This window comes from Mytilus trossulus, chromosome 6, assembly GCF_036588685.1.
Source record: "Mytilus trossulus isolate FHL-02 chromosome 6, PNRI_Mtr1.1.1.hap1, whole genome shotgun sequence".
In the NCBI taxonomy this organism is placed as follows: Eukaryota; Metazoa; Mollusca; class Bivalvia; order Mytilida; family Mytilidae; genus Mytilus; species Mytilus trossulus.
Window position 1 is genome coordinate 53,211,860 of NC_086378.1, and position 221,098 is coordinate 53,432,957.

Genomic DNA, 221,098 nt, shown 5'->3' on the forward strand with positions numbered 1-221,098 from the left:
AAAAATCATATCTGATATTTTACCTCAATCATAAAAACCTCCCATCATTACAAAACTGAACAAAGAAATAACACGACGGATGCCGTCTACGGTGCAGAAAATGCGTACGCTTCCGGAGCACCTGATTTCACTCCCGGTTTTTACTGTTGTTTCTTATTTATTTTTTGTAACTGTTGATGTAAATGTCTTTTGGTTTCATGAGTCTTTCTTTACTCATGGTTTTGATTGTTATTGTCTCACGCATATCATACATAAACAGTAAACATCAAATTTATATGTTAAAAATTATTTTATATACAATATTTATTTTTCTTATTTAGACACTAAATATTATAGCCAATAATTTTGAGATGATAATGCATTGACTTACATTGAAACCGTTGAACAGCAACAGCAATATGAAGTAGCAATAATCGATATAATGATTTCGACAAAGGAAATTATTATACCTTACATATATTTTAAACAATTTACTGGGTGAAACGTTGTCACGTGACATGGAATAATTCAGTTGTGTTTCATTCAATTTCAAGGAAGGACGAATAACCCTAAAAAATTCTACTTCCGCAGAATAACCTTTTTAGATTATTGATATGGACTTGAGTTACCTCCCATGAAAATGACGTCACAGACGTTAATACACAAAATATCACCGTTCATGTTACACTGGAAGCCCATCGAGACGAGGAAATAAGGCATTGGACTTAAATAGAGCTGCGAGTGCCTCCAGTCGATGATATCTCTTATTAAAGGTCCTTTTCAGGGCCATCAATATTTTACAAAAAGATTCTACTTTTGTTGTAAATTCGAAAAATACGAACGCATATGTATTTTCAAACGTCAGTCTGTGGGTTATGTCTGTTTGTTAATTAAATATATACTAGTAAGTGTACGAAATGCCCTTCGACGACTGTTAGTTTGGTATAATTAAATAAATGATTCCCTTAGAATCGATGAATATTCAACCGTTAAAAGTTAAGGTTGCGCCCTCAATAAAATAACCTTCTCGTGTTGACAATTTTTAATATTCACCTTTTCAACGGGCCATAATTGTATAATATCGCTATGAGGTAAGACTTCTCAAAAACAACATTAGTAGTCAAACCAATAAAAATAAACATAATCTTTTAATAGTAAGTGAAAGAATGTACAAAAACATACTTGTTAAATTTTACCACTCCAGTAACTTACACAATGTAGTAATTCGGACATGATATAAAAATAACCGTATTTGTTTGCATGAAAAATTTACAATTGACATAAAACAAAGAAAACGATTTAAATTAATGAATGCATCTCACAAATTAAAACTTCTAATTCATTATTCTATAGTCTTCCTTCATTTCTATTGGAGTTGTATTACCGACCAGATATGCACCGTTTTTTAGTTTTCGATTTTTGAAAGGTGTTGCCCAATGCTTCACTGACGAAAACATTAGAAGCAGTCAAACGCATCTTTTAGCGTAAACAGTAAATCATTGGAAGTTATAACATTATATCCAAACTGAAATTACAGTTCATATTACAAGTTTGATATCAAAAGATACTGGATGGATGATGTATAACCATATTAGCAACCAAATGTTTTATAAATTTACATGGTTAACATCTTCGAAACCCAAATTAGTTCGGAACACCTTTTTGGTGTGTATGTGCTTGTCCCAAGTCGGGAACTTGTTATTTCTTTGGTGGTCGTTTGTTTATCTGTTACATACTTGTTTTTTGTTCATTTTTTGTTGTTGTTTGTGCATATATTAAATCATTAGTTTTCTCCTTTGAATTATTCTACATTTGGGATATCGGGACCTAAATAGTTAACTATGCGGTTCTGGCTATATAGATATAAGAAGATGTGGTGTGAGTGCCAATGAGACAACTCTCCATCCAAATAACAATTTAAAAAGTAAACCATTATAGGTTAAAGTACGGTCTTCAACACGGAGCCTTGACTCACAACGAACAACAAGCTATAAAGGGCCCCAACATTACTAGTGTAAAACCATTCAAACGGGAAAACCAACGGTCTAATCTATATAAAACAGAGAGCAGAATAAAAAAGGAAAAAACCAGTTTTCCTCTTTTTTCACTCTAATTTCTGACAAGTGCAATTAGAGGCCAAAATAAGACCAGAACGTAATAAATTTATTCTATAACCCATGTATTTGAGAAAAAATCATGAAAAACAAAGACAATTCTGTTTTATAAGTATTTATTTGATACATTTCAAGATAAATTTATACTGAATTCTACACTTTATAGTCCATTTTCATTCAACTCTCCGTAAATGATGCAACTTAGAATAAATTTATTCTAAATGCATGGTGCTTTCTGTATATAATCATTTTTAAAATGAATTTATTATAAAGAGCCTTGATATCTATTATCAGTTCGAGAAAATCATAGAATAAATTTATTCTACATTTAATGTCATTTATGATTATAACAATATTTAAAATAAATTTATTTTGAAAGTCCAGTAATCTGTATGGTGAGGCTGTGATACAGAATAAATTTATTTCACATTTAATGTCGTTTATGATTATAATAATATATAGAATAAATTGATTTTGAAAGTTAAGTAATCTGTATGGTGAGGTTGAGACACAGAATAAATTTATTCTATGTTCAATGTGATTTTTGTCTTGTATAATAATATATGAAATAAATTAATTCTGAAAGTACAGTTATCATATTAAGGAGGCGACACAGAATAAATTTATTCTACATTCAATGTGGATTAAAAGTATTATGATATGTAAAATAAATTTATTTTGATAGTACAGTAATTATGTTAAGGTTGAGACACAGAATAAATTTATTCTGGTTATAAAAATATATAAAATTTGTTTAGGAAAAAATACACTGATCTGTATGATTACATTAGGATACATAGAATAATTTTATTTTAAACCAGCAGTGTTTTTGATAATGTTTGATATGTTCACATAATAAATTTACCTTGACAATACATTTAGGTCATACAAAATGTGTTCCTGTATAATTTTCCATCTTTCATGTCTATTTAATGACATATAAAGACAACAGTAGTATACCGCTGTTCAAAATTCATAAATCCATGAACAAAAAACAAAATCGGGGCAACAAACTAAAACCGAGGGAAACGCATTAAATATAAGAGGAGAACAACGACACAACACCGAAACGCAACAGCACACAGAAACGGACCAAGCAACAGACAAAACACCACGAGAATAACAAATATAACATCAAAACCAAATATATGAATTTGGGATAGACATGTACCGTGCCACGTCTTATCTCAAAAATAAGAGAAAACACAAACAACTAAACGTTAAAATGCAAAACACACACAGAAACGAACAATATAATAACAATGGCCATCTTCCTGACTTGGTACAGGACACTTTTAAAGGGGAATAAAAGTGGTGGGTTGAACCTGGTTTTATGGCATGCCAAACCTCGCACTTTAATGGCACAGTTAAAAATAACATTCATAAAAATGTATTTTACTTGAAGTTGCCATCTGACTGCTTTTAAACCCAACTTAAGACAATACTTATATAAATTGAAAATAAATCTGTTTTTTTAAACATGTCTCTCTCTGTAGATGTACGTGCTATGAATTGTTCTTTTTCTTGCTTCTGGATAGGCCTGATCTGAAAGAAGGAACGACAAATTCAAAACAATTTCAAATATTTTTTGTTATCATATCAAAATTTATTATATTTGATGAAGAGACTGTCTGTCTTTCTTTTAATTATGATGTCTATTTTGTTTATATTCACTCTCTTAATTGTCATTAATAACAGTCTTGCTCCGTGTTGAAGTCCGTACTTTGACCTCTGATGATTTACTTTTATAAATTGTGACTAGGATGGAGAGTTGTCTCATTGGCACCCACACCACATCTTCTTATATATATGTTCCGGACCATATGAGTATTTGGACCATACGCGTATGGTCATGACCATATGCGTATACTCATATGGTCCGACCATACGCGTATGGTCCGACCGTACGCGTATGGTCGGACCATATGAGTATAATACTCGTTTGGTTATTAACGGGCCGGAGCATATGAGTATTTGGACCATATAGGTATATATATGTTTTTCAAATTACATTATAAACGTTTCAATAATACAAAAACTTAATCTAAAAAAACAGTGATGGTTTAAAACATGACAATTTTTGTAATTTTATAATAAAAAAAAATACGTAAAATTTAATATTGATGCCATAGTTAGTTTTCATCGCTAGTTACATTCCTGCATTTAGGTTTGTATGACATTCACTTCCACACGGTATCATAGCTTTTTTGCATTTGCAAGAAATTTGTGTACGATCTTTTTCATTTACACATTTTGTTTGCGAGTGAAAAACAAGCCTTTTTTGAAGCTGCGTTCAGTGATACCGAGGTCTTTGGCAATTCTGATGTCTACGGTGTTTTTAAGAAGCTCTGTATCTCAAATATCGTAAAATGACTGCAATACACCATCTTCACACCACAACTTAAATAAATTAATAGTATGCTACTTTCCAGTGACTTCTTATGTAACAGTTCATTAAGAAATTTTTGGAATTTAATTTTTAAGTCGACATATTGCCATTACTCGTAATAACAAATCGGTAATGACCATCGGTATAAAATGTGTTTACTTTAAATTTGACAATTAAGTAAAATTAAGTAACTATGTGAAACTTTTTATTATTATTTAGCTTTATCTTTTTATTATAATATAATGATAAAATTACCTTTATGATAGCGTATTTTGAATGAACGGTCATACCATATGAAGAGTTTAGAAGTATGAAAAGTAAACTGTAACAGAGTGTTTATTACCCCGACCATACGCGTATGGTCCGACCATACGCGTATGGTCGGACCATATGAGTATATACCCATATGGTCATGACCATACGCGTATGGTCCAAATACTCATATAGTCCGGAACATATATATTGCCTCTGGATACAGCAAGATAAAGATGGCTATGATATGCACTTGAACTTACCCGAATAATTCAGTCGTTATATTTCGCTGATCTACGAAGGCTACATTAATCTCGTGTGGGAGAAAATCGGACACAGAAAGGGCTTGAATTATTCGAGATACACTTGAACAGCAACTGTTGAATTTTTATACACTAAAGGGATTAACGTACAGTAACTCATTAAACTTTTACACTTTAAAAGTCAACACTCTATCAAATTAAAAACTCATTATTACATACCTAATCTCCATCTTCAGAAACACTGTTTTAGTCAGGACTGAATAACAATCTAATCTTTTTTGCTGGTGTTTCATAACATTTTTCTCACTCTACAAGCAATATTTGAATTTTAAATGCAGGAACACTTACTCTGTTATTGTTTTTCTTCAGGCATATTTCTTTATTTTTTATCAGGATTGGCATGAATCGTTCCCAACTTCGTGAATATGCATGTAATACTTGCCATTGGACATTCAGCCAGTCATGATCAATCAATCAATCAATCAATCAATCATAGAGTCTTAAAACAGATGAATTGTTCATGCCTAGGAGACAGCGAACTGAAGACACAAATTACAATTAAAAACAGGTTTCAGTAAGTTTTACTTTTACCTACCCCATTCAACATACCAGAAAATAAGTAAGACATGTTTCAAAAAGAACAGCAGCTTCCTCAGGCAAAAGTATGAGTAATGTACCCAACACATTCCCCCCTTCAACAAAATATCCATTTTCCTCTCAAAATGTTAAAGATGCGCCTTCGACACTCTGATACAAAAATATATTGAAATTTAGGTACATGTACTTTTGTCAACACTTTACACATTTTATTACCAAAATATGAGTGCAAATGTCTCGCCTTTTTCTTACTTATCATTCAAATCATGTTGAAAGTCTTTAGTATGGAGGTTTTACTACAAAAATCACGTATACTTAACATTAGCAATATTATGCACAACTACAATGTATGATTCTTGCTATGTATACTATTAAACGAGAAGACCTCATTTTGTGTGTCGCTTCTCTTCCTTCCACCGCGATAAATTATTCATCGTGCCTCGACCAAAAACCTTAACCCGCAGCGGGACAGACGGAAGGACGAACAAACGAACGCACAGATTCGCAGACTAGAAAACACAATGCCAAAAGATGGGGCATAAAATTTATTGTTGATATTGAAAGTAGTGAGTTGGCAAAAAAGAAAGTAGGGTAGGTATAAGAGGGAATCAGGACTTTTTCGGAACCTCGGGATTTGGGGATTGACCCTTGCGGGATCCGGGAATATATTTTTCGATTTCGGGATATGAATTTCTTTAAATTCTGCATCTCGGGATTTCATGTTTTAAGACCGGGATTTCGGGATCAGGACCCCCCCCCCCCCCCCCCCACCACCACCACCCCTCAAATGAGCATTAGTCGGTCAGTCATATATACAAGATTCATATCCTACCATTTGCATGTTAATAATGCCCTCAAAAGAAAAAGCACTGATGGATTGTCCTAGAAGAATATTTTATTAGACTAATATGGTCTATATATAAGCAGTTACATTTATTTCATGTTTGGAGCGGTGCAAATTTTACAAAAAGATGCATTGTAGCAAAGGAGAAGAATAAATGTGGTCTGAGACCAGAGACACAAAAAAAATTGTATTGACAGAAAGGAAACAAATATCAGACTTTGAAAAAAGAGAGAGGGCTTTTGATACCTTTTATGAAATTCTCAATACATAATATCTTTTTAATACAAAAAATAATCCCAGTTCACAAGCTGTATATGACCGCGATTTTGTGGGTGTGCTCTGGTGTTGCTAATAGTACCTGAGAATCAGATCTTAATACAACATCTGTCATCAAACAATTAGGTTAAGGTCATGTTAACCCCGACAGATAGACATGACACCACAGTTGTCATGGTTGTTCCATACACTACATATTATTGACCTATTGCTTACAATGCCCGAAAAATTGACCCAACCACACAACTAAAAATTGTCCAATGAACCATAAAAATGATGTCGAAGTCAATTGAGACCTGTCAGACGGACATTTCCAGCTGACAATGATTCCATACATGATACAAAATATATAGTGACCCTACTGCTTAAGGCATCTGAGAAATAGACCAAACCACAACACCATACTTCGGCCAATGAACTATGAAATTGAGGCCAAGGTCAGACGGAACCTATCGGGTGGATATGTACAGCTTACAATCATTTCAATAATCAATACAGCAAATATAGATGACGGACTATTTATAGTATCTAGATACAGTCTTGCTTAAGTTACTTTATCTTTGATAAATGATCCATGGAATAAGGTCGAGGTCAGGTTAACCCTACATGTACCTAGCTGACGCACATGTAAATGCTGCTAGGAACCCATATACCAAACATAGTTATCATATTACTCATAATAAGTGAGTTTTTTATTTAACAAAACAAAATGTATCAAGCAGTTACTGAACCATGAAAATGAGGTTGCAGGGACAATGATATATGACAGACGGAAATTTCGTAACATATCGTATGAAACATTTACACGGGTGTCATTCGGTTTATCGAGAGAAATGATCGTGAAAAAATATCTAACGGCGGTCAGGTATTGAGAGACGATCGTGAAAGTTCTGGTAACGGATCGTGAAAGACATTTAATCGAGAAGATATATGAAAGGTCACTAAATATTCTAACTTAATTAATTACACAGACACATTTACGACAAAATAAAACTGTCTGTCAAAATGGTTCAACATTATGATCAGTATGTCAGAATATCCAGTTTCAAAAGTACATAGTTATTACAAAACGACAAAAGGCAGATTGCCTCTCGACATTTCAATGACATAAACAATGTAAACAAACACGATTTTTTCACAAATTCGACTAGATAAACTATGTTTATTAGAATAAGGGTATTGAATTTGAATTTATTTAACGGTTCTCATAGTTATTTTGTTTAAATATAATCTAAAACTTTGTAAACAAAGAACTATCTACATAAAATTGATTTTTTGGATCGTGAAAGATCACGTACCGCATTTTTGAAGATCGTGAAAAGGATCGTGAAAGATCTGATGCTACGTAGATGTTCAAATTATTCTTCCATTATATGATAATTGATATTTGTCATTGCTATTGAGAAAGGCTAGATAGGTCAACATCCTCAATAGGTTTAAGCCAAACAAGCAAAATGTTGAAGAGCATGGAGGGATGATCCAAAATTCCTGTATATACCTGTATGCTATAGCGCCAAGGTGTTTCGTGTATGGTGTACATGTCTGTCTGCATGTTTCTTATACGACCATGATGACGTCAATTGTGTTTGATTTATTAAATGATAGTAAGCTGTTTTTCTCTGGCTATCGGTTAGGGATCAGATACTTTTGACCATATGTTCCGAATTAATTGGCCAAGCATAACTTTTACATTTTTCAGTTTCTAAGGCACTGTAAGGGTCGGAACACATTTATTTGGTGTACGGAATATTTGTAGAGATCTGTATGGCATGGTTCATCTGACCTTGACCTTTTTTATGAAACATTGACAATATGAAGCGCATTTGACAGTTCTAGTAAAACCCTTGATATTATAGACGTTCAACAAATATACTATCATAAGTAAAGCAAACAAGACATTACAGCATTTGCGCTTTGGTATTTTATAGTATGAACTATATAGTTAAAATCAATCCTTATAAGCGTTGTTAATAAAGAACTTAAAATGTTCTGTTGCATAAAATGTTGGTTATCGTTCAATCCAAAATTACACATGAAATGTGCTGTTTTTGCTATGCTTTTTTGTTTGATGGATAACATTTTGGTTTAAACGTTGCCTATCCATATTATTGGCCAACAAGTGTCGGTCTGCCTGAAGTGCACTAGGCCGATTCACAGAGCTGAATCTTTTAGACACGTAATTAGTTGGGGTTTTTTTAAACTTTCAAGGTGAAGTGTTGAATAGAAAAAAAGATAATAGCTTTAATGTTCATCCTTATCAAAATAGTTACAGGCTTCAATCATTTGCAGATTTATCAAATGGTAAAAGAAATACTGATTACAAGTATTAAGTCTGGTCACGCATTTTCTTTCACGATCGAAATAATACGTTGCCTGATCTTTCACGATCAAGTTTGATGGAAAATCAACAAATTCAAGGTTTTCATAAACAAATTAACGCTTTTAATGGAAGAACATACTTTAATTTTACTGTACTATCAGATACACCAAAGATTAAATTTCAAATACATCATAATATTTCTAAAATATGACCATTATAGGTACAAAAAGCATGTTATTTGTAATTAATTTCATAGACACGCATTGCGCCTTTTGTGTTTTTTCAAAAAGTAATTCATATTTTCTTTATCTTCCTTCACAGTTATGTTGAGGAAGTTAAATCATTTTGACAGACATATTTTTTTGCTCGGATTTGTTCCGCGTTTTGAAAATTAAGCGATTTTTTCAAATATTCTGTACTAGAATGTACATTAAATGTCTTTCACGATCCGTTTCTAGAACTTTCACGATCGTCTCTCAATACTTGACCGCCGTTAGATATTCTTTCACGATCATTTCTCTCGATAAACCGAATGACACCCGTGATTTAGATTGTCTAACCTATGAAATATAATGCTTCAAACAAAGAGTGTACACCATCGTCGCCGGTGCCGCTGGATTGCAATACCTACTATGTCTCGCATGCAGGCGTCGGAGAAAGAAAAAAAAAACATCACTGCACAACAGACATCAACGTTTCATATAAACCTCTGAAGAAAGAGATACCTTTCTGAGAAAATTTTTTTTTTCCAAATAGGACCCATTAATTTGTATTCATGCTTGACTATATTTCTTCCAGAGTTTAATCGTTAGTACACATTATATATATCATGTGTATGCTACACTTTTACCATTATATAATATTTATGAAAAATTCACTGTTGTCTAAGTGTGTACATGGTGTACATTTCCCTCGAGATACAATGTATATTATTTACCATTTAAAATTCCTTGCAGTCTGAATTAATACATTTTTTTTTAAATTATTCGAAAATGCCTGCCCATAACAAGTATAATTTTAATGACCATTCAGGCATTCATTTGAGAAGAATGATTCGACTGAGGTGTGTCTTTTCAAAGAGGTTCTTTTAGTTCGAAAAGGACATCGGTGGTCTACTAAAATAGTGCATAGTTAAGAAAATTTGTAAACAGAAAGCATGATAGGCTTATAATATCTATGTTAATATTTATAAAGACATAAAATAGATACTTACAGACTTTTGTTGTCTATCCTGATATGTTCCTGGTGCCGTTTCAATCACGACAAATACAATGCACATATGGATATCGAATCTTCGCTCCTAATCTTTGAATATCTATCCTCCATGTACTAACTCGAAAAATTCAGCGCCCCTATCCACTACTTTTCTCGATGAAATGGTCAATGGAGTGATCGAAGTGATCGAAAAATAAGCCCTGCGGCAAACATTTGCCGCAGGTTTGCAGCAAACATTGCCGCAAGCTTGCAGCAAACGTTTGCTGTAAACTTGCCGCAACCATTTTACCATGCAAATGAAGTTTGCGACAAGCTTGCGGCAAACACAATTATGCAAATTAGATTTGCCGCAAGCTTGCGGCAAATTTTTGTGGCAAACTTGCGGCAAACTTGCAGGAACTACACATAAACCAATGTCATGTGTGTAGACACATTCAATTTATTCTCTTTCAAATTACACAGTAACATTTTAAAAAAGTCAATTCCTGTCTTTATACACACATCCTTTGAAAGAATTCTTGCAAACTCATGAGATGTGAGGAAATACATACATGCATTTGAGTTTTGAAAAAGGGACAGGAGTCATTCTCAAATGACATAATATACCTGTATTTAAAAAAACTGAAAAAGGTAAAATCTCAAGATGTATTGAGTATAAAGCTAGGTATAATTGCATTACAGAATTTAACTTAATAATCTTAATAAACATGATCATGATGGTGCAGTACACCAGTAACAAATTCAAACATATAATAGCTTAACGTAAGTTTTTCAATCACACATACATGTATATATAGTTGCTTACTTAATTATGTATGATGATAATATTAATTATTTGATCAAAACATGCAGTTCCATGAATCATTTGTACTTACAGTTACATACTGATTATCCCATATTATTGAACCAAAATGCCTTCTTGATCTCTTATATGTGAAATGCATTTCCAAACATAACCAACATGACCTAGTCACAATTTCAAATTGTTAGCATCCAGGAAGTGCCAACTAGGCATGCCCAGTCAATATTGTGTAATTCCTGCAATGTTCTGGCAAACATATAGAATGGTCAAAGTTTTCTGCAAACTTGCGGCAAACATATTGAATGGTCAAAGTTTTCTGCAATCTTGCGGCAAACATTCTTTCTTATTTTAAACTTTCTGGCAATCTTATGGCAAACATTGATGTTTCTGCAAACTTGCCGCAAGCTTGCAGCAATGTTTGCCGGAAGTTTGCAGCTAGCGGCAAACATCTGCAAACAATTTTTTCTGTGTTCCTGCAAACTTTTTGTTTGCCGCAAGCTTGCAGCAAGTCTGCTGCAAGTTTGCGGCAAACAATTCAGTTTCATAAGGGAATATAACGACTGGATTATTCGGGTTATCCATGTACTGACAAATATATTAAGATACACGCGGTGGATATATTATGTAATTTCCGTCGATTGTTTGTCATTATCTATCGTGCGAAATTTTACATTCGAATGTTTATAATTTATTAGGGTTTATATGATCACGATGGCCACAGTATGTGGTCATTAAAATATGATATGGGTAATTAGCATATGATAACAAATCTTGTTCGAAGAAACTTTAGAATCGTAAGATTTTATATTACAATTCTCTTTTTTGTTTAGTTAGGTTAAAATATCTCATAATAACCTCCTTGTTAAAATTAAAAATCATTTACGTTATTGAAAAAAAATCGAAGTTCGGAATTTACCAATATTTTTTTTTGTAAAGGAACATTTTTTCCATAGAAAAACAAAAGAATATTGGGTATCAATCCGTGACAGAAAATAAATATAACCACATTACAAAAAACACATTAAAAAATTAAGCAAAGGAACAGCGCTGTAATTGCTGTAAGTCACATTAAACCTTCAACGTGGAACGAAAAGTATCTCACAACACTGCAAGTGTAAGACGACCACTAGCAACAGCCAGAGCGAAATAGCTTGCCAAAAGAATTGAATAGACTTCGTAAGATGTTACACCAACCATTTTGGGCGCGTTCAAGAAGGAAAGAAGTACGTATTTAAAAAATTTAGTAGTTCTTACGTATTTAAATCAAACTATATTATATGCAGAATAATGTTTGGTAAGTTATATAGATACATGTATCAAATGAAAGGGTAAGGACTGCTGAACCTTGCAGAACACACACATTTGACAGATGAATACAAATGAAACAAATAGTTATGAATTAGTTCTATAAAATTGAGGGCGCACATTGCATGTTTACTCATATATAAAGTACCTTGTTTGGTGTATCCAAAGTTATGGTACAACTAGTACAGTCTGATGTGTAAATAATGGTATACTTATCCCCCCCCCCCCCCCCCCATATATATATTTGCATGCTGTTTTTTTGTGTTGACGTCCGGAATACTACACTGTTGACTTAGCTTCTTGTTCCAGCTTTCCATAAAAACAATGTTTTTTTTTCCATGATATTACATGTAACATTGCTCTTATCAAACAAATAATGAAGGTTAAGAAAACATTCGTTTATAAGTAATGAAAGCATTTGAATACTGGTACGATTGAAGTTAGAATAATGCGTCTTGGCACGTCTTAAGCTTCTTACAAAGTTATTTGTATCTGCTGAAAAATGCGTCAAAACATCTGACTCAGTTTGTCTAGTACAAAACGTGTTAATAACATAAAGCATGTTGTCATTCTGGGTGTATGTAGGTAATAGTTACCACTGGACATCAGACATCGTTTTTATCGTCATCCTCATCATTCTTTATATAAATAATGACGCGAATATCTTATGATAAAAAGGGACACAAAAAAGTGTTTGAAACTTTGCTCCATCATGGATATCAATCTAAATAAATATAATTCTCTAATTTCGTTATCCTCTTATAAAATGTAAGCACTATCATGTTTCTGGAATGATTTATCCGGGTTATTGTTTCACATGTAAATGATAAAATAATAAATGGCGAATTAACTAAACAAATATATAAACTATGAAAATACAAAAGCACTTACTTCAAAGTTGCTTGAGAGCTTTTAACACTAGACAAAGTCAATGAAGACATTCCATTACGAACCTATATCTACTGTATTTATTGTTATTTTGTTCAAGTCCTGAATATGCACATAATTTTAGCCACCACATCAAAAGGAGGAAAGACAAGTTAAACATAGACGGGATAGTTTTCCAGTTTCGTTTATGAAACATTCATCACAGTTCAAGAAATTGGAGGTTAGTTTTGTTCAGTTAACTAGAGGTGGGGTGAGGGGTGGGTCAAGGATACTGGGGTCCCCTCATGGATACCCGACATATATGCTCAATGCATTCTAGACGTTTAATAAGTCTCTGCTTATGTCCCTTTTCAAATCCTCGATCGATCCGCGTCTGCGAATCAATTTGCACATTTTTTTACGATAGCACTGCATAAGAATAATATCGATCAGTCCATAATAAGCAAGTACAATTATGGAACTCCAAAACTGATTATGATAACGATAATCATATCATTAAAGAAAGAGTTGTATCATGAAGTAAAGCTTAATGCTATTATTAAATTTGACTTTACTACTCTGACAATTTGTTATATCACAAAGATAAATTTATATACTACAAGTGTGGACACAGATCAGTGTGGATAGTATGTTTGGGTTTTTGACAGTGTTTTGTATGACAAAAGAAGGTCTTTGTTATCTCCATTGGTTTCTATATTATTAACTATGTTGCATAATATGACAACTAACCTGAGCATTAGCAGAGTTGTTTATTTTATATTTAGTTTTTTTTTTATTTTCAAGACGGGCATAAAAGAGCTCGAAACACTAATTGCATCAGTTACCAAATGATTATGTCAGATAGAGTATGTTATACATTCTTGATTTTGGATACATTTTGGAGGTAGTAGAAGAGGAACACATAACGAGTTAATTTTTCATGATGTGATTTTTTTTTTATATTGGAGATGGCATCTGAAATCATGCGAACTTAGGTTTGAACGTAAGATTATTAGATAAATATTATTTATTATCTTAAGTTTAATTATTATGATATTAATAATGTTTCTAATTGGTAATCTCATTATTATTTCCTACTGGTGAAAGTTGAAGTAATCTTTAAACATTTAAAAAAATAAAAAGTTAACTTTCTTTACGCTTAGTCTTAGAACAGCTGTTAGGACACACTAGCTATGAAATTGTTGCATAGAAAGATGGAAAATGTACCTATTATTTAAGCAAAAAGTGAAAGATACCCAGGGGCGGGACCAGTCATTTTTAAAAGAGGGTTCTAAACATTTGTTCCAATTTAAAACCAATGATCGTAAAAAAAGGGTGTTCAAAGCACAGAACCCTAACTGGATCCGCCACTGAATCCAAAGGATATTTATACTCATAAGTCTATGAAAAAATAACACACCATTAGTCCAGTCAAACTAAGATTTAACCTCAAACTAATTGCAACAGAAAATGTTTTAGTTCTAAACTATAGTATTATGCTCTTTATATACACAGAAAAAAGTCCCATAAAATTTAACTTGAGGAAAACTCAAAATCAGCATTTTAAATTTCCTATGGAAATTAACATTGGGAGGGGAGATAACTCTTGCAAAAATAAGTCTTTTTGGGTCAGTTTTTGGTTGTTTTTCTTGAAATTTATGTATAATATGATACTTTGATGGGATTATAGGTTTGTATTTGACTAAATTGTATAATCTTCTGCTCATGAAATGTACAAAACCGAAGTGTTATGGGTAGTTTTATATTTTGGGGGCATTTTTCATCAAAGAAATTGCAAATTTGAAGTTTTGTAACCATTTTGAAAAAATAATGTGAAAATTTTGTATTGTGTATATCTGTATATCATAATTTTTCTTGATCTCTTATATGTGAAATGCATTTCCAAACATAACCAACATGACCTAGTCACAATTTCAAATTGTTAGCATCCAGGAAGTGCCAACTAGGCATGCCCAGTCAATATTGTGTAATTCCTGCAATGTTCTGGCAAACATATAGAATGGTCAAAGTTTTCTGCAAACTTGCGGCAAACATATTGAATGGTCAAAGTTTTCTGCAATCTTGCGGCAAACATTCTTTCTTATTTTAAACTTTCTGGCAATCTTATGGCAAACATTGATGTTTCTGCAAACTTGCCGCAAGCTTGCAGCAATGTTTGCCGGAAGTTTGCAGCTAGCGGCAAACATCTGCAAACAATTTTTTCTGTGTTCCTGCAAACTTTTTGTTTGCCGCAAGCTTGCAGCAAGTCTGCTGCAAGTTTGCGGCAAACAATTCAGTTTCATAAGGGAATATAACGACTGGATTATTCGGGTTATCCATGTACTGACAAATATATTAAGATACACGCGGTGGATATATTATGTAATTTCCGTCGATTGTTTGTCATTATCTATCGTGCGAAATTTTACATTCGAATGTTTATAATTTATTAGGGTTTATATGATCACGATGGCCACAGTATGTGGTCATTAAAATATGATATGGGTAATTAGCATATGATAACAAATCTTGTTCGAAGAAACTTTAGAATCGTAAGATTTTATATTACAATTCTCTTTTTTGTTTAGTTAGGTTAAAATATCTCATAATAACCTCCTTGTTAAAATTAAAAATCATTTACGTTATTGAAAAAAAATCGAAGTTCGGAATTTACCAATATTTTTTTTTGTAAAGGAACATTTTTTCCATAGAAAAACAAAAGAATATTGGGTATCAATCCGTGACAGAAAATAAATATAACCACATTACAAAAAACACATTAAAAAATTAAGCAAAGGAACAGCGCTGTAATTGCTGTAAGTCACATTAAACCTTCAACGTGGAACGAAAAGTATCTCACAACACTGCAAGTGTAAGACGACCACTAGCAACAGCCAGAGCGAAATAGCTTGCCAAAAGAATTGAATAGACTTCGTAAGATGTTACACCAACCATTTTGGGCGCGTTCAAGAAGGAAAGAAGTACGTATTTAAAAAATTTAGTAGTTCTTACGTATTTAAATCAAACTATATTATATGCAGAATAATGTTTGGTAAGTTATATAGATACATGTATCAAATGAAAGGGTAAGGACTGCTGAACCTTGCAGAACACACACATTTGACAGATGAATACAAATGAAACAAATAGTTATGAATTAGTTCTATAAAATTGAGGGCGCACATTGCATGTTTACTCATATATAAAGTACCTTGTTTGGTGTATCCAAAGTTATGGTACAACTAGTACAGTCTGATGTGTAAATAATGGTATACTTATCCCCCCCCCCCCCCCCCCCCATATATATATATTTGCATGCTGTTTTTTTGTGTTGACGTCCGGAATACTACACTGTTGACTTAGCTTCTTGTTCCAGCTTTCCATAAAAACAATGTTTTTTTTTCCATGATATTACATGTAACATTGCTCTTATCAAACAAATAATGAAGGTTAAGAAAACATTCGTTTATAAGTAATGAAAGCATTTGAATACTGGTACGATTGAAGTTAGAATAATGCGTCTTGGCACGTCTTAAGCTTCTTACAAAGTTATTTGTATCTGCTGAAAAATGCGTCAAAACATCTGACTCAGTTTGTCTAGTACAAAACGTGTTAATAACATAAAGCATGTTGTCATTCTGGGTGTATGTAGGTAATAGTTACCACTGGACATCAGACATCGTTTTTATCGTCATCCTCATCATTCTTTATATAAATAATGACGCGAATATCTTATGATAAAAAGGGACACAAAAAAGTGTTTGAAACTTTGCTCCATCATGGATATCAATCTAAATAAATATAATTCTCTAATTTCGTTATCCTCTTATAAAATGTAAGCACTATCATGTTTCTGGAATGATTTATCCGGGTTATTGTTTCACATGTAAATGATAAAATAATAAATGGCGAATTAACTAAACAAATATATAAACTATGAAAATACAAAAGCACTTACTTCAAAGTTGCTTGAGAGCTTTTAACACTAGACAAAGTCAATGAAGACATTCCATTACGAACCTATATCTACTGTATTTATTGTTATTTTGTTCAAGTCCTGAATATGCACATAATTTTAGCCACCACATGTTCAGCAAACTTAAAAATCGTATTTTTTTTATCTGAAAACTGTCAGAGGTTGAAACTTGCACATTTATTTCTTATCTAAGATCGGTATTTAATTACTTAGATTAATTTGCTTTGGCCTAGCGTGTTAAGTATTTGTAGATTTATTGTTATCGTGAACTTTAGCAGACTGTCTGATTGACCGTTAACTTTAATATATGATGCAGCTGCATGTGTTTGAACTGTAATCATTTCTAATTACAGCCGTACAATTCATGTTCCTGTTTGTTTATATTCTGTTCCAATACTTCCGATACTATTCTTTCTATTTTTTGTTCATTATTCTCTATTCTGTAAACCCCCATCCACAGCCTCAGATATAGACGAAGTGTCATATATGTGGCCTGGGCTAGTAATGTCAGCAGTGTGATCTGCACATATCTCATTTTGTAGAAAAAGATGAACGGGTGGCGTTATACATTGTTTTGATGTAAGATATGATACATCTTTTCTATAAAATCGATTGATTGACAGATTGGTTGTTGCAGAACGTGCAGTGTCAAATAGTTCATGCATGCATGCACGGAACGAAAAGCTATTTTAAAACAATACATACCATGGGGAATACCTGTAATAAAGGGTAGACCAGGATGAAGTTCGGTAAACTTTTTATACGGGTTTTATATTTTTTCTATTCCCAAGTCACCCTTAAGTGTCCATAAAATCAGCAGCATCCATACATATATATATACCTACTTTCCAATCTTTTAAAACAAATGAAAGGATAAGACAAAATGATACACATTCTCAAACGCCTATTTTATCGGTATTAATACTTGAGGGTCTTGTTGGAGTTGACAGAATATCAAATCACGCGACTGGAAAACGCAGAATAAAGGACAAAACATATAGCATATACAAAAAAAATATAAAGAATAGAAAATAAAAGGATGATCAAATAGAGAATACTGAGCAAAATTATAAAGAATAGAAAAAATGTTTGAAAAAATTAAAAGAATACAAAATCGATGGACTATCAATCGAGACCATTATAATTTTGTAGTTGTCCATTTTTGTTTAACATGATATACTATGACCATACATTAATAACCTCTATGAAATGACCCAGATTCAAATAATTTACAACCTTCGATTTGTTTAATTTATGTTAGCAAACAAGTGCCGCATATCTATCAGAAGTTGTAAAATAATTATTACTAATTACAACAAACGCGGCTTAAAAGCCTTATCAATTTTATGTAATGCACGCGTACGTTGATTGTAGGCCCCCTAGTGTTACCACATACCGAGAAGTCTTCAAATGGAAACACAAGATAATTAATGACAAGACGTAAGACACTTAAACTGGACCCCTGTTGTGTTCACTTATCGCTACACTGACGGTGCGAAGCTATAGATGGAACGGCGGACCAGTTTATACGACACTGATCTGTAATTTTGTATAATATGATCACTTGGTATTTCTCTCTATGTACGTGCAACGAAGATGACAGACAGTGGACATCAAAAGGAGGAAAGACAAGTTAAACATAGACGGGATAGTTTTCCAGTTTCGTTTATGAAACATTCATCACAGTTCAAGAAATTGGAGGTTAGTTTTGTTCAGTTAACTAGAGGTGGGGTGAGGGGTGGGTCAAGGATACTGGGGTCCCCTCATGGATACCCGACATATATGCTCAATGCATTCTAGACGTTTAATAAGTCTCTGCTTATGTCCCTTTTCAAATCCTCGATCGATCCGCGTCTGCGAATCAATTTGCACATTTTTTTACGATAGCACTGCATAAGAATAATATCGATCAGTCCATAATAAGCAAGTACAATTATGGAACTCCAAAACTGATTATGATAACGATAATCATATCATTAAAGAAAGAGTTGTATCATGAAGTAAAGCTTAATGCTATTATTAAATTTGACTTTACTACTCTGACAATTTGTTATATCACAAAGATAAATTTATATACTACAAGTGTGGACACAGATCAGTGTGGATAGTATGTTTGGGTTTTTGACAGTGTTTTGTATGACAAAAGAAGGTCTTTGTTATCTCCATTGGTTTCTATATTATTAACTATGTTGCATAATATGACAACTAACCTGAGCATTAGCAGAGTTGTTTATTTTATATTTAGTTTTTTTTTTATTTTCAAGACGGGCATAAAAGAGCTCGAAACACTAATTGCATCAGTTACCAAATGATTATGTCAGATAGAGTATGTTATACATTCTTGATTTTGGATACATTTTGGAGGTAGTAGAAGAGGAACACATAACGAGTTAATTTTTCATGATGTGATTTTTTTTTTATATTGGAGATGGCATCTGAAATCATGCGAACTTAGGTTTGAACGTAAGATTATTAGATAAATATTATTTATTATCTTAAGTTTAATTATTATGATATTAATAATGTTTCTAATTGGTAATCTCATTATTATTTCCTACTGGTGAAAGTTGAAGTAATCTTTAAACATTTAAAAAAATAAAAAGTTAACTTTCTTTACGCTTAGTCTTAGAACAGCTGTTAGGACACACTAGCTATGAAATTGTTGCATAGAAAGATGGAAAATGTACCTATTATTTAAGCAAAAAGTGAAAGATACCCAGGGGCGGGACCAGTCATTTTTAAAAGAGGGTTCTAAACATTTGTTCCAATTTAAAACCAATGATCGTAAAAAAAGGGTGTTCAAAGCACAGAACCCTAACTGGATCCGCCACTGAATCCAAAGGATATTTATACTCATAAGTCTATGAAAAAATAACACACCATTAGTCCAGTCAAACTAAGATTTAACCTCAAACTAATTGCAACAGAAAATGTTTTAGTTCTAAACTATAGTATTATGCTCTTTATATACACAGAAAAAAGTCCCATAAAATTTAACTTGAGGAAAACTCAAAATCAGCATTTTAAATTTCCTATGGAAATTAACATTGGGAGGGGAGATAACTCTTGCAAAAATAAGTCTTTTTGGGTCAGTTTTTGGTTGTTTTTCTTGAAATTTATGTATAATATGATACTTTGATGGGATTATAGGTTTGTATTTGACTAAATTGTATAATCTTCTGCTCATGAAATGTACAAAACCGAAGTGTTATGGGTAGTTTTATATTTTGGGGGCATTTTTCATCAAAGAAATTGCAAATTTGAAGTTTTGTAACCATTTTGAAAAAATAATGTGAAAATTTTGTATTGTGTATATCTGTATATCATAATTTTTCAGCAACTTACTTATATAAAGCAACTTTAAAACACAAAAAGAAGAATACATGCTTAATTATTATTATTAAATTTGAGATTCTTCACCTTGACATGTTGAAAATTTCAATAAATGGTCAACTAATGAATTACGAAATCTAGATTATAGCTGGATAAAATATATGAAAACACCTTTAGAGATGTTTGTAATCCTCTAAAGACTGCTAAAACATCAAGAATCAATACATGCTGATGAATAGAAGCGGTCAAGTTATAATTTTGTTTCAATTTTTATTGATATTTCTGCCTTTTTTGCAAGAGTTATTACCCTTTCAATACAAATCTCCATAGAAATTTTAAAAGGTGATTTTTTTAGTTTTCCTCAAGTTAGATTTTATGGGACTTTTTTCTGTGTATATTTGGGGTATAATGCTAAAGATTAAAACTTAAAAATCTTCTGTTGCAATTATTTTTATGTTAGGGTCAAATTTATGCTAGATTGACTGGACTACATTGCGAAAAACGAATAAACGAGCAAGAGATTATTTTATGTAAATAACTAGTTTTGAACATTTTCATAAGTACCTAAAGAACTGTACTCACACTCTTATGCAATCTGTTTGGCACACAGAATAATTGACAAAAAGTCTGCATCTTCATGGATAACATGACCATTTCAGTCAAAATATAATACGCTGTTCTTTATAGGTCACCAGACACTTCTATCAAAAGGAATTTGTTTAAAGAAACACAAAAGTTTAGAAGGCAGACAAAATGGCAGAAGTTACTACAACCACAGAGAACATTAGTGAAGGATACATTTTGAGGAAAATCTTTAGAGGTAAAAAAAAAAAAAAAGAAGTATCTTAGAATGCTGAAATTAAGATTCATAATTGTTGTTTTATAAAAAGTGTTCTTTCTTATCTCATTGCTAAAGGTTTTGAAAGTGCTAATTTAAATATAATTCATACATGTATTTTGACAATTGTAGTTCGGTCGGAATTGTTATAAGTGAATCAAAATTCATAATCTTAAGAATGCGTGCAATGTATCGGTTACTCTATGAAAAGGAAAATATTATGAATTATATAGCGAGGGCCTGATATGTGATGTTCAGTTGTACAATTATTTGCACATCTTATTTCTACGGCGATCAGATCCGGCTGCTCCTTTAGCCCTTGTACATCTCTCTGAAACATTTCCTTACTTTACAAGTTACAGTTCGTTTTTGATAAGGTTAATGTAAGATGTTGCAAGACTTTTACCATCTTGAGTTATGCTCATTTATAACCATAAAAAATGCTGGATGTTTCTGTTCTCTAACTTAAGTTTGCCTCAACCGAATGTTAAAATCACAAAACTGTCTTAACTACTTGAATCCTGTGCATGTATCTGAATGTTGAAGTTGACACGTGCACATTAACGAGCAGGATCATTTGTAGCCCATAGACACATTTTTCTTTTTTTTTTGTATGAACTGCATTTTTTTATTTGATCTTTCAGATAGCTTTGGTTGAACGGAATAATGGAAACATGTATTTGGGAGCATTGCATTTACAAAGATGATTGTTCGAAAAGTTAAGAAGAGTTTGAAGATGAATAATTCCAACTACAGATCTGCATGTCACTAAAAGTTCAGATTACTAAACGATTAGTACCAGATGCATTATAACGAAGCTTCAAGTTGTCTTTCAGTTTGTCTGTAATAAATAAGACCGTTGGAATTTTCTTTTAAATTCTTTTAATTTTGTATCATGTAATACTTTTAAGATTATTTTTATATAGAACAAAAATCATATTGAATGTAGAATAGATTTATTCTGTGTCTCAGCCTCACCATACAGATAACTTTACTTAAAATAAATTTATTTTATATTTTATTATAATCCGAAATCGCATTGAAACTAGAATTAATTTATTCTGTGTCACAGCCTCACCATACAGATTACTTTACTTTAAAATAAATTTATTTTATATTTTATTATAATCCGAAATCGCATTCAAATAGAATAAATTTATTCTGTGTCACAGCCTCACCATACAGACCATACAGATAACTTTACGTCAAAATAAATTTATTCTATATTTTATTATAATCCGAAATCGCATTTAAATAGAATAAATTTATTCTGTGTCACAGCCTCACCATACAGATAACTTTACTTTAAAATAAATTTATTCTATATTTTATTATAACCCGAAATCGCATTGAATAATCACCATACAGATTATTGGACTTTCAAAATAGATTTATTTTAAATATTGTTATAATCATAAATGACTTTGAATGTAGAATAAATTTATTCTATGATTTTCTCGTACTAATAATACATAGTATGGCTCTATATAATAAATTTATTTTATAAATGGTCATACACAGAAAGCACCATGCATTTAGAATAAATTTATTCTAAGTTGAATCCTTTACAGAGAGTTGACTAGAAATGGACAGCTAAGTGTAGATTTCAGTATAAATCTATTTTGAAATGTAACAAATAAATACTAATATAACATAATTGTCTTTGTTTTTCCTGATTTTTTCTCTAATACATGGGTTATAGAATAAATTTATTACGTTCTGGTCCGAATTTGGCCTCTAATTGCACTTGTCAGAATTAAGAGTGAAAAAAGAGGAAAATTGGTTTTTTCCTTTTTTATTCTGCTCTCAACATATGTTCATTTTCGAAAGCCGTACGGTGACTTTTAGTCTGTGTCATTTGATATCTTCTTTTTTTATATTTGAATAAGAGCTTCATACTATTAAATGCAATGAACATCTGGCATAACTACTCTTTTACAAATCTCAATACTGTTATTGCCGACGAATGCCAAAAGTGACACCTCAACTGTCCATAACTGAGAAACATAACATTCGTGGCAAACGAGACATAGCATATATATAAATATTGTAAAACAATATATGAAACTTACCAGATTTATTCAGGTGACACAGCAATTATACACAAAATACAGTTATACTATAAACAATCAATGCAATCAATAATGTCAGTATATCAATTCCTGTGGTAATAGGTGAAGAGTCAGAATGTTGCATTATGCGTATTACATCAAGTATTTATGATAAGGTACATTTAAAACATGTAGTGGTTATGTTCCAGACCATATGAGTATTTGGACCGTACACGTACGGTCCGGACCGTATACGTATACTCGTACGGTCCAACCATACGCGTACGGTCGGACCGTATGAGTATACGCGTATGGTCCAGTATGAGTTGACCATACATGTTATTAGATCATATGGGTTAAATCTAAACAAATTAATATTAATCACAATCTTTATTTTTAGTTTTACTTATTAATATCATTTCAATTACACGGATAAAATAAACAAATGAACAATATAAATTAAATATTTGTTTAATTGTATATCTTAATCCTAATTTTGGTACTCTCAACCAGTGTTACACTTGCTACCACGAGTAACGTACTAATATTTTTTACATTTACATTTTTGGAGTTCGTGTTTGTTCCTTAGCATTTGCATATTTTTGTAAAGTTGTTAAATATTCTAAAACAATTGTTCTCCCACATTAAATTTACTTCCGATATTTTCAGTTTTAGCGATCATAATTCAATTATTTTACTGAGTGATCGACATGCATGATGCTAAATACATGAGATTAACAGATTCAATAAGCGTGAACTTTTAAATCATTTACATATAAAGGTTTTTTTCAATTACAATTAAACTTTTTTTTTATCAATTTTAGAGTTTAGTAAAATTGATCTGTAATGTGCATCTAATTAATTTTGCCAACTTCTTAATATTAGTCAGACCGTACGCGTACGGTCCGACCGTATGAGTATTTTGAAAAAGTACGTATACGGTCCAGACCGTACGCGTACGATCCAAATACTCATACGACCTGGAACATATATATGTATGTAACTTATTTTTTGCAGCAACAAGTTGTTTTAATATTGAACACTGCACAATATGTGTGTGTTTCATTGTCGTTTTTTTGTTGTTGCACTTTAATGTTACATTTTTTCGTTCTTTACCGCTTACAGTTGATGTGTTTCCCTCGGTTTTAGTTTCAGTTATAGATATTAGTGTTCAGCACCATAATCGCCTCATCTCAGAAGAACCAGACCAGGGGTAAATAAAACGACTAGAAATAATGCACTGTTTGAGAACAGTAATCCATATAGTAATTTCGGAATAAACGTGGTATTATTTTACACATACAGGTGCACAAAAGTTTATTCATAAATCCGCATCATAAAAGTTCTATTCCATTTAATACAAGAAAGGATTCAGAGTTCATCAAATACACAAAACTAGAACACACCCGCGAAATCGCGGGCATATACAGCTTTTGAACTGTTGTAGGATGATTTTTTGTAAAAGATATTATGTACGGAGAATTACATAAAGGTATCTGCCTTTTTCCAAAGTCCGATATGTTTCCTTTCTGTTAAATTCAATTATATTCGTGTTTCTTGCCTACGACCACAATGCTTCTCCTTTGCAAAAATGCTTCTTTTGGTAAAAGTCAAATCAAATTAAAAATTTACACCGTTTCAAACATGAATTAAATGTAACTTTTTATATATATATATACACTTATTAGTCTAAAAAATGCTTCTATGACAATCCATCAGTACTTTTTTTTAGAGCCTTATTAACATGCCAATGGCAGGATTTGAATCATGTATAAATGACTAATAGCGACTAAGGCTAATTTGAGGGGTTGTCGATCGGAGGGGTCCTGATCCCGAAATCCCGGGCTTAAAACCACGAAATACCGAGATTCAGAATTAACAGAAATTAATATCCCGAAATCAAAAAATATATTCCCGGATCTTGTAAGGATCAATCCCCAAATCCCGAGCTTAAAAACACCCGATCCCGACGCCTGCCACCCTCTAATCTCTACCTTACTTTCATTTTTGCCAAATCACTATTTTCCCTTTTAACAATAAATTTTTATGCCCCAATTATAGGCATTATGTATTCTAGTCTGTGCACCCGTGCGTTCGTTTTTGTTTGTTCGGTCGTCCGTCCGTCCGTCTCTCCCACTTCAGGTAAAAGTCTTTGGTCGAGGTAGTTTTAGATGAAGTTGAGCATGTTTTATTTATTTTAATATATATATGCAAGTGGTATGACCCCTTAAATAGTAAACATTTCAAAGAAAACAGTAAACAGAATCAGGGACTCTCTATACTAACATAGAAATTCCCTGACAGAATACAGAGTCCCTATATATTAAAGTAGTATAATCGTAGTTTACATGTAGATAAACGCGAACAATATTTGTCCACTCTAAGGAAGTATAAGAGTTGTGATTATTTAAATTCCATGACAGAATACAGAGAGTCTCATACCTGCCAACTTTTCAAAATGCCCATGGGGGTTTTGCTTGCAAGATGGCTGCCATAGTCCTAAAAAACCTTCAAGGGGGGCTTCAAATACATTTAAATTTAGTTCTTTTGGCTTCTTCATACTTTTATAAGCCTGTAGTCATTGTAAAATTAATTGTTTTGTTTAAAATTGTGGACAAAATTGCTCTTTCAAAATTTCAAATTGGGAGACTCCATGGGGGAAATCCCCCGCAAATAGTGACAGTTGGCAGGTATGGAGTCTCTATATATTAAAGTAGTATAATCGTAGTTTACATGTAGGTAAACGCGAAAAATAATTGTCCTCTCTAAGGAGGTATAATAGTTGTGGTTCTATATTCCCAGATCTCGTAAGGATCAATCCCCAAATCCCGAGCTTAAAAACACCCGATCCCGACGCCCCGAAAAAGGTCCTGCCACCCTCTAATCTCTACCTTACTTTAATTGTTGCCAAATAAAAATATTTGTCCTCTCTAAGGAAGTATAAGAGTTGTGATTTTTGAAATTCCATGACAGAATACAGAGAGTCTCTATATATTAAGTAGTTTAATCGTAGTTTACATGTAGGTAAACGCGAAAAATAATTGTCCTCTCTAATGAGGTATAATAGTTGTGGTTCTATATTCCCGGATCTCGTAAGGATCAATCCCCAAATCCCGAGCCTAAAAATACCCGATCCCGACGCCTCGAAAAAGGTCCTGCCACCCTCTAATGGGGGTCTCATATGGGGGTTCCAATCCCGGATCCCGCTTACTGTTTTGTCAGGTTCCCTTATCCCGCTTACACTATGTACGTAAGCAATTCTCAATTTTTTTGTCATTTCCCGGGTCCCGCAAGACCTCATTTCCCGTTTTCACGACACTATAATTTGACTTTCACGTTTCTCGCTACCGAAAAATCGGCAATCCCGCGTCACGCTTAGACCCCAATGAGACCCACTCTAATCTCTACCTTACTTTCATTTTTGCCAAATCACTATTTTCCCTTTTAACAATAAATGTGTATGCCCCAATTATGGGCAATCTGAATAATCATAAGAATAGATGACAAAAGTGACTATGCATGTAACCTATAGGACACAGCGGCATGATGATTGATTTATTGTGGAAGGAAGAGAAGCGACACACAAAATGAGGTCTTCTCGATAGTATAGATACTTCTGGAAATATAAACGGAAGAGGAAGTTGTCAATGAATAAAAGCCGGGGGGATGACGGACACATATCCGGACACGGATCTTGTAAGGATCAATCCCCAAATCCCGAGCTTAAAAACACCCGATCCCGACGCCTGCCACCCTCTAATCTCTACCTTACTTTCATTTTTGCCAAATCACTATTTTCCCTTTTAACAATAAATTTTTATGCCCCAATTATAGGCATTATGTATTCTAGTCTGTGCACCCGTGCGTTCGTTTTTGTTTGTTCGGTCGTCCGTCCGTCCGTCTCTCCCACTTCAGGTAAAAGTTTTTGGTCGAGGTAGTTTTAGATGAAGTTGAGCATGTTTTATTTATTTTAATATATATATGCAAGTGGTATGACCCCTTAAATAGTAAACATTTCAAAGAAAACAGTAAACAGAATCAGGGACTCTCTATACTAACATAGAAATTCCCTGACAGAATACAGAGTCCCTATATATTAAAGTAGTATAATCGTAGTTTACATGTAGATAAACGCGAACAATATTTGTCCACTCTAAGGAAGTATAAGAGTTGTGATTATTTAAATTCCATGACAGAATACAGAGAGTCTCATACCTGCCAACTTTTCAAAATGCCCATGGGGGTTTTGCTTGCAAGATGGCTGCCATAGTCCTAAAAAACCTTCAAGGGGGGCTTCAAATACATTTAAATTTAGTTCTTTTGGCTTCTTCATACTTTTATAAGCCTGTAGTCATTGTAAAATTAATTGTTTTGTTTAAAATTGTGGACAAAATTGCTCTTTCAAAATTTCAAATTGGGAGACTCCATGGGGGAAATCCCCCGCAAATAGTGACAGTTGGCAGGTATGGAGTCTCTATATATTAAAGTAGTATAATCGTAGTTTACATGTAGGTAAACGCGAAAAATAATTGTCCTCTCTAAGGAGGTATAATAGTTGTGGTTCTATATTCCCAGATCTCGTAAGGATCAATCCCCAAATCCCGAGCTTAAAAACACCCGATCCCGACGCCCCGAAAAAGGTCCTGCCACCCTCTAATCTCTACCTTACTTTAATTGTTGCCAAATAAAAATATTTGTCCTCTCTAAGGAAGTATAAGAGTTGTGATTTTTGAAATTCCATGACAGAATACAGAGAGTCTCTATATATTAAGTAGTTTAATCGTAGTTTACATGTAGGTAAACGCGAAAAATAATTGTCCCCTCTAATGAGGTATAATAGTTGTGGTTCTATATTCCCGGATCTCGTAAGGATCAATCCCCAAATCCCGAGCCTAAAAATACCCGATCCCGACGCCTCGAAAAAGGTCCTGCCACCCTCTAATGGGGGTCTCATATGGGGGTTCCAATCCCGGATCCCGCTTACTGTTTTGTCAGGTTCCCTTATCCCGCTTACACTATGTACGTAAGCAATTCTCAATTTTTTTGTCATTTCCCGGGTCCCGCAAGACCTCATTTCCCGTTTTCACGACACTATAATTTGACTTTCACGTTTCTCGCTACCGAAAAATCGGCAATCCCGCGTCACGCTTAGACCCCAATGAGACCCACTCTAATCTCTACCTTACTTTCATTTTTGCCAAATCACTATTTTCCCTTTTAACAATAAATGTGTATGCCCCAATTATGGGCAATCTGAATAATCATAAGAATAGATGACAAAAGTGACTATGCATGTAACCTATAGGACACAGCGGCATGATGATTGATTTATTGTGGAAGGAAGAGAAGCGACACACAAAATGAGGTCTTCTCGATAGTATAGATACTTCTGGAAATATAAACGGAAGAGGAAGTTGTCAATGAATAAAAGCCGGGGGGATGACGGACACATATCCGGACTTCTTTTTTTCCTTTTTTCTCCCAAAATAACGAAAATTGAATAATCATAAGAATGGATGACAAATGCGACTATGCATGGTACCTATAGGACATACAGTCACAATGATCAATTTATGGTGGAAGGAGGAGAAGCGACACCAAAAATGAGGTCTTCTCGTTTAATAGTATAGATAAACGGACTTAGGTGGCCCGGGTGTCTTCCTCCATCTTAGATTGTGGAGAAGCAGATAACCCTAGTTTAGATTTTTGATGAAATGTGCAAATTTTGAGAGTTGTTTGTAATTGATGTAAAAGATAGGTGATATAAATATAGAAAATTGTATGTTTTATCATAATTACGGCTGTAATTTCTAAAAGAAGACACCTTGTTTGTGTTTAATTTGATTTTTTTCATCTTTGCAAAAAAAGGAGAGATAATTCAGATATTATTTTTTTTATAATAGAAAGTGTTTTGAATTAACCTATTGTCATATGTATAAAAAAAAAGTTCGGTGACCCCCCCCCCCTTTTTTTTTTTATCTGAAAGCATATAATAAGAGCAATCTTCTCACATCTAGAAGTTGTGATAGAACGTTTTCTATTTATCACAGAAAATAGATTTTCCATGCATAATCTATTAAAAATCTTACAATTTTGCACAACCTGTAGCTTAAAAATAAGTCCGATGACCCATAATTTTTAATATGTTTTTGAAAAAAACATGATAATAACTTCCTTTTGACTAATTATCAAACAAATCTATTAATTTTAGATAAGACTCTCTAGCAACCTGAAGAATAAGATATGTCTTTTTCCCTCTGGAAACGTTATCTAATACGATAGGATATATAGTTGAAATACGCAAAGATAAACGGTCCTACAGATCTTTGATTATGAACATACTGTTGGTAGATTCCTTCGTCATGCACTTCACGGTTAATAGATGTTTCTTCTGTTGTGTCTTTATACCCAACTTTATCAATGACCATCATATCAGAAAGCTTCGTACTATAGAAGAACTGTCAACTGCAAGAGAAAAAAGATAACGTAAGTATATACAATCCACAATCCAAATATTATAAACAATATGTACGCTACGTAGCTAGGTTTTACAAAAATACTGGAAATCTGTGTATCGAGCCGGAGTCTTTTACTGTTCGCCCCCTCCTGGTACATGGATAGTCATGACTGGTGATCGGGGACCTGTCCCCTGAACCTCTAGACTATGACCGACAATTTCTGAAATGAAAATATCATCATACCTGTGAAGTAAATATTTATTTTTAATCTGACAACTTACGAAAGATTTGTTATTAATCGATTCATTACACCAAATATATGACTCTATGACTATTCAAACGACAGCGGTAGCGACGCACCAGTGTAAAAATGATAAAACAACGCTTTATTAATTCCGTGTGTCCAACCTTGAGATTTGAAATTGCTGTCAAACTCACTTAAATTATTGCGTTTTCTGCCGGATTTACTGTTTATCAGTAAAACCAATTAAAACGCATCAAAGATAAAAGCCTTTATGCCCGTGTCACACTGTCCCGATTTTTATATACGATGGACACCCGAATGCAAAAATTGTAAGTTCGTACGAAATTGGTCCCGATCTCGTTAAAATACCAAAAAGTGACCGAAGTCTATACGATGGAGCAGAAATTATATACGATAGTAAAAGATGGACATACGAAGGTTAACCGAAGACCGGTATTTAAGCTTCATATCTCAGCCGAAGTCTACACGATGGATTACGATGATGGCTCGATGGCCATACGATGTATAAAAGACGTCGTGTACAGCTTACGATGCATTTGAATTATATGCCGAAGTTTTAAATTGTTTGATCAATATTGAATATAATATTATATTGTACATTTCATTTCTGATTTAATAATAAGACGGAAGACCGTCTTCTCTGGAAAATAAACAAGAAAAATAAAGGTAAAATACATGTATGTACACAATACAAGTATACAAACGATCTAAAAATGCGTTCTACCTGTTTTGAACTTTGTTTACGAACAGAATTTCGACAACATATCGTTTCAGTACAAGTCTGCCATGCATGGCAGGAAATCGATCTTTTTATCTAATTCTTATAAAACTTAGTTTATTATACCCTCGCTTACTGCATGTAAGTTACGTGTAGATTAAATTGTATAGACACTCTAGAACCAAAATGCTCAAAACTTGGTATGGTGTCACTCGTTAAGAATATCTTAAGCGCTATTGACTGTAAAGTTCAAAGGTCAAGGTCACAGTGGCAGTACTTGTTATACAAGGCAATATCACCCTTGTGGACACTCTAAAACCAATATGCGCCAAATGATTTTAACCACATTTTGTATATTGTTCCTCCTTGTAATGATATGACATTATTTACTTTCAAGGCCAAAGGGCAAGGTCATGCTGATGGACTTGTTTTTTTCCCTTGAAATAGCATAATACACAGGAAATTGGTTGCTCATTTTTTTACCTGCTGGTTCTAAAGACAATGTTAAAGGTATTTCCAGTTACTGAATGTTTTGGTTGATTTAAAAAAAAATAGTTTATGTATCAAATATGCATATTCAATTTACAATTTTCTGCATGTGTCATACACAAATATAGTGTCCATATTTGTCCCCAATATGTTACATACGCATGCGCGTAGCTACGTTTACGTCAAAACGCCCGGGCGTACACTTGAATTTCGAAAATAAAACAAATAATCGACATAGAATAAGAAAAACTGGTCATTAGCATTAGCCTTGTGCTTCTTTTATCAATGGATTGTAATATTGAATAAAAAGGGACTAAATTTACTCAAATAGATCATTTAATATATTTGTTCAAATCTTTTGTAAAAGTCTGAATCTACTATGAATTCAACGTACTTTTCTTATATTTAAAGCAATTCACTCTCTGCTCAGATTCGATATGCTGTTTGTATTTTTGTCGAGTCTGTGACTTATGTCCCAAAAGCGAGACAAAGCGGCGTCAATATTTAGGTTCCAAATGTGGATAAAGTCTTTTGAATGACTCTCCGTGAAATTTTACGAAAGTTGGACAGAAACTGTTTATGATCAAAAGAGTATTCAGAGCAATATAATAATGCAATTATATCTTTAATTTTCCCGTATTTTAAGGACGAAATGTATTTCTTGCTGCAATTAATAAGTGGTCGCAGTTTGGGCTTACATTTTGTTATTTCTTAATTACATTAACTACTTGTCGAACCTTCATCGAATTTTATAAAAATGCCGAAGAAGCTTTTTCTATGACTAATGTCTAAAGCTAAAAATTTGAAAGCATTTTGTTTTCGTTCATTTTTCTGTTCTTTTCTGATAGACAGATATCCGGACTCTTCTTAACGCAATTAATTGTTTTACATGCTAAATTTATAAAACCTTCATAGATAGTCGTGAAATATTCCAGATCAAGAAAAAAATATCAAAAGAAAATTTTAGATTTTATTTTTAAATCCCTTTAGGGGCCAGCTGAAGGACGCCTCCGGTTGCGGGAATTTCTCGCTACATTGAAGACCGCTTGGTTACCTTCTGCTTTTGTTTTTTTCTATGGTCGGGTTGTTGTCTCTTTGACACATTCCCCATTTCCATTCTCAATTTTATTTAAAGGAATGATAAATTGATTCACTTTTTGTGGGAAGAAATCCTAGGTGTTCCAGAATTTTTTTTTATTGCTTTTTTTTTTCGTGTTCATTAAAAGGTGCTTTTGTCGATTGTATGCTCACTCACGGCACCCTTTAAACTTATTTAAAAGTAATATTGGTTTAGACGTTTTCTCTAAAACCAATGACCATAAGGCTAGCGTCCAGTTTAACACGATGAATAAGTTAACATATTACAAAATTTAACCAAAACAAATAAACCATTTAGATTCAAAAGTATGTTGCTATCAATGATTTTTTACTGACAGGAATCATTATGGTACATTCTCGATAGCTTTCCCTTTCGAACCAACTACCAGCAGGTGCTTTAACATTGAGCGGTTGGAACCCCTCATATCCCTCGCCAAGGTTCGGGCGTACACGTAAAAATGACCCAGCTACGCCACTGATACGAGGATGTGCCACGCTCGACATTGCCTTGTTTGAACTGTAAAATGTGTGCACTAGTCTGAATAATCACTCATATTTATGCCCATGTTTAGTGATCTATCTTAAAGTTAAGGTAATGGGTTCGTTGATCCCTTTTATTCAAAAAGAGCTCTTTCCAGGAGAATATCATAATAATACGATAGACAAAAGGATGGATGTGGCGAAAGTAACAAATGCGGCAAAATATGACCTATAGAAAACAAAATGGTTTGGAGTAAACAACAGCTCAGACAAAACATAAAAAAAAAACAATAATGAAGAAAAAGTGGGTTTCCCTATATACAAGTACCTGTTGTGTTGGTGTACGAGGCGTGATTTTGATTTTCATTATGTTACTTGATATCTTGATATGAAAAATCGACAAAAAAATAATATTTTACTTGTAAAAGTAAATCCTGAGCCTGTAATAGCTGCTTGTTCTTGTTCCATTTGAATTAATAGAAACAACGCTGTCACCTTTCTTGTTTTCATAGAATTCAATGATATGAGCTCCATGTTTTGTGAACGTCTTTCTTAACTGTCGTATTAGACTGACCAGTGCATATTGCCGTCGTAGTTCCATCTTGTCACCTTCGTACTTTTATTCGATGGCAACACGACGGGATTACGAGGTCTTCACGAAGTCGTGTTGCCATCGTAAGACCTTCGGGTAGCTTCGTGATTCATTCGTGTAGACATCGTCATGTCAAAACTGCCTGATGGAAACGATGGAAACACGAATGCAATACGATGTTCAAAGGTGCATTCCAGGTGACATTACGATGGCGAGGATGGTAATACGAACTCAATACGAACCCTCAACATCAGACGCACCTTCGGGAATTTTTTAACATGTTAAAAAATTTAGAACGCTTCCCGAAGTTGTCCCCGAAGGCTAGAAAAAGTGGCCGATGGTTCTACGATGGTTAAAGATGGCACTACGAATAGCCCGATCTGGATACGATCAGTCCCGATTTTGAAAATTTCCATAATCTTGTTGCCATCGGCGTAAAAATCGGGACAGTGTGACGCGGGCATTAATCTGTGCACGCCCGACGCGATTTAAATCTACAAAAAAGAAGATTGATACCCTCCAAAAAGAATTGTCAACCTTGGCTTCGCCGCTTCGCCGCGGTTGACAATGTTTTCTCCATGTACCAATCTATTCTATCACCCTCTTATAGCTATGTTTTATTTATATAGTGTCATTTTGAAAATCAATTTAGATGTCAAAAGGTATGTTGTAATGCGCGATATTTTATTACTATTTATTTCAAAGCCGCTTCTGAAAATTACTTTATCATGTTTATATCAGGGTGAATATGAAATAAGGAGGACTTGCATCGGATGGAGCGTTGTCTCATTGGCACTCACACCACATCTTCCCATATCTATTATATAAGTTTCGGAACATTTCAGTTTCATTCACCTTTTCGATTTTACATCGTTGCATCAGTTACTATGTTTGTTCTTGTTAGTTTCATTCAAATATTTATGATTCAGACAAAGTCAATAAAAACAAATAATAAAGCAAATGTTTACTGAACGCTCAGTGTATTATTCATACAATGTACGTGTAACACGGAAACAGCCGATACAAAGAATAGAGGTACAAATGTAAACATTATCGAGTCCTATGTGTTTAATGGATCATTAAGTTTTTAGATAAGAGAACAAATCCGGTTTAAACAATTTCGTGTGACCTAACTCTCTTTAACTATCATTATTTTAATGTGTCTAAAAAATTTGTGAAGTGATAATTTATAGATTTTAAAATTTCAACTGTCTCATATTTTTCTGAAAAGGATTGTGTAGCATCATTAATTTGAAGGATTGATAAAATAACAATAATGGGAACCAAAAATTTCCTTAACTCATTTACGAACTAATTCATTCTCTAATAAACTAAACATATCCAATTCAAACGCTTTCGGTTCTTTTTTAAAGTATTCTTGACAAACATGTGTACCGTATAAACAATTCAACAACGAACTCTCTGTAATCATATCTGATCGTTTAACCACACATATTTGTCAGAAACGTTAAATATAAAATTGGGAATGGAAAAGGGGAATGTGTCAAAGAGTAAACAACCAGATCATAGAGCAGACACCAATTGGTCTTCAATGCAGCGAGAAACTCCCGCACCCTGAGAAGTCCTTCAGCTGGCCCCTACACAAATATGTATACTAGTTCAGTGATAATGAACGGCATAGTAAACTCCGAATTATACACAAGAAACTAAAATTAAAAATCATACAAGACTAACAAAGGCCAGAGGCTCCTGAATTGGACAAGGCGCAAAAATGCGGCGGGGTTTAACGTGTTTTTTTAGATCTCAACCCTCCCCCTATTCATCTAGGTAATATAGAAAAATAAAACACAACAATATGCATCAGTTTTAGAGAATTTCGAGTCTGATGTCAGAATAGCTAATTGTGATCTTTTGTAATGTTAATTTTTCTTTTATTATGAGTACATGAATAAGTATACCTATATTTGGTATGTGTGTACCTTGCAGGGTCCTAATGTCCGTCAGAGGGGTTTTACTTGACTTAATTTCATATTATATGAATAGTTATATTTATAAAGTTACTGTTTACAAATTTTTGATTTTTTTGAAAAACTAAGGTTTTTCTTCTTCAGGCATAGATCACCTTATCTGTATTTGGCAAAACTTTTAGGAATTTTGAACTTCAATGCTCTTCAACTTTCTACTTTATTTGGCCTTTTTAACTTTTTTGGATTCGAGAGTCACTGATGAATTGTTTGTAGACGAAACGCGAGTCTGGCGCGTATATACTAAATTTAGTCCTGGTATTAATGATGTGTTTATTCATAGATCAGTGAAAAAGTTACGTTTTAGTGTTCAAGTCCATATATTAGATACTATAAGCAATAGGTCTATTTCATTCGGTGTATGGAATGATTGAAAGGTGTACATGTCCAACTAGCAGGTATCTTCTGAGTGGTTATAGTTAAGGTTTTGAGTTTTTGTCTTTTTTTCTAACACTATTTGCAATAGGTCTTCCATATTTGGTTTATAAAATATTTTATGATATGCATGTCAGTCTCGCAGGTTTTATTTGACCTCATGTTCACGGTTCATTGCTCAGTGTTAAGTTTTTTGTGTTTTTGTCTGTTTTTCTTAAACTATAAGCAATAGGTCAGCTATATTTTATACGAAAGAATTGTAAGCTGTACATGTCTGTCTGGCATTGTTTATCTGACCTTGACCTTCTTTTAATTGCTCATTCGGCAATGATCAGTTTTCTTGGTTAAACCTGTTTCTTAGAAATTATAAGCAACAGGTCAACTATATTAATAACCGTTTCACAAATGATATCGAATACGTTCCTTACGTTTTTTAAAACTACTTTCCCCTTCCCTTTCATGAATGTGACCTACCGAATTAGTATTTACCGGACTTGTTATAACCTAAGCAACACGACGGGTGCCACATGTGGAGCAGGATCTGCTTACCCTTTTGGAGCCCCTGACATCACCCCTAGTTTTTGAGTGGTTCACGTTGCTTATTCTTTAGTTTTCTATGTTGTGTCATGTGTTCTAATGTTTGTATGTTTGTCTTCTTTTGTATTTAGCCAGGCGTTGTCAGTTTATTTTCAATTTATGAGTTTGACTTTGTTCATCTGGTATTGTTTGTCCCTCTTTTTTAAGTGTATTGAATGATTTTAAGGTTTACTTGTATTTCTTGTTTGGTTTATATGATATGACCTCATTTTCTTGGATCATGTTAAGTTTATGTGATAGTTGTAATAAAGCTTTATATTTCGGACTTTCAACATATTATCATTGATTAGTAAAGGGTGAAACATTTCAGTGTATGCACTTTTGTTAAAGTCGAACCTGGTACTTTTGTCGCAAAAAGCTCGAAATAGGGATAGTGATCCGTCGGCGACCGTGGCGGCGACGTTTATTTACTTCTTAAAAGCTTTATATTTAGACGGTAGAAGACCTGGATGCTTCGTACTATGTATATAGATGACTCGTTCTCATGGTTCAGTGACTGCTTGAAAATATTAAAAAAATTGTATTGATAATTTTTCTTTCCATATTAGCATCATGAGTAGAGGACCGGGCTGAAGTACGTTCGCTATTCACTATTCACTTTTCACTATTCAAAATTCAAGAATAGTGAACTGTGTTTGTTTGCAATGTTCACTATTCAAGTTTGTGAAATTGAATAAATTTAGTATCAACTTGTGTATGTAAAAATGAGAAAAAAAAACCCAGATATGGTATACGTATGCTTGCCAATGAGACAACTCTCTACTAGAGACCAAATGACACAGACATTTAAAACAGCTACTCGCCGTACGGCCTTCAACGATGCACAAAGTCCCTACCGCACAGTCAGCTATGAAAGACCCCGAAATAACAATGTTAAACAATTCAAACGAGAAAACTAACGGCATTATCATTTTATCAAAAGAATGAACAAGAAACAAGCATGTACCACACCAAGAAACGACATGGGACAGGCTACACGGGGAATTTGGCGGAGTAAAACATGTAAGCGGGTCCAAACTCTCCCCTAACCTATGATCTCCCAGGCTAACCTATGATAGTGTTATAACAGTACACCATAAGAACCAACTATAATAAAAGTACTGAATTACTGAACATCGGTCACAAGCACCTGTCTCACATCTCACATGAAAGTAAAGTTAATGTACAAAGAAATATTTATTTTGTACGATAAGTTCGTGCGTGAATGATGAATAAACAACCCCACCGTAATAACTATTATATTGTAGCTGAGACTTCTTAATATCTTTTATATATATTTCTCTGATTGTAGTGATACAAATCAGTATACTCTGCTCAGACGATAAGGAATGTTATGTTGCACTCGATAATGTCCTCGAATTTATAGATCGGTTACCAGTCAAAAACAAAAGTTACGCTCGTAGAATTCCTGCTGTAGCAATGCATCAGACTGCCCTCATGGTAATCGCGATGTAAAAATCAGTTGTAAAAGGCTTCACTCATCAGATAGATATAAGGAGAAATACATACAACAAAAACACAGAGTGAACGTGACCGGGTACTTGTACATCCCAATAACAAAAAGACACTCAGTGCAGATCTGAGTGTGTTCTCAATTACTGTCAGCTAGTTCAAAAAAAAAACAAGTAATACACAATGCATCTCAGACTTAATTATCAAGCATTGCATATCCAACATAGTTAAGAACAGAGAGAAAAAAAACATGACATTGTGCAATGCCAAGATACAGGAATGATCAGAGTGTAGATTAGATCAATGGAATTTATTTTACTATTAAAAACAATATTGATCCCAATATAAACAATATTCAAAGAATAAATGACAGGGTTGAATTCGTAACTTTTTACAGAGACATATAATTATATGTCTCTGCTTTTTAGAATAAGTTTATTCAAAAGATCGTTAAGTTGATTTGTTAAGTAATATGTCTGTAATGAATTGCTATAGAAATTCGATTAGAATACGAGGTCTGTGTAATATATAGTATTAAGGTATAAACAGATAGGATATTTGTTATGTAGGATATTTGTTATGCATATCTAAGAGCTAATGGTACAATTGTCGCACATATTGTCACAATTATTACCTATATATCAATGGGTGTGCGGGGTCCACTTTTATTAATCAAGCAATAACGTGCGCATTTGTTTCCGGCATGGGATGTCCACATAAAAATCAATGAAATGAACAGTTTAAACGGTACTCCATGTGTCAGGGGAGGGCAAGATTAAGAGTAATCATGTCTCAAAGTGCCAATAATTTCAAAATCTCATTTTTTTCCAATATCAAAATTGTTCACATACTTATACATTTATATATCAAGACTTAAAGTAAAATATGAAAAGTCTATTAGGACTATAGGAGGTAATATAACCAAGGACTAAAAGTTTCGTATAAGACTATAGGAGGTAATATACCCAAGGACTAAAAGTTTCGTATAAAAAACTAGGTGAGTTTCCTCGATAAAATCTAATAATAGCACTTACTAATAGGATATCCGTATAATGGAGTGCCCGAATACCAAAAACGGCCGATTTGAAGAAAAAATGCTTCCCCTAGAACGTTACGATCGAATTTTGAACACTTGAATCCCCTAATTACAGGTATATCCTATATATCCTAAGAAAGGTAATAGAAGGGGGAACAAAACCTATATAGTGAATATAGTGCACAGATCCGATTTAAGGGGTATTGGAGCGCCCGAATACCAAAAACGGCCGATTTGAAGAAAAAAAGCTTCCCTAGAACGTTAATCTTGCCTACTATAACAATGAGCAACATACAATTTCTTTAGCCATAGTTACATATAATATATCCCTTTCATATATAGGCGAGTGATATGAGAGCCAAATATACATTTTTAATGCACCTACCTAACACACGGCTAAATTATATATCAATGGAAAGCTAAGAATGTGTTCTTTCCAAATATCCCGGTCGTCAAAAGAAATTATGGTGCATTTTTTTTAAATCGGGGTCAAAGGTCATGGGTGCAATTTCAATTATTTGGATAATTGCAGTAGACAAATCGATTTAAAACAACTGCCAAAACGAAAAATTACTATAAGAATACAGTATTACTGCTGGGAAAATATACTTCTATCATAGTCTTAATTAACTTTGGTCGATTTTACCGGTAACGTATGTTACGTCACGTTTTCTTTCGGAGTCTTAAAAAGTCAACTACTAATTGCACCAATTCATCGGTAGTCGCCCTTACATTATTTAAATCTTATAAAATTTCCATATTAACTTATTGCACATATTTACAAACATATTTACTGCAAATTTGATATAAACAATCCGAGACAAAATATTTAAAGCAAGGGGGAAATATTACTATGACGTATTTTCATTTTCAAAGAAAGTCCTAAGATGAACTGTAAATTACGAATTTACAATGGATGAAACGTGTGGTCTCCTGTTAGTTTGAAAGCCTACCAACCGCGTCAAGGTCGGAGAACCATATGGCAGGTTTGTTTTTTCTTTTTTTTTCTTTTCACTTATTGTTGTGCAATATGTTGACATACTGGATCATACTGCAATTTCATTTACATCACTTAATCAGATATTATGAGAGTACTAACACACATTATATAAAATCTGCAACAAATAGATTATTTTGATATAAAACATCAAAAGAATACGATCACTCATTAAGGTCAAACTGTGTTTGATTTCACCGAGGTCGGCCGCCGTGCATCTTGAAATATCGAATTGATTAAACATCACTTGACATTCGGCTACTTTGGCACTAATATACCAACTTATTTTCATAACTTGCATCGCCGGTTCAAACGAGAACAAGGTCATTCTAATATTGAACCTTTCATTTGGAATTCTTATGTTAACATATATACTTTTTAAAAGTATTCCGTTATCCTATAAATAATAGAGAGTTCGGACTTTTGGGATGAGGGACTAATGGGGTGTTAGACCAATAGGATTTCTGATTATTTAGATGTTGGGCTATTTAGGTGTAGAAATATTGGGGTGTCGGGATATCATAGCTGTATTTTAACTTGTATTCTCATCATTCTCATCGTCCAGACTTGGTTTATTTGTCAACATGACTTGTTCTTACAAAGATCATTTCCTTGGCAAGGGCATAACTCAGTGCAGCAGAGGTTTTGCTCAAAGCAGACACAAGATCTACTACATATTGATTTACCTTTGCAGGAACAGACCAAATCTTGTAAAAAGTCGGATGACATCATACCAGTAAATAAAATTGGCATAGGACCGTTGCTGCCTTTTTGCCAACCAAAGTCATACGGAGAACCTATGTGGGGTTTTGCTTTGTGTGATGTCATCCATACTTTTGCCTGAATGCACGCTCTCAAAACATGTTGCTTGAAAGACGCTTCGCTTGGTGGAAGGCGAACAAGAGCAGAGTCTTTGCTGGTCGCAAGTCTGACACGCAATTTATTTAAATCATTTTGACAAGATTTATACTTTCCTTTAGGATCATGTAATCTTGCAACAAGTTTTCTTGAGGCGTTTATTGAAATATCAAGATCAGATTGAGCAAGCTGCATCAAATCTGATAGACCATCTGACGATGTTTTCAAGAGCTTATACACAGATTTCTTCCCTATCCCAAAAATAGAAGATGTTGTATCACAACCAGTTAAAGCATGGGCTAATGGCAACATTTTACAAGTGATATTCGACAGGGAACTGCATAAATCATGCACTGGAATATACCACCTACCATCCTTTCCGCTTGTTACTGTTCCCATAAGAAGCCATAGCTGATCCGTGTGTTGCAGATGATGAAAATAATGGACACAAAGAACTAAAACGTCCGTATCTGAACACCGTATAACTATTCTACCCCTTACATTAGAATTCCCGAACTGCTTGTCAGCATGTAGGGCATGTAATATGATACGGGTATCTGCTTCTTCTTGTGTGCTGAACAAACACAAACAATCACTTATTGTGTCGTTGCGGATCATTTTAACTGCCTCAGGATTATGGAATGCTCCGGCTAGATATAAAATACGTCCATCAGCTAGGGCATTTTTTTCGCTGTAAAATTGTGTTGTAAATTCTCCAAGGAAAGTGATGAGGGCTTGTTTGTTTTTGCTGTTTGAAAGAAACTTTTTCCAGTCAGGGATACTGCTTCCCTCGTTTACCTGATAAATTCGATGGCTTGCAGATGTTAAAGACCTTCGTTCTCTTTCAGCAGATTTAATAGAATCTTCTACATCATATCTATCGAAGACGTCTGTGATAGTTGCTGCTGTCGAAAAATGTAGTGATTGTTGTTGAATGTAAAACATACCTAGCTCACCAAAACTTGAAAATTTCTTAGCGTCCATTGATTGAACCACACCCATACCATCTCTTATTAAGGCTGTGAGGGAAATGTCAAAAGGAGGAAGAGCAAAAGATGAACATATCTCATTTTCAAGTTCATGAGTGAGATCAGCCTTTGTACATTTTCTCATGGTACCGTCATCATGGAACAGAGAAGTAGGAATTGGTCCGATAGGGAAAGACAAAAGTTTTTCGACGGTTACATCATCTCTGCACTTTGTTAAGGCTAGAGCACGTCTAAAAATAAGTTCTGGGTTGATGTTTCCCTTAATTATATCACCTGATCGGCACTTCAATTTTGTCTTTTTGTTCATGTCAGTAAAAGTTTTCATGTTTGATCGTTGAATTGGATCATAGAAACTCCCTTTTTCATTAGCAGACAAAGCTTTATCAACAATTTTTTTAAGCATTGAAGTACCAGTGGTAACTGCTTTAAGTAAACAGTCTTGAACTTCTTTTGTTGCATGCAAGCCAGTTGATATATTGATTAATTCCCGAGGGTGATCTTTAGTGTCAAAAGGGTTAACCATTTTATCCTTCAGATGGCCAATTAAATCCTGCACTTGCTGTTCATCTCTTTTCATGGAAGATGGTCTACTTTCATCGTGCTTGACATCATCTTCATGAAGTAGTCCGGATCTTGCATTCATCTCTGCGGTGAAATGTCCTACAATATGCCTTGTTAGAATCCACCTGATGAGTGCAGACTTTTTTCTTGTTATACCAACAATGCCTCCATTTCCCTTGCTGTCTTTTATTACTGTTTTTTCTGTTGCCATGTCACTCCACACCCCATTAAAAGTTCCAGTTTTCTGATGAATAGCAAACAGACCAACACGAAAACTATTTTCAATTTCGTGAGGGAGATCAAGCATATCAAGTATATATACTGGCAGCCATCGAGAATAGTTGTTTCTATAGGTCACAAAAAGAAAAGGAAGCATTGAACGAGCTGAACTTGGAGGGACCACAAGCCATCTCTTTCCGCTCTTATATTTTCTAGCATGATTTCCATAGCTTGAAGAAACATATCCCAGTATTGAAATGTTGCAGAAACGGAACAACCCCAGTTTTTAAAATCTTCAAGAAGAGGTGACAGATATGTCTCAAATAAAGATCCAAATTTGGTGATATTCAGATTAAACGAAGGCTGGTCATCTGAAAAGCTACTATAGCATGTTTGGAGGCTATCCCAAAACTCATCAGGTATGTTCCCAAGATGGCCATTAGATCCACACCAATCAAAAAAAGATGAGAGCCAAAGAGACATAGTAGCCTCATACACTAAAGTGAGACCTCGAACCGACCTATTAAACTGTTTCCCAGATAACATTTGATCAACCGTACCTGCTGCGTACACACCAGAATCAACAAACAGATCTGTGAGACCTCCGTCACCCCAGAGTTTTCCAACAGATGCTATGAAGCAAGATAAAGCATGGAAGCCACCTAGGCGTATAATATGATCAGGAAATTCCAAAGGGTTTGCCCACTTTATTTGCTGAGCGATGGCATATAGCTGTTGGTCAAAGGTTTGGACAGAGAACTTTTGCGGCTTTTTTACACATGTCAACACATCTTTTCATCGTAGTATAGACAGTTGCCATGTCACTTGGTTTTGCATCAACTATAGGTGCATATGCTACAGTACTGACAAATGGACAGTGTTTTGAAATTGCTTTGTGATATCCGGTCCAAAATGGTATAATATGTTCATCGGTGGAATTAGGGAATACTTTTTGGAACTCTAAATGGTTTCTAGATAAAAGTCTTAGAAATACCCACGAAAGGTTGGATATTTCTGCGTTTAAAACATTGCAGGAAGTAATTTGCTTATACGCATTTTCACGCCGAGTAGGTTCTACCCTTTCTTTTGGTTTACTGAAAGGAAGACAACAAATAAGGGAAGATGTTTCCTCCGTAACAGGCAGTGAAAGTCCGGGGCCACGTGCTATCCTTATATCCGCAACTGGGGGATTTGTGGGTAATGTCACTACTTGAAACACAGCCCTAGCCATTGAATGGAATGTATCTTTCCCATCTATTGTTTCCGTGTTCAGGTCGACATTGTCTGCACCTTCTTGGATAAGGTTTGACCCCCCAGAAGAAGATATAATACCATGCGGAACGTATGCCCCATCTTCAATTTTTTTCATCTCATGGTCTGCCAAACTTGTTAAATATCGTCTTACTTCGTTGTATGATGCACAAAACCCACGACTGTCACTGTTTAATGTATCTACAAGAGTTTTTGATCCATAGATATGATGCATTTGTAATGCTAAACCTAAATGAAAAGGAGTAAAAGAATGTCTGTTTATAGATACTATACATTCTGCTAAAGCCATACATTTACGAACCTTGTCAATAGGTATTTCGTACTCTTTATTAACTGCCGCGTGTGCGCGTGTGCGCAATCATCCAAAAGACAATACATAAATGTTTTAAAACAGGCGGCATAATTGCAATTGAATGATCCAGTGAAGTGTCTTTAGATAATGGATACTCATCACATTGGATAACAACTTCACTAATCTGCTTCCGTAAAATAGTAGCAGCTGCATGAAGTATTTGCTCTTCACTGCAAGCAGTTTCACAATCACTGCTCAGATCTTTAAATTGGACAGACTGTATGTCACATTTTAAACGATTAGCCGTCTTAACGGCATCAGACAATGTTATAGAGCTACTATATACAATATTGGACATACCTTGGCCTTGTTGATGCTGTATGACTATCGACTTTTGTTGAAGCCGATAGGTAGTGTAGCTTTCTCGGCAATCCTCGGGCAGAAATTGAGTAAATTTCTCAAGCAAATTTGTTAACAAAAATACTTTCTTGTGTACAGTTAAGTCATCTTTAATTGTAGAAACAAATGTAATGAACGCTGTTTCATGTTCAGAATTAAATTGCTCTGTACTTTCTGATTTTAATTTTTTTAGCAAATATTTCATAATGCAAGCTCCATGGTATAAAGCTTGATCAGTAAAATTCTCGTGAGTTATTTTGTAAATCATATCATTGTCAGAGATATGTGTAGCAACACTCAATACAGCTTGAGTTCTCTCATCAGAGGATCCCTAATGAAGTTGTTTGACTTGCTTAAAGGTTTTACATTTACAAAATATACAAACAGACCAATCAGTTGTAGATCTATTCGCCCTCGTTGAAATATGAGTAGAGACTGGCTCAGTGGAATTAGTACTTGTAGTACAAAGATTTTGTTCAGACAAAACAGAAGGCGATAAGTTGTGCTTACTTGTGAAAGATTTAAAGCAACTCTTGTGATATTTTGTTCTTTCAAATGGGGTGTTTTCTATTTTGTCATACTCATCGACCAGTCTTCTGTATACTTCATCTTTTCGTTTTTCTACTGCGGCGATAAAACTTGATCTTCCTTTCAATGTTGAGCTACATAGCTTCTCTGTAGTAAAAACCTGACAGACTATGCATCTGTGCCAATCAATGGATAGTTTTTGCTTTTTAGCAGAGGAAGGGTTTATTTTAACTGGACTATGAAAATTTGACATGACGCGGAAAATGTTCAACAATTTTCCGATACGATTCCTTATTTAGTAAAGGGTGAATTCGACAGAACTAAAAACCTATGATTTAATTTAATTAAATCTTAATTTCGGATGTTATTTTTTTTTAAAGCCAAACTAAAGTACTGGAACATTTTTAAATAGAAATAAAACCGTTTAAATATGATTTATTGCACTCTAACAGCACACATAAGTACACGGAAATCGACTAATACATTCAGTCAAAACCCGATAACGAAGTAGATGAGGAATTCCGGAAACTATAGTAATTTTACCAACATTTTAAAATGTATAAAATTCAAGATTATAGGAACTTTTTTAATAAAATCTTGCTCTTGAATCAAAAACCGATAACTGATGAGTTATTTAGTTTGTTCTAAAACGAATTGAGTACAAAAACATTTAATATACGTCAAATGGTAGACCTGAAAATGTCAAGATTTTGAAAATTTTCCTATAAAATGTCAAATATTTTGAAGAAATGCAAAAGCACGCGGACTTGCAGTTGTAAATATTGTTTTTCAATAATTTAAGAATCTAATTCACTAAATTATTCTGCCAAAGAGAAGAGATAAGTCCAATTTCCTTTGCTTGAACAAGATGTCGTTATTTAAAAAATTTCAAGTAATTTCTGAAATTAACGTCAATTTTACAAAAACTGCACCGTACGATTTTGTGACGACCGGGCAAAAATCAAAGTTAAATCATTATTCTTTCATTTAAAAAAAAAATTAGCCGTGTGTTAGGTGGGTGCATTAAAGTCGTTAACTAGACGTCTTTTTCAAATATTACACTCGCCTAATAATTTAAGAAGTAAAAAGTCAGAAAATACTTACCTTTAGGTAAATGTGTTTGTTCAAACTTTAATTGATATATATGAACACTAATGTATTCCGTAATATGTGTATCGTATACCGGATGCAATCATAAAAAGGTGACTGGGATTTTTCTGAACATTTAGTTTCACTAACTTGGGAAAATCAATAAAGAAAAGGTAAATTAATGCTTTTTGTTCTCTAATTAATTGAATACAGAAGGAAAGGTGGACTACAAATGCCTTTTATAATCGTCATTGCTTCATTTCCTATTCAAATTTATGTTTTGTTGTATTGGTGAACCAGCAATTAAGGACTATATCAACCAATGTTTTTTCCTTCTATTTTGCATAATTTAAAATTATTGTATTTCGCGAAACTTAACTCTAAACTTCAATAAGTAAGCGGAATTGTCTTTAAAATTACTTTTTTCAAAATAAAAGTACAATGAAGATTACATTGAATTTTTAAGACACAAGGAAGTACTTAAACTTATATCCCGAAGTGACTGGACATATTAGAAAAAAAACTATGTCAAAATATAAAACGTTGTCTCTATGTTTCTGAACAAACGTGGCTCAGAGTGAACAATATAAAATAGATATATGAAGATGTGGTGTGAGTGCCAATGAGACAACTCTCCATCCAAATAACCTTCAGCACGGAGACTTGGCTCACACCGAACAACAAGCTATAAAGGGCCCAAAAATTACTAGTGTAAAACCACTCAAACGGGAAAACCAACGGTCTAATATATATAAACAAAACGAGAAACGAAAAACACGTATATATTACATAAACAAACGACAACTACTGTACATCAGATTCCTAAAAAACATTTTCTGATATTTGATACTTGTGTCAATTGAAACTGGACCACCTTAAAACAATAATTTTAGACCCGCAAGCTATAGGGGAATATAAAACAACTAATCTTAACTCCTCAACAGCTGTCTATAGGGACTTTAAAATAATCTCAACTAATCTAAACTCCTAAACAGCTGTCTATAGGGGCATATAAAAAAATCTCAACTAATCTAAACTCCTAAACAGCTGTCTATAGGGGCATATAAAATAATCTCAACTAATCTAAACTCCTAAACAGCTGTCTATAGGGGCATATAAAATAATCTCAACTAATCTAAACTCCTTACCAGCTGTCTATAGGGGCATATAAAAAAATCTCAACTAATCTAAACTCCTAAACAGCTGTTTATAGGGGCATATAAAATAATCTCAACTAATTTAAACTCCTAAACAGCTGTCTATAGGGGCATATAAAATAATCTAAACTAATCTAAACTCATAACCAGCTGTCTGATAAGTCAAGTCCATTCCAACTGTTTTATGGTTTGCTCCTATTGTGCGCTGGCTTCACTTCACATGATTAGTGGCAAGTATGGCGACTCTCAAACATTTTAACCTGCAAAAATATTATGTTTCTGTACTGCACAGTCAGATTAATCAGTTGAAAAACCTTTTCGTTATTAAATGTAGCATAGAACGACTTATGTTTGAATTATTCAAGGCTTTTTATAGCTTATGATATTGTGTTTGAACATAATTACATTCACTTCCATTTGGTCTCTAATATATCGTTGTTTTATTGGCAATTAAACCACATCTTTTTTTTTATTATATAAGACCAAGCTGAAAGGGTAGTAGACATTTTGCTTTAGTGGGATGATTTAATACGCTATATTAACGTTCCACATGAGGACACTTACCGCTATACTACATGTTAAAAAAGTACCAGACCCACCATGTTCGAAAACAACTTTTCAATAGCTCTTAGGATGTAATGTAGGTGACCTATACAATTGTAAAATGTTTGCCCATATATTAAGAACATATATAAAGATATACAGATTTTCAATGCAGGTTAGGCAAACATCAAACACTTAGCAAATCATAATTCTTTTATTATTGTTTGTCGATACAATTTGCTGGACAAATGAAATAAAAACTCGTTAAAAATCATCTTTTAGGTTTGGCAATTGCAAATTAAACAAACATCTTCGCGTGATTTTTATTGTTCCCAGAAACAAACAAAAACTTAAAGGGGCACTAGCTACGAGATATATAAAAAATCAAAAGTATGATTGATTTTGTTTAGAATCATATTCAAAACAATGTGGTCCTGGCCATTGATTGACGACCTAAGTTATCCCTTTGACTGGGACAGATAAGTTGAACGTTTGTCGGTAACAATCATTGCTCACTATGTACTTGTTAAAGACACTGAATCCTTGGGGTCACCAAAGGTTCTCAACACCTAACTAAAGCAATTCGGAAAACGAATCCGGAATAATACGATGTGTTGATTTATATCAATAAAATTAATCAATTTTGTAGTATTAAGCTAATAAACATTGGTAATGAATTATTCACTTACAAGTGAATAATTCGACCTCATTAGATCCGTATTCATGTTAAATCCAATTCACAACTCCGTAGAAAGAGATAGTATAATGCATGCATTGTCCGTGTACGGTAATTAAAGGAAAAGAATGTCAGCATTGAAGGTGAAACAAAGGTAATTAATTTGATAAACTGATTCGGTCCACAAAATCATTCTTATAAAGGTAAAAACGACGAAAAACTATAAATTTCGAATCTATTATACAAAATTTAACGGACCTTTAAAATCCAAATGCACGAGTTGCTTAATCTATTTATATATACACGTGTATGTTTATGTTTACATCGCTTATATGGTCAAAGAAGGTCAACTCGATAGTTAATGAGATGGCGTCTTGACTGAAATTTACACGAAACGAAGCTACATCTCATTAAGACTATGTCCTGTAAATTGTTTATTTTATACTTTTGATAATTTGGAAAAGTGTTATACATTATTATAAATAAAATATGAGAATTTGAGTCAAATCAGTGAACATGAATTTGGCAGCTAGTGTCCCTTTAACCACAGTTGTAACCATAACTTTCTTCTTTTGTTTCTCACACTTCAGGTGTTTCTATAACTTCAATCCATATCATGTTTTTATTTTGTATGCGCTTTAAAGGGATATTTATCCTCAATATATCTTTTTGAAAAAAAATTAGATCTCACAAGCATGTTTAACCCCGCCGCATTTTTGCGCCTGTCCCAAGTCAGGAGCCTCTGGCCTTTGTTAGTCTTGTATTATTTTAATTCAGTTTCTTGTGTACAACTTGGAAATTAGTATGGCGTTCATTATCACTGAACTAGTATATATTTGTTTAGGGGCCAGCTTATGAACGCCTCCGGGTGAGGGAATTTCTCGCTACATTGAAGACCTGTTGGTGACCTTCTGCTGTTGCTTTTTTATTTGGTTGGGTTGTTGTCTCTTTGACACATTTCCCGTCGGTGTTCTTTTTACGAATTTTGTGTTAAACCCGACCCTTTTTTTCCTAAAATAAATTTGATTATCCAAACGAATGTCATTAATCATGCCGAATGTTTTTCCATCCAAATTCCTCTAGGCGGAGGTATTTAAGTTGTAACTCTTTGCAAGTGGACACACAACTCGTACTCAATTAACTCAATTTATGTACCGATTGATCTTATAGCTTCTTTGTGTAGATTGACCACATGACAGAGACGGATTCATTCATATGTTTTTTTTTAATTTCTACGTTATTTATTTTTTTCATATAGATAATGATCACCAATGCTCCAATTGTTGCAAAGCAAGCGCAACCAGTGCATACGGATGTCCACATATCACGGATAAGAGCACTCCGGATCCTTGGTGGAGCACAGATTGGTCTAAGTGTTATATGTGTGATCCTTGGTGTTGTTGGAGTAATTCTTAGTTACACAGAAAAAACAAACGTTGTCAAGGTTATTATAACAACTACACCAACGGTTATTATTATGTGTATTATGATAATTGCCGTGATGAAACCGGTAACGTTATACTGTATTCGATTTGCATGGCTTTTTCAGGATGGGTAAGTAACACAGAATATGAAATCGTATTGCTTCTCTTATCTTATAGCTAATCTTTTTGCAATGCATGTCTTAGATGTAATAGTAACAGTCATGTTTAATGTAACTAACTTAATCAAATAATTTTGCAAAAGTTTAAGGAAAGCGAATCAAATTTAGAAGGTTTTAAATGTCTTCATAAAGTTTGTTAAAGTAAAAACGATCCCTTGTAGCTATAGAAACTGATCATAAAAGATTATCATGTATACAATCTGATAACATTGTTTCGGAACTATCATTGAGTTTGCTTTTTGTTAAATAAAACATAATTAAATATGTATTGCTATTTTTTAACAGTCATTAGAACTCACGATAAAACAAAGTTTTGATGCTGTTAACTTATATGTTGCCATTGCACAATGTATTGCGTTTAATGGATTTTCCGTAATCTCCTTAACGTTCTCTCAACCTCCTCAAAATAAGTTATTATTTTTGTAAACTCCATCGCGATGTCCTTTGAACCATCCGACATATCTGTCGTTAAAAAACGACAGTTACCCTGCCTCCGACATATCGACATCTGGTAAGTCTAGGTTTGTCATGGCTTACTAAAGCAATTTCTGTGTGAGTCATGGATGTTTAAAGCAAATATTAATATCGATTTGATATCGTGTCGACATTGCCAATATTGACGATATCGACATCAGGGTAAATATTAGACATGATTGGCTCTCTCTCGTGTGCATGTGGTAAATAGTTATCAAAGGTACCAGAATAATAATTTAGTACGCCAGACGCGCGTTTCGTCTACATAAGACTCATCAGTGACGCTCATATCAAAATAGTTATAAACCAAATAAATACAAAGTTGAAGAGCATGAAGGATCCAAAAAGTTGTGCCAAATACGGATAAGGTAATCTATGCCTGGGATAAGAAAATCTTTAGTTTTTTGAAAAATTCAAAGTTTTGTAAACAGGAAATTTATAAAAATGACCACATATTAATTGATATCCTGTGTTGACTACTCGACAGGTGATACCGACGGGGACGAAACGTCCACCAGCAGAGGCATCGACCAAGTGGTGTATATAGTTATCAAAGTACCAGGATTATAATTTAAAATAATCCACAATTTATAACAGTAAAGAACAAAACTTTACGGTTAGAAAAAAAATAAAAGGAAGCAGGATATTTTAATGCAAAAATGAATATACACATATTACATATTGATGTGCATTGGGTGCTATTGACAATTTATTGTACAAAGTTATATTTCTTCAATGTTAGTAGTGTTTCATTCAAATGAACCAATCTGTTATTATTTAAAACAAAAGAACAAATCTGCAGATTTGTTAAACTTTATTTTTAATTCATCGTAGGATTTGAATTTATTTATTTTTAGTTTATACTGACAGGCTGTTTACCTTTATGTATGACAGAAAAACGGCAATCAAGCTGGAAATGTTTAGTACGTAATAATATTTTTTATTATCAACTTTTAAACCACTTTACTGAAACATTAACCTATATAATATTTCCATGAGATACGGACATGAATACAAATAAGACATCTATCTAACAGAGTGCAAATGAAGCGGTTTTAAACAATTTAACACTTACGTTACCGTACGGCATTTCATAAAACATACAAATAATGCCATTCCGTATATATATTGAGCTTAAGAAGAAATATGGTCAAAAATCTTAAACGGACGAATCTGTTGACATAATTTATAACAGACTTCAACGAAACCACATATATACTAAAAAAAACTTAAACTATCAGTATATGTCAATATAGTTCGTTATGTATGTGTCTGATTTAGCAATGGCTGATCAGCTTATATATGTTTATTATTTATTGTTTTCATTTTTAGACCGTAGGGTTTCTGGTTTGTAATATATTATCAGCGGTTGTGTTTTCTTCCACTGTGTTTTCCTTTGGAGTTGTCGGAGCCATTATTGCATCTGTGAGTATCATAAACAAACAAAGTAGTACATTAAATAGAAAAGTTGAAACTGAATTCAAACAATAATGAATGACACACAGTGGTATATTAATAATTCATAACATAAACGCTTTGAGTACCCACCTGTGGTAAAATATGAATATATTTCATGGGCTGTTTCGATCGTACTCCCATGTCATTTGGGTGTTTATGCATGAGTTACCCGCTGTCATAGAACGATATAGCCATATACTATTTTTATGTTTTCCTCTATCATGAGGGTACTTACCTTCATTTGTACTGTATTTCTGTCACACAATGAAGTTATTTCAGATTGTAATATATGCGAAAGGTTTGGCTAGTCGTAACACATGATTCAACCCACATCTTTTTCTCAAAATGTCATGTGCAAGTAAACAAAAATGACAGTTTAAATCTGCAGTCCGTTTATATGTATATTGGCGTTTGCTTTGATTGAATTTCATTCTTCCCGTTGTTCCGTTACATTTCTCTAACTGTTGGTGTGTTTCGCTAGGTTTAAATTTTTTATCCAGATTTGTTTTTGCCTAATCGATTTTTGACTATTTAAGAGAGATATACTACTGCAGGCTTTATTTAAAAACTACTACATTTATTTGTATACAAAGACAATACTTTCTACATATTATAAATCAACCTTTTGCATTAAGGTAAATAAAACATTTTGTTTTGTCACACAAATATTACCTGTAGGCGTGTAGACGAAACTCGCATCCGGTGTATTAGGTTATAAACCCGGTATCTTTTGATAGCTATTATTTGTGTTTTTCTATCTCCCTATAGTTGTATTGGAGTTCACTTATGCTTCTACAATAACACAAAATAAAAATACATTAACTTTCTGAAAATTACGGTCAAGTGTTAATGGTTGAAACTGTTTTATTACATATTTTCATATTTTTTATTATTTTGGGATTATTTTCAGAATAAATTTCATAATGGAGGTGTTGTTACAGTATTTGCCATTCTAGCTATTTTTGCCTTCGTCGAATTCATCATATCTATTGTTGCTGCATCCCACTGCCGCTGTTGTTCGCAGCTCAATATTGGAAATGTATGTGTATTCAGTATGTTTTTCTTCTAAGTTATATCCTTAAGGTAGTTTCATGGTGTACCACCATCTTGAATTGTACAATCACAGTACATAAATTTAAGTACAAAATGTAAACTGGAGACATAGGGAAATTTTTATGTTTTACTTGTAGCATGAAAACAACTTCGGTGAAACCATTTTTTATTTTTATTTTCTTAAAACATATTAAAAACCTATCATCTCATATTTTATTTTAAAAGTATATCTTATAGGTTTTTTTTATGCACAAAAATATGTTTTTCATGATCAATGCAAATGTCGGCAATTTGAACGACTTGAAGTTTGAAAAATAGGACCATGATTCAAACTTTCATTATGTTATTGAAAAAACTAGTAAAATCTTCATTTGGCAAAGTATCAGAAAACTCTATCTGCGAACATATATACCGATGATCTAGAGTGTTTAAATATTTAATATTTTCATATAACGTTTTTGTTTTTCTTTGGATACAAAGCCGTTTTCTTAATCTTCTAGATATAAGTTAAGCGTTATTTTCGTCACAATTGCAATGGTAATGTCAGTGGTGTCTTGGACAATGCCGGGGGGAAAAACTGTACATTGGTGTCGGTGCTGCTTCCTGGAAATAAGAATTTAACAATTTTGTTATTAAAATTAGACCTTTTGAACGTGCATTAAACCGTATAGCGGGTTATTTTCGCGGGGTGTAAATTGTCGCTTATTTTCGAGGATATAAAAAAAAAGGCTAAAATCAATTCCGCCAATTTAAAAGTATCATGCAAAGGTATTGAAAAATGTCTTAAATCCGCCAAAATATTTCGTATACCTTAAGCTTATTCAATAAAAATCGCGAAATTTTACACCCGCGAAAATAACCCACTATACGGTATATCTGTGTCGAAGTACGGAAGTTAAAAATAGCTTGCTATTAGAATCGGAAAAGTTTAATGTTGACGTTGCCTATACTCAATTCAACATTGATAGGCATTACATGTATACTTGACATCATTTCTCGCTTTCGAATGCTCGAAATAAACAAATTGATATTTATAATGCATTAGAATTATCAGAGAGCATGGCATAACAACACTTTTTCTTAATACATGAACAATTAAGTAACTGAATTACTATCATATCAAAGTAAATTGGTCAAACATACAAACACTCCTTGTTACTTAATAAAAGCCATGTGGAAGAATTTACAGTGACACGTCCCAATTATTCGGTCATTTAAAAAGTAAAATCACAAAAATACTGAACTCAGAGGAAAATCAATACGGAAAGTCCATAATGACATGGCAAAATCAAATAACAAAACGCATCAAAAACGAATAGACAAGAACTGTCATATTCCTGACTTGGTACAGGCATTTTCAAATGCAGAAAATGGTGGATTAACCACGTGCTAGACATATCAAACGTAACATAATACCATAAATGGTCTTTTCACTAGCATATCTGTTATATGAAATACATATGGATGCATTCAATTTTTTCCAGCAACAAAGTGTTATCTATATCTACACAGTACAACCTGGAATGGTGCATAACATGCCAAACACGCAAATACCTACAAGGAACGAACACGAATACGATCAACTATGGAAGCCCGAAATGGCGGGAAATAATGGTCAACAGCCGGCTAATATAACAAGTAACCAACAACAACTAGGTCATTTACAAGGAAATCAGACGCTTTTTCGAGATTACCATGGGCAGCAACTGCAATCATTTAAAATGGCTTACCAGCAACAAAACATAGACACTCAGCAATTGAAATACTCACCTGAACTATCTGCGTATACGACAATTCAAGAAGTTAATAATGATATCTAGCAATTATCTAGTAATTCCAAAAAGTACTACATGTTTTAAAGGAAATAAAATTGTATGACTGCATGTAATAAAAGCAAAAATATTTTTTTAATTCATTTCATTACTAGCTTGCATTCTCATACATTGTCATAGTACCTGAAGTAAGTGAATATTTTGTTGAAGCTATGAATTGCAATTTTGGGCTTGAACTAGAGTATAAAATTGAACAATTGCTTGTATTTCAATACCATGATAAAATCGATATTAGAAGTTGTTCATTTTCTCACCATTTTGCCCTGTGAGATAAACACACCGTAAAATAAAACGTGATTTAAAATCAGTCTTACTGATTCTTAAAACACAACTTTGTTTATTGAAACTCGCTTATTTGTTAAGTGTGAAGATTATTAGGGTAGGAAGTCATTTGATTCGTTTTCAATATAGTTTTGCTTATCATAAAATATAAACGGAAAATTTTAGACGATCGCAGAGTACACCAACAAATATTGGAAATTTGCCACAAGTTCCTTTATTAATGTGCCGTTTAACACATTTTTACCATTATGAATATGCAAACGAGGAGGTCAAAATAAATAACAGAAATCGGTTTAAAGATACGGATGTAGAAAATGAGTATGATCAGAGGTTTCTGTATTACACTAGTTTTAAATGCACGGGGTAAGCGAATCGTTCCCCTCAAGCAAAAGAACAGGTCATGCATGTGCATATCATAGTGTACAAAAGAACAAAATTTTATGCAAATGAATAAACTAAATTCAAAACACATGTAAAGGTACACAGTAGCTGAATAAGTAAGAACTTCAAAACGCCAGAAAAATCATCAGTTTGTTAGGTAGGACGTTAAATACGAGGTGTGATTCTGAGGAATAAATTCAGTCGATGAATGCGTGTGGCCCGAACACTATCGGCTGGTATTATTAGTCAATTCAAACAAATATTAATTCTTAAAAAAGGCGCAGATATCAGAGGGACATTCACACTTATATTTCGAAGTTAAGCACACAACACCATCATGACCATGGCTAAAAAGAAATTTAACATTGAACAAGCAATAGTACACAAAACGCCACATATAAAACTAATGACTGAGAAACTCTAACCCCTCATCAAACTTTGGTGATCGCAGGTGTTCCAGAATAGTGATCAGATCCTTCTTTACATGTTAAAAGTATTACGTTTTTAGAGTTATTTTTTTTCTTTGGTCAACATTTCTCAGTTACTATGTGTTTCTGAATATAACTTTTGCTTTATTATGCTCTGATTATATCATTTGAAAAATGTTAAATATTCTTCTAATAAGTAAAATGTAGTGACGCATTATTTTGAGGTTAAGGCAATATAATTATTTTAAATTACTCTTTATTTTGGTTTAATCATGCAGCTCGAACTGTCTTAAAATAAAGCGGACAATTGTTTTGACTTTAAACGGGATCAATACTTTGGACGTTTGTTTTCAGTGAAAACGCAAAAAAATAACTGCGATAATGAAAATAACTTGAAAGTTTTGAAAATTGACTTTTGACTCCGATCAGTGTATTTGAATGCAAGTCGTATACTATATGGGTTTGTTATTAGATGAAAAGAGCATATCCCAGAACATCAGGAACATAATTTAGTTTATCGTTTTCGTTAACGGCACACAAAAGGCACCAAAAAAAATTGGCTTTTGCTGTCAAACTGAGATACTGGCATTCTGAGCATATGTAGTATGAAATAGTCAATTTGTTGATTTCAGGTAAATAGACTTCTGATAATTTTTATAATAAATGTTGCAGAAGTAGTACACTAGACTGCTGAACTCTTATTGAATTGCAGCAGGTGCGATTGTTTTTAATTGCATTTATCTTATGGAAAATAATAGTCGACTTTATCCAGCACCTTCTTATGAAGAGTTAATAGAAGCTAGAATTGCCTTCATACTCCAGAATCGGCTATATAGATGATAAAAATTCTGTAATTTTTCAAAAATTAGTATGTATGTTTAACGCATCTATCCCATCGAAATTAACCAAAATGGTGTTCAAGCTACATTTAAATCCGGCACATCTGGAAATTGACAATGAAGGTTTTTTAGAACAAAAAATTACGACAAAGTGATTTTTTTAGTTTGTCATTGTAAACCTTCTATTGCTATGTAGCAATATTTCTACAGCACCTGCATGTGGCGTATAAAACTCTCAGTTTGTCCCATATTTAAGAACTTGTATTTTGAATCATAATCACGAAGATTGATGCTCACAAGGAAGCTATTGGACCGAGAAGCAGTAATCATGAAGTTTTAATCATTGCTTGAAATCTTTCACAACGCCTTATATACCTATATGGAGTTATTTTCTTTCAGAACGTAAGGTCATTCTTTTTCAGAATCAACCCGGACGATACCATGTTTCAATGATATATGCTCCAAGGCATACAATAATGACCTGTGTAAGGTCATTATTTTCCTTGATAAACATGCAATCTATGATTTACCTAAAAACTTTACTCGTCTAATAGTTTTTTGTTGCCGATTTGGAAATTTATTTTTTAAAGTTCAATCGATGATAGGTGTAAAGAAAACCGTCATTGTAGTCCCGCATTTTAATTTTAGAAACAAATAACGTGAAGTTTTGTTGATTTATCGCTACAATAAAGAAACATTATCATATATGTCAGATGAATTTTAATGTAGACTTTCATAAAATAAATCCAGATTTAACATATTCGTGTGTAAGATTTTGAAAATCTTATTGAGTCAAACTGAATAGGTTGATTGATTTTTGGGTATTTGCTTAACGTCCAGTGGCAAATATTTAATGCATGTTCAGAACGATACACACTGAATAGGAAATCATACTGTGACCTACATGTATTTATATTCGTCTTCGTGTCAGTTCTTAACTTTTAAAAATTTATGTATACCTTTTACTCTATCAAATAATCAACTAATAAGATAATCTTATATTCTATTGAATAACATTAACGTAACTCACGAAAGGGTCGGGTTCGGAGGGTTTATAAATATATCCTGATTATCTTTTTATAAAATGTATTGCTATTCAAAAGACAATCTTTCTGAATTTTTCATTCGATGCAAGTAAAATTGTTAAAAAAACAACCACGTTTCCGCGATAGAATAACAAATAGAAAAAAACATACCCCTCCCCCTTTTCCATAAGCTAAGTGGAACAATAAATAACTTACAATGTGTCTTGTATTTGAGATACACCGTTATCGGATGGTAACAATACATTTGCATCTTACTTCATGCAGTTACAGTAATATTTTTATTGTGTATGGATAACAATTTTTAAAAGGTTTATATCTAAATTATTTAGTGAGTTTTATTTCACATTTTAAATGAGCCGCAGGGCGTATATAAACCTGAACGCACTAGAAAGGAATATCCCACTTTAGTGTTGTCGGTAAAATAGGATACTTACTTTTACAAATCTTTATAAAATTAATATTTTTTGACGGTATATAAGTCAGATAATGCATATTTTAAGGTTTTTCTTGTCGTAGAACACACCTCGGGGTGTCAGGATCGTTCAAAGAAAGACCTCCCTCCGGTCGGTCTTTCATTTGATTAATCCTGACACCCCTCTGTGTGTTCTACGACAAGAAAAACCTTAAAATATGCATTATCTATAACATCGAGACTTGATTGACCGTTATAAAAATATTGTTTTCACAGATGACGGATATGTTCTAATTTGTTTAGCGATAATTCTCACCTACTTTCCTATAATGTGAAGAAGGATTTGTTGTACATTACAAAGTACTTGGGATCCCCTACCTTGGTTTTGGTAAGGTTTGTGTTTCTCAATCTTAGCTCAAATGATACATACGATGATGGTGTATTGAAAATACAAGACAATTTGTAAGTAATATGGTGTACCAACTTAGATTATTGAAATGGGTTGGGTGTGATGTTGGTTTTTTTCTATTTGTAAAATGTTTGTCACCCGGAAAAGTGATTTTTTTTTTCATAAATTTAATTGGATCAAATGAAATATTCAGAATAATTTTGTTTATAATAGGAAATAAACTCATCATAGAAACCAGGACTACAGGACAATACATTTATTTTTACAGATAATCAGAATATGATATATACTCATCCCCCCAACCACCACCACCACGACCACCTCCACCAACAACCCCATTGTGAGGTTCGTGGATGTTATTCAATAGAATACAAGAATATTGAATACGTTGATCATTTTATAGAGTAAACGGTATACATACATGTTAAAAAGTACAGAGCTGACGCGAAGGGAACGTGCAATTGTGACACATTTACTTGTGACACGGAAACTTAAATGTGTTTATGTCAAAGTATGATTTTCTTTTCATTGTGGATCAATAAAAATGTCACAATCTTACACACGGATATGTTTAAAGTGTAATTGAAAGTTTCACATTAAAATTCATCTGATATAGTTGATAATGTCTCTGTATTGAAGCGATAAATTAACAAAACATCACATGATTATGTTCTAAATTTAAATGCAGGCAATGACGATTTTTTTTAAAACCTATCATAGATTAAACTTTTTTTTCTCATATACCCTATCGGCAATAAAAAAAAATGTTAGACGTTTATAATTTTAGAGTAAATTTTAGCTTGCACTTTTATCAATGAAAATAATTACCTCGCTCATTATTTTGTGTCTTGGAGCATATTTCATTGACACATAGTATCGTCCGGGTTGATTCTTCGAAAGAATCGTCATTTTGTTCAAAAACAAATAACTCCATTTAGGTATATAAGTATTGATACAAAATAATAACATAAAACTAGTCATAAATGATTAGAACTTTTAATTAATTTATTTGTTAACAAATTAAGCACTCATTAACACCTGGTAACTTACCTGTACATATGTTCCTCTATTTCTTTTGTACTTTTCGAACCCATCGTTTAGAATTATCCAATCAACGTGTTACAAAAAAAATATTTATCAACTATCGCAGAAAGAGATTTTGACAAGTTACTCGATCATTATCGGAGATATCTAACCTCCATAAAATTATCAATCTCAAAGACGACTTTAAAACTAATATTATAAGTTTTTTCAATTGATAAATCCAATAATCCACTGAAATCTTTAATTTTTAATATGATATAATGATTGATAGGTTGAACTTATATTAGAAATTAATCACGTTACCTCTTATACATCCAATAAGATGAAAGCTCGCGCAAGTCAGTTTTGTGCCCTGCGTATAATCGTATAATGCCTGAAATACGAGTGGACGTGCTGATTTTGACCACTGCAATTCTTCTTCTTATTCTGAACTTACAGAAGAAACCTTCAACATTTTTTTTACAGAATTGAAGGAAAGTTTAAATTCCTTTTTAACTTAACAACGTTTCTTGTGATGTGACACAAAGGAATTATTGCTTTTTCTCATAAAATGAGAACAAATAAATGTTCACACCTAATTCATGTTTTTAAATTTCCTCAATATTTCAGAGGCGAACATCTATTCAAAAATGGGATAGAGCTTGAGCCATGTAATAACATGAAAATAATATGTTGTACCCTACCCTAGCTACGCCTTCTTTCATTTATATTCTAGTTGTCAATGAGCTGCATAGCTTATTACCAAATTATGATAAATTGTACAACACCAAATTGCAGATATTATTTTGTAATCATTTTTTTTTTCAAGATGAAACCTGTCATATTACCTAATACAGTATTAGACAAAAACTTTAGCTAGTTGTAATCAGAATACTATAGGGAGAACAGAATCAAACGAGTCATTAAGAAAAGATAAGAAACATAAGATGCATTGATTCACATGTTGACCTTGCTGTATGAAAACCTTCTATGCAAGCCTTGCCCACACGTTAATACACTGTGGTTATGTCTGATATCGAGTTATGTGTAGAGAAACTGTAGTACCAGTAATTAATGTTGCCAATTAAAAATGAGTTGTGGCTGTGATAAATTAAGGTCTGAAACAGTGACTGTCATTATGTATTATTCTTCAAAAATAATATCAATATTTAAAATTTTAGGGTTTTAGTACTGTGTATATACTACACTTGTATAATGGTCGAGAGATTACAAATATTTAAACATATGCATACATAAAAAGCGTATCAGTTGTTTATTGATATGTAGATATAGGAAGATGTGGTGTGAGTGCCAATGAGACAAGGTTTTAGTACTGTGTATATACTACACTTGTATAATGGTCGAGAGATTACAAATATTTAAACATATGCATACATAAAAAGCGTATCAGTTGTTTATTGATATGTAGATATAGGAAGATGTGGTGTGAGTGCCAATGTGCCTAGATAAGATTGTTTTTGTGATTATTACTAGTTTTTACGTTTAGCTTTGTTTGGATTCGCATTGTCAGTGATACATGCATACTTGAAAACACTTACAATGCCGATGAACTTCGTTTGACGTTCGTTCGACGTTTTTCAATTCTCTCAGTTGTTGTTCACTACAAGGAATTGTCACTTTTTAATTGATTTACAAGATTTCAACAACTCTAATTACAATAATTTATGTATTTGAAGTCATTTGTTTTGTAAGACATGTTCTCCAAAATATTTTTTTTTCTGTTAAATGGCTACACAAGACATTGAACAAAAGATTTTAGTATAATAGAACACCTTGTTTAATTGCCAAAACACTACATCTAGCTGTATACGGAAGTTTTAGAGTTAAACTCTGTAAGCAAACAATAGTCCAACAAATTACTACAAATGATACTCTTTATCGAAGGGACAATTGCTAAGGAGACTGCTTTCGTTGACTTGCACATATACAGATATGTACAATTTCATTTCATTTTTACGTGAAAGAAAACAAATAAAAAGATTTATCTTATATTGGACATTGTTGGACGATAACTATATTTCGCTTCTAACAGAATTGTCAGTTAGAGGGAATGGTTGATTTGTTTCTACAACAGGTGCAGTTGGGTGAAGAAACTGCTCATTGTTTATGTTTAGTTGCTGGTTGGCCATCTCAAATGATTGGGGTTGCTGCATATAGTATCCTTGTATTGGTATCTGATTCCCTTGTAAATGACCTTCTTGTTGTTGGTAATGTGGTATATTTGCCGGCTGTTGACCATAGTATCCCTGTATTGGCATCTGATTTCTATTGGAATGATCTGCATGTTGTTGGTTTATTGCCATATTTGTCGGCTGTTGAACATAATATCCTTGCATTTGTGGCATCCACATTTGATGGTATCCTTGCTGGTTCCCTGTAGGTATCTGGGTGTTTGGCATGTTATCTATCATTCCAGATTGTGATGTGTTGATAAATATGACTCTTTGTTGCTGAAAATATTGAAAAGGTACATATATTATGTTGTTTCTAAAAATACAAAGTGCAATTATTTTTACGTTTATCATATGGTTGATCTTTTGAATGTATGTGACGAATCTTTATTCAACAAAATTCAACATTTAGTAAACTGATGGTTTTCACGAACGTGGTTAAGATTGCTCTTTTAAAGATATTTCATAGAGTAAAAACTTAAGTTGCTTCATCACTTACCAAACATGTTGATATATAACTACCTATTTTAACATTTTAAAGAATATAGCTTGAAAGTATACTAACATTTCCCGTATTGAGCTGTGAACAACAACAGCAATGTGCTGCAGCAACAATTGAAATGAGAAATTCTATGAATGAAAACAAAGCTAGAAAACCAGACACTGCAATAACACTTCCGGTGTTTGCATCAAAAGAAGCCTGAAAGAAGAATCATGAAATAATAAAAATTAAAAATGTTAAATAATGATTTTCATCAGATGCAGTGAAATTGGTACTATGTATTGTTATAACCAATACTGAGAGTATGTCTTTGCTGCTGTTGAAAGTTCAATCTCAGCCAATACATTAGCATATTACTCTTTAATGCCCTTGTACCAATATGAAAATACGGATATAGTTCTTAGTAAATGTATAATTAGAAAACATAATTCTAACATTCATAACCCTAATTATTTGTCATTAACCTGATTTAAATTTTTCTACCACAGTAAATATTTACCTTGGCTGTATGTGGCAACACTTTTATTATTTTTGGTGATTGCTCTTCAACTTCGTACTTCATTTGTCTTTTAATTTTGATATTGTTTTTAACTGACGGGTGTTTTAAAAATCAAATTTGCGTGTGACGTACACAATTATTAACCTGGTGTTTGATAAATTTGTTTGGTACATTTGTTACTGTATCAGCCTATCAAAATCGATTATTAAATACATAAGCATAGCGTACCATTCATTTACATGTTAAGCTAGGAACGTTACCTCAGTACCATTTCATCCGACAACATTTAATTTCAAACCGAAATTTACAGTATTATGAGTAATTTGAATAAGAAGCACATGTTAATTTATTGAATGTAAATGGTGCGAAAGATTTGATATCTTTCTTCTTTTGTACTTTTTTACATTAACTCAATACACATCTTAAAAGCAAAATATATATCGGAAGTGTTTAAAATCAATAAAGGCTGCATAATCTGCACAAAATTGCTACAAAAAAGAAAAACACGGAACAACGCGGGAAACAAGAAATTCAAAGTCCCCATAAAACAGCGAAACAAAATGCCCAATCACATCCAACGAATAAAAAAAACTGTCATACTGCTGACATAGAACAGACATTTCTCCACGCATGAAAATGGTGAAAACAAATTTGTTCTATAGCTAGCTAAACTTCTCACTTGTATGACAACCGCATGAAATTCTACAACAAACATTTACATCGATATGCCAGTAAAACATTCAACTGTTCTAAAAACGAATTAAAAACAGCACAGAAATAGCTCAAATGAACGTTGCTTTTTTGGCTGTACAAAAAAAAATCAGTCACCCTACAATGTAAAAATACAAATGTAATGCCATTCTATTTCAAAAATTTCATATATGATATTCGTCGGAAACAAGCCAAAATGGAACTTTCGTGACCATTATATAATGATCATTTGTTATTTGTAAGTATTAATGTCTTCAATTCCAGGGTTATAATATTTAAAAGTATAAAATTCAACTTCAAGTTCAATTACGCAAGATTAAATAGTATAGCAATTTAGATCTGATTACACCATATTTGTATTGATCCCTTTTTTGTCAACTGAAAGAACTAAGTTGTTTTTGTGAACAGACACAATAATTGTCTTGTATGGGTCGTTTTCTAACAAGTTTTCATAGTTTAAATATATTCCATTGTTCAAAATAGCAAATGGACCAGACACAGGTTATACAACTTAAGTACGTCTTTTCCAACATAGCAAAATATTCACATTCATTAATGAGCACATCAAATAAGTCATACTTACACATTATTCAAGCAAAAATACAGTAAAACAAAAAGAACCTTGTTGAAGCGAACCAATGGAATTTTATCTATTGCAACTTGTTTACAGTGTAAATAAAAAAAATACGACGAATTTACAGTGTTTAATTATTTATGCGTCAATTGACCAATGATACCTTTGTGTTTTTTATGAAGCAGCTTATTTGTTTTAAATTTTATTGGTTTACAGACTTGTAAGACTATAAGGATAAACAACAAATACTTATTTGATTCAATAAAGAATAAAAAGGATATTTTAGAACTTCTACTTGATCTTAAAAACATCGCGGATTACTACTTCATGATTTATTCATATACCACAATCATTCATTTACCTTTTGTCATAGAAAAAAATGTATTAACCGTAGTATTGTATGCAATACTTCTATTTATTTTGTAAAACTTACAAAAAGGGCTCCGACAACTGCTAAACTTAACACAGTGGATGAAAACACAGCTGCTGATAGTATATTACAAACCAGAAACGCTACGGTCTACAAATAAAAAAATCCCTAGACTGGTTAATTCTTATCGTTCTTTGTTAGAACAGTCACAAGGAATATTCTAATAAAAAAAGTGAATTTGATAAATATGATTACTGGAGGTGTGATGATATGATTGAAGCTGTCAATTTTCTCTTTGATAACATTCATGTTCGATTCGATATATCGTTTATCGACAGATTGTATGTATTGTGGGCACCAATTATGCTCTTGTAATAGCAGACTTGTTCGTAATCTGTTATGAATCATCAATCATGACAATACACAGTAAAGACCCGTCTTAACCACATTTGATTGATAATTTCAACAACACTTACTGTAATATTGATGATATTTTGTCGTTAAGGAACCAAGAATGTTTAAAATGTACACCGGAAGTCACTCACATAAAGTTTTCTTCAAATAAATCAAATTTCAAAGGTAATAGCTGTCATTTCCGAGAATGATATATTTCACTTTCACCTGAAAACTTTACACTTAAAAAAATGGAACAGTGATGTTAATTTGGCATTATCGTACGGTTTTTCACTTGTTTGGTATGCCTCAGGCTGGTGTGATATTTGGATTTCAATGAACATTACCAAAAATCATCTAAGCCTTAATTATATATTTTATTATGTAAAAGTTTTGGTCTATAAGTTTTTGTTATACCTGTAGAAAACCTCATTCAAAAGAGAAAGCACATTTATGAGATTTTGTTTATCGAGCTCGGAATTTAAAAATACTAGCCAAATAATATAATTGATCCTTTAAATTCAACAATATAATTCAACAATATATATTTATCAATTTCGTTGAATAATGCTTTTATTGGTATTTATATCTACTTTGTATCAGTAAATTAAAATCAAACTAAATAGTATGAGTACATAGTACATGTACGTTACTCAACCATCCGTTGATGTTTACTGTTGTCATATTTTTGACATTTTCGTTCTGTTCTTTTGTTGACACAGTCAGGTCAATTTTAAGTATATTTATGGTATACCGCCATCTTGGATTGTACAAGTGCTGTACAAAATCGGTCTAGTATTTGCCCAAATCCGGAAATTTTAAAAGATTTACAAAAAGAAAAATGGGGGTCACCAGGCAAATGTTTTCAAGGCCTTCAAATGGATAAAACCAGAGGATTCTGAAAATCTGACAAAAAATCCAAAACATGACAAGCCAACTTCCATTTGAAGGCCTTGAAAACATTTGCCTGGTGACCCCCATTTTTCTTTTTGTAAATCTTTTACATGTACAATAATAGGCCATCTGTGAAAGTCTTATAAAATTTAAATTACTTTTTAACAGTTTTTGAGAACTTCAATGTGTCAATGATAAAGCTATGAAAAGTCAAGAGAGAATATTTTCCCGCCAAAATTTCAATGGCTAATATCTCGAAAACAAGCAGGGTGACCTATATTTTTGTTTTGCTCTTTGGATTTCTTTATTAGTCCCCTAGCAATATAAACTAGTCTTTTAAAAAGTTAATTACTTTGAAACTGAGAAGCGAACTCCCTTAAGGGGGGATAACTTATTCTGGACTGATAGGTAATTGTTTTATTTTTTACTTGTAGCAGGAAAACAAGTTTGGTGACACAATTTTTTCGTTTTATTTTATTAGAATATGCTAAAACACATTTCTAAATTATATCTCATAGATTTTTTATGCACACACATGTGTCTTTTCGTGAACAATCTAACCGAATTTGGTCAATTTGGAACGACTCATAGCTTGACAAATAGCACGATGACCAATACTTTTATATTTTTGAAAAAAGCATAGTAAAATCTTAACTATTGCAAAGTATAAGGACATTCTATTTCAAAAAGTATATACTAATGATGTTCCTTAATGAAATTGTTTGCGACTGTCATACAAGTGACCGGTTTTGCTAGCAAAAAATGCAGGTATAGTCCATAATTTTCTATCTACAAAAATGTCTGTTCTAAGTAAATTGTTTTCCATTTGTTAGCTTTGTCTGAATTTTTGATTTTGTCATAAGATAATGAATTGCTTTATTTAAATTTTCGAAAGGATCCGGTTATTTTGTTATTGTACAAGATACCAAATAATGGCAATGCCTTAGTCATGTTTGACTCTGACTATTAATGACTTTGTGTAGCTGTTGGATGTATAACTAATGTGTACCCGTCTGTTGAGTTCAGGTCTTTTCAACTGAATTTTGCAAATTTGTTCTGATGTTGTATTCTAACACAATTGTCCTAGGATGATAGGTTAGGAATGAATAATGTCCTTCAAATAAGTATAACCCCGCCATAGTATGTGTCTGCCTTTCCCTGAGTCTGAAATATATCGTTCAGCAGTTTTTGTTTATTGTAATATTTTGTAAAGAAATCAGACCGTTAGCTTTCTGGTTTTAGTTTCTTACCTGATATATGTAGGACTCAATTCTTTGGTGGGTTCCAAATCTATGGCAGATTCCTTTTCTATTGTAAATGTGACGTTATGCCATCCCAAATCTATGTCAAGTTTTGTAATTTCCTAATCTATGGTGGATTTATGTTGTGTCCAAATCTATGGTGAGATTTGTGCAAATGAAAAACAATCATGAATGCAGTGCATTCAGGACCAATGACTTTTCTCCAGCAAGTTGGAAAATACGACAAAAGTAGCATGTCTATAAATATTTGTGAAATATACATTCCATAATGGTCAACAACAAAAATTAATCATAAATGATAAATTCATATGCCTAATACAGACTTCAAGATAAAAATGATGTGCTCTGTAAAAAAAATGTTATCTGTGCATGGTACCTGTCAAAATTCATTAAACCAACTAATAAGTCCTATAACAAACAAGAAGGCTACTTTTTATAAAAAAAAAATTATAAAAAAGTAACAAATAAAAATAAACAGTTTAAATTTTCAAATAACATTTTATCTCATTAATATCTTTCATACATCTTTTGTATTTGATGACAATTTAAATCAAATTTGTATCTGGTAATTTTATATATCATTTTATAAACTTTGCCAGCCGTAGACAGTAAACTACTTCTAACTAGATATAGGAAGATGTTGTATGAGTGCCAATGAGAAGACTCTCCATCCAAGTTTTAATTTATAAAAGTAAACCAGTATAGGTCAAGGTACAGCCTTCAACACGGAGCCTTGTCTCACACCGAACAGCAAACTATAATGGGCCCCAAAAAAACTTTTTTTCTAAAATATGCGTTACTGAAAATAGCGGCACCATAATTCATAGAGAGATTCGGCCAGTACAGCATATTTGGTCCATCTTCAGGATAATATGTCACATCTTCCTTTCAACCACCCCCAAATTGTTATCAGAGAAATATTTTGACTTCATCTTGAATCGTGTTCAAATCAATGCAGATGTAATATGGTGTTATATTCAATTGTGACGTTATACTGTACCCTTTGATACTAAGATCTGCTATAGCTTTGGAGTAAACAAAAATCTGCCATAGATTTGAGATGTTTGGTGTCTGTAACGTCACATTTGCCATAGATTAGGAATCTGCCATATATTTGGAACTCGCCATAGATTTGAGTCCTACATATATACAGACTTCAAATTTAATTCGTTCAAATTTATTTTCTCCATGCAATTAACAATATATCAAATACGTACTAAACATTTCCAGCTTGATTTACGTTTTTCTGTCATGCATAGTCATGATAGTGGTAAACAACCTGTTAGAATAAACTGAAAAACAAAAATGAATAAACAAACAAAATTGAATGAAAACTTAAAGCATGTCTGGTGTATCTAATTATAAGCCTGGTACTAAGTGGGTCGATAACACTGCTGGTGGATGTTTTATTTCGCGGGTATCACCAGCCCAGTAGTCAGCACTTCAGTGTTCACATATCATTTAAGTGTCATTTTAATAGTTTAAATGTGTGCAAAAGTATGATTTGTTCCAACATGTCCAATGAATAACGATTTGCTTATCCCAGTCATAAATTATCTTAACCGTATTTGGCACAACTTTTTGGAATTTCAAATCCTAAATGCTCTTCATTAAGTGTTTGGCTTTAAAAGTGTTTTGTTCTTATCGTCACTGATGAGTATTGTAAGGACGAAAACCGTGTCTGGAGTATGAAATTATAGGTCTGGTTATTTTTATAACCAATTAATCAAACTGTAAAACTATTATTTATAAAATGTACATCGACATGTTAAAATGTAAAATGACATATATTCCTGAGTGGAACTTAGAGGCACTGTGACTACATAAATTTGACACCTACCCAACCTGACAATGTCATGCCAATTAAATTCATTATAATAACAATGTTTGCATTTCCACAACGATAGTACGAATATTGAGTAATATGACCATTGTAGTTGTAGTAGTAGTCCATTGGTTTGCAACCACTTTCCATGTCAGTATTGCTAAGAATAGCTCCAACTATTCCAAGGATACCACACATAACACCTAAACCTATATGTAGTCCACCCAGTATTCGCAGTCCTCTTATCCTTGATGTGCGTACAGCTGGTTGTAGTTGATTTGTTTGAATTGGACCAATTCGATTATTGTTGATCATTATCTATGTAAAAAGAAATTATGCAAAAATCAAACTATTGTATTTGAAGATTTTATTTTTACATCTAAATACGTGTTTGTCTTTGTCGTTAACCTAAATAGATGTGAGGCTATATGCTTACATCTGATATAATTTTGTGAGTCCGTCCAGTGATCTAGTTGCATAACGTCACATCTTTGATCAGTTAATTTACTCGTTTCAGTTTGATATAAAACAAAAGAAATAATTTGACTTTCGAACTTTTATATCTGGGCGTCACTGGTGAGTATTGTGTGGAGAAGGCGCGTTTCTGGTATATTTAATTTTAAACCTGATGCCTTTTTAAGCTATTATTCATGTGTTTCTTTGTATAATATGTTCTCCTATTTATTTGTATTGTAGTCCTGTAACATTATGTTGTCATTTTAATGTTATATTCAACATTGTTATTAAAGTGTGCGGTTTGGAATGCCACAAAACCAGGTTCAACCCACCATTTTTTTCTTTGAAAATGTCCTTTACCAAGTCAGGAATATGGCCATTGTTATATTATAGATCGTTTCTGTGTGTTATATTTTAACGCTGTGTTTCTGTTGTGTTGTTTATTTTTCTCTTATATTTGAGTGTGAATTCACAATTTACTATAAGACGTGTCACGGTACTGATCTATCCCAATTCATGTATTTGGTTTTGATGTTATATTTGTTATTCTCATCGGATTTTGTCTAATGCTTAGTCAGTTTCTGTGTATTTTACATTTTAATGTTCTGTCGTTGTTCTCCTCTTATATTTAAGCGTTTCCCTCAGATTTAGTTTGATACCCCGATTTTGTTTTTTGTCCATAGATTTAACAGCGGTATACTACTGTTGCATTTTTATACAAATAGAAGTCTCAGAAAACTATGACGTGTGATTTTATGATTGAAATTGCTTTTAATTTTTTTAATTAGATTACAAGTAGAACTATTACTTATCATTTGTCTTCCGAAAACCATATTGTGTCACTAAAGTGTTTTCAATTAAACAAGCCTCTGGTATTGAGCATTTTTAATAGCAGTATGCAAAGATATTTGAAAGTCTATGTGCTTAACCTTCAGATAAATGTCTATCTTAAAAATATTTGAATATAAGAAACTCCATAGGTCACCTTTTGATCCAAGATATAATAATTGCACTCCTTTTTTGGTCAGGATTTTTCTCGGATTGTGAATGGGTGTTAGCATCCGTACTAGGACGAGAAATAATTTCGTATTAATACACTTAACAATGCAGAACGATTATCCGAAACATCATAGTCTAACAATATATAATTAAGGAGATAACTATCCATCAGAAACTAAAATACCCTGATATTAAAAACTAAAGGTAACCCTACGCAATGAGAAAATATCAGACCACAGGGCTTAAAAGGCCATAGCATGACCATAAACTTAAAAGAAGTCAAAGAAAAAATAATAACAGTTGGTTATATGCTAATTGACAAACACCAGGTATGAAAGACATTGAAAAGCATCCAACTGATTTTTAAAAAAAAAGAACAGGCAGATCTTTTGCACGTGTCTTCATATCTTTTTATTCTTGAACTAACCCTAAAAATAAGCAAAACTATCTCTAATTATATTGTGAAGTGATTTGGGTGTCACGATTTTTGATTCTGCCTTGTAAATGTTGTATAGAAATCATTGTATTTTTTCTTTTAATTGCTTTTTGAATATTAAATACGGATTCAGTTCGAAAACAATTACGTTATACTTAATTGATGCCAGTAAAAACAAAGAACTATATCCACAACTTTAAGAATTTGTTCTCTATTCACGTTGCCAACCATTGATGCCTATGCACTAGTTTTAAATACCTTTTTGTCTTGTTAATCCGCAGTCACTGAAAATAACAGTGGAGAAAAGATATTGCCACTTGCTCTCTTGCTGAGTGTGTTTGGTACATATAAGAAATAGATTGTAATGTATTCGATATTTTCGGTGTTATCAACTTATATGCACGGTTTAAGCTGATATGTTTGAAAAAAACGTATTCATACTGCGATTTGCTTTTTGTCCTTTGAATCTATACTATACAAACAAAATGACATTGATATATGATACGTTTATTTGGTCTATGATTAAGAAAATCCTGTGTTGTTGTATATGTGCACATTTGAATACTGTATGAACTTAATATTGTAACCTATGTTTTACCAAAACAAAGTCAAATAATATTTTCAATTTGGCGATGCATTATTGTCATGGAGAGCATTGCGATATTGTCTGTTTAAATTTTAATTTTTACATTTTATTATTTCATTGTTTTGGTATTCTTTGAAGTATAAAAAATTACCAATTTCCATGTTTTACCAATACAATGGCAAATAATCTTTTTAATCGGATGATTCATTATTTTCATGGGGAAGATTGCAATGTATATTGGTCATTTAGAAAAAAATGTACATGTCTCGGGTATTGTCTGTTTAATTTAAATTTTTGACATTATGGTTTATTTTTTTATTTAATACAGAGTACACACTATAATATGCAAATAACTAGTGTGCAAAAAATGTTTCATTATTTTTTGGTATTTGTTGAAATATAAAAATTGAACTTTTTCCATGTTTTACCACTACAATGTCCAAAAATAATTTAAACCGGGCGATGCATTATTTCATGGGGAAGATTGCAATGTGTATCGATCATTTGGAAAAGAAGAAAAAATGTAAATATTTAGATTCTTGTCTATTGTCTGTTCAATTTGTAAGTTTAGCATTATTGTTTAATGTTTTCTTAAGGGTTAACGCATATTTCAAACATAACATGCACATATAAGTGTACAAAGTGTCATTATTTTTTGGTATTCGTTGAATGATAAAAATTGACCAATGTTTATGAGTTCATAAAAGATATATAACATTTTTAATCTAATTAAATGTCGATAAAACTGCTTTAATATTCACTAATATTCATTACTCTCATGTTCAAATCTGTATTGCCATATCACTACATATTTATAGCATGTGACACAACATATCAAAACAGAAACAAACGGTAACAACAAGATTAAGATATAAATAATAATAGTAAACATTTCTGTCTTCAGTTCTGTAGACTGTTTAAAAAAGGATCCAGCTAATTTATCGGAATGTCTGATCCTGGATTGAATATATGTATATGTAATATCATCTATATTATCTTAATTTGTAAAGTGCAAATTCTCATTTATTAAAAACTTCGTATCCAACTTTTCTATAATAACTGTTACTTTTAAAATATAAAAAGAAATAAAAACCATCATTAATTTGTTTGCAGTGTTTGCATAATCTTAAGATATGTTCCCTTTTCTATTAATAAATTGTGTTCACTTATTCTAAATTTTCGGATTTTCAACAGTCAAATTTAAAAGTTAATTATTTTTTTCTGTTTTATTTAGTTTTTTATGTTTGTAAATATTTACTTTGGTGTTATCCGCTATATCTGTTTCTTAAATATAAATAGGGACTACTTTATATTTGGCTTAGTTACAAAAAGAAGTGTGCAGACTTATTCTTTTTTATTATAGGCATGCAAGAAGAAATATTGTAAGATTAGTCTTTGTCCTAAAAAAAACAAAATGTGAATAATGTCAAGAACTTGTAAAAAGTCACAACAGTTAGTTTGTGTTGTAGATATCTATTATGTCCAAATGTCAGGATAAGAACACATTGTCAGACTTGAATATTTCAATACTATACAATTCTATTCTCTCAATAGGACACAAAGCTATTAGATATATATGCTTAGTAAGCATCGATTGATCACAGCTTAGTATTTAAAAGCTGATGGATGTATGATAACTGAAACAACTGTAGAGCTATATTACCAAAAAGTACCTGGAAAATAGCCAAATCCCTCGAAGCTTAGGTTTGCCTATGGGAGTTGACACCTTATTTCTTTAATTTTTTTAAAATTATAAACGGACAATTTTTTAAAAGGTTTATTGCAAACCATTTCAGTACTGACAATACCATTTGAGACCGATAGTCCACATAAAACAGCATCGATACAGTGATGTAACATATGTAAGAAAAATTACAACATGTTATCATGCTACCAAAACCTTTCTGTTGACGTTAATATTCCAATTTACATTATAAGCATTGCATATTTATTCAAAGAAAAATTGCATTTCTTCTACTTAAAATGTTGTATATTTTATAGTATTTGAAAAATTGTATTTTGTGTTTTGAGAGAATATAGTACTCTATATCAGGAGTACAAATGACAAAAAAACAGTGACTGGTAATGGCGATCAGCAGTCATCGACCTTTCTACGCGACTTCTTACACCTAGGAGCAAACAAATTATTATATGTATTTGAGTTGTCCCTTCATTTAATGAACCATCTACTATTAGATCATATATCTTAAGGATAAGCGTAAAGAAAATATTAAAGGGCAGGCTTTGTTACTTTTCCTAAAAGTTTAGGTTAGGGTGTGTAAATACTGTCTCTAACATACATATGTTTTTCAAAAATGAAACACACTTCACTAAATCAATATTCAGATTTGAGATTGGTTTTTTTTAATTGATGTCATTGCCATTAAACACAATAAGCACAACATAATTCATTTTAAATTCGGGGTATATAACACTGCAGATGACAAAATTATATTTACCGTTATTTTATGTTTACAAGAAAATCATACTAAACTAAAATTATTCAGATACATTAAAGAATGTGCTTTTTCTAAATACACATGAAAAATATAAATCAGTGAAAATCCCGGACTTATATGTTATGTTTTTTAATCACTAATCTTTAAAAATTCAATTTTAGATTTAAGTGCAGTTGTATTTTCTGTATCCCTTCCCTCAACGTTTTAGTAAAATAAAATGACAATTCCGTTGCCAAATCTTTGATTTTAAGTCTACGGGTTAAAGGTTATTCCAGAATACACGCACTAAATAACACAATAGAGCTGTTGACATCATCAGTAAGCCTTTTACTCATGTAATTTTTCTCTTGTTGTGTACATTGTTGTGTACATTGTTGTATTCCATGGCAATTACAAGTTACCGGCGTTTGTTATCAGTTATTTTCTCCATGTAAAATCATCAAACATTATACTAAACTACTACTGGATTAAACATGTTAAAACAAAACACAAATTGCATAATGTTTTGAAGATTTAATAAAGTAATCAAACCATACATACCAAAGTGTAAAAGGTACACAACAGAACAGGCTTTCTTCAGTCTTTTACATTTATTAGACTGCACGTGTCATAGATACGTTTTATATATGTCTGTAATATAATTTGTGTAACATTGGTTATTTGAACAAAAAACTATCCGTAAGGTAAATTTCCTTTTGAAACACATTAAATTTAATAAGATTTAATCATTAAGCATTAAATCAATTTAATAAATTAAGATTATCGTCTGATAAAACTTGAGTTATCTTTTCTTTAATTTTGAAGGACTTGAGCGTCTTTCATTTACCTACTAATTTCATAAGCGGTTTTCCCGCTTTTATTTGGTATAAAATTGCATGCTTTTCGTGAATTGTTCATTGCGTGATTTGAACCGAAGGAACACAAAACCCACCCTATCCCACCCTTGAGAATTTTTTCTGCTCTCTGTTGTATATTTTCAGATATTGTTAAAGAAGCGTCATGGATTGGACAGAATATGAACTGAATATATTGATTTACTGAATGGCTGAATTTATTACAGTTGGCGTCTGGTAGCCCAGTTGCCATTTGGAGAAAACATATGATGGTTGCCCTTCAATGTTTTTATCTTGGACATTAATGAGACATTGTCAATGAATGCAAATTCATAGGCCGGTTGATGAATAGTTGAACTGTCCTAATAAATCCATGACAAAAAATTGCCAAAAATTCAAACTTACTATTTGTTGTTTTTTATTATGATTATTATTTAGTTTGTCTTACAATTTATCTTTATTTGTATAACGAAGGTAATCTGGAGTCATTGGAAATATTACGAGTGATTTCAATGGATTTGGGTTATCTTTTATCTGGTATATCGAATTCCTAAATCTATATCTGTTTGTTTCTTTCGAATATTTAATAAACTGAAGATAACATAGAAATACTCTAATAAATTCCAATTTATTTGTTCAGTATAACTAATCTAATCAGCATAACAGGTGAGAGGATTTTAACCAACCTTTATAACAAGTGGCTCAGGAATTTCAAGACAAAAAGGTACGTAAATTATTTGTGTAGGCACCAACACAGAGGTTTTTGTTCGTAAATGAAGGAAAATTCCTCAAATGTTTAAGTGTAACTTATTGGTGACATATTTCCGCTTTTCAATATATGTTTTTTTGGTATTTTACTTTGAAACTCTAGATGAAGTTTACACGTCTATTCAAAAACTAGTCGTACCATGTACCTGCCATAAAAATGTCGTCAAATATTGCTTCCTTTCTGCTTTAGTTAATCTTTATTTTGGTTATTCTTAACTTTATTGTCCCATTTGTTCAGATCTAAAGAAAAATCGGGTGCTTTGTCTGTCATGTGTATTTTTTTGTTGTTTTTTTTTGTTCTAGCATAGGAACGACTGTTGTTTTTTTTTTGTTTCAATTCATTTTACATTTGATCATATCAACGCCTTTTATAATGGTTTATGATACGATAGTTGTCTTTCGGTGTAGGCCCTACGGCTTCTTTTAGTTGTTTACACACGCGTTCTTTGGTCTTTTGATATTTGTATTCCAACTTTAATAGTTTTGTTAGATAATAGGTCGTTACTCCTCTACTTTAAATCCTGAATATGTCAGGTTTTTTGTATTTGAATCAGACATGCACTCATTTTGTTTACATTGTGTATGTGATCTTTGTAAACCTTCGCACTATATATGAACTGGAAAGAGTGATAAGTGGAGATTTCACAAATATCTATCAAAAATTTAAACAATATTCTATACTAGCAAATGTGTAAACAAGATATGAATAGTTAAATGATAAATAATTTACTTACATAAATTCCTTCTGAAGTGTTCGCAGATAAATTGTCGATAACATTTTCGCGTGTTTTTTTTCTCTCTCTTTCTGATATATGTAAGAAACAGTAACCATATTATCAACTGTATCCTTCTTTCCATGATTTATATACACGTCATTTGTTTCGATTCATATTATTTTATGACGATATATGAGCTTTTGTAGATCAACTGGTTAAGAAAAACTCAAAATGGCTTTTTGTACAGAAAAGGTTATAAATATTTAGTTTTAACTTTTTTCATTCGATAACGTTAAAAGTTTTAGAAATATTAGCAAAGCATACAATATTTCAAATGTTATATTACATTTGTTGTTTTGAATGAAACTTGAACTAACTCATGCATTGATGACAATTGTTACCATTTTAAACTTGGTTAACGATCAGAACTCGTTTAAAAAAGTAAGTTATAGCACATAGATTTAAAACTTGGTATGTTGCTGTCTAATTGATACAGGCAAAAAAGGAAATGTAAATGTTAAACAAAATGATCGAAATAAAATATTAGTATTTCTGTGGCATTTCATTTATAGATAATGATCAACAATGCTCGAGTAGGTCCACATCAAACACAACAATCGCAACCAGATGTACTCACATCACGAATAAGAAAACTTCGAATACTTGGCGGACTGCAGATCTGTCTAGGTGTTGTGTGTGGTATCCTTGGTATTATTGGTGCTATTCTCAGTAACACCATAATGAAAAGCCGTTGCAACAGTTTAGACTACTCCCACTATAACAGCCATTATGGTAGTATGACTGCATATTCGTATAGTCATTGATGGAGTGCAAGCACAGTCTTTATAATGGATTTGATAAGCATGGCTATGTCAGGATGGGTAAGTAAAATATCCAATAATATTGCTTGTAAATCATACGCTGTATTACATATATCTGTCATTTTGTATTTGTGTATGCAATAATACTTTTCTGAAATGCTGATGTTACAATTATAATTATATCAGCTGCTTTTATACACGTTTCAACGGAAAACAACTAATTCTTATAGCACCATGCCAAATATTTGTACTTGCCACATGTTTAGCACGGTTTTATTACCCTACACATAAGGTCACCCCAGATTTTTGTGGGATTCATGTTGCTCGGTCTTTCGTCTTTAAGCCGAGTTATATGTCTGCTTGCATGTCTGTTTGTCATTTTCTTTTTAGCCATGACGTTTTCAGTTTATTTTTTTCGACTTATGAGTTTTAATGTCTTTTTTTTGTATAGTTCGCCTATCTTTCAAAGGTCATTTCTACATTTCTAAATCGAACGAAGTGTGTGAATTGAATTACAAAGTATATGGGGTATCTATCAATGACAAAAAATCAGTACATGCACAACAAAAAAACAACATTTTTTTTTATTTACAGTACTTTATTTGTTGTTCTTTTTTTTCTAGTCAGCTTAATGAAACAAAAAAGGACGTTATCTTTTGTTGATTGTAACAACATGTACATATAACAGGTTATCATATTTTTTAATATTGAATTTGCATAATTTCTTGTGCTTGAAATTTTTCATGAACTCCATGGTTTTTTTCTGTATGTTCATGTTCTGTGTGGCCCAAAACACTTTCAATTACAAAAAAGATAGCCCATTTTCAATAGAATTTACTGTGCCGTGCACACATCACTTTACGAAACATATTGGATGGAAAGTGATATGCACCACTCAGAACCTTATAATACAGAATAAACATGGAATTTATTGAATAGAGGTAGGGCTTATTTGTCCTGAATTTTTTTCACAGAAGGGCCAATTTCAAAAAGTGCCAACAGAATAAAATTTACTATAAAAACAAAAAATAAAAATGCTTTTTGATCAATATCTCGATTTACATCGATTTACATTTATTATGATATGTGTGATAAATATTTGATTTAACCCTAAAAAAGGATGTTAGTCCAATATGAGGAATTTAGAGTACAGGGAATCCCCCAAAAAGGACATTAAAAACCAAATAAAGTTCTATTTTCGTGACTGTGGCAATTTATATTACATTTTCCCTCAAAAATGATATTGGTTTAGTGTGTCCTTATTATATAAAAAACAACTTTTTTATGTAACATCTCTAAATTGTACCGATATAGCTCCTTACTAATAACCATAAGATCATGTATCGCGTTGGCTCAATCAGTAGAGCATAGAACTACAAAAGTAAGATTATTTTCAAGCTAGGCTTCGAATCTCGCTCAGAAGTTTTGCATTTTTTGTGTTGTAACATTAAATTTTAATGTTTTTATCATATTTTGTCGGATGTTTGCTTAATTCATAGAGTCATTCTAGATGGTTTTGACTATATAGTATCAATCATTTTAATAATAAAAAAAAAGGATACTGTATCGCTTGTCGTGAGCATTCCTATGACTGTCCATACTCTTGACTTACTTTTTATTCATGTGTTTACATTGAAAACATATATGCAAGGAACAGCTGCCGTCAAACTGAAGTTGGTGCAATTTACATAACCAATAACACGATAATTATTTCTATAAGCAATGAATTCCAAATCTTGCATGTGTAAACTACACATAACATAAAATAAGGCTTTTTATACAAGTTTCAAAACAACACAAACAATTTTCGAAACTATTTTTGAACATGGTATAATAAATAAATTTGGTGGATTTACTGTCTTCTGATTAGTTGAAATGAAATTATTAGTTTTATTTTCAATGTTGTTAAATTCATAGTCATTCTAGATGGTTTTGACTATATAGTATCAATCATTCTAATAATAATAAAAAAAAAAGGATACTGTATCGCTTGTCGTGAGCATTCCTATGACTATCCATACTCTTGACTTACTTTTTATTCATGTGTTTACATTGAAAACATATATACAAGGAACAGCTGCCGTCAAACTGAAGTTGGTGCATTTACATAACCAATAACACGATAATTATTTCTATAAGCAATGAATTCCAAATCTTGCATGTGTAAACTACACATAACATGAAATAAGGCTTTTTTATACAATTTTAAAAACAACACAAACAATTTTCGAAACTATTTTTGAACATGGTATAATAAATAAATTTGGTATATTTACTGTCTTCTGATTAGTTGAAATTATAAGTTTTATTTTCAATGTTGTTAATTTTGATGGCGACACGCCCACTCTGACGTTGTGTATTCATACGCCAACATGTGTGTACGTTGTTATTGTCAATATAAATAATACAAAAAGTTTGACTCTTCGATTTTTACAAAATCCGCTTCGCGGATTATTCAATGTGACGAGTCAAAAATTAGTTTTATGGTTCAATAAAATCAAAATAAAGTATTGCCATTCATTAGATATTTAACAAATGCAGTCAACAGCAATAAGTTATGTCGCCAATTCACTAACTGTGTAGATACCAGAAGAAGAATTCTTACCACCATCCCTACACCGGTACCTAAGTCATCGGAAAACAAGACAACACATCAGAACCAATGAACTACACAAGGTGTTCTATGGCCAGCTGATGTAAGATGTTCTCCGGTTAAAATATATTTTATCTTATCTTATCTTATAGACGATAAAACCTTAAAAGACCATAACAAATACAGATATATTTGTTCAATATTATTTGGCTTCATGACAAGTTACGTGATATGGTACCGTATGTGCATAAAGGGTGTAACAATTAGATAAAATCAATATAAACAAATCAATAGTCTTGGCCTTTTGTTTTATCGGAATACCTGTTCAAGGTATGAAAATAGATGATGTGACGTATTCTATTGTTCTATAATTAGCATCTATCAGGTTATCTAAAACATGATTTACCTATCTTATCGAATGACAACAAAATAGGGGAAATTGGCCATACATCTTTCCAGCACAAGATATTATGCAAATTCCATAATAAAAATAATTCGAAGTTGAAATAATAGCCCGTTATATATTATTAATTCATATGAAAGGTTCATTCCAACTTTAAGTGATCATTGAACTGAAATAAACCGAACAAATTTATTCAAAATAGAGCCATATATATCAGGACTATAATACATGTACGTCAGATATGTGTGGAGGATATGGGTTAATCCACCTAAAAATGCATTCAACAATGTTGTCGCTGCTTCAAGAAAATCAAAAAAAAACAACAATAATTGTAAAATAAAATAAATTTCTGTGTCATTTGGTCTTTCGTGGAGAGTTGTCTCATAAGCAATCATACCTCATCTTCTTTTCTTCACAATATAATTATTCAGTGATTTCTAAATAAAACAAACATTCTCACTTTGTGCGATATAAGTGATTGTTATATCTTCAATCACATGGTGCAAACTTTGGTGCAAACAGAAATCATTCGAAATTTAAAAGAGATTAGACTACTACATAATTACAAAATGTAAACACTTTCAATATTGTCAGAAATTGTTTTAATGGCGTTTCATGTAATAGCTAGCAAATTCTGTTGGGTTCTCTATTTAAAATCTTCTGTCATTGATATTGACAAATATTGATAAAAAAATACCTTCCGGTAGATGACTGCATTAGCGCAAATGTAATAGTTTCACTAGAATATTAATTATGATCAAAAGTATACGGCTTACACTACAAGGCTTATAGACCATATTTTGTGCTCGACAGTAAGGTCAAGCACAAATTTTACTTGACAAAACTCGAAATAATCTCGACAGTACTTAACCGTAATAAACTGTACACGACTTTGGTTGTTGATATTTGTATAGTGTGAATAAGGTTTCGATAAATGCTCGACCAGTCTCGATTCAGTCTTGACAATTGTCAATGTGTTGCGACCTGTCTTGACCAGCTCGAACGGTCTCGAATTTAAAAAAAATTATGGAGTATTCTTTCAAAATTCCAGGTTATCTGGTAGTTTAGTTCATTGATGTCAAAATGAAAGATTTAAATTATAATTTTTTTAAAAGGTAGAATTTTACGTTCTAGTTAACTTCAAATAGTCACCTACAGTTATTTGAAATTTCATAGTTTGGTGAATCCAGATAGAAATAGCTAAAATTTCCAGTTCGGACGAAATTAAGAAATTCAGCTTTAAACTGTTTTATAACTTTTCAAATTCAACTAGGAATTTCAGAAAAATTTACAGCTACTAGTATTTTAATTATACATTGATCTTACAGAATATCAGGTTGTTTGGTAATCTATTTATTGCTGTTAAGTTGATGGATTTAATTGATTATTAAAATAAACACTTCAATTGTTAGTTTAACCTTATTCAGGTAGCCACCTCCATAAGTTTTAAAGCTTTTCCAAATCAAATTGGATTTTCATTAAACTGTATATCTATCTCCATCGTATTTTAATCTAACAAAATACCTAGTTATTTGATTGGCTGTATAGGTTATAATAACAGATTTAAATGTGACTGTTTGAATTTGGTTCGAACTGAAAATTGTAGCCTTTTTTATCTATTAATTAAATTCTTGTATTTGACAGTAATAAACCAAACTACCACACAACCTGAAATTCTGTAGGATGAATGTTTACTTAAGATAGTTAAAGAGTTTCATGAAAATCCAAATTGATTTGAAAAAGTTATAGAAATCATTAAAGGTGACCATCTGAATTTGATCATGAATGAAAGTTTGATTTTTTTTTTATCTATCAAATAAATCCTTTAATTTGACAACAATATCAGCAAATCTGACCTCCCTTTTAGCTGTTCTAGTTTTTTCCTTTTGATGATTAAATCTCAAACAAGTTTTGCCATAAACCGAGGTTTAACCTAATAGTATCATTTGTCCTTTGTTTGTTTTTTTCAAATTGATTTCAATTGAACCAATTTCTTAAATATCATCCTTGATTTATACAGTGAAAAAGCAAAAACAGAGAAGCAGAAAAGATGAAAACATATTCTTTCAATCAATTAAATTCAGGTCTGGAACTTATAGTCCGTAACTGCTAGTAGTCCATTGTTAATTTATCTACCATTGTCTTTTTGCTTAGTTGTTTTCTGTAACATATTCTGATATCGGATCGGACTTACCAACAGACGGGAAAATATAAATATTCTGAACTATAATTTTGCAATTACCTTTTTTTCTCATCAGCTGTTATCTATTTACAGTTTATACTGACAGGCTGTGTACCGCAATGTATGACAGAACAACGTGAATCAAGTTGGAAATGTTCAGTACGTTCTTCATTGATTTCTAAATCTATAGAACAATATCAATTTTAAAAGTCTTTATCGATATTATTAGCATGTATGATGTAACAAAACAGTTTGAGGATCATTGTTAAAATACTCATTATACACAAAAAAAGTAAAATCAAAAAAAATACTGATCTCCGAGGAAAATTCAATCGAAAAGTCCCTAATCACATGGCAAAATCAAATGACAAAACACATCAAAAACGAATGGACAACAACTGTCATATTCCTGACTTGGTACAGGCATTTTTGAATGTAGAAAATGGTGGATTGAACCTGGTTTTATAGCGCTTAACCTCTGAATTGTACGACAATCTAATCAAATTCAGTTATATTTACAACGATGCGTGAACAAAAAAGTCACTACAAAAAATATGAATTTAACACTTCTTAAAAAGTACTTGTAGCTAGTTTGTTTTAATAGTGCTAATAAATAAGGATTATTGTTTATAGAATTGTATACAATATAACGACAATTTTCGAATCATTCTCTACCATAATACTAAAAGTGTATCAGTTCAGAAACAGAAACAATGTAAAAAGTGGGGGGATCTCGATCGTATTCTGAATTCGTATCATCAACGTCTATCGAAGAAAGAAACTAACCTTGAAAGAGAATAATGGAACTTGTAAAACGTGAAAATAGGGAAAAGTCCACACGATGTTAATTAACAATTCAACATCAATTTACCATTCAACAATTAGCAAAAGTATTTCCCTACCGTTTACACAGCTAGACTTATGTCAAACACAAAAAACTAAAGAAATGACGTTGAACTGTTTTTCAACTTTTGAAGCATCTACACCTATAGTTCGTTATTTAATGATCTGTTTAAATAAAGCCTAATTAGATCAAATTTGTATAGTACTAATATTTCTATTTTGTAGACAATAGCTTTTCTGGTTTGTTACATATTATCAGCAGTTGTGTTTTCGTCCACTGTGTTTAGCTTAGCTATTATCGTAGCTCTTGTTGTGAGTATTATGAAACAAAATGAAACAGTAAATTTAATAACAAAGTTGATTTTATTTACAACTGTCTTCGCAAAACAAAAACCGAATGACAGTTGTATACATGAGTATAAGCGCATGCATAACTGGGACTAAAACTATGCTAGGGGTGATACAGTTGTGTTTTAAGAAATATAACTTATCAAATATATTTGAAACATTTAAAGTGTTAAATATCTATTTTTATTTTCTATATTAAAGTGGAAAAATCTTTTCACAAAAAACAAAGGTAAAAATAAATAAACAAAAGACGAGATAAATAGTAAGTGTCAATCAACATAGTTACTCATTTAGAAAACATTTACTCTACCAATAATGTAGTATATTTTGTGATATGTTAAAAAAATATGATAAAGATGATAAGTTTCCGGGAATCTGCTCGAGCTGTTGGTTGTGACAAAATGACACATTGTGTATGAATTATACGGGAAAACATCATTATGTGATTAAAATCTTAACTTAATGAAAAAATTGTAAAATAAAATACCAGGAGATAGATTTCAGTATATACTTTGAGAATAGCAAAAGAAAAGATAGGGTCATTGTCCGGTTTTTTTCGGGTAGAATATAAAATAGCAAAATTTCATGTAGATTCCTACAGAAACGCATTATTTCGAAGTTATCTCCCCTAAAAGACTGATTTTCAAAATCAAGCAAAAGTGATCTACGTAAATATCTATATTTCTGAGTTAAAATCTTATCAATGTATTCTTTAAATTGAAAACTCATTTAAGTTATCTACATTCCTCATCTTCTTTTTTTTTTTGCTATTTTGATTGAAAGTCTTTACCTTAGGTTCTCTGTTATTTACAATCCAAGATGGCGGAAGACACTCATATCACCTTAATGCATTGTTAAAGTATTCAGATCTTTTATGAATTTATCTTTTTCTAATATGAAGTTTTATTGAAACTTTTACAATCTGCTATACTTAAATCAAAGAAACATAATAAGTACAGATTATAAGTTAACGCAAATGACTGAGGTTGTAAAACTTTCATGGTCTGTTGGTACATCAATAGAGATAGAGTGTTTAAAATAATATTACGTATACACAGGAATGATGAGATGTATTCAACCAAAATTAGATTTGCAACACTGTATTTGATTTCGCTGTCGGATTTTAGCGTTCATGATGGAGGTAAATCTAAAACATGCGCTTCGAATGCATGAAATTATAACGTAATGGTTCCACTTTATACTTTTTTTAATAATTATTCAACGTTGTTTTTAGGCTATGTTTGATACAAACACCGAAAGTGTAATTGCAGTTTCTGGCTTCCAAGCTCTTTTTTCTTTCATCGAATTCATCATATCTATTGTTGCTGCAGCACACTGCTGTTGTTGTTCACAACTCAATACGGGAAATGTAAGTATATTTATTTATGCTCGTGTACAGCAAAAGTAATGGATTAAGATACTTTCTAAAACTGGTGGTAATGGTTTTCGTTTATGTAAATGCAAAGCGGTTGCAGCACACCTGAATATAAATGTAAATATAAAAATATGTCGCGCAATATCAGCTGCCATAATTCTCTAACATGTCGCAGTCAAGGATACAGAAACATTTTTGTATTTTGTAATAAGGTTGACTTCTTGGTCCTTGTATACACATATTATAGTGTAGATCAATGCTTATCTATAACAAAATCTATACTATAAATTATTGTACGCTGTGTAATTTAATTTTTGTCAAATTTTGTACACGTTGTAGTTAGTACATGTACTGTTTGTACAAACCACAATTTGTACAAAGTCAAAATACAAAAATTATGATATTTGCAATTGTTTGTATAAATTATAATTTTTACAATTTTTTCATGGAACCTTGTAAACAACAATTATATAATTGTTATTTGTCACACGTTAAAACCATATGGTAACTCAATGATAAAACCTGATGACAAATTTTCCGTGATATGTCACAAACATTAAAACGATTGGCAAAGTGCTATACATAACAAACAATAATAAAATACAATGCGTAGACTTTTTCCTAGATATGTGTAGAACATGCATGTATATATGTATTTATCCTATTTTTGCAGCAACAAGGTGTCATATTAATGAACACTGTACAATCTGGAATGAATAATAACATGCGGAACACTCAAATACCTACAGGACATCAGCAAGGATACCATCAAATGTGGATGCCACAAATGCAAGGATATGATAGTCAACAGCCAGCAAAGATGCCAAATAACCAACATCCACCAGGTCATTCAAATGAAAATCAGATGCCAATGCAAGGAAACGAAGATCAGTTACCACAAACCTTTGCGACGGCTAGCCAGTAACAAAACATAAACGCACAGCAGTTTATATACCAAACTACATCTACTGTAGATAACTGTCAACCATTTCCGTCATTTATTCGTCAAATGTAGATAACTAAATTATTACAAGCGTATTGCCATTAGACATGACATTGTATAATAATACAGCTTAATAAAAACTTACCGAGTAAAACAATCACTGTAAATGTTTTTAGATAGACATTGCTAGTTATCCTTCATATAAAAGAGAAATAAAATGTTGTATTATGTTTAGGTCAGATTGAATAGGCTAGTTATTCTTTTGTTATTTTTGAAAAGTTATATAGGTATCAAATTGGATTGTTGATTGATAAACCCCTTTGACTCTGTCACTTCTATAATTATCTAGCTGATTTGCTCTGTTGATTATGCAATATTATTCTGCATTTGTAAAATCTTCTTTACTGTTATCTTTGTAGTCATTTTGCAGAAAACAAAACATTGGGGCAAGCATGTCTTAATTATAACATCAAAGACATAAATTAAGGCTACAGTAGTTTACTGGTATACAATCTCGTAAATCGATTGACAAATGTCAAAATTCTGCTGGCACAATCGCACGAACACCAAATCGGTTGTATCGACATAGTAAGGGTTACCACTATGAATCGTTATCAAAGGTACCAGGATTATAATTTAGTACGCCAAACGCGCGTTTCGTCTACATAAGACTCGTCAGTGACGCTCATATAACAATATTTATAAAGCCAAAAAAGTACAAAGTTGACGAGCATTGTGAGTATCAACCGACATGAGTCAGTCATAACTAAGTACATCTCGAATACAACACAATAAGAAAATTAGAGATCAGACGACTATACGGGTATCGTAAATTCAGTAAAATGCGAAAACATGTCGCTAGTAAGTCGAGACACTTACACATCGTATTGGTCACAAGTGTATGATTACATATAAGGTATAATTTCAATCGTTTTGTCATAACTCTTATGAGCATGTTTTGTGTTAACATAAACGGTAGCAATTTTACTCCTTCGAAGCTTTTTCTTTTCAAATTAATAGAATTGAGTATCACAATGAAAACAAATTTGATTTAGAAAGCAAACAAAAACTATTTTTACTGGCGATAAAGAAAAATCACCCAAAGCCATTAAACTTAAGAAAGCTACTTGAATAAACTTAGTTCTAAAAGAGATAGTAAATGTTGTTTATACTTTTTATGAATGGTTAAACGCATCAAAACAAATGTTGGATAAAACCTTGTTTTATACCTAACTAAACCTCTCTTTTGTATGACAGTCCCATCAAATTCCTTTATATTGACACCGATGAGTGAACAAAACTAACAGGCATATTACACATGTCAAACATAGGGGTTCAGCAGTCAACATTGTGTTAGAATCTCAATCACTACACAAACGAACAAATCTGTCAAAAAAGAAAACAACCAGTCATGTAGACAAAGCACATTAGGAAAAACAAACCACAAAACAATAACGGAGCATAATCGTAATACCCCTAGCAGGTTTTCTGTCCGCCTGCAGCTTGACGAATCTTTAACATCGCGTACTTCTTTTTCATACTCTAATTCAATACAGTACGTTTTTCTCATATATCTTATCTACATCTAGATTTTTGTAACAAGTTTCTTTCATTTCTTTTTCAACCTTGTTCCATATGACTTATATTAGGGTTATCTATTTTATTTTTCATTTCGGGAACTTATTTTTATGCCTGATCGATAATGGTACTTGTACAAATATATAGTTTGACCGACAGAATTTGTTTCATCAACTTTTGTATTGCATTAAATTAATAAAGAAATACCAACAAACAAAATAAATAACTTGTAGTTCATAATATAGTCAAGGGATAGCCCTTACATGAGCACATATTAACACTAAGATAATTCATTAAAGGATGTTTTATAATCACTTATCCGTCCTTTCTTTGTTTTTTATTTATCAAAATATAAAAAAGACAACCAAACTATTCCTTCTTTATGTTGGAGACCACCACTTCAAAAAACTCACAATAAAAACGTAAAGTTTCACTACTTTGTTTTTAAAGGATACTTTTTGACAGTCAGACTACAATTAAAATGAAAAAGCTTTACAATGAATGAATGTTTAGAATATATTTATGTTATAGTTTATTTGAAAACAAACCACAAAATCAGACTTATTTTAAAATACACATAAATTATAAAAAGAACAATTTAAATCACTTAATGTTCCCTATAGAAAAGCTGTCTTCTATCGATGTAAAATCTGAAACGTCATTCACAATAAAGTCAACGTATATATAGTCTTAAGGGAGTTAACTTCTCAGTTTCAAAGTAATTGACTTTTCAAAACACTAGTTTATATTGATAGGGGATTAATAAAGGAATCAAAAGAGCAAAAAAAAATGCATAGGTCAATGTGCTTGTTTTCGAGATGTTATCCATTGAAATTTTGGCGGGAAAATATTCTCCCTTGACTTTCATATACTTATCATTTACAAGTTTAAGTTCTCACAAACCTTTAACAAATAATTAAAATCTTATAAAACTTTTACAGATGGCTTATCATTAAACATGAAAAAGATTTGTAAAAAAGAAAAGGTCAAAGAGTCAGTTTTTTTTAATGCATTCAAATGGATAAAACCAGAGGATTCCGAAAATCTGACAAAAATCCCAAAACATGACAAGCGAACTCTCTCTTAATAAACTACTTTTCATGCAATCAGTCAATATCTTTATCATGTTTAATCCACCTATAAACGATTAGAAGATTTTAATTGCATTGGGATCGAATTGTCAAATCAACATGGCTCTTAAGTAGAATCGCGCGTTTGACGTCAGAATGTAAACGTCACACAGGTAGAGATATAAAATAAAAAAGCGTACTTTAATGCATATACTTTTAGTTCTGAAAGCTGGAGCGAATGAAAAATTAATGCATCTTGATTCAGGTAAAGACCGTGGCATTGGGTGTTGTACTATTTTACAAACTATATTGAAAAATTGTCTGATTGGCACGTTGCAAAGTGTTACCTGATTTTATTAATTCTTCTTCATTTTCTTTATGTCTAAAGCTGACAAGTTTTAACCAACATTAAAAATAAACAAAAAATTTGTCAGATTTCCTGTAATATTTGTATGTTTCAGTCTAAAGAAGTTGATGTTACATCATATGATTATAATCATTGGTAATATTGCTGTATTTTAATGTAGAGTCATTCAATTTTGATAATTAACCAATGTAAATAATAACATACCTGCTACTGCTGGAAAAAACAAGAACAAACAAAAAACAGAGTTAACATGCACATGTTGAGTGTTCTGTGTCTCTGTTAAAACATATTTCAAGGAATAATGCATTGTTGTGTCCTCTGTGTTGCTTATGAATTTAAGTCATCGTCTCTTTCTATCAGCTGTGGCAAGTACATGTATTATTTTTCTTTAATTTTTAAAGTCAATATCCTGTTTCGTGGGTAAAAAAGGGCGTCAAATATTGTGTTCGCTCTATGACATCGTCTTTTTTAACTAACTGTCATTAGTTCGTTTACACTAAAATGTGTCATTCTTTCTTTGTTTTTTAGATTAAGATCAACTGTTTGTTATAAACTGATTTCGAGTGAGATTTTATGCCAGCAACATATGTTCACACTATGCCTTTTTAAACCGGGCTCGACCGGATTAGTTAATCAGAGTTTTGAATTAAATAATACGTGTATGCACTCAAATACGTATGATATGAAATAGTAGCATTTTCACTTATAAATGTATGCTTTTTGGGTTTGTGTTTGTGTGTGTTAGGTTGCAGTTTCATTGCTGTCTTCATTTATTCATAATGTTAATACTTTTTAAATGTTAACATCTTATTTTCTAATATGAAAATGTACACTAATAGTTATCAAAGGTACCAGGATTATAATTTAATACGCCAGACGCGCGTTTCGTCTACATAAGCCTCATCTGTGACGCTCAGGTCAAAATAGTTATTAAAGCAAACAAGTACAAAGTTAAAGAGCATTGAGGACCCAACATTCAAATACGTTGTGTCAAATACGGATAAAGTAATCTATGCCTGGGATAAGAAAATACTTAGTATTTCGAAAAATTCATACTTTTGTAAACAGGAAATTTATAGATGACCACATACATGATATTCATGTCAACATCATAGTGTTCACTACTGAGCTGTTGATACCCTCGGGTACGAAACTTCCTCCAGCAGGGGCATCGACCCAGTGGTGGACATAGTTATCAAAGGTACCAGGATTATAATTGCATACACAAGACGCGCGTTTCGTCTACATAAGACTCATTCGCCTAAAATAAGCCTATGACAAAAAACTCCAATTTCGTAAACAAAAATCTATCATGATAGGACAAGTTTTAAATTCAAAGAAGTTCCCATGTCTGTTAATCTGTCAGTATCTGATAATGCATTCTCTGTTGTGTTTTTTTTTTCAATTAATACGGTACTGAAAGCCTTTCTAAAGGGACAGGGTCGTTAGGCATAGATCGTTTAGCTTTTGTGTTTTATATGTATATTTTATTATCAACTTCGTACAGAAGTAAGATTTTTTTTTTTTATCTCAATTCTATTTTTCCTCATTAAATGAAAACAAACTATTTTTCCAAAAAAATTTTGTCTGCACGAAAAAATAAAATAACATGCATTAATTAAACGATAAATAATTGACTAAGAATATTTATTCAATGTTGAATAACGTAAATAAAGGCAAAAGTAGTATACCGTTGTTCAAAAGTCACAAATCGATTGTGAGAAAACAAATCCGGGTTACAAACTAAAACCGAGGGGAACACATCAACGTATAAGAGGAAAACAACGTAACAACAAACACTATGAAGTGTAACTAAAATCAAACGACAATACAGCATACATAGAAATGAAGTATTAGATAACAAATGCCATATATGTAACCGGGAGACTGGCTACTGATTTGAAGTTGAGAACGAGCTGCAACCTACGACCGGTTGCAGATGTTGGCGATGCCAACATATACGATGACTAGGATCTAGTCACTTGACTGACAATACTCGCTTTAACTCCACTTGTAGAATTAGACACAAGTCCAATGCAGTAGTTAACAATTTAATGATTCAGGATGGAATACATGTAGTTTTACAAAATGTTACAAATTGATGTACTTTGACGCATTGACAAATCGATACAACTTAACAAATCGAGCGGATCTTGTCAGTACGAATGCCCGACTCTCACTGAAGTTTAGAACTTCAGAAAACATAATTATTATTTAAATCAAGAATTTACATGGTGACAATTAGATAATAGAAACGAGATTACAAAATGACAATGAAATAATACGATAAGAATTAACAAAAGATTATAACAAAAATCTGTCGATTGAGCTTTAGGCTAAATAGCGGCGTAATTGAAATGACTAAAGGATTAATTATTCTTTACGTAAGAAAACTTAAGAACTATGTAAAGCTGTGACTTTATCTATTATTTACAAAAAGAATTATCTTGAAACAAATTTCTGACTTTGTGAAAATATACTTGACACTTAATTATTACTTATAATACAAAAAGCTTTACAAAGAAAAATCGTTACATCATAATGAAATTACTTTGACGGACAAATATTGCAAATAAAATGATTTCGATAAAACAATGAATAGTTTAACAATACAATGACATTTTATGACCGAACAGTTTGTCAATGAAAGTTCAAAAGTGTCATATTTCTGAGGAATACCCTTTTCACACAGTTCCAAATGAAGATGCATAATTTACACAAATTATCCCTATCACAGATACCTAACTTGGTACAGGTTATTTTAAGAAATGTATCACACAATCAAACTGTGAAAAACAAATAAATCATGTTCACATAATTGATTTACAAATAAAATAATACAAATGAACATGGTGTTTAATTATCTTTACTTTTACATACAAATAGAAAATAAAAAATAGAATTACAACTACAAACGGGTCATGTGTCAAAGAGACAACATCCCGACCAAAGGGTAGAACACTTGTATACATCTGGGGGGAAATGTATGTTTTTCATAAAGCTAAAGAACTGTGTTGCAAAATATATATATCATGAATTACAATGTCGTCAGGCGTTTCATATTTCTATTTGATAAATGTTATTAGTTATATTTGAACTTATAACATTATTGATTGAAAAGGACGACACATACATATAATAAAACTAGGAAGATGTCATACAGTTGGAAAACATATTGCCGTACTGTAAATGTCAACAGTAGCAAGTTATCATAGGATGGATTCATTTTTATCGATATTCTTTAGAAAACGTGTTTTTGAGAGCGAATTTCAGTGAATATAAAGTCTGACAATCATAATCAAAAGATTTGTCAGGAAAAAGCATGAAAAACATGCAGTTGAGTATCTGGACATGCGATTGGCCTCGACATTTTCTGGTACCAAGAGCACAGTTTTGGAGCCACGACAACATAAAATATAGGCTTTGTTTGATACTTGTTGGTACAAAAAAGCAAAGCTTTATATATCAGTAAATCTTTTCAAAAAGCAATAACCTTATCAAAACAGCAGAAATGGTTTAAATTACTGGAATTCTTATTTATTTATTTATTTTATTTATTTATGTTTTCCTTTCTCTCCGCTTCATTAGAATCCAATTTCAGGTGCCGATACACAGTGTTGAAGTGTCGAAACAAAATCAGACGTCGAGAACAATAACATTGCCACTGTTTCGGACTTTACGAAACTATATTGGTATGAGCAGAGGCATATATATATACAAATGTGTATATAAGGGTAGTAATGCCCTTTACTCTCAGGCGTCAAACGGTCATTTTAGGCTACCGTTAGCGTCAAATGTGTCGAAATTTGATTCGTCAGAGGGTTTCAAATAATTACCGTTCGCGTCATTTTTGAAAAAAAAGTTAACGCGATGCGTCAAAATCAGTCGATTTTAGAAAGTGCACCAAAATACCGTTTATAGCGTCATTTGGCAAGAACTCGTCATGTAACATTTTTAAAAGTTACCCATAAAAGTAAAGTAAAGTAAAGTAATCTTTATTTAAAGTCGGGTTGCATATATACATAATATAACAAAGAACAAGAGCTCTTAAGAGCTCTTTAACCGACTGATATTAATAAACAAAACATACGTGTAATAACATCAGATACACATACAACACAAACATACAGACATCACATATATATATTAATACATAGATAGCACATGCAGAATAAAAGCTAAGCAAGATATATTAAAACAAATGTCAAATATCAGCACATATATGATCATATATAGTACATGTAGCACATAGTATTTATATAAGAGTAGCACATGCAAACTTAAACAATTTAAGCACAAACAAAAGACTGCATGCAGCTATAGCAAAGGTAATGCATAAGCAAAAGAAATGAATGGCTAAATGAAAAATAAAAATAACTGCAAAAATATAAAACATATAAAAAAAACCAAACAAACAGCAGGCTTCGAGATCAAGTTATGGGGCAGCAAGTAAGTACATTATTTACAAGAACTGCATGTACATTTTTCTGAAAAACACCAGGTGGAGATAAAATTTTTGAACTGGCCAAACGTTGATAAGCTCTTTGCCTCATTTGGCAAGGAGTTCCAGAGTTTTACTGCCTCATAACTAAAGCTTTTCTTACCATACCTTGTTGTTTTCGGCCGTGGTATATCTGCTATGCCTTTGTACCTGAAGTTATATGAATTTTCTTTAATATTTACTAAATTATGTAGGAATTCTGGACTTGATTTATTTATTATTTTATATGTCTCTAATGCCATGGTTCTCAATCTTCTGATTTTTAGTGCTGGTAGCTTAGATTGTTCAAGAAGTGTATTGTAAGAATTTGTGTAGTCGTCATAAATAAATCTGAGTGCTCTTTCTTGTATTTTTTCTATTTTCTTTATATGTCACTGTCTCTGGTGTGAGTTGACTATTCAAATGAAGATACTCTAGAGAGAAACAAGGATGCTAAAGGTATTTTGTACAGTGAGAATACTCAATCAATAATTTGATAGATTTAGTTGACATTTTTTTTTAAACCCCTCACACAAAACTTGTAGATTTGAGGCACAGTATAAGAAAGCTTACGATATTTCTGATTTTAATGATTGTTTTTATGCCTTGAAAACCCGATGAACTGCATCTATTATATTCTAAAAAAACGATTATGCGGATTGATAAATTCAAAGATACAACAAAATAAAAGATTAATAATAGTACATGTATATGAAGTTTTTTTTTATGAAAATATGTCCGTAAATCCAAACAAATAATCGGTGCGGACTTTTTTATGATTTGTCACTCCACCTTATAGAGACTAATCGTGAAAAAATAACAGAATAAAAGAAAATAAAAAATAGAGGCAAACAAATTAAGAATAGAATTTGAAAAAAAAGAATAAAGAAAAATAAAAGAACACAGAAATGAAAGACCCTCATACAAACCATTTGAAAGTTATCACACTTTGTCTCGTGAAATGTTACAAACAAAAAGTATTGGTTTTTTGGGTGTGTTCAACTCGCAACTGTTTAAACTAATACGATTATGCATGTATACCACAATGTATTTCGTATTTAGAAGAGGTTACATAAATAGCATAGATTAATTATTACAATCCATGCATGGCATTTTCGACCAGGAAAAAGAATGTAAGTATAGTAAGGTAGATAATTTGTGGTAAAATTGTATTTTAAATTTTAACCCTATATTTTTTCCATGTACTAAATATTGTACATTCTCGGTTTTTAAAGAACCATTTTTATCATCCTTAGCTTCAAATTGGCTTTCAAACGATAATGTTATTTCTAAGACCTTATATATATAGACATTTGTTTCGAGCATTCTATTATACATCTGGACTGGGAACAGTATTATAGTAAATATATATGATAGATTCTATATGTTCCTGATCTGGAACATAATAATATATGATGGTATGTCTGGTTAGATATACAGAGACATATGTACACATTGTGTATATATGTCTCTGGATATACAATAGGTCTCTGGATATACCGTTCGGTTCCACCAGATAGTATCTTCCCAGATCGGGAACACCTTTGCATAACAAGTCAACCACTTTCACTACGCTCCTTTCCCTTATCCAAAGATGGTCCTCTGTAATGAGATTATTCAAATCCTAATAATTTTGAATGGCTGGGTCGACCGTCAGGGGCGTATAACCCGTATAGTACTAGCTAGATATTCAATCAACTATAGGCACAAATTTCGGCAGTGGGTCTGGGAGCCACAGGCCACTTAAAGTCCACAACAAGTCTAGGGCAGAGCTGGTAGGATTTTGGTCCTAAAATATTGGTGTACATTGACGGACTGAGCACAGACACTCGTCTCAGAATTCCCCCCCCCCTATATACCTTTATGTAGGAAAAAAAATTTCTGAGACGAGTGCATGTAACACTGAGGGTGCACATAAATTTTCAATTTGAGTTTTCAATTTTCTGGCTATTTTTTCTTGGTAATCTGTGACAACTTATAGTCTTAGTCTCTTGAACTGATTTTTAATGTGCGTATTGGTTGTGTTTACTTTTCTACATTGGCTAGAGGTATAGGGGGGGGGGGGTTGAGATCTCATAAACATGTTTAACCCCGCCACGATTTTGCGCCTGTCCCAAGTCAGGAGCCTCTGGCCTTTGTTAGTCTTGTATGATTTTTAATTTTAGTTTCTTGTGTATAATTCAGAGTTAAGTATGACGTCCATTATCACTGTACTAGTATACAAATTTTTAGGGCCAGCTGAAGGACACCTATGGGTGCGGGAATTCTCGCTACATTGAAGATCCATTGGTGGCCTTCGGCTGTTGTCTGCTCTATGGTCGGGTTGTTGTCGCTTTGACACATTCCCCATTTCCTTTCTCAATTTTATTAGTGATAATATACATGAAGAAACTTTTGGAAAAGTATGAATAAATATATACAATAACATCTGATTGGTAAATTAACAGATTAGCGCAGTACAATCGGAAAACTTAAAAAATAAAAACATTTACAAAATACATTGCCCAGTGTAGATCAGTGTAGCCCTTTAATTATTTCTGTTCTTCATCTTGATAGTTGCTAGAGGGTCTTCAACAATAAACAAACCCTACAACAAAGGTCAATACAGTTGGGTACAAGTCAAATCAATACCAGGTCAAATTGGCAACTTTAGATAAAAGTCAAATCGGCATCCTGCTATATCTGCATCTTGTCGAATCAGCACCTATTAAAAGTCCATTTGGCATCCAATAGTATTTATATTGGTGTTAATTTTCGAAGTTGCAAAAATAAATCACTGGCGAAAATTAGTTGGTTTAAACAGTAATTTTAACATTTAATTTAAAAATAACATGACTAGTAAAAATATGCTTTTCTGCAAGCCGAAACTCAAAACCAGCAGCCACACACTACATGCACTAATTAACTATGTAAATTATGAATTTTACTTTATCCTACATATATCTGTCTTATGATGTTGTCCCTAATATTAAATGTCGTACAATGAATCTATATTTTTTCCTGTGAGATCAGAACATTGTCGAATACATAATTAAACCAAACTTCCATTTTAGATCAAGAAAGGGTTCAGGGTAATTTTTTCCCAAGCTTTTGGGGGCCTTGACCCATTAGCCTTAACCCAAGAGCCCTTACCTAAAGAAAAATTTGCCTGGTTCTGCCCATGCAAATATATATTTAGCCTCATTATTAAAAGAGGCTAGTTACAGCCCTGAATTAATTGACTTCTTTTGAAATTTCAATGTATTTGAATATTTTGTTATATTCGCCTCTTTGCAGCTGTGATATTATTGTGTATCTTACAATATCATTACTTACTGGGTGCAATAGCCTTCATTCAGACTATAAGCAAGAGACACATAAACATCAATATAAGTATATAATGTCTCTGCTCAGACTTACATGAATTGGAACAATGAGAGCAAGAATAGTTGATGTCATTCAAACCCAGCAAATATGAAATCATGCAAAAAATCAACAAATAATCTAACTATCTTGGGGTTACCATTTTTGACCTACAATCTTAGCATGAAACTCATTTCATGTATATATAATAACATCACAAATGCATCTCTATGATTTACTAAAAGAAATGTAAAAACAAACAGTGCATAAAACAAAAGAACTTACCTACTCATCATATGGCTGACCAAAATTAAAATATTGTGCTGTGTCTGGGATCCCTGGCAGGAACAACAAAGCCATAAAATTGAAATAATCCAGAGAAAAGGTGCCAAGTACAAATGTATTTACAAGACTGCAATACAGCTACCTAACCATATGGTAGTGTAACAGTGGCATACTTGATCATCAGTAAGACGGCCAACACTATAACAAAGAAGAAATACTGAACTTGTCACCATGCTCTACTAAATCCAACATCAATTTGCAACCATCTCAAATAAGCAATCCTTTGTACCATTTAAAGTATATGAATTTTTACAGCCTTGCATTTTCTCACACATTTTAATTAGATATAGGAAGATGTGGTGTGAGTGCCAATGAGACAACTCTCCATCCAAATAACAATTTAAAAATTAAACCATTATAGGTTAAAGTACGGCCTTCAACACGGAGCCTTGGCTCACACCGAACAACAAGCTATAAAGGGCCCCAAAATTACTAGTGTAAAACCATTCAAACGGGGAATTACCATTTATATTCATTATTGACCCTACAACAATAAGGTTGTTAAATTCCTAACAAACCAGAAAGCAAGTTGCCAAGACTTAGAAGCATTTAAGGTGGTACCTAACACTACAGGGAGATAACTCTGTAAAATCAGCATAACGTTTTAATTACGTTGTGTTGTAAAGCGAATATTAAGCTTCTCAATGATCAAAAATGGAGTTTGTCAAACTACTATTTAACCAGTGTATTTTTTTGGACAAAACGGTTGGTTCAAAAATTTTAAAATTTTTATATTTTTGTTAAAGGGTCAAAGTAAATATTTTGACAAAATTTTATGAAAATTAAACGATCCAAATTAATTTTAGTGAAAGTGTTGGGTACCACCTTAAGTATGGGTGCAAAAATATGGTATATATTGCTATCTAGAACAAATATAAAAAAAAAATTATCACTTATTTCAGCAATTTATTAATAATCAAACATACAGAATAGAATCTCCAGAATAGTTATAATTACAGAGGTAATAATAATATGATTAAAAGGAGATATTGGAGATGTATATATCAATGGTACAGACATTCCCAACATAAATAGCTAAAAGACACACATACCAGTCTTCAATGATAGATAGATCTAGATACCTGTGTCCCCAGCTTGTTTATATTTTGCAATTCTATTCAATTGATTTCCATATATTTCTATTTTTAAATCAGAGTTATCTCTCTTTGGTAATTTTCTGACACAAAAAAACGAACACTATATCAAGTATATTTATTTGGCACTTGTTTTTTAATTGAAAAATTCTACAAAATTACAATACATGAAGTAAAGTTAGTTAAAAGTTAAAAATTATATAACTATGGAAATATTTATCTTTTTTGTAGGGGGGAGGGAGGAGGTAGGATGAAATCAAACAAGGTACATGTACATGTATTTTCACAGTATTTTAAACTCTAAGAATGTTAAATGAAACATTTGTTAAGAAATTTTTGGACCATTAAAGCATCTTACATTTATTAATTGTCTTATTATTTTCAAGTTTAACAGTAACTTGACTTTCCGCATTACTCTTGTGTATGTTGACACTATTCAAAATTTAATGACAGGGTTATATGCTCTGATAAAAGAAAAATTGCTATTAAACTTACAGAGAAGTGAGAATGAAAAACTGAAATCTTTACTACACAACTTTTACCTACACAATGGTGAATTTGATATGTCTGTTTCTCAACCCATTGGATATGTTTTTGTACTTAATATCCTGATTGTGACACTTTACATAATTGTGGATTATGATGCTTACATATGTGAGGAGACAATTATAGATAAAGAATGTATAGAAATAATTTAGAAATGAAAAGATACCCATATAAAATTCATGGTTATTTTATAACTTTAGATACATGGGTAACATTAAGTTTTTTGGAGTTAAGTCTGTTTCTACGATACTATAAGAAAGCGTGCAAAAAATTCTAATATTGCACTAGTGCAATAAATCTTCACAATTAATGATGTCATCAACTTTTCAATCTTAGTTTGAACCAGTTTTTACTTTCAAATATTATATTGCTATACAATACACCTTATCGCTATTCCCGCTTGACCCGAGAATCTGTCCCGCTTGAACTTTTGACGTCATACAACAATCTCTTTTCCATTGTGGCGTCAGATATTTTCTTTTATGACGTCAAAATTTTACGGGAACTTGTGTGATGTCTAGTAATGGCGGACAAATAGCGATAAGGTGTATAAAAGGGTTATTGCATGAATATTGGGGAATATTGTCCCTCGTAGAACATAAATTGCACTCGCAATCTCGTGCAATATAAAATTCGACTCTGGACAATATTATACAATTACTGTCTTTTGATGAGGTAAATATGCGGTTTTTATTGACTTTTGAAAAACTGATATTCACTGAGGCCGATTATTTGGTATATACATGTACATAGTTATAGGAAGACATGTCTGTCTGACACTAAGGTTCATCTGACCTCATTGCCATGGTTCATTGTTCAATTCAATGTTTAAGTTGTTTGGTCTGTTTCTCAGCAATGGATTATATTTGGTATAAAGAATGATTGTAAACTTTAAAAGTGTACATTTTTATTTTACTTAACGATGTACTTAGGTGAGGTTTTGGAATAAGTGTCAAATGTTTGAACTCCTTGGTGGTTTTCCATACGATACAAGGTAAAATATTTTGCCCCATAACACCTATTTACCTTTTAACATAAGACTTAGTAGCTCTTAAAAGGTCATTTGACAAAATTTAAGCAGATTCTTGATTTTCTTTCTTTTGATTTCAGACCCAAATAATACCAATCAGGCCAATGCAAATAAAAGGTAAAAGACCAAGTCAACTTTTTCCAGTCATATTTTATAAATCAAATATCTCGAAAAGGAGCTTCATGACCTATCAATATTTTTCAATTTTTAGCTTATATTGATCCTTAATTAATACTCTTCCAACTTATGGTATCAATTTTGAATTCTTGATTTATTTAATTTTACCTTAGATGACCTACAGTAGTACATCCTTAACGTATTTTGATGCGTTCATCATAATAGAATCCGTCAAATACGCGTAATTGGACTTTCGTATTTTCTGCATTTTAATGAGCTAGTCACAACGTCATAGAGCTTTCCTGTCACAATCAAGTAGTGTTGATTTATGTATATTAACAATAGGCTGTTTGGTCTTTACCCACATTTGCATGGATCATTGACATATATATATACATAGATAAAGCTAAGTTTATGTGATACTTGACTGTCCCTCTGGTATCTTTCTCTCTAGTAGTTAAATATTAATTATCTCAAAGACTTCAAATTCAATTATGATCTGTTCAGCAGGAACATTTCAGTGCATGCATTTTTGTTATTTAATCAATCCTACTGCAACATTAGATACATGTACAAATATTGTTATGTATGATATTAACAAAAAGCTGTCATTTCAGATTTTAAAAACAGCATGTGGAGAGTCTGTTGCCAACCATTTACAGCAAGTGTATTCATCAAGTAAGACTAAAGAGAGAAGGAGAAGAAGTAACTCCTGCTGTGGTCTCCAGCTCCCAGAATGCATTGTTAAGTGTTCATCTGATGATAAAGATCACCCAGGGTAAGTAAATTAACCCTTTCCTTCATAATGACGTGAAGTGCCTCAGTTGAAAGGATTTGACTATGAAATGTCTGCATAAAATTTATACTTCTAAGCATATTTTCAGCATTTTATTGAAACATCTTATGTGAATCAAGTATGTAAAAAAAAATCTCCATTGAGGAAAGGGTTGAATACAATACTGTAAATTCAGAAATTATTGAGTGCATTTATTATTGCAATTTTGTCATTTTAGACTTAAGGGAGCATGCACCCTTTCATTTTTAGGGGGGGGGGCTTAAGGATGAAAAATTTTGTCCTGCATTTTTTTTTAGCTGTAATCTCTGTCCATCCTTTTTATTTTTCACTCTGTTCGGTCCTGCATTTTTTTTTTTTTAGTATATATATCCTGACTTTTTTTACCTAAATTGTCGTCCTGACTTTTTATATGACCGCAAAATTTGAAAAAAAAAATCGTCGTATATTGCTATCACGTTGGTGTCGTCGTCGTCTGAATACTTTTAGCTTTCGCACTCTAACTTAAGTAAAAGTGAATAGAAATTTATGAAATTTTAACACAAGGTTTATGACCACAAAAGGAAAGTTGGGATTGATTTTGGGAGTTTTGGTCTCAACATTTTAGGAATTAGGGGCCAAAAAGGGCCCAAATAAGCATTTTCTTGGTTTTCACACTATAACTTAAGTTCAAATTAATTGAAATCTATGAAATATAGACACAAGGTTTATGACCACAAAAGAAAGGTTGGGATTGATTTTGGAAGTTTTGGTTCCAACAGTTTAGGAATTAGGGGACCAAAAAGGGACCTAAATAAGCATTTTTCTTGGTTTTCGCACCATAACTTTAGTATAAGTAAATAGAAATCTATGAAATTCAAACACAAGGTTTATGAACATGAAAGGAAGGTTGGTATTGATTTTGGGAGTTTTGGTCCCTGTTTTGAAGATAATGGTTTAAAAAATTCACACACACAACGAAATCCCGATCCCGAAATCCCGAACTTAAAAAAACGAAATCCTGAGGTCCCGAATTTAAATAAAGTAAATCCCGACGTCCCGAAATCAGAAAAAAAGATTTCCGGAGTCCCGATAAAGGTCCCATCCCCCCTCTATAATGACTTGCAAGAAATGCAGTTAAAAGAAAAATCTCCGATAACTCATCAATTCATCTTTGTATTCCTGGTTATAAAGTTAAGGGTTAAAATGGATTTTTCTGCATGTTATATTCAATGTTGAGTGTGTAAACTTTCTTAAAAATATAAAATTTGTTATAGTTTTAACCTAAAGAACAAAGCAACCAACATCAGGCAAACTGGTGTCACGATACTATCTATAACGTTATTTTCATACTGACCAAATCTTCGAGATCAGATGGCAAATCATCAGCAGTATATCCCCATGGCCATAACCACATTTGTCCATAAGCATGAATGTCGAGGTATGCTATTGTGTGGCAATGAATATCACGCATTAGTTTTCCTACAGCTGCTGTTTCTGGTGCAGTTAATGCTTTGGTACCTGCATAAACCTCCGAACATGTATCAGTACTTCCACCAATCGCTACAAAAAGATTATGGATATAACAGTTGGTAATTACTTCTTAGTGTGTGGAATTGATTTTTTTTATAGTAAGCATTGCTATTGGTATTTTTTTATAGCGGATTTCATTGAGTTTGTAGCTAAATGTAATATTTTTGGTAAGGTTGCTTGTCAGCTGAACTGTTAAGTCATTGTTAGGTCAGGTAAGCTATCCTCCTTTAAGAGTAAACTGGTATAACAGATAACCAATATATATATGTATGTTGGACTAGGCTACTTCGAAAGGAGGGTAGTATACCTGACCTTACAATGACTTCAAGGTTCAGCTAACAATCAAACTAACCAAAGAGGTATAACCTTTGGCTACTCACTTAATGAAATCGACTGTAATAAATCTATCAAAAACAGTTTTTTGGAAGATGAGTCAAGATTCATAAGTAGCAAACGTCATTCATTAAAAGTTACTTATAGCACTTATTTTAATTTTATTACTAGATGCAGTAGCTGCTATAACTTAAGTTCAAATTGGTCTACATTAAGGTCCAAAGGGTCCAAAATTAAACTTAGTTTGATTTGAACAAAAATTGAATCAGTTGGGTTCTTTGATATGCTGAATCTAAAAATGTACTTAGATTTTTGATTATTGGCCCAGTTTTCAAGTTGGTCCAAATCAGGATCTAAAATTATTATATTAAGTATTGTGCAATAGCAAGAAATATTCAATTGCACAGTATTGGGCAATAGCAAGAAATCTTCAATTGCACAGTATTGTGCAATAGCAAGTATTTTCAATTGCACAGTCTTGCGCAATAGCAAGAAATTTCAATTGGAGTTATCTTTCTTTTTCCAGAATAGTAGTTGAATCAACTTGAATCAATGTTTTATACAATATATAATGTATATTCACTTTTACTACCAACTGATAAATTAAAACAATCTTTACCATTCAGTGATAACAAGCACTTTTTTTACATTTTGATATTTTATGATGTATTTAAATGAGTGGTTATTGTTGCAAACTCCATTAGAAATTTGAATTGAGATCGGTTTTGGAATAAAGTATAGGGGGGATGTGAAAAAAAAATTGGGGAGGAGGGGTTCAATTTTTCTCATTTGAAATTTCATAAATAAAAAGAAAATTTTTCAAACATTTTTTTGAGAGGATTAATATTCGACAGCATAGTGAATTGCTCAAAGGCAAAACAAAAATTTTAAGTTCATTAGACCACATTCATTCTGTGTCAGAAACCTATGCTGTGTCAACTATTTAATCACAATTCAAATTTAGAGCTGAATCCAGCTTGAATGTTGTGTCCATACTTGCCCCAACCGTTCTGGGTTCAACCTCTGCGGTCGTATAAAGCTGCGCCCTGCGGAGCATCTGGGGTTTTTTTTGCAAGTGTCTCATCCTGCCTTTTTTTTTAACTCAAAACTCCTGTCCTGCCTATTTTTTTTCAAATTTCATCCTAGCCCCCCTGGAATTTATATTATCATACCATGTTTTCTTATTTTCATATTGAATCTTTCATTGAATATTGATTGCTGGGGTCATGGAAATACCAGGTATCTTCCCCTCAGACTGGCCTTGTTAGTGCTTTCACAGGTACAACTTTTGACAGCTTTTATAAAACGTTAGGTTAGGATCAGTGATATCTTGTATACATAAGTTCTGTAATGTTGGACGATGTTGGACGATCATGACTTTTTTTTTAAAAGAGTAATGCCCTTGGAAATATTTTATTTATGGAAATTGGCCTCATTAGCGGTCTCACAGGTGCATTTTTGCCTCTTTTTTTATAGTATAAGCAATATCTCAGATAATTTCTATACTGGTGGACAATGAACTTTTTTACAAGAGTTATGCCCCTTCAAAATAACAAATATCAAACATCAGAACTCTTTTTTAAGAATTATTAAACCCTTATCGAAATACTACAAAATTGTTTATCTGTGAAATATAATTATCCTAATTATAGGCTTTAAAACCTAAAATATAATATTCTTTTAAAGATGCAATAAAAAATGAAAATAGAACCTGGCATTGAAAGATGAATTGCAATAGAACACAATTTTAAACATAAATATTTTGATTACCCACTATAGAATTTTGCACATATTGAAGTCTATTAACCAAGAATAATTTTTCATAAGTATTTTTATTGACGTAATATGTTTTTAAATATCTTGAGAGACTTACAAGTATTATATTATAACATTATAATAAGATCAAGTTTTCTACAAATGAAAATGAGAATATTTCTCTGCATTATTACTTTCCAATCACCTTGAATATGACTTCTATTATAAATTAAATTTAATGACGGTGTCGGAAATAAAAGATTTTTTGATGTATGGATGATTCGGTATTGTATGATTTTCACTGGATTTAATTGTATATAGATACAATCTAAATGGGGTTTCCATATGACTTTTTAAAAGTGAAAGCTATTAACAGTTTTAAACTTAAATAAATTGGCTCTGTTTATGAAAAAATATTGCTGCTAATTCAGGACATATAAGGTACCCATAGGGTAAAACGATTTCCATATTTGATTAATTGAATTACTTTATTGTCTGTTTGCGTTGAATGAAAGCTTATAGTTTGTATTTTAATTGAAGAAAAAATAATATTTGACAACATATTAACCCAGTCATACATATTAATATCCAAATATTTGAAAGTTAGTGAATATTAGAAGTTAAACAGTAATTCGGAAGCGTTTGAAATAATCCCTTCATAACCAAACAATGGAAATGTCAATAAAATCTCGATATGAAATTTGCTTGTAAATTTAAATTTTGTTTAATTATTTACACTTAAACATGTTCCAATAATTGGAACCTGGCGTGAATTGTTAGTTAAACAAATAAAATATCTAACGAAAAATTTCACCTTTTATTTTCTTTCAAACGTTTGTATTTAAATTTGTGGCATTCTATCGAGTTCCTTAGCAATAGTTGTATTTGACATTATCAATTCCATTATTCCGCCTGTTCATCAGAATTGTATCATGAATTGTACATTTTCTTTAGTATAGTCGAAAAATCAAATACATTTTAAATCACTTGTTATACTAAATGACCACATTTGAAGAAAATTAATAGTTTTGAAGTGATGTATATACAGTCAAAATTTATTGATTATATATATGTAAAATTAGAAAATTGATTAAAGAGCAAGCTTTATTCAGTGAGAGACTTAAAAAGGTGTGCAGTTTTAGGATCTCTTATCTAATATAAAGTGACAAAAAACAGCATATTATATATTTAACGATGGAAATGGAAGAATGTCCACCAACGGAGGAAGAACTTTGGTAAGTCCTTTCATTGATATGTTTTAGACCCTATGGACATGATGGAGGAGATTTTGTGTGGATTCAATTAGACTTGTGGGGTATATATATTTGTGGATTTAGTAGGTAAAATAAAACTGCAAATTAACAGATGATCATCTAGTAAAAAGTTCTGGCTCTATGCAGAATTTTGTCAAGATTACGGTATATATTTATCTGCATAAATACAAAATTTGTTCATCCACAAAAATAATGAATACACTGTAGTTGAAATCTTTTTAACAATTAGCTTCCACTTAAATAGATATTATACAATTTCAAAAGAATAATAAAAATGCAAAAAAATGAGAAAAGAAAATGGTCAGTTTTTTTTTTAGTGAATTTAAATGTATCTTAAAAGACTGTATCGCAAGAATTGTAAGTCATTTGATATTAATATATGGTCAATTAAGTGTATTGATGTGACAGTGCAGACTTAACTATAACATTTTAGCTGTCATACCAGGCAGTACTTAAAACATGTTCATAAGAAAATTGATATTGAGTTTTTATGTCCCACCTACGATAGTAGAGGGGCATTATTTTTTCTGGTCTGTGCATCCGTTCGTCGGTCCATCTGTCTGTTTGTTGGTCTGTTTGTTCGTTCATCTGTCTAGTTTCAGGTTAAAGTTTTTTGGTCGAGGTAGTTTTTGATGAAGTTGAAGTTCAATCAACCTGAAACTTAGTATATATGTTCCTTATGATATGATCTTTCTAATTTTAATGTCAAATTAGAGTTCTGATCCCAATTTCACGGTCCACTGAACATAGAAAATGATAGTTCGAGTGGGGCATCAGTGTACTGGGGACACATTCTTGATTATTGTATTATGCTCTATATTTGCAACCCTTTAGAATTAAACATTGGATTTATAAGTTTGTGTTAAAAAAAAATATAGTCTTTTTCAAAAGATTGATAGGTCTTGTATTATTTTGATATATCTCAAAGAGATTTGGGAGTACTAAGGAATCCTTGTTTGTTTGTGTGTTTGTTTGTAATTATGTCTGTCCATATGTCAAACTTTTGGTCATGTTTATCTATGAGTGTATTTCAAACTTTTGATTTATACATTTGGACCATATTTGCTTTTAAATCATTTGAATTTATGTATAAAATTAAGTATCACCATACCCCAAAAGACTTAAATAACTATATATAGATTATTGACGGTCATCTCAATGAGATTGATTTTCTCGTTGGAGCCAGAAAAGAAAAGTGAGAAAGCAATTGAGTTGAGATGACCAATACTAATCTGTTTATTGCTATTTTACCTAAGACAACATTGTTAATTTCATTGACAATGTCAATGGCATGTACATCTTCAGTTTCTAGCCAGTGTTTTTCATATCACTATACTGTGTTGAAAAAGGAAATAATCAGTAAGATCTAAGATATATTTGGTAAAATTTGCAATAAATCGTTTTATTCACAGAAAGATACAAAAGATGTGAACTAGCTACAATAAAATTGTGACTTGAAATTTATTTTTTGGACATTGCATTTGGATAGCAGTAAAACTAGTGTTTTCCAATGTTTGAATTATTCGAGTTTAAAGTTTTGAAATTATTCCATGGTTTCATGGGCCAGTAAAAACAGGTTTATATATCAGTTTTGGCTAATGTCACTAAAATAACAAGTTCTCTTCTAGACGTTTGTAGCTTAATTATCAGATATTCATCTGCCTCAATAGTATTTCTTACCAAGTACCTTCAATGTATGTTCAAATATTTGTAAATAACTATAAATTACAGTTATTCCTCTCCAGTTTAGCTGTAGGTCCCATCTATATTCTGACCTCTTTTGTAATGAGACAATAGCAAAAATTTTAAAACATATTCCATAAAATAAAAATGAACAAAAATGAGAACACTTCAAGTTGTATAGTGTTGATTTACTTTTTTAATTAATTTGATCTTTTTATGGTGAAAGATAAAAGATCATGCTTGGTATTCTCCAATTCTTAAATCAAGATATCTGGATCATTGTTGAAGTGTTGTTAAATTGTTATTGGCAACGATAATCAGTATTTAAACTCTGATATAACCAGGTGTATATGATACACATGTATATATCAGCATGAAATAGAACTACTTTGCTGTGCGTAAAAAAAACCTGAATTTACCATCCTAAACAAATTGGAATGCTGAAGAGGACTTCAAAATTAAAAGCTTCGTCTGCCTCAAGGGGCCCCACCTCCTCCAATAAACGCATGATAACAAGGGTCTCTTAAAATTTGGACTTAAAAGTTAAAAAAAAAAATGTCTAATCAGTCAGAAAGGTCTTTACTCATCACATGTACACAAAATTAAAATAACGAATAAGAAAAAAGACTCAAAGCACAATTCTAAGTGTACTCACAGTTATTTAATACTTAAATCTAGCTCAAAGCACACTTTTATCAAGTAACTAAAGTATGGTTCCCATGTCTTAAATATCATTTATTACATCTCCAACGGATTTAGTGTAAAGACATCATTAGCAAATAGGATAAAAGCATAACCGACCATGTGCAATGTTATGATTTAAGTATCATCAGGATTTAGAACCACATATTTCAGGCCAATTCTGTATAGATTTTTTTTTCTTTGTAATAAACTTTAATATGATTTGACCAGATGCCTAATCTCAGCAAGTCTTGGATACTGCGAAAATGTTTATTCTGCAACACAAAAAGAAGCATTTGAATTAAACAACACATTTGATTTTGTAAATTTTCTGATTAGCTATAATTAACATGGAACATACATTGTATTACTATCAAACTTTTGAGGTTAGAAAGTTTCATATATTTTTCCTGTCATTATTATTAAAGTCAAATACAAGGTCTTTGGACTAGGGGCTATAAGGGCCATATTTGGCCCCACCCCCAAATTTCATTTACTTTGTCATGTTGTAACTCTATACCATAGACCTTCTGAAAATATAAGAATTTAGGGTCTAACTCGTTTATTCGGTTGCCTAGCAACCAATATAATGGCGGAGTTAAATTCATCAAATATGATTATTATACAGCTTAAATCTATCTATATTTGAAATTAACCCTGTTTAGCATGAAGTGAACTTTACATTTATACACTATTCAAATAAAAAATAATTAAATGTATGTTTTTGCCAAAATCACTGTTGTTCCTCCCTAGCAACACATCTCTGCCCATGGCAACGGCAATTTGTTTTCTATTTTACAAGATTTAATTTTAAATATTTTGAGACAGAAAGGCATTTAAGATCCAAATTATAAAAAATAACAAACTCCAAAGTAAATGTTAAGGGGAAAAGTAATACTAAAAGATCTTAAACAAAACAAAACACTGGGTATTGCTGATAAATACAGAGTGTGCATCTAGTGCTGGGTTGGGACCCACTTATCAGCGACAACAAGAAGAATATAACGACAAGAACACCTATTTAGTGCTAAGAAACCTTTTTCGAATTCATCTCATTTTGTTATCAATTTCAAAGGTCCAGATATCCATTATATAGCATTACAAAACTGGTACATGCTACTATCTGTATTCTTAATTTTTTTTCTATATTTATTATATATATTTTATTTGTTTTCTTGTAGTCCTTGTAACTGTGACTAGTTTATCTTTCGCCTTCACTAATCTTAGTGACGTATGACTTGGTCTTTGATTATGATGACAATGTTCGTTATGTATATATATATATGTCAAAATAGTTGAAATCAAGAATATGTATTTTTAATACATGGATGCCCAAATCGCAAGACTAACAAAGACCACAGGCTCCTGAATTGGGACAGGTGTAAAAATCGCTGGGGTTAAGGTAGATGGGTTTCTAAATTATGATCCTTGGATTTTTTTAATAACTTGCCAAAATGTAGTTTATATCGTGCCTTTTAAAAAATAAGAATAAAAAAAATGGGTCACCGGGGTTGTTTTTACGCTACACTGTGCTCAAAATTGTCAAATTTTGTATGAGTATGCATTGCAAACCCAATTTTCTGCAAAAAAGTATAATCTACACCATAGAGTTTTTGTGATAACATATGAGAAGATGGCTTTAATAGTATGCTTTCAGTAAAGAAAAAGAAACAATGGGGTCATCGGACCCGTTTTCTTGGTACATTTTAAAATAGGTAAATTACTAACACAATCGAGTGTAAAAGAACCTTAATTTGAATTATCTTGCCCTTATTTGGCAAAGTTGGGAAAACAAATTATCAAACAAATGTTTTCTGCTTTTTTTGTAAAATACAACAGTAAATATGATAAAACATGTCATTTTCTATATCTAAGTGGAAGTTCTTACACATGAATAGCCACTACTCTAAGAATTTGCACATTCTATTAAAGATCTATACCTTGTTTTCTGCTATTTCCAAATCCAAGATGGAGGAAGACACCTTATCTACCTTTAACATGTTATTTTGAGATTTTAACCCCCTCCCCTATAACTCTAGCCAAAGTAGAAAAGAGAAAAAACATCACACAACAATATGCACAGTAAAACTCAGCTCAAAAGAAGTCTGAGTCTAATGAAAGATTAAATTACTTAAAAAAACTTTAACCTGAAGCAGGACAGAAGGACGATTGGAGGAATAGACAAACATACGCACGGACAAATGGACGCACAGAAAAGAAAACATAATGCCCATAAATGGGGCATAACAACAAACCTGATCACATTTTTGAAATTACACTTCTTTTTTAGACATGATTAAAATATCATTCAAAAACTATTTAAAAAGGTAACATACATGTAGGATGCTTACAGACTTCCGGTACTTGTTTCTATTTATGAGAAGTTGGACTATCCATATATAGTCTACCTTTTGCTGTTTCCTTTCTCTAACCACCAAATGTTATGAAAATTGTTCTCTATGCTCTTACCAACAAAGACACATCCAATCGGAAATAGGTATAGTTTCATTTTCAAAATAATTGTCATGTTTCTGGCCAATTATGTTAAATTACGCAATTTTTTTTTTTTTAATTTTGTATACTTTGCTTCCCCCTTTTTCTAACATAAATCATGGATTTACCAGAGAGAGAAGATTGCCCCATTCAAAAACCAGATTTTGAATTGATAATTAGCAGAAACAAAAGAAATGTACAGATTTTGTGATATTGCATGTCCTAAAATTTCATAATTAAAAAAAATGCCCTCAAAGTTGTTATAGACTCCCTTACTCATGTAGTTCATTGCTTTTGGTTGTTTTTTTACAAGTTTAACTATATATTCTTAAGGAAATAATATTAGGAATACAAGTTACATTCATAAACATAAAAATAAAATTCCTATAGCATACGAATATATAAACTAAGCTTTGTCAGATGAATAGGTTCAATTTGGACGGCAAATTTCAGCATTTTATTGCTCCGTTTGGCTATGAAAAATATAAAATAAACTATCGCACCAACCTTGCACCAAAAAGATTTTTTATCCGAAGTTTTAAATGTATGAACCTGTCCCATTGTTAAAATTTCTTATTGGTGCAAGCGTGGTGCGGTGGTAAAAATTTAGAAAAACCATCCAAATTCCTGTATTTTTGCTTATTTTCCAATTTTGACGTCATTTGCACCTACCATTGTGACGTCATTGAAACTTTTTTTCTTAGATAAAAACAGGTTTTTTTTAAACATTGACTCATATTCTAATAATTTATGTAGAAAAAATCTGCTCTGTTAGAACTTTTATTATCTTGTAAATCTGGGGCCATTTTAGGCCATTATAGCCCCTACTCCTTTGTGATGATGCACTATCGATGAGCCCTGAACCTGGACTTTAAACTTTTCAGTCCTGTTCTAGTGGTAGTTTTCTGTGATTATCATAGATAAAAAGTAATAATGGTCCATATCTGATCAATAATTCATAGATTTGTTATAGAAATAAAAGTGTTTAATAAACAGTGTAACTAATTTAAATCAGACTGCAAAGGAATGAATTCTTTGGGTTCTATTTAAGGACAATTTTATAATCAATTTTTACAAGTATGTATTATTCAGAGAAGCAAATATGATGACTTTGTGAGTAAATAAGTTGGTTTTGAAGATGCAGTATATAAAATAATAATTTACATTTATTAATCAAGTTATTGAATTGCACAGGTACTAAGATTTGATTTCAATAGTAATTACATAAAACCAATACCAAAACTTCAAAGGTAAAGAAATATTATGATTTTTTGTTTGATTTGTTGAAATTGTTGAACATCATGAACATGGAGGCATGTGGTCCACATGGTCCATGCATTGATGAAGCCTCACTGGCCTAGAATATTAATAAGACAGCTACTTGTGATTCTTCCTGTGGTATAGGAAACTATCAGTCAATTATTTAATGAAGAGCAAATGCATAATACATCTTTTTGTTTATTGATTACTTATGTAATATAGCAGATATGAGAAGGGAAAAAGGGAGGATTTGTTTTGATATTCTTGTAGCAGTATCTAATTCAGAGTTTGACCTCCGAGGTCATAACTGAAGCTGTGCTCTGCAGAGCGTTTTCTTTTAACCTACAAGCTTAAAAAAAATGAAAATCCACACATGAGATTTATTTTCTAACTTTAAAGTTGTAAATCAAATACAACATGACCATTGGATATTATTAAGGTGGACTTGATTTCCTTGAACCAGTTGTGATTTTAAGGAATAATTTTTACTTCACACTTTGCGATGTTTGCTGAAGCTGATAATTTTTACCTTTATTTGGTCAAACAGATAATGGGCAAGCTCTTTTTTGTTTTCATCTTGAAAAGACCACTTTATTTTCTATCTGTGCACATATATGCCCTTCATAACAACCCTCTTGCAACTACAACACTTTAAAATGCAGATTTCTAAGAAATGACGTCATGTATGTTTTGATGTATTTATTTAAGACTTAAATAAATTGAATGTCGTGGTCTCTCTTTAAACATTTTATTTGCTTTAAATATGTTCCTTTAATGCAATGGTGTACATACTTAGATAGTAGAATTATGTGCAAGTGAACCTTAAGTGTTCTCAATTATCAAGGAAAGTTTGTTACGGACTTTCTGTCACCACAATATCATGAGGCTTGAAACTGAAGTGCCGGTAATGTTTAAACTGTCATAATCTTTTCCATGATTGTACTTATAATAAATACAACATAATTGGAAAGTTTTTTATTGAATGATTGGTCCCTGTCAACTGAATTCCTCTCAAGTTGCTAGTTGTTTGTTAATAAAGGATTTTTTATGAAGTAACTGTGCGTCAAATAAGATTTTCTTATCTGACACTATGTAAATTTAAACCATGTCGGGATCTCTTTATAATATTACAAAGTGATGAGCTTATAATCTTGTTAGGTATCAAAATAAGCCAAAATTTTACATAGGGGGTAAATTTAAATTGCTGACAGTTAAAAAAGACATATTATGACTGTGTTGAAAGAAAGATAATTTGTTTAATGGAAGATAGATTTGTTTGCAGTGATTTACTAGTCTGACATAAGTATATGCTAATATGTTTCTGCATGCATGGTAACATAGAAACAATGTTTACAAAAATTGCAGGAGTAAATTTAATCCAAACTTTAAGGAGACTAATTAATGGATCTGCCTAACTATTGCTGCCTTATTTACCTTATTTATACCCCAGCTTTAAAGCCTGCTTTAAAAAAATTGGGGTATACTGTTTTACCTCTGTCAGTCCATCTATCCGTCAGTCCATCTATCCATCAGTCCATCCATCTGTCAGTCTGTCAGTCCATCCATCTGTCAGTCTGTTCGACTGTCAATGATCCCTGAGCCTGTCCATCCCTCTCAGGAATATTTTTAGTGGGATTTTTTCGCTGACAGGAACTATAACTCAAGGATTTTTGAAATTCTGTTTTAGGGTCTATAAAAGTCAGCTATACATTTTCATTTAATTCTTTCCGACATAGATATACTAAGGTATTTCTTTTTAATTGTCTTTCTAAATGGATACATTTTCTTTCTTTTTAATATAAAAATGAAGAGCTGTGGTATGATTGCAAATGAAATCTACCTGATTGCAAATGACGCCGATGTAATCAATTACAGGCAACCATATGGCCTTCAACAATGAGAAAAACTTGTATTGTGAATTAAGCTATAAAAGACCATGACATGAAAAAATTCAAATAAGAAAACTAACAGCCTAATTTATAACAAAACAATCTATGAAAAAAAATATAACAGACATGAATTAACAACAGCCATTAAACTACAGTCTCCTGACTTCGGACAGGCATATGTAAAGAGATGTGCTGGGCAATGGCGGATCCAGAAATTTTCACATGTGGGGGCCCACTGGCTGCCTAAGAGGGGGCGGATTTCATCATGCCTCAGTGATTCCCTATATAAGCAACCCTTTATAGCCAAATTTTTTTTCTCAAAAGGGGAGGGGGGCTCCCTTAAATCAGCCTCTGTTGGGTTAAACAAGTTTGAGAGCACTCAAGCCTCTCCTAACCTCAGAAACAGTGGTGTATTAGTACAACATAAGAATATACTATAAAAATCAGCTGAAACAATATATATATTGACATAAAAACAAAGATTCTAAGCACACCCAGCAACTCACAGTAAACCTATTGAACATCTTGAAGGTTAAAAGATTAAAGGTTGAAACTTTCTTAGACAAAGATGAATTTGTTGAAGTTTGCTATTCTTTTAAGGTCCCTTATGTTTATGTAGCTCCTTCATATATTAAGGAACTTAGGCGAACTTTGTTTGGGATGTGATATTTCCTGATGAATGTAAATCCTGAAAAGTACTTTGGATGAATCAAGATATTAAAAGAGTTATTTTTAAAACTTTACTTTTGAAAGCTGTGACACCAAACTGAATTATTGTGCGCCATAAACCTGATAAAAAAATTATTCAGAATTGTTACTTCATGTCTATCCACTGATATTTGTTTTACCTATATTTATTTAAAATTATTCTTCGTAAAGATGTACATTGATATATTTTTTATGCAGTTATTATTCAATAAGCATACAAAATTTATGTCAATAAATATTTGATATTCAATGGTAAATATTAGCTTTTATAGTTTTTTATGAAAGAAGAGTTGAAATTTTTAAAAGCACTTATGAATATGTGGTTTCCATTTCTATAAATAAACAACCATAATTGAAAAAATCTTAACAGAAAATTTTATTACTTTGAACATCATACATACGGATAATAAATTTGAGAGCTTAGAAAACTTCAAACTTTCCATGTACTAGCTCAAACATATTAAAAAGTTTGACTGAAGTATAAGTAATTATTCATAATTAAAAATTAAACACAAGGATATGATATGTCTGTACTAGACAACCTTAAGGTTTTGAAAACCACTGGGGAAATTTCAATTTTACTCAATCCTTTCCCAAAATTCTTTTTTTATGAAGACATCCATTCATTTAAAGTTAAAACTTGGATAGATCCAAGAGGGGTTTAGAAACTATTCGTTTTGCAATAAAAATTTGTATTTGAGAATACATGTATTTACTTTTTTATATTTTCATTATTTTTTGTCTTATTGTCTTAATGAAATGTGCTTATCAATTTCACACCCACTTCATTTACTTCTGACAGTGAAGTCAATATAAATAAAAATTTAGTCTAAGCACTGGTCAGTTTCAGTTAACTGGAAGTCATAGTCTTTAATAAATTTGAAAAAGTACTTTTACAAAATAAATATTTGTAGTTTTACTTTTCCAAAACTGTCTCATGTACTGGTCAGTCAATTTGTTTAATTGGTCAATCTTTCATTATTCAAGATCTGTTTGAATATTAGAAATATGAAACATGACACCTGACCTAATCTTTTTTTCAAATATAGCCTCTTGACACAATTTTCATGTAATCAATACAAACAAAATCAAATGTGTTAAAAACAAATATTTAAAAGGTCAACTTGTTCATAAAATTAAATTTCCTATATAATTCAATGATTTAAAGTTCTTTTGTAAACAATACTGAATAAAAGTACTGTTTACAAAAGTATGTAAAGTACAAGTCTATTTATTTTGTTTTATTTCTAACACTGTCCTTCGAATATTTTATACTGTCTATTATTTAGATTACTACTGTCTGCCATCACTTTTCAAACAAGCTGCCCCCAGAAGGAACTTTATTTATAACAATTTTAAATGCATATACTTTTTATAAGTATCACTAATCTCTTTCTGTTCCTTCCAAAAGTCAGTGGTTAGTATTTTCTCAGCCAAGAAACAGTTTTCAACCCAGATCCAGTGATAACCTAGTATGATTTATTGCTGAATTATTGACAAGGAAGATAGAGTTATCTTTCTTTGAACATATTTGTTACTTAAAGACTAAAAAATAGGTATATTAGAGTGCTATCTGAGACTATTAGTATCAGAGAAATTAATTCCATAAAAGGCTATTTCTGTTATTTATTACTAGTATCATATTTATACAACTAACAGGCCTCAGTATTTTACAAACAACTATTTTACAAGCATTACTATGCGGTATGGGCTTTGCTCATTGTTGAAGGTCGTACAGTGACCTATAGTTGTTAATGTCTGTGTCATTTTGGTCTCTTGTGGACAGTTGTCTCATTGGCAATCATACCACAACTTCTTTTTTATATGTAGACCTTGTCTTCCTTATTTTCAACAGTTTTCTAATTATTGTATAAGAAGTAAAACTTTTGAAATAATTTTGTTTTAAATATAGAAGTCTTTAATCAATCCAATTGAGTATGTATATTAGAGCAAACAACTGTAGGCTGGTTGGAAGCTTCGAGTATTAATGATAATAATAAATGTTTTTAAAACAGATTTAGCAAAGTTTACTAAACCAATATTAGGATTTTAGATATCAGAGAAATAGATTGTATTATTTAGGAGATTATTAAAGGACTCATATATTGATTTTCAGGCAACACTTTTTGCCTTTCATCTTTGAATTAGAATAGTAATATTATAACTCTTTTAAATCTTACAAAACTCATCAGGGATTACAGAGGGTATATTTGAGGTCTTGAAGACGTCATTAATATTGTATTTAATAATTTTTACATCATTATTCTCTTTTTATTATACTATAGCACCACATATTTAGCTCACCTGACCTGAAAGGTCAAGTGAGCTTTTCTCATCACTCGGTGTCCATCGTCTGTCATCCTGCGTCTGTCGTCTGTTTTCTTCTCCTCTGAAACTACTGGGCCAATCTTAAACAAACTTGGTCACAATCATCCTTGGGGTATCTAGTTTTAAAAAATGTGTCCGATGATCTGGTCATCAAACTAAGATGGCCGCCATAGCTAAAAATAGAACACAGGGGTAAAATGTATATTTTGGCTTTTATCTTTGAAACCAAAGCATTTAGAGCAAATTTGACATGGGCTGAAATTGTTTATCAGGTCCAGATCTCTCTGCCCTGAAATTTTCAGACAAATTGGACAACCTGTTGTTGGGTTGCTGCCCCTGAATTGGTTATTTTAAGGAAATTTTGCAGTTTTTGGTTATTATCTTGAATACTATTATAGATAGAGATAAACTGTAAACAGCAATAATGTTCAGCAAAGTAAGACCCATAAATAAGCCAAATGACCAAAACTGTAAGTCAACCCCCTAAGGAGTAATTGCCCTTTATAGTCAATTTTTAACAACTTTTCGTCAGTTTTTGTAACTTGTACACAAATCTTCTTTTTCTACTTGGCCAAATTAAACCAAACTTTGCCACAATTGTCATTGTGGTATACAGTTTAAAAAATGTGTCCGATGACCCTGTCTACCAAACAAAAAGGCCGACATGGCTAAAATTAGAACATAGTAGTAAAATGCAGTATTTGCTTTATATCTTTGAAACTAAGACATTTAGGGCAAATCTTTTAAGATTTAAATGTCCATCAAAATAAGATCTATCCCCTCACAAAATTGCCAGAGGACCCCTAAAGGAGTTATTGACCTTTATAGTCAATATTGAACAACTTTTCATCTTTTTTGTAACTTGTGACTATGGGCCAAATTTAACCAAACTTGGCCACAAATATTACTAGGGTATCTATTAAAAAAAGTGTCTAATGACCCCGCCTGCCAACCAAGATGGCTGACATGAGTAAATACTACGACAGGTGAGCGACACAGGCTCTTGAGAGGCTCTAGTTCTCTTTTCTGTAAAAAAAAAATTTGCCCCATTTTTTATCTGTCCTTTATTTTTTTGGTATAAATTTCTGTAGATCTGGCCTCATGGTCATAAAACTTTCGAGCATGATTGTTGTGCTTTGACTCAAAAATCAACCAATCAAATTGTTGGATTTCATGTTTCGAGCATGATTTTTGTGCTCAGAACACTGAGTAAAGTTGTATGCCTTCAAGGCTAGGTCATTTATTATATATTCTGTTAACCCTATCAATACCCTTATTACAGTGTCTTTTCAGGTATTATCATATATTTTTTTAGTTGTACATGCGCTTAAAAATCTTGCCAATTTATGTTTCACTCTTTTTATTTTTAAGTTTATTCACATATTTTTTTACATCATGTACATAGATCTTCCAGTTTTTATTGAAATATTTTACTGATCGAGGCATTAGAATTTACATGTACATGTAATATATATTAAGATCAGATAGCAGTAAAATAACATATTTAAAAATGACAAATAAAAAGACTTGTGCAATTCATAATTAAGAAATTCTAATAGTTCAGAGTTCATGGCATTTACATTTTGTAAATGTGTTTAAAAGATCAGTTAAAGTTTTCTTGACAGGACAAAGTTTTATATTATTTGATTAATCACAAGGTGAGAATTCAAAAATAAATTTGAATCAGTCATGTATTGCATAATCTTTATATAATCATTCTTCATAAACTTCATGTACTTTAATATTGTTTAAGTTGCTATTTGTATTCACTGAGTGTGTATGAAATATGCTTTCTTTTTTAAAACTTATTATGATTACAACAATCTAATTAAAATTAAATCTCTGCACTCACTCATTTTTTTATGCTTGGTTGCTAGCAAGAAAAAATGAGCGAGTGAGTGCAGCAATTTAATTTCAATTAGACTTTTATTATGAAAAATTAACAGTCCTAGTTCTTATATCAGATTAGAATAAAATATTTGCCGAAATTAAACTCTTTAAATCACAAAATAAGCAGTATGTATCATTATAACCTTAAAAAAAGTTAATTCTAAATATCTTGGACTCAAGCACTGAGTGCTTTTATTGTTAATTCATACACTAAATAAAATAATATGAACAATCATGAGGACCATATATAAATGTCAGTGGTTGTTGTTTGTTGCTTAATATCATATTTCTTTTTACATCATTAATTTAAACATAAATCGTTAGTTTTCTAATTTAAATTGTTTCATTTGGTCTCTAGTGGAGAGTTGTCTGTTGGTATTATCTTCCTAGTCTTATTTTATTATCAGTCACTTACAATTACAGTCAATAAACTGTGTAATTGTTTGAGTACAAGTTTGATGTTATGTTTCAGCTATTTTTATTGCACAGCTTAAAATTAAGATGCTTGTTGTACAAAAATTAGATTTAAGTAGGTCCTATCTTTGCTTGAAAAAAAATAATTCTCGAGAAAGAATTACCCAAAAATACATTGAGTTTTATGAACCTCAGAACATATTATCTCTGGTCTTTGCTTCACAGACAATGTACTGTAATTATGAGGATTCACTTTGTGTCATATATAACTAATAATCATGTAACTGAAACCCAAATAATAATAAGTAACAAAAAATTACAATTTAATTTTGGATGTAACGTGTCTTCTGATTGGCTGACATTATTTTGTTATGAGCCCATAGACATAATTTAGTCATGTGACCTTGACGTCATCAACTTTTTTTCATGGTTTTGTACGGTTTAAAATGGAATTTAGAATTAAATTATAAGAAATGATTGTAATATTTTTTCTGTTGATTCGAAATAACTTAAAAAATGTGGTGCACACTGTTAAATAACCCGCTATGTTATTTCTTCATAGACAGAAAAAATATTACAGTCATTCTTTAAATAAAACTTTTTTTTAGGTTATAATTTAAGTTCTTTTGAAATAAAATTAAAATTACCCTCACTCCTGTCTTTCCCTTAAACACATGTACAAACATTAAGAAAAGCTGACATAATTCTGTAGTTTTTTGGAAAAATTAAACTTGTTCAATGTTGGCAATTATGTTTGTGTGTTTTCTGAGACATGGTATGATCTAATATTGAAAAAGAACTTCTTGTAGCACATTTTGTGTTACACAAAAGTGCAAACTCGTTTGAATTGTTTTACATTGTCTTATCTGGGCCTTTTATAGCTGACTATGCAGTATAGGCTTTGCTCATTGTTGAAGGCTGTATTGTGACCTATAGTTGTTAATGTTTGTGTCATTTTGGTCTCTTGTGGACAGTTGTCTCATTGGCAATCATACCACATCTTCTTTTTTATATTAATCAATTTAGTTTCTCATAGACAGGATACTGAAGAACAATTTTTATCTTAAATAGTTACTCGCAGTTGGAAATTTTTAATTGCTCACAAAAGTGCATATTAATACATACTAAGATTGTCTGAGAGACCTGCAAATTTTTAAGAATACAATATCTCTCCATGGGACATATTTTATGGCAGAAAACTGCATACATCGTAATGACAGGATATTTGCAACATAAATATTTATTTTCAAATAAATGTTTATGTCCTTAACGCTATATTAGTGACAGAGGCAATTATATTCATCTTTAAATAAAGAAGATTATGAAATATAATAAATTTGATTCAGATGAATTAACAAAAGATAATTTATATCCCAGGAAAGTGTTTCTTTTAGATCTTTTATCAAGCCTTAAATTGATGTTTTCTTGCGCTTTGACGGACATAATTTTAATAAGATTTAGAATTATTAAAATTTAAGTCATGCTGCTTTTGTGACAAAAGAAATGATGGCTTTACATATGAAATATACATGATAAAGTCAAACAAAATAATGATGCTTGGCAACTCTGGTTTATCATGAAAGAATTTGTCCAAGGGTGCTATTGAAATCTTGTTCAATTATTGCCGTCTGCTCGTCAGACCTTTCTATATGTTTATCTTACCAAATTTTATTTGAAAGGTTTTATTTTCTATTAAAAACTGATTTATAACTATTTTTATTTCTCTTTATTTTATTTCATCTAACATGGCATGTTAAGCAATAGTAAAAGCCGGTTTTATGACAAAAATACAAGGGAGAGATTTAATTGGTCTATTGTCAATAGTCAGTCAAAGAGGCAGCAGTTTTCTAATAGAAACTGATATTGATCTTAAACAAGTATATGATTTGTAAATATTTTTGTGGATTAATTGACTTTTTAAATGGAACTATTTCCTAATTAGTGATGGAAAATTGCTTTTTAGACGGATATTGAATTTTGTTACATTTCTCATTGTTACATTTTTCCGGAGTTAAACAACTATGGAAGCAGGGGGATTTTCAAGTGTTGTACAGTCTGTTCATGCTAAACATAAATGGCTAAACTTCTATAATTCTTCTAAGTAAGTTAACTTTCATAAGTATTTGTTATTACAGTTTTTGAAATATATCATATATTTTTAAGGTTTTCTAATAAATATTCTTTGAAGATTTGCATGCCAAAGCTTTGATAAAAAAAAATGAAAATGGACTTCAATTTCACATGTTTAAATTGAAGTTGAAAATCTTGTGATGTTTTAGCTCGCCTGGCCCACAGGGCCAAATGAGCTTTTCTCATCACTTGGCGTCTGTCATCCCTTTTCAATTATTGTTAACTAAAAACAAAAATCTTCTCTTCTGAAACTTCTTAGACAGATTTAACAAAAAAAACTTCATTGTAGTATCTAGTTCCAAAAATATGTCAGATGACCCTTAACCTCAGCCAACCAAGATGGCAGACATGGCAAATATAGAACATAAGGGTAAAATGCAAGTTTGATGTCTATTATTTTGAAAACATTTATAAAAAGACAAAAAACTGACAGTTGCAAAATTTTGAGCTCCACCAATTGTTCATATATGTCTAAACTGTCAGATTAATTCTTTTAGAAGTTTGTATTGCATGCCGTTACTTGACAAATTTTACCATTTCTGTTTATGTTTGCTTATTATTTTGAAAACTATAAAAGATAATAAAAAGCTTGAAATTACAAGAATGATCAGCAAGACAAGTTCTACAAATAAGTTGAGTGGTTGAAAGTCGACTCATTATAAGAGTTATATTGCCATTTGAGGATGATTTTTGCCAATCTGTTGTCTGTTGTCCAAGACAGACACCAAGTGATGAGAAAAGCTCATTTGGCCCTGAGAGCCAGGCGAGGTAAAATGTCACCAGATTTTCAACTTCAATTTAAACATGTCAAATTGATGTCATGGTTCTCAATTTTATTATTTATTGCGCTTTTAACTTATATTTTAAAATTGATGATAGCTACTAAGATAGGAACTAGAATAAGTAAAAATGATCAGCAAGACAAGATCTAATAACAAGAAAGAAATTTTCTGATATAGTTGGGAGACTCTAACAGAGTGATTGCCCTTATTAAATAAGGATTTTTGTTCACCTTCTTTTGTGTTTTGAGCAAAAACTGAAGAAGATAGAAAGAAACTTTACAAACAAAATCATTACCAACATCAATGAAATTCACAACACAAAATTATTTCTATTATAAAAGTTACTTTATCTGAGTCATCTACCCTTATCTCTGTGTTATCTCCCCTTTACATGGCAAAGTTGAAAAAAATGAATTAAACAAAATTATATTCTGTATTGTTTTTTTAAATGCAGCTGTAAATATGATAAAACACTTAATTTTCTATATTTATAACATGATAGACTTACACAAAGAAAACATACAGTCCCAAGTCAAGAGTCTCTGGTCTTTGTTAGTCTTGTATTATTTTAATTTTAGTTTCTTGTGTACAATTTGGAAATTAGTTTGGGGTTCATTATCACTGAACTAGTATATATTTGTTTAGGGGCCAGCTGAAGGACACCTCCGGGTGCTGGAATTTCTCGTTACATTGAAGACCTGTTGGTGACCTTCTGCTGTTGTTTTTTCTATGGTAGGGTTGTTGTCTCTTTGATACATTCCCCATTTCCATTCTCAATTTTAGTTGAATTAACTACCCTCAAAATTCGCGCATTTCATAAAAAATATAGATTGATTGTTATCTTGCTAATTCAAAATCCAAGATGAAGGTAGTCACCAAACTACCTTACAAAGGATAACTTATATGTTATAAAGAAAATTAATATGTACTGATACCCTATTCTAGTATTTACAGACATCACATCATTTGTATTAGTCAGCCATTATTCATAGGTATCCCGGATCAGGTGTTTTTAAGCTAGGGATTTCGGGATTGACCCTTTCGGGATCCGGGAATTCTTTTTTCGAATTTTGGGACCTTAGGATTTGGTGTTTTTAACCCGGGATTTCGGGATCAGAACCCCTCCGTAACCCCTCTCTGCAAAAACTTTACAAAAAATGTATCAAGTTCTTAATCTGTTTTACATCATTTCACATGAAAAAATATTGTTTTACTGGAGGTACATAGATATAAGAAGATGTGGTGTGAGTGCCAATGTATATTATTAGGTGTATATATAATATGGCATTTTCCTTATTATTATACACTGTAACTAATATAATAATCCTCTCAGCAGATAAGAGTGTGATATTGAAAAAAGCCCTATGATATTTTCTATATATCACATGTATCCTTTTGATACTTAAATATAAGTCAGTATAATGAGAGTATTAAAGGAATTCTTGTCAAGCAAGAAAATTTATATGTAAAGGTAATCATGTCAAAGTTTTGACATTTTAATTTTACTAAATGTTATTGAAATTTGAGGAAAATAAGTTTAAATATTATTTAATCAGGTGACTTCAATACTGATCTGTAGTCTTTCATCTATTGAAAATTAAACCTATAAATAAAAATATTCTTACATCACAAAAATAATATTAGTTGATCCTTTGAACTTGTGGTTTATTTCAGCCTACAGGTAGAACCAATCTAAAATTAAAACCTTTGGTTTGGAAGATTTTAACATCTTAATTTACTAAGACTTTTCAGTGCAGCTAGAGCAAGATAAAAGAGTTCAGTTTCTCCTCCTGTTTCTGGCTAGTAACACTAGGTTTATAATGTTTCAGACAGGTTTCAAAGAAAATGAAAATCTGTTGAACTTTGAGTTAGTGTTCTCCTCCATATTTCAAACTGCACCAAGTATTTGAAAAAGCTCATCATATATATCAGGCTTAAGACTTTGTTTGCCAGACCCAGGCTTTGTCGACTTTAGACTGACACCAATGACACTTAAATTAAAACAGTTATAAGGCCATTAAATCAATGTTATAAATGTGTTTGCCAGACACATGTTTCATTTACTTTAGACTGACATTAATGGTACTAAAATGATTCCAAATCAAAAGAAATAGAACTATGTTTCCGTAAAATTATAGCTCAACATTTATAATATATTCTATTATAAAATCTGTTCAATAGCACATGATGGTGCAAGTTTCACCATAATATGTATTATGGTATATATCTGAAAGTAACTTAACAGTAGCAAATCCAGAAATTTTCATCAAGGTAGGGGGGTCTGATGGGGACACTGACTCATCCATAAGAGGGGGGCCCCACTCAAGTCATGCTTCAGTGGTTTCTAAATGACAAAAATAATTCTTCCCACAAAAGGGGGGGGCTCATCTGACCCTTGGTCCTCTCCCTAAACAAGTTGCTGTTTAAGTACACAATGTAATCACACTTAAGGTCACATCTGTATTTGTATCGTTGATAAAATTATTTTGTTCAAGGTTTGATCCAGAAATTGATCAAGGGTACATAGGGTCATGTGTTGTGTTTCTTTATTTACAGTGTTGGCAACTGTAAATTGAATGTTACTGATATCATTGCCTTGAGTTATCTACCTTTAAGCACTTTAATATAATGATTTGCTTTCTTTTAAGTCAATTAGAATTTGTAAAAACTAATTAAACAAACAAAGTGTTTTATATTATACTTTTAGTTGCATGCTGTGGACCCATTAACTTTATAATAATTTTATATGAACATTTTGTAAATGACCGATTTGGTACAATCATGCTTCAAAATTATAATTTATTTTTTAGTCTACAAATTTTGACAAAGTCACGACTTATTTTAATAACCTGGTACGGATGTGTATTGACAAATATTATAAACACCTTTAAAGAGTTGGCCTTTTTTGTTCAATGTAACATATTTCAATAAGACTTATTAATCTTTAAGTGTCTATGTGGTCAATGACAAAGACGACCTGAAAGAAAACGTTAATATCTGTGTATCCTTGGGCTTAAACTTAGAGTCGTATTTGTCAACATTGATTAAGTCTTTATGATCATGAAATGGCGAGGGATAATTGGTATGTAAAAAGGTAAGAAATCTTTTATCAAGTTATTAATTTCTATAATGGAGGTAGCAAGAAGTCACAGTGATTTAAGGTAATTTTTTATTTTTAAATCTTTCTGCAAGCATTTTTTTCAAATGTTTTGTGCAGTTTTTTCGTTTTGCCAACTTAATTTAATTGATCTAAATTATTGATGTCTGCTTTATCTTGAATTTGATAGTTTTAATTTAAAAACAAAATATCTGGAATAGATCTAGAGTGTATTGGAAGCCGTTGTACAGGAATTTGATGGATTTTTTTCACCAATGTCAATTTTAGGATTATACTTCTTCATATAAATAAATAAGAAATTTACTAGAAGCAAAGCTTCTTAATTAAGATGTTTTATTCATCTGCTTAGGTTGGTCACACACCACAGTTGCTGCCTTGTTGAGATTTGTCTTTATTTGACCTCAGATCTATTAAAATAAAAGTTGTTCTTCCAAGCACATTGAAACATACTGTTTACTTTTAGCATTCTTCATATTTTATTTTGTTGGTTTGTTGACAATTGACATAACTTGTTCTTCCGCGCTTCATACAAAATGTACTTCGTTCAACGCTTTTACATCCAAATGAAGTTTCAAAAAGAAGTGTTTAATTCTTAAATATGTAACATTTAGTCAGCTTTCACAAAAATTATTCTGGCTGTTGACTAACCCATGTTTTCTCTTATTCTTAAATGCTACAGGCCTGAATAGCAGATTATCAAATGCCATATTAACATTAATAAATATTGTCTATTTGGTCCTAACAAAAGGTCATCACTATGCCCATAACCATCCCATCTGTCATACAGCTGAGACAAAAAATAGTGGTATTTCTTTTGAAACATGTTCATGAATATCAAAAGAATAAAGTATAAATGTCAAAATGAGCTTTAACATTTACATAAAGTCATATATTTGTGGGATGTTTTTATTTTGTGGCAGAGATTAGAATTTTATGCAATATATTAGAATTTTCTACCAAGGAGGTCTCATAAAACCTCCTTGGTTCTACACATTTTTTTCTATCTTTTTTATTGAAAATTGTACTCCAGATTTGAGTGAAAGGGAGATAACTCAAGATTAAATTGAAAGAATTTTTTTATTAAGCCTTTTCCACTTATGATTTGTAAGTGTCTTTTATGCCTCATTAATGAGCATTATGTTTTCTGGTCTGTGCCTCAGTTGGATGGTACGTCTGTCTGTCCCACTTAGGTTAAAGTTTTTGGTTGAGGAAATTTTAATGCCCAAATAGAGATTTTCCCTCCATTTTCATTGACCATTGCACATGGAAAATGATAGTGAGGATGTGGCATTCATATACTATGGACACTTTTATGTTGAAAAATAGGCAGATTGAACATATTTTAACTCTATCCACTATTCTTTATTTGGGATTAATTGTAGTTATAACATTGAAAAAGGGTGTTTTTTGTTGAGATTCACAATAACTTTACCTGGCGTAGCCATGTTTGTACTGGAATAAAATGTCTGACTTGTAATTATTATTATTTTTTCCAAAATAATGCATGGCTATTAAAAAATAAGTGATCTTCTCAGTTTATGTTGAATATTTTGTGAAAATATAAGAAGTGACAATTTTTTTCTTTTATACCTTTAGTTTCATTGATAAAAAAAAAATTAAGCTCATCCAGTGTCCAGCTTGAAAGTCAATTGAGTTTAACTGTACACATTCATGTTAAAGACATGATACTTTGACCTAAAAGTGACCTAAAAGGGTTTACTTTTTACAAATTGGGACTTTGATGGAGAGTTGTCTCATTGACACTCATACCACATCTTCCATTATCAATAATCTGAATTAATCAATACACCCGCATGAAGTAACTAAACAGTTTGAACTAAAAAAAAATAACTAAATGCAACCAAATTGCGTAAGATTCAATAACAATTGGTCAGCATAATAATAAGTAACAGGGGGAAAACTAGGTAGGGAAAAAATGACACAATTATTTCAAGTTAAATTTTTGCAATAGCAAATGAAGATTTGTCAACCAAAAGATTTGCTATTATTGTAAAAACAAGTCAGTCTGTACAGGGACTATCTATTCTAAGAAAGTATAGAAAGTCCCTGGTCTATATTGGTAATTAAAGTTTTTGGAAGTCTCATTGGTGTATTTTAAAAGGCAGTAGAAAGTTAGGGCGTCAAAAGTCTATATAATTATTGACTTTATACAGAAAATAAGCCCTTTCAAAACATTTATTTCTTCACAAAAAATGAATGAATACAAAGACATTTCTCAAAACTTCAAATAAAATTCAGTCTGATAGGTATTTTGGTATTGTTAGGAAGTGTGTTGTAATGAACAGTGGTATGTACAGCAAACATTGTATTTCTCACAAAATGTTATCAAGCGCTGCACAATATATTCTTGCCATACTATGATGTTGCTTGGCTGAGCTTGAGTGATTTTCAATTAAGTTTAGAATTAATTACAACCAGTGATTAACAAAAATTCAGATCTGTGATTAGATTAAATATTTGAAGTTTGTCTCAAAAAATGATCAGGTGCACTTAATTATATTTTAATTTAGAGTTATGCCCCTTAGAATTTAAATTTAGAGTATTAGAAGTACAAAATTAAATTGTTAAATGTTTCTATATAAAGAAAAATCTTTGAATCATAATCGGTAAATAAAGGCTGATTGCTGGAATAGCTTGTACTTAAGCTGACAATTAACAATTATAATATTTTCTTACATAATATAGCTGTAAAGTTCTTTAGAAATTCAACAGAAAATGGGTGAAAATGATATGTTATTATACACTTAAGATTTAATAATGTTATCAAAGTCTTCAAATTTAATTGCTTGTTGCGACACTGTTTAAAAAAAAGAAATAATATGTACTTGGGCGTCTTTAGGCTCCGCGAGACTTGTTTGAATTTTGACAATGCTTTGGTTGGTTTTATTTTAGGATTTTCTGTTGAGCAGAAATTTATTCTCTAATCTAGGATCAATATTTTTTGTTATGCTGATTTGTTGACGTAATAAAAATCATATTCACATTTCAACGCCTGTCAACATAGATATGAGACTAATTTTTTACATGATTTAAAAAAAAACTGAATAAACAGTCTAATAAAACTTGACTTGATATTTTAATTCGAGCAGTTGTGGACCATGAAAAGTGTCATGTAAATTCTGGATTTGATTTACAACAAGGACTTAATATATCGTTTGAAGATGAAAAACTAAAGAAACTCAAAAGGACAGGTCACACCCAAGGAAAACATGATAGTGAAACCTTTTATATTCTTCATTTGATTGTAAATTTTAAAATTGCGTGCCAAATTGGATGCAATAACTTAGAATTAGATGTAAAACTTTGACATTTTCACTCCGTTACTATTTGGTTTGAGGATTTAATAAACTCAGTTCAACATAAGATAGATGTTTATATCAGCCGAAAAAGTCATTTAAGTCATCTTAAAATTTAAATCGTGAATTTGAATGTTGTCTATGGCTTTATGTGTTGACTTATATCAACTATTTATATGAGGATTGTATATACCTATTAGCTAAATCAAGAAGTTAAAATGATAGACCCACTACGAGTCCTGAACCTATTCAAGTGTTAAAAGTTTTAACGGCAACATTGTGAAGATTGCAGAGCTCGTTGCACGACAGATATTGGATTTTAAAAAGAAACTTAATAGTTTTATAAGATATGTTTTTACAATTTGTTTGCTTGAGATTAGAAACTTTTGTGTTGTAGACGATTTAATTTCTGATTTTTAATGGGCTAGGATTTAAAAATTAAAAATTGAAATTGTGACTATTTAGGGTCACTTCAATGGACCATTAGGCAAATGTGGAACAATTACAGAAGAATTTGATTTTATATATTTTTTTAATATAAAAATATCCCTTCATCAACAGTGTATTGCACTTCAAAGTTAGTCTCAAGGATAGACTGTTTTTTTCACAATTTTGTGAATTTAGCAAGCTTTTTTCACTTGGATATGAATTATTAGATTGGAATCAATTTATTATGGGCATACAAGACAATCAATAGGATTACAGATGCTTTGGATTTTATGCATTCTCCGGAGGATTAATAAAAATGGTTCTATTTTTCTGACATCATTGATTTCTGATGAAAAATAAAAGTTATTGCTATGTGGAACAAAAGCATTCATTAAAGACATAAATAGTATTAAAAAAATATAAAGACATAAAAAATTCCCAAAATTCCGAGAAAAATATTGAATCATGTCTGTAAGTGCAAGTGAAACCTGTAGACCCGAGTCTCCTGGACATGTAAAAGTTAATCCCATGAAAAAGTTCAATATTGCTAGCCTAGCACGCCATCTTATGGATCAGAAAAAGCAGGACGAGAAAAAAGTACAGGAAAACAGGTAATCAGTCTTCGTTTCTATGGAAATGTTTTAAATAATGATTTTTGTTGTCTGTGATATTCTCTATTTTTTTATTTTTTTGTAAGAAAGTATACTTTTTTTGTGGAAAAAGGGGGGATTTGTACTTAGTTCTTGTAATAACTGATCAATTATTTTTTTGTTTTACGAGGAAATTGCATTAATTTCACTCATTAATGTTGCAGAATATTGATAACTTGATTGAAAGGTGCACTTAATTTCATTTTTCAATTTTGATACCAATCTGACAATCATGATAGGATCATTCAGAACTTCTTTGTTGTCATACATAATTGTCTCCATGATGATGAATAACTAAGATCATGCATGCAATACCATTCTGTTTCTGGGTCACAGCTATTCTTCAATAATGAATAAATGTGAATACCGTATTGCAAGCACTAACTCGCAAAGTTTTAACAACTTCTGAATAATTTTAAGAGACCACCGACTCTTGTTGTTTTCCAAAAAAATCAAATAAGTTTCATTTATTAGTATCATTAAATAATATTGTGAAGAGTCTTTATATGCTTCTCCTTTTTTCATTCTCTCTTGATCTCTGCAAGAAAAGGTCACAGGGTGTGTTTGAATGATGCTGTCATCTGTCCTTGCATTTGGCTGCTATTAAAATCTAATGAAATTCGAAATAATTTTTTTCGAGTTTTCATTGTAGAAAAATGTACGTGTATTAAGAGTGAAAACTGTATATTCCTTTTAGATTTACTTTACAGTGGACAATGGTCTGCTGATAAAAATACATGCAATAAAATTAGCAACAAAAAATCTGTTACTCATTTTGGGAAAGGTATAAACAAAAGATTCGGTATAAATGATACTCAGCTGGTCTTTTTTCTACTGGTAAGAATGCAGCCTCTTTGGCTAGTACCTATTTTAACACAAGTATGAGTAAAACATTTTTATCTATCTGGTACCCCTTTAAGTCTAGGTGTGAATTGAGACTTTTATTACTGGACAATTTACCTGTTGTCTGAAGTAGTCATTTGATCCACTGAACAAACATATTCACAGTGTCCTTCATTAGTTGCCTTATAGGAACATTATATATTTCTTTATCTTTAACAAATCTATCTTAGTTTTGATAATTTGTGAATTTTTATATACCAGTATAATTCTTTGGTTATTTCAAGGATTTGTATAGTATACTACATAAATCATCTGTTTCTTATTACAAATTGCTGTAACACAATCATGGGTGTTCTTCACATAAAATTTGTACATTTCTTTTCAAACAAAAATACTTCATTATATATATAGTAATGATTATCCACTATAACAGTAATATGAACAGTTCTTTTCAAAGTAGAAATCTTAGCAATAATAAATTTGACTATCTTATTGTTGACGTTGTCCTCCTGAGATCTGCAAACTTTACCTATTTTGGGAGTTCCACTGTGAGAGAGGATAACCTTCATTATTGAAACAAAATACCTGGAAACAAGCATTTAAAGGAATACAAATGGCATTTGAAGCACTTATATGGTTATCCAAAACCAATGCTTATTTTAGAAATCACACATGTAATTACATGTATGAGAGAAAACTGATGTACTCTAGTGTTTTAAACCTCTTGTGGAGAGTTTGGTCATGAAAATCATTTTTTCTTCTTCTGTTCACTCAGCTTATTTATCATGGTTGTCAAGGTTGATTGTTGATCATCATTGATTGTCATCATTCTCATAATCATCATAAGAAATTTAAAAAAAAAGTAGAGAACATTTTACACCATTATCTAATATAGGGTGCTACACTTACAAGTTACAAATGTTATGTTGTCTGAGGTATCAGTTTGTTTTATTTTGGTTCAAACACTTTCTTTTATATTTTTGATTTATTTGGCCTTTACCTGTTTTTATTTCAATGCCATTGATGGCATACTACTCATAGGCGGATCCAGGAGGGCTGAGGCCCCTCCTTTCGTGGAAAAAATTTGGTTGATTATATAGGGAATCATTGACGCATGACTGGAGCGGGCCTCCTCCCTTAGATCAGTCAGCAGGCCCCCCCTTAGGAAAAGTTCTGGATCCGCCACGGCTACTATTACTTATAATAAGCCTGGTATCTTTGATGAGATCATAAAATTGTTGTTTATAATTTAAACCAAAAAAAGGATCAATTAACATTGCTAATAAATTCAAGATTTATAATATTATATATATATGTTATTTTTTTCAGTGAGCTTTGGTAAGATAACAGTATACTATTACTGTGTTTGTAGAGTGAATTTTAATCTTTTTTACTTCCTTGTCTTTTAACTTCTGTCAAAGATATGAGCAGTTTTATAACTTTATTAAGAACTTGTGTCAATCTGTGCTTGACTTTTTTTCTAAATTTAACAAAAGCTTATCTGTTTATTGCACTTCGTCTTGTAAATTTTATTTTTTTCCAAACTGAATAACTTACATTTTAAAAGTGTCAAGGACTTATAGAATTTTAATTTTAACTGAAGTTCCAACATTGGCAGTATGTGTGTCTATTGAAACTTGTATCAAGAATAGATAAGCAGAAAATAAAGAAGGAATTTGTTGCTAAAATATAGAAAAACCATCTAGAAAATTAAAGAATATAGAAACAATTAAGGACCCCCTCCTTCCCCCATGCAGACCCTCATACATGTACAAGTAAACTCACTCAGGATCCAAATGTTTTACATGATAACAAACCAAAGTCTTTGAAGTGAAGTTTTAGTTTCAAAATGGATATATAATAAAGATATGGATCATACCATTATATGCCTAATTTCTTTTTATATTAACACATTATGGTCTTTTTAATCTGATATAATATTGTGTTAATTGGAGTAATACTAAAAAACAATATTTACAAGCCTTGATCAAAACGTTATTATATTTTTCATGCAAAGTGACCAAATGTTTGATTAAGTTTAATTGCTGATTTGACTTTTAAAACTTGGGACTAGATTTTTTTTTGTAAATTCTAAGCGATTATCAGCTACTTGTCTGAAATATGTTTACATTAGAAAATCCTTGATCTATTTTTCAGTTTTGAACTTGATTATGGGTAATCTCGAGATCAATAAATATGTTTCAATATATGACACCAAGGGTATTCTGAAAGGACTGTGTAAAAAGAAGATAATTATTTCTTTTGATATGAAATAAAACTGCAATTATGAATATTATTGACAAGTTTTTAAATTAACTCATTTTCCTTACTTCTATTTAATTATCTAACAGTTATATATAAATTGAAATTTTTCTTCAAGTGTTTGACTATACTTCGGAATTTTTAACATAGCGATTATGCTATAATTATAATGTTGCACAACAAGTCTGTTTGAATTTTGATAATTATTGCTGTTTTGAACCAAAATGTAGATCAAGAGTAAATAGGTTACCAATACTCAATCTGTTAACAAGCAAAACCATACATCTGCCAACCATATTTTGCAATTGGTATTATATAAGCTTGGTCCAAATTGAAGCTATTTAAACAATTGTTAGATGTTGAAAGCTGTTGGTGAATGCACAACTATAACAATAGGTAAACTTTTGTTCCACTTGAATAATTTTGGTTTCTCTCAGATCTTTGAACAAGAATGTGTCCTTGGAACAATGATGTCCCATTGGCACTATCATTTTCTATGTTCAGTGGACCATGAAAATGGGGTAAAAACTCTAATTTGACATTAAATTAAGAAAGATCATATCATAAGGAACATGTGTACTTATTAAAAGTTTCAAGTTGATTGTTTTCAACTTCATCAAAAACTACCTCAACCAAAATCTTTAACCTGAAGTGGGACAGACAGAGGAACGGATGCACAGACCAGAAAACATAATGCCCTAAAATGGGGCATAACTATTTAGATACAATGCTTTGGTAGAAATTCTAACAAGGAACACATTTTTCTAGTATTTAAATAACTTTTTATTAAACTTGACCTCTGTCCTTCAGATTCTCTGTTATCTTTCTAACCTACTTTTCACAATGCATTTAGATGTTATAGATTTTAAATAGATGTGCATAACAACTTGAGGTAATAAATTGATGAGCACTTCTATAAGTATACTGCTTTATGCTTATCTTTTTAATAAGTACTATTGAGAAAACGTAAAGCAATGGAACAGCACATTTATTGACATTCCTCATCTCAAATTTGCAGTTAGGCCTTTAACATTGATTATAATTTATATCTATAAAACTTTATTTTTATTTTGATACAAAATCTTTCCTTCTTGTTTGCATTTAATCATTAAGTCCCCTCGCGACTTGTCTAAAATTCTTTCTAAACAATCAATGCCCTGCGATCTTATTTATAATTATTTAAAAAGAGTTTTTTTTTCCAAGATATTTCTAAACATAAAAAGAGTTATTGCCCTTGGATAGATAAAAATGTGCAAGTTAAAGGTGACATTAAAACTCTTTTCTTAATCTTTTTTCTTTTGTAATCTCCCATTTAACAATTTTATTTACATCTATTTTGTAATTTTTAGAGACTTATTGAGTTTAGTTGTCAGTATTACAGTAAATTTAAAGTTTTCATAGCCTTTTAAATGTAGGTTGAAATAAGTTAATGGACTTTATACAATGTTTTGATTGTGTCGATTTATTTCTGAAAACAAATTTCATTCATCAATGGCTAACATATAGTTAGCACTCTGTTCTATTTTAACGAACTAATTACATGTTATTAATTAACGTGTTTGGCAGTTAACATTTACAATAGTGAAATTATATTATAATTTCTAGATCTCATAACCACCCTATTTATCATGTTAGAATTTAACTCTTTGATCCCTTTTCCATTTAGAATTATTTGAAAATGTTTGATGCATTGATTTATAACACTTAACATTGTCATTAGGGTTACAAATTTGTACTAAACCCATTTACCTACGCTTCTGAATAAATAAAAATCTCATGCAAAAAAATTCCGAGACTGATTGCTATCTTAAAAGGAAAAGTGACAATAAATAATAGAAAGCAATTCATAAGCAGTCATTCATTTCGTTGATTTCACTGTTGCTAATTTCGTCATTAAGTTTTTAACATATTATTTACGAGTTCATGTTAGGAGTGTACACAATAAGTTTATTGGTGAAATTGTTCCTAAACTTTTATATACGATTTCCGATCCTATTATCTAGATACCATTATCAGAAACTTAAGGAACGTTGCAATTGTTGGATTTGTTATGAATATTTCTATCACCTTGTCCCGTCGAGTGCAAGCTGATATGAACAGTATTGAGATTTGAAGTGATATGTCGTTCTGAGAGCAATAGATTAGGATACAAAATGTTCTGTTTCTTTGTATCATCCTTGAATTATTAATTTTACATTTAACATGATGGATGGTATTTGAATTACATATGATATAAAGCCTACAACGATTTGAATGATGTTGAATAAATAGATATAGGATTTATATATTCAACTGGAAAATTCGTTATTTGAATTTAAAAAGTAGGATTGATAAAAAAAAAAGATAAGTTTTAAGTACGCTACATGATGGAAAATGAACGTGTGGTACACGAAAACAAAGAGGAGTCACAGGATTTAGAATCGGAGAGTAGGGATAGTTTTAGTAGTCCTAGATTACGCAGTCCTTCTGTTGAATCCTCACTATCCAGCGATCCACTTGATGATAGCAGTGGTGCTGTTTCTCCGGACAAAAATCATGTGTCTAATCAAAAGCGTAATTCTGTTTTTAAATTAGCCAATGATCATATCATGAGGAGGGGGAGTAGTACTGCTAATTTAAGTTTAAAAATGGATTTAAAAACAAGGTAATTATATTTTAATGTACTGTAATCTGTTTTGTTTTTATAAAGCTTGAAAACTTTATGTATGCTTTATATTTATTGTAATGTCATATCTATTGTATTAATTTTTTCTACAGGGAAAGAGAGAAGAATGAACTGATGTTAAAAGTGGAAGAACTTGAAGTGTTCAAAGCAAAATATGATGACCAAAAAAGTGAAAATGAGGTAATTTTAAGAAATCAAGACTTGGATAGTAAAATTTAAATGCAAATTTTCTGTTGAGTGAGGTTGTTTCTTTTTGTGTATGTTCTAATTTGTTCAGTGGTTGTTGTTGGTTCATATCTGTCATATTTGTGTTTTGGTAAATAATTTAGGGTGTTAGATTTCTTGTTTAAATTGTTTTCTACTTTTTCATGTCAGGTACTTTTATAGCCAACTATACAAATATACTTTGCTCATTGTTGAAGGCTGTACGGTGACCTATAATTGTTAATGTCTGGATCCTTATTGTGAATGTGTTTATAATTTATACTTGTATTTATCATAATAAAATATTGTTTACACTAATGTCTGTGTCATTTTGGTCTCTTGTGGACAGTTGTCTCATTGGCAATCATACCACATCTTCTTTTTAATATATACAGTATGTGTTTTTTTTATATCGTTGAAGGCTGAACTGTGGCCTGTAATTACTTACATTAGAAAATGCCTGTACCAAGTCAGGAATATGACAGTTGTTATCCATTCGTTTGATGTGTTTGGTCACTTTTGATTTTGCCTTTTGATTTTTGATTTTCCTTTTTGAATTTTCCTTGGAGTTTAGTATTTTTGTGTTTTTAATATTACTACCACATTTTTAATTCTGATGGATATTTGTCTCATTAGTCATCGTCATTAGTAACATCTCTTTAATATTGGCACACCATTCCAAAGGAACTGTTTACTTTTGCCATCACTTGGCATCCTTGTCTGCTAAAAATAAAACATTGGGGTAAAATGCATTTTTTGGCTTAATTATCTCTAAATTCAAAGCATTTAGAGCAAATATGACATGGTGTATAAGTGTTCATTAGGTCAAGTTCTATCAGCTATATATTTTTTTAGATGAATGTAATAATCCATTGTTAGGTTGCTGCCAGTAATTGGTAATTTTAAGGAACTTTTGTAGTTTTTGGTTATTATCTTGAATATTATTAAGATAAACTGTTTACAGCAAAAAAGTTCAACAAAAAGTTGTCAATTGCCCCCTTCAAGAGTAATTGCCCTTTAAAGACAATTTTTCACAATTTCATCTAGTTTTCTTACTTTAAAAATGCATTTTTTAGCTTTTAAAGAAAATATGACAGATACAAAGACCATTTAAACTGAATTTTTAAGCCACTCGTTAATACATATTGAAAATCAAAAATAAACTTAAACAATAGATTTAAGCAAAATAATGATAGATTTAAGCAAAATATTACAGGTGAGCCTCTTGTTTCATATTCAATAGATTATTCTATAACTGTTAGTTAGTGATAGCACTTGCCTCACCAGGATGTTAAAATTTCAATAACTTATTTGATTCAATAACTTATTTCAATGTAATTAAGATTTATGGTTGCATTTAAGTTATAATGATTGGGGAAAAAGTGAGAATTAAAACGAAAAAAAATTGTAATAAAATTTATTGTCGACATAGATTAAATGTTTAAATATCTCCTATAAATAAGTAAAAAATGTCTTTGTATTGAAAAGGAGAGGTGATAAAAATGTTTGTTTAGGTAACACTTATAACACTCAAATGAAATTTGAATGTGTGTGAGATCAAATTGAGTTTGGTATTCAAAGATTTTGTGCCTTTGATTATTTGTAAATATCACTATTTTGATTTATTCAAATAGAAAAGTGTGTTTTTTTTAATTTCAAATTAAAAAGCTTTACAAAAATGGATTAAACGAATATTTTTATAGATTTTAAAAAATTTAAACAATTAAGTACAAAACCTATGTCAAACATTTTTAAAAGTTTGAGGACAAAATACTTTAAATGGAAATTGATCCAGGATATTCAAGGGTCGCCAAAAAAGAGTATTATTACAAACTGACATATGATATCTTTTTGTTTATTGAAAAGTTCAATGTTAATTGAATAAATTTCACCTTCAGTGTTTTGAAATTTATTATCTAAAAGAGTGATCAAAACGAAATTAACCATGGCTGCAAGACAAATAACTTCCATAATCATATCACAAATTTCCTAACAATTTTCTAACGAGGATTACTTAAGATATTTTTTCCAAAATGAAACACTTAATACTTGCAAAAGAAATTTATTATTTTTTGACATGCAATTTCCTCATGAAGTTTGTCATTGAGAGCTTAGTTTAATTAAATGTTAAGACACTGGAGTATTTGACAGGATTTATATGAAATTAATCTTTTTTCTAGTAGTTTATGAGATGTGCTTTAAAATCCAATTGGCCCCTACTGAGAAACATTAAAAGTATTTTTTAAATCTATATATTATCTTATCGTATTTGGTAAGCTATATTGTGAGGTCCTTGTTGTCCCAGCGTTTTAATAAGCTGGTTGACATCTTACTGTTGTGTTTGGCAAGCTATATTGTGTGAGGCCTTGTGTTGTTCCAGTGTTTTATATAGATGGTTGACATCTTTCTGTAGTATTTGGTATTACTTATATTGTGGGGGGGCCCTGTTTTCTGAGTGGTTGCAATCTTAAACTAACAAAACTGACCTCACATTACACCACTGTCCAAGGTTAGGGGAAGTGTTGGCATCCCACTAAAATTTTTAACACCGCTAATTTTTATATGTATGTACCTGTCCTATTAAAGTCAGAAGCCTGTAATTCAGTGGTTGTCATTTGTTGCTGTGTTACATTGCTGTGTTTTTTGTTATTATTTTTTTTGTGTATATATTAGGCCCTAGTTTTCTCGTTTAAATTGTTTGACATTCGTCATTTAGTGGCCTTTTACAGCTGACTATGCAATATAGACTTTGCTCATTGTTGAAGGCTGTAAAGTGGCCTATAGTTGTTAATTTCTGTATCATTTGGTCTCTTGTGGAGAGTTGTCTCATTGGCAATCATACCACATTTTCTTTTTTATATCATAAGTTAATGTGTAAAAGTTGTCCATGAATATGAACATGGAGAGTTGTCTCATTGGCATTCATACCACATCTTTCTATATTTATGAATAAAAAGAAAGTGTTTCTATTAAGACATATCAAAAACTGCACAGTACTGTAATGGAGATCTCAAATTGATTGTAATGATTAGGTATGACTGATCTTATAATCCATATTCATTTTAAAAAAAGCAGATATGATACAGGAAGATGTGGTGTGAGTGCCAATGAGACAACACTCCATCCAAATAACAATTTATAAAAGTAAACCATTATAGGTCAATGGGCAACCTTGGACTCAGAGTCTTGGCTCACAACGAACAACAAGCTATAAAGGGCCCCCAAAATTACTAGTGTAAAACCATTCAACCTGGAAAACCAACGGTCTAATAATTATCTAATAATTATCTATATAAAAAAACGAGAAACAAGAAACACATATAAATTACATAAACAAACAAACAAAATAATGTCCATCAGATTCCTGAATTAGGACAGGTGCAAACATTGGCAGGGGGATTGATATATATATATATATGTTTTAAGGATCTATTATAGGTGACAGAAGACAAAGAAAATATTAAAATTGAATAAATGACTTTCCCATGAATGAAAATACTTTGGGCAATATATGTGTGTATTTGCAATCATATTTTGTTATTCAAATTAGTTATACAATGTATTTTACTTCTTTTTTTCAGAAACTGCAAAAGAAAGTTGATCAAATGCTCATGGGACAGAGTGATACAACTAAAAAGCTCATCAAGACACAAGAATTGTTTGAAAAACTGTCCCAGGATAATAAAAAGAAATCAGATCAGATTGAAAAATACCAGAGAGACGTCAAATACATGGAGGATAGGATTAGAAACTTGGAAATTAGAGGTAAATTGATCAACAGTAGTATACTGCTGTTCGAAATTCATAAATCGATTGAGAAAAAAACATATCCAGGGCACAACCAAAACCAAGGGAAACACATTAAACATAAGAGAAAAAATACGACACACAGAAACACAACATTAAAATGTAACTCAAACAGAAACAAACTATAATATAACAATGGTCATTTTCCTCAGCCTTGGTACAGGACATTTCAAGAAAAAAATAATGGGTTGAACCTGTTTTTGTGGCATGCCAAACCTCCCACTTTTAGGGCAATGTTAAATATAACATTAAAATGACAGCCCTACAATTCAAATAAATGGGAGAACATACAGGACAGAGAAACACACAAATAATAGCTAACAAAAGGTACCAGGTTTAAAATCCAACATGCCAGACGTGTGTTTCATCCACACAAGAACAACCAGCGATGCCCAAATGAAAAAACCTTGAAAGTCTAAACAAGTACAAAGTTGAAGAGCACTGAGGACCTACAGTTCCAAAATGTTGTGACCAAAACAGTCAGGGTTTTCTGCCTGAAACGAGCACATCCTTATTATTTATGATTTAGAAAATTCATACTTTTGCAAACATTGTAGTTTTGACATGACAATTAACCTAATCTTCACAATAAGGTTTTGCCACTCTTTTGAAGTTTGGTATTTTCTGTTCTTGCCTTGATATGATACAGCTAAGGTAACAGTCACCAAGATGACACACTACCCTACTAACACACATTATTCTGACACCAAACTCAGGTGCTGTCTGTTCTAGCCTTAACATGATACAGCTAAGGTAACAGTCACCAAGATGACACACTACCCTACTAACACACATTATTATGACACCAAACTCAGGTGCTGTCTGTTCTAGCCTTAACATGATACAGCTAAGGTAACAGTCAGCAAGATGACACACTACCCTACTAACACACATTATTCTGACACCAAACTCAGGTGCTGTCTGTTCTAGCCTTAACATGATACAGCTAAGGTAACAGTCACCAAGATGACACACTACCCTACTAACACACATTATTCTGACACCAAACTCAGGTGCTGTCTGTTCTAGCCTAAACATGATACAGCTAAGGTAACAGTCAGCAAGATGACACACTACCCTACTAACACACATTATTCTGACACCAAACTCAGGTGCTGTCTGTTCTAGCCTTAACATGATACAGCTAAGGTAACAGTCAGCAAGATGACACACTACCCTACTAACACACATTATTCTGACACCAAACTCAGGTGCTGTCTGTTCTAGCCTTAACATGATACAGCTAAGGTAACAGTCAGCAAGATGACACACTACCCTACTAACACACATTATTCTGACACCAAACTCAGGTGCTGTCTGTTCTAGCCTTAACATGATACAGCTAAGGTAACAGTCAGCAAGATGACACACTACCCTACTAACACACATTATTATGACACCAAACTCAGGTGCTGTCTGTTCTAGCCTTGATATGATACATATAAGGTAACAGTCACCAAGATGACACACTACCTTACTAACACACATTATTATGACACCAAACTCAGGTGCTGTCTGTTCTAGCCTTAACATGATACAGCTAAGGTAACAGTCACCAAGATGACACACTACCCTACTAACACACATTATTATGACATCAAAATCAGGTGCTGTCTGTTCTAGCCTTAACATGATACAGCTAAGGTAACAGTCAGCAAGATGACACACTACCCTACTAACACACATTATTCTGACACCAAACTCAGGTGCTGTCTGTTCTAGCCTTAACATGATACAGCTAAGGTAACAGTCAGCAAGATGACACACTACCCTACTAACACACATTATTATGATACCAAACTCAGGTGCTGTCTGTTCTAGCCTTAACATGATACAGCTAAGGTAACAGTCAGCAAGATGACACACTACCCTACTAACACACATTATTCTGACACCAAACTCAGGTGCTGTCTGTTCTAGCCTAAACATGATACAGCTAAGGTAACAGTCAGCAAGATGACACACTACCCTACTAACACACATTATTCTGACACCAAACTCAGGTGCTGTCTGTTCTAGCCTTAACATGATACAGCTAAGGTAACAGTCAGCAAGATGACACACTACCCTACTAACACACATTATTCTGACACCAAACTCAGGTGCTGTCTGTTCTAGCCTTAACATGATACAGCTAAGGTAACAGTCAGCAAGATGACACACTACCCTACTAACACACATTATTCTGACACCAAACTCAGGTGCTGTCTGTTCTAGCCTTAACATGATACAGCTAAGGTAACAGTCAGCAAGATGACACACTACCCTACTAACACACATTATTATGACACCAAACTCAGGTGCTGTCTGTTCTAGCCTTGATATGATACATATAAGGTAACAGTCACCAAGATGACACACTACCTTACTAACACACATTATTATGACACCAAACTCAGGTGCTGTCTGTTCTAGCCTTAACATGATACAGCTAAGGTAACAGTCACCAAGATGACACACTACCCTACTAACACACATTATTATGACATCAAAATCAGGTGCTGTCTGTTCTAGCCTTAACATGATACAGCTAAGGTAACAGTCAGCAAGATGACACACTACCCTACTAACACACATTATTCTGACACCAAACTCAGGTGCTGTCTGTTCTAGCCTTAACATGATACAGCTAAGGTAACAGTCAGCAAGATGACACACTACCCTACTAACACACATTATTATGATACCAAACTCAGGTGCTGTCTGTTCTAGCCTTAACATGATACAGCTAAGGTAACAGTCAGCAAGATGACACACTACCCTACTAACACACATTATTCTGACACCAAACTCAGGTGCTGTCTGTTCTAGCCTTAACATGATACAGCTAAGGTAACAGTCAGCAAGATGACACACTACCCTACTAACACACATTATTCTGACACCAAACTCAGGTGCTGTCTGTTCTAGCCTTAACATGATACAGCTAAGGTAACAGTCACCAAGATGACACACTACCCTACTAACACACATTATTCTGACACCAAACTCAGGTGCTGTCTGTTCTAGCCTAAACATGATACAGCTAAGGTAACAGTCAGCAAGATGACACACTACCCTACTAACACACATTATTCTGACACCAAACTCAGGTGCTGTCTGTTCTAGCCTTAACATGATACAGCTAAGGTAACAGTCACCAAGATGACACACTACCCTACTAACACACATTATTCTGACACCAAACTCAGGTGCTGTCTGTTCTAGCCTTAACATGATACAGCTAAGGTAACAGTCAGCAAGATGACACACTACCCTACTAACACACATTATTCTGACACCAAACTCAGGTGCTGTCTGTTCTAGCCTTAACATGATACAGCTAAGGTAACAGTCACCAAGATGACACACTACCCTACTAACACACATTATTATGACATCAAAATCAGGTGCTGTCTGTTCTAGCCTTAACATGATACAGCTAAGGTAACAGTCAGCAAGATGACACACTACCCTACTAACACACATTATTCTGACACCAAACTCAGGTGCTGTCTGTTCTAGCCTTAACATGATACAGCTAAGGTAACAGTCAGCAAGATGACACACTACCCTACTAACACACATTATTCTGACACCAAACTCAGGTGCTGTCTGTTCTAGCCTTAACATGATACAGCTAAGGTAACAGTCACCAAGATGACACACTACCCTACTAACACACATTATTCTGACACCAAACTCAGGTGCTGTCTGTTCTAGCCTTAACATGATACAGCTAAGGTAACAGTCAGCAAGATGACACACTACCCTACTAACACACATTATTCTGACACCAAACTCAGGTGCTGTCTGTTCTAGCCTTAACATGATACAGCTAAGGTAATAGTCACCAAGATGACACACTACCCTACTAACACACATTATTCTGACACCAAACTCAGGTGCTGTCTGTTCTAGCCTTAACATGATACAGCTAAGGTAACAGTCAGCAAGATGACACACTACCCTACTAACACACATTATTATGACATCAAAATCAGGTGCTGTCTGTTCTAGCCTTAACATGATACAGCTAAGGTAACAGTCAGCAAGATGACACACTACCCTACTAACACACATTATTCTGACACCAAACTCAGGTGCTGTCTGTTCTAGCCTTAACATGATACAGCTAAGGTAACAGTCAGCAAGATGACACACTACCCTACTAACACACATTATTCTGACACCAAACTCAGGTGCTGTCTGTTCTAGCCTTAACATGATACAGCTAAGGTAACAGTCACCAAGATGACACACTACCCTACTAACACACATTATTCTGACACCAAACTCAGGTGCTGTCTGTTCTAGCCTTAACATGATACAGCTAAGGTAACAGTCAGCAAGATGACACACTACCCTACTAACACACATTATTCTGACACCAAACTCAGGTGCTGTCTGTTCTAGCCTTAACATGATACAGCTAAGGTAACAGTCAGCAAGATGACACACTACCCTACTAACACACATTATTCTGACACCAAACTCAGGTGCTGTCTGTTCTAGCCTTAACATGATACAGCTAAGGTAACAGTCACCAAGATGACACACTACCCTACTAACACACATTATTATGACACCAAACTCAGGTGCTGTCTGTTCTCGCCTTAACATGATACAGCTAAGGTAACAGTCACCAAGATGACACACTACCCTACTAACACACATTATTCTGACACCAAACTCAGGTGCTGTCTGTTCTAGCCTTAACATGATACAGCTAAGGTAACAGTCAGCAAGATGACACACTACCCTACTAACACACATTATTCTGACACCAAACTCAGGTGCTGTCTGTTCTAGCCTTAACATGATACAGCTAAGGTAACAGTCAGCAAGATGACACACTACCCTACTAACACACATTATTCTGACACCAAACTCAGGTGCTGTCTGTTCTAGCCTTAACATGATACAGCTAAGGTAACAGTCAGCAAGATGACACACTACCCTACTAACACACATTATTCTGACACCAAACTCAGGTGCTGTCTGTTCTAGCCTTAACATGATACAGCTAAGGTAACAGTCAGCAAGATGACACACTACCCTACTAACACACATTATTCTGACACCAAACTCAGGTGCTGTCTGTTCTAGCCTTAACATGATACAGCTAAGGTAACAGTCAGCAAGCATGCGCGTAGCTACGTTTACGTCAAAACGCCCGGGCGTACACTTGAATTTGGTAAAAAAAAAAAAATCATATGAATAAAAATGGAAGAATTGGTTTACAGTACATCAACCTTTTAAGTCTTTCTCCAATGGCTTGCAAATGCGAATAAAAGTGACGAAAATTATTTCTGTCAAATTCTAAGTCTACCGTTAATTCTATACTCTCTCGAGATCTCCCTTATTTTTTTAAAAGAAATTCATTATGAGCTAAGATTCGATATGTGTTTTTCAATTTTTGTCGAGCCATTGACAATTATGTCGCGAAAGCGAGCTATTTTGATCGTAATTTTTTTCGGCGGTGCCAAAATGATAGTTATCTACATGCAGGTTCATTATGTTGTTTTAGTTTAAAGATATCAACATAACTTTGTCAAACATTTGTGAAATTTTACGTTAGCTGGAAAAAACACTGTGTATGCCCAAACGAGTATCCAGAGCATAATGACGAACTTATACATGATAAGTTTTCTCATATTTTATAGAAAAAAAAATCCGTTTGCATTTACAGTCTTATGTTAAAATATATTACATACACGTATCAATTACTTTGTTAAACCTTCGTCGAATTCAATAAACTTCCTTGAAGTGTTTTTTATTTCATGGTTAATTTCAGAAGCCATTTTTGTTTGTTTGTTCATTTTTCTGATTTTGCGCAATTTAAGTCAGACGATCTGGCCACCGTTAAATAACATATTGCACAGAGAGGCAAGCTTTCAAATACTTGTTAGACCTAGTAACGTTGCTACATCAGATGCAGAAGCCATCGCTCTGCTAGGTTCAATTTCCGATGAAATCATTTTACGAAAGAAGTCGAGAACTCTTTTCTGGGATTGATTCATCTTGTTTTCATAAAGTAAAATAATCCTAAATAAAAGACACCGCATACTGCCTCGGTAATGATTGAAGGTTATTAATCATATTCTAAGATAACTGGTTTGGAAGTTTACTCCAAATTAAGCCAAAGGCCGTCATTAGATTCTAACAAATTTTAAACACAATGAATAGATTTAACATAGAAAATGAATAATTTTGAATCTGACGAGTTTTCAATGACAGGAGTTTTATGACATTCTCGATAACTCTAAAACTTCCGGAGGCTTGTCCGTGCTTATCAACTTCCAGCAGGTTCTTTGGCATGGAACCGCTTTCCCCTTCAGGCCCTGTTCCTAGGTTCGGGCGTACACGTAAAAATGACCTAGCTACGCCACTGGCAAGATGACACACTACCCTACTAACACACATTATTCTGACACCAAACTCAGGTGCTGTCTGTTCTAGCCTTAACATGATACAGCTAAGGTAACAGTCAGCAAGATGACACACTACCCTACTAACACACATTATTCTGACACCAAACTCAGGTGCATTTCTAAATACTTGCTGAATATATCAATTTTAAAGTCTTTACTTTCTTAACCTTCATCGACCTTAAACATCTGAGATGGGATGCATTATTCTGCCATATATATTTTTAAACCAATCCAAATCAGGTTTTAGGATGAATTCTTATTTATGCCCAAATAAATGAATAAAATAGCAAACAAACAATTGTTAATCCTACCGCTAAGATCCTGCATAATTACCTAACCTTGTGGTCTTTCTGACATAATTCTCTAAAACTTTCGGTGATTAAATACCTAATTGACAGTTACAACACATTATGTTCTTTCAAAAGAACATTTATGCTTAGTATTGCGTAATAACATTTTACTTTGATTAAATCTTGTGACATATATACTGTGATTGATGCAGGAAATGTGCAAATCAATCTCTTATGGTAAAGACACATGTAGGTATTGTGCATATATATACAATATATCAATGTTGTATTAAAGAGTTTAAGGGAAACACAGATGTAGAAATGGTCCCTATTGTTGTAAGATAATGGAAATTTAATGGATTTAGAATGTATGCCAGGTGCAACTGATAGGTTTGTTGCACCAAAATAGAATTTATTTGGCATAAATTAATGAATGATTGAATGACCTATTTGTACTACAACCCTTGCTTCTCTAATAAACCATTTAAGATTTGTGTGAAATTTTATCAAAATCCATCATATAAACAAGAAAAAGATGCTCTTGTCAATCACTGGTGCATGCAAGGTCAAAATGAAGGACAGCCATTCACTTGTTTCAGAATCTAATTCATTCTGAGCAATATTTCCAAAAGTTAAGATAAAAAAAAATATTATTGAGAACAAAATGTACATTTAAACAATGAAAGTAGGCATAGCACTGTACATTACAAATATGTGAATTGTTGCTGTTCATCTTGAGCTTTTCTTAAGGAATAATCAATGAGTTATAGAACCTACATTTCAAAATAGTACATGAGACAACTCCTGGCCTTGAAGGCATAAAACTTTGTTCAGTGCTTGGAGCACATAAATCATGCTTGAAACATGAAATCCAGCAATTTGATTGGCTGAATTTCGAGTCTGAGTACAAAAATCATACTCGAAAGTTTTGTGACTGTGAGGCCTGGTGTTAAAATTTTGTATAACTCCAAACAACAGTGCATTTCACTTATCATGCTTTTAATAAGATTTGTTTTGGTTTGCATAAGAATTTAAAATCTTTAAACAGTACAAATGTACTCTTGTTAATTGTGATCGAAAAATATTAAGTAATATATTTCAATTAAATATTTGTTTTGTTCAGTAATACAAAATCTTGAAATAAAACTGCAAAACATTTTCTAATAGAAATATACAAAGACGAAGAACAATAATTTATAGATAATCTTTTGTTAATGGGCAGATGTTTATTTTTCATTTTTAGCCTCTGAAGTGGAGAAAGCTGAATTAATTCTAGAAACAACAAAACAGACCTTGGAATATACTCAGTGAGTACATACTAATATTTGTTAGTACTACGGTAGTACGTACCAGCCGGAGGTGTATAATGTTCACACTTGGATTTTAATTTCATTTATGTTATGGACGTCATATTTACGAGTGGTTTGTTTAAGCAAATCTGGGGATAAGCAGTATATTGACTTTCTATGTAAATTATTATTTCGGTGATTGACATCAATTACACTTGAATTTTTATAGGACTTGTTAAGCTAAAATGTAATAAGCAATTTTCATTGTGATCCATTGTCATAACATAATTGGTAATAATGCTTCCTTGGTCACTGTTTTATATTTTTGAATTTTTTGAACTATAAGTAGTACAGTATCATTATATTAAATCTTTTGATGTTGGTTTCAACTTTGAAATTTACCATACAAAGCATGACTTGTATATATCTTATTTAAACAATGATTCTAGTAAAAAAATTAGCTTGTGCTAAGCTGAGTGTCATCACTTTCACCATTCTTGAGTTTTTCCCTTTATAAATGGAAAATTTGCTGAAATTGCCTTTTCCAAGCTTAAAGTTTAGTTTGCCTCAACCAAACTCATACATGATGCTTATTACCACCAAATACAGATCAAGTTTGAGCATGAGTTGTGTCCCTTTGTAAATTGAAAAATAGCAGAAGTATTTAATAAATATAAGAAGATGTGGTATGAGACAAATCTTGATCCAAGTCACAATTTGTAAAAGTAAACCATTAGAGCCAAACATTGCACTATAACTTAGGCCCCAAAAATGTCTAGTGTAAAACAATTCAAATGGAAAAACTAATGGTATAATTTATAAAGATTCTGTAACTATTCTAGTTCCTTAGCTAATGCAATGGTGTATTATTTTAGGGTAGAGGTACGGCAACGTGAGGGTGATACACGTAGAATGACAGCAAAGTATGAAGATACATGTAAACAGTTACAGGTTATTATTTTAAGAATGTAAAATTACTGTAGATTCAAATATTTTTTTATTAATTATGTATAATGGAGTGTTGTTAATGGCCTTTACCGTCAGGCAACAAATGGGTCATCTTTGGCTGCCTTAAGTGTCAAATTGGTTTTAAAAATATTACTGTGATTTGTCAAAATATCCTTAATATCACAATAATATTAAGCCCTCACATTCTGATATCTTATACATAAATCTGTATGCATATTTTGGGAATACCCGTAATTTGTGCCAGTCTTTGTAAGAATCAGGCAATTTTGAAAAAAATCAAAACATGGCTGAAAAAAACCCATCTACCTAGCCATCCTATTTTGAAGTAACACTCATTTTGAGTAAGAAATGGTAGGTCTGCGTGTCTGGTAACTTGAGAAATCTTTAGATAAACTTTGGTTAGAATGATAGCAAATTACAGAGTTACCTCCCCTTAATTGTTAATTTCTAGTGCATTGTAACCAAATTTTATCTCCAATTACCAGAACAGGACAAGAAAACGAGTGGTATATTTTTGCATCATTATACATTTTGAACATAAATTTAATAATGTCAACCTGAGTGGGTTTTTGTTTGTCATGTTTTCACCACTGCCTGATTCTTAGGTAGACTATTAGCACCTAATCTTTATTATTCTGGGAATGATTTTCTGGAAAGGGCTTTTAACAATAGAAAAACTCATTAATTCTACTGAAAACAATTGAAACAATATTAATTAATTTGCAGAATAAGAATTTACTATTTATAAATGTTTTATTTCAGGCTTCCAATAATAAAATCATAGAAATGGGAGAAAAGTTAACAGATTTGAAATATCAAGTTAGACATGAACTTATGAGGAATGAAAATATTGAAAAGGTACGAGTGTATAAAAATATCATCTTATTTTTTCTAAGCCTGGCTTACTTATGATTTCTCTTATTTTTGATGCCCCATTTATGGGCGTTATGTTTTCTCAATTCTGGGTTGTGTATCTGTTCATCTGTTCATTCGTTTGTCTGTTTGTTCGTTCCTTCATTTGTTTGTCCATTTGTATGTCTGTCTGTCCTGCTTCAGGTTAAAGTTTTTGGTCGAAATAGATTTTGATGAAGTTGAAATCCAATCAACTTGAAACTTAGTATGTATGTTCCTTATGATATGATCTTTCTTTTTTTAATGCCAAATTAGAGCTTTTACCCCATTTTCACTTCACTGAACATACAAAATGATAGTGCTGATGGGGCATCCGTGTACTAGGGACACATTCTTGTTTCTCTGTGTCTTATTTTATTGATATAGATACTTAAGTGGTTTTGGCCTGGTCCCCTAACTGTAATTGGACCAAGTTTTCTTTTAGCTACCAATAAATTAGCAATTGACAAAAACCAAAGTGTATAATAAATTTAAAAGACTTGTTAATGAAAAATACAAATGCTAAAGATTATTTTCTCAAGTGTCATTTATTATCCGAGAGTCCAACATTTTAATGACAGGGGAAAGGTGTATGAATTATAGTACATATCTTTTACATTATAGGTTAAGTCTTATGCTTTAAATTGGTCCTATCTGGAGTTTTGCCATAAATGATTTTGACTAAATATAGCAGTAAATTTGATTAATTGCCACTTATTTGAAAAATTGAAATATTTCTACTTATTAAAAGATTGAAGTTCCTGTTCATGAAAATATGTACAAGTTGTTAAGATTTTTCAATTAAGTTTGAAGTAAAATGAATTAAAAGAGCATGCATATGTCAATTAGACAGCAAAATAACACATAATTTGAAGACATCTATAGCAAAATAATTTACCATGATTAAATGTTACCAAATTTATGAGAAACTTGTTTATATGAATGATTTGAATGATTTTATTCTCATAAACTAGTACATAGCTACAGAGATAATAACAGTTCATATATAATACATATCTTTGATTCACATATTTACTTTTGGAACTAATGTAACATGGATCAAGAGTTTTCTCAATGGCACTATACCACTGTCTTCTTATATTTATGATTAAGTCTTTGTCTTAGTATTGAAATTCAAAAAAAAAAAGATTGATTGATTGTATGATGGTGTTTAATGACACTGTAAGCACATTTGGCTATGCTATAATAGTAGTTTTTTATCAGGAATGTGAACCACTGACCTTTGGCAGGAAAAATGGCAACCATAGTCAATTAAGGTCATAGTCAAGGCCACCTTGACAAGAGTGGTTTTGACAGGCGTGTGATAACTAGATGGACTACTTAAACCATTTTGCCACCTAGGCTTAAAATAAAATGTTTATAACTAATTAAAGCATATATGCTAAAATACCATAATGATTTCTTGACATTTTCTCCAACTAGGTTAAGGGAAATGGTATGTAGACAAATTGTAGAAAACAAAACAAAATTCTAAGTTGTTTTCAATTTGGTTGAAATGAAATGAAAATATTTATAAATCAGAAATCCTTTTAATTGTAATTGAATCTACTTCGGTAAATAAATAGGACAACATCGAGTGGTTGATAAATTGATACATTTACAATTCTACGGTCTGCTTATATTTAAATCACTTTGATAATCTCTCCATAAACATTAGATATTCAAAGTCTTGACTATATATGTATTACATACAAGGACATTTTTTATAAACTGAACATTCATAACAAATGTAAACATTAAAAGTGAAGATCTTAGGTCATTTAAGCCTTCAAATGTAAAAATGGTAACATATAGAAAAAGAAAGGATATGGGGTATCTTAGAATTCATGATACAAAATCAGTTAATGCACAATTAAAACTAAATTTTGTTTATCATACTAAATTTTACAAAAGAAATACTTTTGCATGTTAAGTCTACTTAATCTGTGACAGCTATCTAACAACAAGAATAATAAAATCTGCACATAATGTGTATCAATAAATTTATAATCATGGTGGCCTTTAGCTGTTTTCTGCTCTTTGATCGATATGCCCATTTTCATTCTTAATTTTATGAATCATTTGGCAATCATTCAATGACAACAAAATATTTCAAATTAGGAATTTTCAACTGATAAAGAGAGGTCACCTTAAGTAATACCATAAAAAAATAAAATGTAAATATTTGGTAAGGAAACCTGTACATCTTAACAAAAACTTTATAATTAAATTTTATTTTTTTTGTCAACTGAAAATTTGTTGTAAGTATAAATTTCAAAGGAAATTATTATGCCAGCATAAAAGAACTGTCATCACAGCTTAAGAAATAAGTGGTCCATGGTCAGACCTCTTAGATATCTAATAGTATACAGTTTCATTTTGGGGGAAATTAAACTCTGGTAAAGAGACAAAACTATCATATATTTTATATAAATTGTGTTATCACATGTCTATTAATGACAATGTGAATTTTTCATGGTTAAACAGAATAAAGACTATTCTGAACGAATGTGGTATCCCAAATGTATGGGAAACGCAATCTTTTATAAATTGTAAGTGGTTAGTTTCATTCGTCAAACTTAGACTTAAAGATCAGTATGTACAAGTCTGGCATTCTTTACTTGAAAACTCGCCAAAAGCAATAAATTACAGACTTTTTAAAGATTTATTTGGAAAAGAAGGTTATTTTGAAATTCTTGGGAACAAATTGTCTATTGATTTGTGTAGATTTAGGACCACAAATCACAAGCTCCCTATTGAACAGGGTAGATGGAACAATATAGTTAGAAACAATAGAATTTGTCTTCTATGTAATAAAAATGATATTGGTGATGAAATGCATTATATATTAGAATGTAAATACTTTGAAGAAAACAGGAAACATTGTATGTCAAATTATTATTTAAAAAATGCAAATATTGTCAAATACAATCAGATTATGTCTTCAAAAAACAAATCAGAATTGATTAAACTATGTAAATTCATAAAGATTATTAACACAGGTGTATGTGCTCCTGGCTGAAATGGACTTCATATATTGTATTAGCAACTGTTTTGTTTGTTCTGTCTTGTTGTAAATATTGTACATAATTCATTTGCCTTCTCTATACCTATGTAATATGGTTTATTGAGAATAAAGATATATATATATACAGTTAAATGTCAGGTTGTTATTTACTAAATGTGTGAAAGGTTAAATTATTCCAGTTGATCTGATACATACGTGATATAGATCAGGGCACATTAAATCTTTAAATGGAGATGTAAAATGTAATCTTTATAAAGCCATTAGATTTTACAGCTGGGTAACATTATTGACATGTAAAGAATCAATAAACACCAGGAACTAGTCCAAAAATATTAATCGTATATAATGTTTTCTTCTGTGAATCATTTACTTTTGTAAGAAAAATTAATATGGTTTAAATTTTATTTTTCTGATTTTGGTTCTAAAATATATTTTTTTTTGAAACTTTATACAAAAGGTTTACCCATAATGAACCACATGTAGGTTTTGTTTAGATTTTGTCTATTGATGCTTAAATTATCATCAATATTGAACAAGTTTGGGTTTGGTTTTTTACTTTTGATAACTAATATAGATATTATAATACAATTCATAAAAAAATAACAGAAATAACAGAAATAAATTGAATAATTTTCAGCTTTTTGTATTATGAAATAAACTAAAAGGGTTCTGTTAGAAATTGTAAAATAAAATTTTTTGATTGTAGTCTCTTTTTATGAATGTTCCAATTTTTATTTCTGTCAATTATTTGTTATAAAACATTTTAGACGTATCATTAATGAACACAAAGCTCTAATGGCGAAAAAATCTTTCTGTTGTTCAGAAGAGGCCTTGGCACCTATTTAATGTTTCTTAATTACAGTGGAGGATAAAAAAAACACTTTTAAAAGTGAATGTGTATTTGATGTTAAAGTAGCATGCATCAAACTGTATTATTTCATTCTGATTTATTTAATTGTTCATTTATTGCTTTCTGATGGGGAGGAAATGAGTTTTGTGGTCCATTTTTTTAAAGGTTGCACATTAAAACTATTTCATTGTTCAGTTTAAATGTATCGATAAATGTTATTGTCAAGAAAACAATTATATTTCTAAACTTAGCCATATTGTACATGCAATAACTATAATTATAGACATTGCATGGTTTTGCACAGATTATTTCTTAGGGCTTTTCCAGAATAAAAGAATATGAGGCTGATATGTGACAATTGGCAAACAACCCAAATAGGTAAAAATAAAATTCACGGATGAATTCTACAGAATTGGAGAAATACAAATTTTCAATGAAAATTGAAAACACTAGCCCCCTCCCAAAAAAATGTACAAAATATTATTAATGCAATAGAATCCTTACAACAACAAATAAATCCAGAAATAACATAGAGAAATATTTGATAAGTCTAAGTACAGTGCCTGGCCAAGTCAGAACATGTAATTCAGTGGTTCGTAAGTTCCTGTAAATCAGTTTTGTTTTGTGTCTAATGTTTTGTGTTTAATTCAGACTAATAGAATTCTTGTTTCAGGTTTTTACATTTTTCATTTCTGGGACTTTTATAGCTTACTCTGTTGTATGCATTTTGCTCATTGTTGAAGGCTGCATGGTGATCTAAAGTTATTTACTTCTGCCTTGTTGGGTCTCTGGTAGAGAGTTGTGTCATTGGTATTCATACAACATATTCTTGGATTTATATGCAATGCCAACAATCACTTTATGCAAATGAAAAGCAAAGGAACAGTGTTAAAATCATTTATTTTTTGGTTATTGAGGTTTGAAGAAAGTACAACAAGCTATCATAAACAGGTTTTTATAACTACAAACTTCTTTTTCAGAACTTAGAAACAATACCAAGATTAAAAGATGAAATAAAAGAACTGAAGGAAGAAATAGATGCTTACAAACAGGAATCAAATGAGAAAACATCTTTACTGGTGGCTGCTAGGAAGGCTGTGGGGGAATACAAAGATAAACTTAGGGTAAGTGACAATGTCATGTCTGCTGGGAAGGCTGTAGGGGAATACAAAGATAAACTTAGGGTAAGTGACAATGTCATGTCTGCTAGGAAGGCTGTAGGGGAATATAAAGATAAACTTAGGGTAAGTGGCAATGTCATGTCTGCTGGGAAGGCTGTAGGGGAATACAAAGATAAACTTAGGGTAAGTGGCAATGTCATGTCTGCTAGGAAGGCTGTAGGGGAATATAAAGATAAACTTAGGGTAAGTGGCATTGTTATGTCTGCTGGGAAGGCTGTAGGGGAATATAAAGATAAACTTAGGGTAAGTGGCAATGTTATGTCTGCTAGGAAGGCTGTAGGGGAATACAAAGATAAACTTAGGGTAAGTGGCAATGTCATGTCTGCTAGGAAGGCTGTAGGGGAATATAAAGATAAACTTAGGGTAAGTGGCAATGTCATGTCTGCTGGGAAGGCTGTAGGGGAATACAAAGATAAACTTAGGGTAAGTGGCAATGTCATGTCTGCTAGGAAGGCTGTAGGGGAATATAAAGATAAACTTAGGGTAAGTGGCATTGTTATGTCTGCTGGGAAGGCTGTTGGAGAATATAAAGATAAACTTAGGGTAAGTGGCAATGTCATGTCTGCTGGGAAGGCTGTAGGGGAATACAAAGATAAACTTAGGGTAAGTGGCATTGTTATGTCTGCTGGGAAGGCTGTTGGAGAATATAAAGATAAACTTAGGGTAAGTGGCAATGTCATGTCTGCTGGGAAGGCTGTAGGGGAATATAAAGATAAACTTAGGGTAAGTGGCAATGTCATGTCTGCTAGGAAGGCTGTGGGGGAATATAAAGATAAACTTAGGGTAAGTGGCAATGTCATGTCTGCTAGGAAGGCTGTGGGGGAATATAAAGATAAACTTAGGGTAAGTGGCAATGTCATGTCTGCTGGGAAGGCTGTGGGGGAATACAAAGATAAACTTAGGGTAAGTGGCAAGTCATGTCTGCTGGGAAGGCTGTGGGGGAATATAAAGATAAACTTGGGGTAAGTGGCAATGTCATGTCTGCTGGGAAGGCTGTGGGGGAATACAAAGATAAACTTAGGGTAAGTGGCAACGTCATGTCTGCTGGGAAGGCTGTAGGGGAATACAAAGATAAACTTAGGGTAAGTGGCAATGTCATGTCTGCTAGGAAGGCTGTAGGAGAATACAAAGATAAACTTAGGGTAAGTGGCAATGTCATGTCTGCTAGGAAGGCTGTAGGGGAATATAAAGATAAACTTAGGGTAAGTGGCAATGACATGTCTGCTAGGAAGGCTGTAGGGGAATACAAAGATAAACTACAGGTAAGTGGCATTGACATGTCTGCTGGGAAGGCTGTAGGGGAATATAAAGATAAACTTAGGGTAAGTGACAATGTCATGTCTGCTGGGAAGGCTGTAGGGGAATACAAAGATAAACTTAGGGTAAGTGACAATGTCATGTCTGCTAGGAAGGCTGTAGGGGAATATAAAGATAAACTTAGGGTAAGTGACAATGTCATGTCTGCTAGGAAGGCTGTGGGGGAATACAAAGATAAACTTAGGGTAAGTGGCAATGTCATGTCTGCTAGGAAGGCTGTAGGGGAATACAAAGATAAACTTAGGGTAAGTGACAATGTCATGTCTGCTAGGAAGGCTGTAGGGGAATATAAAGATAAACTTAGGGTAAAAGGCAATGTCATGTCTGCTGGGAAGGCTGTAGGGGAATACAAAGATAAACTACGGGTAAGTGGCAATGTCATGTCTGCTAGGAAGGCTGTAGGGGAATATAAAGATAAACTTAGGGTAAGTGGCAATGTCATGTCTGCTGGGAAGGCTGTAGGGGAATATAAAGATAAACTTAGGGTAAGTGGCAATGTTATGTCTGCTAGGAAGGCTGTAGGGGAATACAAAGATAAACTTAGGGTAAGTGGCAATGTCATGTCTGCTGGGAAGGCCGTAGGGGAATACAAAGATAAACTTAGGGTAAGTGGCAATGTCATGGCTGCTGGGAAGGCTGTAGGGGAATACAAAGATAAACTTAGGGTAAGTGGCAATGTCATGTCTGCTAGGAAGGCTGTAGGGGAATACAAAGATAAACTTAGGGTAAGTGGCAATGTCATGTCTGCTAGGAAGGCTGTAGGGGAATACAAAGATAAACTTAGGGTAAGTGGCAATGTCATGTCTGCTAGGAAGGCTGTAGGGGAATACAAAGATAAACTTAGGGTAAGTGGCAATGTCATGTCTGCTAGGAAGGCTGTAGGGGAATACAAAGATTTAACTTAGGGTAAGTGGCAATGTCATATGTCTGCTGGGAAGGCTGTAGGGGAATACAAAGATAAACTTAGGGTAAGTGGCAATGTCATGTCTGCTGGGATGGCTGATGAAAAAATACAAAGGTAAGTATAAATGACATTGGTTACCATGGCACTAATGGTATGATGGGGAATACATGGATAGAATTAGGGTCACTGGGATAAGTCATGAAACTTACTCAGTAACTCAGGAGTTCAAAATTGGTTCCTGAAATACCAAATTTAGTATTTGAATTCTGAGTGTGAGTACTCAAATCCAAATTCTATAAAAGCCCTTGAAATATTTGGAGTAATGTATTTACAAGTATTTCAAGGGCTGTTATAGAATTTGGATATAACACATGGATAAGTAACATTGCTGCTAGAGATTGCAGAGATTAAAAGCTATGGGTTAGATAAAATGGTAATGGATGTTAGAAAGGCTGTACATTAGAATACATTGAAAAAAATTAGGAAAAAACTATAATATCAAAAATATGCAATACATAGAAACATATCAAACCAATGGAAAACAACTGTCATATTCATGAGTTGGTACAGGTATTTCTTTATGTAGAAAATTGTAGATTAAACCTGATTTTATAGCTAAGAAATTAATTATGATATAAATTATATAATATTTATTGAATTAAATTATCTTATTCAAAATGATTTGAGATTTTTTTATTTCATTTGTGATTTCAGGATGTAGAACAAGATGTGGAACAAACAGAAAGATTAAGAGAAGATATAGTGATAGCTCACAATGAGAATGTGGCTTTAAAAAGGATAATGTTAGGAAAGGATTGTTTGGTGATACAGAAATCTAAAGCATTAGACTTAGCAAAGGTACATTAACATTTTTTTATTAGAATAATTCTTCAAAAGATCCCAGAGGGACAGTCAAACTCATAAATCGAAAATAAAATAAAATAAAATAAAGAATAAGCAACACAAACCCCACCTAAAACTGGGGGTGATCTCAGGTGTAAGCAGATCCTGCTCCACATGTGGCACCCTTCGTGTTGCTCATGGTATAACAAATCCAGTAAATAGTCTTATTCAATAGGTTCCATTCATGAAAGTGAAGGTGATTGTAGTTATGACGTAAGGAAAATATCCGATATCATCTGTGAAATGTTTCTTTCATAACGGTCAACAAACTCGTGATGGTGTACTTAAAATTTACCAAGGGATTATTTCAACTTCACCATTTGGAACTCTTGGTTTAATAGCTTCGTTGTGAGCAGCAGTGTTCAATCAAGCAAATCATGATTGGAAATACAAGCACGGAAATATTGTTTCAATTGGGTGATAGATACCCCATATGCAGGATGGAATGTTGCTACTTAGAAACAATTGGAAAGCTGAAATCATCTCTTTTGTGTTGTAAAGTTTTGTCGTAAAGGTTTTGGTGCCTCTTCTTGCATCCCTCATGATTTTTTTTTTCTGAATATTGTCTGAATGTGTCTGAAAATGTCTGAATTATTTCTGAAATTTTCTTACATGAGAAATGATGTCTGAATTTTTCTGAATCCTGATATTTCTATTCTGAATTGATACTGACAATTCTGAATTTTTGCTGAATATTTCTGAATCATTAAGAATTTTATTCAGACAAATTAAGAACTTCTGAAAGTGTCTGAATTGTTCTGAAATTGTCAGAAATATATCCAAGAATGTAAGACGAATTAAAAATCTGTATGTATCAGTAAGAGTATGATTCAGACAAATTCAGAATTTCTGAAAAATGTCTTAATTTTTCTAAGTGTGTCAGAACTATGTTTAATAAATTGTTTACACAGAGATGACCAATTTTTTTTGTTATGCTGACACTAAAATGTAAATTTTGAAATCAAAATAGTTAAAGTTTTACATGTAAGTAATGCAAAATATTCAAAGTCAATGAACCATGACTGAAGGTATTATGGGCTGAACAATCTCCATGAAAATGAAAATTTGCCATATGCATACCAATTATCAATAGACAATGACAGATTGAGCAGGGTCAGATTATCTCCATGGAAATGAGATGTAGCAATACCAGTTAAACTGCATACCAAATATCATTTACATATCACAATATGTTCCCAATGCATTAATTAACCTTATCACAAACTAATACAGTTGTAAACTAAGCAAAAGTTTCAAAATCTTCAGACCATGACTGAGGGGGTAGGGTCAATTAATCTCGATGGAAATGAGGATGTATGTACTATGCTAGTTCAACTAGGGGTTCCCCATAAAGTGACCTAATCACAAACTAATACATGAAGACTTAGCAAACGTTTTAAAGTCAATAGGCCATGGCAGTTGGTGCAGGATCAAATAATTTTCATGGAAATGAGATGCACCAATGCTAGTTTAAATGCATACCAAATAACATTGACTAACACCAGTGGTTCCCCTTTAACTCAGGCCTTATCAAACTAATACATGTTAACTAAGCAAGTTTCAGTCACAAATTAACTTGTAATTCGATGTTCAAAGCCACCCTCTGATGCTGGAAACAGCATATACATGTACATATGTCTCGATTTTCGGTTTCTTCAAGGAGAGCCGGTGACAAAACTGTAAGAATTATCTTTTCTGTATTGCCGTGTATAACGAAATTTGCAATGTGCAAAAATATCAACGATAACTGAACAAAAGGGATGTCATTTTGTAAATTAGACAAGGAGAAATTTCGTTCTCAGCAATTATAGATATAGGAAGATGTGGTGTGAGTGTCAATGAGACAACTCTTCATCCAAATAACAATTTATAAGAGTAAACCATTATAGGTCAATGTAAGGCCTTCAACACTGTTTCATTGCATTTAAGAAATATGTTTCTCCGTGAAATAGGACCCCATTGATTTATTCGAAATTCTAAGAAGTGATCCGTTTTAGGTATAGTTAAGGTATTACTAACTCCACTCATCTTCATTCATTTATTTCTTAGTTATCACGAAGAACATACTAGTCCTCAGATTATCGTATTTATCATGAAAATTCGGATCTGATCTAATTGATAATTACCCATTGAAAACTACACAGTATATATGGCCTGAGAGCCACTATAGACCCCCATTATGTTGATGCTCTTTCGAGTTCAAAACAGATGCTGTCCAACAAAAGAAAAGCTTAGCGTGAAGAATGTGTTCGGACGATTACAGACAAGAGGAAAAAAGAAAATATGGAATATTCGTTGTCGAGTGTTAATAAAAATTAAATACTGATGTCTGCATGGTTTTTTTTATATTTGAAAAAGTAAATGGTTTCTATGTGTGTCTCACACTTTTGCTGCAGCCAGAGTAAATGTGCAATGTTGTTTGCCATACGTCCCGACTTCGCCGGGGAGTTACCATTTGATTTATACGGGAGGCTAGGATGAAACATGTTGTCCTGTATTTTATTTCACGTGTTGTAATATCTCTTTCCTGCATGCATTCTTATATATTCGCTCTTATCAGTCATCAGTCCTGCCATTTTCTTATCCTGACCTTTTTATAAAAAAATTCGTCCTGCCTGTTTTTCTCGACTTTTTTTTGTAACTGATTACATCCCAACCCTCCCCCTGAACATGAAATGATAGTTTTTTATTGGAAAAATTACGGGAATGTGAAAAAAAAGATTAAGCCAAGTTTCAGTGATTTCATTCCAATGTCGTATTTCTTTTTTAAAGAAAATTTCGGCACTGCTTTCAACAGCAATGTTCTGTTTTCAATAAATTCAACAAATATCAGTTAAAGTTTGGGTGAAAAAAACAGTTTTCATCAGATTCAGATCGCCCGTTATTCACTGGTTTTTTTTTTCACTGACAAGTTTAAAAATTCCAACAAAGTACCTTTTTCCAGTGCCGTAGATGTAGATGAAAGATAAAATCATTGATCTACTATTTTAAAGTAAGGGTCAATTCCGTTTTAAAAAGGTAATTAGTATGGCGTTTATTATCACTGAACTAGTATATATTTGTTTAGGGGCCAGTTGAAGGACGCCTCCGGGTGCGGGAATTTCTCGCTGCATTGAAGACCTGTTGGTGACCTTCTGCTGTAACAGCCAATGGCGTTTTTTTAAATGATTGTGTATTGCATTAACTATACAATCTGCTGCTTGAGCGTTGGAACTTGACATCGCTTACGAAATAGATAACTGACATCGAAGTACCAAAGCGTGTCGACTGCACCAGGTTAGATTGGTGAGAAATTAAGATATCGGGTTAACTGCTTACTTGATTGACAGGAATCAATTATTATCGTTGAGGCTCCTGTAGGGAAAATATGATTACATTGTTAAAAGTTGCCATTATTACAACGTGGAGTATATAAGAATACGATCAGTTCTCACAGGGACAGTCACAGTATACTAACGATTTTTTACCCGAACAGATTTAAAGTTCGTGACGTTTTTCTCGCAGCGAGTCGGTTTGTAGGTTAATTGTTTTTATGACAAATGCAGCCCTAAAAATCCCGTTTTTTTGTCCGTTTGTTTAACTTGCTACGTAAAAATACGTCTGTGGTAAAAACCTAGGACTATTACAATAACAGTTAGTATAATAGTTCCAGTACACTATAAACTATAAGGGGGCATATATAACGTCCGTTTATAAATTAGGCTGCCTATAAATTATTCCATATCAGTAGGCGGATATTTATAGTGGTTGAAAACCTCCATAAATTAATCATACAAGACCGCTGAGACAACTATAGCACGTGTGTAATATTAGTTTCAGAAATAAAGTAAAAATTTCCTTGTACGATATATTTATTCTCGGCGGGCGATTTCATGGTGAACGTAATCGTCTATAATCCGGAAAATGATCCGGAGTTGGTTTTCATGTTAGATCTAGATCGTGTGACGCAGACAACGTTTGAACGCTGCAGGACAGATATTTTAAAGATAACAACGAGAACCTTTGTATGTATAACAGCTTGATATAAAGGAAAAAATGACGTCTGCCATTCAGAAGATGGTTTTCAACTTGCCCAGGAAATTGACTACAACTTGTAAACTGTCAGTGTAAATCCAAACGCACATACAAGACAAATATCCACAACTGCAAGTGACAACAGTTACAGGCTATACAAAAATCAGTGCCAATAACGATCATGGGGTATGAATATGTGTTCATTTCAATGCTAATTTTTTAATTTGGAAACGGCCATTTAATATTGTGGGTGGGGCAGGGGATTTGAAAATTGAATAATCTTGTCCTGCCCTATGTCCTGCGTCTGGCAAGGCTATTTTTTTTTTGGGGGGGGGGGGCCTTCCTAGACGGCGTCACAGAAAAACATAAAATAGCCTTGCCAGATGTTATAATTATTTGGATGATCCAAATAATTATAACATGATCCAAATAATTATAACATCTGGCCCAGCCCAATGCCTGCCTATGACATCGTCCTAGTCCAAATAATTATGACGTCTGGCAAGGCTTTTTAAAAAAATTTCGGGGACACCTTCTTACGACTGCGTCCCAGAAAAAAATTAAAATAGTCTTGCCAGATGTTATACCGTTATTATTTGGACTAATGTCGTCCCAGAAAAAAGATAAAATAGCCTTGCCAGACGTCGTAATTATTTGGACTAGCCTTATCTTTAAAGATATCAGAATGAAAAATTACTTTACACACCAAAATAAAGGATATTTATAGTATAACTAATCGCCGTATTTGAATATAAAAAATAAGACAACGCATGACCGAACGACGCATGGATTAAACAAGTGCGTAGCACGAGTTTAATCCATAGCGGCGTTCGGTCACAAGTTGTCTTATTTTTGATATTCAAATACGGCGATTAGTTATACTTTTTATTACATTGGCTAATGTTTTTTTTTATGAAATTAATGTAGAAAATGTAAGGAACTATATGTTTTTACTACGCATTTGTTTTAAAAAAAAAACTTGTTTTGATCCGACGTTATCGACGTCCTGACAACGCCTATTGTTGTATGACGTCAGAGAGTGAAATAACCACGTTTATTTCACATGTGAAATTATCGGTTTTTATTTAACTGGGAAATCAATGTAATTTATTGCAACCAATGTAATAATTACAACTATCTTTTTAAACAACTAAAAAATAAAACAATCAGAAATCACAAAATACATATTCCAAAATTAATCGTGCCTCCTCCTGTGACAGAATATCAAATGGTCGTTTCCTTATAGTCAGATTATACTATGCAAAATTAAAAACAACAATGAACATGTAATTATAAATTATATGGGTAAACATAGTCCAAATAATTATGACAGCTTGAAAGGCTATTATATTTTTTGTTGTCAAGGAAAAAAAATATAATAGCCTTTCAAGACGTCATAATTATTTGGACTACGGGAATAGGGTAAACATAGTCGAAATAATTATGAGGTCTGACAGTATAAAAAAAAGAAGATCTGGTATGATTGCCAATGAAACAACTCTTCAAAAGAGACCAAAATGGACAGAAATTAACAATAATATTAATAGGTTACTGTACAGCCTTCAACAATGAGAAAAGCCCATAATGTATAGTCCACTATGGAATCACACTTTATTTTGAAATGACAATATCTTAATCAATAAATGCATGAAATAATTTCTGACTTTACAGAACTTATTACAATTACCAATATACACCTTATCACTATTTGTGGACATCACAGTGGTTCCCGTAAAGTTTTGAAGTCATAATACAAAACATCTGACACCACAATAGAAAAGTGATAGTTGTATGATACCAATAGTTCATGAGAGACAGATTCTTGGGTCAGCCAGGAATAGCCATAAGCTGTATACAAATAAGAAAATGTGGTATGATATCATATATGCAATGAGACAACTCTCCACAAGAGACCAAATGACACAGACATTAACAATTTTAGGTCACTGTATGGCCTTCAACAATGAGCAACACCGGTACCAAATAGACGACTATAAAATGCCCCAAAATGACAAATGTAAAACAACTCAAATAAGAATTTATGTACAAAAAAAAAGAAGGAAAAACAAATATGTTAAGCATCAACAAAAGACAACCACTGAATTAAAGGCTCCGGACTCTGGAAAGGCACATACATACAGAATGTGGTAGGGTTAAACACATTTATAGCAGGAATTCCCCTCCCCCTAAACCTGGGACAGTTGTGTAACTACACAAAAGAATAAATTATAAAAATCTGTTAAACAGTTGCTAAACTCATCAGATGGATACAAATAAAATACAACTACCGGTAGCAAAAACAGAGTGGACGTGGCTGGGGTACTTGTATATCCAAACAAAAAGATACTAAGTACAGATCTGAGAGTACTTAAAGTTACGGACAGCTAGTTCAAAGCCACTAAAAACAAGGGCCCTGGGATCCGCCTATGAAACCTATACCATGTATTATAGCAATAATTGGTCTTGACAATCCTGACAAGAACATTTACAATATGAAACGATTCAATTTAAAAAATTTAAAGTCCAATTTATTACAAAACAGTAAACGAAAACAAGACATAATTGACAGTACACGAAACAACAACAACCTGAACCACTCTCAACTACAGGCTTCTGACTTTGGACAGGCACATATAGAATGTGGAGGAATTGAACTAAATTTGTGTGCACCAAACAGGAAAGTGGTGTTATGACACAATATTTTAACAAACTATGCAAAACATTAAAAGAAAAACAAATATAACAAACAGATAAACACAAGAACCACTCAATTACAGGCTCCTGACTTGGTACAGGTACAATAGAATATAGTAGGCTATTAAATCAATACCTACATGTACCTACCATTACTTTTTTTTTTTTTTTTTAAATTTAATTGAACAGTTAAATGTGCATGTGTTTAAAATAATATTTAGTATGGTTTTAATTGACTTATAACAAAATCAATTTTTATACAATGTACCAATAAAAAACAATATTCTCTTCTTTTTTAAGGACTGAGCCATTTGAAGTTGGATGAAAGATGATCTGCATCATTGTGTTTATGATAATGTGGAAAAGTACCAATTGTTTTGAGGTAAGAATGTCAGAGATGAGACACAGCAACCTTTCAATTTATAAGAATATACAAATATTTACTTTTTTGCTTTACATCCAGTGGCAAATACAATGTACTTCACTTAGATATTCTTACCTTCGGTTTATATATATTGCCGTTGTTGCACATGTTACTTATGCATTAATCTATTTAAAATCACAGTAAGGGCTGTTCTGTTCTAAGTGAAAGGGTCGAAAGACACTTTTTGTTTTAAATCAACACTGATAAAACTTTTAGTTGATTGTATTTCCAATATCTTTCTTAAAAAAAAAACCACAACCCATCTTTTCTGATGGCTCTTTTTGAATTTCACTTTAAGACAACTGTTGAATATTTTATACGAGTTCATAAATTTAGGTGTCAGTATTGATACTAATATTTTAATTTAACTTTTTAGAATTGGTTCCACAGATGTCAGTGAAAGAGACTTACGACTTAATGTACATGTTTTTGAACAGAACTATTAAAAAGAAAAATGGTGCAAAATCAATTGAATCTGGTATGTACATGCTTTAGTTTTAATAGCCTAAAAATAAGCTGTAAGTGTGGAATGTTTTCCAATGAGACAACTATCTACTATATGAATGCAGTACAAATGTAGATGAGAACAATGATAGCTAATGGTCACCATACAGCCAATACCTTAAATTAATTTATGACGCTGACACATATATTTGAAATAATGAATTCCTACATCAATTATACAGCAAGCAACTAACGAAGTTGCAGAGGATATAATGTTTTTGACCTGTCTCAGTCTATCTGTCTGTCGGTCTGTCCATCCGTCAGTTCATCAGTCCCGTTTCTTGTCATCGCAACTTCTCTCAAACCACACAACAGAATTTCATAAAACCTTTTTAGATAATAAGGACATATAATGCAGTTGTGCATATCAACAGGAAATTATAAATTCTTTTTCTAGGAGTTATGCCCCTTTGAACTAATTTTCTTTAATGTACTAGTACTACTGCAACAGTTTGTCATCGTAACTCCTCTGAAACCACACAACAGAATTTCATGAAACTTTGTAGATAATAAGGACATACATCATGAAATTATGATTCAATTTTTTTTCTAGGAGTTACGCCCCTTTGAACTTATTTGCTTAATATACTTCTGCAACAGTATGTCATTGCAACTCCTCTGAAACCACATAACAGAATTTCATGAAACTGTGGATAATAATAAAGAAATACTATGTAGTTGTGCATATTGACCAGAAATTGTGATTCAATTTTTTCTATAGGAGTTACGCCCCTTTGAACTTATTTGCTTCAATGTACTACTGCAACAGTTTGTCATTGCAACTCCTCTGAAACCACACGACAGAATTTCATGAAACTTTGTAGATACGGTAATAAGGACATATAAGGAAATTATAATTCATTTTTTTTATATAATTTTTTATTCTTGCACTTATTTTATTTCTCCAATGAAAATGTGGGGATGTGGGGTATGTGAGCGAAATCACTAAGGTTCTTTAATTGCATATTCATTAAAACTAATACATTAAACTATAAATAAACAAAAAATCAGCATGATATTCATTTGATTATAGATTCCTTAAGGATTCCTAACAACTAATTATGAGGTCAAGGTCAAAGATTTTAAAAGTCAACTGAATTTGTCCCAAAAATTGGTTCCCAAGTACTTGATCAAATACATGTATTGCATATGGGATTGAAGAATTGCATAGATATATGACCATTTATAATTAAAAATTAATTAGAATTTTCTTGATACAAGGAAGTTGTGTATTTGTTAATGGCAAAGTTCCATTCAAAGAATGTTTTGTTTTTCTAATGTTAATTAAATACAGAAAAATAGCACTCATACATGTCATGTGGCAATTCATGCCAGATTTTTATAAAATGTATACCAATGGCTCACATCATCAATGTCAAGGGTTGGATTTAGGGAAATGGGAAGAAATATCATAGTGATTTAGTAACAGTTTCAAACAAGAATTTGTGGAATTTTAGTTATTGTCCCTGGGCAGACAAGAAAAATGCAACACAAGAGACATTGAAGTTCTGTTCTTTTATTAGCTTGTTTTTTTATTTACTCAGGTCACAAGAGATATGGAGACCTCGAGAGACAGAAAAAGAACAGACCAGGGAATCACAGATCCATATCAGATAATAAAATTAAATTGAAAATTTAAAGTTTGAATTTTATGTTATTGAAACTATTAATTTACAAACTTCCTGAAAATTTGGATTTTATTTATTATTGAATAGAGGCTAAGGGTATTTGACCATCATCAATGTGCTTACACATTGATTTTCATTCAACTTTAAGAACTTCTTTTTAGGTTTTTAGGGGAATATCTGTTGTATAAGTTACAAAGTTTTGTATGGATATCCACATTCTGAATGTTTTCTGAATATATTTCTGAATCTGTCTGAATCCATCTGAATGTTGTCTGGATATTTCTGAATGTTATCTGGATATTTTTGAATGTGTCTGATTATTTCTTAATCTTTCTGATTAAATTCAGATTTTTCTGAATTCATTCTGAATATTGCCTTAATTCATTCTTACATAATTCTGATTTTTGTCTGAATGCTATTCTGATTTTTGTCTGAATGGTTTTCTGATTCCTGTCTGAATGTGCGAATGAAAATTCTGAATTTTTCCATAATAGTCCGAAATCCAGTAAAAATTCAGACATTTGCATTAATGAACACATTTTTAGCTATTCAGACATTATTCAGAAAAAAATAAGAAAAATTAAGAATACTTGTCAGACAGAATTCAGACACTATTTTTTCATGAGGGAAGTTAATCGTGTGGTCCTAAAACATCTTGTTTTCCTTTCTGTAATGACCTAGGATAAATTTCTGGAAAATATTGAAGTTAATCATCAATAATAATTGATATGCATTATAAACGCAAATAAAGGTGATTTACATTAGAATTCATAAATATTCCTTTTGCATTTGTATGTTGTGATGTACAGCTGTGTACAATACTATTCAATTTTATTGCAATAACTTTAATAGCTTTAATTTTCAATAGCATTGTCAACAATTCTAAAGCATTAGTACTAATGAAAGCTTTGTACTTTCTGTAGATATTACTGTATACTGGTACATGTAGATGCAAGTATGCATGGCTAATTAGTAAGCATACTCGTCTGATTATTTTACGTCAATTTATAATTTATGCTTACAATTAGATTTTTATTCATTTTTCAAAACAATTTTACAATTTTCCTTTTTCAGGATGTGATCTCTACAATGAAGAATTCTAAAGAACATGATAAGCTAGATAGGATTGCTGGGCTTCTTAAAAAAATTGGTTCTACAAAACCTAATCTAAAGTAATATTCATTATTCATTGATATTTATTAAAAAAAAATCTTTTTTTTTTTGTATTATTAATTGTGGTAAAAAAAATCATCTATGAATAACAGACTTTTAATTTTGTACCTCAGACTTGTGTTTTCTCTACAAAAGACCCATCATTGACAATTGAAGTAAATAAATAAAAAGTCCAAATAAAATACAAAAGAAGCTGAAGAGCAGATTCAGAACAAGCACAAATCAACAATAACATAGCATGGGAACTTATTATAAAGAGTTTGATATAAATAAATAACATATTTCACACACCTTTTTATCATCATACATAGCTTATATTAAATGGCTTCAGTTGAGCATGGTTCCTAATTCATAGCCTAATATTTTACTTATTGACTTAGTAACAACTACCGGTATGTTAAGGAACTGTTTTGGTTAAAATATATGTTAAAATATGTAACACAAAATAAAAAGTATGTTCTTTCTGACCGCACATAATAACCGGCTCTACTCCTTTAACTTACTTGTCTATGACCTGGTTACTGCTTGTGCTTACTTTTAATATTACATAAAGTTATCTTTCCTTATTTCTGTTGACAGTGATTCGTGGTCAGAAGAGACAGACAGTCAGTTAGGCAGATCAATAGCTGCTGTCCATCACAGAAATAAACCTCTGTCTTCTCATGTAAGTTATATAACAAAAGTTTTATGGTGGTATGATTGCCATTGAGACAACTATATTCCAGAGTCCAAATGATAGTTACTCAAGTAGCTCACCGAGCTAGACCCTCATGGGTAGTTAAGGTCGCTAAAATCACCCTTGTCTTCAAATGATTTGAATTAAAAAAAAAAGATCATACCTGCCAACTATCACTATTTGCGGGGGATTTCCCCCATGGAGGCTCCCAAATTGAAATTTTAAAAGAGCAATTTGTCCACAATTTTAAACAAAACAATTAGTTTTTACAATGACTTTCAGCTTATAAAAGTATGAAAAAGCCAAAAAACAACATTAAAAAATGTATTTAAGGCCCCCTTGAAGGTTTTTTATGACTATGACAGCCATATATATTGCATGCAAAACCCCCATTGGGCATTTTGAAAAGTTGACAGGTATGAAAGATCACTATACAGCCTTCAACAATGACTTAAACCCATATTCTGAATGTGTAGTCTTGTCAGCTGTAAAAGTACATAACTTGAAAAAATGTTAAACAGTTCAAATGAAAAAATCAAGGGTCTGATTTATAAATGTGAAAGAAAAAAAAGTAAAAATAAAAATGGGAAAAACAGCAACACACAAGAACCACCTGATTACTGGCTCCTAGCTAGGAAAGACACATGTATAATCTAGTAGGTTCAAACATTGTTGTGAGCACTCAACTCTCTCCCTAACCTTAGACGACAGTGGTCTAACAGCTCAACATAATCACAAACTACCGGTAAAAGAATCTGTTTAAAATGAGTGTCCTCATCAGTTTGTTCTCAAAGACAAACTACCAAACAGTACACATCCAATAGCTTTAGTGTAAAGACTTCTTAAACATTTTGAGAAACTATGACCTTGTGCAATGACAAAATGTAAGTACAATCTACTGGTATCAACAGAATTTAAGCTCATTTTACCATAACTGTTCTTGAAAAAATGGTTTTGGTTAATTTGGAACAGTGAATTGAAAAAGAAAATTCCACGAAACTTAAACTTTCTTTTTCTTTTCTTTTTTTTTTATCTTCTACTGATCTTATTTAATTAAAAAGAATAAAATTCTAAATCAAGTTTTATTTTTGCAGACCAAAGAAATACATATTAATTCAACACCTACTGTTTATGATACAAGGATTTCTGGGACACCAACGCCAATGTCGAGGAATTCAATATTAGATGAAGTTAATAATGACACAGGAAGCTGTGAGGATTTACGTCCAAAAACTGCTATTGTTCATCCAAACATTAGAAGGACTTCTTCATATAAGGAGCCGCCAACATATTTACAAAAGACTTCAGGGAGTAGATCATCCAGTCAAAATGAACATATACATTTTAGGAGACAAACTCCTCTATCCCCTAGATCACAAGGTGATAAAAAAATTAGTTCAAAATTTCAACCTTTAGTGGATTATAAAATAAATGTAAAAGAAAATGGACATCAAGATTCAGGATTTGTGGACCGTGGATCTTCACGGTCATCTTCCGCATGGGTGCGACATTCTTTTAGTGATACCGTTGATTCTGGATCAGAATCAGAGGATTTAGACGAAATACCTTTATTCAGATCAAAAATGCCAGGCAAGGAAAAAGATGAAATTTTAAAACAGTATGTTAAGCTTGGAAGTCGTATAGTTATTACTGTTCCACAGAAACCTCCTAAATATGGTAGAAAAATCAGTAAGTCTCAATCTCTATCATTTATAAACATCATTTTCTACTATGAATTTGAGTTTTTATGTCAGGATTTGGATATGTTTTGAGCCTAAATATTAGACAGTTTAAATTGCCTACCATGTATGAAAGGAACAGCCCTACAACATTTCTTATAAATTTAATATTGATGTCAAATGAGCAAGTGAGAATTTTTCAGGTTAATATCAGAGAATACTAACAAGAAACATGTGTTCTAAGAATAAACTTCAGTTTGCAAGAATTATCATTTATAGTACATCATAAGCCTATTAAAAGCTATTTGGTTGGCTGAATCATTATGTAAATACTCAATGTACATTATATTGTATATATTCAGGTTACATTCTAATAAACTATTTATTCCTTCATTCATTCAGTACATATGCTGAGCAGTGCATACATCTAAGCTTTACAATAAGTATTGTATTTTTCATACATATATGAGATTTTATTGATACTGTGGAAAGGGAGATAATCATTTTTTTTTACTTTTGCAGAGGAGTTAGGATAATTTTGAATTTCATAATTTCATGCAAGTACATTTGCCTTTCTGCATAACCTTTCTATACAAATTTTTAATATATTGGCTGTTCCAGAAAAATATAAATGAGGTATTTATAAAATTAAGAATGGAAATGGGGAATGTGTCCAAGAGACAACAACCTGACCAAAGAGCAGACAACAGCCAATGCCTGTATCAAAAAGGGTTTAAAATATTTGAGTTGAAATCCCATTTTAAAAAAATGTTAAAGTTTTTTTGAAGGTATTGATTTTGAACTAGATTAATTTAATGCAAGAATGGAAACACCTAATAATTTTTGTAAATGCTTTTTTCAGCTCCAAAACCAAAGGTGTACACAGGCATTGTAAAATATGTTGGGGTACTGGACAGACATGATTATTCTAAGAGAGTGTATGTTGGAGTAAGATTAGATGCTCCAGGTATGTATCAATATAATCATATATTGTGTTGATGAACATTTGTATATATATCAAGGCAGTTTTTGCATGGTATTGTATACAATGTTTGCATTGATGATGCTGAATTTGATTTATATAAAAAAGAATATGTGGTATGATTGCCAATGATCATGAGACAACTCTCCACAAATGACAAAGAAATTTACAACTATAGGTCACTGTATGAGCATGTAAGAATTTCACTGTATGTTTCTCTTTTAATCTCCTTTTTCATGTATTCTTCTTGTAGGACAAGCAAATATATTGATCATAATACATCTTGTTTAAAACACAAAGCAGTGCATACAAAAATAAAATGTCCAGAGACAATGTTTTCACAACATTTAGGAGTTGACAATTAATAGTTTGCACGGTTAGCCACTAGTTTGATGCTCAAGACTAGTAAAATTTCAATCTGACTACTAAATTTTTGCAAATCTTTGTTTGGACCAATAAGAAAAATGTCAGAATATTGGTCTTCTGACAAGTAGTTGAAAATGTTTTTGGTGCAGACTGATTAATATAAGGTATATGGGCATTATGTTTTCTGGTATGTATGCGTTCCTCCATCTGTTGGTCGGTCCTTTCGTTCTTCTGTTCGTCCGTCTGTTCCTTTTTTTTCGTCCGTCCATTCGTCCATCTGTTCCATTTCAGCTTAAAATTTTTGGTCAAGGTAGTTTTTGATAAAGTTGAAAGTCCAATCAACTTGAAACTTATTACACATGTTCCCTATGATATGATGCTTCTAATTTAAATGCCAAAGTAGAGATTTTCTCCCATTTTCACCGTCCACTGAACATAGAAAATGATAGTGCAGTTGGGGCATCTGTGTGCTGGGGACACTTCTTGTTTTCTCTGTGTTTTCTGCCACTCTAACAACATGATAAACTCAAACTTTAGAACCATCAATTTATATTTCAAAATATGATTTTAAGTCATTAAAGCTTTTTGAAAAGCTAAATTTTAATATAATTTGGTATTGTTTGTAGACCAATACTTTCTTTGTGTTTTTTAGCTGGCAGTACTGATGGAATGTATAATGGGAAGAGATACATGTATACACCACCAGATCTGGGAAAGTTCTTCAAGCTTTGTGATGTAACATCAGTACTCAATGTTCAGGTCAAGTTTATTATTTTTTCTTTATTACTGAGACTGTATAAAAATGAGAAAAACATGTGGTTTAATTAACAATGAGACAACTTTCCACCAATGACCAAAGGACAAGGATATTAAGAACCTTAATTATAGAGAAAGTTTTCTTAAGAATCTTTATTTCTGACAAAGAAGATATCTAAAAATAAAATTACATTCTTTTGGTTAAAAAAACGTATGTGTTTTGAGTTTTTTGAGTGGATACTAAAACCAGACTCAAAAAACAAAATCCATACCAAACCAAACTAAACTAGAGGAAACTAAACAAAGCATTTTTTTTTTATACTTTATTAAATATCTTAAACCCGGGCAATCTGACACGTGTAACCGCTTCAGATTTTAATATTAGACAGAATCCTTAAGTAAAGGCATACAAACATTTGATGTGTCCAATTAATTAATTAATTAATTAAATTTATTTAAGAACGGAATGCTTCTTTTTATATCCAAATGATAATAATGATTAGTTTGCCTGAATTTGGCTGAAATCTATGTGACCTGTAATAAATTTTTATACTAATTTTTTTTTATTTTAACAGAAAGGACATTATGTTATGATTGATGCCTTACTGTCCAAGCATTTACGATGCTCCACTACAGGACGACCACAGAGTACTTCAACAGGAAGAACACAGAGTACCTCAACAAGCTGATACCAGACACTTAATGTGACTTATTTTAAAACCAAACTGACAACATATGTAGAAGAAAGAATTTCTAGCCAGATCTCTGTTCCCTTTTCAACTTAAAACCTGCCTTGTAGACCGATCTTCTTATCATACAAGTTATAATTAACATTATTAGTCAAGCTTGATTAAATTTTAAATTTCTAATATACTTTCTATCGAGATATTAATGAGAAAGCAACATTTGAGTTGTAAATTTTCCCTTAAAAGATCAAGCATATTTAGTATGACCTTAGAAATTATAATCGTCATCATAGAATAATAGACCTGTGAAGGTTAACTCAAGGTTGATACATGTACATTTTCTGTCGAAAATGCATTTATAGGAAACCAGACATGATCATATACTGTGAAAATTTCAATCACTACCGATACATAACATTTCTAGCATATAAATTTTATCATGGCTGTTGCATTTAAATAGAACCCTGTTTCTAAGATAAGTACATAATTTATATTGTTTCAATCTTCAACTTGAAAGTGAACTTGTAGCTGAAGTTTTATGAATTTTATGTTTACTTGTAAAGTATCAGCAATTTAGTCATGCACTGCAATCCTAAACAATTACCAGCAATATATTGAACAGATTTCAATATTGTGTCTCAGAGAAATGTTAATTCATATTTTAGTCCAAATAATAATAAAGGATAATAAATTATTTCCAATAAATTTGCTGATCTAAGGTTGACCTTGATATCTTTCTGACCAACTTATCATTATGTAGTTCTAGTCGAAATAAAACTGTGATATAATAGGTTAGAAAGGTTCACGTTAATTATGTATTTATTATTCATTTATTTAATTGTTATGTTGAGTCAGTTGATAGTATGTCAGCTGAGTTTAAAAAATGAATTATCCCCCCTTTACATGTCTATAACAGGTAACCAAATAACTTTTTACATTTCTTTGTCTTTTGAATATCCTAATGTGTGTTCCCACTTGTATAAAGGTGAACAATAAATGTTTATGATTTAACAAAAAAATAAAATACAATATAGTTATCACTCATGGAAATTGTCAGGATACAAAAACGTCTTGTAAAAAAATTCTCTCAAGACACCAATGGGGTGTTTTTTTCACTATGTGGTACGTTTTATGCAGGTTATATTTCAGACTATTTATCTATGTATTTCTGAAACAAATAGTGCTATTATGTCTTTCTTTCCTATGTGTAATACATGAATCATTGTACACCAAAGGTAACATCATTGCCAAATCAACAACAACTCTGAATTTCTCTAACATTCATTCAAACAAAGTCATTTTATAAAAGAATTTGAATTAAGATTGAATTTTAATCAGATGGAAAAGTTACTCATACCTGCCAACTGTCACTATTTGTGGGGGATTTCCCCAATGGAGGCTCCCAAATGGAAATTTTGAAAGAGCAATTTTGTCCACAGTTTAAACAAAACAATAAATTTTACAATGGCTCTAGGCTTGTAATAGTTTGAAGAAGCCAAAACACAACACTAAAATTTATTTGAACGCCCCTTGATGGTTTTGTAGAACTATAGCATAGGATCCATCTTGCACGTAAAACCCCCATGGGCATTTTGAAAAGTTGGCAGGTAGTAACTTACTATTTATAAAAACTTAGTTAACTCCCATTGCAGCATTTGATTTTGAATCACTGAACCTGTAGTAAATCTGAAAATATAATCAAGAATAGCACACTTGTTTACATTTTTACTTAGAAAGTGATCATCCATTACCATGTTTTTATTGCAGATAATGCAAAAAAACTTTTTTAATTAAATTTTGTTTATGCTCTTACTTGACAATATTATGAGACAATGCACTCAGATTGATTGACACATCTCTGATGGATGATAATCAGATTAGATTTATCCGAACATGTAAGCATACAAGCCTAAAGATTTAATCCCAAGAAGTAAAGTTGAACATCTGGGATAAATTTATGGATGTGCTCTGAAATAGAAAGATTTATATGTTTGATATTGAATTGGTCAAATTTGATCATGTATTTTCCATCTAAGAAATGTCCGATCAAAAACAAATTTAGGATGCAATGTCACAGCATTAAGTAATATTTTCACTATAATATTTTTATTAGACTGAACTTAATCCTAGCTAAGATAAGTTTTTCTATTTAATTATTTTAATATATTTTGTATATAAAAATTTCAGCAACAACATCTTATATTGAATTATAAAAAGACATTATGAATACCCAAAGATAGAACTTCAATGTTGCAATAGTTTGTAAATTAACTTTTTGTTTGATTCATGATGTAGTCAGAAGCTTGAACGATGCATTTTTCAAGTCATAAAACATTTTTTTAATTTCTCAATAGTTAGGGTAGAAATTAATTCAAACTTGCAAGTTATTTATAATCTGATCCATATCCATGCCTTTTATACATTATTTATGGCATCCATGATTGTTATTTGTTATGTAACTGTTTAACTGTTATAGTTAACAAATGACCTTATTCATTGTAATAAATTTGACACAATAAAAATTGTCTTCCCTAAACAAATTTGTTTTGGAGTTGTTACTCTTGAGTAGTAGAAGAGTATGTATGGTGATGTGGTACATTACCAGTTAGTTAGGCAACTATCCCCGATGCTTACTGGTATATTTTAATTGTGTTATAAGCATCCATGATGAGTTTATTTACGCAACTACTGGTTCTATGCCACTGTTTGTGCTGTAGTCAGCACTTCTCTGTTGGCATGAATAATCATTGATATGGTCATTATTATAAAGTAACTGTTTACAAAACTTAGAATTTTTGAAATATGAAGCTTTTCTAGCTCGGGAATAGATGTAGCTGTATTTGGCAAAACTTAAAGGAATTTTTGGTCCTCAATGCTTTTATCTTCATACTTAATTTGGCCTTTTTAACTTTGTTTGAAACTAGCATCACTGATGAGTCTTTTTTAGTCAAAACATGCATCTGGCGCAAATAAAAAATTTCAATACTGGTATTCATGATGAGTTTATTTATAACTTGATCAAATGTATTTCCAAAGAAAAAGCTATGGAAGACGCGTCTTCACAAAATATGGACGATGTTTTCCCATGGCCGATATATCTTTTCAAGGTATGGCCGACACATCCAATGGAGCAAGGACGACATGGCTGCATGGACGTCATGTCCTGCATAGAAAGCAAAACCCAAACATGACTGGATCAAAGCCAATGATGTAGCATTTATTCATTATTTCAAACTATCTTTTAGTTTGCTGATGTTTCCTGTTTTCTCATGTTTTTATTGCCATAATTCAGTTCAGCTCCTGCACTCAGATTCAGTTCTATTCCAGTACAGAATGTTGCATCAGACGCTAAAAATAAACATGCTTTTCCAACTTCCTCTATTGTTCCTAATCGTCCCAGTAACTGAAATAAACATAAAATAGTACCAGTAAGATAACAATAAGAATACTAGTAGGTGGTATAATTAGCAGAGACAACTCTGACCAGAGCCCAACTGACACAGAAGTTAACAACTAAATGGATATGGTATGGCCTTCAACAATGAGCATCAATGGTGTAAGCGACTTTACCTTAGAAAATGACATACATTGTATAAACAATAAAAAAAAATACAAATAAACCCCCAAAAAATAAGTCAACAACATGCAGACTGTCAGGAAGAGGTAAAGGCTAAACATAGATTTTGCATTTAGCCCTTCATTGTTTTTAAAAAAAGCAATGGAAAAAAATTGTCCTGATTGATCATTTCTAAGAAAAAATTTCATGGTATTTATGGCGTTAAAAAATCACATGTAATGTCTACACCTTCAGTGTAAAACAAAAGTATACCTGGTTGTTTTCACACATTTGTTTGGCTTCCAATGGGTTAGGAACAGATTTCAGTACATCGTCTAAAAGTGGGGTCCATATAGCTGATGGTGCTACCCTAATAACAGATATAACACATAACAAAATGTCCAGAAAGCAGCCATATAAACAATATAAATTAAGAAAAAAATATCATGTGAGGTTGCTTCATATAAAACATTTGCAAAAAATAGAAGTAGTTGTTATATTGGCAGTTAGTCGTGGGTATAATTTTTAAACTGCCATTTATGTGCATGCTGGTATAATTTCATGGTACTATTGAAATACTCTAATATGCATATAGCTTTACACGAACATATACGATCGTTTACGAGTCACATTGTTTGACACGAAGGCTTGCTTTCAAAGAGCCATGAAGTACAACTTTAAATAAGTTATTGAATATCAAGTGCTTTGGAAGTTCAGCATTTTCTACATTTCTCCTGGTTTTGTTTTTAGTGTTTGTAAGTGTAACAATTGTTTTTTTTTCTTTTGATGTGTTTGAGCTTTTGATTTTCTCATTTGATAAGGGACTTTACGTTTTGAATGTTCCTTGGAGTTCGGTATTTTTGTTATTTTACATTTTGCTTAACATCCAGTGGCAAACATTTCATCCATGTTTAGGACGATGTCAGTTAAAGATGATAATTGGATCAATATTGGTAAATATGTCTACGATCACTTTGTATACTAAAAATAAAAATATCCAACATAATGTTAAAATAATCGTGCCACAAAACCAAAAGGAATTTCTCCTTTTTTCAACAGTGAAAGTATATTGAAACTACAGTTAAAGCAGAGACATATACATTGTATTATATGTCTCTGGTCAAAGTTACAAACATGCTTAATAAACCTTTTGCTTTGAAATGGAGAAAACATGTGTTAAAGATATCAAGTAATACTAATCCTTGAAGAAATATTATACTCTATTAGACATTAAACAGCATCAAATTTATACTGAGAGAGATAGACAAAACATTGACCAAGAGAACCCCTAAAGATAAAACATACGTCTACAAATTACTACACACACAGCTACCGACCAAACAACAATAACCCCGTCAAAACAAGGTTTGATATATGATTAAGTATCTTTTGGACATAAACTGTCATGATTTCCATAACTATTCCTTTTATCGCCAGAATGAAGAATCAAATAATAACAAGAATGTGTCCCCAGTACACGGATACTACATCCGCACTATCATTTTCTATCTTCAATGGACCGTGAAAATTGGGGGGAATCTCTAATTTGGCATGGAAATTAGAAAGATCATATCATAAGGAACATGTGTACTAAGTTTAGAGTTGAATAAGACTTCAACTTCATCAAAAACTACCTTGACCAAAAACTTTAACCTGAAGCATGTCAGACGAACGGATGAACAGACGGACGAACGGACGAACAGGCGGACGAACGGATGTACGGACAGACGCACAGACCAGAAAACATAATGCCCATAAACGGGGCATGAAAATAGATATTATTTTCTATGATGTTCAGTTAGGAACACTATATACCCTAGAGCCAATTGCTTCTAATATTACCCATATTTCTTTTAGCAGGACAGTTAATCATACTTACGAATTGACTCGAACATTATATTTGGCCTCATCTATCGCTAGAGCTTTTGTCATAGATGTGATTGCACCCTTTAAATATTGCAGAAATCATTAATCACTTCTCTTCCCATTTTATTTTCTATAATCATTATAATAAAAAATCATTTGGATGTTTGCAGTGCTGACATAAACTAGATTTATCATTTGGTAGTTTGCAGTGCTGACATAAACTAGATTTATCATTTGGTAGTTTGCAGTGCTGACATAAACTAGATTTATTTGGGCGTTTGCAGTGATGACATAGACTAGATCTGTCGCTTAGACGTTTGCTGTGTTGATATAAACTAGTTTCATATAAACTAGTTTTATATCAGCATGACACCCAAATGTTGGTTTTTCAAAATTTTGTTTTTCTTCAAAATTATATTTTTTTGTAATGTTACATGTACAAGTATAATCTCATATTGATGATCAATATTTTTTCTAGTTTTCAGAGTAAATAGAACAATGCATTGTTTACTTTGAATAACTTTATGCTTACCATTTGTGGATCCAGGGGGTTCCGGAGGTTGAACCCCCTCTTTTTTGGACGATCAATGCATTTGAATGAGAACATATAGCTGGAACCCCCCATTTTACTCTGGGTTGGGAACACCCCCCCCCCTTTTTTTAAATGGCTGGATCCGCCCCTGCTTACTGTTATGGCTCGAGCGTCAATTATGAGTCTTTTGCAGAAGAAACGAGTGTCTGCCATGGCTAACAAAATTTAAAGCATGGAATCTTTGGTGCTTTTTTAGTATGATGTCACTGCATTCAATTTGAACCACAGACACTTAAATTAACTAGGATAGATGTAAATGTATCAGATTTTGCAAACTCAGTTAATTGCTTCAAAATATACTATGAAATACAAAAAAATGTCGAACCTTTTTGTTTAGTTTTACGGATATGCAATTGAAAATGAACTTACTTTAGTAGCTACGTATGTCACTGCCTGCTCCTGTCCAATTTGATTTACCAGACTACTTATATTAATTATGCTTCCTTCTGTTTTACGAAGATGTGGCAATGAATACTAAACAAACAGAAAATAATGCATGCAATACAATTTACCAAAAAAAATGTACTAGTATTCAGGATTTTATGGCGATGATATAAGACAAATTACATCAAATCTACAATCAAGAACTTCTCAGAATCACAGAAAGTTAAAGACAGCGCGTACATGTATCTTGCATGGCATTTTGTTGTTGTTTTTTTTTTGCTATCATAAACATGGTTTGGCTTTGCTATAAATACAACGAATGTTGTACTATCAAAGCTTCTTAACAGTGTTTATTTTGTACATTGATGAAGATGGATCAGTAACCTGTTTTATCTTTCACATCCTCATCTGTTGTCTTTGCCAGTAGTTGTCTTATTAACAATAATACCTAAACTTAATTTTATATTCATGCAACCATATAACCAATTTAATCTAATCTGAGTTAAACATTGATAGTAAAAAAAAATATCCAATAAAAAACGTTAAATGTAAATGATATGAACCTCAGTGCATATCAGAGTCTTATATTATAGGACTACCTTTGAAAATAGAAAGTAGTTAATGAGGTTCAAATCTAGAAGTTTTCGAAAATCTTCAGCGGAGAACTCGTCAATAGTATGCGACAGAGGATCTAAAATAAAATTAGATATAATTGAGACATACAACACTATTAAATGAATGCCCCAATGCCAATGACGAATATCTATCGTTTTCTTATAATTGTTACAGTTAAAATCACTCTAACCGTTAAATAAACCTAACCCAAGGAGTTTTATGACGTTTTGCATTTGCGCCGATTTTTTCTTTCATTTGCGCCTATTTTTCACAGGTAAATAACAAGTAAACTACAGGTGAAATGATATAAGAAGATGCGGTATGAGTGCCAATGAGACAACTCTCCATCCCAGTAATGTTATTTTCATTTATCATTAAAGACCTCTTCCGTTAGCCAGTGGTACATATGTTATGAATTGCTCGGCCAATGTAAAAGTATGAACTTACCTATAACTTACCTGTAAATCCAATTAGGAAAAAATATAAAATTGGCACAAATGAAAAAAGAAAATCGGTGCAAATGAAAGAATGAAAATTTTCAAAATCGGCGCAAATGTCATACGCCCCTAAACACAGTAAAATGTGAAATGAATATAAGTACCAATCAATCAAAATATCAGAGCATCCTGAACTGTATAAAATATTTTATTTCGAATACCTTATATTCAAATTCTTTGGAAAGACGCTGTTTTCTAATACCTCATAATATGCAAAGTTTTTATCACCTTGTAAATGATGCAAATATAATTTTTTTTAAATATTCTAATACCTTATATGCAAATAATTGGAATACTTTTTTTTTAAAGGAAAACAACAGGTCTGTCTTTATATATACCATGCAGTATTAACAATTGAATGACCACAAAAACTCACGTGTTCCAGCGTTGTTAATCAAACAATCTATTCTACCAAACTTCTCAACTGTTTTCTTTACTATTTTCTTGAAAAAAGGTAATAAAATGGTTCGTAAATACAGTTATTTCCGTAAAATACCTTTATCAATAAAACAAAATTAATTTTCAGGTTCTATCCTTATATTGAGTGGAACAGATGTCAATATACATGTATATTCTCATAACAGGCTTTGACGATTAGCAACTTGGTAGTTCATAGACATCCGTGATTCTTTTCTCTCTTTTTTTTGTATATTTTAAACATAGTTCAAGGTCGAGTTTAGAAAAACACCAATAAATAAATATATTGAAATTAATCAAGTACATCCAAAACAATTTTACAGCTATTAAAATCCACGTCATTTCGTCTATGGTGAATAGTTATCTCATTTGAAACTGTGCTATGTTTCCTCATTTTTGTATATGTCGTGTACAAATTGCGATTTTGTACAGGTTATAACATGTACAAATATGTTGTACATGTTATAACTTGTATAATGCAAAAATACAAGTTATAACATGTACAAAAGTACCTCATACATGTTATAACCTGTACAAAATCTTGCTTAAAAATGGTTTTAACTTGTACAAAATTTAAGATGAATCTTAATGAAGTAAAATATATATATCTAAATTCACCAATGCATAAAAACCAACAATAAATAGGCCCAAACATGTCTTTTTCCGTAGAGGACAATGCTCACAAAGTTTCAGGAATATATGTTTTATGACTTATATTGGAAAAATATGTTTTCATGTCATTGTATGTTTTATGCAGTCCATCATGGCTTAAATAAGTCTGACACTATTTACTATAAGCTTGCATTTCCTAAATGACAATTGCATTAAATACTAGTACTAGTAACTAAATTCTTCCAAAAAATTTAAGAACAATGCCTAATAATTTTGAGTAATACTCCTTCCTCTCGTTTTATAGCTTGCAAAGACTAAACAAAATTCTTATATGCTTACTCTGTAAAAGCAAGAGAGAACTGAACTAGTTTTCATTGGACCACGCTTCATTATCAATATCTTTGGATCTGCTCTTCAACATTTTTGGCCTTCAGCATGACTTATGTAAATTTATATAACTCAATTTTTTTTTATAAACTATAAGATCATTGCATGAAACGAATTTCATTTTGATGTTTTAAATATATATCCTCTACTTTGAAAACATTGATTTGTGGGCTTTAAATGTTGTCTGCTCCATGGGCGGGTTGTTATCTTTTAGACCCCTATACCCCATTTCCATTCCCAATTTTATTTGTAGACACATCTATCCTGGCTATCCTCTTATGTCTTTAAGTGTCAACTAGAATGAAAGTATTTTTATTATTGCCTTCAAAGTGGACGCTCACAATTATAATTCATCAAATAAAGATATGTCTATAGATAGTCATAAGAGGATCATAAGACATGTTCTAAGATATATCATAAGATATGCTTCGTAATACTGAAACCTGGCCATTAACTGTTTCAAAAAAGGACAAAACACACTTACATGAAGGAACAATAAAAAAGTTATGAAAATATTATTGAGGTTGATAACATCTGATGCGATAATAGAAACATATCCTTAATTTTCGATTTTGTACAAGTTAAAACCATTTTTAAGCAATATTTTGTACAGGTTATAACATGTATGAGGTACTTTTGTACAGGTTATAACTTGTATTTTTGCATTATACAAGTTATAACATGTACAATATTTTTGTACATGCAAGGACTTAAAATATACGTCCCTGGTACATGTTATAACCTGTAAAAAATCGCAACTTGTACACGACATATATATGAACAATTGGGCGTATTGTGTGTTTGTTTTTTCTACATTTGCTAGAGATATAAGGGGATGGTTAAAATCTCAATAAAACATGTTTAACCCAGCCGCATGTTTGCGCCAGTCCCACCAAGTCAGGAGCCTCTAGCCTTTGTTAGTCTTGTATACTTTTTTTAAAGTTTTTTGTACATATATTTCGGAGTTTAGTATGACGTTCATCATCACTGACCTAGAGTAAATAATAAAGTCATTTTTGTGTATAGGCCAGCTGAAGCATGGCTCTGGGTGCGGGAGTTTCTCGCTGCATTGAAGCCCCAATGATGTCCTATGATTAATTTTGTTCCCATATACATTTGTTGTATATATTCACCTTGATATCTGAATCTTGAGTAACGTCGCCATTTACAAACAACGCTTCTCCTGGTCCTTTTGAGTTTAAATTTCTCTCCAAGTGCTGACCCTCCGTATCTACAATTTTTTATAACCTTATTTTCTTTATTCAAAGTATTTTGTTTGGTCACTGTGTATACATGTGAATGTGAAGTAGTGACTTTATATACCACTAGTCACACCAACAATAAAAATATATCTTTATTTACATCCTATAAGTTACTTCTCAATGATTAAATTTTATTCACTCAGCGCTGTTTTTTGTTTTGTATGACACGGTACTGCATTTAATGATCTTTGAAAAACGAAAATTTTGAGAAACCTGTTCTACGTATACCGATTTGTTAATAACATAAGCTCTATTGACTATCTGTTTGGTTTTCTTGCCATTTTTCCTTTTTAGAAGTCCAACCTCTTTTGGTCAATACACATAGCCATGTAACAATATATATATATTATAATAATTTATAGCCGATTCCGGCAGTAAAGTCCTGTCTTGGACTAAGTTAGGATGACACCGACTTGACTTACTACTATATATGATGTGTACCCGAGTTCATGTCACGGTATATTGATCACTAAAATACAGACCATAATCATGATGATAATAATAATAACCGTGTCGTTTTGTCAGTTACCGGCGTTTTGTTTTGCCATATTCAACTCTTCTAGCTAGCCTATGATACTATAATCTAACATTACTGACAAGCAGGCCCTACATATTAACATCTTTTATTATACGAACCGTCATTCGAACAGAAGACGACTTTTGCACCATTCTCAACTGAAAAAATTAAATAGGGTTCAATTTAAGTAGGATCATGTATTTATACTTTTACATAGAGCTACTATACACATAAAAACATATATAGTATTGGTTTTAATAATAGTTTAAAGATCGTTAAATGTAAAACTTGTAGAGCTTACCGAATACATCTACACATCCTTTACCGATACCTCTGGATCCGCCTGTGATTAATGCAACTTTGTCCTTATATCGCAGACTTGTCATTCTTTAGTAAATATTGTATATACACACAAATGTGGATGTACACTCATCGTCATGTATATTGACTTATAAACAGCTCGCATACGATATATTGACACATCATACAGGTAACATTGTTATTAGTCAGACTGATATATCGACAAGTCCTGAAGTCGAAATAAAACAACAGAATTTCAAATGACTGATTGATTGTTGGTTATTTAATGTCCAGTGGCAAATTATATTTGCATATTTAGGACGATCAGAGTTTCCCGCGTTTTATCTATAATCCAATGGTCAAGCATGATGTGAGTTATGATTGTCATTGACATTGGTTGATGTTTGATGTCTTTGATTTTAGAACTTTTATATTTTCTGTCGCCTGTAATTATAATTATGAAATATTCAGGCGACTGTGATATGATAATAATCATGGCAATGGCAACCTTTGATTTTAATTGATTATATAAATTTGTTTTAATTTTTTCTCTAACTAGTTATTGACATAGCGAATGACAGGGGCGGATCCAGAGAGGGGTTTCCAGGGGTTGGAACCCCCCTTTTTATGGGCGATCAATGCATTTGACATATAGTTGGAACACCCCCACCCTTTATCCTGGGTTGGGAACCCCCCTTTTTAAAATTGCTGGATCCGCCCCTGAAACTTGAAGGCAATGATGTATAAGGACCTAAACCATTTACAAAGGATGCTTTTTAACAAAAATAGATTTTTTTCAAACATGCATGGTAGCATTGATGGCACTCACTGAAACCGTAAGAAAAATAAGATTCCCGTACGAAAATCAAACTTTCGTTTTTTTTCTTTAGAAGTTCTTGACTATTTTTTTTACCAAAATTTGGCAGCAATGCTATATGGAAAGTTCTCTTCAAATCGTCCTCATTCGATTCCACTTAACTAAAAGCTATTACAGACATAACTATCTTGTCTTATCTTTATTCAGATTGCCTTCTTTAAAAGAATTGAATAAAGAGAGGCTTCTCAATTACAACCAATCTTTATCTAATGTTAATTAAGTGACATTGGTTGCGGTGTTGATGCGTGGTTTCCTCCTAGAAACTAAAGGAAAGGTTATTACCCTCTTCTTTAAACTATAAACTTCAAATATTTTGTTTGAAAGCTTCTGTATAAAAATATCTTGTTTGGCACTTTGGATGAATAAGAAATGACAGCAAAGATATTCATTGATCATTTGAATGACCAGTTTTCAAACAACTTTTTCTTAAACTTGTTACAAATGTGTTAAAATATGTGTTTCTGTATGTATTGACAATTGGAATAATAAACAAACAATTGAGATTTTTTTAATGATTCCAGTTTAAATCAGACGTGGGTACTAAAGATTCCAAAGATATATTCGAGGACACTCAATATAAGTCTAGTTCTCTTGCAATAATGATAAAACAAAGCGTCTCAACCTTTTACAATAGTACAGTACCTTTATTCTTCTGTCTAATGTTAGACATATTGAAAGAATTAGTCCATAAAAAAAAGAAGATCTGGCATGATTGCCATGCAGTTGGACAACTATCCGACAGAGTTCAAATGATTTTTTTTTCATCACCTTTGTTTCCAAAATGATTGACCTCGAGACAAATGTCTTGATTATCTTGGAAGAGATAATCATACTTTAAAATAATGTATTCAAATAAGAAACATTCTGAAAATTATAGCAAGTAGCTTGATTTTTTTATTGATGATCTATTTGGGCATGTTAGAGAAGATTTATAAGAGACAATTGATATTTCAATTAGAATAAAATGTGGTCCTCTTTTTGCGGACTGTGTTCCTTTGTCTTTATTATGTAGCTATCGTATAGGCGCTTCTCGTGTAGAATATATAGAAGCTTGCAAAATCCATTATGTAAGCGTCCCGCTTTAATGGGACACTAGCTGTCAAATTCGTGTTCACCGACTTGACTCTGATTCTCATATTTGATTTATAACAGTGTAAACATTTACCAGAGCTTTAAAAAGTGTAAGATAAACAATTTACAGGACATGGGCTCGTTAATATGTAGCCCATGTCAGGACAATAGAAACGATTCAGATGAAAAAATCTATCAATCTGTTAAAATGTACATCCATATTGGTAGCGGTTACCGGCCATGTGTCAATATTCATCAACTCATCACTGATATTAGCCAATGCTGGATCTATTGGCCTTACGTTAATTATGTGGGCTGTAGGTGGATTCATCAATCTGTGTCTGGCTATGTGTTTTACGGAACTTTCAGCAATGTTTCCATTTGCAGGAGGATCATATGCATATATATTTCATGTTTTTGGACCGTTACCTTCATTTCTTGTATTATGGGGAACGTATCCATAGGCGGATCCAGGGGGGGGGGCCTGGGGGGCCGGCCCCCCTTTTTGTGGGAAAAATTTGGTTGCTTATATAGGGAATCACTGGAGCATGACTGGAGTCAGGTCAGTCAGCGCCCCCCCCCCCCCCCCCCCCCCCCCCCTTAGGAAAGGTTCTGGATCCACCACTGGTATCTACTTGTTCAAGGTCCATTTTGGGCCTTTGTTTCTTATGGTGCGTCAATGTACATTCTTCAGCCATTCTTTCCAACTTGCAGACCGCCAGAAATATGTGTAAAACTCTTGGGAGGATGGATATTAGGTACTTAAGTTTTGTTATAAATAACAATGCAAAGCAGCTTGACGTAGGTTCCTTGAGGTATTTCTGAGTTTTTGTATTTTATTCATTTCATTTTTTTTTAATTTGTGGTATTTTCATTTTTGTTCTATGTTTGCAAACATCAGTTCTGCCAATGATTAAATTTTGAATATTAATATTTGTACTCGTATTAACTAATATCTTTATTTCAAAACTTGTTTTATGGTAATCATTGCTAGCACTGCATTCATTGATTCACCTTCCATTAAGTGCATAATTGTTAAATATAAGAGTATATGGGGAAAGGCTGTGGATTTTCTTTAAAATTGCCATAGATTGTAAAAACAAAAGGGTACACTTTTAATAATTGCTGCCATTGACAAGTTTTTATTGTGCCGACAATCTTCAATTAAAGTAATCGCGTTTAATGCCACATTAGTTATTGACTACATAGAACATAAGACTACATTTTTAGATAATAGCGTCATGCACACCGAAACAAGAACATGTGTCATAAGGACATTTAGGGGGTGTTGGCGACAGCAAACTAGTTCAGCTCTGCCACCTTCTGTATTGAATCTCAGCTTGTAGAGAGTTGTTTTATTGGCAGTCATAATCTATTTCTTATTATGCCCCACCTGCGAGAGTAGAGGAGCATTATGTTTTCTGGTCTGTGCGTCCGTTCGTTCGTCTAGCTGTTCGTCCGTCCGTCTGCCCCGCATCAGGTTCATTTAAAGTTTTTGGTTACTGAGGTAGTGTTTCATTAAGTTGAAGTCCAATTAACTTAGTACACATGCATGTTAATTCCCTTTTATATGACATTTGTAATTTTAATGCCAAATTAGCGTTTTGATCCCAAGTTCACCTTCATAGAAACATAGTGAACATAGAAAATGATAGTGCAAGTGTGGCATCCGAGTACTAGGCCTAAGGGACAACGATTCTTGTCTTTTTATACATTGAATATATAGAGTGGTGATGAGAGTGGTTAAGCTTTGTACAAATTGAAATTGTTGGGATGGGAGAAAGGTAGATATCTTCTTTGATTTATTCCATTGCCTGCTCCTATTGAGAGTTCGATCAACTCTGAAAAGTGAGCTGTAAGCTAATATCCGGAATATTGATGTATCTAGATCGGTATGATTTAAATTTTAGTTTAGTAACTTCCGGTTTCTTAAATTTTTCTTTTAACACAAACAAGAGGTTTCCTTTTCTATATTTAATGCACATAGGACAAGAAATGCATTAAGCCAAATATTCTATCTAACACTTACATATTTGTTTATCAAAACTCAGGTGTCTGTTTGAGTTGTCATCAAAACAGATCCCAATGGAGCGACAACAAATTGATGTTCCCTCGGTTGACGAGGATGCAGTTGGAATACACATTGAAAAAATTCAGATGAAAAAATCTATCAATCTTTTACACTGCACGGCTATTTTGGTAGCCGTTACTGGACATGTGTCAATATTCATATCTCCAACAATGATTTTAGCCAATACAGGATCTGTTGGTCTGACCTTAATTATGTGGATAGTGGGTGGTTTTATCAATTTAAGTCTGGCATTGTGTTTCACTGAACTTGGTACAATGTTTCCATTTTCTGGAGGTCCTTATGTTTACATACTCAATGTATTTGGGCCACTTCCTGCCTTCATGTTGTTATGGGGATATTTTCTTCTCATAAATGGACCTTTCTGGGCCTTTGTCTCATATGGTGCTTCTGTTTACATTCTACAACCATTCTTTCCAACTTGTAGGCCACCAGAGATAGGTGTTAAAATCTTAGGAGGATGGATATTAGGTAATTAGATTACATTTTTAAAATCTTTATTTTGTCTATACATTATCAGATTATCAATGATTATCTGTGATCATGTTGATCAATATCTGTTTTGTGTTTTTGTTTTTTTATTTGAGCTCAGGGTTCTCACTAAGGCGAGTCCATGAGTCCTGGACTCATCAAAATCTGTCTGGACTCACCATTTTCAAAACTTGTGAGTCCACAGATGCATCAAGATTGAAATATTTTGTATAAACTGAACACAGTTAAACACAAATATCATCATTTAATAGCAAAAGTTTAAAAGTGATCTGAATTTAATCATGTTAATGTCATTTCATTGCTCTGTTAGGGAATGGAGACTAAAATATTACATTATATTGGAATAAAATATTTTCTTCTTTCTGTTGGAATCAGCATGGGTAAAAATGACGAGTCCCTGGAATCGCCTTCAAAAATCCCTAGCGAGAACCCTGGAGTCAAAGTAGACATGTACAATTTGTTAAATGAAATTGCCAGTTCAAATATTAATGACATCTTGCATATTATTGATATCTTTCCAGAATGTTTTTTTTTTATCATTTGATTTTTTGCACATCGAACTCACAACGACTTATATTAACAATGATATAAAATGAATTGATTGTTTGGTCTAGAACGCCACTTTCATTACTAATGTGCCATTTCACAGCTGTCAGTGTTTATGGGTGGAGAAAACTGAAGAAAACCATTAAACTTCAGTAGAAAACTGAAAATTCCTGACATTATACATTGTTATACATATTATGACAGGGGTGCCAATAAACACATATATATAAAATCCTTACAAGCAGACATTCTTATTAGAACTAATGAATTGCATACACAGTTAATATAGACCAAAATGATTAATTTCCAAGGATAGCTGAGAATTAAAAGGTTTCTGAAATCGATAATATTCAATGTAAATATTAGCTCAAATGCAATTAAAAAGAATGAATTGAGATATCTTATAATTGTAGAAGGCATGTACGTTAATGACATTGTCATCTATTTTTAGCTCACCTGGCCCAAAGGGCCAAGTGAGCTTTTCTGATCACTTTGCGTCCGTCGTCTGTCCTCGTCCTTCCTCGTCATCGTTAGCTTTTACAAAAATCTTCTCCTCTGAAACAACTGGGCCAAATTAATCCAAACTTGGCCACAAACATCATTGGGGTATCTAGTTTAAAACATGTGTCCGGTGACCCCGCCAACCAACTAAGATGGCTGCCATGTCTAAAAATAAAATATAGGGGTAAAATGCAGTTTTTGGCTTATAACTCAAAAACCAAAGCATTTAGAGAAAATCTGACATGAAGTTAAATTGTTTATCAGGTCAAGACCTGAAATTTTAGGATGAATCAGACAACAAGTTGTTGGGTTGCTGTCCCTAAATTGGTAATTTTAAGGAAATTTTACTGTTTTTGGTTATTATCTTTAATATTATTATAGATAGAGATAAACTGTAAACAGCCATTATGTTTAGCTAAGTAAGATTTACAAATAAGTCATCATGACCGGTGTAGTTTTTGGCTTATAATTCATAAAACCAAAGCATTTAAAGCAAATCTGACATGGGTAAAATTGATTATCATGTCAAGATCTATCTGCCCTGAAATTTTCAGATGAATTGGACAACCCATTCCTGGGTTGCTTCTCCTGAATTGATAATTATAAGGAAATTTTGATCTTTTTGGTTATTATCTTGAATATTATTATAGATAAAGATAAACTGTAAACAGCAATAATTTACAGCAAAGTAAGACCTTAAAATAAGTCAACATGACCAAAATGGTCAATTGACCCCCTAAGGAGTTATTGTTCTTTATAGTCAATTTTTAACAATTTTCATAGAATTTGTAAATGTTTACTAACATTTTCCACTGAAACTACTGGGCCAAGTTTATTATATATAGAGATAATTGTAAGCAGCAAGAATGGTCAGTAAAGTAAGATGTTCAAACACATCCCCATCGCCAAAACACTTTTTTCATGAATCCATCTGCTTCCTTTGTTTAATATTCACATAGACCCAGGTGAGCGACACAGGCTCTTTAAAGCCTCTAGTTTCATATTGCATAGATTTAAAAAAAATCAATAAAAAAAATAAATCAAAGAGCATTGCAATACATTTAAATTACCGGTATATGCATGATATGAAATAGTATAATATCATTATTTTTATTTCCTAAGTGACATTTGTGGCCTTAAATGGTGTCTATATGAAGTATGTAACCAAGGTACAGACATTTCTGTCATCCACCAAGGTGATAGGTCTACTATTAATTGTGGTTTGTGGAATTATACAGCTGGTACGAGGTAACTATACATATTTAAAACATTTAATTAAATTATTTGGTATTTATCTTATAAAAAGAAAATATATACAATCTTCTGTTAATTTTATTAATGACCTTTATTTTTTTCTGGGTTTGAAAATAACATTGAAAATTGAATAAAGAATTAGATATAAAAGTAAGTCCTGAGACAAGTCTGTTAGCCCCATTGCCTGACAAACAAAAATACTTCAAAAGGCTTTAAGTACATGATGTATGGAAAGAAGACACTTATTTAAGTTTCACTCTTAAACAATGTTTTTAGAGCAATGATAAGCCTTTAGGATACTTTAATTCAGAAATTTTGGGTGAATTTATTATTGCTATTTTTGAGGAATGTACAGAAGTTTGAGATTGATTATTGTGATTCCATGACAATTCACAGATACATGTAGATATATGTATTAGATATCAAAATGCAAGTTTTTTTTATTGCAATACTCACCCAGTGGCATTATTTGCATTAATAAAAACCTCATAATAATTTCAAAATTTAGTGAGTATTCCACTAATTTAATCTGTGTGAACTAGCATGACTTGTAACCAGTTAAATCCAAACTGTCAGAATCCTAAGTCCAGTTTAGACATGTTAGACAGATTTCAATGTCAATGATTGTAGTGAGATGACCATATTCATGTATAATAGCATTGACTTTATTTTTAACAAGGTGAAACAGATCATTTTGAGAACATCATGGCCAACTCTAAGACAGACTTGGGAAGTATATCATTTGCTGCATTCTTCTCTACATTTTCATATGGAGGTTGGTTAGTATTTTAAAATTTGATTTTAAACCAAAAGGCCTTATTGTGGTTGTCGTAGTACCAATTCTTATTTTCATATTCAATAGTTGAGTAGGTTGGGATTTGTCTTTAATTCACTTCTTAGCTACTTAAAGGCCTTGAATAAAATATTGTTGATTTTTTTTTCTTTCATTCCATAACTATGCTTTAAACAGTAGTGCATAGATTTTTTATCAAGTATCCAACTCAAGGCACTTATTCTTTGCAATGAATATATGTAAAAACACATCATTTAAGTGACGTTTAACCTTTTTTAACCTCTAGATTAAAAGAGATTTATTGATAAGTAAATTGCAAATAGCTATCAAATGCTGTACCCTTTTTTCAATCATCTAATTTACAATGACTTTCAGTCGACCAGTTCATGGTTAAAAATCAGATTGTTGACCGATACAGGAAAAAGAAAGCCAGAAAAATTAACATATTGGATAATGTCTCACAGTTATGATTCTTTCACAATAAATTTTTCCCAATGATTTTTTTTTCTCGCCACAATTTTTTATGTTTTTTTTCTCGCTTTTTTACAACAATTTTTTTTAATGCAAAATGCAATAATGAGCCAGCATAAACATGATAAACCCTACGTAGGACACATCCACTGCTAACTGTATATTTTTCAATGAAAGACACATACATGTATACAGTTAGGAATTTATTTACCACCCCCTAACCTGGGACAGTGGTATAGCAGTACAACATAAGAACGAACAATAAAAATCAGTTGAAAAAGGCTTTACTCATCAGATGGACAAAAATACAAGTGGATTTGATCAAGTTTACTTGAAATTACTATACATTCTTTGAAATACATAGGTCAACCAATACTCTCACAAGGTTTATTTTGATGATTGATGAAATCAAGCTTTGTTTTAAGATTATTTCTAATTCAAAATATGGGTTTTACATTTCAGGCAAGTTATTAGTAGTTTAATGGAAGAGACTAAAAATCCAGCAAGGTGAGTTTCTATTGAATCTTTAAACAGGTTAAGGTGTTAATTAAGGATTTTCATTGATTCACTATTGTGGCCATGCAAGTTTAAAATAAATCTTTATTGAAATGTCTATGGCCAGTCTCTAGGGATATCATTGAGGATGGCAACTTCAGAAAATGGCACAACCTTACTTATTTAGATCAACATTAATATTTGTAGATAGAAAAAACTTGAAAAAACACTGAAGCAATCAGTATTTTTCATCAATACAGTGTAGATTTTAATACTTTTTTCATCTAATCACATGAACTTTGTGTAAGACATAATGCTTTGATGACATGTATATTGTGATTTCTCTTTCAATGATTCTTTGTTATTTTACTCAATCTAATAAAAATGTTTACTATATTTTTGTTTCTGCAGGGATTTACCCAGAGCAGTTTATATAACATTTTTTATAGTGATGATAGTGTATATATTAACCAATGTGGCCTTCTTTACTGTTCTGAGTCCAACAGAATTATTGAGATCTGATGCTGTTGCTGTTGTAAGTTATATATTCCAAAGTAAACAATAAAAAAGTCAAACGCAATACATTAACCAAATTAAGAAAGAAAAAAAAAGATTATTTTTATACAATAGTCTGCAAAAATCATTTCCCACAGCATTAAACAATAAAAAGAAACTTTGTTTAAAGATATGATTGATTTAAGAGACAATTTGGTCCCACATTGTACCTTTACCGTTACTTGTTATGTAAATTGTAATTTTAAGCAATTTTTTCTTGTATTTCAGTTATTTATGCAGAACTTTTATGGCCCTCTCACTCCAGTGATTACAATATTGGTTGGATTATGTTGTATTGGTGTACTTAATGCATCAATAATGGGACATTCAAGGTACGAAATGAAGTCTTATGCTATATGCATTTCATTACCGGTATGTATGTTGTAGAGATGTTTTGATTTGAACCTTAAGTGTCATTGTATGTTATAGCCTTCCTTGATGACTTTATGTGAAAAAATGTTTAACTTTTACAGAGAACACAATTTTTTTTAATTTTTTTTTTTTTATTTTTAAAAGAGAGACACTTTTTTATTTTAAAATATTAAATGCACTCTTAAATAAAACTAGTTTTAAGGGTCTAACGGATATTTTGAAGACTAATTAATAATGACTTTGATATTGATATACAACAATCTGAACGACAAATATTCAACCAAGACATATCATCCTAAATATCATATGAAATAAGTGTTACTGAATAAAGCAAACATCATAATCGATTAAATATTTCATGTTAGGGTAATTTTATTTTATAAGATGTAACTTTTTTGACAGGGTTTTGTTTGCTGGAGCTAGAAATGGACATTTTCCTTCTATTTTTGGGACATTACAAACTACATTTCTGACACCATGGGCAGCTATCTTAGCAATTGTAAGTTTAGATAAGCTATTAGAATTTTCTGTAATTTGTTTTAGGGACAAGGTGATCTGCACTAACTCTAATCAGTTAAAAGTAGTAATTTATTGTAAACTTTATAATATATACTATGATTTCTAGAATATTAGTTAATTTGATATCAGTTTTCATTTATTGTCAGATTTACAGTATGAGAATTAAATTTTGGTAATTTTCATTGCAACAGTCACTCACAAGCAATGCAATTTGTGAAATTAAACATCTTTAAAAAATTCCAGCCTTCAGTAGTAAACCAATCACCATACGGTTATCCTAATAGCTTGTTTCCTCTGAAGTTTAATACATACACAAAAAACATGTAGATCAAAAAATGCATTAATAAAAATAAAAAAAGAAAAAGGATAACAGCAATCATCATCAACCCTGAACAATTAAACAGACCACAACCAATCATGATCAAAATTAAGATCATCCAAAAAAACAAAACAAGCACAAGAATACAATTGCAAAAAGCTTGGTAAGGAATCTTCATTTTTGATGATTTTTTTAATCACTTAACTAATTATGAAGGCTCAAATCCCACTACCCAATATATTTATTTTTATCTACTTGCTTTCAACAGCATCTTGTCATCAACAAATAAAAACTGATCAACAGGAAATATTGCAATAGTGTTGACAGTATTAAACATCAATTAATCATTCAACTAGCAACATCTTCAATCCATGGATTATTAGTCATACTTTTTTTCCAGACATTTCTAGCACTATTTCTTCTGTTTAGTGGTGGATTAGTACTGTTTATTGAGTACATACAAGTATTCTCTATTATAATGACTTTGATGGTCTTGTCAGCATTACTGTATCTACGAAGGTACCGTCCTGAAATGAAAAGGCCTTATAAAGTAAGTATGTTTGTAATGTATAGGAAATCATTTTTGTTAAGTTTCTTGCTCAGATTCAATTGATTTCAATAGATAACACCAACAAATTCAGCTTACAACAAAATTTATATTTAATGAATAAGATTTCAAAAAAAAAAACATAATTTAAAATGCTAACCATTTTCACCGGCATTTTCAATTAATCTTAAGTTTAAGATGTGTATCAAAGTGGTCAGTTTTATAAATCTCGAGCTTTACAAAATACTAATTATTGATTGTTGTAACATTCCAGACTTAACTTCTCTTATTTCCTTTGTAATTCAATAATTGGCTCTGCTCTGTAAAGATGAATAACATTTGATAAAGAAAATCTTCCATAGATTTGATTTTTAATGGTCATAAGGGTGAAATATAATCCCTTTTGGGTGTAACCATGGCAACAATCTGCATTTCTTAGATACAAAATATAGCAAAAAAGGGGGGTGAACATGTCACAAAAGTCTCCAAAATTTGGTCTAAAGGAAAATTTCAATGAATTACAGTGATACCTTTCCTGAATCCATAGGTTTATCTCTATCAAGTGGTCCAAAAAAAATCATATGCCTTCCTGCTCGTTTTTCCATAAAATTGAATTGAAAAGATCAAGCGCAAAATCTTTATTGATAAACACTGCAATGATTTATGGACCTATGAACGGTGCGGATAGGAAATTACGGACTGTCAATCATAGAAATGGCCTATAAAACATGTTAAAATCAATCTAAATGTTGATATAAACCCACTAAGAAGGCTATATTATTCTTCAATTATCTAAAAATCAATTTTATTGTACAAAAACTTTCATATTTAAAAAATTCACAGGGGCCATAATGCGAAACTAAACTTCTAACTGTGTATTGCTACCTAAATCTGTGCAAAAGTTCAATTCCAAGTTGCCAAATGATTTTTCACCCAATTTATTTATCAAAATATGTTTGAGGAGGCAGAAACAAGGCATGTCTGATTGCAAAAAACAGTTATAAATCATCTAGATATCAATTAGAGAATATCTAAAAGATATGTTAAGTTTTTCTTGAAGACTAGGAGAAATCTTATAATCCTAATTAAGAGCTGACCTTTATCTCTAGGGCTCCAGTTGCCAAGGGGTGAACTATAATCTCTTAGATTAAGAGTTCAATCCCTTCTTGTGTGAAGTTTATTTTATTGAGTACTCAGAAAGCTTATGTCCATTGGAGGTTGGCAAATAATGCACTTATATTGAAAACTACACCTATGCAAAATACAAATGTGTAAATTTTATGTTTTCAGGTGAACATTGCTCTTCCAATTGTTATGTTAGTGATAAACTTTGTGATGTTGCTAATCTGTGTAATAACTGAGCCTACTAGGACAGGAATGGCTCTAGTATTATTTTTCACTGGTGTACCAGTATATCTGTTTGGTGTTATATGGAAATCTAAACCTAAATCTTTTAACGATATAATATGTAAGTACCAGTTCATGTTATAATGTTTGTATGAGGATACCAATGAATTATCTAGATCATTTTGGGGTATAACTAAACCCGTGATCAGAATTACTTATTAAGAAGAATTCTTTAGTTTGCGAATAAATATTTTAAGGGATATTGTCTTAAGAGGTTTTTTATTTTAAAAATAAGGAGATGTGGTATGATTGCCTATGAGACAAATATCCACCAAAGTTCAAATGAAGTGGATGTAAAAAATTAAAGGCAACCATATAGCCTTCAAAGTTCTAAATTTTTTTAATTTTTTATTATTTTCAGTATGCAAACCAGCAGATGTGGTATCATTATTGTCAATAAGGATTCTAGATCTCCACCACATTCCCCAGAGACAAAATGACTTATAAATTAGCATTAATTAGGATAATTTTCGACCATTAAATCTTAAAAGATAATGAAAGAATATACTAAAATGGGTAATTATTGGATTAAATAAAATATGCGATTAAGATAATTGAACCAATCAATGACATAATGTTTCTATTATCTACCATTATTTATATTTCCAGATAAAACAACAGTGATATTACAGAAGACATTTTTATTAGGGAAATCAGAGTGATTCATTAGTGCCAAATTTTGATAGCAATATATCATTCAGGTTATAGCAACATATGCATGTAGTTACATATCATTCAGTATAGCAGCTATACTATAGCTACATATGTGTATAGCCATGTGTCATTTCGAGTACAGATACATATGTTTATGGATATGTGTTATTCAAACAAGGACATCATATGTTAACTGAGATGTGTCATTCAGATAAGGGCATCACAATTATGTTTACTTTGATGTAAAATTCAGATTAGGGCATCATAATTATGTTTACTTTGATGTAAAATTCAGATTAGGGCGTCATACGTTTTCTGTGATATGTAATATGGTTTAGGGCATGTGTTTAGTGTGATGTTTTTTAATCTGAGGAGGCCATTATCAAGGAGGTCTCTCCCTATATAGAGATTATGCCACTGGAATGGGTCTCTTTTTTGATACATTAAATATATATAAATCAATGGGTTGCTATTTTACTCATGTAAAATTTCAATATGTCATTTTTTGTAGAGCCTGCAACTTTAGTTGCAGAAAGCTCGACATAGGGATAGTGATTTGGGGGCTACGGCGGCGACAGTGCTAGCTCACTTCTTAAAAGCTTTATATTTTAGTAGGTGGAAGACCTGGATGCTTCATACTTTGTATATAGATGCCTCATGTTACGAAGTTTCCGTCAGTCACAAGGCCAATGTCCTTGACCTCATTTTCATGGTTCAGTGACTACTTGAAAAAAAAGTTAAGATTTTTTGTAATGTTTAATTCTCTCTTATTAGTAGTTATAGGATAACTATATTTGGTATGTGTGTACCTTGCTATGTCCTCATGCCCGTCAGACAGTTTTTACTTGACCTCTACCTCATTTCATGTATCAGTGAACAAAGTTAAGTTTTGGTGGTCAAGTCCATAACTCAGATACTATAAGCAATAGGTCTTGTATATTTGCTGTATGGAAGGACTGTAAGGTGTACATGTCCAACTGGCAGGTGTTATCTGACCTTGACCTCATTTTCATGGTTCAGTGGTTATAGTTAAGTTTTTGTGTTTTGGTCTGTTTTTCTTATACTGTATGCAATAGGTCTACTATATTTGGTGTATGGAATGATTGTAAGGTGTACATGTCCAACTGGCAGGTGTTATCTGACCTTGACCTCATTTTCATGGTTCAGTGGTTATAGTTCAGTTTTGTGTTTTGGTCTACTATATTAGTGTATGGAATGATTGTGAGGTGTGTCAAAGTTAAGTTTTTGAGTGTTGGTCTTTTTTTCTAATTCTTTATGCAATAGGTCAACTATATTTGGTGTATGGAAATATTTTATGATCTAATTGTCAGTTGTGCACGTTTTATTTGACCATGACCTCCTTTTCACGGTTCATTGCTCATGTTGCTCAGTGTTAAGTTTTTGTGTTTTAGTCTGTTTTTCTTAATCTATAAGCAATAAGTGAACTATATTTGTTGTATGGAAGAATTGTTAGCTGTACATGTCTGCCTTGCATTGTCCATCCGACCTTGACCTTATTTTTATATGGTTCATTGGTCATTGTTTAGTTGTCTTGGATATTGTTAAGTTTATGTGACAGTTATTAAGATGTTAAAAGTTGTATATGTGATAAATGAGCAATCATGATTTAACAAGTCTTTCGTGTAAGAATGAAGGGGACGGAAATCCTTCTCCTAGTCTTGTCTCAAAATCCCATGTTAACATCAGCAATCTGTGCCAAAAACTTTTTCATCTACTAGTCTTGACCCTCTATAGCAGGAAGTGCTCCTATAACTATATAAAATTTGAAAATTTTCACTGGTCCGAAAACAATATTTACTAGCCTGGGGTATCGGACTAGTGGCTAACAGTGCAGACTGAGTCAACCCCCCTTTGTGTACAGTATTTGTTTACAATGACATATCATTTGGAAAAACATCACTTTACATGCACAGAAACATTTATCAGTATATCAAAATTTGATGTCTTTGCTCAAGAAAAAAAATACTGAAAAATTACAGATTTTTATGCAATATCTGTTTTTGAATTTTGAAAAAAGTGTGAGCTGATAATATTTTTATAATTTAGCAAAGATAAAAAATTGCAGATTTGAATTTTGCAAACTTTATTAGCATGCAGCTTTTCCTGAAATTATAATATTAATTGCAATTTTTTTTTTATAAGTTGCATGCAGATATTACTGAATTGAGGTAAGGTTAAACCCGTATTTTAAAGCCTTGGGAACTATCAAAAGTGACTGGTCAAGAGTGGTGACCTTAAAAATGATCTGAAAAATATCTGAGATCCCCATTGGTCAGAAATGAGGCAATTTAAGTAATAAATGTTTTGATCAAATTTTTATTATTTAAATATTGCCAGATAGTTTCTATTAATTTACATGAAAACCCTTTGAAGATATTTTTTGTTCAAATTTAGAAATATTGTTTCTTGTGACTTAATAAAGGTCAAGTTCAATTTTCCTGTTCTTGAATTTAAAAGGTTAAAGTTATTGCCCTTTGAACAGAAATTAATTAATAGATATAAGAAAATGTTGTATAAACGCCAATGAGACAACTCAACAAACCTATGCTGTAACAAATTTTGAAACACAATCCAAATTAAGAGCTGTTTTAAGCAAAAATGTTATGTCCAAACTTGCTCAAATGTTCAGGATTTCACCTCTGCAGGAAAATCCGATTTACTGTCACTGTGACAGCCTCTTGTTAAAGTTTTTCAGTATTGGTTTACTGATATGAGACATTGAGAGTATTGTGCCATTTTTTAAGTGATGTTTTATACTTATGATATATTTTTTATAAATCATAATAGTAATTTTCATTTTTGAGTAAATTTGTTATGTATTTTAATTGTTGTGTTAATCTATTGCAATATTAGTCACCATGTGACTGTTCTCCTTGTCATGACATTTTTTATATTGATTTTTAAACATTTTATTATTAAAAGATACATTTTTGTTTTAAGACATTTATATATATCATGTATACAGTTGTGCAAATCTTTAGACATTTATAATTTGTTCCTTATCAGTGTTACTTTTTTAGACTATCCAGTACATATTAAAGGAGAAAGTTCATGAAGGGTTGAATTTTTTTTATGTTTTTAAATTCTGGCCAAAAATTACAAATGTCACATAGAAATATTTGTGATAATACTATTAAGACAAAAATATATTTTTTTGGCACTTTCCTTTCAAATTTTTGAAACTATGACCCTTAAATAAACATTATTTTTGTTTTCAGGTCAATTTTAGTAATTATTTTCCAAAATTTTAATTGTTTTTGGCATAATTAACCTTGGCCACCATCCACGATCCAAACAAGTTTTGATATTGATATTGATCTATATCAAAATTTGAAACATTTTGAATTGTAGGTGGTGGCCAAGGTTTTCCTAAAGCTTTTAGGTCTGAAATTACCGGTAGCAAAAAATCATCATATTTTGACAAAATGTCCAAAATGGGCTTACTTTGGAGAATAGTGCAACAGCACTGATTGAAGATATTTATTTTTAACACGTTATTTGTTTGTTTGTGCTGTACAGTAATTAACACATTTCAGTTGTTATGGTTTAATAAAGAAATTGTTTTGTTATTGACAGAAGTGAGAAGTTTTTAGTGGTCGTATAGTTTATTTAATCTTCAAACTTCAATAAGAATTTACACAACTTTGAACATGACCAAAACGAATTTGATTATTTGAAGAAATGCATATCTGGTGCAACAAAATAAATATCATTTATTTTGTGAGTTAATGGTCCCTCGAAAAGGAGTTGTATTTTTATTCAGTAACTGGTATATTTGATTTTATTGAGAGCATTTTTGTTTCTTTTGTTTTTGAATTTACTGTTTGTTTTGTAAACATTGTAAATAACATGAATATTTTTGACAATTTGTTATTATTAAAAAATGTTTATATCAGCATATGGTGCTTTGATTTTTTTTACTGTTTAGTGCTGATGTAATAAGATATGTTATTTTTATGTTGATTTGCAAGTTTACTAGTACTTTTAATGTAAGTTTATGTGTATGTTTACTTGTATGTTTACTAATCAAAAAGCTCAGACTTGACAAAAAAATATTATTCTTTTCATCTTTCTAAAAATGTGTTCTAGTTACACAATTTGATCATTTATCATTCATGTTTTAGCAAAGAAATATTGATAATAATAACTATTTATTGAATTTTTTTTATAAATTAATGCATGCACTTAATTAAAAAAAAAATCATAAAATTAACAAATATTTTGCAGTTGACAGTTTGAGTTTAGACAAGACATGACTTGTTATTTTTATGACATTTTTTTAAGACTATTGTTTTTTTAAGTACAGTTTTATACTGCTTTTGTTTGTTTAAATTTGTTGATTTTGGAATAAATATTTAACCAGAGGTAGTTTTAAATTGTTTTGGTTATTGGCTTGATATAATTTATAAACTTTTCCTTTGAGCCCACCTCAAAGGGGGGGGGGGGGGGCGATAGCGTCAACAATGTATTAGTTTGTGATTAGGTCTAGTTTATGGTGAACGGCAAGTGGTAGGTCAATGATATTTGGGATGCAGTTGTATAAGCATTGGCATATATCGTTTTCATGGAGATAATTTGGACCAGCCCCTAAGTCATGGTCTGTTGGATGTAGAATTTTTTTATAAGTTATCATGTATTAGTTTGTGATTAGGTCAGTTCAAGGGGAACCATTAGTGGTAGGCCAATGTTAATTGGTATTCAGTTGTATAAGCATTGGCACATCTCATTGACATTGAGAATATTTGGCCTTGCCCCTCAGTCACAGTCTAATGACCCTAAAACTTATCTTAATTTACATTTATTAGTTTGTGATTAGATCAGTTTAAGATGAACTGCTTATGTTAAGTCAATGATATGGAAGTTTATTACCATTTGCAAGTATTGTTTCCATGGACATTATATAGCCCCACCCCCTTTTCATGGTTCATTGACATTGAAACTTTTACATAGTTTACAAGTTAATGTTTGTATTTAGATTTGGGAACAACTTATCAAAATTACAAAAAGGCGTGACATATTTCTGTGGTAACAGTTTATGATTAGAAATAATTGGAATTGAAGTTTTTAAATTTAATGGAAATTTCAGATGAGCTATACAGGCTCCTATGGACTCTATTTTTTTCTTTCAATTTACATTTAGTCAGTGTTACATGTCTTTTACTCCTGATCATCTTTTTTTAAAGTTCAACCTTGTGATGTAGACATTTTCCCTTCTCGAAATTGTGACATCCTGAGATAAGAAGTTGACTTCTCACAAATAGCATTCAGTTTGTCTTTGAACAGAAAATAAATGAAGAAAGTGCCTTAGTTGTTTTTTTTATGACATGGTGCAATGTTACAAAAAATAATATTAGATTCTGAAATGATTTGTTATATATTTGAATCATCAATATGGTCTCAATGAAGTTTTACATTGTTTTGTATTCAAATGTATGCACATGTTTTTTACTGGAATAAAATTATGTAATCATAACATAACTTTTCGATATTATTTTGATTTCCTCCTTTTAATTCACACACTCTGGGTTTATGGAGACACATGTATATCTAAGGATGTCTCATATTTCATAATCTTTCGGGATGGCAGAAGTCGAGGTGCAAATAGTCCAAACAATGTTTATTTAACATATTAGTAAATGTTGTACCTTTAAACCAGATTACGAATGTAGATAAAAATGAAATGCAGTTGTTTATGTCACCAATTACATGTTGCATGTCTCAACTGCAACCAAAATCATAACTTAGCAGTGTTCTCCCTAGGGCCTTTTATCATCACAGTAATGTGAAGCTATCTGAAATGATTTCTAAAAGATTGTGTTTTGAATGTGATGTTATAATTTTTAGCAGCAAGATGGTATTTCAATTTCTCCTGTTTACCAGGATGTACCTAAGAGTACACTCACCTTGTCAGTCTGTCCTTGGACCAAAATTCTTATTTGAAACATGTACGTGTGTAGCATAGTTTTTTCAATAAGGAATGATTTGATATTTGGTTTGAATCTTTTTGATAATGAATTGTACTGTGTCCATATTTACAGGGCAGTCACTTTCAGTTTGATGATACTTTGTGTACCGGTATTATACCCCCTTCTCTCTCAATTTTCCGCCATTAACCAAGGAGGACTTACATGCTCTACATTTTGTATTTTAATCCAGGTTCTCGCTGAATTTATAAAGCAACATAAATACCAGAAATCTATCAGTCCACAATTTTTTTGTCGAGCCTGCAACTTTTGTTGCAGAAAGCTCGACATAGGGATAGTGATCCGGCGGCTACGGCGGCGGCAGTGTTAGCTCACTTCTTAAAAGCTTTATATTTTAGAAGGTAGAAGACCTGGATGCTTCTTACTTTGTATATAGATGCCTCATGTTACGAACTTTCCATCAGTTACATGTCCAATGTCCTTGACCTCATTTTCATGGTTCATCGACTACTTGAAAAAAAAGTTAAGATTTTTTGTAATGTTAAATTCTCTCTTATTATAAGTTATTGGATAACTATATTTGGTATGTGCGTACCTTGCAAGGTCCTCATGCCTGTCAGACAGTTTTCACTTGACCTTGACCTCATTTCATGGATCAGTGAACAAGATTAAGTTTTGGTGGTCAAGTCCATATCTCAGATACTATAAGCAATAGGTCTAGTATATTAGGTGAATGGAAGGACTATAAGGTGTACATGTCCAACTGGCAGGTGTCACCTGACCTTGACCTCATTTTCATGGTTCAGTGGTTATAGTTAAGTTTTTGTGTTTTGGTCTGTTTTTCTTATACTATATAAAATAGGTCTTCTATATTTGGTGTATGGAATGATTGTCAGGTGTACATGTCTAGCTGACAGGTGTCATCTGACCTTGACATCATTTTCATGGTTCAGTGGTCAAAGTTAAGTTTTTTTAGTTTTGGTCTCTTTTTCTAATACTTTATGCATTAGGTCAACTTTATTTGGTATATGGAAATATTTTATGATCTATATGTCAGTTACGCAGGTTTCATATGACCTTGACCTCATTTTCACGGTCCATTGCTAAGTTTTAAGTGTTTGTGTTTTAGTCTGTTTTTCATTATTTATAAGCAATAAGTCAACTATATTTGTAATATTGAAGAATTGTTAGCTGTACATGTCTGCCTGGCATGGTTCATCAGACCTTGACCTCATTTTCATGTTCATTGATCAATGTTTCATTTTCTTGGTTAATGTTGAGTTTATGTGACAGTTGTAATAAAGCTTTATATTTAGGTCTATCAAGATAGTGTCAAGGATTAGTAAAGAAGGCGAGACATTTCAGTGTGTGCACTCTTGTTTAACAATAAATGAATGTCTATAAAATTTGTTAAATTTTAGAATGGCTGTAATTAGTATCTGCCATAGCCTAAATTTGTACAAAAGCATTTATATTCAAAAAGAGATCCCAACATAAAGAGCCTGCAATTTTTGGATTATGCAGTAGTTGATTTGCTCATTGTTGAAGACAGCACAGTGACCTATAATTATTAAATTATGTGTAATTTGGTCTCTTGTGGAGAGTTTTCTTATTTGGCAATCATAAGACATCTTCTTTTTAGCTCACCTGGCCCCAAGGGCCAAGTGAGCTTATGCCATCACTTGGCGTCCGTCGTCGTCCGTCGTCTGTCGTCGTCCGTCATCGTCGTAAACTATTTCAGGAATCTTCTCCTCTGAAACTACTGGGCCAAATACTTCCAAACTTCAACTGAATGTTCCTTAGGATATCTAGTTTATAAATTGTATCCGAAGTTTTGATCTATCAACAAATATTGTCGCCATTGCTAAAAATAGAACATAGGGGTCAAATGCAGTTTTTGGCTTATAACTCAAAAACCAAAGCATTTAGAGCAAATCTGACATGGGGTAATATTGTTTATCAGGTCAAAATCTATCTGCCCTGAAATTTTCAGATGAATCAGACAACCCGTTGTTGGGTTGCTGCCCCTGAATTGGTAATTTTAAGGAAATTTTGCTGTTTTTGGTTATTATCTTGAATATAATTATAGATAGAGATAAACTGTAAACAGCAATAATGTTCAGCAAAGTAAGATTTACAAATAAGTCAACATGACGGAAATGGTCAGTTGACCCCTTTAGGAGTTATTGCTCTTTATAGTCAATTTTTAACCATTTTTCGTAAATCTTATTAATCTTTTAATAAAATCTTCTCCTCTGAAACTACTGGGCCAAATATTAACAAACTTTAACTGAATGTTCCTTAGGGTATCTTGTTTGTAAATTGTATCCGAAGTTTTGATCTATCAACAAACATGGTGGCCATTGCTAAAAATAGAACATAGGGGTCAAATGCAGTTTTTGACTTATAACTCAAAAACCAAAGCATTTAGAGCAAATCTGACAAAGGGTATTATTGTTTATCAGGTCAAGATCTATCTGCCCTGAAATTTTCAGATGAATCAGACAACCCGTTGTTGGGTTGCTGCCCCTGAATTGGTAATTTTAAAGAAATTTTGCTGTTTTTGGTTATTATCTTGAATATTATTATACATAGAGATAAACTGTAAACAGCAATAGTGTTCAGCAAAGTAAGATTTACAAATACGTCAACATGACGGAAATGGTCAGTTGACCCCTTTAGGAGTTATTGCCCATTATAGTCAATTTTTAACCATTTTTCGTAAATCTTAGTAATCTTTTACAAAAAACTACTGGGCCAAATACTTCCAAACTTTAACTGAATGTTCCTTAGGGTATCTAGTTTGTAAATTGTATCCGAAGTTTTGATCTATCAACAAACATGGTCGCCATTGCTAAAAATAGAACATTGGGGTCAAATGCAGTTTTTGGCTTATAACTCAAAAACCAAAGCATTTAGAGCAAATCTGACATGGGTTACTATTGTTTATCAGGTCAAGATCTAACTGCCCTGAAATTTTCAGATGAATCAGACAACCTGTTGATGGGTTGCTGCCACTTAATTGGTAATTTTAAGGAAATTTTGCAGTTTTTGGTCATTATCTTGAATATTATTATAAAGATAAACTGTAAAAAAAAATCTTTTCCTTTGAAACTGCTGTATCAATTTCAGGCAAACTTAGGCTAAATGTGTTTCAGAGTATCTAGTATAAATTTTATATTTTATTTCCTTGTATGTCAAGAAATATAGCTCCTATGGCTAAAATAGAACATAGGAGAAAATGATTATTTTTTTTGGCTTTTAAAGAAAATAGGACGATCCAAAGAACATTTAAATAAATTGAAAAGCCAAAATAATCATTGATGAGAGATTTAACCAAAAGAATTAAGGTGAGCGATTCAGGCTCTTGAGAGCCTCTTGTTCTATTGATTAAAGTTCCTAGATTTTACAGACAATAGAATATGTGTTGGGATTGAACTAGTTATGAGAACTCAAACCTCTCTTTAATCTTAGCATGACCAAATAATCAAAGGTACAATGAGTTGTACAATAAAAAATTAAAACACAACCTTAAGAAAGATTTGTTGCCCTGTATGAATCATTCTGGTAGAGTTGAATTGAGCTTTTGCTATCACTTGGCTTCCTTTGTCATCTTCTCTAATTTAAAAAATTTCTGATTTCACATTTTTTCTCTAAACTATTTGGAAGATCCACTAAAAACCATCCTCATTTGTTATTAACAGAACAAAAGTATGACAGCCTGATGTAGTCCTCAAGTCTAATGAGCAAATTAAAAAAATTTATATAGAACAGATAATCAAGACAAAAGGATTTCAATGATTTAATGACCATTTATTAGTTCTCTTTAATGCACAACAATATTTACATAACAGAACATATCACATTTTAATATCATTACACATAAATTAATATTTATTTTCCAACATCTGAATAATATGTACTAACTCGCATCTACTTATATGGTATAATAGTTTCATAAAAAAAATTGTTCTATACTGTATTTATCTTTGTAATACACAGAGCACTATTAGAGATGATACAACATAATGTTAACAGATGTTTTTGACAAAGGTATGATCAAGATCTGTTTTTGTAGAAACAAGTTAGAACTAAAAATTATTCATCATAAAGAGTCATACACCTAAGATGAATGAAAGAAGATTTGGGTTATACATTTTCATGGCTATGGAACAGCCACTCTACAACACAAAAAAAAATCTGAAGAAATTCTGACATTAAACAAACACATGTGTTTATTACTTAAATCAGAATTTCTAACTAACTATATTCTAATAAAATTCAATGAAATCATTAAATATTGTATTTTTTTTTTTTCAAATTAAGCGACTTAAATCATCATCAATATTAACTTTAATACATCATGAAAGTCATCTACGGTTTGTATTATTTGAAAATAATGAAAAGCAAAAAAAAATTAACACTAAGTTTCCTTGTTTATGTAAATAAAATTGAGTAAACCATTAATAGGACTTTTTTCTAATAAAATAATATTGTTTTCTTGCCTATTGTTTTTCTCCAGATTAACATAAAATATTCTATATATGCTAGTTTTCGTTCGAAGAGTTTTGTATATCAGTCTACTATTTATGACTAGATAAATTAACAATTTACATCATTAAGAAATTTAATAAACATTTCATGACTATATTCCTATAATTCCTCAACCCTTAAACAAAAATAAATAAAACTTTACAAATCAATGACATGCATTTTGTAGCAATTTTTTATGAAATAAATAACTATTATACTAGTGTAGATTGTACAACCTTCATGCAATCATGTTTTTCAAGAGAGAAGAAATATTGTTCTTTTTCACATATAGAATAGCCTATTTTAAATTAATAATATTTCTTGACATCCATGCTATACAAACTATTTCATTCATTTTGAGGAATGTACTATGTAAAATTGAATTATCTCCCCTGAACTTTATTTTGTTTCAAAAATTGTCTCCCTTGTATTCAGATCTCATCAAAATATAGGTATGTAACTATCAATTTTGGCTCTGTGTTGTTGTGCTACACATTCTGAAATCCAGATAATGTTACGATTTTCTTGTTCCTTCAGTTTTACATAGGAGTAGAACACACCAAAGTGGAATTGTTGCATGAATGCATTCTTCATCAGTTTTACCTGAAATTATACAAATACAGACACTTTAAACATGCAATCAAAATAGGGAAAGACACAAATGTACAGTGTACGTGAAAGGTATTAGGAAATATAGTAGTAAGCTTGTAAAGACTATGTATTTGGTCTTCATTTGCATTTTATCACCACAAGTTTGATTCATATACCTACTTAGGTATTTATAGAGAATATAAATGTTCTTGTTTATAGAAATATAAGTTTGTTAAACTGCAAACTCGAGAAGTTCACTGGGGGAGAAAACAGGTGTCTTTTTATTATTTGTGTAACTGTGATTGTCTCATTGTGATATAAAATTTCTTTTATTTATACATATTTCTTTAGCATTTTATTGTGTTCTGATACTGATAAATTTTCATGTTAATGAATTATGAATTAATTTCAATTTGCATATTGTATCAAGTAAAATGTTAGCACAAACACTCTCTGAAGGTGTATTTAAAGAAAAGAGATAATTAAGCAATCAAATATTAAAGGCTACATTAAAGCAAATTAATGGTAGGGTCTATAAACCAGAAAATCTATCATTAGAAATACTAATGGGGCATAACTCTGGTAAATGCCACAACAGTGAAAAAAGAACTTGATTCAAATTCAATTTCAAATTATTGACAAGTAATCAGTATTGATTTGTAAAAGGTTTATTTAAGCCAGATATGTATGGACTACATGTAGTTTAATTTAACTTTGTCTTCTGAAGTTCAGATAGAATGAATTCAATTATAAAAAATTCTAGGATGCATCCCTTGCATTGAAAGCTGATGTTAGTACAAGTATAAGACTTTGATTGATTTAGGAACTTTCAAATACGCAAAAAAAAAACAATTTTAGTAAATTTTTGTAGGGTTGTCATAACAATTCATTTTTCAAACAGTTACAGACTATACATATAGATTTTTCAACTCTAAATAGGTAAACAGGTGTACTGAGATTCATTTGCATATGGTAAATTTCTGTCATACACAGCTCATATAATGTATGTTTGTCTTGTCTAGACCCATGTTGAAAATGTTTGTTTACATAACTCTTACCTCATGTTCAAAGAATTTATCTTCCAAAGTTTTGTCTCCTGGGTTGGTTCCAGCACCTTCAAACAGTTCTTTGTATTCCTGGGAAAATATAAGATAGGCAATTGAATATATTTTCTCAGGTTTTTAATTTCTAAATCCAAACTTTGCATGTGAGAGATAAGTGAACAAAAATATGGTCTTTATTGTGTATTTTATGTTTTAATATGTTAAATATCACAGAAATCTAGCTCAAAATATTAAAACAAGTTTTCAAATCATATTTATATTCTACGCCAGAAAGAAATGATCATATGATATAATAACAGAAAAATATATATTTTTAAAGAATGACTGTAATATTTTTTCTGCCTATAAAGAAATAACATCAAAAATGTTGTGCACACTGAAAAACTGTTAATTTAAAGTGTGCACCACATTTTTTCTGTTATTTCGAATTATGGTTACATGACAAATTCATGTTTATGAGCTGATAAACAAAACAACGTCAGCATAACAGAAGACACATTACATCCAAAATTAAATTAGTCGTATTATAGTGAGAAACGTGGGTCTTGTATTATCTGTATCACAGAGTTTACGGTTCCATCTGTAATACTCAAAAGTAGGAATTTCTTCAACATGTTCATTTTTCCAAAAGTTAAGATTTGCAGACAACAAAAAGATGAAAATAAAACCATGCAAAATGGTTTTGAACAAAAAGTAGAAACTGTCATTTTCATTTTAAAATGATCAGATTTTTTTAGTGGAAAGTTAAAAGAGCTCCTAAAAGAAGATGAATTTCAAAAATGCTAATTAAACCAAAGGTACATGTAGGAAAACTATAAATACAAAATTGTTGTAGTGCATCTCAATTCAACTTACAGTAAAGCAATCAGCTACTGCTCTGACTTGGTCATAGTCATCAGCCAGTGCTAATCTAGCCAGTCCAGCTGGATACAGTTTACCACAGTGTGGGTATAGCTTGGATCTGTCATCTTTTGTAAGTTCTGTACCAAAGGAGTTGATGGTTATGATGAATGCCCTTCTGTCTGCTTCAAACTAAAATTAAAAGAATAATTATAAGGTTTATAACTTGATTACTTTTATATTGTTGTTAACTGGCTAGTTGTCATTCATTGGTCATCAAGTCACTGCTTTTTTTATGGTGACCAAACATATCTCAACTTGTACGATTCGCTCGTGTATGTAACACTTTACTGTTTTAGATTTTAACGAGAGAAATTTATGTATTACTGAAAAATTATTACACCAGGGTTTTCGATATCACAAACTAGTCAAAACATTTACTAAATTTTATCATCGGTATAAAGACATCATTCGTAAATATAGCTCAACATACAGACTTCTTATACGTTCAGGTATTTCACATCCAATTTTTTATGGAAATATTCTTTATAAAGCACAAAGGTGTCAGTATTCACCTCAGAAACTTACAAAACCTCTGAATAGACTTATTAAGAAGGGATATAATTACGATACTGTTGTCAAGTCATTAAAGATTGCATATTTTGGCGTTAATATTGAGTCACTGGTAAGGTCTTTGCGTCGGAACTAAACACATTTATTCTAAAAACAGTTGTTGGCATGACACAGGTTATGTTCTTCTCATATGTATGTAATGATGGTATGATACTAAACCCCTAACGGGAAGGATTGTGCCTGATGTTCATATGATGAAATCATAATCTTTCAGTCAGTTTAATTGAAGTCTGGAGCTGGCTTGTCAGTTAACTGCTAGTAGTCTGTTGTTATTTATGTATTATTGTCATTTTGTTTATTCTCTTTGGTTACATCTTCTGACATCAGACTCGGACTTCTCTTGAACTGAATTTTAATGTGCGTATTGTTATGCGTTTACTTTACTACATTGGTTAGAGGTATAGGGGGAGGGTTGAGATCTCACAAACATGTTTAACCCTGCCGCATTTTTGCGCCTGTCCCAAGTCAGGAGCCTCTGGCCTTTGTTAGTCTTGTATTATTTTAATTTTAGTTTCTTGTGTACAATTTGGAAATTAGTATGGCGTTCATTATCACTGAAATAGTATTTATTTGTTGAGGGGCCAGCTGAAGGACGCCTCCGGGGGTGGGAATTTCTCGCTACATTGAAGACCTGTTGGTGACCTTCTGCTGTTGTTTTTTTATTTGGTCGGGTTGTTGTCTCTTTGACTCATTCCTTATTTCCATTTTCAATTTTATATGTTTTAACTCATGTCTTGTGGTGAAATTTATCTGTGCAAAATAGTTTCAAAATTAGCATGATAAAAGCAGAATGTGAAGACACAAATGCCTTGTTCAAGCTTGCTTGTAATACATGAAAATACTATCTTAAAGCATTTAATGCAATTTTTATAGATTATTACATGGCATTTTCCATATTGCCAGGGTATCAGCTCTAGACTTCCATATCAAGTCCATATTGGCCATGTAAAAACGCATACTAGTACAAAATGTGCGATAATCCAAGTTATAAAGCGGCATAACTTTAGAACAGTATTAAGTAACAAATTGATATCCGACTTCCTTCTTATAAGACAAACATAAATGGTCTCATAAAAAGCCTTTAATTAATTAGACATCAAGTTTTGTAGAATAATAAAAATGGTAGATATAGACAGAGAATACTAGTATGTGTTATACCATATGTGAATGTTACAACTACACAGAGCTTCCCACTTATTTACTGTAGCTCCTCCCATTAATGTCAGTTACATCATAATAGTACATGTATTATCAACTTACAGATAGAGCTTCACACATGACATCGGCTGTAGCGCCACCTGTTTCTTGACAAAATGCATAGAAATCTTCCAAGTAGGCCTGAAAAAAACCCAATAAAACATAACTTAAACAATGGATATAAATCTTCTGTACTGTATATGAAGATACACAGAGTGATGTTCACAAAAACAAAAGGCAATAATTTCTATAATGTACATGGAATTATATTAACCCTACAACTATTTTTCAGTAAAGCTACAAAATTTTTCTATAGAATATTACAATTCAAAAATACTAAGTGAAAAATAAGGAGATATGGTTTGAATACCAATGAGACAACAGAGTCAAACTGAAGTGGATTTAAGCAACTTTAGTTCATTGTATGCCCTTCAACAATGAGCAAAACTAATTATAAAAAGATTCTTCATGACAAAATTTAAAAAAAATTCAAACAAATAACCAATGGCCTTAGTGTCAATATTGCTAAACCTGAAGGCAGAAGATATATTTTTTAACAGTTGCAATTCAAAATTTATTTATTTATGTATAAAAACCTAAAACTTTAATAATCTACCTGTAGTGTAGCTCACCTTATATAATGTGTTTCTAATGATTTCTGTGTTCATCTCATCCAAATCTTGTTCAAGAATACAATCAATAAAATATGGAGCTGAAATTAGTAATAGAAAATAAAAATAGTTATTGCTTTCCTCTTATCATGATAAAATGATAATGTACAAATGTAAGACTTAATAAATGCAGGTTGAAGAAAAAATTGTCAATTGATAGATTCAGTTAAGGAATCCTGCTTTTGATTAAACTAATTAAAGGAGAGGGGTAGGGAATTCTTACAGATAAAATGGTTTTAAAAAGACATTTTTTTTTTTACTTTTATGTATTTCAGCATATTTTTCACTTTTATGTTTAGGGTTTTCTAATTTCTTGTGTACATGTATAAACGAGGTTTTTCTGAACCACTAGTATAAGTATTCAACAAAAGTTTTTATGGTAAGATGTAAGAATTTATCAAAACTACAAAACCTAGTATCTACAAAATTAACCTTTTCACAAATCCATGAAATAAAAGAATCCACAGTATTTCTTCCAATCCATAATTATTATTAAGCTCATATTAACACAGAATTAGTATTGAGAATATAATAAATAATAAACAAACCTAATGGTGTATCTACTAATACAGCATTGTATAGCTCTGCAGGTGTAGAGGCTATATGAATGGCTTCCATCTGTTCAAAACTTCCAAGAGGATGACATTTTGGTATGAGTTCACTCAGTGGTCGTTGATGTAATGTCCCAGTAATCAGCAGTATTATGTTATCTATCATGTAACTATAGCTACAAATATGAAAATAAAATAATGCCAATTTTAAACTGATAGATGAAGATGGATGCAGAAAAAAGATTTAAGTGCTCTGAAAACTTCAACTAGAGGCTCTAAAGAGCCTGTGTCGCTCACCTTGGTCTATGTTAATATTAAACATTGTACACAGATGGATTCATGACAAAATTGTGTTTTAGTGATGGTGATGTGTTTGTAGATCTTACTTTACTAAACAATTTTGCTGCTTACAATTATCTCTATCTGTAACAGTAGTTTCTGTGGAAAATGTTGGTGAAAATCTACAAATTTTGTGAAAATTGTTAAAAATTGACTATGAAGATCAATAACTCCTTAGGGGGTCAATTGACTATTTTGGTCATGTTGACTTATTTTTAGTTCTTACTTTGTTGTATATTATTGCTGTTTACAGTTTATCTCTATCTATAATAATATTCAAGATAATAACAGAAAAACAGCAAAATTTCCTCAAAATTACCAATTCAGGGGCAGCAACCTAACAACCGATGATCCAATTCATCTGAAAATTGCAGGGTAGATAGATCTTGACCTAATTAACAATTTTACTTCCGATCAGATTTGCTCTTAATGCTTTGGTTTTTGAGTTATAAGCCAAAAACTGCATTTTACCCCATGTTCTATTTTTAGCCATGGTGGCCATCTTGGTTTGATTGCCAGGTGATCATTGGACACAATTTATAAACTAGATACCCCAATGATGATTGTGGCCAAGTTTCAATTAATTTGGCTCAGTAGTTTCAGAGGAGAAGATTTTTGTAAAAAATTACTAAGATTTACGAAAAATGGTTAACAATTGACTTTAAAGGGCAATTACTCCTAAAGTGGTCAACTGACCATTTTGGTCATGTTGACTTATTTGTAGATCTTACTTTGCTGAACATCATTGCTGTTTACAGTTTATCTCTATCTTAAGGATGTCTGCTGCTCTAATTTAAAATAACAAGGATTTCATGTGGTTGCTTAAAATGAAAACAACTTTGATATTTAAACAAATTAAAGTAATAAAATCATTAGTCTCGTGTGTAGTTTTCAAAATACGAGACATTTAGAAAATGGCGGGAAAAGGGTTTTCTTCAGACTTTACTATTTGTTAACATTGGAATTGTTTTTTACCCTTTAAACCAAGAAAAAATAAGGATTTCATGCCGCCGGATCACTAAATCTGAAATGATCTATTGAACAGATTTATGAAGACAAAAGTGGGGTGTCGTGTAAAATTTTTTTTAATACATTTGGATGGATAAAACCTGAGAAAATCGAAAATATGACAAGAATTCAAAAACATGACCAGCAGACATCCTTAAATAATATTCAAGATAATAACCAAAAACAGCAAAAATTCCTTAAAATTACCAATTCAGGGGCAGCAACCTAACAAGGGAATGTCAGATTCATCTGAAAATTTCAGGACAGATAGAACTGGACCTGATAAACAATTTTACCCTATGTCAGATTTGCTCTAAATGCTTTGGTTTTTGAGTTATTAGCCAAAAACTGTATTTTACCCCTATGTTCTATTTTTAGCCATGGCGGCCATCTTGGTTGGTTGGCCGGGTCACCGGACACAATTTTTAAACTAGATACCCCAATGATGATTGTGGCCAAGTTTGGTTAAATTTGGCCCAGTAGTTTCAGAGGAGAAGATTTTTGTAAAAGTTAACGCCGGACGCAGGACGACGACGGACGACGGACGCCAAGTGATGAGAAAAGCTCACTTGGCCCTTTGGGCCAGGTGAGCTAAAAATTAGAACATAGTGTATTCATAGAAAAAAAATGCAATTTCATTGCAAAAACATACATCTCTATGTGGTATGGGCTTTGCTCATTGTTGAAGGCCGTATGGTGACCTATAGTTGTTAATGTTTGTGTCATTTTGGTCTTTTGTGGATAGTTGTCTCATTGGCAATCATACCACATCTTCTTTTTTATATCATATTTATTAAGCAACAGGAATGTGTCCATAGACTATGTAGACCATGACTGAGGGGGCTAGACTTAATATTCTCCAGAGAAATGAGATGTGCCACTGCTTAAACAAGTTTATACCAAATATCATTGATCTACATGTACCACTAGGGGTTCCACTAACTGACCTAATTATAATCAAGTACATTGTTGGGGTTGCTGTTTCCCTAGCATTTATGACTTTGTAGGATAATATCTAAAGATAGTATTGTGTCTACTGATTTACTAATCATCTCTAAAAAATCAAATAAATCAAACTTAGTTTATACTACTGGAATACATTTCCTGTTCCTGTTTAAGAGTAACCTACGTTATGTAATCAAGGAATGTTGCCAAAGGTTCTAAGCAATGGTTCCGCAGATGCTGAAATTCTACAACCATCTTTTCTTTTAGTTTATCATCAATAACAGACACTGTCAATGGACTTGGTTCATTGGCCAGAAAATTACCATAATCTGTACCCTGCAAGTGCAACTTTAAATCTGTAAAAAAAAAAAGGAACACTATACATTTTTCCATCATACAAATACATGTACAAAAAATGTATGTACACACATTTTGTATTTGAATAAGTGAGGACAGTACATGTATATATTTCATTTCTAAGTTGTTTTATTTCTTTCTTTAATTGTATGTGATTGTATTTTGTAATTTACCTCTTGTTTCACATGCCAATGTGACGGAGTGTTTTGAAATAAAAGCATATTGTATTGTCATGATTGTATTTTATATAAATATGTCATGTATATGCTGTGTACAACTTATCAAGTTATCATTTTGTACCAAAAAAATGTACAAATTATAATTAAATTGTTGTCTGTACAGTGGCTCAGCTGGTAATATAGCATTTCAAGGTGTCATTTAACAATTTGGACTAGGCTGTTATGCTGCAAAAGGCTGAAAAGCTAAAGATTTCCAACAAATTTGAATATCTAATTTAACCAAATTATATCAAGCAAATGAAAAAACTTCGTCCTCTTTCACAGGTTACCCCTGTCTTATGTCATAAATATGGTAAAAATTCTGGAAGGCAAAATATGGGATAAATCGTTAGACAGTATTTACCATCCAGAGTTTCACATTGTACTAAATTCAGGTAGTCTGTCTGTGTAAGAATACCAGCTTTAAAACCTCTCACTAAGCCCTCAAGATAGCCATGGTCAATGTTAAACGTTATCTCTGGCATGGAATACATTTTGGATCAATGAGAGTTTTCATACAAATTAAAATTATGATGATGCGGAAGTCACATGAGATATTCGGAACATATAAGTTTAATCGTTAATTAATATTGGGAAACTCTAGAGAGCTTTTGGTCTGTATAAATTGCTAACACTGCGCATGCATACGGATATTTTTAAATTAATATCTTGAATATCGGAAATTTAGAGAATTCGGTTTTGAGGGTGGTTCATGATTCTGCTTTAAATTAAAAAAAAGTTGAACAAACAAACAAACAACAAACAAATATTTTATTTGCCAACCACGGCACCCAAAATGAGCAGAATAATTACATTATAATTTTTAAATATAATGTTAAGTAAATTAAAAATAGGTAAAACAAAGAACATAATATGATCAGTGATTTTGATTTAATTGATTGATATATTAAAAATATTATAGCAAATGAAGTAGGCAATTCGACCGTAATAATAAACTGTTACTCTAGTCCCTTTATTGGACAGCAGACCTCATAGCGGTATACTGATAATTTATTAAATGTAAAAGAAATAACTAAATAAATGTAAATGCATCATTTGATCATACATATCATTCTATATCTTATGTAGAGAAATCTATCTAATATTGTATTTCTGTTTATATTTAAAACCTCTAATAATTGACAAACATATCTTCATATCTCATTAGCCAAATAAACTGAAGAGATTTCAGTTATCAAGTCAGTTTGACTATGAACATGTTTTAAATTCAACACTTGAATGGCTAAGTTTTACTTTAAAAGAAGTAAACGTGAAACGGGAACTTAGTTTTTAAGAAAAATGATCTTTTATCATGAATATCTAAATCTTCATAAATGTACCGAAATTGAATTATTGACTTCCCAGACATCAATTCACGGATAGTTACCCGTATGTAGTGGATATCCAGTGGGAGTGTTCAATGCATTTTAATTGGAACATATTTTTGAAACTCCCCCCTTTTGTCCTGTGCTTGGAACCCCCAAATCTAAAATGACTGGATCCGCCCCCTGCTTAGAAACATAACATCTCGTTAAAAACTTCGGCCAGTCCGAGTGGAAAACCGTGATGAAAAAAATGTCAACACACGTTCTCTTGAAGACAAGTATTTGTATAGTTTATACAAAATCCTTGTTGAAGGTATTTATAGAAATAACAGATTCAATCTGAAGAACAAATTTAATACAACAATCATTAATTTTAACAATTTTATGCGACTGTACATATTTCAGTTATGGCTTCAAAACTATAAATTAGCAAATAGATGTAAAGCCCCAAAACATCAGAACTCAGAAAACTTGAAAAAATGACACTGGTAACTCTCGGGCTGAAAACTGCACTCTTCAGTCGGTAAGCAGGGCCAATACTGTGTTTTAATTTTGTCATTTTTGTGAATGGGATCGTTAAAAACCGTGTCATTGCTTGAAAGTATTCTTGTCAAAGACATGTCTACTAATTTATCACTGAAATGCTGCGTTCGCAATGGGAAAGTTCTATTCATTCTGTGATATTTTTGCAATCTTTCAGTTACATAAAAAAAAATATTCTATTTAAAAAAGATATTCTACATAATAAAGTGTCGAGTTTAAGTAAGTAATGGAACTTGAATGACTTTGAAAAGTTTAACTTGATAAAATACTTAAACAAAAGGTCACAGTGCCACATATCATAACATGATGGTCACACCAATTAACCTTTAAAGATAGTCCCCTATCTTAAATATCTCCACATTATTTACTGGGTTCTCCTAATCATCAGGCGAAATAATTAAATAGTTCTGATTTAAAATTCATCTTATCTAATTATCTAAAATGATAAAGGTTAAGCTTTTTAATATCCAGTGGCACATATTACAGTGTTACCCGGATTCATCGTTATACGATGCGGAGAAAATTGCTATTGTCAAATTAAATTTCAAATAAAAAGATTAGAGTATAACAAAACTATGATCTGATGTACAATGATTGATGTGTTCATTGTTGGTCTATAATGCCACTTTTATCCTTATTTGCTATTTCTTGGCGCCCAGCTGTTTTTGAGTGTAGAAATCTGAGACGCCCGGAGAAAACCACTGACTTTCGGCAAGAAAAGTGTCAATCCTAGTCAATTTAGATTGGAGTCGAACCAAGTTAAAGCAGTGAAACAATGTACACCTATTGACTGGGTGTGAGGGTAATAGCAAGTTTGTTGTCCCTGAGGTACCAACTATTGCTCGAGGCAAAGCCGAGAGCAATAGTTGGTATGTGAAGGGACAACAAACTTGCTATTACCCGCACAACCAGTCATTAGGTGTTTTATTATACTGAACAACACAACCAGATTTGACATTGCAAAGCATACATAACCAGCAGAGTAGTCAATGACATCCTTATCGACCAATAAAAAATAAGCATGAAAAAGTACGGGAAAGATGATTATGAAACTATTAACCGGGGCAATAGTCTATGAAACTATTGACTGGCAAATGGTTCTGTGGAATGAATTCGAAATAGCACAACTATTTCATTACTTTTTATATAGAAAAAAACATATACTGAGATATAATAAAATTGTATGGGCGTCAAGTTGGTTACCTATTCCCTATTCGTTACCTATTCCCTATTCGTTACCTATTCGTTACCTATTCCCTATTCCCTATTCGTTGCCTATTCGTTACCTATTTCCTATTCGTTGCCTATTCGTTACCTATTCCCTATTCCCTATTCGTTACCTATTCCCTATTCCCTATTCCCTATTCGTTACCTATTCGTTACTTATTTGATTTTTGATATCCTTCCCCCTTCAGTTTAATTATGGCATGGAATTATTCAATTGAAGAAACCGAGACGTTTTAAAAACAAATTGAAGAAAACAAGGTAGCCGAGTGCATATATCTTTCAAAAATTCACTGATTTTATCCCTGGGAGGCTTTGTCGTCACAGTAACAGATAGAAATTCAGGGTAAGAGTCCAAGAACAGACAAGGGACAGTGGCAAATATTTCATGTCTATTATGAACACAGAGAAGATAACCCCGGCACCATTTGCCATAAAAAGATCTTTTTTATTCATGTGCCTTTGGACTTTATGTTTTGAATTGTAGGTTCACTATCCATATTCGATATTCATTCTAATGTAAGTTCCACGTTGCAAATTCACGTGATGCAGGAATATTGTATCTTGGAGTTAGGCTATTTCTTTCTTTTCGGGCGGGGACTCCAAGAAGACATTTTCTTATTGAAGTTCGATCCTCCATGGGATGTATTTTTATCTTAGGAACTCTAAACAAGAGTTCTTTTTTTATTTTAAACAAAAAATGAAGAAAAAAATGTCAGGCAAATTGTGAAGGTTCTTTCTTCCTCTCTGCCGTGAGGCGATCTCGAAGATATCTGGTTTACCGTTAAACCGAGCACATGTCTTTATGTTGTTTCTGTCACTAGGTGGCGGTATCATTGAAGTTTATCCCATATTTTCATATTGAAGCACAATGCATACGTAACTGAATATTGTTTAAGAACATGAATTTAAAGTTGCATGTTTTGCATAAAAGAGTAAAGAAAAGAAAAAAAAAGCGACTCAAAGAACTAAATAGAAAAAAAAGAAATAATCTGATTTTCTGTACCTCAAATTTTTTAACTGAATTTATTTCCCACTGGAATCGTTAAAGACCCTGTCAGTGGTTGAAAGTATGGCTTGTCAAAAACATGTTTACAAACTTGAATTTTACGAATGGTGCATTCGACTTGGGACAGCTCTGTTCATTCTCAGAAATTTTGAAATCTTTTGACATAGAAAAAAAACCTTTTCTGTTTATAACAGATTTTCTACATGATAAGGTGTACACTTTAAGTTATAAATGGAACTTGAATAACTTTTAAAAGTTTTATTGATATAAGACTGTAACAAAAAGGTTGCCCTTCTATTATGCCTTATCCTTGGAAATCTTAAATAACAAACTTCTCGTTATTAGTTTCCCCTAAAACATCTGACAAAAATTCTAAATAGTTCTGCTTTAAAATTCATCTTATATTCTTATTATTCAAGATTATTTCAAATAAATAGATTCGTGTTGAACAAAACTATGATCTGATGTACAATGATTGATGTATTCATTGTTGGTCTTTAATGCCACTTTTATCCTTATTTGTTATTTTATGGGGCCCAGCTGTTTTTGAGTGTAGAAAGCTGAGACGCCCGGAGAGAACCGCTGCCCTTCGGTCGGAACTCTGAATTAAGCAGTGAAGCAGTAATTTTTACTAACGGAAGAGACTTGTTTCTCATTTTATCCAGTTTTTATCCGTTGTCTATCTATTATTCAAATTGAAGAAACGAAAGTAGCCGAGTGTATAGTTCTTTCAAACATATTCTTTTATCGCTGGATGGCTTTGTCTTCACAGAAACAAGTAGAAAATAAGTAAAAGTTTATAGAACAGACAATGGACAGTGGCAAATATTTCATGTTTATTATGAACACAGAAAAGATTATACCCCAGCATCATTTGCCAAATAAATAATCTTTTTCATGCATGTGCCTTTGGACTTTATGTTTTGAATTGTAGTTTTACTTTCCGTATTCGGCATTCATTCTAATGTTAGCTCCACGTGGCAAATTTCATGTGATGCAGGAATATCGTATCTTGCATGGAGTAAGCCTATTTCTTTCTTTTTGGGCGGGAACTCCAAGCAGACAATATGCATGTTTTATAACGAAACTGTTTATTTTCTTATTAAATGAAGAAAGTTGCCGGTCCAGTACATGAATAGATCGGTTAGAAAGCAATGTTTTAATTTTAATTAGATTTGAGAGCTGAATTTGAGGGTTGAAATCGGAGAGCAAGAAAACAAGGGGGCTTATCTTTGGAACTGTACATTAGAAAGTTTTTTTTTTAATTATTTAAAACAAAAAAAGGAAAAACAAAAGTAAAGCAAATTGTGAAGGTTCTTTCTTCCTCTCTCCCGTGAGGCGATCTCGAACATATATCTGGTTTACCGTCAAACCAAGCACATGTCTTTAGGTTGTTTCTGTCACTAGTTGGCAGTATTGGCAGTATCATTGACGTTTATCCCATATTTTCATATTGAAGCACAATGCACGCTTAAATATTGTTTTAGAACATGAATTTAAAGTAACGTCAAACAAAAACGCGACCCAAAGAACTAAATAGAAAAAGACAATATCTAATTTTAT

General features: G+C 32.0%; 6 protein-coding genes and 4 long non-coding RNA genes across 13 annotated transcripts; 6 read left to right on the plus strand and 4 right to left on the minus strand.

Annotated features, from left to right (window-relative positions):
* Positions 1-3,561: 3,561 nt before the first annotated feature.
* Positions 3,562-10,356, minus strand: LOC134723532 (uncharacterized). Its single transcript, XR_010108104.1, has 3 exons — positions 10,248-10,356; positions 5,217-5,305; positions 3,562-3,638 (listed from the first exon to the last, which is right to left on the minus strand). It is a non-coding gene; the product is annotated as an uncharacterized LOC134723532 (long non-coding RNA).
* An 8,317-nt stretch (positions 10,357-18,673) lies between these two features.
* On the plus strand, positions 18,674-22,500 carry LOC134723533 (uncharacterized). Its single transcript, XR_010108105.1, has 3 exons — positions 18,674-18,900; positions 21,220-21,352; positions 22,015-22,500. It is a non-coding gene; the product is annotated as an uncharacterized LOC134723533 (long non-coding RNA).
* Positions 22,501-49,870: 27,370 nt separating this feature from the next.
* LOC134723534 (uncharacterized) lies at positions 49,871-52,042 on the plus strand. Its single transcript, XR_010108106.1, has 3 exons — positions 49,871-50,100; positions 51,481-51,546; positions 51,956-52,042. It is a non-coding gene; the product is annotated as an uncharacterized LOC134723534 (long non-coding RNA).
* A 9,774-nt stretch (positions 52,043-61,816) lies between these two features.
* Positions 61,817-64,943, minus strand: LOC134722810 (uncharacterized). The gene is made up of 3 exons (XM_063586436.1): positions 64,890-64,943; positions 62,544-62,678; positions 61,817-62,257 (listed from the first exon to the last, which is right to left on the minus strand). The coding sequence occupies exons 1-3, from the start codon at positions 64,941-64,943 to the stop codon at positions 61,820-61,822; spliced, it is 627 nt and encodes a 208-aa protein (XP_063442506.1). The 3' UTR covers positions 61,817-61,819.
* Positions 64,944-75,393: 10,450 nt separating this feature from the next.
* On the plus strand, positions 75,394-87,318 carry LOC134723535 (uncharacterized). The gene is made up of 6 exons (XM_063587121.1): positions 75,394-75,501; positions 76,834-77,142; positions 82,354-82,419; positions 83,329-83,415; positions 84,686-84,820; positions 85,500-87,318. The coding sequence occupies exons 2-6, from the start codon at positions 77,110-77,112 to the stop codon at positions 85,749-85,751; spliced, it is 573 nt and encodes a 190-aa protein (XP_063443191.1). The 5' UTR covers positions 75,394-75,501; positions 76,834-77,109; the 3' UTR covers positions 85,752-87,318.
* A 6,981-nt stretch (positions 87,319-94,299) lies between these two features.
* Positions 94,300-175,006, plus strand: LOC134721523 (uncharacterized). 4 transcript variants are annotated; one of them, XM_063584604.1, is made up of 15 exons: positions 94,300-94,397; positions 100,356-100,516; positions 135,040-135,127; positions 138,733-138,916; positions 146,905-146,968; positions 147,826-147,901; positions 148,682-148,777; positions 153,669-153,812; positions 156,805-156,948; positions 167,332-167,429; positions 168,010-168,094; positions 169,201-169,795; positions 170,648-170,752; positions 171,786-171,892; positions 172,465-175,006. In XM_063584604.1, the coding sequence occupies exons 1-15, from the start codon at positions 94,371-94,373 to the stop codon at positions 172,576-172,578; spliced, it is 2,088 nt and encodes a 695-aa protein (XP_063440674.1). In that variant the 5' UTR covers positions 94,300-94,370; the 3' UTR covers positions 172,579-175,006. The 4 variants fall into 4 exon arrangements, with proteins under 4 accessions (XP_063440674.1, XP_063440676.1, XP_063440675.1 ...); XM_063584606.1 differs by lacking the exon at positions 94,300-94,397 and adding an exon at positions 94,853-95,039; XM_063584605.1 differs by lacking the exons at positions 94,300-94,397; positions 100,356-100,516 and adding an exon at positions 128,766-129,138.
* Positions 160,931-166,879, plus strand: LOC134721524 (uncharacterized). The gene is made up of 4 exons (XR_010107874.1): positions 160,931-161,193; positions 164,002-164,083; positions 164,502-164,603; positions 166,174-166,879. It is a non-coding gene; the product is annotated as an uncharacterized LOC134721524 (long non-coding RNA).
* Positions 175,007-175,563: 557 nt separating the features above from the next.
* LOC134723536 (17-beta-hydroxysteroid dehydrogenase 14-like) lies at positions 175,564-183,714 on the minus strand. The gene is made up of 9 exons (XM_063587122.1): positions 183,582-183,714; positions 183,400-183,438; positions 182,635-182,732; positions 180,462-180,528; positions 179,573-179,664; positions 178,959-179,063; positions 178,011-178,078; positions 176,405-176,501; positions 175,564-175,978 (listed from the first exon to the last, which is right to left on the minus strand). The coding sequence occupies exons 1-9, from the start codon at positions 183,664-183,666 to the stop codon at positions 175,817-175,819; spliced, it is 813 nt and encodes a 270-aa protein (XP_063443192.1). The 5' UTR covers positions 183,667-183,714; the 3' UTR covers positions 175,564-175,816.
* A 3,754-nt stretch (positions 183,715-187,468) lies between these two features.
* LOC134721525 (large neutral amino acids transporter small subunit 2-like) lies at positions 187,469-197,028 on the plus strand. The gene is made up of 10 exons (XM_063584607.1): positions 187,469-188,088; positions 190,279-190,404; positions 191,090-191,189; positions 192,137-192,181; positions 192,581-192,704; positions 192,953-193,056; positions 193,499-193,595; positions 194,335-194,484; positions 195,772-195,949; positions 196,498-197,028. Exons 1-10 carry the CDS (start codon positions 187,614-187,616, stop codon positions 196,548-196,550), a joined length of 1,452 nt encoding a protein of 483 aa, XP_063440677.1. The 5' UTR covers positions 187,469-187,613; the 3' UTR covers positions 196,551-197,028.
* A 10,413-nt stretch (positions 197,029-207,441) lies between these two features.
* LOC134721526 (V-type proton ATPase subunit d-like) lies at positions 207,442-216,000 on the minus strand. The gene is made up of 8 exons (XM_063584608.1): positions 215,799-216,000; positions 215,044-215,215; positions 212,565-212,743; positions 211,978-212,057; positions 211,409-211,486; positions 209,531-209,707; positions 208,670-208,747; positions 207,442-207,623 (listed from the first exon to the last, which is right to left on the minus strand). The coding sequence occupies exons 1-8, from the start codon at positions 215,926-215,928 to the stop codon at positions 207,462-207,464; spliced, it is 1,056 nt and encodes a 351-aa protein (XP_063440678.1). The 5' UTR covers positions 215,929-216,000; the 3' UTR covers positions 207,442-207,461.
* Between the last annotated feature and the right edge of the window lie 5,098 nt (positions 216,001-221,098).

Bases quoted from the DNA above. Each gene is read 5' to 3' on its own strand.
- LOC134722810 (XM_063586436.1), bottom strand. From the start codon at position 64,943: ATGAATGTTATCAAAGAGAAAATTGACAGCTTCAATCATATCATCACA. The intron at 62,679-64,889 runs GTAATCATATTT...TTCTTCTTTCAG, and splicing joins ATCATATCATCACACCTCCA to GCTTCTTTTGATGCAAACAC. The intron at 62,258-62,543 runs GTTAGTATACTT...CAATATTTTCAG, and splicing joins CACAGCTCAATACGGGAAAT to CAACAAAGAGTCATATTTAT.
- LOC134721523 (XM_063584603.1), top strand. From the start codon at position 134,646: ATGATGGAAAATGAACGTGTGGTACACGAAAACAAAGAGGAGTCACAG. The intron at 135,128-138,732 runs GTAATTTTAAGA...TCTTTTTTTCAG, and splicing joins ACCAAAAAAGTGAAAATGAG to AAACTGCAAAAGAAAGTTGA. The intron at 147,902-148,681 runs GTTATTATTTTA...GTTTTATTTCAG, and splicing joins ATACATGTAAACAGTTACAG to GCTTCCAATAATAAAATCAT.
- LOC134723535 (XM_063587121.1), top strand. From the start codon at position 77,110: ATGGATTTGATAAGCATGGCTATGTCAGGATGG. The intron at 77,143-82,353 runs GTAAGTAAAATA...ATCTATTTACAG, and splicing joins GCATGGCTATGTCAGGATGG to TTTATACTGACAGGCTGTGT. The intron at 82,420-83,328 runs GTACGTTCTTCA...TCTATTTTGTAG, and splicing joins AATCAAGTTGGAAATGTTCA to ACAATAGCTTTTCTGGTTTG.
- LOC134721525 (XM_063584607.1), top strand. From the start codon at position 187,614: ATGGAGCGACAACAAATTGATGTTCCCTCGGTTGACGAGGATGCAGTT. The intron at 192,182-192,580 runs GTGAGTTTCTAT...TTGTTTCTGCAG, and splicing joins GAGACTAAAAATCCAGCAAG to GGATTTACCCAGAGCAGTTT. The intron at 195,950-196,497 runs GTAAGTACCAGT...TTATATTTCCAG, and splicing joins ATCTTTTAACGATATAATAT to ATAAAACAACAGTGATATTA.
- LOC134721526 (XM_063584608.1), bottom strand. From the start codon at position 215,928: ATGTATTCCATGCCAGAGATAACGTTTAACATTGACCATGGCTATCTT. The intron at 212,058-212,564 runs GTTTGTTTATTA...TACTAATTTCAG, and splicing joins ATTAGTAGATACACCATTAG to CTCCATATTTTATTGATTGT. The intron at 209,708-211,408 runs GTAAGTTGATAA...TTTTAATTTTAG, and splicing joins TCATGTGTGAAGCTCTATCT to TTTGAAGCAGACAGAAGGGC.
- LOC134723536 (XM_063587122.1), bottom strand. From the start codon at position 183,666: ATGACAAGTCTGCGATATAAGGACAAAGTTGCATTAATCACAGGCGGA. The intron at 180,529-182,634 runs GTGAATATATAC...CCTTTTTTCAAG, and splicing joins CTCAAGATTCAGATATCAAG to AAAATAGTAAAGAAAACAGT. The intron at 179,064-179,572 runs GTAGTCCTATAA...CTGTTTGTTTAG, and splicing joins ACTACTTTCTATTTTCAAAG to TATTCATTGCCACATCTTCG.